Source organism: Maylandia zebra, linkage group LG20 (genome assembly GCF_041146795.1).
Source record: "Maylandia zebra isolate NMK-2024a linkage group LG20, Mzebra_GT3a, whole genome shotgun sequence".
Taxonomy (NCBI): Eukaryota; Metazoa; Chordata; class Actinopteri; order Cichliformes; family Cichlidae; genus Maylandia; species Maylandia zebra.
The window spans coordinates 4,460,904-4,722,263 of NC_135186.1; the positions used below are offsets into that span (position 1 = coordinate 4,460,904).

Genomic DNA, 261,360 nt, shown 5'->3' on the forward strand with positions numbered 1-261,360 from the left:
AAAAAAATTATCTGTATCGGTTATTAAAGAAATGAGCGTAGACAGTGAGGTTTAGAACATAATTCAGTCTGTGAATAGTGATGTCTGGCTAGCAAAAGTAGACCCCCCCCCCCAACTTTTTAACAACGATGGTCTCCCTTTTTTATGTTAAGCTATACAAGCTTCTAATCGCACTTGTATTTCCAACAGATTCATCTCCTAACATCGCAGGTAATTGGATATTCACTTTATTTAGAAGATGACATAAATTGTCAGAAATGCCTGCTGCTGTTTTTCCCATCACTGCAGCTATAATTCAGATGTCTTTTCTTGTCAAAATAAAGGTCCAAAACTAAAAGAATGTGACTTTAAAATTATGTAAAAGAAAAATATAAAGAAAGAAAAGCGGCACACTTTAAAGTTTGGGGAAAATGTTTTATTTTTATGTGCTTACGTTCCAGTTCCAGTTTATCATTTTCTGCCAAATGATGAAAAATTACACGATCAATTTGGGCAGCCTAGCATATATGAAGAAGAAAGAATAGAAAATACATAGGCTTCTGATCACTTACACGCTCTTTAAGCAGCGTCTTTGTGTGTACGTGAATCAGCAAGCATGAATTTAAGTATGTACTCTACATGTGTGACTTACAGCGTTACAATAAGGAAAGGGCATCGGCTGGGAAAGGTGAACCACTGCGGGACGCGAGGCTGTGGATGGGACAGGATGTGTGGTGCAGTATAAGCATCCCCTCTGCTCAGGTCGCTGCTCATTTGTCAAGTTGCCTGCAGACTTGAATGGTGCATTGCTGCTAAAACAGAGAGGCAATCAGCAGTGGAACGGCACACCTCCGGGGAGGGGTCCCAGGTGGATGATAGCCTTCCTGGGTGATCTGCAGATTAAATGGTGTTTTTCTCAACAAAATAAGCTCAGCCAGAGGGTTACTGCAGTAACTGCAGACAGATCTGCATTATTCTAAGGTAACCATTTCATCCTAGGGGATATTTGAATAACTGATTAGTGTATTCATCAGAAATTAATCTCAGAAATATTTGCTGTGCATGTTTGGTGCTAGACGCAAAACTCACCGTGCGCATCCCAACTGGAGATAAAGCCTGCAAGTGACCGGTGTCTGATGAGGTGTAGGCCGGCATTAGCTCACACTGCTCATTAGAAAGTATCCAGGACACGCACCAGCCCTTCTCATCAGTCACACAGCGGTTCGGCAGATGGCAGGAGCAGACTCTCGCGTGGTTAAGGCTCTCCTGGCTGCCTCCATAAGGCAAGCATGCATCCACGAGCTCAGCATGGTATCCATCCAATTTGGAAATCTGCAGCGGCAACTCTTTCCTGACAGGCAGACATCTACATGGCAAGAAATTATAAACACGAATCAGTGAAATGAAACCATATTTTCTAATCTGGCTCATCAGGTGCATAAAATAATGGATGGCATGAATAAAGCCTACAGTGGATGAAGGTGTTATAACATCCTTATGCTGTCAGGTTGTTAGCAGTGTGCAATAGTTGTAGATAAAAATATACAATTAAATATCAAAGCTGTGTTCACTGTAACGCAAGATATTGACTCATTAAGCGAAGACAATAATGACGAGTTTTCAGGCAAAGCTTAAAGACAATATTAATGTGATGCTCCGTATTTAAATCATTGTTGGGGATATTTTAAATTTCCTTTACTGTTGAGGGGGAAAAAAGCAACAATTTAATCCAACTACTGCATGTGTGTTAAGAGGGTCCAGCGTTCCTCTGAGCCATAGGCGTTCATTGTCATAAAACACGAGCCACACTTTTATTGTCTCTACAACGGTCACAAAAAAACCAAAGAAATGAATTCAGGCGCACATGCAGTGTTAGGCTGCCAGAAATACCAAATGTTAATTAATCTGTGGATGAAAATAGTTTCCAAATATCCGGTGCTTACTCCTGTTTGAGTAAAAAACTACAGTCCCATCTGTTTCAGAAAATTGCTGATCCAATTTTATTATTAAAAAAAAAAAAAAACTATATGTCCATGATTCATTTTGAAGATTTTCATCAGGGATTGCAGCTGAGCACTACAAGCAGGCTCAGAAATGGGAAGAACTGGGAAAGCAGACAAGCAAGCAATGAATTTTTGGTTGTTTTTCAATTCGTTTATTTAATTTGTGTACACTTTAAAGAACACTAACTGTTGCAGACTTGAAATGAGTGTGGAGTTTTTATCAATAGTACACATGAAGTGGGAGTAATGCGCTGTAATTAAAATTGTGTATAATGTCGATTTAATTCGGTGTAGCTATAAAATTTAACAAAAAAAAAAAAAAAAAGCAGACTAAAAGCAGTATAAATGAAAGCCATCAGTAAAAATAATGTTAACCTTTCTTCCTCCTAGACTACCTCTGATTTTGAGTCGGGCTTTTTCTGTTTAACACTCACTCGTTTAGCCGTGGATTTCTTTTGGTGAAGACAGTGAAAATGTGACGAATCACCCCGGAGCCTCTGCCCCTGCTTCTGCTGCTAAAATGGGTCGCAGGCAGATAAACACATCAACAGGCCACTCTGGAGGAACCTATATATTATATATCTTTGTCCCTTTGTGTTACCTGTTTGTGGCAGTAACAAATGGCAATAGTGAATGTAGGCCAAGAGACAGCACAGATCTCTATATGACACACTTGTTATGGAGGATATGGAGCGCTCCTCCAAAAACCGGGAAGGCAGAATATAGTCCAGCACAAAACAAGTGAAAAAAAGACCACACCAACAGGCTGCATGCAAGATGAACAGGACACGCACACATAATTATGGACACCCATTGGTTTTGTTCAAAAACATGAAGACAACAGTGTCTCAAAGAGGACAATCATAACGTCACCAACACAGGATGTTAGGATGATTTCATGGTGATGTTTTTGTGTCAGCTTCTTTAATTTCTTCCCATAAAGAAATATAGAAATTTAGTTGTGAAATGTTATATTTACAGGTATGAATTTTAGGCATTTACATGACATTGCTTTTTTTTGTTTTATTTTTTTTCTCAAAGACAGTCAAATGGTAACCCCCCCCCAAAAAAAAATCCATGTATTTTATTTTTGTTTGTCTTAAAAATATGGCAATCAAACAGAAACTTGAAAAGTTCAGACAATTGAAGTTAGTAAAAATAATAATAATAATAATAATGAGAGTCTGATTAACATCTGGGGACGGGGCATGTTTAATACTACTTAAGAGGCATTGGCTCTTCTTTAAACAGCACATTGTGTTACGCTGGTGTGCAGACTCAGGTCTGGTATTTTCATGCTGAAATAAGCAAGACCTGCTCTTATTTCATCACATGATTCAACACCTTGTGTGTCCCCAAACCTGTGCCCCCAGTAGAGCTTTCACTGCCATTCGTTCAGTGGATAGAGAGAGAAAAGCTTCTTTGGATTTTTTTTTAAATTATGTGTAACAAAGATGATGAAATCCCCAAGTTATTAGCAATTTCACACTGAGAAGCATGATTTGCCCACACACTCTTCGAAGGAGTGCTGGATGTTAACCCTTTAAAGCCTGAACCATGAAACGAATGCCATATCTTTTTTTTTAATGGAGTATTTATTGGACCTTCTAACAAAGGTTTAAAAAATAGATCTGAATTAGTATACATGAGTTTTAATTTGTACCACATTTGCTACAACTGGTATTTGCTTAAAATGTATTGTGCAATTTATTTAGGTTTGAGAGGTCTGATGGTGTAGAAGTCTCAAAAACTCACGTATCAAATAAGATTTGTTTGGAAGTTAAGGACGTGTTCTGTGTCATCCTGCTACCCCATCCACACTCTAGCAGTTAAACCCTATTTTTTTTTAATCACTAACCACAAATTTCACACTCCTTGTTTTTTACTGTACCAAGAGGATGGGCGTGTTTCCTTACAGCGAAGAGTAAACAGACACCTTATTGTCACATTATGAAGCCTTTGACGCTTCCAAACTACCTCGCATCTCTTGTCTTTTTCAAGCTAAATAAACTAAACTCAGCTCATAATCCAATAAATACTTAACTTGTTTACACTAACCTTGATACAGTTACTATATTTCACACAATCTCCAAACTGGCTTCGAAATAGGGACCAATTTTGAGATCTTAAAACTATATTACTAATGGTTTTCTTCATTCTTTGTTCTTCTGTTCTCTTGTTTGTGCCTGCTGATTGTATTCTTGTGAATTCACCTTCATTCTCAATGAGAATATTAAAGTGCCCGATTACATACAGGTTAAATAGATCAGCCTCACAAGATGCTCATTTCTTAATCTTATAAACGTAATTAGTTGTTAAATAGTGCAACATCATGTGTGTTTTATCTTAGTTTCAGTATCTGATGTGCTCTTTGAGGTATTTTCAGTTAAACAGATCACTGCAATCTGTTTTTATTTACATTCTGCGTGGCATGCCAGATCTTACGGAAACTGGGTTGTTCACGGGCATGCTTGAAATTATTATAGCTGTATGAGAGCTTAATCGAGACTTTCCAGCTGCAGTCTCTCCCTCTTAAGGCTGATGTGGGCATTATGCTTTGCTCCAGCGCCAGTGTAGAGAGCAGACTGGCTGGTGCTGACACTGACAGCTGACAGAGCTGCCGCTCATTCACAACAGAGCAGCCAGCTGTCACAAGTTCAGCCTCTCGCTATTATATCAATCCATCACAGCCCTGTACTACCATCTCTCTCATACTGAGGGAGAAACTGATGACACCCTGCACTTCATATGTTTCACATATCAAGCTCGGCCTTCAAATCGGGATCTTTAATATCAGGGGGTTAGTAATACTGTAAGAGATTCTTTCAAAATCCGTATCAGGAAATAAAAGATATCTTGGACCGCTCCACTCGCCGGGAATTCACACTTCACAGTGTGTTTGTCCCTCTGCGTGCTTACAGTCCTTCCAGTATAACCACATTTGATCTGTTGTGTCATTAACAGTGTCTTTTTCACTCGACTTGGCCTTGGGAGGAATCTCATCAGCTTTACAAAATGAGGTCAGCAAAGAAGCACTGGTGCAGTCAAACACACCACCTTATTCTACGAAGTCAGGAACGCTGCATTCAGTCCATCTCCGTAAGACTGACTGACTGAAGTGAGCAGAGATTTTTGCCAGCTCGCCTCAACCTCCTTCCTGAGTCCAGTTTTCATCAGCAATGTCACATTTCCTACGCCACCTTAAAACCCTCTAACATAGCATTCAACTCCAACTACGCTCCAGATTTCTGTATTTTTTATTTATTTTTTTGCTGCATCTTGTCAGATGCTCAGAATTTTGCTGTGCTGTAAAAACCAAACGAAACAAGGTGTTCACAGAAAAGATGGTAAATCTACACCTTCAAAAGAAGTCTGTCCTCAGTCAAGGCAATTCTGCTTTTTGACTAAGGACTACTGAGAATTACTCTGAACTGATGTGTAAACCAAGCAGGCTGCTGAGCTTGTGAATCAATGTGTCTATTATCTTTTCCGGACAGATCAATGAAGCTGAGGAATGAGCTATGAATGGCAAAAAGAAAGAAAAAAAAAAAAGCCGCACGTAAACTCACCAGGCAAGCGTTACAGCCTTCTCCATTATTTGCGGGAGTCAAGATACTTGACAGATAACCTTTATTCTCACGGTTTAGCGTTAACCTCAGTTTAGTCAAAGAATTACTAAAAGACGACCGGCTGCTGTGGCACAAAGAACCAAAAAGGCAATTAGTTGCTAAAATTGATTAAGTCTTCTGCAAGAGTGTATTCACACGTCCACTGAACTAAGCATACCGAATAGATGAAACAACTTTGAATTTATACGCTCACATAATCTGTGAGGCTTTACAAATATTTACCCACTGTGTCCTTGGCTGGGACAGTGTCAGAGAATATTAAGTCAAGTGGAGAAGCAAAGGCGATGAAGTGACAGTAGCCAGGTAAAGCATACAGAGGTAATCTAATAGGACATGTAAAAGGGCCCCTCCTCATGGCTTATTCATTATAAGGGATGCCATTACTGAAAATGGCGTGGGGTATGTGAGAGATATGCCAGCAGGGGCATTTTCCCCGGTGTCAGTGAGTACAGACGAGAGGATGGATGCTGCGAGGATCAGCAGACTGATGCAACTGCAGCACTGAATGCAGATGGTACATGCAGAGAGTGCTTGCCCATAGCTGATGGATAACAGTGCTCGTCTGATGCAGATATGGACACTGACTGATATCAGCAGCTGATTCCCAATATTGCATTACATGAATTTTGCTGATTCAGCAATCTGTGCAAATAACTGTGTCTTAATAAAAGCAGAGGATACAGGCAAATTAACGAGAATCCTTTCATATAATACACACACACACTCTCTAATATGCTTAAAACTGCTACACATAACCTTTGAGTGCACAGAGTCAAGGTTAACGTGAGATGTATGCAGTTCTCCTCATTCTCCTCCACAAAATGTGGGATCACGGGGTGCAACTTGGGGCCCAAGTCATATTGGAGGAGAGAGGAAAAAAAAACAAAAACTTGCTGCTGCAGTTGGAAGCAGACAGCGCTGCACTGCTGCAGAGAACAGCCAAGACGCTGATGCCTCGAAACGCTTTCAAACAGAAGCACCATTATCTGTACACTGCCCGTGCAGCGCGCTGCAAATGTCATCGCTGAAAGCCGGGAAGTGTAACACCAGGCGCATTTCCATAAGGAGTGCAAAAAGAGAAGTTCAACCTCAATGTCTGACTGAATGATGGATGATCTCACTCTCACAGAGTTGTGCAACGCACAAGAGACAAATTCGGTTGGTCAAGATATTTCTATATTTTAGCGCACTGCAGAATAGCACCAGTGGAGCAGTGCATCTTGGGTAATGAAAGGTAGGTATTAGGGATTGCAGATTAAGGACATTTTACCGAAGGAAATGTTGTACCTAGAAGAACTGTACAACTTTGAGAGAGAGAGGGGGAGCTCTGAAATGAATGCATTAATTTACTGCCTGTGTGATTATTACTCATTCATCATAATGCCTGGAGACACCGTTTCCCATACGCATTTGGTGTGCTTTGTGTTTATGTACTGGCTTGAAAAATTGCTCTTAGTTACTGGTTAGATTATAATAAATCACGCAACTTTTCCCCCAATAAAACCAGATGACAAATTTGATTTAAAAGCACTGATTTTCCTAATTCACTCAAACGGCTTCACATTTAGTGATCTCAGATTAATTAAACATTCTTTAAACGTCATCATTTTTCAAACCATACCTGAGGACATCCTCCCAGATTTTTATTTTTATTTTTGTGTGTGTGTGTGTTTATGAGGAAATTGGATTTCAGTGATTTTGGATACTGTGACAAGGGGGAGATGGCCTCTGCGTGGAGCAGGGACAGTTCCTCATTGAGGTTTTGAGCACCCTCATATCTCAAAGCAGCTTTTGCTGTGGTGTGAAAACGAATAAAAGAGGATGGCGAGTTATGTGTGCGGCGGAGGGGGTGGTGGGGAGGCGTGTAGGTGGGGGTGGGGGGGGTCTCTCCTGTGAGGAGTCCTTTACACTGATGATTCCCGGGGGTGTCGACGAGGAGGAAGGTTTGCTGAGGGGGTACATGGAGGAGAGGAGGGCAGACTGAGGATAAGCGCACACACACACACACACACAAACACACACACTGACCCTGGAGGTTGCGTTCCCCTTTAAAAGTCCCATCCCACTCAGATACGCAGAGCTCATGCAGGATCTGCTGCGGCAGTGGGGGAACACTGCTGAGCTGTGCAGTTTATGCTGCCAGCAAGCGTGCAAAGAAGAGGAGGGGGAGCAAGCGTGTACAGGAGGAGGAAGAGGAGGAGGAGAAAGGAAGAGAGAGAGAGAGGGAGAGCGAGAGAGCAAACAATGTCATTCTGTTCAGGAGGCAATGCTGCAGTCAAGTTTGCCGCGCCATGAAAGCACATCACCAGCAACCAGGAGGCTCAGAGTGAGTGCAGAGAAGTTTTCCTCCTCTCCTTCCTGTGTGAGAGATGCGGTCAGAGGCTGGTCCGTAGGTATACCTTCCTTTCCTCTCTAGTCTTATTTAACTTGTTTGCCTTCTTCTATGATGGGCTCTTCTTTCTCTAGGTTTGTATACTTTTTTTAATTATTATTATTATTAAACGAGCCTTGCAGGAGTTGATATGTGTATGTCGGTGTGCATGCCTGCAGTGTTAGAGCTCCTGGCAGCTTCTGTCTCATCAGTTTCAGCCTCCTCTGCACCAGCATTAAACCAGGCAGCAGTCTGCCAGAAAACCAGTCAGTTAGCAGTCAGGCTCCACTGCTCCCTCATCCATGTTTAACACATGGTACAGGCTGGAAATAGCAGCCAGCGTGTCAGATAGCGGCTGGTCCAGAGGACTCGCTATTTGACACAAGGACAAAAAAAACTCACCAGGATGCAGAGTTCTCCACACCAGTGGAGAGTTTCATCTTTGCTGACCTAGCTTTTAAGAAGACGACAGGCAGCCTGAGCTCTACTTTTCTCGGCTAGCTGTGCATTTATGTTAACCAACGTGTTTTCATTGCAAGTATGATGCTGGGAACTGGTGAGAAGGATTTTTCAGGGATCTTGGACTGTGTGAGTGTCTGAGTGCTAAATGGGGAAATGAGAATGAGGCTACAGTGGCCTGTTTGGGACAGGGGAGCTGTGGTGCAGTCATGAAGTTGTGCTGTAGTTACTGGGACTTTTCTGCCATCCTATAAGGGGATTTCACATCAGAGTGCTACTCTGTAGAGACTTTGGCACTAAACTGTGGAAGATGAATGCTTTCTGTTTCATTTAGATATTAAGTTTTAGTCTTTTAAAAGACGTCCTAGAGCAGGACCAGTCTTTTCTATCGTTGCAGCAGCAATATTTCAGCAACTTTGCTCTAAAAGAAGACGTTGCTACTTTTGTTTCATTGCAGCATCTCTGTTTCAGAAACAATGTATAAATTGTTTATGGGGGTTAAAGCTTCTTATAAAAGTCAAAGTATTACAAATGCTTGGAAACCAGTATGGAAGGTGTGAATGGTGAATTCACTTGGCTACACGGTCAGCTCGGAGTTCACCTCGGGTAACTGTGCTAAGACCTTGAAAAAGCCGGCCCTGCATTGTCAGTTTGGTGAGGCTGGAGTCCAAGGCGTTTCTCTGGACTTTCTGTTTCTCCCCACTGCAGACAGACGGGCACAATGATGATCACAAACTGTACTAAAGGGTCTGTGCTACATCCGGAGCTTGACATCATCTCGGAACATCTGCAGTTCTCCTGCTCACACTTTCTCTGAGGGTGGGTGCTACACTGCCAGCGAAGGGAACTGCCGCACTCACCTGATGTTCCTTGCACCTCGCTTCTGCCCTCCCCCCACCTCCCACCTTCTCTCCTTCTCCTCCTCCTCTTTCCTCATCTCCAATTTCTCTACTGTAGTCTCTCTCAGAGGTACAGTTGCCCAGCAGAGCGCCTCACCGGCATGCTTTGCACCTCTGTGATTCTGCCCCCTCCTCCTCCTCCTCTCTCTCTCAGCCACGCACCCCCCACCCCTCCGTCCCTGCTGAAAAAGTATGCAGCACATGCTCTCACCATCCTCCTTGAGCAATTTGCTTGAGTGAATATAGAAAGGAGAGAGAGAGAAGCAGGAGACAGAGAGCCAGCAGCAGAACAGCAATCCTGCAGTGTCCTGCAGCAGCTGAGTTCCTGCAGTGCTGGCCTGTAATGGCACACATGCAAGAGTGCGCACACACACACACGCACACACACGCGCACACACACACACAGAGGAGGAAATACACCAAAGAGCATCATTCCCTCTCAGAAAATCTCAGACAGTCCTGATGTCACATGACCCTGCATGGCAGAGCAGGCCGTCCTGCAATGTGCTGGACTGTGCTGAGCTTAGAGACAGAGGCAGAGAGAGCGAGAGGGAAAGACCCCCCCACCCCCAACCTCCCCTACCCCCACACACTGCCCATGGAGCACCACAGGGAGGCACTGGTGAGATTAGCCGATTGCCCCCCCTCCCTCCCCTCTGATGGTGCATTGTCCCGTTCCAGCACTCCAGTTCCGATGATGTAATCAATGCAGCAAGCTTTGAACTTGCCGGGCTAGGGGTTCCTTCTCCCACCCCCCCATCCCAAACTGACACAGATGCAAATCTCAGGCTTCAGCTGCAGTCTGTTGCAGGTAGGAGGATGAATAACTACAGTTCTGTACTGAAGTGCAGGGATACGTTCCAGTAAGCGGGGCTACGTCGGCGGATACCCATATTTCACTCATGAGTAAATTGCATAAATTATCAGCCAAGTCAGTTGGTGAAACTACTGCCGGCACTTTGTGAAAATACTTCTGTGCGGTGCCGCAACACCACTTCCAATAAATTAAGGCAGCTAACGGCAGGAAAATGAACCTCGTCTGCTCTTTTACAAAGCTGCCTCTCTAGTTGCTGTTAAGGGGTGGGCAAAGACGAGGCTCCGAGCCGAGCCAAAAGTGCTTTGAGCTCTTTCAGGGCGTAACATCACGGTGACTTTGCTCTTTCATTGATAAGGTCATCAGTCTGTTGACAGGCTGCAGTGAAGAGCAGCAGCACTGATGTACAGTGCAGCTTCAGAGATGCTCAGGCAGCCAAACTCAGACCATATAGTAGCAGGTGAGTTTTGCTGAGCTGGCTCCTACCGCTGTTCCCAGAATCTGCCTAGTGATCAACTTCCACTACAGCAGTGATGAACCGGCATCAGGCCTGCTCTAGTAACAGAAAAAAAAAAAACCCAGCTAACAGCAAAGCAGGTTTGAATAATTAGCACTCATGGATGCTGATGATTCTGCACATTTAATGCAGTTTAATGTGTCAGCAGATAAATGGACACGTAAAGCACACTTGTATACTGCACCTTTTCTTTTCTCGCTGCATTAATAAACAGTTTAGAAATTTTGATTTCACTAAAAAATGTCACTTTTCCAGGAAGCAATTAATTTTCACAGCGTTTCATATCTTTGCTGATGCGTTCTCTGTGATTTTTTGCAGTTTCATAATTCATGCCGACGGACTTCATCTGTAATTGATGTGACCCGCTGAGTTACTGGAAAAAACAAAACAAAAAACCCAACGAAGATTTAATGAATCAGCACCTTTTATTAGTATGCTATAAACTATTTGTTCTTCTGTGCTAAAGATTAAGTAGGACTAACTGCTAATAAGAGCATGGGTGAACAACAGCTCTGTAAAAGACATTTCATCTACTTGAATCTAAATTCAGCTTCAGCTGACAAAGACTGGGAGGTTGGGACAGAGACATTTTGAGCTGCTTCCACCGGCAGGACACAGAAAGTGAAAAGACAAAGCAGTCACCGCCTGCAGCCAGACGTGGGCCAGGAAGTCAGAGCAGTTTTTTAAAAAAGCGCTCCTCTGTCTAACACATTTTCAGCAGTCGTCACCCATTAGAGCATCTCCTCATCTCTGCTTCTGACTTAAATGACTTAAGCATGTCACACAGAATAAGTCATAATGCACCTTCGAAGACTAACTCATGTGTTAAAGTGCTCAGACTGAAAGCTATGCTAACTGACCGAAGCAGGCTGAGTCATGCTGGGTCTTTTCTGGGTTTCCCCCCTCTCTGATCCTCTGCTCCTCCCCCTGTGCAGGCTCATACATCCAGCCCGGCTGTTGGTGGCGTGTTGGAACATGCCTTGACTTGTTGTACTGCCTGACTGAACAGACAGAGAGAGAGAGAGGCAGCCACAGGAGGAGAGGCAAGAGGCTGGTGGTCAAAAGTTTTTCCAGAGTGAAGTGACCCACACATCGGGAGAGCCCGTGAACAGACTCCTGTTGATGCCAACACGTTGAGTGCACCCGCTGGAGATCACGCTGGATGGTGGACCTCTGCTGCTGCCTGGCTAACTGGTGAGTGTCCAAACTGTGTGTAAACAGATGCCTCTGACATACACAACAATGCTACAGCTGAACACTTCTGAGGACCTGTGCACTTCTGCTGAAACTGAGTGAAATTTTCAGAAACACCAACTAGTTCAGGGGAATTAAAATGATGCCAGGCTGAGGCCTTCAGATCAGCCTGTAAATCTAAACTAGAAAACGATAATTTAAGCCACTGCAAGTAGTAGAAGCGTCCAAGCTTGAGTTTTGATGCTGGCTTAATCCCATGGTGACTACACAAAAGGTTAGCGAAAGCTATGATACACCCAAACACAGTACCCAGTTGCACAGTGGCAGGATGAGTGACCCTTTCATCATCTCGTCTTGATCCTCACGGAGAAGGGCAGCTGTTTTTGTTATTGTTTTCTCTGGTATTCATAATGAAAGCCAGTTTTCCAACAGGAGACCCAGCAGGCCGCATCTTTCCCCTCCTGAAAAGCCCCAAGAGAGCCGAGAGCGAAAGGCTTTATAACAGGTCCTCGTTTCTCAGAAGTGATTTGTATCTAGCGGGATCTGATTCGAGTTTGCGACTAGACGGTGTGACAGACGATTCGAGCGGCCCTGGTTCTCAGAAGACAAGTGTCATCAGCATGTCAGTCAGGAAGCGAAATGAGATTAGGAACAGTGTACACAGAGAAGCAGATAAACGAAGGCCAGTCTGTCCACGCTGGCACACATTATCACACAGCACTGATAAACCCTACTGTAAAAACTCATGCAGGCCGGTAAAAACTCAAATACATTAATCACCCGAGAACTCAGGTGATAATCATTTAGTGTCCAACACGCTATGATCTGTGTATTTTAGTTGTGTGTGGTCAAGCAGGAAGATAGTTACTGGGGAAACTCTTTTTTTCCCCTCTCTCTGGCAACCAGGGGTAGTGCAAGCTGAGTGTGAGACTCCGTTCTATTTAATTATTAACACACTGCAGTTTGGCGTGTAGATTCATTTAGCTCAAACCCAAATATGCTTTAAAATTGTTCTAAAAATAAAAGTTTAAAAAAAAAAAGACTACGAGAGGCTAAGCTCGCATGTCATGTATGCCGATGTGAGCGTGTTGTGCATGTGTTAAACTGCTCAGCAGCACGGCCCTTCAGTACATACTGATGTCACTGTTTGCCATCAGATGATTAGGTTTGTGGAAGCGTTGATCAACCAAGAAATGTGCAGCAGTGACATGAGGAGAAACGGGGAAGTGAGGTAAAGTGGGTGAATGTGATTTTTTTTCTCTCTCGTTTGGATTACACATCGTGAGGCCTGACAGCAGAGGGATCCACCATGATGAGGAAGTATAGGCCAGCCTGGGGTTTGTACACGTGTGTGTGTGTGTGTGTGTGTTTTGGTGAAGTGTTGCTGGGGAAAATTGTTGCCTGGAGGCTGAATATGTCAGAAACTGTAGACCTACAGAGTCCCACGGTTATTTAAACAAAAGCTATTCTGAGGCAAACACTATGTGCACCATGTGCAATGTTACGTTTGACACTCCAGATTACACACGTCTAACACTAACACAAATCTTTTTGTGTTTTTGTGTGTGTGTGTTTTTACGAGTCAATTTTAATCTGATATTTAAAGCTTTTAGTTACACCACAAAGGACCAAATGATGCTCTCTTACAAGCCATCGATGACACGTTAACATCTTAAACCAGGCTTGTTCATTTACATTAGCTTTCACGGTTTTCCTTTTCAAATTAAAAATAAATAAATAAATAAAAATCATAATTTAGCAACAGGAAAATACATATTGGATCAAAAAGGACAATAAAAATGTTTAGTTTCACAAGGGTATTTTTAAGGGAATATAAAATAAAACTTTAAATATTTTTTAAAAGACTTTAATTTGTTTATAATAATTAAACATTAATGATTTTGTTTTGATCTTCCAAAAAATACCAAAACACTTTTTCCCCCAAATCTTTACTGTCAAGGTTTTATTTTGTTAGATGACAGTCGATTAATTTAGAAAACAACTCATACTGCGATATGAGTGGTGTGAAATAATAAGTATGAAAAAACCTGATATCACTAACAATGCACACGTGAAAATGAGATGCAATTTTGTTCGTGTTGTGCACTTCCTCCACCTCCCTGTGCACACCGAGTGCAATTAATTTGCCACAACAAAGATAAAACGCACAATAAGCAAAACGCTAAAAAAAGAAAACACTCGATGAAAAGCGTTATTGTTATCTTTTCATTTAGCTTGTGCAGATGTGGTGATAATAACAAAAATTTAGTGTTAGCTGCATCGTCTGGACACATCCCCCTCCAGCTAAATTAAGATGTACTTAACAGGTTAAACCACAAAACAGCATTTATTTATCCGGTTAAATCCCTTACTAAGTCCGCTCGAGCAGTATTCATCCACACCTCTGACTAATATTTGTAAAAAAGGGTTTTTTTCCCCAGGTTTGGACAATACTACGGAAATATTACAATAGGGAAATCTGTGAGGAGAGGTGAGCCGTGCCTGAGGCTTTAAATGCATTTGTGGAAAGGCTTGTTAGTCGAGGCTCACTGCTGTTTGCTGTGAGAGGCGGTGGGGCGGCCGGCCATTCATTTAGCAGGCAGGGTTTTGTTTTCCCTGCCATTCTTCGTTCCTGTATCAGGATTACCTCAAGGTCTGAACAGGAAGGAATTCCTGTCATCATGTGCTCAGCGAAGGCGGCATCTAACTCGCTGCGAACGCACAAAGGGACAAGGATGCAGCTGCTTGGTGAAAGCAGGTCAAGGTGCGACCTCTGCGTTTGTCTGTGGACATCAGTTGTGCATGTGTGTGTGTGTGTGTGAAGACAGACGCTGACAAATACAAATTTTGTGTTTGTTTCAGGCAAGAAGCTTCAGAGCGTCATAAAGTGCTTTCTTAGAATTTCAAAAAGGTCAAAATGCTTAAACCACAAATAAAAACGCTGGAATTTCCAGTTATACAACCAAAAAGTACGTCACAAGATAGACCAGAAGCCGACGCAGAGGGCCACAAATAGCCTTGCTGCAGAATTCAGAAGCAATAACAGCGGATAGTTGATGTAATTCAAACTGTTTGTTTTCCAGACGTTCCTCCCTCTACGGAACGTCTTCTCTTCCTTCGTTTAAGAGCATGTGCCTACCGGTCTCTAGTATCCATGCTGTCCTGCGAGCAAAGCAGTGTCCACAGGGAGACGACAGTATGGAGCGGTCAGCCAGCCCAAAATAGCACTGCAGCGAGCAAACGCAACTGATAGCGTTGTAGCTGTGGTCCCTGAGGTACACAAACACAGACTAGCACTGTATGGAGCTAGGGTAAAAAAAATTACATTAAACAAACAAACAAACAAAAAAAAAAAGACATAAACCCCCCCCCCAAAAAAAAACAGAAGCAAGGCTGGCAGCCACACAAATAGTTGAGAGCTAAATCAAACCGAGCTTTTTTGTTGCAAAATCATGAGTCATGGCAAGCCTATTCTTAGTTCGGGGGTGTTTGTGTTTGCCAAAGTTGTGTGCACTTAAAGTGATGCTGCACAAACCGGCTAGGAGGAGATCAAGAAATCAGTTTGGAAACAAGCTCGGGGGTTCACTTCATGAAGCGGAACGTGGGCTCGTCTGTGCGTTGTAGTTGTGTAAATCTCAGTCAGGGAGCAGAAAGGGCCTCTATACTTATACACTTAATGAACAACTACTAACATTTCCTCCTGCTTTCTTACAGAGCTGCCAGAGCACCACGCCACCCTCGAGGTGAGGGGGGGGGGGCTTTCAGTGTGAGGCCACTGCCTTCCAACAACCACCAACAACACCATCACCACGAAGCTGGGAATGGAAAGCGTCAGCAGTGCCAGGCTCGCAGGTGGACACATGCACCAAAGACCAGTCAGGACCCTGCTGGGGAGAGCAAGCCCGGAGTCGGGTGGTTGGACGCGGCTGCTGTGGGTGTTTCTCTGGCAGTGTCTTAGCTGGTTGTTGTGAGGAGTGAGAATGAAGCAATCAGCAAGTATACTGCCGCAGAAATTCTTCGCAATAAGAAGCCCCGGGATCACAGCTGAGAGGGAGGAAACTGGGAGCTGGCACTGTAAGTTTTCGACCCTCCTAAGAGAATTAACTGAGGAGAGATCGACCGAGCGCACGGCCTCCGCAATATTTAGAAAATGGATCAAAGCGTCAAACTTCCACACTGTCTGTTGCACTATCATGATCTTCTGCTGCCATCTTGTGACTGAAAGCAAACCTCCCGGCATGCTTTTGATCAAACGCTGCTGCGCCAATTTGTGAAACCTTTGCCTTTTTTTTCCTTTTCATTGAGACAAAACGAAAGCCCTTTCATTCAGAAAATACAACTTGGCTTACTATGACTTTTTTCAGTTGCAAATGCATGTTTTTGATCCCTTAATTTAATTTGCTCCATAGATATTTCTGGATGTAACGCACAAACAAAAAGAAAGTGGATATGATTAATTCTTGATTTATGTGCCTGATATTTTATTTGTGACATATTGCTGCTGTAGAAAAGGAGCATTATAAATAAAGTTAGATAAATACTGATTTATATATTTTCCTCTTTCCTTACTTAACACAAGAATTTTGTAATAATGCAAAAGTGTTGCAGAAAGGCCCTTTGGACTACATTTAAAAAAAGAACACTTTTTATTTAGTGCATGATGAGAATATTTCTGTGTGACCAAAGATGACCTAATGTGTGCAGATGAGTCAGGTGCACATTAATTTAGGCTTTCTCACACACACACACACACACACACACACACACACACACACACACACACACACACACACACACACACACACACACACACGATGTTCTTCTGATTTTTTCTCCACTCTATCTCAGAATCTCTCACCGTTATTGTTGATGCTCGATACAAAACAGTGTCTTAAACTGTCTGTCGATGGTGTGATTCAGGCGATAATGCAGATGCCGAGTTGGCTGCAGTCTGCAAGGGAAAAAAGACAAAGAAAAAAAACCCCCAATGTTCTGCTGCACTGCTGCAAACACTAAAACAAGGGGGTTGCAGGTTTTTCTGGGCTGCAGTAATGCAGAAGCAGTAAAAGTCCTGCTCTGACACAAGGTCACCGCTCCGAGGGCTCTAAACCGTTTTACATCACACTTCTTTGGTAAACTGCAAATCACAAGGCCACCAAAGAATCATCAGCACTCGGGACAGGAGGCAAGCCAGATGTTAGTTGTTAGCTTCTCCTTTATTTCTGTGCACAGTGAACTCGTCGCTAATAGAAATGTAATTTCAGGCAAAATTATGCTTTTATTTAAAAATGAACTTATTGCCCCAGAAAGCTGAGATTCCAACTCTTACTGCAGGATGAGTTACCGTGAATTCACTCTTTAAAAAATTAATTGGTCCTTTGTCTACATTTAAATTCACCCATGAAGGCTTTTATATTCATGATCGGGTGTTTTAAATAACTAGTCATTTAACCCATGCTTCAGATTTAATCACTTTCACACATTTGCAGCTTTTTCCCTTTTTTGTATACCTGAGGATTAATACAGGGAGGTTTTGGATACACAATTTTAAATGCTTTTTTTTTTTTTTTTTTTTACCTTGCAAAGAAGAATGAAGTGAAACCATGAAAATATTTGTTAGATGCAATCTATGTCCTGTAGTTTACAAGATCATCAAATAATTCAAATAAAAACATTTCAATGTTTCAATTTTCTGCTGCCCATCATGTTCACAGCTGATGTACTTTTAAATTATGTTTTGTTTCGCTTTTATTTATTCAGTTCCTCTGTGCTCTTTGATGACACTTCTGCTTTGGTGCCACCACCTATTCATGTGTTTTGATTGCCTACTTTGCAATACTGCACTTTCTGAAGCCAAAATTCAGTCACTTTTTTATCAACTTCTACATACATTTATATAAAAATGAATGCGTCTTGTTATTCAATGCACTTGCGCCAGATTATATTTATGTGAAGTGTATCTTTTTTTTTCCATGTACAAAATAGTTATTAAAATAAAATCAGACGTCATTTTCTAACCTGAGCAGCGAATCCTTTTATGCGAAACCATGACAGGAATGGGGAAGCGGTTTCATCATGCTGTCATGTGCCGTGTGCGGTACTTTATGTCAAAGCTGGACAGCACAAACTGAGACAATTACACTCAAAAATAGACCCTTTGAGTGCCTGCAGGTTACCAGCTGACTTAACTTCTGCTTTGGGTTCCGGTTGGTGAGGGGGCGGCGGGGAAGGAGGGCTTTAAGCTGGGTGAAAAGTTTTGCTTGACTCCCTTAAAAGCAGTAGAAGATTTTTTTTTTGTTGTTTTGTTTTTTTCAAGTCATGTGGCTCGACTGGACGGAGTGTTTTTAAACCGTCGCCTGGCCTTAAGGGAAAATAATGTGGAGAGCCCCTGGGAACATCCAGAATAAAACCAGTGCGCTCGGCCGGGAAAAGAAAGGTGTTTACAAACAAACAGAGACTGCGGTGTCCGCGAGACGACTGCAGCTCGTGCCTGATCGCGCTACACGATGGCAAACGCGACTCAGACTCAGACCGAGGTGTATCTGTTCGAGCAGGTGATCGTGCTGTTCTCGTGCGCGCTATCTTTCCTGGGCTCCTCTCTGATTATCCTCACCTACATTATTTGGTCGGATTTGAGGACAACTCCGAGGAAACTGCTGGTTTACCTCTCGGTGTCTGACTGGCTCTCCGCCGTCTCCTACGCCTTCGGAGTGTGGAGCGTCTTCCGCACAAACTCGGCGGAGTGCGTCGCTCAGGGAGCGATTTCCACTTTCGCCAACACCAGCTCCTTCTTCTGGACCGTGGCCATCGCCGTTTACCTGTACGTGTTCATCGTGAGGGCCAACCAAAGAGTCGCTGACAGCCTCGTGTTGGTGTTCCACCTCGTCAGGTAAGCAACCCGCGGAGTGTTATCTGTTTACTAAACCTGCTCCGGTGGTACCTGCGCCCTGCAGCATCTTGGGATTTCGGCAGTTGCCCCCCCCCCCAAAGTTGAGTTTACGTCATATTTTCTGAGATTTTGAACAGTGACTTGTTAAAAGCTGCACATTCAAAACGGCTCCTTTAAACTGAGAATTAGACCACAAACACAAACCGCTTTGGCTCACTTAACGTGCATCTACTTTATTTTGTAACACTCTGAAAGTTGGCGCAAAACTCCAGTCTACTGCCAAGCTACGTCCTGACGTTACACCGCATAACGGGGTGACGTGCTGACATCACGGTGGGACCTAGTGAGTTTTCAAATATTAACCATGGCGTTATTGGATCAGTTCACGTGACGAGTGTTCATAAATCAGCTGATGCATGACACGTGCTCACTTGTTTTCTCACCAGCTGGTGTTACCAGGACAACCTGGATCCTCCGTGTGTGTTTCTCTGGATAGGAACACTGAATAAGGGACTCCCTACAAATCCATTACACCAAAGGTGTCAAACATAAGGCCCCGGGGGTCAGAAATGGTCAGGCAAAGAATCCAATCTGGCACACATTTTGGATTCTAAATGAATAAAATAGGACTTTTTTGTGAATTAACAAAAACTTCCAGCTTTATAATTACAGGACAGTCTGAGCAATGAGCTACCAGAACTTTTTCTGTCATTTAAAGCATTTATTTTGTACACTTCAAGCCTACAGAGTTGTCCTAACTCAGGGGCGGATCTACAGGGGGGGCTGTAAAGCCTTGCCTCATTTGTATTTTTAAAAAGTTTATGTTTACTTAGAAGAGATAATGATACAATAAATACTTTCAAAGCGATATTTTGTTAACACCATTTAGGTATGGGGGATTTTCCACATACTTCACTGAAAAGGCATTTACACGTTTGTGCTGTGGTTAGCACTGCTGCCTCAAAGAGCGAGGGTCCTGTGTGGAGTACGCATGTTCTCTGCGTGCCAGCGTGCTCCAGCTTCCCATCCACAAACATACAAGTCAGGCTAACTGGTGATTCTGAATTAGTGAGTGTCTCTGTGTGTTTGTCCTGCAATAGATCGCCGTCTGAACTGTGCCTCGCCTTTTTTTTTTCACTACCAGCAAAAACAGAAAAAAGAAAACACCCCAACTTAAAATGTATCACTGACAACATTCAGTCATACTGTCAGAATTTCTGTTACTGAAACTTTGGTGATTTATTTGTGGATGAATGAGTTCAATAACAGCCAAAAAGACAATATTTTATTTTCAAAGCTTTTCATTCATCCCACTCTTCCTCTTCCTCACATTCATTGTTTTCTGGTTTCATGGTCAAAAACATCCCCAACATGTCCACCCTGCTCTTTTCTTCCGTAGAACAAAACATTTTTTGTTTTTTCTTATCAAAATTCCTTAAAATCAATCAAATTGAGTCTGTACTATGCAGATATAAGATAAGATAAAGACAGAACTTTATTAATCCCTCGGGTGGATTCCTCTGGGAAATTCGGTTTCCAAAGCACAGCACCAACAGAAGTTACAGAATGTGAGCAGAATACCATATATACACATATATAAATACAGAGACACATATAAATAAAGAATATACAAAAGGGATAAATAGAATAAATAGGAATAAGAATACAAGGGAATTGCACATTTCAAGTATTGAAGTCTATTGCACCGTTGGTTATTAACAAAAAGTATTGCACAGTGAAAAGGCACTACAGCTTAGTTGTCCCCCCCTCCTTTGTCCTCCTGTCTCCCCTCCCTCTCCCCTCCAGAGAGGAGTTAAACAGTCTGATGGCGTGTGGGACAAAGGAGTTTTTAAGTCTGTTGGTTCTTGTCTTTGGGAGAAGCAACCTGTCACTGAACAGACTCCTCTGGTTGTTTACGGTCGTGTGCAGAGGATGCCCAGCATTGTCTATAATGTCCAGCAATTTTTTTTAGTGTCCTTTCCTCTGCCACTGTCACCAGAGTGTCCAGCTTCATGCCAACCACAGAGCTAGCCCTCCTGATCAGTTTCTCCAGCCTGGATGAGTCCTTCTTTGCTGTGCTGCTCCCCCAGCACACCACAGCATAGAAAAGTACTCCAGCAACCACCGACTGGTAAAACTTCCTCAGGAGCTTCCTGCAGATGTTAAAAGAGCTCAGCCTCCTGAGGAAGTAAAGTCTGCTTTGGCCTTTTTTATACAGGTGCTCTGTGTTGCATGACCAGTCCAGTTTGTTGTCCACCCACAGCCCGAGGTACTTGTACTTGTTGACCACCTCCACCTCCTCTCCCTCTATCTGAACCGGCAGTGGACCTGCTCTGGACCTCCCAAAGTCCACAACCAGTTCCTTAGTCTTTGAGGTGTTGAGTTGCAGGTGGTTTGTGTGACTCCAAGTTCCTCACCAGACTTCTGTACTCCTCTTCCTGATCATCCCAGATACACCCCATGATGGCCGTGTCGTCTGCAAACTTCTGGATATGGCATAATTCAGAGTTGTAGCAGAAGTCAGAGGTGTACAGGGTGAAGAGAAGAGGGGACAGCACAGTTCCCTGTGGTGCTTTATGTCATTTTAAATCAGCAGCTAATCTCGCCTTCTTTTCACATCATGTGCTATAGTGACCATTTGCTAGAAAAGGAGGTCTCACCTTCAAATGATGCTTGGTGGGGACTCCCACTCCTTATACAATTCTAACAAGCTTGACAGTCAATATTAGGTATGGCTGCCTTTATTCTTCACCATAGTCTGAGCTGTCTTAGGCAGCTTTCTTGTAATTTCTTTAAGTAGTCTTCAGGAATAGTTCTCCAGGCTACTTGAAGGACATTCAAAGCTCTTCTCTGGATGTTGGCCACCTTTAGATGGTCACACACTGCTTTAATAATGTTGAGGTCCAGCTCTGGGGAAGCCATGATTGATAGTGAACCATTGTGTGTTATTCTATCCAGGTATGCTTTTACTGGACTGGTGTGGTGTTTGAGATTATTGTTGTGAAAAACGAAGCTGTGGCCAGTCACATTCTTCAGATGGCATTGCATAACAGATCAAAATCTGCCTGCACTTTTCTGTGTTCATAATTTAATCAGTTTAACGAGATCTCCAACGCCACTGGCTGAAATGCAGCTCCAACCATGATACAGCCTCCGATCTAGATGACTGTTGACCCTCAATGTTGTGTAGACACTCTTTCCTGACCTCCTCCACACATACTGAAGATGACACGAGCCAAACATTTCATATTTGTATTCATCACTCCATAAGACATGTTGCCACTGATTTTTCACTCCAGTTCTTGTGTATTTTGGCTTTTTCACTTTGTTCCCTTCCTTAAAAATGTCTTCTTAACAGTCACCTCTCCATTGAGACCATTTCTGGTGAGGCTTCAGTGAAGAGTAGAGGAATCAAATGAAGGACCAGATGCATTCTCAGGCCCGTTTTTAAGGATGTGACCTTCAGACACTGTCCTTCTGCTGTAGATAGGTTTTAGGCCTGCCACTTCTTCTTTTGTCCTCCACTCATCCAGTTTCCCCATTTTCTTTGAAGGACACACTGCACACCATGCTGAGAGGGCATGCATTTTTGGATTCTAAATTAAAAAAAATAGGACATTTTTGGTGAATTTTTATAGTTACAGGAAAGTCTGGGCAATGAGCTACCAGAAAGATTCATTTTTTACAATTCAAGCCCAAAGAGTCAGGGGGAAGGGGGCACCATGTCAAGTTTTCTACTAATAAATCTCTGGGAAATAAAAACATTTTTCATCCCTAAAGATATAAAATATATAAGATATAAAATGGGTTTGTTTGTTTTTTTGCAAACTTGTCTGTTATGTGTAGACACAACACTTTTTCATCCCTTGAGTCACGTGCTTTTTTTGTGCTTGAATGACTCATAGGTTATTTTTAAGTAGCTTAAGAAGTGAAAAAACAACAAAAAACGCATTCCTCTGAAAATGGTCAGGTACACGGACCGGACTGAAAATGGGTGAAAAAACAGCCAATGTCCAAAAAAAAAATAAAAAATTTTGGAGGATGCTCAGAAAGCCTGGAGACCTATTGCTCAAGAGTACTTTAAAAATTCCAAAAAAATCTGGCTCCTCTGAAGTAAAATACAAAAAAATGAGGGGTGACTCAAGATTTTTACACAGTACTGTGTGTCCACTTTATTGACAAGCAGTTATTTCATTACTCATGTTTGTGCTTCAGATATATTTCTTTATTAACATGTCAATTTTGTAAAAAAAATGTAACAGCTAAAACAAATGTGTTTATTTTAGTGGTTCACTGTTTCCACTGTAAAAACAGCAATCAAACATGCAGAGCCTCCCAGTGTGACGACCCCTTGTAGTGTTTTATTTTTTTATTTTACACATTTTAATCCTTGTTGTCCACTTTCCTTCTGCACGTTAATGATTTGTCCTCACTGATTGTTAGCGAGTTGACTCACTGTGATGTACCATCGTTTAATTGATCTATTTTTGGACACGGGAACATTTTCACCCATGGGTATGGCTCACTGCAGTGTTTGCCGTTGTCATCCTAACAATCTCTCTGTGAGTTCTCAGATACTGCAATGAACTGGAGATCACACAACAGAGGCATTTATGGAGGCTTATATACACTAAGACACACGCACTGTCTTTTTGGTATTTATAAAGGTCTGCTGCTGTGTATACTGCAATGAAAATCTAGTAACCTTTTAAAGTGGTGTTATAAGAGGAGAAGTGCTTCATGGGGGGGCGGGAAACTAACGAGCGCTGCAAACAATGCAGAATTCATTTCGTGGTTTTATCTTCTTCAACAACAGAACTGGCCGTGACTCTGCAGTTTGCACCATGTAACACACAAAAGCCTTAAGCACAAGATTACTATCACACACTGTCACATGTCTTTGCTGCAAGTGTTGGTGTCATGCCCGTCAAACATTTACATAAAAACCTCCAGTGGAAAAGTTTAAAAATGTGACTCTGACCTTCGGAGCTGTTGTGTTTACTCTCCGGACCCTTGTTTTGTGTTCCAGCTGGGGAATTCCTCTGGCCATCACTATTGCAGCTGTGAGTCTCAACAAGATTGGTTACGATGCGTCAGAGGTGTCGGTGGGCTGGTGCTGGGTCAGGATCAACGTTCAAGACCGGGTCCTGTGGATGCTGCTGACTGGAAAGATCTGGGAGTTCTTGGCGTACCTCACCCTCCCTTTCCTCTACATCCTGATCAAGAGGCACATCCACATAGCGGTGAGGAGGACACCAGGGACCTCATTCATCAGTCATGTGTACACAGAGCTTTGTGACTATTTGAATATGTCACTTTGCGTTCAAAAATCTGTTTACACATTAAGAACCACAACAAACCTGCAGATACACAACTCTTTTTCCTGCCAAGCATTAAAATCATCCTTCTTAATACTCCGGTACTCAGTACGAGCGATCCACAGTGGATCTGTTATTTACATTCATCTGTAATCAGCCAGAACCTTTGACCTTTATTGGAAATCTGCTGGTGATCAGCTGTTTTCAGGTCGACAGAGTGAATCATGAATGAGTTTCTTTATTCATTAAAAAGCTGATCTCAAACTTCCCCTCTTGCCTTCTGCATTATGATTAATATCATAGTCAGAGAGTGAAAGAGACACTGTTGTCTTCAGGGGGAAAAACCCAAAATGTATTGGCCTGTCATTATTTGCATTTAGTCTTGGAAAGCTAAAATCATCACCTGGGCATAAAGTGGAAATACAGTTTGTTTAAAACATTCTGGCTCATAAATCATTTCAACCAAACAACATACTGATCACAGCCTGAAATCTTCTATAGGAATGTATGCACAGAATATCAATACATCCCAGTTCCTGTATCTGTGACTCAGACTTTCAGCAGTTGAGCATTAAAGGAACTGATTTGTTTCCCCTAGAGGATGACAGGAAACTTTATCCCTAACACGCTAACTATTATGAAACACACTACAGAGGTAGTCAGACTGTGGATGAAATCATTCTTTGTTATATTGCACTTTTATCCTAACAGAAACTTTCAGTCATGGGAAAAAGAAAGTTCAGTTTTACATATCAGGACATGTTAAGACAATCATCTGGTCCTGAGCAGGTTAAAATGAAGTAAGCAAAACCCCAGATGAACAACAACGCATAACATACAGCTCCATGTCGTTATTTAACAAAAACTGGCCAAAAATGAAGAAACGGCGTGAGAATCTAATCACACGATTACCGCGTCCATAAAGAATTAGGAGGGTAAGTAGCAGCCAGGAATTCCTCATCAAATGTACTGGAATAATGGTTCTTCATCAAGTGTGTGCACCTCTGTGAAAGCAGAAGTTTTGTCAGTGTGCAGGTGTGGATCACCTCATGACAGCTGCCAGTATTCCTAAGAATGAATGTCCCAGAATATTCATCCCAAAGTCAGACCGTGCATGCTCAGAGAAACTGCAACAAAAAAACCCCCAAGAGACTCTACAGGCCTCAGTTAACATGTTAAACGTTAAAGTTCATGACAGCACAATTAAATAAAGACTGAACAAATATGGCTTGTCAGGAAGGGTTAACAGGAGGAAGCGTTTTCTCTAAAAAAGAACATGGCACCACGGCTTAGTAATGCAAAGTTGCACCAAACATGCACAATTGCAACCAAACACAGCATATCAGCACTAACGAGTTATACCAACCACAGTGGTGCATGGGTAATGATTTGGGCTTGTTTTTCAGCCACAGGATATTGGCAGCTTGACGTCACCGAGTGAACCATGAACTCCTCTGTATAAAAGTATTCTAGGATCAAATCTGAGGCCATCTGTCCGGATGCTAAAGCTTGATCCAAACAGGTTCATGCACAGAGGCAAATCTCCAACAGAACAGCTGCAAAGGTCCAGTCAAAGTCTAGATTCCAACCTTACTTAAGAGAGCTGTGCATGAACAAATGCCCACAAACCTCACTGAGCAGAAGCACCATTGTGTAGAAGATTGGGCCAAAACCCTCTACAATGATATTAGAGACTGATAAAGTCACACAGAAAATGATTACTTCAACTTCTATTAAAGGTGGTTCTATAAGCTACTGAATCGCGGGATGTACTTAGTTTCTGCAGTTTGGCTTGTTGTTTTTTAAAAAAAAACAAAAATGATATAGTGTAATGAAAGGGTTTCTGTATCTCCCTCAAATATCTGCCTAGTAGTGTGAAAGTTATCTGATGTTCTTGATGACACATTTTCTCTCTTTCTTTATTTCCTTTTAATGGTCTCACTCTTGATGCTCTGACGCAGCATGCAGCCCTCTCTGAGTACCGTCCCATCTTGGCCAACAGGCCTCCCGCCCACTCCTTCTCCTCCATGGCTGATGTGAAGCTCACGCTCATCCCCATCATCTTCATCGTCCTACGCATTTGGAGCACGGTGCGCTTTATCCTGCTGCTAGCCGACTCAAGTGTCAGACAGAACCCAGCGCTGGTCACGCTGCACGTGAGTTTACGCTTCTTTCTCTTTTTGCCTTTTTAAAAAGTAACAAAGCATTTTCAAAATACTGTAAATTTTCCTTTTAAATGGCTTGAAAATGAAATGAAGCCTTTATGATGTTTGGACTGTTTTATTACATGATAGTGCCACTGTAAGTGTGCATAAAACATTTTTACGCACTATGAACACGATGATATAAATGAAAATGTGTTGTTTTATTGACCGATAAAACAAGCATTTGCCATCAAAACTCATAAAGACTTTTTATTTCTCTGGAATAAGCCATCATGATGCCCTCATCTGAAACCCCTCTTTCGTCTGATCCCACAGGGGATTGGCAACACCTTGCAGGGAGCAGCCAACTGCGTCATGTTCGTCTTGTTCACTCAGCCGATCCGCACGCGCCTCTGCGCCGCGCTCACATCCTGCTCCCAATGTCGAGCAGAGGCGCAGCGCCCGCACAGGCTGCTACCCGAGCAGGACGCAACTGCCCGGAGAGAAGAAGACAGCACTGAACGAGGCCACGCCGACAGATGAGACTTTGTTTGGTGCAATGAGAAGATGAAGGCAAAGCAAAGAGGCTGACATGAAGGGAGGAGGAGTTCTCTACTTCACCTCGAGCCCTCATTACACAAAGTGCTCGTGCGATGGCTTCTTGAGGTTCTGCAGGAGCATGCACTTCTGTGTCATGTGTCTGCACTGTGGGTGATGGGGTGTTGCTGCCTGATTTTATGTTATTTACACATAAGGTGAAGCATTATTTGCATTTATTGTTCTGTAGGTCACATGGGTAAAGTGTTTTGTTTGGTTTTTCTTTGGGTTGGTGTGTGTTGATGATTTCACTTCCCCTTCCAAAGAAAGTGAAGGAGGTCTGAAGGAGCTCTGCTTACCATGTACTGTACTCAGGTTAACACTGTGAAGGATTTTTGTTGTTGTTTGTTTTTCTAGTATCCGAGTATTGTGAATTTGGGGAGAAACTTTTGTTGGCCCGGTTATGTTACAAACAACAGAGAAACAGGTAAAGCTTTGTCGCTTTAGGTCACAATTATACTGTAATTTTTTGTGTTTTTCTTTTTTGTATCATTAACAAATGTGGCCAGAAGCTCTAAATACACTACTCCTGAAGCAAAGACAGGAGCAATGCATTTACTCACATCTAAAGAGCTGTGCATTATTCTAACTGTTAGCTTGACTTCTCTTTCACTGGAGATACTATATTGTTACATTTTTGGGTAGATGATCATCATTTTCTATTTAAAGGAATAAATACATGATCAACTTTGCTCTAACTGCTGTTCTCCTTTTACTTTTAAAACTCTTACTTATTTCCCAAGGCATTAGTTTCAACATCTTTCAGACACCGGTTTCATAAGATTGGCAGCTTCTGTTGTGTCACCATAATTAGCATGATTACTATCACCGTGGTCAAATTTATGTTGTTTTTTTCTTCTTTTTTTGCATGATCTATAATCACATGTCATCCTTCCTCTTTCAAACTCAGGCTTCACTCATGAGCCTCACTTCTCCTTTGAGCTGGTGGCTCTTGTTCGCCTGACTAAAAATGCAGGCTGAATGCATTACTAATGATGAGTGGGTGAACCCGGTGCCCTGATTCTACTTCCCAAAGTTTCGAAATATTGGTTTAAAATTCACAGCGTACTTGCTCCAGCATTTTTATTTTCTTTGTGCTTTACTATGCACATGCAAAGGAGCGTGGGGATAGTTCCCACATATTATTTCTAGTTGCACTTTTTATACGCTTTAAACTGTACAAATAAACAGTTTTCTTTGAGCTAAAAAGTTTTCCATCCATCCATTTTCTTATCAAAACAGGCTTGCGCTGTGGCTTGAGCCTATCCCAGCTGACGGTGGGTGCACACAGAGTACACCTCGGAAGGGTCACCAGTACATCACAGGCCTAACTATATTTTCCTCCAATCAAATTTTTATCTGAGGTCTAAAGAAACGGGACACAGTGCAGAGTTCATTCTCTAAGACCATCAATAACCAGATACCATGTCTGGGAAAATGCAGGTAGTGAATGTTGTTTGTGCCAATGACATCTAAAATAAACAGCCAATAAATAGTTTTTGTCTTTTATCCTTGTGGATGGAAGAGGGCGTACAGAGGAGCAGCACTTACCGTATTTCCTGCGGGAAGTAATGTGTTGTGTCAGTTCAGGGATTTGGCTGGCATTGAAGTGACTTGAGTCAGGAGGGGGCCGCTTAAGAAAGACTTTTCTGCTTTCTGCCTGCTTAAATTCATTAAGAGAGCCTGTGCTACAATACCAGGGGTGACCATTCACCAGTAAACTTAACTTGGAGGGGGGGTAACACAGGCAGTGTCATTGGTCCCGGGAGCCCATTCTCAAGCACGTTGTCCACCACAGGCAATAAATTAGCAGTGGCAGTGTTTAGTGTGTGAGCAAAAAGGCGGCTACTGAGTTCCCAGCGAACGTGCACTTTGTTCTGGCATTACTCGTCGCATTAGCGCCACCAACTGTTTACTGCTGGGACTACTAGCAATGCAAATTTTCTGCGTGGAGCTCCCATTTCATAATATAAGGGGAACAAAAATCTACCAAGAAGATTACATTCAAAAGTCTCTCACGTGAGAGACTTTTGAATGTAACACTTCCATGTTTAATATGAAACAGTCTCTTCAGCACAGTCTGCAACCTGTTTCGTCTCAGCAACTTTTAGACTGGGTTTTATCATGTTTGTCTTTGGGATTAGAGAGGAACAGCACTGCAGTGTTAAAGGCCCGAAGCAAACAAGGTAGACCTGCTACACATGGAAGTGTTGCTTGCTTCAAATACCGCTGGGGTGTGGAGGTTGGATAATGTAGGCCACCTGCAAGAAAATGCGCAGAGGGGGATGGAGAAAAACAAAAAAAGACAAATAAAATACCGCAGGAGGGGAGCAGCAGCTGTTGTTTCCTGGGTCAGCAAGCCTACGAGGGGCTGTTGACTCCTGGTTTGCATCTGTGCTCTCTCCCCAATTGGTGGTGGTGGTGGTGGGGGGCGGAGAGGAGGTCTGGAGTGTCACCACCGTGCACACCCCCTCATACCTCTAGAAAATTTTGGTCCAATCAGTGCAGTGCAACCATCGATGGAAATTACATGGCGACACGATGGTCCTAACCTGCTCCTTCTCCTGTGAAAACCAGAAAACTCTGTCTCCTCATTATTTGTATGTATAACTATGCAGTAATACAGCTGAACGGTGAACTGATATTAATATGCACGAAAACCAAGGCTGCTATTGATTGATTTATTTGTTTAAAGAAGCCAAACAAGTCATTTTAATATCTGACAAGTTTCCCCACCCCACACCTTATACCCCAACCACCCCCAACCCATTTGCCTCACAATGGTTTGGTCCGTTGCCTACACGCTCACATCCACGCAGTCATTTGGAAGTTTGTCGTGTGGGGGTATTTCTACAAGTGTGTGACTGGTGGCTGAAGTCCAGTAAGTACTTTGCAATTATTTACTTACAAACGATGTTTGGTCAGACATTTATTGTATTTTATTTTATTTTATTGCACTTTACTCCTCAGAAGAATCAAACACAATTACTGTTTTGTTGCATATTTTTAATTAGCTTTTTTTTTTTTTTTTAGCTTAATTTTAAAAAGCGGTTGCCATTTTGCTACCGAGGCAGCCGCATGTTTAGGAAAGAAGGAGCTGTATCTACAAAACCAAAAGCAGCTTTTTGAACACAAACACGAGGAGGATGCAGAATGCTCTGATGATACTTTGACCCATAGTCCATGACAGTAATGCTATTCATTTATTTCTCTGTTTTTGTGATTGTGTTGCTGTTGTTGATCTCTTTGCACAGGGAAAACAAAGAAGCCATCAGAGGAAGAAAATAACCGTTTTAAAGTCCATCAGCTCTGTCACAATGTTTTTGGACTGATCTCACTCAGCAGGTAGGTTTCAGCCACACTGACGTGAAAAAGTGTTATTTATTAATAGGACATCCCAGGATTGGTTACTTATATTGGTAAATGTTTTAATTGTATAACATGCAAGGTTGAATGTATTTGTAACTGCTTGTAAAGTTGTTTTGGAAATGAATGAAGTCTGAACTGTATAACAATTGTGTAATTATCTATGAGTTTGTGCGGTTCTGCTTTATAGCACGCTAGGTAAGATTTGAGCTGAGCTTTTGTTACCTAGTGGCTACACAAGCCAGGAAGTACCAACGACTGGATTTGGTGTGTGGTAATAACAGGTAAATTAACTTTTTTTTTTTTATTATTTGAATATATATGAGTGCTTGTGTATAAATACACAAACGATACACACATGCTTTCAATTGTTTAATGTAAGTGATCTAAGTAGCTCTGTTTTGGAAGTTCAGTTAATGCTAGAAATTTGTTTTGGAGTTTGTATGTGTTTTGTCTCTAGGGGCCACCACATATATTTATATATAAACATATATAAATAAAACCAATTTTTGAGCATAATTTTATATTATTGTTAATAATAAATTCATTAAAGCAACAAAACAACCTGAAGAGCCGGTTCTCTAAAAAGAGCCGAAAATCCCATCACTAGTCTGAAGACCAGCAAGGATACCCAACGGATTTACTTTGCCAAATGGATCATCACGGCCTTGCCAACAACAGGCACCAGGCCCCGCCAAGTAGTCACCGGGAGTGAGCTGGTACATACCTGAGCGCCCAGCCCCGGACACCAAGAACCACCAACGCACCGACCCCTGAGGGCATCAGTTACCGGCAGGGAGTGTGGTGAGGAGAGACAGGCCTTTGGAGGGCCTGGGAGTTCCCAGAGAGGTGGAGTCTAAGACCCGACCTGACATATAGACACAGACACAAACATGCATTCCCACCCTCATGCACACATATACAAATACTCAGCACTCACCCAACATAGGGATAGACATACATGGACACTGTACACACAATCACACTCCCCAAACAAACTCTATACCCCGGGTCCAGGTACCCTCGCCCCTGGAGGGGGAAACGGCACCTAGACCCAGGAGATGTTACCCTTTCCCCCGGGATGGAGGCAAGCAGACCGCCCCAGGCTCCGCAGCAGCAGGGAGGCCCCGCATCCCAGATCCCAATCGGACGGCCAACACCTCCTTCCAGCCCCCACACCCCGAAGGCCAGCAGAGAACAGGGGTGTGTGAAGACTCCAAACCTCCCTCCTCTTGCTCATGTGTAGTGTTGCTGCATGTTGTTCTAAGGTGCATTTAAAACACGGGAGAGCATGGTGCTGCTGCCAGAGAGCAGCAGGTGTTAGCACGGTCCCTCCCGAGAACCCTCAATGTCTACATGGATTTAAAATTGAGAGGTGGGCACCGGCGCCAGAGGTGGGGTTGAATACACAGACCGTCCACTGGACGCCGTTTTTTCTTGTTTATTGACACTCAGTAGTTCCTTCAGTCACTCTGGTGACTCATTGTGAATAAGGGAGCAGCTGGAAGTAGCTTTAGCTTCATATGACTTCTTATGTAATGCGTCCTCTGTGTTAAAGCACAAGGTATTGCACAAAACCTGGAATGGAGCTCAGTGATTTCCAGGCCACTTCTAAGAAAACTGGTTTTTGGTCTCCCTTCATCACTCCGCTCTTAGAAAACCTCCTGGAATTGTCAGCAAACCAAAGCAAGAGATTTTTTTGTTGTTGTTGCAACCCTCACAGTAACACCTTCACATATCTCCACAACACTGTCATTATCATGATAGCATTTTATTACGGCAGTGTTGTGTGCATGTTTCTGTGCTGATATGTGCATGTTAACCCCTTGAACTGACTGTAAATCTTTTTTTAAACATGGGAGTAAGGTTTTAAACTGGAAGTGAACCTGCACTTTATCCACTTTACCACCTTGGTGGGATGCTACCAGCAGCAACAATAGCTCCACTAGCTTCTTTCACCGTGATATGAGCAAAAGAAGTGACATGTAACCAAGTGTAACCTAATAAAGGTTACACTTGGTTCTATATGTAAACCCCCATAATGTTAAAATTTATGCTATCAAAGCACCATAACCCTGCTCCAACCTTACTTCAAGGCCTTAACCTTTCACTTCCAGACCACAGCTTTTTGCTGTAGTTTTACACTGATAATGTGAACAATGTAGAAAATGTCAGCATCTTGATACGAATTGAGGGAGGTTGGTAACAGTCTCCATAATTTTTGCTCGTCTGAGTAGCTGGAATTCTTTTTATCACATCTTATGTCAGATTTGTTAAAGTTTCAAACTCTTTGACTGCCATCCAAGCCAAACCTCTTTGTATCCAAAGGAGTAAAAGGCATCATTTGCATGTTTTAAAATCTAAAATGAACCTGTTGATGAAACCTGTTACTTTATGTAAATAATTCTATTTAAAATAAAAAGAGTTTTCTCTAAAACAGCAAATTTAAAATAGCGCAACTGTGTAGTAAACATTTACTGCTTTTTATTACCTTCATGTATAAAAACAAACTCTGGTTTCATTCATTTTATTTCAGTAAAACTCAGTCTATTCTTCCAAGACTGCCTCAGTAATAGTTTACTCTGAGCAGAAGTAGTTCTGAAATGTAATTGTTTGCTTTTTTTCTTTGGTTTGTTTGTTTGTGCTTTGAAGCAAGTAACATCCAGCTCCAGGAGCAAATAGCCTCAGGGGCGTTGTATCGACAAGCAGGCTCGGCTTTAGAGATAAGAGATGATGGTGTGCATGACAGATTTCTGACAAAGCAAACATTTGGAAAAAGAAATGTTTACAGCTGTGGTGTTTGTGCAAGGGCGAACAAACAAACAGTTTTTTAGTGTCATCGATGAGAGGTGCAAGCAGATAAACCTTTCAAACTGTTTGACAGTAAATGCTGAAGTTGTTGCTGTTGTATTATTTTAATAAATCCATCTGATGCAGTGCAGCCTGCGCGTGGATCAGCAATAAAGATGCGTTATCCTTATCATTTTTTTCTTTAATGACACCTGCATCCACTGATCCTGTTTAGTCAAGGATACAGTGCAATATAAGAGTTAGATATCAACATTCAAGTAAGCTTTTAATCTTTCAGGTGTATTACATTAAAAAAAATTAACCAGAGAGCACAGTCAGCAACATGAGTGCGATAACCATAAACCAATGCCACGCTCTCTAATCTGGTGTCCAAAGGGCAGGCAGGATCCAGTGGGCAGTAATAATAAAGTGTGCTGTTATTACTGCTGAAAGTGACAGCGAGCCCAAACACGGCCATGGCGGACACCGAGGAATGGGGAAAGCCTGTGGAGAGGAAAGGGGTGAGTTACAGTCCACGTGTGATCACAACCATGGTCACAATTTTCTTTTCTGACTTTTCAAATAGCGCTCTGATGTTGTCCCCCTCTCCCCAACAAAAAACAGAGGCTAACTGTAGTCCTGGTGCTGGCAACACTCATAGCTGCCTTTGGTTCGTCCTTCCAGTACGGCTATAATGTCTCTGTGGTCAACTCTCCATCGCAGGTAAGCTGATTAAAGAAAGAAAAGCTTGAATGGAACTCGCTGGGAAGATAATTCGTTCCTATCAGTGCTCTCCTGCTCTTTTCAGTTCATGCAGCAGTTTTATAATACAACCTACATGGAGCGTTACCACAGCCCGATGGAGGAGAACGTCCTGACTCTGCTGTGGTCTCTCTCCGTGTCCATGTTCCCTCTCGGAGGCTTCTTCGGCTCTCTGATGGTGGCCCCTCTGGTCAACAAATTTGGGAGGTGAGAATCTGCTTCATTCCACGTGTAGTTTAGCATGCTCTGCATGTTTCTTGCAACTAATGCTTCATCCCTGCTACAGGAAGGGCACCCTCCTCTTCAACAACATCTTCTCCATCGTCCCTGCTATAATGATGGGAGTCAGTGAGATCGCCAAGTCCTACGAGATCATCATTGTAGCCAGGTTTATAGTAGGCATCTGTGCAGGTCAGCTCCCGAATTTAACAACAGCCCAGGTTAAGGATCAGGCGTGATCAGGCGGTTTAGCTTCACCCATGCATGCTTTCCCATCTGCAGGTCTCTCTTCCAATGTGGTGCCCATGTATCTGGGTGAGATCGCTCCCAAAAACCTGAGGGGAGCTCTCGGCATTGTTCCGCAACTCTTCATCACTGTTGGGATCCTCTGCGCCCAAGTGCTGGGCATTAGAAACATACTGGGAAACAGCACAGGTAGTTAAGTTTGTACATGTTTGATCATTTATTCATCAGATGCTGAGACATGGTCTTAAGAATAAGTTTAAAAGCGTGTCTGTGTTCCTTGTGTGTGTCCAGGCTGGACCCTCATGCTGGGCCTTACTGGTATTCCCGCCGCGATTCAGCTCCTGCTGCTCCCCTTCTTCCCTGAGAGCCCCAGGTACATGCTCATCCAGAATGGAGACGAGAAGAAAGCAACGAAAGGTAAGAAAGTGCGATGTCATCAACATAAAAAAAGCATGGTTCATAAAAAAATCACACCTAACAGGCTTAACGTATTCTGTTCATTTAGACCATATTCTGTAGAAGGTATCCCTCTGAAGTTTAAGAGAAAATGACAATTTTTCCATCGTATATGTCTCTTGTACAGAATGTATCCAATCTTCCATCGTTGGTGGTTCAGGCTTAAGCCATCTCCTCGTAAGGGGCTTTTTACTCGCAGCCAGTAGGATATACAAACGTCTTCTATCATTAGAATTCAATTTATCCACTGGTGTGTTACACAAAAATCTCAAAGGTTAAAGGGAAAACAAATGAAAAAACATTTTGTAGACGTTCGTGGATTAGAGACCAGTACTGGCGAATAACTTTGCAATCCCAAAAGATATGGAAATGGTTAGCTCCATCTCCCCCACATCTCCAACAAGTGTCACCAGTTCCCCGGTATCTTTGTTGAGCAGGGTTGATGAAAAATCTCTGTGGTGAGCCGTGGTCGGCGGTGCCGTGCGGACGCACCTTCACGACATCCGCAATCACACCTGCCTGTTAAAACACGGGGACTCGGGTTGGTGAATGATGGTGGTGTTCCTGCAGCCGTGGAATGAATAAAGATGGCTCTCAATAACAATCTGTGGTCCCACCTTATTCACACCACACTGGTGCCGAAACCCAGGGTTTCACCATCATCATCACCACCATCATTCACATTTCGCACATAACTACACTACACATCGAAGATAAACTGAGCATTTATGGCACTGTATGCATTTCCACTCTTAGCACTGCAGCGCCTGCGTGGGTGGGACGACGTGGACAGCGAGCTGTTGGAGATGCGTCAGGAGGACCAGTCCGAGAAGGTCGAAGGTCACCTGAGTGTGTTCTCCCTGCTGTCCCAGCGCTCTCTTCGCTGGCAGCTGATCTCCATAGTCGTCATGAACATGGGCCAGCAGCTGTCGGGTGTCAATGCGGTGAGACGTGCCCATCCAGTTGTCCTCGTCCCTCACACAATAACTCAGGATGCATGACAACATCTATGTTCTTGCTTATTCACAGGCTGTCGTGTTATAACCATAATGCATTTCTCTCTTTTCTCTCAGATCTACTACTATGCCGACAGCATATACGGCTCTGCAGGAGTCAGGGAGAGTGACATCCAGTATGTCACAGTGGGAACGGGAGCAGTGAATGTCTTTATGACCATAACTGCTGTAGGTACCCAGCAAAGCTGAGGGGAGGAGCTGTTTGTGTGTTGTTTGATCATGTGAGATGGAGATAACCACTGTGAACGGGGGTTTTGTCATCCCAGGTGTTCATCGTGGAAGCCTCAGGTCGCCGCCTGCTCCTCCTCTGTGGTTTTGGGATCTGCTGCGGAGCCTGTGTGCTGCTCACTGTCGCACTCAACTTGCAGGTATGGTACAGACCTGTCAGCGCTACTAATGCCTGCAACCTGTCACTCTGCTGCCCTCTAGTGGTTCAGTTATTAGTTCCCCAACCTGGAAAGAATCAGAGGAGATTTGCAAGATCCTGTTTATGATCTCAGGATCAGTGGATCAGAGAGTAACGCCTCGTGAGATTGATTTAATTGCAGCTATAGTCTAAAAATGTACTAATTATAGTTAGAGGTGAGTTTGTAAATGTGAGCTGCTTGTAATTTTAACAGCATTTCACATATTATGCTTCTATGTTACTGAATTTAAGTCATTTGACATTGTTCAGCATATTTTTGGATAACCAGGACACTCTTTTTTTTTCCAACAGCAGCCACCAAAATCCTCATTCCTACAAGGCTACAGCAACAGGCCTTTAAAATTTTCATCTTAATCTGTGTGATTTTAATTTTCTGCTCTCACCTACACTTTGTCCCCACTGGGTTACAGCTCTGTTGAATAATTAATTAATTAAAAGCACTGAATAAAATTTAACATTATGAAGGCGTTAGTCCACTCCATAGTTTTAACCTCACTGCATTAAAATAGAGGCACTCTACTGTTGTTGAGACCACCACTGATTATGGCTTTTTTCCCCCACTCATCTCTCATGCATTTAACTCAGAGTGGACAGACTTTTGGCTTACTTAGAGTCCAGAACGTGGGTCCCAGTTTGAACCTGCACTGTTGCAAAGGCTTCTATTGTGGACAGTTAGTCAATAATATGTCAAACAGGTTTTTGTAGTTTTGCCTCTTTACATGTTTGTAAATGACGTATGAATCAAATACAAATTTTCAGATTTTAATCAAGTAGTTTTACGAAAACTTGTCCAATCGCTGTTCAGAAGTTGCATACGTTTTATACATAGTTGTACATATACTAAAACTGCAAAGCTGCTGTGCTTGGGTTGAGATTGGCCATCAAACTACTGTGAAACATTGTCTGAGCACTTCAAATCTGAGCACAGAGTATAGCCCTGTACACTTTACAGTTTGTCCTGTTACTTCTATCAGCAGCCATGTCAGCAACAAACGCCAGTGGTTTGGTTCAAGTCATTCATGCCCATGCCATAGCATTGCCTCCACCATGTTTGACAGATGGTGCAGTATGCTTCAGATCCAGAACTGTTTCTCTGCTTCTCCATTTTTTTTTTTCTTCCATCATTCTGGTTCATCTTGCTTTCATTTATCCCAAGATTTTTTTTTTCCAGATCTGTGCAGGCCTTTTAGAGTTTAGTCTAATCTGGCCTTCCTGTTCTTGAGTGTAACCAGTAGTTCGCACCTTGTTATAAAACAGGGGACGGGAACTCCAGGCCTCAAGGGCCAGTGTCCTACAGGTTTTAGATGATCCAACACAGCTGATTTAAATGGCTAAATTACCTCCTCAACATGTCTTGAAGCCCTCCAGAGGACTGGAGGGCTTCAAACTAATCATTTGATTCAGGTGTGTTGACCCAGGGTGAGATCTAAAACCTGCCAGGGTTATTACCAGGGTGATATTATAAATCCTCTATTTCCATTCAGGAAGGTGTCTCCAGATTGTAGATGTTGAAACTGATATGCACAACGATGATATGGATTTTTTTTTGAAAGGATTAGTGGCTGTTGGCAGTAAATTAAACTTATATGTTATCAGTTTAATTTGTAAAAGGGTACAGGCCGCACTTAACTATGCAACTGTTTGTCTAATTACTTTTGTGTTTCCTAAAAATGAGACATTATATATAAAAACATCTCTGTCTCCATAGTGTAGTGGTTTATACATCTGACTAACAGGCCAAAGATCCCAGTTCAGTATAGGGAGGAGACCCAAATCCCTTTGGGATTGTGTCAAGAAGGGCTTCTGGTGTTTTGTTTTGTTTTTTGTTGTTGTTTTTTTTAAAAAGCTAAACCAAACATCTGGCACATGATAAATAACAGGAAATTGGATTCAGGTGGGTGTGGAGACCCACATCTCTTTATGTTTGATTTAATTTCACCTGCACTTTATCCCTATGTTTTGGCCATTTCTGAAAAGCCACAGTGAGAACTCCTGCAGGACAGCTAAGGAACAGCAGAATCTGACATGATGACAGATTGGCAAAATAATTAAACAAGACGCAACCAGTAAAAAGCCAAAATAACAAACGGTGTCACCGTGCTACAGATTACCAGCCTGTAATCATGTTGTACGTCTAGGATTCCCATCATGGTCTGAGACAGTAAAGTGATATTTTGGCCCCTTTGTTTGCAGGAGCCATGACACCTGACACTAAACACTGACTATTAGAGAGAACCGCCAACGCAGTGCTGCCCTCCTTCAAACCTGCAACCTCACCTGGAGCCAATGTTTTCAGACAGGCGTCATTTTCAGCAGCAGTAAAGGCACAATTTAGAGACACAATGGAGAGTAGGCACATTAATCATCTGCCTTTGATCCTCAAGGCCTCCATGTGGAGCCGTTAATGTTGCTCCTGCTTACAAACATCAGAAGGAATAGTTACTGAGAGCTGCTTGTCTGTGTTTGCAGGAGACTGTGACATGGATGCCCTATGTCAGCATCGCCTCTGTCATCGTCTACGTCATCGGACATGCCATAGGACCGAGTGAGTCTGTCTGAGTAGACCTGTTGGTATTTACACACATACTGATTACAGCAGGGCGCTCCATTAGCTGAAGTGTTGTTTAGATGTAACCAGGCATATAATCAAAGTTTGTACATCAGCACTCAGTTTGTTTGAGACATGAGCATCCTCTCTGACTGTGAAGACTGATGATGTCTGTCTCGAGTGTTTTGGTTGTGGTTAATTGCATTTTTGTTCTGCAGGTCCCATTCCTTATGTGGTGGCCACTGAGATGTTCCGGCAAACAGCCAGGCCTGCGGCGTTCATGGTGGCCGGCTCCGTCCACTGGCTCTCCAACTTCATTGTTGGCCTTGTCTTCCCCTTCCTCGAGGTTAGTTTCTCAATTTCTGCAGGCTCAGACTTCAGTGGAATTAGTTCCAGATGTTTTGTCGAGCATAACCAGCAAGGCAGTTCCCCCCACATCCTCACTGTAATGTGATCTTTTATGCCACTTAGAATTGGATTACTTTGATATTTTCTTTGCAATTTGCATAGATTTGCAAACAAGGGATTGCTTTTCTAAACAGGGATTAACCTGTTTAGAAAAGATTTAAGTGCACTCGTTTGCATTTCATCCTTGCAACACAAATATAAGAATTAAGTAAAGAATATGCTGCAACAAACAGTGCGTAAGAGAGGAGAGGATTGCAGTCAGGGTGGAGTGGCTAGAAATGAGTGTCAAGGATGATTTATAACAAGATAGCAGCAAGAGTGAAAGGGAAAGATTACAAGATGGTAGTGAGACCTGCTATGATGAATGGTTTGGAGACTGTGGTGCTAACAAAAAGTCAGGAGGCTGAGCTGGAGGTGGCAGAGCTGAAGAAACCAGCATGACCAGGATGGAGGGACAGGATTAGAGAAGAGTACATGAGAGTAACGGCTCAGGTTTTGCCGCCAAAGTTAAGGAACTGAACTGCTGTGGACATGTGCAGACCCTATATGGATATAGTTGACAAAGGATTTTGGAGATTCATAGATCTAGTAAAGAAGGAAATGAAGAGGGGTTGTGTGACACAGGAGGATGCTGGGGATAGGGTGACATGATACCAGTGAGTTGCTGTAGTGACCCCTAAAGTGAGTGGGCCAAAATGCTGACTTATACTGATTTGAATTGTACTCAAAATTACTGCCTCATGTTTATCTTTTAGCAAGATACTAACCTCAAGCCTCTGATGCATATATTGGAGTGTGAGTGTCAGATAGAAAGCACTTCAGCAGAGAGAAAAAAGTCTTCATTGGAATGGGCAAATTAAGCGTTTTGTATAAAGTGCTTCGAGTGCTCAGGTAAAGTAGAAAAAGTAGATTTCAGATATATTTTTTCCTTTTACAACATTTTCCTAATGGTTCAGCACCAAGTTTGATTCAGGTATCAAACTGAGAACAACATTTTAAAAAATCAGTTGGTTCCTCCTGTTTATTATTGATTGCTGTCATGCTAGAGAATGCAGTTTGGACCTATCACTCACCTACCTGATGCACACTCCACCTTTAGGTGACACTTAGAATATTTCTTGTGCATGTGAAGAAAAGAAGGAGTTTATTTTAGGTGGATGGTTTAGTGTTGCTGGCTGCTGAACTAGTCAGGAACAGTTTCTGTGTGCAAAACTAGCTTGTTGTTTGACTCACAGTAAACAGGGCAGACTGGAGCCAGGGGTGATCAAATCAGCTGATTAAAACAGGCAGGCAGGTGGGAAGCTGGTGGATCTAAGCACAAGAGAACAGTGTTGGTTTCAGTCATCGAGTGAAGTGGGAAAAACTGGAAAGGGAGTGGCTCACCTACTCCTCGTACACAAACACAGACAGAGAAAACAAAATAAGAGGAGGACAAGAAGAGGCACAACATAGGGAATGAGGAGGAGGAAGATACATGAGGAATGCAAACATGCAGAGAGTGCCAGAAACATTTTTTACTGCATTTACAACGCCTGAAACATAATGTCGGAGCTTGAATATTATAACACCAGAAAACATATTGTAAAATCTTAAATGAGGAGACATTATGTGTAGGAGTTTTCACTGAATGACGTGATCTTAGATATAAACATAAGCTTCATCTCATGTTTACTTCCGCTTACATGTTTAAACCTGAAAGTGTAATCAAGGGAAGAAGATGCTTGAGAAACATCTATAAAGAGCAGTGTTTCACTTTTGACCTCACCTTGTTTGCTCTGTTTGTCTTCCTGACATATTTACATTTCATGTCGAGGACCCAGAAATCACATTTCCTCTCCTTCTCTCCCCAGCGAGGCCTGGGCCCCTACAGCTTCATCATTTTTGCCGTCATCTGTCTGGTCACCCTGATCTACATCTGGCTGGTGGTGCCCGAAACAAAGAAGAAGACCTTCCTGGAGGTCTTCCAGATGTTTGCAAAGAGGAACAAAGTGGAGTTAAATCTGGGTGATGGCGATCTGCCGCTGAAAGAGCTCAAAGAGAGCCCACAGGATGCACAGAAGGCCACGCCCTTCTGAAGAAAGAAGGAGAACATTGATAGAAGAGGAAGTATTCGCTGTGGGTGTGGAGCGAGGGAGTGTGTGTGTGGTAGAAGACTTGACAGTGTTTTCATTTTAGATGCCTCTGTGTGCCTTTTCTTTGTATTTGCGCCTGCAGATGTTGGTAGATTTCCATGCAGGCTAAGGTTTGCTGTGAGTCGGTGAGTGCACTAGATGCAGCGTTAAGGACCTGTGAATTAGTCAGTGAGCAGACAGCAGGTCTCTTGTAAGCTTTTATTGATGACATATGAATGCAGTACATGGCTCAAGCTGTGACGTCTTTTTAATATTGGCCTGTAGGCGCCTTGAAAAGCATTTTGTCCTTTGTAAAACATACCATGAACCCTTCACCAACAATTCAATCAAATCCCCAACATCAACAGATGATATTCTGCCTTGTTGCAGCATGTTGAAGCTCATACAAACAGAAGCATCAGGAACATCTGTACTGACTGTCCAGCTGCACCCCTCCGTACATGCTCAGTTTTGGTCTGGCCAAAGCATAACTGCCAGAATCTTTCTCCTGGAAATTGAGCACCAAAGGAAACAAAGAGCCAGTTTCTGAGGACAACAGAAAAAAAGAATCAGGCTGGAGAATCACCAATCTAACTTTAATTGCATGTCAATATCAAATTTTAAAACCACCCACCATATCTGATAGACCTTGAATTGTGAAATCCACCTAAAGGAAAGAAAAAGGAAAGAAGCAAACACTGCAAAGTGAATACAGCCATCCCTTACATGTAGATATGTTTGGCAGCTTGTAAGATGAGCAAGCACCCGAATGACTGTCGTCAATGGATGTTATCAAACACAGTCCAGAGGATGCTCTCGTAGCAGGGCGGAGTGGTGAGGGAGCCCTGAAGAAGCGCTTCAGATTCTCAGGGAGCATTGAGCGGACATCAAGGTTGGATATGTTCTTGGACTGACCTGTGAGGGTTACACAAACACCACGTTAAACTAAACCAGTGAGTTATGGCTCAGCTAGAGGTCACATTTGGATTCTGACCCCAAGTAGAGCAATGTGGGGTTTTTCTTCTGTTTGTTTGTTTTTGTGGCATACTTGATTTTCTTCAAGTTTGCAATAAAATCACTATAGTAGGTGTTCTCAAAATGGCCATCCTGGAAAGAAAATAAAACAAAGCTGTGTAACATTGATGCTTAAAGTTTCAGTGAAAAGAGATCATTGTGACTTGATCCCATAAATGCAGGCTTTAGAGGATTATTACAGTTTTTTAGGATCTGTGTTGCTTTAAGCTTTATCATTAAATTGTATTTAACATACTTGAAAGGCACTGATACAACCAAAACTCCAGATTTATTGACCTGTTTTCTAAACAGCTAGAAACCAAAAAAAAGTTGATTTTTTTTTTAAACAGATATTCAATAACTCACTTGTAATGGTTGCACACATCTGACAGTTTTGGTCATGTTTTTACAGATATGTTATATTTTTCAGTCATTCTGACTGTTTAATGTTCCTTCTTTGATAGATGTCAGATATTAACTTATGAGTAAAGTGCTGTAGAAGTGAAAATAAAGTCCCAGTTTTATGTAAACTCTCACTTGGATGCATCTTAATTATTTGCTGCTATCACAGTGGATGCCAGCTGTGGCGTTGCTGCGGCGATGACCTCTCAAAGGAAAGGAAAGGAAGCGTCTCATAGCTGAAGGTTACAGGCTGTCTGAGATCCAGAGCAGCCCGGTGGAAACAAGCACTCATTCACTGTGCTGCCGTGTAGCTGAAGACTATCGGGATATAGAAATGCATTTACTAACTTTCGATTGTTTCAGCTGTTTGATGAAATGAAAGAAAGTCTTGAAACGGTTCAACAGGAAGCAAGAAATTTGTTTGTGTGCAGATTAGAAGTGGTTTCAAAAAAAGAGGGCTGATTAATAGATGCAGGTCATTCTGGTTTCCTTGTTAAAAGAATTCACTCTGATGAAACCCATCATCCCTTTAAACTTCTGCACCTATAATTGATCCCAGTTTGGTTGAGCATGAGACAGACGTTCTTTAAAACCTGGCTTTACTGCAGTGGACAGCCTTTGTGTTTTGTAAGCCTACCTCTGCCATGTAGCGGATCCCATCTATGGCATGATCTGCTCCACTGGCCTCCAGGTCCCAGCCGCCTCAGTGCAGGTGCATCTGGACAGCTGTGTACTTTCCTGGGAGTCCCTCAGTGATTTTCATACTGGGAGGTAGGTCGATTTGAACTGACACAAATATATCATCACAAATCATGAATACTTTACATAGCAGGAAAGCCTTGGCCCACATTTATTTCAGCAGCAGGCATTTCTTTTCAATGTTGACAGTGCTGTTGATGTGATGCAGTGGTGACTTTTCCAAAAAGCAATGGCAGTCATGGAAACTATACATAAATGAGGGGATTTCAAAAAATGGAAATTCTACCTCAACGTCCACGTAAATTTATGCTTTGATAGTTCAGGCAGAAAAAACTGGTGTGGTCCTTTCTGTGCATCTGTACAGACTGACACTGTTTGAACTTTTGATTTACATTAGCCTTCTTTGAAATGGATTAACCACCCAGCTCACATGTTGCTGGTTCCCTGGCACGCAGTGGACTTGTTCAGCAGAATAATGTTGCATCTTCAAATAACATTCATTGCCAGAATCGTAGCTGCGCTGTACACCAAATGGTCCATGGTTTTTACAAGAGCCAACCAGCTGTTAAACGAAAAGTATTGGTCCAATAACGCACAGCGCGTTAAACCAGGACACCAAGCAGTCAAAAGAATTTCATCTTTGTGAATAAACAGTAATAACCCAATTTTCATTTCAATCACTTTATTTTTATTTTTCAAAAATGCTATTTGTTGAGTATTTCTGTTGCAAAATAAACGTCTCTACGCTTTACGCACCACGCATCAACATCCATGAAATACAACTATGCATTAAATTCTTTAAAAACTAATTCAGACACACTGAATGAAAAATGCCCACCCCTGTATGTCCAGTGTATTCCATCATGAGGTGATGGCATCGCATACAGATTTTCTTCAGAGAAAAACACGCAGAAAATCTCCTTCGCCGCGTCTCCCGGTTTTGTCGCGCAGGACAGCGACTCTGCACAGACGTTAAGCTTACATCGCCCGGAGCGGTCCCAGTGATCCTATAGCGTCAAAAAAGCAGCTTTTGTGCATCTGACTGTAATCTGAACTCCGTTTTTAATTTAAGCTTGAGCACATGTTTGATTTCTAAAATCGACAGTCATCTCTGTCATGTCATTATTAGTTTGACAATGAATAAATAAATAAGTCGGGAGCACCTCTCTACCACGAACAACATGAATTAAGGAGCATTTTTCTCTGCGCATTCGTTTAATTTAGGAATATCTTCAAATATAAAGATTGTAAATATCTATGAGCAGTGTTGGTCAAGTTACTTGAAAATAGTAATTAGTTGCTAATACTGATTACTTCTCCAATAAAGTAATCCCGTTACTTTACACAATTTCCTTTAATAAAGTGTTCTGATTACTTATTTTCAAAAGTAATTAGTTACTTTATTACTTAGTTGCTTTTAAAAACATAATACACAACCTGAATATGTTATAAAACAATAGACATTTCAGTCCAATTCTCTTTTTTCTGCATATTTCATTATATAAAATTCCATGAAATGAAAATTTCTCTTTTTAAAACTCATTTTATTAGTTTTAATATTTTAACTTTATGCACATTGTATCAAGCAAAAACTAAATTATATCCAACATTCTCTGAATGGAAGAAATTTGTTTAACATTTAAATCTATTTTCTGCATATTCCAGCATATAATTTGTTTTGTTTAAACTCACTTTTTCAAATAGATGCAAGTAAAATAGATGCAAGTAAAACTTCAAGCCAATAGCACAAGTCACCATCAAATGTGGGATGTAAGAAGGTGATGACCTCTCCCTACTGCTGTTCTGCATAGTCCTGAACCCCCTCAGTGAGATCATTGACAAGTCTGGCTATGGAATGGAGCAGTTTTCAGCCACCTCCTGTACATGGATGACATCAAGCTGCATGCAAAGAGTGAACGAGATATCAATTCACTGATCCACACCACCAGGATACAACGATGACATCGGAATGTCGTTCAGACTGGAGAAGTGTAGTCGAGATCCATAGAGGCTGGGGTCTATTACACCAGGCAAGACCCCAGGTGCAGGCTGTGTAAAGATGCCCCTGAGAATATCCAGCACATGGCAGCAAAATGCTAGCAGGCAGGGCATACATGGAACGCCATAACCAAGTGGCTGGCATAGTATACAGAAACATCTGTGCCAAGTATGGCCTGGAAGTCAAAAGCTCAAAATGGGATACGCCCCCTAGGGTGGAGGAGAATGGCCGAGCTAAGATCCTGTGGGACGTCCAGACACAGATGAACAAAATAGTGGTGGCTAACCAACCAGACATAGTGATGGTAGACAAACAGAAGAAGATGGCTGTGGTGACAGATGTAACGATACCGAATGACAGCAACATCAGGAAGAAGGAACATGAGAAGCTGGAGAAGCTTGTGGTGACTTGTGCTATTGACTTGAAGTTGGCCTCTAGTATTTTATGCCACATCCCCATTGAGTTCCTGGTGAAGCTTTTAGGATCTCAGGTGTGGGGGATGCAGTCATATGGACCATCCAGTTCTTGTAATCAATCCAGGCAGTGCACAGGTTGGTCAGTCTGGCCTTGCAGGCGACTGCTCTGTCTACCAGTGGGTGGATTTATGCTCCTCTGTTATTCCTGCCAATCCCTTTCTGTACCCTGCTCACTTAATGAGCCTTGTGCCTGTTTATCTTGGCCGCTATGATGCCTGACAGGAGCTTCCATGTGGTACTAAGGGAGGTTATTGCTAGTAGTTGGATGGGACTGGTCCCTTCTGGAGGTCCTTGAGGATCAGGACTGTCCGGCCTTCGTTTAGCCATTCTGGGTGTCTCTCACTGACTAGCAGCTGGCTCACTTGTACTGCCAGACACTCATAGAGTGGAGTCAGCTTCTTGAGCCAGGTTGCTGTGGTCTGCTCTTAGATCCACTAGCCACTTTTATGTGTTGCATCCTTCTCCAACATGCTCTTCCAGTATTGCTCAATAGTTTAGTTTGTCTCAGTATAGATCAGTTTTGTTCCGTGTTGCCATTCCCACCTTTGTTCTACAATAAACCACCTTCACACCTTCAGCGAGTGCCTGCGTGTGGATCCTCATTTATCTTTCCCCACACGGTTCACTCTATTCGCCGTGACAGGATCAGGTGGTTAGTCTCAGTAATGGTGTTGATAGGTATCGTCCGTAAAAGGTCAGAGAGATATGAGGGTGCCAAACCGTTGAAAGCCTGCTCAAACTTGACAAAGTAACCAGTGAAGAGATTTCAGTATTGGAATAATGTGCTCATATTTCTCATTTTTGGTTAAAATGTGAGCAGCTGCCTTTTGTACCATCTGTAAACCTCTAAAGCTTTTCTTCGGTAGCTTAGTAAGGAGAGTGTTACATTAATCAATGCGCAAAGTTTTGGGACAAATAATGTAATTTATGTGCTCCAATGACCATCATATCTGTCTTATCTGCATTAAGAAGAAGGAAATTGTCAGATAACCAGTGCCTAATTAATATAGACCATCTTCTAGTTTGGACAAATCAGCACAGTTTCCAATGGTTAATATGAATATAAATATTTACCTTAATTCCCTCATATAAATAATTCTATTTATAATAAAAATATTTTCCTGTAAAACCACAAATTTAAATTAGCACAACTGTGTAATGAAAATTTGCTGAGCTTTACAATTATATATGTATAAAATCAAACTTTGTGGTTTCATTATCTGCTTAAAAGTGGCTGCGTGGAAACAAAGGTTTGTTTCAGTAATACTCAGACTAAAACTCTTCTAAAACTATTAATAAGAATTATTTATTAATTTATATTTATGTTATATAATTATTTATATTTTAATAAATCCACCTGCACATGGATCAATAAAGCAATAAAGATGCATTATCCTTATCATTCTTTCCTTTAATGACAGCTGCATCAATTGATCTTGTTTAGTGAAGGGTACAGTGCAATGTAAGATTTAGATATCAACATTCATATCCGCTTTTAATCTTCCAGGTGTATTACATAAGAAAAATTTAAAAACTAATTAAACGGAGCGCACAGTTAGCAACATGAGTGCGATAACCATAAACCAATGCCACGCTCTCTAATCTGGTGTCCAAAGGGCAGGCAGGATCCAGTGGGCAGTAATAATAAAGTGTGCTGTTATTACTGCTGAAAGTGACAGCGAGCCCAAACACGGCCATGGTGGACACCGAGGAATGGGGAAAGCCTGTGGAGAGGAAAGGGGTGAGTTACAGTCCACGTGTGATCACAACCATGGTCACAATTTTCTTTTCTGACTTTTCAAATAGCGCTCTGATGTTGTCCCCCTCTCCCCAACAAAAAACAGAGGCTAACTGTAGTCCTGGTGCTGGCAACACTCATAGCTGCCTTTGGTTCGTCCTTCCAGTACGGCTATAATGTCTCTGTGGTCAACTCTCCATCGCAGGTAAGCTGATTAAAGAAAGAAAAGCTTGAATGGAACTCGCTGGGAAGATAATTCGTTCCTATCAGTGCTCTCCTGCTCTTTTCAGTTCATGCAGCAGTTTTATAATACAACCTACATGGAGCGTTACCACAGCCCGATGGAGGAGAACGTCCTGACTCTGCTGTGGTCTCTCTCCGTGTCCATGTTCCCTCTCGGAGGCTTCTTCGGCTCTCTGATGGTGGCCCCTCTGGTCAACAAACTTGGGAGGTGAGAATCTGCTTTATTCCACGTGTAGTTTAGCATGCTCTGCATGTTTCTTGCAACTAATGCTTCATCCCTGCTACAGGAAGGGCACCCTCCTCTTCAACAACATCTTCTCCATCGTCCCTGCTATAATGATGGGAGTCAGTGAGATCGCCAAGTCCTACGAGATCATCATTGTAGCCAGGTTTATAGTAGGCATCTGTGCAGGTCAGCTCCCGAATTTAACAACAGCCCAGGTTAAGGATCAGGCGTGATCAGGCGGTTTAGCTTCACCCGTGCATGCTTTCCCATCTGCAGGTCTCTCTTCCACTGTGGTGCCCATGTATCTGGGTGAGATCGCTCCCAAAAACCTGAGGGGAGCTCTCTGCATTGTTCCAGAACTTTTCATCACTTTTGGCATCCTCTGCGCCCAAGTGCTGGGCATTAGAAACATACTGGGAAACAGCACAGGTAGTTAAGTTTGTACATGTTTGATCATTTATTCATCAGATGCTGAGACATGGTCTTAAGAATAGGTTTAAAAGCGTATCTGTGTTCCTTGTGTGTGTCCAGGCTGGACCCTCCTGCTTGGCCTTACTGGTATTCCCGCCGCGATTCAGCTCCTGCTGCTCCCCTTCTTCCCTGAGAGCCCCAGGTACATGCTCATCCAGAATGGAGACGAGAAGAAAGCAACGAAAGGTAAGAAAGTGCGATGTTGCACAACTACACATCGAAGATAAACTGAGCATTTATGGCACTGTATGCATTTCCACTCTTAGCACTGCAGCGCCTGCGTGGGTGGGACGACGTGGACAGCGAGCTGTTGGAGATGCGTCAGGAGGACCAGTCCGAGAAGGCCGAAGGTCACCTGAGTGTGTTCTCCCTGCTGTCCCAGCGCTCTCTTCGCTGGCAGCTGATCTCCATAGTCGTCATGATGATGGGCCAGCAGCTGTCGGGTGTCAATGCGGTGAGACGTGCCCATCCAGTTGTCCTCGTCCCTCTCAGTTTCAGGATGCATGACAACATCTATGTTCTTGCTTATTCACAGGCTGTTGTGTTATAACCATAATGCATTTCTCTCTTTTCTCTCAGATCTACTACTATGCCGACAGCATATACGGCTCTGCAGGAGTCAGGGAGAGTGACATCCAGTATGTCACAGTGGGAACGGGAGCAGTGAATGTCTTTATGAGTGTAACTGCTGTAGGTACCCAGCAAAGCTGAGGGGAGGAGCTGTTTGTCTGTCTGCTGTTTGATCATGTGAGATGGAGATAACCACTGTGAACGGGGGTTTTGTCATCCCAGGTGTTCATCGTGGAAGCCTCAGGTCGCCGCCTGCTCCTCCTCTGTGGTTTTGGGATCTGCTGCGGAGCCTGTGTGCTGCTCACTGTCGCACTCAACTTGCAGGTATGGTACAGACCTGTCAGCACTACTAATGCCTGCAACCTGTCACTCTGCTGCCCTCTAGTGGTTCAGTTATTAGTTCCCCAACCTGGAAAGAATCAGAGGAGATTTGTAAGACCTCTCAGGATCAGAGAGTAATGCCGCATGAGGTTGATTTAATTGCAGCTATAGACAGGCCTTTAAAGACTTCATCTTTATCTGTTTCATTTTAATTTTGTTCCCTCACCTGCACTTTGTCCCCATTGGGTTCCAGCTCTATTGAATAATTAATCAATGAAGAGCACATTATGAAGGTGTTACTCATGGTTTTAACTGCAATAAAAAAAATAGAGGCACTGCTGCTGTTGAGACCATGATTATGGCTTTTCCCCCCACTCATCTTTCATCCATTTAAGTCAAAATGGATGGACTTTTATCAGAATGTGGTGGCGCAAAGGAGGATAACCAGTAAAGATGACTAAAGGGTGTTGACAACGCCACCTGGGGAGGGAGTTACACCCCAGGAGAGATTTCTATAGCCAATGCAAATGCCATACTAGTTACAGAAGCTCGTTATTAGCAAGCAGAGGTGAGGCAGAACATTTTTACAATCAATATTTATTAGGAAAAACTAGTAAAAGCATAGACCTGTAAAATAAGAGAACTTCTTAAGGTAGCAGGGCTGACAATGCAAGACCGATAATTAAACACTTTATTAACAAACAATGATTAAAAAGACAAGGCTCACTGCTACGGTGCTACTCTAGTAAAATAGCATTTTGGTAAAATAACTGAACAAAATAGTGGAGACCGGCAACTTGAGGAGGCAACCTACAGAGAGGAGTGACCAAGGGTGCCATCAATTACTCACACGTGTAGTTTCACTGCAAACCTCACTGTCACTCTCACTGCAATCTAAAGGGTCCAATCTACCTATTTCCCAGTGTGTACACTCTCATGTATCAGGGGGATTCCACCTCACGTGCCTAGCCCCACAACAAGCGGCCGTACCGCCATTAAGGCAAAAAAACCCAAAAAAACATAAAAGATCAAACAAGTCAGTAAAAGAGATGTAAACAAAACAAGAACAAATACACCCTAAGATACAATTCTTTATAAAAGCATGATCAAAATACAAACAATTCAGAGTAAAAAAGACCATAAAACCAGGAGCCAGTCAAGGCCAGTCCATAAAACAACAACAAGCCTACAACAGTGTGGCACGATCCACTTTTTAAAGGGCAATACTAAAATGAGCAGCTTTCCTGAAGAAATAAAACCGCTCTGCAGTGCTTAGCCGCCTAACGCTCTTGGCCACCTTGGACAGGGAAAGAATGCCAAATGGCTCTCTGTTAGTGAAGCCCAGCTCTTTCTTATAACGTCCTCTAATTATTGGCTGGGAAGGGTGTGGATGTTAGCGCTGCATTCGTGGACATCACGTAAGAAACCAACCTACCCAAAATCTACTTCACTACAAAAGCATCACAAAAACATCACCTCAGTGTTGGTCTTGGGTCCCAGTTTGAACCTGCATTGTTGAAAAGGCCTCTACAAACAGGTTTTTGTATTTTTCCTCTTACACATTTGTAAATGACATATAAATGAAATAAAAACTTTCAGCTTTTACTTAAGTGGTTTAACAAAAACTTATCCAATATCTGTTCAAGGCTATGTTTTATACATCGTTCTTCATCTACTGTAACTGCAAAGTTGAGATCAGGCCATCAAAGAATTTCTTCTTCTTCTTTGTGAAACTATTGGGTCCCTTTTGTGGTATGCTTTGGGTTTTTATCCATTTTTACTGTGAAGTGTTGTCTGATCACTTCGGATCTGAGCACAGATCAAGTGTACAGTATAGCCCTGTACACTTTATAGTTTGTCCTGTTTAAATTAAAAAATTAAGCACATATGTTATCAGTTTAATTTGAACAAGAGTAAAGACTGCACCTGATCATGAAACTGCTATTCATTTGTCCAATTTTGCTGAATGTGTTTTCTGAAAATGAGAGATTAAAAACAGCTTTGTCTCCATAGTGTAGTGGTTTAGAGATCAAATCATCCCAGTTCAGTGCCGTGAGGAGACCCAAATCCCTTTGGGACTGTGACAGGAAGGGCTTCTGGTGATTTAAAAAAACAAAAAAGAAAGCTGAACCAAACATCTGGCACATGATAAATGGCAGGAAACTGGATGCAGGTGGATTGGAGGTCAGACAACAATGATTCGTTTTTTTTTTCTTTTTCTTTTGTCCCTACCTAGCAGTTGGCAAAGGAGGTCTATGAAGCCAATACAAGGCTGTGGGTGCCGTAGGGGTTCCAGCTTGGTCAACGATGTATTTCAAGGCCTTGCGATCTATGGCCTTGACCTTTGCTTGCTCGATGGATAGATATTGTTGTTTAAGATCATCTTCGATTTGCAGTCGATGAACACAATCCCTGTCCTCTGTCTACATTGAACTCTTTAGTTGATCAGTTGGCGAAGAATGAAAATCTGATTGCAGCAATCCCTCCCAGGTCGAAAACAGGCTTGCTCTTCTTTGCTTTACTGCTCACAATGTTTTTGCAGGCGCAACCGGATGATTTTCATTGTGATCTTACCAGTGGTGGAACAGAGGCTAATTTCACGGTAGTTCTTGCACTCACGGCTGTGGCCTTTACCTTCTCCTCTGTTCTCCAGATCAGTCGAATTAGTCCATGCAGTTGAGAAATGAGGATATCCCCTCCTGTTTTGATTGCCTCTGCAGCGATGTGGTCTAGCCTGGGTGTTTTCCCATTCATATGCTTGACTTCTTCGATTGTTGGTTCGGTGTCCGACAATGGGAAATGGTGGGGGTCGATTTCGGGAGGCACTGTAGTTGGGCCTGGGTCATGGTTGTAGAGGCCATGTTCTTTCCAACAATGAAGGTGTTTGGAGCGCACAAAGGTACCATCTGCTTTCTTGGTGTTGTCGTTGGTGGAATTCAACTTGTCACTTAGACCTCGCAACATGTAGTAGAGTGTGCAGTTTTCATGCCTTGACAATGCTTCTTCAGGTCTCCAACCACTTTCCCAGAATGCGTCCCTCTTCATCATCCTGCGCACTTGTAGATTGAGTAAGCAGCAACTAATAAATATAATAATAAATATAGTAACTAAAAATAATATAGTAAATAATTAAATAATTTGACTTTGATTACTGAATCAAAGTCAACCAGTTTTGTTCTTTTGTGTTCTGCTACCAGGTTGAGAGTTTCATTGGATATCCATAATTAGCTGTGGCGCTGAGTCGAGTAGTGATCAGAGCCAAAGACAACCATGATAGCCATTTAAAGATGTAATCTTTGTATGTTTGATTTAATTTCACCTGCACTTTATCCCCATGTTTTGGCCATTTCTGAAAAGCCACAGTGAGAACTCCTGCAGGACAGCTAAGGAACAGCAGAATAGGACATGATGACAGATTGGCAAAATAATTAAACAAGACGCAACCAGTAAAAAGCCAAAATAACAAACGGTGTCACTGTGCTACAGATTACCAGCCTGTAATCATGTTGTACGTCTAGGATTCCCATCATGGTCTGAGACAGTAAAGTGATATTTTGGCCCCTTTGTTTGCAGGAGCCATGACCTAACCCTAAACACTGACTATTAGAGAGAACCGCAAACGCAGTGCTGCCCTCCTTCAAACCTGCAACCTCACCTGGAGCCAATGTTTTCAGACAGGCGTCATTTTCAGCAGCAGTAAAGGCACAATTTAGAGACACAATGGAGAGTAGGCACATTAATCATCTGCCTTTGATCCTCAAGGCCTCCATGTGGAGCCGTTAATGTTGCTCCTGCTTACAAACATCAGAAGGAATAGTTACTGAGAGCTGCTTGTCTGTGTTTGCAGGAGACTGTGACATGGATGCCCTATGTCAGCATCGCCTCTGTCATCGTCTACATCATCGGACATGCCATAGGGCCGAGTGAGTCTGTCTGAGTAGACCTGTTGGTATTTACACACATACTGATTACAGCAGGGCGCTCCATTAGCTGAAGTGTTGTTTAGATGTAACCAGGCATATAATCAAAGTTTGTACATCAGCACTCAGTTTGTTTGAGACATGAGCATCCTCTCTGACTGTGAAGACTGATGATGTCTGTCTCGAGTGTTTTGGTTGTGGTTAATTGCATTTTTGTTCTGCAGGTCCCATTCCTTATGTGGTGGCCACTGAGATGTTCCGGCAAACAGCCAGGCCTGCGGCGTTCATGGTGGCCGGCTCCGTCCACTGGCTCTCCAACTTCGTCGTTGGTTTAATCTTTCCCTTCCTCGAGGTTAGTCACTCAATTTTTACAGGTTCAGACTTCAGTGGAATTAGTTCCAGATGTTTTATCAAGCATAACCAGCAAGGCAGTTTATGTCCTCGATATATTGTGATCCTTTGTGTCACTTATAATTGGATTACTTTGATATTTTCTTTTCAGTTTGCATAGATTTGCAAGCAAGCTGGCGAGCTGGCAGGTAGGAGGAAAAGAGAAAGAACACAGAGGAGATCTATGGATGTAGTGAAGGAGGACATGCAGAAAGTTGTGTGACACAGGAGGATGCTGGGGATAGGATGAGATGGAGGCCGAGGTTTGATTCAGGTATCAAACTGAGAACAAAACAAAAAAACCAGTTGGTTCCTCCTGTTTATTATTGATTGCTGTCATGCTAGAGAATGCAGTTTGGACCTATCACTCACCTACCTGATGCACACTTCACCTTAGGTGACATTTAGAACATTTATTGTGCATGCTCAAAAAAGGAGTGATTTTTCTTGGGTGGATGGCTTAGTGTTGCTGGCTGCTGAACTAGTCAGGAACAGTTTCTGTGTGCAAAGCTGGCTTGTTGTTTGACTCACAGTAAACAGGGCAGACTGGAGCCAGGGGTGATCAAATCAGCTGATTAAAACAGGCAGGCAGGTGGGAAGCTGGTGGATCTAAGCACAAGAGAACAGTGTTGGTTTCGGTCATCGAGTGAAGTGGGAAAAACTGGAAAGGGAGTGGCTCACCTACTCCTCGTACACAAACACAGACAGAGAAAACAAAATAAGAGGAGGACAAGAAGAGGCACAACATAGGGAATGAGGAGGAGGAAGATACATGAGGAATGCAAACATGCAGAGAGTGCCAGAAACATTTTTTACTGCATTTACAACGCCTGAAACATAATGTCGGAGCTTGAATATTATAACACCAGAAAACATATTGTAAAATCTTAAATGAGGAGACATTATGTGTAGGAGTTTTCACTGAATAACGTGATCTTAGATATAAACATAAGCTTCATCTCATGTTTACTTCCTCTTACATGTTTAAACCTGAAAGTGTAATCAAGGGAAGAAGATGCTTGTGAAACATCTATAAAGAGCAGTGTTTCACTTTTGACCTCACCTTGTTTGCTCTGTTTGTCTTCCTGACATATTTACATTTCATGTCGAGGACCCAGAAATCACATTTCCTCTCCTTCTCTCCCCAGCGAGGCCTGGGCCCCTACAGCTTCATCATTTTTGCCGTCATCTGTCTGGTCACCCTGATCTACATCTGGCTGGTGGTGCCCGAAACAAAGAAGAAGACCTTCCTGGAGGTCTTCCAGATGTTTGCAAAGAGGAACAAAGTGGAGTTAAATCTGGGTGACGGCGATCTGCCGCCAAAAGGCCTCAAAGAGAGCCCACAGGATGCACAGAAGGCCACGCCCTTCTGAAGAAAGAAGGAGAACATTGATAGAAGAGGAAGTATTCGCTGCGGGTGTGGAGCAAGGGAGTGTGTGTGTGGTAGAAGACTTGACAGTGTTTTCATTTTAGATGCCTCTGTGTGCCTTTTCTTTGTATTTGCGCCTGCAGATGTTGGTAGATTTCCATGCAGGCTAAGGTTTGCTGTGAGTCGGTGAGTGCACTAGATGCAGCGTTAAGGACGTGTGAAGGAGTCAGTGAGCAGACAGCAGGTCTCTTGTAAGCTTTTATTGATGACATATGAATGCAGTACATGGCTCAAGCTGTGACGTCTTTTTAATATTGGCCTGTAGGCGCCTTGAAAAGCATTTTGTCCTTTGTAAAACATACCATGAACCCTTCACCAACAATTCAATCAAATCCCCAACATCAACAGATGATATTCTGCCTTGTTGCAGCATGTTGAAGCTCATACAAACAGAAGCATCAGGAACATCTGTACTGACTGTCCAGCTGCACCCCTCCGTACATGCTCAGTTTGGTGTTTCCCCAGCTGAAGACATTTCCCACCACCATGCTGTTATTCATGCATTGCATTTGGTCTCGGATATCTGCTGTGGTCAGCACATAGTCCCACACGTTGACATCAGTCATCTTCCCCACAAAGCCATCAGCATTGAAGATTCCCAGTAAGCCATCCTGGTCTTTGCCCAGAAGGAACACACCGCCAGATCTGATTGTATAATCCCTTCTGAGGTACCGCTGCTCCCCCACCATGCCGTTAATCCAGAGCTCCGCACCGCCGGTGTGCGACGACCAGGTAATGCAGTAGTTCACCCAGTCCTTGGGCTTGAAGTTGTGCGGCAAGTTGACAAACTCGTTGCCAATCCAGAGGCCGACTTCTCTCGCATCCCTGCCCTCTTCGAGGGAGATCATCAGCTCGTTGTCATTGCCGTTGCTGGAGTAGGAGATGACGGTGTGGACTCCTTCGACCTGAGGCAGGACGTGCATGCAGACGGTGAAGGCGTCCAGGTCCATGGGGTGGCTGAGGCTGGCCAAAGCATAACTGCCAGAATCTTTCTCCCGAAAGTTGAGCACCAAAGGAAACAAAGAGACAGTTTCTGAGGACAGAAAACAAGAATCAGGCTGGAGAAGCGCCATCTTACTTTAACTGCAGATCAATATCAAATTTTAAAACCACCCACCATGTCTGGTAGGCCTTGAGCTGTGAAATCCACCTAAAGGGAAGAAATGAGAAAGTAGCAAACACTGCAGAGTAAATACAGCCATCTCTTACATATAGCTATGTTTGGCAGTTTTTAAGATGAGCAAGCACCTGAATGAATGTTCTTTCCAATGGATGTTATCAGACCCTCGATCTTGTGGAGCCTGGATTCCATTTCATCTTGCCGACAAAATGCTGAAAAAACAAACAGTCAAAGGAAGCACTGAGAAATAGACTCAAGCTTGCACATCTCCTTCCACCCAACACCAGTTCTAAGGATAAAAATAATAACATCATTGTGCAATCGTGTGGTAACGATAAGCTACACACTTCCTTTCCCGAGGCGCGGCAAGAAAGAAGACTCCACAATACGCCCATTGAGAGGCTGAGCAATGCGGTAATCATTCCAGAGGGTCTTGTTGTCCATGTCCATCAGTGTGCTCTCCAGTTTCCTGATCTGAACGCCGCAGAAGAGCAGATAAGTTTGTGGCACAGCAGCAAAATAGATTTAAAAGAAACCAATTCCCTTCAACAGTTTTCCACTTAGGACTTAGGCTTATGACTTTATTTTAAAAAAACATCAGTTCTTGAAAAAAATAGTTTTGGAGCAGAGGGCTCTCTGGGCGGCCTTACCTGGTTGTGTGAAAGAGTAATGGGCGTATCAAACACAGTCCAGAGGATGCTCTCGTAGCAGGGCGGAGTGGTGAGGGAGCCCTGGTATCTGAAGAAGTGGTTCAGGTTCTCGGGGAGCATTGAGCGGACATCAAGGTTGGATATGTTCATGGACTGACCTGTGAGGGTTACACAAACACCACGTTAAACTAAACCAGTGAGTTATGGCTCAGCTAGAGGTCACATTTGGATTCTGACCCCAAGTAGAGCAATGTGGGTTTTTTCTTTTGTTTGTTTGTTTTATTGAGTAACTCACCAGCATACTTGATTTTCTTCAAGTTTGCAATAAAATCACTATAGTAGGTGTTCTCAAAATGGCCATCCTGGAAAGAAAATAAAACAAAGCTGTGTTAAAGTTTATGATTAAATTTTCATTGAAAAGAAATAATTCTGACTTGACCCCACAAATGCAGGCTTTAGAGGATTATTACAGTTTTTTAGAACCTTTGTGTTGCTTTAACATTCATCATAAAATTGTATTTAACATGCTTAAAAGGCATTAATACAACCAAAAATACAGATTTATTAACTTGTTTTATAAAGAGCTAGAAACAAAAAAAAGTTGATTTCTTTAAAAAAAAAAAAAATACAACAACCGACATTTGATGAGTCACTTGTGACTGTTGCACACATCTGGCAGTTTTGGTCATGTTTTTATAGATAAGTTATAATTTTTAGTCATTCTGACTGTTTCATGTTCCTTCTTTGATAGATGTCAGATATTAACTTATGAGTAAAGTGCTGTAGAAGTGAAAATAAAGTCCCAGTTGCATTTAAACTCTCACTTGGATGCATCTAAATTATTTGACTCCAAACTGCTGCTACCACAGTAGATGCCAGCTGTGGTGTTGCTGTGGCGATGACCTCTCAAAGGAAAGGAAAGGAAGCGTCTCATAGCTGAAGGTTACAGGCTGTCTGAGATCCAGAGCAGCCCGGTGGAAACAAGCGCTCATTCACTGTGCTGCCGTGTAGCTGAAGACTCAATAAAGCCTATAACCCGGCAGGATGAGCAGAACAAAGTATCGCAGACTTCAAAGACTGTCAGACTGTTTGCCAAATTTATGTTTTTTCACTGCAAAGTATGTTATTTTTCACTTTCTAAACTTCTCACAGTGTCAGTTGTGGTCTTCTGTCTAACAGAACACTTGTACTCTGTGCAGTTGTGTACGAGCCTAGTGGTTAGAGAGAGAAGAGAGGAAGGGGTATTTGTGGCTCACGTACTTCATAGAAAAAGGCGAGGACAGCAAGCCCGTCTGGCTTATCTCTGGCCTCAGTAAAGCTCTTGTACTTGTCAGAGTTGTAATGGACCACATGCAGCTGGAAGAGAAGGTTAAGAGTCAGGAGAGGTTAAGTGCCAAATATGCTAAGTGACCTGCGATTTGGATGGAAACATCAGGAGATAGAAATGCATTTACTAACTTTAAATTCAGTTTTAATCTAAGAACAAATCGATTGTTCAGCTGTTTGATGAAATGAAAGAAAGTCTTAAAACTGTTCAACATGAAGCTGCTTGTGCGCAGCTCAGAAATGGTTTCACAAACGAGTGCTGATTACTAGATGCAGGTCATTCTGGTTTCCATTCTGATGAAACCCAACATCACTTTAAACTTCTGCACCTACATTTATAATATATCTCAATTGTTGGTTGAGCATGAGGAGGACATTAAAACCTGGCTTTACTGCAGTGGCCAGCCTTTGTGTTTTGTAAGCCTACCTCTGCCATGTAGCGGATCCCGTCTATGGTGTGCTCTGCTCCGCTGGCCTCCAGGTCCCAGCCACCCCAGTGCAGGTGCATCTGGACGGCTGTGTACTTTCCCGGGAGTCCCTCAGTGATCTTCATACTGGGAGGTAGGTCGATTTGAACTGATGGTGACACCAATATATCATCACAAATCATGAATACTTTACATAGCTGCCGCTGTATGTCTGATTTCCGGAAAGCCTTAGCCTACATTTATTTCAGCAGCAGGCTGGTCAGTGTTATCAGTGCTGTTGATGCGATGTGATGCAGTGATGACTTTTCCAAAAACTATTGCAGTCTCGGAAAATATAGATAAAAGAGAGGATTTCTAAAAATGCTAATTCTACCTCAACATCAACGTAAATATTGGCTTTATAGTTCCGGAACTATTGCAGAAAAAACTGTGGTTTGGTGGTCTCTGTGCAAGTTAATAGTGAACTTAGTAAACTTGGTAATTTTTGGTTTTTTGTAGGCTACTATTATTATTTTTGCCGACTTTTCTTACCGGAGTGCCCGTTGTTGGACATGAGAAAAGTCCCTTTCTGCGCGTCATATCCGCTGAATTCCAATTGTAACAAGTCAGGGTTGTGCCTAACGTTGCGCCGCTGGATGTCAATCGGGGACTGCTTCTTACCGCCGCACGCAGGGTACTGGGTTGCCCAGTGCATTTGATCCAAAGCGCCCTCTGTATGGAAAAACAGACAGCTGATTATCCGCTTAAATGCCAAAAGGTTCCTAGAGTGAGATACATGCACGAACAGACTGACACTGTTTGAACTGTCGATTTACATTAGCCTTCTTTGAAATGGATTAACCACCTAGCTCACATGTTACTGGTTCCCTGGCACGCCGGGGGCTTGTTCAAGAGAATAATGTTGCGTCTTCAAATAACATTCATCCCCAGAATCTTAGCAGCAGCTGCGCTGTACACCAAATGGTCCCTTCATGGTTTTTACAAGAGTGAACCAGCTGTTAACCGAAAAGTATTTGTCCAATAAGTCACCCGGGACACCAAGCAGTCAAAGGAATTTGATCTTTGTGAATAAACAGTAATAACCCAATTTTCATTTCAATCACTTTATTTTTTTACAATGCTATTTGTTAATTCATTGTGTTGCACAATAAACGGCTTTACGCACGCTTTACGCACCACTCCTCAACTCCAGTGAAAGCACAGTTCTAGGGGATTTAAAAAAAAAAAAATAGTGCCGTAAATTATATTAAAACTAATTACAGACACGCTGAAAGAAAAATGCCCACCTTTGTATGTCCAGTGGATTCCATGATGAGGGATGGCATCGCCGACCACATAGGCGAAAAGCGCGGAGAAAAACACGCAGAAAAGCTCCATCGTTGCGTCTCCTGGCTGTGTCGCGCAGACAGTGACTCCTCACAGAGGTTTACTCTCAAGATTGAAACAGCAAGTGAAAGGGGGGCGGGGGGTGAAACTACTGCTGAAAACGCCCAGAGCGCTTCCCAGCAGTCCCACAGTGTCAAGAGAGCAGCTTTTGGCTGTCAGCTGAACTCCCTTTTTAATTTAAGTTTGAGCTCATATTTGATTTCTAAAATCCACTGTCCTCTAGGTCATGTCATTATCAGTGGTTTATGGTTTTTGGCAATGATTAAATGATTAAATCAGTCAATCAATCAGGAGCACCTCTCTATCAAGAAACAAGATCCATTTAGGAGTATTTTCTCTGCGCATTCATTTAACTTGGAAAAATCTCCAAATACAGAGAACGGTCTAAGGCATGGCGACGTCTTTTTAGTCGCATCACACTTACTCGTTTTTGTCACAGCGAGTTCTGATTACTCATATTTCTTGTTATTGCCTCAAGAAAAAAAATGCTGACGTAGGGTTTTAACAGAACTGTATTAGTGGGAAACGAATGCCACAAACACAATCATACAAGTCCAACTGAAGAAGAAAAAATAGCAACACCATATGGTGGAACTGTGGGAGCCAGTGGCAGGTAGGTGTTAAAAACAAAAAAAAATACAACTTGTATCACCTGCTAGTGCATGCTGGTCGCAACTTGCCCAACGCCTCAGCTTTAAACGCCTGAGCAGTCAAAGTGTGTGAAAGGGGTGTGTGAGTGTGTCAGAGTTCGCCTCGGAGGAGCAAATGTCCTTACCAGGATAAAATACTAATAATAAAACGCTTAGTTTGTCTTTAGGGGGGTGCAGAAATGGCCAGTGAGAAATTTTAAAAGGTTAGTTCTGCGTTTCTTTCCTTATATTTTTTCTTCCTCGCCCCAATGCAGCACAAACACACCCTCGGTTTTCAGGTGTTTGCAAGTGGTCAGCCCTGGTCACGTTGCACAATGTAGATTTTTTTAAGTAAATATTTAAGTGTTTCTTTTTATTTCATTGAGTATTAAAATGTACAGCACGTTATTGCTAATAAAGTCTTTTGCATCTGTCATTATGACTTGCAACCTCATGACAGCGATGATAGCAGCAACTAATGATCTGAAAAAAGGCGCTGGCCTAAACTCAAAAAGTGTAAAGGACTGTCTCCTTTCATCCTGCTCAGTGTTGCCAAATGATGCTGAAAAACAGGAGTCCATAAACTCATCACTTTTAGGCTGAACTATTGCAGTTCCCCTTTTATCAGGTTGTCAGTAGCTTCCTGAAAAGCTTCTTTCTGATTGAAAATGCTGCAGTAAAAGTTCTAGCAAGAGAGGCAATATTTCTCCCATATTAGCTCCTCTAATATTCACAATCTATAATTATTCACCTTGCATAAAACAGTCCTGAGTGATCAGACCCTGTCATGTCGTAATGACACCACAGTACCATATTGTCCCAGTAAAGATTGTAGGTTTGTTGGTGGTGCCCTCAGTTTCTAAAAGCAGAACTGGAGGTAGAGGCTTCAGATATCAGGGTCTTCTTCTGTGAAACCACTCTCCTTATGATTAGCCTTCAATCTTTGTATTTTCTCAAAGCTTATAGTTAGGACTGGATCCAGTGACCTTGAACCAAGGTCAGGCTGATGACCCCTCACTGTGCACCGAGCTCCTTTCTACTCGCCCCACTTTCACTGCCATTGTATTTCCTAAACTTTGTGCATTGCCTTTTGACTTCCCTGCATTCCCTTGTACCTTTCTGCAGATATGTCTGAGTTCTTTCTTCACTTTTAACCCTCACTTTGGCCAGTTGAGATTGATGGGAAACCTTCTCCGAGTTCGGCTTTGAAGGAGACATCTTCCTGTTGGAAGGTACTTCCTCTTCTCCCCATTGTCTTTGTTTTTGTTAATAAGGATTTGCTGGTTTTCTTTCAGCATTACTGAAAGGGCTTATCTTACCTTTATATGTGATTCTGTGTAGCTCAGATTTAAAATATTACTTAATATTCGTATAGGATTTTTTTTTTAATCTGCGCAGAACTAAGGGTGTACAGACCTTTCTATTGGCCAGACAGAGTCTTCCCTTGAGTCGTAAAATGGTGCAGAGGTCACAGAAAGTCTCTATCCCTGTGCAGAGAAGATTCATGCACATGATAGGCCTGTAAAACTTCAGCTTCAGTTGTTTTTTTTTTTAATTTAAACTTTGCTTCCTGTATGGATAAAACACAAAAAACAAATGATGCATTGTGTTATCTTTAGACAGAGCCGGAGCAGCTGTTTATCCTTGTTTTCAGTCTTTGTTCTAAGCTAATGCTGCCATTGATCTTCTTAAACAGTCAGGATTTGACCTGTCGAACAAGGTTAAGATCAAAGTATAAGGTGACGTAAGTTAAGAACTGAGAAGTAAAACTGATGAAAAAGAGACCTCAGAATGACACAGATCTCTGCACTGGTAAATCTGTGTGTGTGTACGTGTGTGCCAAGACCTGATTAAATTACAAAGTGATCAAAGGACTCACCTTGATTTAAGACTTTCATTGTTCCAGGCATATCCTTCCTCTCTGGACTGCAGTCCGCAACCTCTTTACGGCCTGCACTTGATTAATACCAGTTGTTTCCAGTGTTTGACTACCAACACCCAAAGGCTGATAAAAGATAGTTGAGGAAACGGAATTGACCTTTACGGGTGAAGTAGCTGGGGAGGTTTCTACTCAGACAAACACTGAGATCATTAAAAAAAACCACAGATACGAAGCCCCTCAGGTCTTTACTTAAACACACCAAGGCTCAGAAATGAAGCAAAGCTGTCCTCTGCCACAGTAAATCACTAGGTTTATCATTGCCTTGAGGTAAATAATAGTTGTTACGGTACTGGAGTCTAATGATGTAATGATGTCCAGAGCAAGCTGGTCATTTAAAGCTTACATGTGGAGAGGGTGACATGAAGGATTCGGCTGTAAACAATCTGTACATGGAGGGAGTGAAGAAGTAAAAAGCTTCAAAGTCACATTTATTCTGGGTATAATTATTTAAATATGGGATAAAACTGCAGGCATCTTTGTGCACTTGACATTTCAGATACGCATATTCCTTCCTGTTTTCAAACTCTCCTGACAAGCCCGCCGTTAGGTTACAAACCTGAGGACCTGCTGGTTAGTTGTAACCACTAACTTTGACTTTACTGTGTATACAGTCACGTGAAAAAGGTTTTACTGTACATATCAATACTTTTTTTTTTAAATCATCTTGTCCTTACAGATGACTTAAGGTCCTAAAGCTGTTTATATGAACAACAACATATGATCTATTCCACCTTTACATTATTTATTTTAAAAAAAATGAAACCATAATGCAGAAGCAGTGTTAAAAACGATTCAGTAGCTTGCAGAAACACTTTAGCAGCAATACATTTTCTGTGTGACTTTATCAGCCTCTCACATTGTTGTGGAGGAAATTTGTTCTCTCATCTTCACAGCGTTCATTCAGTTCATCAAAGTTAGCAGACATTCGTTTATGCACAGTTCTCTTAAGGTCCCACCACAGCATCTCAATCGGGTTGAGGTCTGGACTTTGACTATGTCATTGCAGCAATCTGATTCTTTCAGTCATTCTGTTGTCACTTTGCTGCTGTGCTTGGGATCATTGTCCTGTTGTATGACCCAATTTCAGCCGAGCTGTAGCTCTCAGATAGACAGTTTCACATTTCTTGAAAAATTATAGTTATAGATATACACGGGAGTGTAATGTCACCTCCGTGACAGCTGCTGTAAGGGGGGTTGTGATAATCTGTGTTTGCTTTTCTCCAAATCTGGTGCTGTGCACTGTGGCCAAACATCTTTCACCTCAGCCTCGTCTCTCCACAGGACATTGTTCCACAAGCCCTGTGGTTTGTTGAGATTTGCCAATTTTGCCAACCTAAGCCATGCTGTCATGCTCTTTTAGAGAGAAGAGGCTTCCTCCTGAGAACTCTTCCAAACAAGCCATACTTGTCTTTTTCCAAAAGTCATGAACTTTAACATTTAAAATGCTAACAGAAGCCTGTAAAGTCTGAAATGTAGCTCTTTATGTGTTTTTGCTGGTTCGTCTGACCACGGTCTAACCTTGGGGTGAATTCATGAGGACTTCCTCTGTTTTGAATGTTTTCCACTTATGAATAAACATTCTGGCTGTTGAATGATGCCCTTATAACCCTTCCCAGACTAATGGGAAGCAAAAAAGTCACTATTGTTGTCTTTGTTGGTATTGTGTTAACCAACACCTGAATGCTTCAGACCTGCAAACTTCCAACACTTCTGATTTCACAGAGATGCTCACAATGGCTGCACCTGGCTGCTACTTACCCTCTAAATTCCTATGGAACCAGGAAAGGTGTCTCATATAAGCTGAGGCAGTGTGTCTACTAATCAAAAGATCAGTGCATCAGTCCTTGGTTCCTCCCTGGTTCCTCCTGTCCATGTGTTGAAGCATCTTCAGACATGCTACTGAACTTAAGTTTGCACCCAGTGCATCCATCTGCATGTGAATGTTAGATAAAAATGCTTAGGTATATACAAAAGCACTGTATGAATGCGTGTGTGATTAGGTGAATTAGATTTGTAGTAGAAGCTGCTTTGAATGCTCAAACTGAGTAGAAGGGTATTATGTAAATACTGGTCCATTTACCGTTTAGTTATTCCCATGGCTATTTTTCATTTTACACTAGGTTTTGTTAAATCAATAATGACACAGTGTAACACATCATGAAGATTTTATTTAACTCATTTTAGAACCTGGTAAGGACCAGACTGTATTTTCATTATGTCCTGATATGTCAAACCTTAGAATTAAAAGAGGGTGTACTTTCTTTTTTACATGCATCAGGACTACCTAATGCTCTCTAATGCTGTTGAAACAGCTGTTTGACGGTTCAGCAGTGAGCAAGGCCACATGCTACCCTTTGTGTATGATATAGGAGTATGTTAATGTTAATTTTTATCTTTTATTTCTTGTGACTTCTTCTTTTTTGCATCTTTACTTTGTCTCTCTATTTGTGGCTTCAGCTCACACATACATTGCTGTAAAATATGTGTGCAGAGAATGGTCTGTGTCTTGTTCTGCCGTTAAAATTTTAACCGCGTTTTCAGATTGCATAATCATCTTAAAGAAGTCAGGTGTTTGACAAGAAAATGCCCCGCATGCCATACTGCTTCACGTGTAACAAGGTAGCGCAGGTGAAGACGTGCAAAATATTTGATTTGAGTTGTGCAAATTAATAAATGACCACCGTTTTCATTCTCTTGAAGAATGGTAATAAAATGAGGATTCCTTTTAGACACTGGCCTATCAGATAAAAAACAACAAAACAGAAATGCAAACTCAGATAAGAGGGGAAGTTAAGTTACTTGAAACCACACAGTTGAATGAGTATGAGATAGTTATGTGAAAATATATTTGCTAATGGGGCAGCTGTGCAAATGGAAATAACATGGTAGAAAGAATCAACAGGCCTTTGCACAAGGAAATAGCACGGTATAGGAAGAACGAAGGCGTCAAGTCTTTATTTAACATTTTCAGCCAGGCTCCACTGAGCATGAAGGCTCTTCCCCAGTAAAACCCTGCTCACACAGATCCACTCGCTCATACCTGGAAGCTGCCCAGTACAAACACAGTCTGAGTCAGCTCCACTTGAGCAAATTCATTTAGGTCAGCTCAGCAGTGGCAAAACTGAAGATGCCTTCCTCTAACCCTGAGATGTCAAACTCGGACCAGACCGGTGACCGGTGACTGGTGAAAGTCCCCTTTCTGTCAGCGTGAAGAAGTTTAGCTACACATTTAATCCCTGACGTATTTGAATATAAGAAAAAGAAGGGCACTTCTTCGTTTTTCTACATGATAAATAAATGATGCTGTGGTAAATGAAAGAAATGTGTCAGCATTCAATTTAATTCAATTCAATGAAACTTTATTGATCCCGAAGGTTGGCCCCGAAGGAAATTGATTGATTCAAATTGTAAAAACTAAATATTTAAATATACAGAAAAAGAGAAAGTATCAGTTAATTCGTAGAATATATCTGATTGTTTTAGTGTAGACCCAGGGTAAGAAAACAATAAACAAAACAGGAAATTTTCTGTCATTTAGTTATTTATCTGTTAATTAATTACTTTGGTGTAGTATGAATGACCATAATCGAAGGTCTTTATGAGTAGGAGAAGCTTCAAAATCTATTCAAATGCAATTACAAGTTTAAAAAAAAAGTTTATGCCCTCCTTCTTATTTTCCAAAGCTCTGCAGTGGGCTGGATTGGCGTCTTTGCCAGGCAGATTCTGGCCCTCGGGTCTTATGTTTGACACCACTGTTCTAGCCAAGTCTGTGGTTTGACAAACACTGTTTTAATTGTGTGTCTGGAAGACATTAAACTGCTGACGTGCCCACAGATCTCACTCTTCTCATAGCAGTGGATATTCTACGTCACTGCAGAGGTCACCTCTTTACTAGGGATTTCTTGGAGTCAGAGGATGAAAACAGCTCACAGGAAACAAAATAGAGCCAAATGTACAAGAGAGCTGGTTTAGTACAATAGCAAAAGACCTATCATGCTTCATGAGCTTCTTATTCATTCTTCAGCGAACTATCCTCGCAGTGTAGAGAGCCTGGGCTTAGGTTGTGGGAAAACATTTAAAACTGGCATGCAGAAACGATCAAAAGCATCAGTTCTCTTATCACGCTTCCTCACTGCCAGGTGCAGCTCTAGAGAGTGGCAGTGCAGCTTCCTCCCACCGTTTCACAGGTAGATGGCAGGAGAGAGGACAGGAAGCCTCTGTGACATATATATGCAAGATGCCACCAACAGGTAGAGATGCTGCGCCCGATCAAGAAATAGTCTGCCACATTACCATAAAAAGGCAAAGTCATCTAACTCTTGGCAGGAAGTAAATAAACAGACCTTACTCTCATTTCACATTTCACACACTAAAATGCCACATCTTCCCCTTTTAAGACTGAAACTGTGGCCTAATGACCAAATATAAACTTTTAAAAAGCTGCAATTGTTGCAAAACTATTACAAATCAACCTTTCTGAGGAACTTAATTGTAACTAAATGCTAATAATACACCTGTTACCGATGCATAGGTTATACACCATTTATTATTAAAGAAGAAAATTTGAGTTTCTGGGTTTTACTGTTGATTTTAAACAAAGTTGATGGACTGAGTAGCCGCTGAGTAGTTCTGAGGAATCGAAGAGCTAAACGGAAACAGGAAGTGAAACAGTCAACGAGGGAGAATATCACAACCTGGCTGTCCAAACACTAATGAGTCACCTCTGGACTTAAAAAAAAGTCATGGCTGAATCATTTTTTAACTCTTTCAAGAATTATCGTGCCCATAATTATCCTCTCAGGGATCAGTGTATACAGAAGTCTTGTTTCACAGTTTGAGCATTTTCTGATAAATGAGGAAAACTAATGACCTTTGAACTGTTACAGGTGCTTTCACTGAAACACCTATAGTGCTGTGCAAAAGTCTTGACCCACCATCATTTCTTCATATTGGAAAATGGAAATATGTGCAGCAGTTAATTAAGACATGCACAAGCATACATACAAATACAATATGTAAGGCAAAAACACAATTCTAAAGAGCTTGAAAGTCAATATTTGGTGTGACCACCTTTATTATGCAACATAGAAGCTCTCATAGGCAAGGTTTCTTGTCATTTCTTCCAGCGACTGCACTTCCTGAGATGACTGAAGAAGGTGCGCCTCCCCAAACCCATCCTTAACACCTTCTACAGAGGCACCATAGAGAGCATCCTAACCAGCTGCTTCACAGTCTGGTATGGAAACTGCCATGCATCGACCACAGAGCCCTCCACAGGTTTGTGGGGACCGCTGAGCACATTATTGGCAGCTCTCTAGTCTACAGGATATTTACACCTCACACTGCATTCGTAAAGCCACTAGCATCATGGTTGACATCACCCCTCCCTCCAACTGTTTATTCCTCTTCCATCCGGGAGATGACACTCCAGCATCAGGAGCTGGTCGGTGAGATTGTGCAATAGTTTTTTCCCCCCAAGCAGTCCGGCTCCTGAACACCATGCTGCCTCCTCCACACTGGACTCTCTTCTCCAGACACTTCTTGGACTACATAACACTCTCCTCTCACTTCCAATACTTGCACTACTCTGTATTGCACTGTTCCACTCTGTCTCTGTACTATTGCATTTATTGTATTTATTCTGTGTACTATTGTATATATTTATTCTCATTCTTTTCTATTTCTTATTCTATTTCTATTCAGGCACAATACTGTTGTACTTATTCTTAATTTATCTTATTTCTTTATAGTTGTATATATGTAATTTTTATTTTTATTTTTTCAGTTTGCACCTTTGATCCAGGAGGACGATATTTCGTCCCATTGTATACTTGAGTGTATATTGTTGGGTTGACAATAAAACTCTACTCTACTTGACTTTAAGCAGTCTTCATGAATATTTCTCCAGACTTCTTGAAGCACATCCAAAGCTCTTCTTTGGTTTTTGGCTGCCTTTAGATGATCCCACACTGCTTCAATAATGTCAAGGTCCAGCTCTGGGGGGAGGCCTATCCATAAATTATAGACTTCCATTGTGTGTATTTCTATAATGGTATGCTTTTACTGCATGCTTGGGATCATTCTCATGCTGAAAAAATTAATCTGTTGCAAATCTAATGCTTTCCAGATGGTATTGCACGGTGGCTCATAAATGCACAATAACTTTCTGTGTTCATAATTCTACCAATTTTGACAAAATCCCCAACACTACATGACAAGGCATTCCACTGAGACCGTTTCTGATGAGGCTTCAGTGAACAGTAGATGGATCAATTGAAGGGTCATGAATCCCTGAGGTCCTGTGTCAGTTCTTGATGACATGACTCCCAGATGTTTTTCATACTCAGTTGTCTGCAAGCCATGCTGAGATAAGCTATGTTTTTTTGGCTAACACTTTTTTGGTTTTTTTTCTTTTAACACTTTTTTGTTAGAAGAAGTGTTAGCCGCTTCTAGCTACTTCTCCCAAGATAACGCAGTCTGCGTTATCTTGGGCATTTTTTATAGATTCGGCAGAAGAAATGGAAACACATTATGTTTTGGGCTCCAGCTCCCATGCATGGAGTGATGGTGTGTTCTTGTGACAGGCTGCTAGTAACAGGGTGCCTAAAGATACAATCTAATATTGTTTTCTAGCTAAATTGTGTGTGTCGCGAAATCAATCAATGCAGAGCAGTGAAACAAACCACAGAGGCCCCAGAAAAGTGCAATCAAACGATGAGTTTATTAACACACAGGAGAGAAAACATCAGCATATGTCTTCTGACAAAAATACATGTTGAGAACACTTTTAAAGCAGTGAGGTATCCGCCCCTCCATGGCGTAAAAATAGGTTAAAGACGTTAGTTAAAGTAAATGGTACATCTTAGATGGCTATAAACAGACCTAGAACTTCTCATTTCTATAACACCTTCCAAACAAGGCAATAACTTCAAGCCTTCAGGGTCTCTGAGGGCTGGTTGTTGACTCCGGTCATCTGTTACCAAGTAGACTAAAATGCAGTTAGAAGCTAAATGAGTTAAGGCCTCAGGCCTGGCACATTTCTAGATTATATGTGTATTGTAAGCATGTATTGCAGTTATCCTTCTATGCTCTAGTCTTTAACACAATAGACTGTGAAGACATCGCGCTTCACAAAGCTTAAGACCCTCTGTAGACTAAGCAACAACTCTGAATGAGCACAAATACTATGCAATGTGTATGAAATACTTCTGGCCGTACCTGTAATAAAAGTTAACATAATGGAAGGATCCTTAAATGAACATCTTCAATAAACAACTTTAATGCAATATCAATACTGTGAGAAATATTATTAAATGGAATAATGCTGTAAAGAATGTTATTAATGCAATTATATTGATGCAGGTTATATGGCAGCAATAAAAGAATTTCTGTATCTCCACGTGTGTTATATAAACACAGTACTGGATAAGTTAGGTGAACAGCATGGTTTAGGTACCTTTTTATGCTTGAATGATGGGTTAGTGTTAATTGACTTAGCAAACAAACAAAAAATACTAATCTGAAATGATAAGGTGCAAGAGTGGGTCTGAAAATGAATTTAAAAAAGCAGCCAATGTCCAAAGGAAAAAATGTAAATGCCTTCTGAAAGACTGGAAAACTACTGCTCAAGATTTCTTTTAAAAAAATTACTGGCTGCTTGGAAGTAAAATGTTTTCTTGTTTTGTTTTTTTAAATAAAGGCTGGCTTAAGACTTTTTTTATTTTAGAATTTGAAGTCTTCTTGGATACAATTTCCTTCCATCTAACGTAAATAAATGTCATTCACAACTGAAAATATCTGCTGTTCAGTATCTGAGCAGCAGATGGCGCACTTGCACATGAGTGCCACACTGACCGTCTCAAGGTCACTGCAGCAGGCTCTCACCATCACGCTCTGATCTGTCATGGGTGCTGCATTCCCTCCACTGCGCAGCTGCATGAACCCACGTCGTGAAATGACGAGGAGTCACAGCACAGACGTGTGGGGGAAACCCGGTACTCACTCATTCATGCCGTGATTCATTACTGCAGTCTTGATATTGATAACTAGTGCAGCCAATCTTTTAAATGTATACTGTGGATATCCAAGTTTACACCTTCTAACTCAGTGCCAGGACTAATAAAATCTTCAAAAAATTCTATATAGTTAAATAAGAAGACTTTCAGCCCTGATGGTGAATTACCATTTCTATTCTGAGGTGCCTGCTGCAGTCTCTGTAACCCGCACGATGGCTCACTGTGGACTGGGTCTTGTGTAAAATGCATGCGCCCCAAATTTGCCATTCATTTATGAAATCCTTGTGGGGGAAAAGTCGTTGCCAGGAAATGTGACCGTAAGTGACGTGTCCAGCAGCGAAACACCCCACCGGAGATCCCTGCCTGCTTTTCTGCACGTACTCATCTCTGCGTCATCTTTCCGCATTGCAACCGACTCTTTCATTCTCGCAAAAAATAAAAAATAAAAAATAAAAAATAAATTTCCCAATAGACATCTCTATTAGAAACGCACACTTTATCGTTGACTGTCTACATGCTGATTTTATTAAGGTGATGCTGAGGTTTTAAAACAAATCCGCATCCTCTTCATTTTCAAGGTCTGCCTCCTGACGGTGGTGAACGTGCGTCGCCTCTCGCAACCGTCTGCACTCGTGAGTGAGCTCCAGCCAATGGCGTTGCGCCGTTTCTCAGTTTCTTCCTGATTCCATTCGCTTATCATCCAACCCGAAGCGTCACGAGCGCCTTCTCTGCCTGCCCGCACCAGAGAGAGACAGCTTCGTCCTTGCACACAGTTAGGCCGGAAAGGTAACTCATTTCAATCTCTTTTGGCTTTTTATTCATACTTTTAAGTCATTATGATGATGTTCGTGATTTAAAGGGCCTATTCTAATGACAGCGTTTATTAATATAAAGTTTTTTAGTTTTCATATCATAGTCTAAAGAGTGCTCTTCATCCTTGATATCCTCGAAGTCTTGTCCTTGTGTTAGCTTACACTTCGGGCGCTTATTTCTCATTTATACGCCCACTCAATAAACCCCATTGATGGGTCGGTGGCTCACAGGCTGGAGCAGTTTGTAGCCCACTGTCTATTTTTAAACCACTGCCGTCAGCTGGCGAGATGTCTGTCCATTTAGAGCTGCAGTGTGTGGAGGAACAGGGCGTCATGTTGCAAGCCCAGCTTCCTGCAGCCTGTGTTTGCTGTTTGTTATTAAAGAATCACTTTTAGGGCTGTTTTTGCCTGATAACCTCAAACGTGCGCCACTTCAAGCATTCTACGCTGGCTGAGGCTGTGGGTAAGCTACCAGTTGCTTGCAGCAGACTGGAGGTGTGTCCACCGAGTAAAGGAAAATTACCGTGTGTAGCAGGATTACACGACCTTTAATGTCTCATTTTTCCCCTTCAAGTCAATTTGAGTCATTTCTGTAGCCTCGTAGTATTTTTATGAATCACTCACTCGGTAGGTTATAAGATTACTGATGCAGCTTTAAAAGTTTTTTTCAGGTTTCAGACTAGTGTATATGTAGGAGGCTTGCAACACACATCAAGTTTCAATCCTTAATTATTCATTTTTCTCCAGGTGCCATTATACTCTCAGCTTACATGTTCGCTCCCGGAGTTTGCAATGACCGTGCACCAAAAACAGCAAGATTACCAAATATTAGCTATTCACGTGGCATCCACTGCTTATTATATTGCAGAATTTTTGGTAGCTACAAATATGATGATTAGTTATTTGCTCCAAGAAGGCTAAAATGTATGAAGTCATATCAAATATACTTTCTATATGACTAGCTGTCAAGAACCCAAAGGGTATTTAACCTGCATGAGGATGGATGATAATTGATGGATTATCCAGTTGATAGCATTTTGTGTAACTCGAGAAATATTAACCTTTGAAGAAAAAAAAAACTAACATGCTGGTAAAACACAGGAAATCTTACCAGCGACATGCCTATTTAAAATGGCATAAATCTTTAATTTGGTTAGTCAAAAGGTCCCCAGAAGTTATATAAATGATTTTATGTACCTAAAGATTTTTTGTAGGCGCATGCAATTGTGCTTCATCACTGTCACCTCTGGTAAATTTCCACACAGATCTCTGGGGACAGAGGATTTTCCATTGTTTCTGCACTCTGACACAGCTTTCCAGGCTGAACTCGGGAGTTCATTCAGGCACTCAGTATGTGCAGATGTGCAAGGCAATAATTGGAATTGGGCCACGTTGGATAAAACCAATGTAAATCAATAGTGCTGCAGGCATCATGGGCAAACAGTCTCTCTTAAAACCTTCTCTGACCTCTGCTCCTGAAATTTCACGAGATAATGAAAGGCTCCATGAGATTAGACCACATCTCGTGCCTGTAATATCATTGCAGTGAAAGCAAAAGAAACAAAAAGAAGTCAAATAGGTTTTCTGCTAGGTCACGCTCTTATTGTCACGTACAGGGATTTTTTTTTTTTTTTTTGCAAACATTTTGCAATGCTGTTTTATAGTCTGATGTAATAAGTAAACTAAAGGAACCCATACAGATTTTCCTCACTGCAGTAGCCACGCCTGTCTGCTATTACCTCTGCCCTCGCAGCCAGTACACATCAGTTTAGGTGGTCTGCACAGCCATATACTTAATTAGAGAACCATCGAGAAGATTTATTGCTGTTTTCTCTGAAATCCATCTTCAGATTATTTACTTGTTATTGTGAGTGTGTCGCCGTGTATCCCAAGTTTATTGCCACCTCTCTACTCAACGCTTTAATTCGTAAGTAGAAGCTCTAAAGGGGCCCGTCTGCTTGACCTGTGAAGGAGTCCTACACTAATCCCTCTTACATTTGTTTCTTCTGCAGATCCAGAATCATGTCTATCCTGAAGATCCACGCTCGTGAGATTTTTGACTCCCGTGGCAACCCCACTGTGGAAGTTGATCTTTACACTAAGAAAGGTACTGTATGGATAAACTACATGCTTTCTTGGACTCGTTTTATATGAATTAAAGGCTTAAGAAGAGAAGGGTTCTTTTATACCTTGCAGCTTGTAAAACCTGATCTTCTAGTCAGTGGTGGCACGGCTCACAACCTAACGTGCATCTACAGTTAAATGCAAGACATTGTGAAGCCTTTGGCTGTGAACCACATGCAAACAGCTGCACTTGTCATGTCTATATTATAGTATGAGTACTGACTCATAGGCTATGCTGGAAAAAGTAAGCAAAACGTTTTCCTAACAACTGTTCCAAGTAAGGAAAGGAGACTGAGTGGGGCTTGTAGTGGTGCCCCCACCTTATGAATAAAGATGTACAAAATCTCTACAACCTGCTAAAAACCACATCTGACGATTGCAAAAGCATACCTACATGTTTCACAACCCTTCTGGCACAATGTTCTGTTGGCACATAAGACAGCAGTTGAACTTTTGGGCAAAAATATCACGTTAGGAGTTAAAGAACGATGAACACCCAATACAAAATCCTTATTCCAGCTTTAAAGCATGGTGGAGGGGGCCTCACAGTCTAGGCCGGCTTTGTAGCCTCTTGATGGACCACATTTTATGAGTAATCCTTTCAGGAAGTCTGGTGACGTAAAAGGGGGACTCATAAACCCACTTTCAAATGCATGTGTTTAACAGGTAAATTGAAATCGTGTATAACCTGCACATGAAATTATTGTCTGCTAACGTGTGTATTTAGGCAGTCAGACCAGCAACTTGGTAACCTACACTGTTGCCGTCTTCAGAGTGGCCCTCGCTGGATCAGATCAGATGATGGATGTGTGAAAATAGCTCCTGTAAAGTCACACTGCCTCTGCAGCGCTCTGTTACTGTAATGGTTCCTGTTTGGAAGCAGTTGTAGCTCATACAGTAGGTGCTTCTGGCAAACCAGCGAGTTGAGTTGAATCTTCATTTTATGTAAAGTACAGGTGTCAGGGAAATTAAATCTACAGTTCACGTCCCTCTCCTTATTGTGTACCAGTTAAGATAGTTAAGCTGTTGACCATAAAGCATCCAAACGCTGCACTGTTCCACACGTATGCTGGAGGTTGAGATCAATTTTATTTTAACTAACTAAAGGGCCTGGCAAGGGTTTGAAGTTTTTTTTGGCAAGCTATTCTGTTATAAGAGCTCAAATAAAGGAACAGCTCAACCCAGTGAAATGTCCTGAGAATTTTAACGAAGCAACCTGAATGGTCATTGACACGGAAATGTGTGAAGCCGGCTACGCTGCCTTGAATGCACTGGTTTGAATAGATTGTCTGCCCTCTTCTGCTGCCCTTCTGTCTCTTCATTAGTTTTGGATGGTTGCTACGTGCTCCAGTTTACTGTAAATAGCACCCTTATTCTTCTTGGGCCCTTTTAAGTCCACCAGACTTGTTTTGACATCATTAACTGCACAGACCAAAGCGAGCGTGCTGCACCCAGAGTATGTCGGTCATAGTAACCGAGATGTGTTTTTGCACTGTTATGTAACCAGCTTCACAGTCATATTAGATAACCCACTATGCTTGTTGCCCATCATGCCATCTGTGTGATGGGCTGTTGGCACAAAAAAAAAGGAATTCACTTTTACTGTAGGTACTTGAAGATTTGCTGATTCATTGCTTTTCTCTACGGCTCTCCTTTTTATTGTGTTCAGCCAGAAAGCTGTTAATAATGTGACCTGGATATTTGGCAGCATTCCCCAAAAGCATCCAGGTGATGTCTTGATGCAGATGATTCGTTAAGCTTGAACTCACTGCCTTGACAGTGGCTGTGTCCTCTTGTGCTAAGCCCTAAATCCCCTCAGACTCACACCATCATTGCCGCTTCACTGAGCAAGCTGAATAGATTTTTTTTGCTCTGCTCCAATTTCCAATCACTTGGGTGAATCTGAAATGGCTATCCTCTTATATATGGGTGTGGCTTGCTATCATCCCACAGATGCACTGCACATGCTCAGTTGGCCATCTGGCTTTGCCTGTTACATCACAGATTTTGCAGCACAGCCGTTACAACTTCCTCCCAACATGGTTTATTTCATTTTGGAGCAGGAGACGCCTTTAGCTGATACTCACTGCTGTCCCTTGTGTACCAAGTAGCCCCTCCTCTGCACTTGTTGTCCTAACAAACATGTTCCTCTTTGTGAAGACAGCATGTAGAAAGCACAAACCCAAAGTCAGGAAGTATGGTATAATGGTGAAATCAGATTTCAACATATGTCAAAGTCCAGGCAATCTTTTGTTGAATATCTGTGACGTGAAATAGCACTTAAAAGTAACAAATGTGAAATGTCCTCTGTGTCTCCAAGGTCTCTTCAGGGCTGCAGTTCCCAGCGGTGCCTCCACAGGCATCTATGAGGCTCTGGAGCTCCGTGACAATGATAAAACACGCTACATGGGCAAAGGTAAGACATCTCTATTTATTTTACAATCTTTTGTGCCATTTCCACTTTACATTCTGCTCTCTCGCTCCTCATCTTTTACTACTTCATTTCTGATTCCTACATCTCTCTCCCTCCTGTTAGGAGTCAAAAGAGCAGTTAAATATATAAATGATTTTTTGGCCCCTGCATTATGTAACCAGGTAAATAAAGTGTGGAGTAACGGAGTGACTCTTTACATATTGCCGTGCACAGCAGCATGAAAAATGAGTTTGGCTTTTGGAAACTAACCTTGTCGGGCACAAGCAGATGATCACAGATCTAAGAATAAAGGGAAAAAAATAAAAGAGCAAAATAATCACTGGGTAAATTACATTTTACCACTAATTGCTCACTCACACACTGTCTCATACAATTGGATGCTCTGTGGTCATCTGTCTCGCCTACTCTGCATGGTCTTCTTCTGTCTGAGTCAGTCATGGTCTGCTTGTTCCTTGCAGGTGTCTCAAAAGCAGTTGACCATATCAATAAAACTATTGCACCTGCACTGGTTAGCAAGGTAGGACCATTTATTGTTTGACTAATATAACTGTGTTCTAGTGTCAAATGAATTGTGTTAAGAAGTTAGAAATGCAGCAGTAAATGAAAACACAAAAGTGTGTTATTGGTAGCAGTAACTGGGAAATGCATAACTGTATGCACTGAACAGTTTGTTGTGACTGAATTCTACATTAACCTCATGATATACCCAAAGCATCTATAAACCCGTCTATACTAGCAGAACTTCAGTAAAATAACTGACATGGTTTGATTACTCTAACATCTTTGTAGTGTGATCTAATGAACTATTGATTTAGAAATAAACCAGTTTAAGTTCAGCCTCTTTCCCCACCCAGTCCAATTAAACCTGTCATGTTGTGTTTAATCCAGGATGTGAACGTTCTGGAGCAGGAGAAGATCGACAAGCTGATGCTGGACATGGATGGCACTGAAAACAAGTGTAAGATACCAGTGTACTTTACAATATTTTGTGAGGACACATGTATAAATAAAAATATTTAAAGATATTTTTGGTAAATATTGGGCAGTGCATAGGACCATTTAAACAGTATTTCTGCTCCAGTGATGGTTATTTGTTTGTAACCTCCTGAAAGTTTTCAGTATGGAATTGCATATATTGTGTTTGGAGATTTTAATTAAACAGTGTCTAAACCTCAAAAATCCAAAAATGCTCTCCACAAACAATGGAGAACATCACAAGCTATGTCTTGACAGTATATATTATATTGTGAATTATTTGTGTTTACTATCCTGCAGCTAAGTTTGGTGCTAATGCCATCCTGGGCGTCTCCCTGGCTGTGTGCAAGGCTGGTGCTGCAGAGAAGGGCGTTCCCCTCTACCGCCACATTGCTGACCTGGCTGGCAATCCTGAAGTCATTCTCCCAGTTCCTGTGAGCGTCCTAGCACAATTATCCAAGGCCTTTTACACTTTATTGATCAATAGGCCTCATAGACCATTAATATCTAATTCAAAGGGTCATTGTATTCATCCATGATTGCATTAGGCTAAAAGCTGGTCCTCTCTGCTTCCTTTCAGGCTTTCAATGTCATCAATGGTGGCTCCCATGCAGGCAACAAGCTGGCTATGCAGGAGTTCATGATCCTGCCCGTTGGTGCTAGCAGCTTCAAGGAGGCCATGCGTATTGGTGCTGAGGTCTACCACAACCTGAAGAATGTCATCAAGGAGAAGTACGGAAAGGATGCCACCAATGTAGGAGATGAGGGTGGCTTCGCCCCCAACATCCTTGAGAACAAAGAAGGTTAGAGAAGTAATCAGCTATAACAGTTATTTCACACAGAGTAAATGGTTATCTTTGCAAACATTTAGAGTCAAAAGTTGTTACTGTACACCTTGAATATTCCTAAAGGGTGTGTCTTGAAAGCATTGAATTCTTAGAGCTTCCAGGAAAGTATCTCCACTTATGTCACTGCTGAAGTTGACATACGGTTTCTAAATTAAGGTCTCAACTCAGTACTGCTAGCATGAGCCTCCAGTGTCAGGTCAATGTGCTGATATGGCAGCTGTCCTAGTTGTGCAGAGCTTTCAGTGGTGACTCATTTTTCAGAATGAAAACTTTGATTTAATTGTCGACAAATGCAGTCACCCTTTTATTGTATGTTGTTTTATCAGCTCTGGAGCTGCTGAAACATGCCATCGCTAAGGCCGGCTACTCCGATAAGATCGTCATTGGCATGGATGTAGCTGCTTCTGAGTTCTACAAGGGCGGCAAGTATGATCTGGACTTCAAGTCTCCCGATGACCCTAACCGCTACATCTCCTCCGACAAGCTGGCTGACCTATACAGGAGCTTCGTCAAAGATTACCCCGGTGAGTTTTAAGTAGATACTTTTTTGTCATTGTTTGTTTTGTTTTGTTTTATTCAGTGAGTACTGCTCCATGACATTTGAATCCTCATCAGATCATAATGCCCTGTTGCAACTCTATCCATAGTTGTTGCACATGAATGATGTATAGATATGCTCTGCATGTCTATGCAGAGAATCATACATGCCATGCATCTGCAAAATGCATTGTACACTGTCGTCAAAAGCGGAGCAGTTACAAACTTGTTTCTGCTGCCACCAAGTGGCCAACAAAGAGAATAACCAATTTAAGGTTTTAGGTTTCTGTATTTAAAAAAACCCTGTCAGATTAGCCTTTTATTGACTGAATCATTAATTCCTATCCTAACAGTGGTGTCCATTGAGGACCCTTTTGACCAGGATGACTGGGAGGCATGGACCAAATTCACAGCCAGTACCAGCATCCAGGTTGTGGGTGACGATCTCACTGTTACCAACCCCAAACGCATCTCCAAGGCTGTGTCTGACAAAGCCTGCAACTGCCTGCTGCTTAAAGTCAACCAGATTGGCTCCGTCACAGAGTCTCTGCAGGCGTGAGTGTCCACAGCACTGCAACACAATCCCACTCATTTACATAAAAGTATTAGTTGGCTTATTGGGTCTTCTCTTTTAGCTGCAAGATGGCCCAGAGCAATGGCTGGGGTGTGATGGTCAGCCACCGCTCTGGAGAGACAGAGGACACCTTCATCGCTGACCTTGTGGTTGGTCTCTGCACTGGACAGGTAAAACTATATCTTGTTGTTTCAAAGCTGACTTTACACTTAGTCAGGTAGTTGCTTGCATGTTACAGACTTGCTCTTATGTGTCTTTATTCCTTCCCAGATCAAGACGGGTGCACCTTGCCGATCTGAGCGTTTGGCCAAGTACAACCAGCTCCTCAGGTGAGTCCCTTCTAAAAACATGCACATTACCGTTGTTGTTTTACAGTTACATGGAAGTCCACTTTAACCAACCATGATCACTGTCTTTTAGGATTGAAGAGGAGCTTGGCGACAAGGCCCGTTTTGCTGGCCAGAACTTCAGACACCCCATCTGAGCTGGTCTTCCTCCTTGGGCCTCTGTGTGTTCATTGCTCATATGTAATCCTCACACATACAGTATACGCCACACTAGGTTGCCTACCCTGTTAAAGAGAAGATGGAGAGAAACACCACTGACATCTAAGGTCTAAGTCTGTGGCGTAGGGAGAGGACAGCACGTCCCAGTGAAGTCACAGTTCAGCTCATCTTCAATCTCTGCTTTAGTTCCTGAATAGTGTTGGTCCTTGTGTTTTTGTCTGTGTAACTGTGTGAGAGATTTTTGTTCAGCTTTTCGTGAGTTGTAGTGAATTAGGTCCTCTACTGAGTAAATGAGCTACTGTAACATTAGTGAGGCTCTGCTCTAAGCATTGGTAAGACTGTTGTATGTGCAATGTATCGCATCTGACGAGGTCTTGTGTTGATGTACAAGTCTGCAGAAACGTGTAATAAATAATATAGTTTGAAAAGTTATTCTGAAGTTTTAATTTTGTTTCACTTAAATGCTTTATTATGAAATTATTAACACACACTAAATGCACAATGGCAAGAAAACTCCCTGAAACAGTTGTGAAATTGTTGCCACTTATGCTTACTGCATCTCATAATGATGGTCACTGTAACAGTTCATTAATAATTCATAACTTTCCTTCAAAGAAAGTCAGAGCATCTACAGTAAACGGCTTGTGCTCCATAACTGCTCCTACCTATGTGGCGTAATCTGAAAGCCACCAAGAAGGCGAAATATGAGCCCAGAGCTGTAGGGCGCCATTTGTTGGCCCCTGGGTAAAAGAATCCAGAAGCTCGAAGCAGCCTCTTTCTCTACTGAGCCTTGCCAAGATAAATGAGACTCTTTTCACCAGGGGTATGGTACCGCAGGGGATTGCCAGCTGGGTTTGTGCCACACCAATTTACTTTGTGTGAGCCCTTTCTGAACCTGCTTCCATTGTTTAGGTGTCACCAAGGAGATGTATTACAAATCACTGATACAAAGACGCTACCTGTCACACATTGCAGACTCTGTCAGCTGAACCACTTGGCAAGAATTGCGTAAGTTTAATCATTCTCACACTTAACCTTAAATAAATGTTTTTCACACAAAGTTAATCCTCTAAGAAAGTAAATGTGGGAGACTGTAAAGTGATATTACAGCGTGAATTATACCCAATGTTTTCCTTTTAGACCTGCTCCCTCTAGTGTTCAGATGAAACGGTGCACCTTTCTGAAAAAGGTAGAGTCTTGGCACTCAATTAAATTCAAACGTGAGCACATGAAAAGTTGAAAAATTAAACAGTGTTAAGCCAATTAAACAAAATGGCTCCGTGTTAATTCCAATTTCAAAATAAATCAACTTAGTAATTTTCATTCAAACGACAATAACCCCTAATAAATTAAAGTTTTGTAGCATCACATTTATTTAGGAAAGAAAAAACTGTTTTATATTCTAAAAGCAAAACTCATATTTGTTCTGAGAAAAAATAAACAAACTTGTGGCTTCAGATGTAGCTGAATTTAACAGTAAAACTAATGAGCATTAAATGCACAGGACGCATAACTGTTAACTCTACCCGACATGAATTAAACTAAACTAAATAAATAATTCCAGTTCTCCAAATACATAATGTGCAGGTGTGGAGTGGACAGCAGCCCAGTGGAGGCAATTATATGGGATTAAACTGTGTTAATTTTGTGATCATCTCACTTGAAGAGTTATATGTCTCTTTTTTTTTTTTTTTTACCTTTAATGTACTCTAGAATTAGTGTTGCATATGATCACATTTTCTATTCTATTCTAGTCTAGTCTAGTCCAGTCCAATCTAAAACATAATGACAAAAAATATATATATCCTAGTGCAGCTTTTCTATAAATGCATATAGTTAATCTGCTATTATTCTAAAGTCCTTACTGTATGTTATAGGGTCTAACGAGATATTCTATTCTGTTGTATTCCATAGTTCTTACCCTAAATTCAATTATTACAAGATGTGTTCTACTCTACTCTGTATCATAGCCTCTACTGCTTATTAAAGTGTCAGCAGCAGTATAATATTCTATTCTATTCTATGCTAAAAAATTATTATAATAAAAACTTCTTATAGTGCAGCTATTCAATAACTACAAATATTTACTCTGTTATTATTCCACAGCTCTTTCTGTATATTTAAGTGTTGAAAGAGGTATTCTATTCTATTTTGTCCTCTTGTATTGTAATCCACAGTTTCACTGTTAATATTCTACTGTACTCTACTCTAATAATAATAAAACAATTCTAGTAAAAATTTCTCCTATTCTATAAATGTATATAGTTACTCTGTTATGATTAAAGTGTCTAAAGAGCTATTCTATTCTATTCTATAATTGTAATAAGAACGTCTTCTACTGATGCTATTCTATGAATATCTCCAGTTACTTTTTTATTTCTTTCACAATTTCCTTTGTAACAACAAAATAGTAATCTTTTTATTCTATTCTATTCTATTCTTAAGCAGTTTTATAGTTTTTTCCATATTGCTGCTATTGAATTTTGTTATTATTCTACATTTTTCCTTCATGAATAAAAACAGAATCTAATGTAACCATTCTATAAAAGTATATAGCTACTTTGTATACTTTCTTATTGTTTCACAATTTCACTGGCAATAACGAAACATAAAAGTAGAGTATTTTCCAGTATCCAGACCATTCTGTACTATTCTATTCTATTGCGAAACCTTACTATTGTTGCTTAAGTGAGATGTTTAAAAACACTATAACAGTGACAGACAAACATTGTATTCTATTTTCTATTCTATTCTATTTTATTTTGTGTATTTACACTAGGTTTATATCTATACAATACACAAAAAAGTCATTATTATATATATTATATTTTATTCTTATGCAGCATAGTATCAAGCTGTTTATCAGTTCAAGCAAAAAGTATGTGCAAATAAATGGTCTGTCAGCATTTTGTACTGATATAGTAACTGCCAAATTGTAGTCTTCCATTTCTGTCTTTATTTACAATATGCTTTATAATGTAACACTTAAATTATTTAACCGTAAATTAATTTGTCCCCATTTGAATTCTATCCTAATTTTCTGAGCTAAAGGATGAAGATGGACCAAGTGTTGCTACAGAATAGACATCCAGAGGACTCCCAGTGTCGCTGGATGTTTCCAGTTTTGGCCAGTGGGTGACGATATTTTACCGGTTGAACTTTGAGAACCCCCCAACTGTTCTCACCCCAAGATGAAGAAGGATGCTGTCATGCTGAGTGCCTCTCACATACACTAGTCTGAGCATCCCGGCAACGATTACTCTCTTTATTCTGAAGTCCATCATTTATGACAGCGTTATACCAAACGTGGTTCTCTCGGTTATAGCTATATAACAAACGATATACAGGTGGCACTGCAGCTGTTGTACTACTCTCTGTAGTGGCGACACTTGGCTAACTAACGTTGGCTAATTGCCCCTGCTGCTGTTGCTGCTGCTGCTGCTGCTATTGTTTGTTGTTGCAGTCTCTCATCAAACAAATCACAGATGTTGTAGATCAAGCTCTTTAAGGTAAGTGCTGTGAGCTGCAATCAGCAGTCTTTTTGCATTTGATGTTCATCAGCAAACGAGGGAGAAATGACACAAATTAACGGAAGAGTATGTAAACGTTGGACTGTTAACGTACATCATCGCTTGGTAGCTATTTGGCTAATTTGCTTATTAGCATTAGCTAGCTAGTTAGCTGATAGACTTGGTTGCCCCTTGCTGTTGGTGTTGCTGGTTACTATGAACTAACATTAGCGGCTAGCGCCAGTGACTAGCACTGATTGGGAATGCCAGCTAGGAGCAGAGTAATGTCTGGATACAAACAGCTCGTTGGCACCGGTTATTACAGAGCCCGTCCAGTACACACAACACGACTTTAATTTATTAAACACTTTGTGGTATGACAGCACAGATAACATCGCAGTACCCCATAGCTTGCTTTTCCCTGTTTTGAAATACCCAGTGTGCTATGTCTTTTCCAGGGAATAGTCTTAGCCATTCAGCTATTGTCACTAGCCCTTGGAAACGTTAGCCAGCGAAGCTAACTAGCTGTCTTTTGTGTGTTTTGACTTGTGCTCAATTGTTGTTATCTAGATCGCAGTTCGTGGTTATTTAGGAGTGTGGTCTGGCCTGGTTTTAAACACCGGATGAGAGCACATTCGTGCTGTGAGAAAATGAAAGATCTAATCTACACTGAAGATATTTGTCAACAAATACAACAGCCAGAAGTGGGTTTAAGACTTCACTTTCTCCTGAGAAAGTTGAAAGCATTTAAGAGACTACATCAGGTGAAGGTTTCTTGGTGTTTGGAGAGATCATACTTTTTGTTTTTTATCAGGGGGCATTTTGTTTTTTGCAGCGTTAAGCCAAAGTTTGCAATTGCAAGTTTGAAAATAGTAAACAAACGAGTAGTGTTTGGCCACAAATATGTTGCACAATTCCTCCTTGAAAGGCAAGAGTTTCCAAATATTATGCAGTCCATGCACATTTTACTACCTCTAACTTTAAAAGAGAAGAACCAGCAGGAAAGTGTGTTTTTATTTTTATTGAGTGCTTGTGACTCATACTTGACTCTTTTACCTCACTGACTACACAGCCCTGAACAATTGAGGGCTTCACAATGCACGAAGAGAGCGCACTATAGTAAATGATCAAAGGAGTGTGAAAATTTCGTTTGCTCTGTAAATGCTACGCTATTTTCAGTCCACTGAAAGAGTCTAAATGAATTTAAGGACAAAACCTACGTTTCCTCACTTGTCAGAGTGGCACAGTGTTAGGCTGGGCATAGGGAAATCATCAATAAATGATCTGATATCCTGATAGCGATGCACTGTAAAACACACCCAGCACCACGTTAAGTTTAATGGTTTTACAAAGCTTGGTCTGGATAGGTTTTGTTACTTTGCTGCCACCACATCTATCCAGTCATTGCAGCTTGTTCAAGTCTCCTGATAGTGACGTGACACTGAACATAGAGGTCAGACAAACTTTGTGTGTTTGTTATAAACAGAGAATTTAGCAATAAAGCAATCTCAGATACAGCTATGTTGCCAGAAATGATTTGTGTCTATAGAGCATTACTTAAAGACTGAAGATTATTGTTGGTCATGTCTTTAGGAAAAAGGGGGAAAAAACTGGGATTTTGCTAATCCTTACATCTTGCATATTCCCATCTGATGTTTTGTTGGCTTTTCCTGCTGCCAGTAGCTTAGTGGTTTGTGATTTTCTTTAACTACCACTTAGCCTGTAAACTTGCTAGGCTAGGGTACAGAGGTCTGCCATTAGAGGCTATATGTTGATTACTACTTCAGCGCCGCTTTGGCTGAAAAGCACCTTAATGTTTGGTTTATGGTTTTTGTAAAACAATATGTTTTAGGTCCGGCCAAGAGAACAATTCAGAGTAGCAGAAGGCAGAAGATTTGTGCTGTTCCTTTTTTGATTCTTTCTGTCATGTTACTCGCAGAGCTGCTAAGTGGTCAGGGTGTTTTATAGTGTTTCAATTTGAGTGGGATCTCAGGAGCAGCAGTGGGTAAAATTACTTGGAGTCACCTATCCAATGACACACCCCGTCCATCGAATGTTAATCTAGCTGTGTGGCTGTAGTAGCAGCAGCAGCAGTGCCAGCAGAGTAATGATAAGAGAAGTGTAATAACCCTGCTATTTTCCTTTAATGACTAATACGCGTTTGAGTAATGGCAGCTTCCTGCAAATAATGTGTGGCAAAGGCCAGGCAATGCTGAGGAAAAGCCCGTTTCACTGTGCTCTGACGCCTCTTTTGTTGGATGATCTTTCAATACACATGCGCTGCAATTCAGTGTTTACATGCCGTGCTCAAACGGCATCTCGCTGTTGTCCTCTACTTTGTCGTATCTTCGTGAATCCCCATAAAGAAGGATTCTCCAAGTCTTGTCTCACAGCCACTTTATTGTCAGTGCTGGAGGTTTGTTTCTGCCGTGCTTGACGCCATTTGAAGCTGTCCATATGTGGCTATCGTGTATTTCACATTCAGAAAGGTTGGGGTTGTGTTTCAAAGAGGGGTGATTAGGCTGATTTATTGTTTTGTTCGAGGCCGTTCTGCTCAAGGGTTTCATATACAGTATTTGATTATGCTGGCGAGAGAGGTTGGTAAGCAGCGAAATGTCTTCTTTTAAAGAGCCGGCACAGGAAATGATGTGTAATCAAGCATCTACGTGACATTTGTAATCAAGCAAGTGCATTGCCTTGTATTTATATTCTAATGACTGTGCACACTTGAAGCAGCATTAAGAGGATGCAGTGGACAAAGAAGGCAAGTGGATAAACTGATTTAGCTTTTTACTTTTACAGTGCTTGATATCAGTTTCTTTGCAAGATATCTGGTTGTTACATAGAAAATTAATGCTCTGAACAAAGGAGCAATGTTCGCTCAAAGACCGCTTGATGGGCCATTCAAGTGCTGTATATTCATTAAAAATAACAATCTGTCAGCACTTACTGACAGCACGCGCAACAAGCCAAGATCTCTTTATTGTTCTCCGAAGATGTTTTTCAGTTCCCGTGCCAAGAGCTGGGTAATTGGCTGTAGCAAAGCCTTGCATGTGTTGTTTTAAGATATTGGACTGACACGCACAGGGCACACTGGCAGAAATGAGGCAAGCACACTCCCCTTTCCTCCTCCTCCTCTTGTTCTTCTTCCTCCTCCTGGCTTCTGCCAGCAAGTCAGAGGAGGCAAGATGCAGGATGTTGTTTTGTGTTCCCTGACAGCTTCCCTTCACCTCTCATAAGAGGAGATCCAAGCACGCCGCATCATATCTCATCTTTGTTTGATTCAGGCCTCTGCAGCTCCACAATTGTGCCAAGGAGATGGTATCAGCAAGCGCTGCTCGTGTTAACAATCGTGAGCTGTCTTGCTACATACTGCTGGTGGTATTTGATGTGATCAAATCTGCTTTCTGCACAAGCTCAGCCGTGGCGAAGTTGGTCTCACTTCATCTTTACAAACGCTGTGTGTTTCTTATTGGGCTGGGTTTGCGTTGACTCACATCTTAATTAATCAGATATATTTTGTCTGGTGTTATTGCTAAGCATCTCAAGATATGAAAGAAACTTTTCTACATATTTCATTGAGCAACTGTCAGTGCACTTTGTGCTTAATGTGCACAAGTGGTTGGACAGTGGAATTTGTAGAAATCGACTGGAAAAGGAGGCTTTAGTAGTATATGGGAGTTTTACGCATTTGCTGGTTTCCTGTGCGCGCGCCTTACTAATTACCATTTAAAACGCAACATGTAGGGACAGGCCTAGTTTGTCACTTTATTGGCATGACCTATTAATAGCACTTCATGCAAAAAAAAGAAGTGTGAATTAAAAAGGAAAGTTAAAAAAAGAAATAGTCAGCCATTTGCCATCACAGTAAAGGAGGAAAATGAAATGGTGTAGGATCAGCTGGCTGGCCCCTGAGGAGAAGGAGGGGGGGGGGGGGGGGGGTGATGATGATGATGAGGAGGAGGAGTACTTTGCTGCTGTGTGTGTCAGTGCTGATTAGGTAAGAGATTGCCTCATGTAATGACACGGCATGGCGCTAGTGGTGCAGAAACACAAACAATGCATACCAGTGTTTTTTACTGCGCACACCCCCTGCAGCCGCCTGCCTGAAGATGTTTATATAGACATATACACTCTAACCAGAATATTTCAACATCTTAGACAGAACCCCCCCCCCCCCCACTCCCCGCTCCCTTTCCAGCGACACGCACATTTATTGCATCCGGGAGCCGATAGCCCTCTTTTCTTTTGTAGCACAGATGAAAGATGGGGGTGATTAAAGCAAAGGGGGCACAATGGAGCCTGTGCGGTTTCTCGATCAGTATATGCTGTTAGTATTGACAGCATTTATTTAGGCCTACATAACCCGCCAGTTTTATCTGTTTCTATCAGTTTAAACCTAAAGCAAAACGGAGCATGTCATAATTTCCTCCTGCTTGTGACGGTTAAGGTTTCTGTAGATGTGTTGGACCTATTATTATATACACAAGTGTGTACAGGGTTTTGATTCATTAGCTTGGTTATTAATAAATCTGCTTCAGGCTTAGATTCAGCATGATGTATCTTTTGATAAAATGATATGAAAGCATAAAGCAAAAAAATAAAACCAGACAAAAAACTGATTATGGTAAATGGCCACTACGTGATACTTTCAGGGAGCCACTTTGATTAGCTAGTCTAAGTGATGCAGTTGGTTTAATTGATTGTTTTATAGAGAGATGTGTCAATAACAGCTGTCTGCTGTCCAGACAAACATGCTTTTGTCATTAATTAAAAGTGGCCGTAATGGCTCGTTATGCTGTGTTTTTCTGCACAACACTGGGTATGCAGGACATTGATTTTCAACAGTGTGGATGAGACAAATTGCACATAGATCTTTTTATAATGTGCTGGCTGTGCCGCTCTGCCTCTGTGACTAACACAGATATCGCACTGATGTTGCGGCTACGGCTGCACACGAGGCACAGTTTGCAGGGCTGGAAAGCCTGTGAGTGATGTTTTAATGGAGACGGTCACGCAAGTCAGCGGTGATCTCAGGGTTCACACTGCCATAAGGAAACGACCCGGGTGACATTGTGGCTCTCCGCTCTCCTGTACACAAGATGCCTCGGGTAAACTGTGTCCTTGCTTGCCCTTGCAGGTTAGGAACACCTATTGAGCCTGCCGAGCCTTCAGTTTAGACACTGGGACTTTGAGCTGGATCGACTGGGTTTAAAGATGGACATCTTGTCTCTGTACCCCAGTTCCAGCAGCCGGCACAGAGAAAATGAGTTCTGAGGATTGGGTTTAGATTTGCCACTGTAGCACTTCCACTCTGATACACTCTAGCTACCATCAGGGGAAGGTTGTCAGAGAGAGCGGGAGCGAGAGGGAGAGAGAAAACAGCGAAGCACAGCAGTGCTATCTAATAGATCAATTTGTAATAAATCTGTTGCCTCAAGCTGTTGTTGTTCGCTTCAACTCAGTAAAAGGTGTCTGCGTTTCTCAGGTAAGAAAATGCTTGTCAGGCTGGGCATACAGAGCTATCAGTGAATAAGACGCGCCTAAAGCACAGTAAATCATTTTCTCTGTGCTCAGTTTACGTAGGTCGAACACACGGCTCTTATCAGCGCATTCCATTGGCCAAAAAAGGAGGGTTATGACCAATCAATAGGGCTGAGCGCTGAAATCAGGAAGTAACGCTCCCCTCACATTAAATTTCCCCCCATTATCCAATATGAACCATTAATCATGATGAAGGAGCTATCGATTAGGCTATGAGCCAAGGTTGGTCAATTTATTTGCCAAAAGTCATTGAGTCGGGGCAAGGATGTGTCGACGAAGTGCCGATTTACAAAAACCAAGCGACAGAATTAAAACGACCCCATTATTATGACAACAGTTTGATCTTTAGGGTAACAAAAGAGCAGGCCTCTATAAAAACCACATGGGACCTCTCCGGCTCCTCCTCCACTAGCAGCCATATGGACCGTACTAATTGTGTTTTACGCCAACCATTTTCACCGATCCATCGGGGACTTGTGGAAGTGCTGTAGCTATAATGTCACCAGCAGTGGGCTGGCTCATGAAAGAAACATTAGCAAGCAAGATGAGAAGACAGGAAGGCAATGCACTGCAAGTGTACACAATTATTGATTTTATTCAAATGGAATCTGTGCTTTTCTGTTCAGAATCCGATGTCTTTTTAATAATGATTTCTATTATAGCTTTCCCTAGATGGAGCTTTTGTTTGAGAGAGGCATTCAGTTTAGTCTCACACTTGCACCTTGTCAGAAGGTGAAATCTAATATCTAGGCATGTTGCCAGTGTGTAAAGATATAGCTTTAAAAAGGAGACTTGTAATCCCTTGTATTATCCAGTTTACACCATAAATATGTTTTATCCAGTGATGTGATAGATTTGTTTGTTTTTTTGCACAGGGGTGGGGGGTGGGGGGTTGTGCTGAGCACTAACAGATCATCTTTCACTCATTTTTGTTTTATGGCTACACAAATGCTTAGGTTGAAGTATTTCCTTTGCCCTTCAGGCCAGGGAGTGGTTATAAAGCGTTTAGAGTGCCAAGTGTGACTGAGGCAAATCTGTGTGTGTTTTAACGTGTCTGTGGCATGCAATCATGAAAAGGGCACATCTATGGAAATTAGATCCCGTGAAAGAGGGGAGGAGCTTTGGAGCGGTGAAGGTGGGGAGGAGGGAGGGGGGAAAAAAACCACACTCTCGTTTCATTGTGTCCCCTCTAACAGTTTTCTTGTAATTATTGAAATTGATGTTTGCTGTGGAGCTGTAAATCTGCAAGATCTCCTGTTAATAAAGCGGCAGAGGCAGCCGAGCCGTTAGGCTGGGAAATAAAAGGTAATCAAGCCTCCAACATCCTGTCCCTCGCCCCAAAATGAAGCAGCAGAAATCCTAATTAACTGAGAGGATGAGGAGCTCTTACTACACTGCTTGGCTAGTCGATGCCAGAGCTCTGTGCTATACTGTAATGAAGATGCACTACTAGTTTCCCCCAACCTCTCTTCTTTTTTTCCCCTCACTCTCTCCCTGCCTTCCAGCTCTCTCTATCTTGCCTGTGGTATTTTTCCCTCTCCTCAGCTCCTTTCCTTCTCTACCTCCTCCTCCCTGCCTTGTCTGTGAAGTTGTGGATGTGACCATTGCTCGGAGTGAGAGGCGCTTTTTGTAGCCTGGAGGTTTCTGGAAGTCCTGCACAGGAAATCGGTGAGCTAGATGACGGCCTCTGTGATGGTTATTGCTGCTTATGTAAAGTGCCGTGAGAGCAAGGGAGAGGCGGCATTGATCTCGTCCCACTGATTTCATAGATCCTCTTTAAGATGACAATACAGTTGTCTTTCTGTGTCATCTTCAAGTGCTCCTGTTTTTCAAATCAGCGATGTAGCAAATGACTCCTGTCATCAGCCGCACATGCTCAAACGGCGTCGTGTCAGCTTTGGGGAGCTGAAAGTCAGGTCAAAGCTTTCTTTTCACATGTGATTTACTGTATTCAGTAATGTTGTTTTTTTGTAGTTTTTTTTTTAAAAATTTGGTTTTTTTTGCTCTGTAACTCTGGTATAAAGCAGCAGCAAGACATGCTCCTCGAGGTGAATGTCATGTTATTAACATCTTTGTTTTTGTGGAAGAGTGAGTGATCATCGATTGTCTGAAACCCGAGCTTTCCTCAGCCCTCCTGCCAGCTACTCTTCACTATTTACCTGTAAACTTGTCCTTTTGTCTCTTGCTTTGTCTGTTGATGGCCTCAGAGCTCTTTCTTTGTCCCTACCCCCTACCCCCACCCTCCCTTGTTGTACCAAAGCAGCCCAAAAGCCTCCAGGGATGAACAGACAAATAGAAGACAGCTACAGGTGAGGCTCCGTCCCTACATTCTCCCCATCTGTCTTTCTCCCCTGTGAGCACTCTGCCAGACAAGTTTTCAGGCACTCAAAAGCAGCAAATCGACTCACTGTAGGATTCACTGTCACTTAGTCGAGCTGGGGCACAGCAGCTCACTGGGAGGCCGGTTTCTCTTCCTTTCTCCATTTCGCCACTTCCTCAAATGAGGAAAACGATATTTGGCATGGTTCTTTGCATAGCCGAGCTCGATTCCAGCTCCTCGCAATCCTGCTTTGTTTCTTCGTTTATGCATTAGTGTGGCGCTGCAGATGACAGCTTGATTAAGTGCTTGTCACATCTCAAATAATTCCAACTGGATGGGTCCAGTCAGCTGCGCTCCATCTCGATTTGCTCCGGTTAATTTTAAACAGCGCGACTGACGGGCGAGATGGTCGCACGCCGTCGCACGGATCCCTAGTCAAAGTGGTGGACGGTTTTGTTTCCCGTGCACATGTTTCATGATTGCGATTGAGCACGGGGAGAGCGCCGTCAAAGAGTTTCAGTCTCTGCCTTTTTATTCTTGGCACAAAGCAAACGATCTGCTCGGCACAAAGCCAGCAAAAACTCCGGTAGAGAAAGCTGGCATCTGGCTTCACATCGTGCGTGTGCACTCTGATGCATCCACGAGAGCATCGACATGCGCCCTTGGTGTAATGAAAGCCAAAAATTCTCATAACAGTAGGAGTTTAAATTTCTCTCCTAAGTGCAGCGGCTTGCTCACAGGGAAGAGATTCACCGGCACCTCTGACAGCCCTCAGAGACCCTTTCCTGGAGAACCAGCAGTCCTCCCTTTCTTCTCCCTGTTTCCCTCTGTATTTAGCACTCAGCCTTTTCCTCTAATCAACAACAGGCTTGTGAAAATCTCTACATAAAACACACAGTGCTACTTTTTTTCCCTTTCTCTCTTTTCTTCTGCCTGATTCTTCCCCAGAGTTCTTTTTTTGTCTTGCCTGTGTAGCTGCTGCTATAAAGAGGATGACAACAGGCAGAGGAAACTAAAAGGACGAATTGTCTTTACCTCCCCCCCTTTTTTTGCTTTTCACTTTATCACTCTGCCTCGCTAATGCAGCTGCTTACATTACACGGGGCTCGTTCACTTTATATTTGCTGTCGCAGGGAGATAAAGACGATGAAAGTGAGAAATATACGTGGCAATCTTTGGGAATTTAGCTTAGGAATGTGGATACATGTAAGAAAAGAGATCATACTGGCTGGTTTTTTTCTCCTTTTTTCAAACGTGTATTTTCGTTTTTTCTTTTTTTTGTTTCATGGGTAAATGGAGCTCATGGGGCACGGGAATCGACAGGCGCGTTTTAATTGTTTGTGACATGTGAAATGAGAAACAATAACGTGCGACTACTACAGGGCCCATGAGATTACAGTCTGGTCGGCTGCTTAAAGGAGTGTCAGAGAGATGCATTACCACATCTCTGTTTCCCTTTCTGCCCTCTGAGCCATAAACCACTCACAAGCATTTAGCCAGCAGTGATTTCTCCTCCGCTCACCTCCTCACCCTGTTTTGTGATCCTGTGGAGAGCATACCGTTAGAAAACCTCCCAGGCTTCCTAAACGAATCCTCTGTGTGTCTGTGTGTCTCTGCTTGCAGCCTTGGTACTCGGCAAATATCTGCAGCACCACCTGATTTGACTTGGTAATGGGGCATTGATGAGTCTGGGGGGAAATCGGGGGGGAGAAAGAAGAAGGGAAAAAAAAAAGGCACAAAATCGTACAGCCCCAAACCCACTACAGTGAGGCGGCACCAAACACGGCGTCAGTTTCTCAATAGCAATTGACAGAAATGGAAAAAAGAGAGGGTGAGGTAAAAATGGAGGACTATAGAGATATAGCTGTCATCTGTTGATGCCTGCAGCTGCCTGCTATTGCTACAGGGGGAGAAAAAAGCCAAGAGGTGGAGATGAGCTTCAACACCCAGGCTTCAACTCGATTTGTTTTTTTGTTTCTGCTGTTGTTGTTTTGTTTTTTTTGCCTCCACTGTCCTGAAAAAGCAGGTTTTCTAAGCAGAACAGCAGATTATTTACATCCTTTAGCAGAGCTCATTTCTCACAGAATACTGAGTTGTGTGTGGAGGACATAAAATGCAGCCAAGCCAGGCAGAGCACAGGAGATAAAAGCAAGATCGCTTAAGCACTCTCTGTTACCTCTAAAGCACATTTCTATTGCTGTTGATGTAGCCACTAGTCTAATAATTCATCTTCCCTAGTCTTTTTTTTTTTAAATCACGGCTAGCCTTGTGCACACACACACACATACACGCACACGTGCCCACACACAGTAACCGCTCTCAAACACAAATTCCCCTCTCTGCTGAGGGTAGACCCCTTCTAATATAAAACAAGCAATTCAAAGACGAAATGCTCGTCATCCTGCCGTCTCACCACGGCCAACAGATGAGTAGTGCTGCTAACAAAAAGCAGGGACTGACTGCGCCCAGCTCCCTCGCAGGGGCATCTTGTCTATGTTATCACTCCAGCTAGTGCTGCAATTAATATTAATGTGCTTTAAAGCACGCTCCAGCAGCCCCGCTTCCCTCGCTCCTCTCTCGTTTGCTCTGTGTCTGTGTGTGTGCGCATGTGTGTTTGTTACTCAGGAGGAAAAGAGCAATAAAGCCAGCATGGGATAAGAATCTAGGCAGGATATGACAGTCCTCATGTCAGCTGTCGTAGAGCTGGAGGGATATGTGGATAAAGACGAGATGAAGCTGAATCCCAACCAGCCAAACAGGCAGGTAGTACGGCTTGTAGGTAGAGGCTTCGAGTGTTCACAGCGGCTGGGCTGGGGGCTGTGCACAGCCTGTTTATTTAGTCATGTTGTAATAATGCTTGACCTTTTCTTTCAAGTCCGCAGGCTGACCTTTAGCACCTTACTCCTCTGCAAATCACACACACACACACACACACACACACACACACACACACACACACACACACACACACACACACACACACACGCAGAGGGAGAGTGAGACAAGCACCTCCTTTGCAGGGAGCTTCATGGTCTGCCAGCTCTAGGAGTGGATTGTTCCAAATTAGTATGCATTAGGTGGTTAGTGCAAAGCATTTAATTATGCGAGATGGCACTAAACTGTCTATGTTATGATTAGCCCAACACGTTACAACTTTAATCTCTTCATCCCCCCCCTCTTTCTGCGGGTGAAGAGGAGATACATTGGGGGATATGTGAGGTGGTGGCTTATTAGGGATAAGTTTATGATTTTTCAAGTCTGTCTTAAAGCAATGCTGATTTGCCTGTATTCTCATGAGTGTAGGTGTTGATCTCGGTAACAATTCCCGCTCTCCACTTTGGACCTTATGCTTTTCCCTGTAATGCAGTTACACTGTAAGAAATTGGGGGTAAATTGCATAGCCCTCTTTCAGTGCACATTAAATTCCTCTGTGGCACATAATAAGCCTCAACAGTCCCGCTATGCTAAATCTAGCTGGTATCTTTTTAGAGTTAATATCTATTTAGCACAAATTTCCTCCATTTTTGTTTCTTAAGTTGGCTCCCTGTGGAGCTCCTGTGGGAGGACACTTTAAAGTAGTTCTGTTCTCATCACTAACTTGGAAGTCAATGTATCCAGCAGATGTGATAGCATGAGTAGTTTTTTCCATATTTGTAGTTTGGGACAGAAACAATTAAGTAATAATGTGTCTAATTGTGTTTGGAGTATGGCTGTGTGACGACATTACTAGCTGCCCGTTACGCGGCTAATACGGTGGGTGTACTGGCGCTTTAAGACCTTTCCATTTGTTTGCCTTAATTTCTTCTTTTATGACGTAGTATTTTTATGTGCTTTTATAGGGGCTCTATAGTGTAGTGGTAATAAGCAGACGGTAGCTGGTTTGATCCTCGAAGGAGACACAAGCCCTGCTGTAGTGACCCTGCTTTGAATAAGGGAGCAGCCAAAAGTAGCTTTTATTTTTTTTGTGCTTTTATCTGAGGTGTTGTGAAAGTAAAAGGCGATCTCGTAAGACGTTCCTTAGAGAGATCAAGAGTAGGGCTGCCACGATTAGTCGACTAGTCACGATTATGTCGACTATTAAAATCGTCGACGACTAATTTAATAGTCGACACATCGTTTGAAGCTTTGTAAGATCACAAAGGACGCAGGAATGAGTAGTAGGATTTAAGAGTGTAATAACGGACTGAAACAGAAGATGGCAGCACTGCATGTACAAGGATGCCAGCTGCCGTTAAACCCCGAAGAAGAAGAAGCTGTGTCCCAGAATTCATAGCGCAGCCCAGCGCAGTTGTCAACAATGGCGGCAGCTAGTTAGTTTTAACTTTACTCTTATTATTCTTTCTGGGTCACAAAAAAAACGTTTAACATATTTTCAGGCGAGAATGTAGCTGTGTAAACCTCAAATATCTGCTCAGTTTATCAAGACACCACATATTTTCAAAAGCGCTCCGACGTTTTCGGAGACGTCTGTTACCCACTAGCTCGTTAGCTAGGCGGGGGCAAGGCTAACTAGAGCCGTGAGAACACCGGACTCCCGGCAAATCGTTTTCAAACCCACCGCCGTCTTTCGCTAGTCAGGTTAAACATATATATAAGTCACTTAGATAACTTAAAAATGTTATTGTTTGGCTTTCTTTAGTATTTTATTTGTTCCTGAGTAAATCGGTTTGGCTGAGATTAAAGTTATAGTTTTTGCACAGCTAAAACTGTCAAGCAGACAGCTGATTATCAGAAGTGTGAGACGCTGGAGTAGGGTTGCCAACCGTCCCTTAAAATACGGAATCGTCCCGTATTTCGAAACAAAAGTACACGTCCCGTATTGAGCTAATAAGGGACGCACTTTGTCCCGTAATACAGTGAGAATCAAAAGTAGTCTATAACTTTTAATGGAATTAACGCTTTGCTTGAAAACATAATTCCCAGCCCCTCTCCTGCTTTGTGACCAATGAGCTGACAGCACACTTATGACAATTCGAGTATGACAATTCAGATTACCGCTCATCTCATTGGTCGAGGAAAGGTCGCTTACGGAGAAAATACCGGAAGACAACAGATGACCACAACAAGAAGCATGGCCAACAGGGAAACAAACGCCGACACGGCGGTGCAAGTCTCGGACGACAGTATACCTAAAGCTGGGCAAACACTGTGCGATTTTTTTCAGTCACGTTATTCAGCTCCTGCTCAAACTGCACGATTGACTCGCAGGGGTTAGAAGTTGGTAGGTCACGATGCAGGGTCTCACACTATACCGCCCGATGCTCTGATGCGACCTGAGTGCTCACACTGTGCCTCCATAACACGAAGGTTATAACAGAAAATCTGTCGCGCTCTCTCTCTCTCCGTCTTACACTCACACAGACACACTCACCACCACCATCAACTTTGCTAAATTGCTAATGAAAAACATGATCAGGCAGCTGTGATTGAGCAGCAGTGTAAATCCAACTGTTTTCACGGTTGTTGTGGTCGTGATAATTTTGTGATGCCACATCGAAAAGGCTCGGATGAGCTTTCCAAAGTTCTACAAGTTGTGCCTCCATCGCTTGTGTCCAGATCACACGCTGCACAGCCGTGCTGCTCCATCTTTTACACCAACGTTTACGTGTTTGCGCGCGAGCAGTGTGAGCGGCTGTGATGAGACCCTCACGAGCGATTGATGATCGGGAGCTGGTCGTGAGGTGTTAATCACTTCTCGTTACCCCACGTATACTACACGATGCACGATGAAGGCCAAAATCGGTCAAAAATCGGCTCAAAATGGGCCTAAAACCGCACAGTGTGAGCCCAGCATTAGAGCAGCAATGTTTGTTCCCCTCAGAGAAAGGGAAGAATGGGAAAAGGAAAACACCTGGCTGGAAAAAGTTAATATGGGCATGTGCAATGAATATCAGCGCTATGTGGCCAGAAGTGTGATAATATAATTTATTTTGTGTAATAAACAACTGCAAGGATAGATGATTACAACAAATAGATGACTAATACATAAAAGTAATACATAGATGAATAATGATGATGAGTTAAGATGCGTAATCATGGGAACAAGCGGGTTTACAAACAGGAGCAGCTGATTAGCTTTAGAAAAGCTGAAATAATATTTCAACTGAAGCCGATTGTACTAAATGCACTAAATGTGCACTGTTACAAGAATGTTTTTCTTTCTATTGTTTTCTATTATTTTAAGTTAAGCAGGACAGAGTTCTTTTAAAGAAAGATTTACTTATATTCTCAAAAGTTAAGCATGACAGGCTTCTGTTTAAGAAGGAGACCTGTTTTATTGTGTTAATGTTGTCATTTTGAGCTAAAAATAAATGGCTAAATGATCATTTGTTTCACATGTGTTCATATCACAAAGAATACACATCTACTTAAATCAAATTCAAGTCAAAGGGTTAAAAAAATAATTTCACACACAAAAAAAGAGCTAGAAAATTCACCACACTGGGAAGGGTGAAGACAACTGGGTCGCCCGGCCCTGGCCACGAGGTGTCCCTTATTTATTTTTCAGGGAGTTGGCAACCCTACGCTGGAGAATATACTCCGGTGTCCTGTTATATTTTAGAAAGCAAGGAGTTTATTAAACTTCACCGAAACAATCTGCAAATTTCATTAAAAATTAATAAACTACCATCTTGTCTTTATTTTTAGTTAGCACAAACACTTAAAGCTGTAAGCTAATGATAGTTCTATAAGAGCAGATGCTGCTGGTGCAATAAGCTGTACGCTGTACGTCCAATGGATGATGATCTGATTAGTCGACTAATCGCAAAAATAATCGGTGACTAGTCGACTATCAAAATAATCGTTTGTGGCAGCCCTACTCAAGAGCGGACCGTGTTGCTACTGTTGGAGAAAACTGACATAAATACACTGCTGGCACAGCTGAGCTGAGCTTGGAGAAGGATTGCCACAGCAGGAGAGGTGCTATGAGAAGAAGGCTGAAAAGCACAGCTATGTCATCATAAGCTGACCTACCAACAAAGAAGAGAGTGTTAAGTGCAAAAAACCCCCAAAAAACTAGATGTGTTGGTAATTATCAGTCAGCCAGCGTAATATGGAGAAGTAAGGGCGAGATGTTGCTAAAAAGGCCGCAGAGATTACTTTCCAGTTAGCAGCTCATTTGTTACATTATTTGCCTCACCTATATAGAATCGCATCTACAGTGTCAGTGAGTGTATCTCCCAAGAGCATGTATTGATATGGTAATCGAGAGGTTGTGATCTTGATCTATTTTTGTATAAATCTCTTCTTAAATTCCAAATCCGCACTTGACATCAGTTCTCTTTGTAACATGAGTGATAAGTCGGCCAACAAAACCTACACGTGGCTACTTTAAGGTGTCCATCCTCCAAGCTTGGCAAGGAAGAAATAGAGGGGAGTTTTTACTAAATAGGCTGTGTTTCTGAAATATTGGCATTTTACCTCGGACAAACTTGGCAGTGCATTCTGTCACCTATTTCTTAGAGCGTTGTTGTGTTCTGGGGGAAAACCTTTGGTGCCCAGATGGAGAGCAGCGGAGAGAGTCACAGCTTCTCACATACACGTGGGTACATCAGTTTTATTTTAAGTCACAGAGTCTTGAAAAATCCCATCCTTTAAGAAACGCTGGCATATTCCCATTAGATGTCACAAGTATCCTCACTATCTCTGCAGCTAATGCTTTCTCCCTAGAAGGAGTTTGGTATTTCGCTTGTCTCCCCTCCTTCACTCCCCCTCAGATACTTTGTCAGACGATATTGAATCAAGCCTTTTATGTGTGTACGTGCATATCCCCGCTCTCTGTTTTCACTGAGCCGCTTTTCATGGAAGGCAGGCCTTTTTAATCTTGGGCAGCAGTGGCAGAAGCAGCCTGGGCAGAGTCGGAGCGAACCAGGCAGCCATCCAGCCAGGCAGTCAGTCGCTGCAGCGGAGCCCCAGCAGCTCCCCGGAGGAACCCATTATACAGGAGAGATATCAAACCATGAATCATTTACGCCAATCCTCCCATCCCCTCCCTTCACCTACCTTTGCACGCAGCCCTGACGCCCGGCCCCGGCCGCCTGCTTGCCGCTGTCTGCATCATTAATGAATGATTATTGCATTTCATAAACATGGAGCTACAGTAATTAAAGTGTTATCGATCCCTTCCACGTTGACTCCAAGGTGAAGAGAAATGTTTGCGTGTCCTCCACTTACACATTTTTTTGTCACAATGCTGGGTAGAAAAAGTCCTTCTAGGAACAATAGGCAGTGATTTATTTAGCCTGAGGGCATGATACATATTTTTTTTCTCTGTTTAGACACTTGAGATGTAGTCTTGAATCAGAGAGGATGATGAAGATAGAGCTGGGTGGGGTTTGCGGGTTGCCTCTCATTGTGCAGCGTGTCGGTGGTGTTGGAGTGTTTTCCTATGTTAGTGTTTGGTGTTTTGCGTAAAAGGTGGAAGGACACGGAGGTTAATGTGCTGGAAAAGAGTGATTTAGGTCAGTGGTCGTGTCTGCATCTGTCACTCTGACAAGCTGGCGCTTTAGGAGGCTGTGTGGTGTTGAATAAAGGAGAGAGTGAAAGACAAGTGAGGAGAGAGCCGGCTCTTTCAAATGGAAAAGAGGAAAACCTGACTTGACTGTGATTTGCGCTCTCAGCGACAGGCACAGTGTTACAAGCAGCCGTTTGATATAAACCTAATCAGTTTCGCCTCTTTATTGAGGATCAAGACAGTTAAAAGTCTCTGCAAATAAGTGCACGTGTCCCTGCCTCCCTTCCATCTGTTTTCCTTCCTTACTCCCTCTGCCCTGCTGTCATTTCTCCCGGTCATTTTTCCTCCTCTCATCTCATTTTCACCATGCTTGTCTCTTTTGCATTCTTAACATCTTTCCACTGTTTCCTCATTCCTCAGCCGACACCTCCCTCCCCCGACCGTTTCAATCAGGAGGGCACTTCAGCGTAAATATCACAATCGCTTTAGGAGGCAACAATTGTGTAATTCTAGACTGATAGCGATGTTTAAAATAACAATTTGGCCAATAGCAGTGGGAGACGTTTGTTTTTTTGTTTTGTTTTTTCATTTTGGGTTCCTCCTTTTGTTTGCGGGAAAAAATGAAATCTCGATTATGAATAAATAACTGTTTGAAAGTATTTCGATCTATCTCTACATGTTACAAATGTGCAAAACTGGATCTCCAAGGACACACAGTATGTAAACACAGGCCACAGTCAATAGGCTGATGTCACTTATTTGACGTCGTTCCAATCAGTGAAGAGAAAAGAATGGAGAATCCATTCATTAATGAATGGGATGTTTGTTTGTTTTGGGGTTTTTTTTGATGCTGTGTCCCCTTTAGCTGTGTGGATTACATGCAACTTACCCTCCATAGTTATCAGTAAAATTTCCCTTTCCATTTCAGCACCTAAATGGATAGTTTCCCTGGAATTATTTATTTTCATAGACGCAGATTTTAATAGGCTCTTTGTTAAAACTAACTAAATGTTTATTCACAGCTGTTGTTTGTTTTCACCCCCAAAAAAGCGCTAAATAAAGTCATCACAAATACGGAGTTGTTAAGGACGACGTACAAATGCGAAAAGCAGATTGATCGAGCCATTAAGTGCGAGATAGCCCGGTTCAGCAAGCTCGTGCTGATTAGTAGCCTTTTCTCCCTGCCCTGTGCCTTGTCCCTTTTGTTAGTGAGCCACATGGCTCTCTACAGGGCTTAGTCTAATCAGTGCTAAATATTCAGCGGTAGCCCGTAGCCTAATCAGGCAGAGCATAATCATTGTCAACCAATTGCATTCCTCTTGACCTCCCAGATGGAGGTAAACTGCACAGCCTCTCCATAGCACCGCCTCAATTACTGCAGTAGTAATGGTGATAAAGAAGAGCACAAGCTCAAATGAAAATGGCTGATTGATGTGGACACACATGGCTCATATTTGGATTATAAGGAAGAACATTACGGGTGTTAGGGTCACAGTCATGGTGCGGGATTCGAAACATTGACCAGGTATTTCGTGAATTTTTGCCCTGTTGTGAAATACGACAGCATCCCCAGGGGTCTTGCCACCTAAAGCACAACCCTCTTGTTCCTCCTCTGCTGCAGTGTCAAGGGGGTGGGACTGTATATCTAAAATGCTCATGTGTGCTGCCTGTGACTGGCCCTCTTATGCTAGTGACAGCTGTGGGGTCAGAACAAAAAGCTGTCTATTTCCGAAGCCGCCATCCCTCTTCTTTCTCAGACACACACACACACAAAGAGAGAAAGAACCAGTTGGAGATTTGCGGAAATTGCTTGTTTTCACTGTTGAGGCATTCATCAATTATGGCTTCCAATCAAAGAATTAATAATGTTTCAGTGTGATTTGTTTATATTTTAGTTTGTCTGATTAACTAAAAAACTGAAACATAATTTTTGTTAATAAAAAATACTCACATTTTGAGAAGGTGTAATGTTAGTTGATGAATTATAGTTTTTTTTTATTATGCTTTAATACATTGATTGATTTGTTTAAGGACTTTGAATTTATTATTTTGCTGATGGGCAGTTCAGAGCTCTTCTTGTTGTCAGGCTGCTCTTCAGTTGTTTCTGTTGATCCAGGCTGAGAGCATGAATAGAGGGATGTAACTAATTGACCCTGGCACCTTAAGGGGGCTGAGGTAGAGTTGGGGAGCAGGTGCTGAGTGGGTTGCCCACCGTCTCTCACGCCGGTCCTCGTCTCAGCGTGCGTATCCCCGCTGAGCACCAAACACTCCCCGCTGACCGATTGGCTCACACGGCTCTCCGTAAGTGCAATGATGCTGGATGCCTTAGCCTGCGTGAGCAGCATAATACCGACTAATGCCTGAAGGAGCGCTCTCCCCATTTTTATATCACCGCTTCCCTCAGCTGCTGCTTAGCCAAGCCTGGCCAGTGCAGTGCAGAGTGGAGCTGAGTGCCTTCCTTTTCTGCTCTCACTCTGCTCCGCCTGGCAGTTTATTAAAAGGAATACTAGCTTTTTCCTCGCGCCCGGGTGTTTGATTTCGACAGCAGCAGAAGCTGTCACGGCAGATAAAAGGTAGCGGGCGCCAGAATTACGGTGCACACAGCATCTGTATTTACTGCGTCATTCTCCCTGCCTCTGACAAGGGAGGAGGAGGAGAGGAGGAGAAAATGGAGGACAGGCTGCTGCGTTCATGTGTCTTTACATTGACATGTCTCATCAGGGAGAGAGGTGGACAGACAGTCTGCAGTGAAGCCATCAATCAGCCCTTTTCAATACATCTGTCCAGTACACTGTAATGCTCACACATAAAGACTGACAAAGGAAGGCATTATTGGTTCTGTTGACATCTTTTTTTTTTTTTTATAAACCACCTTTCAGATGGCTTTTCAGATGGAGTAAAATAGCAGGGTGATTGCAGTGTGCTGGCTAAAAATGTCAAGGAGGCAGTTCTGGATTGATATGATTGCTGGCTTGTTGCTTTGAGTTTTGTTTTTTCAAAATTAGCAAGCACACAACACAACGGTAAATATAACAGCGATTCAGCTATCTTATGCATTTGTATAATGAGAGGTTCTTTGTTCTCACCGCGGGTGTCGTTGATTCCTCCGACGCCGCCACTTAAACCTAATCAGTTAATTGTGTAAAATGATTTATTTTCGACTTCAGCTTTTGTTTCTGAAAGTATTCTCTCTGTGTACCTCTCCTTGAAAACAACTCAACGGAGAGATCCATTTTCCTGGCTGTATCCCTAACTGAGGCTGTGGGTCATGCTAATTTTTCATCGGCATCATTTCATTGAGCTTTAATTAACACAACAAGGATTCGGTGTCCTCCAGTGTCATCTGCTCAGACAGCTAATACAAACTCATTATCTCAGCTCCCTCTAAAACAGTACTGTATTACCCTGCATACTACTTGGGCATACATAAAAAAAAAAGAAGAAAACCCCCCAATACTGATGTATTCATCTGTGTAAGATAAGGGTTTTAGATCATGTCCTGTTTTAACCTAACCCTGCTTTAATACATTAGTATCCATGTGCTCGTTTGCTTCACCTGCTTCAGCAGCTGTCTGTCTTCTTCATGCATCTCGATGCTGTAGCCTGTGGTGACAGCAAGACTAATGTATTCACGGCACCGCCACGGTGAGAGGCATTACTTTACCTCTGCTTAATTGAGGGGAAACTCCCCTGACACCTGCTTAGTACAGCACTAAGCTGGGAGAGCGGCCAGACTCAACCCTAGGAGCATGAGGCCACTGAACCCTGACTGAGAAATAACGCAACCCCAGACCACCCAGGGGCTGCCGAGGGAAGAAATGATTTAATAATACTGATGAGATATTACACCGACTCTTCCTCCACTGTCTCCCTCTCGTTCGCTCTCATTACTTTTTACCTGGTGAGGGAGACAGCTCTGACTCTGTGCCTGAAGGTGTATTTAGATGGGGCTGCTAAATATTTCAGACCCTGAAGACAGAGACTCTGAGTAAAAAGAAGAAGCAAAGAAGGGAGCAAGAGGGGCAAAAAAAAAAAAAAATCCGTGCACAGGGGTTTGACATGGATTGTGGAGGGAGGTTAGGGAGTGTAGTCAAGGGCAGTCAGGGCAGGCCTGTAATTGGCTGACACTGGAATATAGCAGTGGATTTGTGTGTGTGTGTGTGTGTGCCTGTGTGAGTGTGCAGTCAGGCAGTGTCTGAATACTGTAAGGCCAAATATATCGCTCCAGCCAGACTGCATTGCTTTCAGAGTGTTGATATGCTGCCATCACCTTGCACTAGAGTGAATGTTGATCTCAAGTACAACAGACACTAATATTATTTTCTTTGGGCTCACATACCAAACTCCCCCTACGTCTGGAGCCTTATAGGCAGGGTGCCATCTGAGACTCGGCATGACAGCTCGACTGAGCTCCTGCCTCGTTTTTAATTGTCCCAGGCCCCAGGGGCTGCTGGGAGCTAGCTGGGCGGGGCTGAACATTTTCTCCAGGGGGATGTGGAGAGGTGGGTGACAGAACACTCGCAGTGTCAGATGCAGGTGCAGAGAAAAGAGATGGAGAGGGGGCTGACAAGCTAACCGTGGGGAGCCAAGTAGTGGGAAGCCATTCACTAAAATGAGAGAGGAGAGGGCTTTATATAAGAGGAAAGCTCACAGGAGGCATCCATTTTCCTGCTCCAGCACCGCTGCACACACAATATGTATTATCCGTGCAGTTATCAGCTGGTCTGTTAAATGACGTTGTTGCTAGAATTTATGTAAAGAGCACAATATGGCCGCGGCGTTATATCAACAGTACATTTTTACAATGTGACGTTTAGTAGCATTACTTATTCAGAGGATGAAAAATGTGCTCCCTCTTGTGTAGTTGTCCTGTCATCATGACCCAACACTGGCTGGTGGATCATAATCTTCTATTCCCTGCTATGGTTCAGCTTGGTGGTTGTGATTAGGCCTGGAGTGAACAATGTGGCTTCAAGAATTGCAGTCATTTTGAGTAGAATCACAATTCATGACCTCAATCACAGTTCTCACTACAGATGTAGTTGAAGCCATGTGATCTTACATGTGGTCTTTGCAGAAATGTTGCTGTGTTTAGTCCTTTTAAATTGGACTGAATCTGTTCTCCCCTTCAGTGCAGTTTGCTTGTGCAGTTGTGAACATGCTGTCTGTAACCAAAACCACTATCAGACCATTTGGAGGGCATGATCTTGGTCTGGTTTTAAACTAACTCCACAGCGGTTGGTTTATGGTGTGAATGTAATCTGACACAACTGCAAAATGAGTGCTGTCAAAGTGCCAAATGCCTTCCTATAGTCAAGTATGCTTTACATTCTGGGATCTGGCAGGGTACCATAGATGAGCAGGGTACACAAATAGTCAGTATTGGTTAGAAACTAGCTATAAATTCTCCTTTTTCTCCGTTAGGCCAGCTAGCTCGTGATTGTCTATCATGCAGTCATGGAATTGGTGGCGACATACCGTCTTTGAAACCGTAACTGCTGTTGTACATTAATAAAATAGGAATAATACATTTAACTGAATAGTATTTCTGTAATTGACTAGCTAGGGCAGCAATGTTTAGACATCTAGTCGACCAGTCATGCACTTTCCTAATTATATGCAAGTATTTTATTTTGAAAGTTCAGCTCCAATCAGCTGGCCTGAGCTTGTTTATCCTTACCTGCTTAGGAGTCAGAGGGAAGTCCAACACAGCTAGGCTTTTTTTTACATTATCTGGCTGGATGAAACCTAAAACCCCAGTTGGAGACAAAGAGTTTCTCAATTTTCTCTGTTAAGCCACACTTTCTAATTCAAACTGCCTGTGTGGTCACAAAAAGTGAGGTTTTCATACATCACGTGAGACAAAATGATCCCTATGAGTGTCACCTACTCTGATGAGAGATGATATCAGATGATGATGATAAAATGTTGATAAAAATCTATAGAACATAAAAACATAACCGTAAAATGCAACACGGTTATGTTTTTATGTTTTATGCTGTAAATAAGATAAGAGATTAAAGCTCCAGAAAATTGTTAATCTTCAGATTTAGTGCACAGAGCGGTAAAATAAACATCTTAATCCAATTCAATAATTCAAGCGAATTATTTTAACGTGGAGTGAGCTTTCACAGCTGCCGTTTATTTCTACGTTACCATCCAACATCATAATGAAGGAGATGTGGAAGTCATTTTAGTTTAGGGCTGTGCGATATAACGATATATATCGGATGATGATATAAAAACGTCTATCGTTTCATTTTACGCTATCGTTTCTTTCGTGGTGTCGCAAAATAAACTGTTTACGGCAATATTTTTTCATGGTTTTGATGGTCACTGTAGTGGCTATATTAATTTCTTAAAGTTCTCTCTTTCTCTTATATTTTATATAACCACACTACGGACGGACAAGCGCCTGTTTTTATGCGTTGTGGTTAGCAACAATGACGGTAACAGCATCGCGTGTCCGCTTGTTTATGTTCCACATAAACCTTTCACAATAAAGCTCAAGATTCTGTTGAGACTTTTCAAAAATATACTGAATCACGTGAAAGAGCAGATTATTTCCGGATGAGAAGTAGAAAAGAGCCGTCAGGTGCTAAAAAATAAACCTTAGACTCAAACGTTAGAACAGACTTTTCCCCGCAGCACGCCGTGTAATAAATACTCACAAAGAAAACGGCGGCCTTTACAACTTATGTCTAAAAATGTATCGTTTCATGCATCGGTTAAAACACTCGACTCCAGCTACACGACGCGCAGCTGGAAACACTTCCCGCAAGTCGAGCTGCCCGAGATTCACAGAGTTTACAGAAAATGTTACATTTTTGTGATTTATATCGTTATCGGACGATAGAATTCTTATATCGGGATATGAGATTTTGGTCATATCGCACAGCCCTACTTTAGTTTGTTGGCAGATCAAAATGAAAGTAACTGTATTGATCGCACAGGTCTTCTTGGTGTGTGTTCTTTCTTCTAGTAGATCACATACCAAAATAGGGTTGTTGCTGGCCAGGCTGCGTCAATTTACAGAAAAACATTCAGAAGTTGTTGCAAACCATTTGCTGGGCACAGGTTCAAATATGTGAACAATTTTCTCCATTTACATTTTTTTGATTATAATAATTAATATGAGATTATTAATTTGAAAATGCTCCTTTGGGTTCCGGGAAATGGTCACAGTAGGCTCTTTTTTTTCACAACAAATCAATTTATTGATGAAAATAATCTTCATCTTAATTGATAATGAAAACAATTATTTGTAACCCATGTGTGATTGTGTAATTGGCTACACTCATATAGCACCACAATTGAGCCTATTCTCCAGAAGTATTTTATTAATTTATTTCTTCCCGTTTTTATGCTGCGCACCAAAGCCCAGTAAATATCTTTGGACTCCTCCTCCATGTTATGTTGCAGCGTCAGTTTCTTCCCAGTGCTCAGCCTCATACCATATTTTTCTGTGATGTTGCTACTGCCTTGCCACACATTCTGCAAATACACCGCAATTTGTACTATTAATCTGGCAGCTACATGAAAGCTGAGTCAGATGCTAGAGCCTCTTTTTGTCAGGCAGTTTTGATTGCTGCAATACACTGTCAGCTCCAGTTATGATTCATCGCTCTATTAAGGTGAACATATATCCAAAATGCTTCTGAATAAGGCAGTACATGCCTTAATGTGATTACACTTCCTCTGACTTTGACCGTATTCAGGTTAGGTTAATTGGAAAAGAATGTCTACATAGCAGTTTATTGTTCAGAGTATTGTCCCTATTGGGTAAATTATTGTACAGCTACAGTCCTTGTAAATATACTCGTTGAGCCATTGAGGTTTTTTTTTCGTTAGTAAATCATTTGAACAATTGCAGAGCTGTTAAGGGCTGCTGGAATAAAATGTTGTGCAGCTGATAGGAAGCAGTGGCATGAATTCGGGTCTTGCTTTTCCTTTGCTGCAGGCACGGAGACGTCATCAGCCCAGCCTCGCTGGGGTCAGAGTCTCTGTAAATAGCCCTGAGGGGATTCAGGCTGCACTGATAGCATACCTACTGTTACCCTGAGACGTTATCCAACTGCATGCCATCCCAAGCCCAGGCTCCCTCCCAGCTGCTGTGCTCTGCTTTGCATTGTTCTGCAATACCTCACACAAAGATGGAGTGGGGCCATTATACCTCTGGCTCTGTAACGCTCCCTGCAGACACATATAAACATACACACTCATGCTTGCTTACACCTACACCAACAAGCACGCACATAACTGCAGCTATTCACATTTGTCGCTGGGTTTAGGTCTTCATATGTTTGTCATTGCACATTGCAGGTACAAATCTTTGCACAGCCATATGAGACACCCCCCCCCCCAACACACACACACACACACACACACACACACACACACACACACACACACACACAAATCAAACTGGATTGGGCTGTCACCACAAAAAGCTCTGCAGCGGCAGCGCTGGCTGGCTTTTTCGCAAAGGGGTCAGAGTGGACTGCAAATTACAGCTGGTGGCCAACCACGGCCTGTGATGGGTCTCAATGCGCTGTGTGTTTACCCACACACCTGCACCTCCTCGGATGGTAGAGGCGGCGAGCACAGCCGAGAGCACACAGCCATTTTGTAACACCTCAAAGAACTCTCCTTCTTGTCTCCCTCCTCTCTCTGTATGAGGAATAGATGAGGTGGTGCCATTAAGTGAATTTGCTGTTATTTCCCCAGGCTCTTAGCTGAAGATGTCAAACCTCAGCCAGTGAGGCAGCCAAGTATGACGACTCAGGCAGAGGCTTACACACACAAACACACACACATACACACATTGCACTCTGCTACGCACATGATCAGCTTTCATGCTTCTGTGTAATTTATCAAATTGCTTGGGCATGTGATGAATGGGTCTAGATCTCAAAAGGAAAAAAAGGCATTAGGTTTGCATTAGGTTGCTGTTTTCCCCGTGTAACTGCTTAGAATTTAATTACAGTCAAAGGTAAACATCGTATTCACATTTTCTGAAACAATAATTCTGTAGGCCTAATTGCTTTGTAGTTTCACAGACTACACTTGAGCGCTTACACGAGGGGAATCAGCTTGTTAAACAGAAACCGCTCAATCCCATTACATATACTGCAGACTGCTACATTCTTAGTGTGTGGAATGAGCAAGTAGGCTTAATATTCTCTACATTTTCTCACAATTGTCCGCACTCACACATCCTTACTGTAGAAGAGGCTGGTTCTCTCCTGGTGATTTGTCACAGTTCCCTATTGTATCACACACCGCCTCTCCTTCACACTCCAAATCCCCCCCCCTTCTTTCTTTCTTTCTTTCTTTCTCTCTCTCCCTCCCCTCCCTCGCTCCCTAAATCATTTCTTTACATGTGTGTGGGTGCCCCCTCTTGCTGTGATTCTGATACTTCATAACGGCAGGAGGAAATTGAGCTGACCTTGAGGCTGCCGAGCTCCTTTATAATGCTGATGTATGGGGCCGTGAGCGCAGGCAGCCAGTAAGTGAGAGGCATGTTTTTATTTGCTGGGGAGCAGGGCCCAGTGTCAGGACACATAACAAGGTTCATTTCTCGCCCACTCGAGCTAGCTAGTACGCTGGGAAGCTTAGTGTCAAGCATTCAAGTCCACTAGGTGTGATTTAACTGCATTAGCCTTTGTATACTGGAATAAGTTGCATCATGCTGCCTAAAGGATGATGATAAGCAGACCCATGAAAAGAATTAACCCTCTCCCCTGGATATACAGAGTTCTCTAAAATGTGACTTGCATGGGAAAAGTGTTACTGTTGACAAGACCCTTAGCTCAAGGTTGAAGTAGAGATGATTTCATATTGGATTGTGTCTTTCTTTAGGTGAGTACACAGTGGGCAGTGTTGTAAGGGTGATGCTATCTGTTTGTGTTACCTTTGGGTTGTTGTTCATGTCATATTATTATCATTAGTTGTTCAGTGTAGATGGCCCACTTTCCTTTCTTCAGCACCTCTCTGCTCATCAGCGCAATCAGGTACCTCCGATCACACAATCCGACTGCTCTCAAATTGTTGTCATGATTGAGACCAATTCAGGAGCAGGAAACAGCAAGAGGGCTTATGATTTAAGCATGAACACTGTTCAGGAGGTGGACCTGATGAATTAATAACTGCAAAAAAGAGATGAAGAAATAGTAAATGCAATCCAAAGCCCTGAAAAAAAAGGGAAAAAAAGATGCATTTATATTTTCTAGAGTTTGCTGGCTTTAAAGTAAGTGAGGAGGGAGGTTGTTACATATAATTTGTTGCACGTTGTAACATAAATGAGGGTTCCAAACAGTGTTAAGAGATGTAAGCAAGTAGTTAAAACACATTAAAGAGATTTCTATTGCTGTTGTCTTCCACTCTGACATGGGTGTTTAATTCTGTTGTTTGTTTTAAACTTCCATTGTTGTCATTCAAATTCTTTGGTTTTTGATCAGATTCTTTTGTTTTCAGTCAAATTCTATTCATTTCATTCTAATTCAGTTGTTTTCATTGAAATTCCGTTGTTTTCATTCTAATTTTACTCTTTTAATTCAAATTCTATTGTTTGTTTTAGAATTCTGTTGCTTTCATTCAAACTCTGTTCTGTACATTCTAATTCGGTTGTTTTTATTCTAATTCCGTTGTTTTCATTCTAATTCCGTTGTTTGTTTTAAACTTCCATTGTTTTCATTCATATTCTGTTGTTTTCATTCAAATGATATTGTTTTCATTCTAATTCTACTCTTTTATTCAAATTCTATTATTTGTTTTAGAATTCTGTTGCTTTCATACTGTACATTCTAATTCTGTTAATTTCATTGAAATTCCGTTGTTTTCATTCAAATGCTTTTGTTTTCATTCTAATTCTACTCTTTTTTTTAATTCAAATTCTATTGTTTGTTTTAGAATTCTGTTGCTTTCATTCAAACTCTGTTCTATACATTCTAATTCCGTTGTTTTCATTCAAATTCCGTTGTTTTCGTTCAAATGATTTTGTTTTCATTCTAATTCTACTCTTTTTATTCAAATTCTATTGTTTGTTTTAGAATTCTGTTGCTTTCATTCAAACTCTGTTCTATACATTCTAATTCCGTTGTTTTCGTTCAAATTGTGTTGTTTTCATTCAAATTCCATTGTTTTCGTTCAAATTCCATTGTTTGTTCTCAAATTCTGTTGTTTTCATTCAAATTCTATTGTTTGTTTTAGAATTCTGTTGCTTTCATTCAAACTCTGTTCTGTACATTCGAATTTGGTTGTTTTCATTCAAATTCCGTTGTTTGTTTTCAAATTCCGTTGTTTTCATTCTAATTCTGTTGTTTTCATTCAAATTCCGTTGTTTTCATTCTAATTCTACTCTTTTTATTCAAATTCTATTGTTTGTTTTAGAATTCTGTTGCTTTCATTCAAACTCTGTTCTATACATTCTAATTCCGTTGTTTTCGTTCAAATTGTGTTGTTTTCATTCAAATTCTATTGTTTGTTTTAGAATTCTGTTGCTTTCATTCAAACTCTGTTCTGTACATTCTAATTACATTGTTTTCATTCAAATTCCGTTGTTTGTTTTCAAATTCCGTTGTTTTCATTCTAATTCTGTTGTTTTCATTCAAATTCCGTTGTTTTCATTCTAATTCTGTTGTTTGTTTTAAACTTCCATTGTTTTCATTCTAATTCTGTTGTTTTCATTCAAATTCTACTCTTTTTATTCAAATTCTATTGTTTGTTTTAGAATTCTGTTGCTTTCATTCAAACTCTGTTCTATACATTCGAATTCCGTTGTTTTCATTCAAATTCCGTTGTTTTCGTTCAAATTGTGTTGTTTTCATTCAAATGCTGTTGTTTTCATTCTAATTCTACTCTTTTTATTCAAATTCTATTGTTTGTTTTAGAAATCTGTTGCTTTCATTCAAACTCTGTTCTATACATTCTAATTCCGTTGTTTTCATTCTAATTCCGTTGTTTTCGTTCAAATTGTGTTGTTTTCATTCAAATTCTATTGTTTGTTTTAGAATTCTGTTGCTTTCATTCAAACTCTGTTCTGTACATTCTAATGACATTGTTTTCATTCAAATTCCGTTGTTTGTTTTCAAATTCCGTTGTTTTCATTCTAATTCTGTTGTTTTCATTCAAATTCCGTTGTTTTCATTCTAATTCTGTTGTTTGTTTTAAACTTCCATTGTTTTCATTCTAATTCTGTTGTTTTCATTCAAATTCTACTCTTTTTATTCAAATTCTATTGTTTGTTTTAGAATTCTGTTGCTTTCATTCAAACTCTGTTCTATACATTCGAATTCCGTTGTTTTCATTCAAATTCCGTTGTTTTCGTTCAAATTGTGTTGTTTTCATTCAAATGCTGTTGTTTTCATTCTAATTCTACTCTTTTTATTCAAATTCTATTGTTTGTTTGAGAAATCTGTTGCTTTCATTCAAACTCTGTTCTGTACATTCGAATTCGGTTGTTTTCATTCAAATTCCATTGTTTTCGTTCAAATTCCATTGTTTGTTCTCAAATTCTGTTGTTTTCATTCAAATTCTATTGTTTGTTTTAGAATTCTGTTGCTTTCATTCAAACTCTGTTCTGTACATTCTAATTACATTGTTTTCATTCAAATTCCGTTGTTTGTTTTCAAATTCCGTTGTTTTCATTCTAATTCTGTTGTTTTCATTCAAATGATTTTGTTTTCATTCTAATTCTACTCTTTTTATTCAAATTCTATTGTTTGTTTTAGAATTCTATTGCTTTCATTCAAACTCTGTTCTATACATTCTAATTCCGTTGTTTTTGTTCAAATTGTGTTGTTTTCATTCAAATTCCATTGTTTTCGTTCAAATTCCATTGTATGTTCTCAAATTCTGTTGTTTTCATTCAAATTCTATTGTTTGTTTTAGAATTCTGTTGCTTTCATTCAAACTCTGTTCTGTACATTTTAATTACGTTGTTTTCATTCAAATTCCGTTGTTTTTATTCTAATTCCGTTGTTTTCATTCTAATTCTGTTGTTTGTTTTAAACTTCCGTTGTTTTCATTCAAATTCTGTTGTTTTCATTCAAATTCCGTTGTTTGTTTTCAAATTCTGTTGTTTTCATGCAAATTCTTTGGTTTTTGATCAAATTCTGTTCTTTTAAACATGATGGTGACAAAGAGACAGTAGAAAAACATATACAATCATTACATTGTTTTGACTTTGTTAGAAATGTTAAACTGTTGTTTGGGGCTTTGTGTCCAGCAGTAGTGGCTGTGGTTGACATTATGAAGAGCAGAGGGAAGCTCACCAGCCCTGCCAGTTTAGTTCACTTCTTATATGGCACAGATCCACTTGCCTAACCCCATGTCTGGATGCCGCACTCTGAAAACAGGCAGGGACCCAATTCATTCACAGCCCATCCAACAGCACATCGACTGTGTGCGAAATATGTTTCGGCAGCTTAACAGCAGCAGACTCATCAATTGATCCAAATTTTGCCGTCCATTGATCTTGGCACACGGTGGGTCGAGATAATTACAGTGCATGTATGATAATGATATCATTAGCGGCCCGTGGTCAGTCTATTAGGACAAGGGAAATGCGAGTAAAAACAACCCAAACCATGCATAGAAACATTTGCGCTGCCAAATGCTGGGGAGAATGGTCCAAATCTGCTTTGCAAATGCCTCCCTGTCACTCTCCCGACTGCACCACAGTAACAGTAGCGTGGTAAAGAGGCGGGCGAGCCTTCTGGTGCTGCTGACTGGCATTCTGTGTGTTGATGAATGTGGTGGCCTGACGGCTCAATGTGCTTACCTAATTGGAGCAGCTCTGCTGTCACACCGAGTTTCTCCATGTCTCTCTTTCTCTCAGTCTCTCTCGTGTAGTAAGAGCAGCGTTCTACTTGGTTACACACCTGTGTTACCCAAAGGTTAATAGAGCTATCTCCCAATACAAACCAATCACCAGGTAATCAGTTTCATGCGCCTCCATAGGGTGGCTAAGGGCACGCATGATGACCAGAGCAGCCATTTTGAATGAGGTTGTCAGGTTGCTGCAGGTTGCCAAGCAAGAAAAATGTATTGTACATATATTGTAAATATAGGCTTTATCCATGTTTTGTGTAGCTGTAAAGGGGAAAGGAGTATAGTGTGTTTGCTTTGGAAGCCCCTTCATATCACAGCACAATTGACGCCCACCTCGTTGTGTGTGGAAATAGGGAAGTTGCAGCTCAGGCTATCTTTGGTTTCTTCATGTTGTATGTGCTGCGTATGTTTCTAAATAGTGTTTTTTTTATTTTGTGTGTGTGACAAGCATGTGGCAGAGGGCCAGAGACGCTGACATACTGAGGGGTGGACTAAAGTCATGAAAGCAAAGCGCTTCTTTTTGATGTCATCCTGCTTCCGAAGGGCCATAGTGGTCAGAGGGGATTTGAGTTTCAGCACAGGATTTTGGGATTTTCGTGTCAAAAAGGTCGCGTCAGGGTTGAATGAATTCAAGTGTGTGTGTGTGTGTGTGTGTGTGTGAGAGAGAGAGAGAGAGAGAGAGAGCAACAGAGAAAGAGAGAGCATGCATATTTAGCTTTTAAGACTGAGAAGAGGCACCGAAAGAAGAGAAATCCTGGCGCTATGGCCGTCCACATCAACCCATGGTGCTCACAAATAATAACCCTCAACTCAAAGAGCATGGAAGCGATCTTGTTCTCACATGAGCACACATAACAATATATAGGATTGGACGTTTCTAGGCCTCTTGAGCTTGTTTAGTTCTCTCTGCTTTGTTGTGGCTACTCAGAGAGGCTGGATGAACGGGCAGTTTTTTAAAGGAATGATGTTGCATGCCTTGTGCTATTCGAATACATCCTGTAGGCGGAGACATGAGCAGATTAAAATGGGGATGGGTTAGTCACAGACTGATTTTAGAGGCTTTTAAAAACCAGGCAGATAGATGAGCCCATGTGTGTATGTGCGCGCACACGCTTGATGCCCACATTGTCTGCACCGTGAAAATCCCAGAGTTACTGAAGAGATTGCAAAATCAATATGGGCTATTCATACATGAATCTAATCCTCAGATTTACTGCCATTTAATCTGTGTATGGCAGGGGCTCTGATGCTCTCTAATGCTGTCAAACAGATGCCCCTGCTCAGCCTTCCAGGTTAGGCTACACCTGATGACACCATTGAGCCATGGAAGCAGGCACATTTCAGCTTTCCTCAGGTGGCAACTATTACATGAAGACTGGCATTGTAGCAGCATGTTACATAAAAGAAAATCATACCAAATGTTTAAAACAAACATGTTTGACCCCAAAATCTTCTTTGGCAAGTTTGATCTGGGAGCAAATATAAATATTACATGCTGGTCCGGGTGGTTATTGAGTGTGTTTTGCCTCCCCCTCCCCTCCAAATGTCAGACAACAGCATACCCAGCTTGCCGTTCGACAGTGCTTATACTGCCTTGAATAGAAATACTTTGTTTTTTGAATTTAAAAGAAATAACACCAGGTGTGCAGTGAATAATATCAAACAGACCATTTCATTTCATGCAAGCTGAATTTAGGAGGAGTATTACATCAGAGGCGAGGAAAGAAAGAGAACAAACAGAATAATTGTGCACGTGGGGTAAATATCTGGGGGTGTCGTCTTGTTTTGTTCTTAATTTGCCGTCGATACACGATTGGTTCGAAAGCCCAGCCACTCCCTTCCAGTAAAGCACAGAAGACAATGAACATGTGAAACAGTTACTGTTGTCTCTTATTATTCTAAACAATATTGACAAGTGTTCCTAAATGATCCTGAGGAGATTTGCATGTGTTTTGTGCTGAAAAAAATAATATGAGGGAAGCTACTGAGTCATATCACGTAAACACACCGAACACAGTTTCTGTAACGCACAAAGAAATAATTGCTATCTTTTAATTAGTCAATTGTAAAAAAAAAAAAATTCATAAAATTAAGACGTGCACCTCAGCTAGTCAAATGAATTTTTTACCCCTCGTCTTGCAGGCACGTACGCGGGACGGACGTGCATCTGCACACACGCAGCCGCCTTTGCGGCATTAAAAAGCATACGTTGGCACGAATTTGGCTTGCGTGCGTGTGTGTGTGTGTGTGTGTGTGTTTTGTGCTTCTACGTGTTAAAGAGAGTAAATGCAGGGAATCTCTCAGTGTGCGGATGCTGAATGTGAAATGTCAATGTTATTGAACAGGTGCTGCGAGGCAGAGCTGTGATGTTTTTATTTCCAAGCTCTTGTAGAGCGAGGCAGAGTAGAGAGGGCTCATGGGATAATGGGGGAGGTTCAGGGGTGGGGGAGTGTGTGTGTGTGTGTGTGTGTGTGTGTGTGTGTGTGTGTGTGTGTGTGTGTGTGTGTGTTGCAGGCATAAGTGCTTAGATCTGTGTGCATCCAGAGTGGTTTGTTGGGGAAGAGGGAAATGAATACTGGCTTAGAACAAATGCTTACAATCTCCACATAGAAAATGTGAATGGTACTGCAAAGCACTTTGTAAATGCTGGTTTTAAAATGTGCGGTACAAAATAATTAGTGTCATTATTACCATGTTGTACAGCTTCATGGCTTTCGCTGGCAACATTCGCCGCATGTTCAACATGACGGCAAAGATGGCAGCCATCTTCACCTACACATACACCTCTACTGTCAATCTGCTATCACCTCGTTTGTTCCATTTTCACCTCATTCATACTTTTCCCCTGTTCTCTCTGTGTGTGTGTGTGTCTATCCTCCCCCACCCCCTTCCAGTTTTTCTCTTGCAGACTGTCGTTGTGTCAATACTTGTTGAAAGGAAGTGTGGCAGTGAGCTAGGAGGTGAATGCAGTCAAGGTTAGTCAACAATGCTTTGTGACACTCTAGCGTTGGCGAGTGCAGTGTTTTTTGCTCTGCTCTAACCCCCCCCCCCCCCAAAAAAAATGTTCTGTTCCTACCCCACCCACTGGACCTTGATCATGTTCTCTCCCTGGCCTTTGTGCTCTCAGCCTGATACCTCTCCATCATCATCTTCATGCACTGACCTCCTCCTCCTCCTCCCTGTTTGCAGCCATTTTGACTCTTGCGTTCAGTGCTCCCGGAGAGAACGGCTCAAGCCTGTCAGCGCTGATTCATCCCTCAGTTGCTAGCTCACGCCAATCAATTCTCGTGTTTGTGTTTTGATCCATTATTTGCTTTTTTTCCTCCCCTCTCCCTCTACCTGCTGTATAAGCAGGTCTCCTTTGTTTGCAGCTGCTTTTTTGCCAAACTTACACCTTCAAGCTGCCAGTCTGTCTGTCTTTCTTTTTTTAAAATTGCAGTTTCATCTGTGATTTCTTTCATTTGAATTCCAGAGAACGCATGTGAAAATGCAATTATTGTGTCAGTTTTTTGGATTCACTCTCGAGCTATTTAACAACCAAAAAAAAAGAAAGAAGAAGAAGAAGAGGTGCGAGATGTCCACAACAACGGTGGAGAATCCAGTCGTGATATGATGGAGGGAGCTGCAGTTCAAAGCCAGCTAGCAGGTTACTTAATGAGTTTGGTAATTGGCTTGCTGTGGCCTCCGCGCATCCCTGCCCTCCTGCTGCTGATGTGTGCAGGAACAGAGAGAGCTACAGCTTGCACTCCCTCGCTCAAGCCATCTATATTTCCCCTCCATCCACCGCTCTGGTACAAGCTGACTCGTTGAACTAAAGCTGCACAAGCCCACCACTGTTTATTCCTCGCCGTTTGTTCCCCACTATAAAGAAACTTACAATTTTAGGCTTCCAGTTTGCTCAACATTGAATATCAACTGTCTTTCCAACTGGGTTAGCATCTCATATCCCTGTCATGTATTCACAAATGATTTGCAACATGTTATCTTCTGATTTTAGCACAAAAAGGACACTTTTTGTTCCCATCTCATCGCAATTGTACATCTCATTTAGCACTAGTCTGAAATCACAGGGATAATAGCTGGAAGAGGAAAATGCAGGATGACCTTCATGGTTGAGCAGTGATTGAGAGAGAGGTATAGGTTTTAGTCTTGGTTGCTTATTGCTTTGTTTGTACCGAAGATTTAATGCCTATAGGGGAACCGCATTAGTGAGGCTAAGCTAATATATATCCTTTCTAATGAGAAAGCTTCCCACCTTTCTAGCGATTCCCATTAATTTCCATTTTGTAGCTTTTAAAAAGAAATAAATAAATCCGCCGCACATTAGTAAATGTAGCCATCTCTTGTTGCAAGTCTGCTGCCAAGCGTTTTATCTACTCCCTCTGTGGAACAGTGGATTCTGAATGCTGTAGGGGTTGGAAGGCCAAAGCACAGCTAAGTGGCTCCTCTTGACCTCAGCACTGATCTCCAAACTGTCTGCTCTGACTGCACACAGACTGATTTTAACCGTTCGCTCCCACAAAAAACAGTCTAATCTCATAACACAGCCTCAACACCCTGACTGTGTGCTGTCTCTTTGAATAACACATCTTTTTCTCACCGCACCCAGTGCTGACATGCTGACCGTACATTTGCCTTTGAGATTACTTCTCTCTGCTATTATTCATGCCAAATGGAAAAAAGGAAAGCTGTGAAAAATTAACTTGAATGACTTTTAGATGCTTGTTACTCTGACTTATAATGGATGTGGTTATTCTAGTTACCGTTATGTATCCGTAAACTAGATGGCTGAATCATTAGCTTACACACTGAGAGAAGCAGAGTGTGACCAGAGGAGAATAATTGATTTCTGAATAAGCGTCGGCACTGGAGGGAAAAATACAGCATTAAAGGGCCATTGTGCCATATTGAGCATACACATGTCATGAATTAGCGTGTGGAGTAAATGTTTGGTTTTACTCATAATGAACGCTGGCTCACCTCCTCTCTCTCACACACTCACTCCAGGATCCTCCATAGAAGCAGCATGAAGCTGTACCTCTTGTCACTGTCCACAGGGTGGCAGTGTATGGAGGTGAGACTGCCATGTGCTCTGTGTGAAATGGAGCAGTCGCTGGCTACCTCAGACCACACAGTAATCACCCCCACCCCCCCATTTCTTGCTTTCACGACCACAGCGGACTTCATTTGCTCGTGCCGATCACGTTTAATCACAGCTCCACTCAGGAACAGGTTCTTCCGAGTCGAGCAGCAGACACATGTGCTGTTTGTTTATCTTGCCGTGTTTTTGTACACAAAAGGATTTGCCTGAAATGTAAACTTCCTCTTTTTTGCACCACAGCCTTGCCTTGCCTTGCCTGCCTGCACCCTTGTCCCTCTGTGGCCCTCTTGGAAATATAGTCTCATTCCTCAGAGTCTGTTCTCAGTGCAGCCACGGCAGGCTGAACTGCTCTTTTATTCAGATGAATGAGGCCCTGTTTTGCCTGGAGAATCAGACACAGACAGTCCATGTGAGAGCTCGAAGAATGTCTGTGGAAAATCAGGGACTGTAGCATCTGAGGTATTACACACGTGCGTTTGTTTGCGACTGCGTTGAATCTGCTCTGTATTAGAATCAGATTTTACAGCCATGTAAAGACTTGAATGATCTGATTTTGTAATAGTTTCACACCCCGATTTACTCTTACCTTGGCCCTTTAAAAAAATGTCTTCATTTCAGCAAGCTGTGATCTAATGGAAGCTGCGGAGCGCTCTTTGTGTGAATTCAGACAGGGCGCACTTCTATTAAAAGCTGTTTTTTTTTTCTACTCACACATTTATCAAAGTCTGCAAATGAGCAATCAGTTAGTGCTGTATTTTTACAAAGAAAAATGCTGTGCTGTCTCCCACCACCATTTCATCAATTTATCTGCCAGGTGGCAGCTACCCCCATCTGGAGTAAGGTTTACTTACATTCATTTTTTAAATATGCAATACTTTAACCAAATGGCTGCTGCAAGCAAGTTTCACTCTCTTGAGTAGCTTGTGTAGCTTGGCAAAGAGATTAGACATATGTAGCCTACAAGTGTCTTGGTTTTCAGAGTGTTGCAAGGCTGCCAAATGTGACTGTGAATAGCTATGTAAACAAGATAGCTATGCAAGGCTAGACCTTGCTCTGATTGCCTAAAGTGAAATACCTTTCCTTGGCTTCTCTCACATTTTACAGCTGTGTTAATGACAGCAAATAAAGCCTACTAGGTAGCAGCTTAATTACTAGCTGCCTGTTTGGACTAAAACCAACAGACAACTTGATTTTTCAGTAAGTTGTGTCACCTTGATAAGGCAGTTTACTCAGAGCAATGCGTAACCTCCGTTTCCTTTGCAGTTTTTTTCCTCTAATGAAAACATCCTCTGTTGAGTGCTATTCTCCTCAGCTAAAGCAACAACCTCTAAAAATCTTGAGTCTTGCTATCCACAAGCGTATAGTTAACCATATTTAGTTGAGTAATTTCCTTGAGTTACTTTGTTGGGAGATTGAAAAGGATTGTTTTATTGCTTCCTCCCCTCTCTCAAACCGCTCCAGGCAAAGTCTGTGCTTTAATTAGTCGAGCAAGACCCTGTTTTCCCTTTGGATTCCCCCAACTTGTAAAGTGTTCTCTTCAGAATCTATGAAAGCTAAAAGGGGCAATGAATGATTTGAAGTCAGCCTTCTTTTGGGTTCGCCTGCCAGCTCAGAAAGGGGAGGGGCTTTCAGCACTCGCCTCAGTATGAGGAACAGTAACTTGAAGCAGCAGTCACACAGAGCCTTTGTTCTTTATGGATATAGTACGTGTGGTGGAGACAGTCACTGCTTTAAAGCCCCCATCTGGAAGAGCACTGTTCGAATATCTAATACAAGAATAAAGGCTCCTTTAGATAATACCTGCCTAAGAATGGTAAAATAGTTACAAAGATCAAGCTAGCACATCCATTTTGCCTCCTTTTATTATGTGCTGGGAGCGGGGGAAGTTAGCTTGTTACACAGTAGAGATTTAGTCATGTGTTAAAGTCGAGCCTCTGAAGCACACCCCCACCAGCACCAGCACCACCACAGCCTTACCCTCTTCCTGGTGTACAAGTATTGTTTTCTTCTCTAAATCCCTTCCCCCCCCCCCCTCCTTCAACTCGTCTGCTCATCCCTGGTGAATGTATTAAATGAAGTTACTAGATATGAGTGCTTAAGAGGCCAAGGCCTCTGAGGCTTGCCAACTATCTCACAGGCTTGGCTCAGTCATCCATGTCACTTTTTTCTGTTGTTTCAGCTACTGGCTGACTTATTTGTGTTGCTGAGCACTTTCTCCCCCTCTTCTGTCTGTCTCTCTGTCTCCCCTGCTCTCCGTTTGCTGCCTAAGTGGCTTGTTTTTGTTTTGTTTTTTTCTTCTCCTCCAGCACAGAGAAATCAGGCTAAAGCAAACAGTTTGTGTCAGCCACAGCTTTTGTCAAGTATTCATTTTTAATGAGGGTAAGTGGCTACAGAGTCCTATAAACCATAAATGGAGTAGACAGACCGGGGAGGGGCATGTGGGTCTTTGATTCAGTGGCAGTCTTTTTGTTCAGTAACACTTGTACTAATTGTGTTTGATGTGGTTGAGGGAAAACGTATTTCAAAATGATAGCTTGTGTTTGGTTTAATGTGCTGTTTTGTGTGTGTGTGTGTGTGTGTGTGTGTGTGTGTGTGTGTGTGTGTGTGTGTGTGTGTGTGTGTGTGTGTGTGTGTGTGTGTGCGTGCGTGCGTGCGTGCGTGCGTGCGTGCGTGTGTCATCATCCACCTTTTCTGGTTTTCTTAACTTCTACTGAAATTCTTCTCCTCTGATATTCTTTATGAAGGGAGTGTTATAGGAAAGTGCCATTTTCCCCCCTTTTTAAAGCGGCTCTGTTAAATTTCATTGCCTCCAAATTCAAAAACAGAGACCAACCTGATTTTGCTCTGTCGGGATCGAAGGCGCTATAGCTGTAGAGAGGGGCGCTCGGGGAAAAGGTATTGTGATGGGCCGTTTGAATGCTGAACAGAATTGAATAGACACAGTCAGCTTCCCAGATACATGCTTAGGCCTGTAGAATGTGGAGTGCTTTGCTTGTAACTGCACCGGTTGTCTCCTTTCATTATCGGTATGGTGCCCAACTTGACAGAGCCATGTGATAAACAGAGGAGCTGTGAAATCCTGGAGGTGGAGTTCTCGTCCACCTGATAATGGGATCTCATCTGCCGGGGAGGGGAGCCTGCCCGGGCCAGCCAATCCAGCTTTGCTTCGCACTGCCTTCAGAGTGGATTCGCTGCACTCGCCCTTCACTGCCGTCTTGGGCCCAACTTAAGCCTTGCGCTGTGCTGGGAATGGTGGCATTTTGAGTCACTAGACTGAAAAATCTTTTACGCTTTGATTTTGTGATAGAAACCGAGGGAGACGTGCGTTTCCATCTCCCCATCCATCCTTCTGGACCCTCTGAGTGTTTGTGCGTCTCGGGGAAAGGAGGGGAGACTGTGTGTAAATATCATAAACACTGATCCTGTGAAATGTATACATACTGTGATGAGGGAGGAGCTGTGGCTGCTCATGGTATTGGGTTTCTAAGTGGTGTGGGGGCGGGGGGTCAGGACAGTTGCCTCAGGAGCTGGAAAAGGTTTTTACCAGCACTCTGTTACACAGCAGAGCCCACCACCACACCGCTGCCATTGAAATGAAGACGACCAACGTGGTTTGTAGCACAATGAAGAGCCCCCTGCACACCACCCCTCAACTCAATTTCTATCAATCCTCACTGCCTGTCTCTCCTGCTGCCCATGTTTGTGCCAAAGAAACTAGCCCAATGCACTATTTGCTTTAGTTAATTGGATTTTTTTTTTTTTTTACAGTGATCCAATATCATGTTTAAGACAATGAAAATGTGTCAAGCTACTCACTGGGTGAAATGAAAATTATCCTATTAATTTACAAGGTAACACAGTCCATCTTTGTGTCACTGCTCTTCCCAGGTGTGTTAGTGTGCCGTCAGGTTTTAATGGCAGCATTTAGATTTAAATAAAAAAAAAAGGGGGGGGGGACTAAATAGTGTTGTGCGTTTTTTTTTTGTTTTTTGTTTTTTTACCGTGAAATTCAACAAAATGAGCGCAGGGACCTTGGAAAAATGTACAGGTTTACCGTTAGAAAAATAAAAAATAAAAATAAAAAAGACCCCCCCCCCCTGCAAAAAAACGAACTATGGCTAATGGACTAGTCACATTATCATCCCTGCTTGTTTCTGCCTTTTTAACGGGTGGGGTGACTAATTAATTCATTATCCAAAAATGCAAATGAGCTCCTACAAACCCGAGCGGCATCCACTCACGTCTCTCTGGTGTATATTCTGGAGGGGTGGGGAGGGGGTGCACGTACTAATGTTTTCAGATAGAAATCAGCGACCTGCACCGTAAGGATGGCGTTACATGTAGTTATTTATATATTTGTGTCACCGTTTAGAAAAGGAACGTGTCAGTGCCGCGTGGCGCGGGAAATGTGGGCTATTAAGCAATTATTTACAAAGGCAGCGCTACTGCACGCTCTCATTGTGTCGCTTTAGTGTTTCAGTCACATTCCCCATAAGCGTTGTCATTGATCGCTTGGTGATGATGATGATGATGATGATGAAGGTCGTGTCGGGCTACTTTGGCCGCCTTGCACCTCGCTTCCTGATGCGCGCGCACGCACACGCATCGGTGTCCCCACGGCGCTGGCATCAATCAACAGCCCCCAATGGCGTCCCCCAACCACCCACCAACCCACCCCATCTTTGTCCATGACGATTATTTGAATCCAGTCCATGTTTTTGTTTCGCTCGGATTTTTTTTTCCGCCTTTTTTTTGAGTGTGGTCGGCGTAATTCTCCTTCACTAGTGTCTGGATAAAGAAAGACTAGGTCAGCCATGTGGATGCGTCTGTTGAACAGCTGAAGAGGGGGAGGAGGAGGGGAGGAAGAGAAGAGGAGGAAGGGGGGAGGTTTACAGACTCGGAGGGAGCGTGGAGTGTGTGCATAGGAGGAGAGAGAGAGAGAAAGGGGGAGAGAGCGTGCGCGTGGTGTGTGTGTGTGCGAAACGGAGAGAGAGAGAGAGAGCAAGATCGTGGTGTGTGTGCGTGTGTGTGTGTGGAAAAAGGAAGCGGAGCCTGTTAACGGCGAACTCGCTGGTTTCCTACCCCTCGAAACAAGCGCTATGTTACTTTGCTTGTGGACACTGTCATCGACAGCAACAACAACACGGCCAAAGGGAATAGGAGCAGTTTCGAGGGGGGACTCGCTAGCGCTGTAGTGCCTTTGATCGGGCTCATTCCGGACGTGAGCAGCCTATCAGTAAAGTGAAACCGTCTTTTGTTGAAGCAAGTGCTCGCCTGAGTCCCTCCGTGCGGGTGGCGTTTTCTTCTTTCAGTGGGGGGATACAAAAAAAGAAGAAGAAAAAGTGTCCGTGTTCGCCTCGTTTTTGTCCCGGGTCTTGGATTAAGTCCAGCTGGCTTGCCTTTTTAAGTTCGGTGGGTCATCCTGGGCAAGGATCGCGTTTTGAACTTGTTTGCAGCAGTCTGTGGGACTCCCAAAGAATCAGCAGACTGGCGGGTGAGTAGTTGAATACAAAAAAAAAAAAGATTGTAGGAGAGTTGTGGTTGGAGGGGGGGGGGGGGCAGACTGGGAGCTGTGTGTGTGTATGTGTGTGATAAAGACACTGGATTTGGGCACTAGCAAGGCGAAAAGCCGGGTGGCACACGCACAGTTTGAGTCTGAAATGCCCTTATTTTTGTTTATACCCAGAGGAGGAAGTGTGACCCCCACTCAACTGTTTTTGAGCTGCAAAGTTGTATCTCCTGTGGACTGTAGCAGACCCCCACAACACAACCTCCGTGACCCTGCGGGCACTCTAACAGTAGTTTCAGCAGCTAATGGGTTTTTTTTTTTAAGTGTGAAAAATGAAGTAAACAGAAACTGGGCTTGCAATGCAGTTTTTGCTGCCAGGGAAGGAAACATCAGACATGTGGAAGTTCCTCGTGCTCAAGCATTTTAGCAATCAATTAACTTTGAGGAACAACTAAAAAAAAAAAGAAAGACCAAAAACAAAAGTTGCATTTTTACAGGAGAAATGTCAAAATGAGTCTCAGTGAGTTGGTCGTACATACATTCTGACTAGTGGGATTTCCCCTAGTGTACATTATAGGCTCGACTGTTGGATTTTCACTCTTTGTCATGTCATAAATTGGTAATCCAGCTGTAATAATGGAGGCTAAGTGGAGCGTTTTGTTTTTTTTAAAAGATGGGGGAGTTTACTGTCTGTGAGAACGGCCTTGCCAGTTGCAAACTATGGAAGGACCCACCAAATTAACTTGATTCCCCCCCCCCTTCAGCACCCCAGAGGCTGTGAACTCTGGCTGGAGCACATGCAGCTCTCACTGTGGGGGTGGAGGTGGGGGAGGCTCTGGGGTTGAAAAGAGCAAGAGGGGGGGGGGTGGCTGGTGGGATGTGTGTGTGTGTGTTTGTGTGTATGTTCAGGAGGTGGCAGCTTAGGATTTTAAAGCAGACTACAGTTATTTGTCTGAAAGGCAGCTTATCCACTGTTTTCGAGTTATGGCAGAGGGAGGGGGGGGGGTGGTTACTTAAACCGCTGTAAATTGGTCGTAGTAAGTCTGGGTGTCAGAGGCTGAATCCACTGGGTACTTGGGCACATAAGCACAAACACAGATTCAAATCAAGGAGGGGTGGGGGGGAGTGAAGCGGTGATTGCCTTCATTCTGCGCTGTGTAAAAACAGTCCCTTCCTGGAATCCTTCTGCTGGATTTTTGCGCTGAACTACCACATAAACTCAGAGTTGCATTGCTAATTGCGAGGAGTTAATCTCTACCACACCAAGCTTCCTGTGCCTGTTTTTTCTTTTTGGTCACCTTGGTAGCTAGGAAGTGACCTCTACCTTAATGATTCAGATGCGATTAATTTGCTTGAGTGGGACGACAGCGTATTTGTGATTAATGTATGGCACAACTGCTTTAAAAAATCATGTGAGTGAGAATATGGGGCACTGAATCAGGCACAAGGTGCAGGTGTGGTTAAAAATTTAACAGCGTGTCTTGTTCCTAGTGTTCCTTTAACTTGTAAATCTCAGCTTGCCAGTCTGTTAGTTTCCCGTGTTTGACTCGATTTGTGATTTTGATCATTTGATTTTGTTTATGACCGGTCCTACTGCCACTCTGTTGATGATTTTGAGTTGATTTCACTACTTTTAAGCTTAACTGCACCACTAAAACAGGCCAGAAATATTATCCTGAGCTTTTTTAAAAACGTAAACCAATGCCATTCATTAAGATGGCCCACCATATGTATTATTTTATTATTTCAGCAGGGTTGGGTTTAGTCCTTTATGCCACTAATGGGCCCATTTCTAACTTATATACGTCTGCGTACCATGCAATCACAGTCTCAGCCTGCACTCTCATGTGGGAAAACTTGCATAGTTGGCCTTTGTGAACACATTTTAAAGCGGCGTCCTCTTCACTTCCCCAGAGGTTAGGATATCCATTTAGTTTCACTACTTGTGGACGGAGCGAAAGAGGAAGTGGTCAGACCTCTTAATGGAGTTGTACACAGGAGCCTGAGTTGTTCTGCAGTGTGGGATTTGTATGGAAAGAGAGCGCCGAGCATTTCACAGCACTCAGGCTGTTATCAGATGAGAGTATAGCAACCTAAATCTTAATTATGTACACACCGCCTTACTGCTGTCGGTATCATTTCAATCTTGTCTATTTGCAGTGCTTTATACTAGTGTTTGTGGGAAATGAAATCTGATGTGGAATTTGATCCGAGTCCGCAGACTGTGTTGTTTGATTCATGTAAACCAGGGGAAGCAGGTAGCGGCGTGAGTCACCGCCGCCGCCACCCCCACTACCCCACCGCACTTTACAAACACAAGTCCTCACTGCTGACAAGGTACAGAGAGCTAGTAAACATTCAGCTCACATACGGGCGCGTGTATGAGTGTCACCTCTGAGGAATCTGAGGGGCGATATCCAGATCAAAGAGGCTGTTTCTGACCATGCAGAGAGAGAGATGCTTCATAGAGTGAGGCTGTAACGGCTGTCTGGTTGCTCAGAGGCGGCTGAATGTTTGACAGGGCATTGGAAAAATGTTATTTAATCTGCTCGCATGATGGCCCTCAGTGGGATTGCACCACGCTGTGTCCCTGCCCCCCTTTTTTTTCTCCCTCTTCGGTGTCAGGATGATGGCAGTTGCTGGCTGCTAGAATTTAAAAAAAGAAAGGGAAAAAAAACCACACACTTTTGAGGTTGCTGTATGTTGTTTTTTAGCATTATGATGTAACGCATGAAGAATTAGAGAAAGGCGAGTTGTAATTGATGCAGTGTTGGCGGGCCTATCATTTTCTCTCTAATGAGAAAGTCTGCTGGGGTCTTGATATGTTTTCCATTCGGGTAATAGCCTGAATGACTCAACTGTATTCCTTTGTAATTACAAAGAAAACGATTCAGTTGTTATTATAATAGGTTGCATGAATGAAAACACATGTGGCCTTTGACTCCCTGAAAAACAAACTGTTGTGAGATGCTTATCGCTTAAACATAGGTAAATTACATCTCCGTTTTTTTCTGAATGTGGGCTCAACTGTGTATATCTTAGGCCACATTAAAGGCATTTCTTGCAGTTACTCTCCCACTTTTGACCTCGACAATACAGAACAGCAAGCACAGGCTTGTTAAAGAAAAGCCAGGTGGAAAATCAATGAAAGTCCTAGCTTTTCCTACCATTTCCACCACCCCCACTGCACAGAAGCAGACTGGAGGTTTTGAGGAGCGATGATAAATCTCTCCAGGACTTGTGGAGTTTTTTAGACAGGTTTCATTTCTAAATGGATCGAGCTTGCTTCACCACTTCGCAACCTATTGTCCTTGCAGATAGCGGTGTACTGGTGACTCATTAGAATACATTAGCCGCGGATTGACACAGTGCACATGAAACAGTGGTACTGGAACTGCTAAGGAGGCAGTACCCTCTGGTGGGTGACTACTGAAATGGAGAGCAAATAAGGACTGGAGAGGTGCTTTGATTGTTCATAGAAAATTCCTTTTAATTTGTTGTGTGCACAGAGGAAAAGCCGATATCTTTAATTAACAAAAACCTCAGGAGCCAGCGATGAGTGAGAAATTGGGATAATTGAAAATAGGCCCTATCTCCTTTCCTTCCACCCTCCCTCCTCCAGCTCTATGTCTGTACATCCTTAAAGCAGCTGAGCCCATCAGAGGGCACTTTTCGCACATGTTAAGTGGGGGGACATCTGGCCTTGTTAATTCAGTGCATGGCCATAAAGTGGAATGGCGGTCCCCACAGGGCTGCCTGCTCTGAACACAGTCAGATGGAGCCTGTGCGTCCTCTCTATTTCCCTCGTCCTCCCTGTTGACTGTCCCTTTGACACCAGCTCGGACACTACCACAAGAACATCTCCGCAATCTTGATATGAGCTTTAATCACCGCTGATGTCTGAAGGAGATAAAGCGACAGCCGCACAAATCTTTGCATGACAGAATACTAAATTACAGCACGCCTGGGCTTTATTGACCAATCCCTGTTCTTATTTACTTCAGAACGTAATACCGTGTAACATTGTTTTAGGCACCTACCCCCAGATAGCTACTCTATATTTATTTTTTAGATGAGATGTTTTGCATCAGTAGCACGTATTCATAAAATCCATGTGCTATTGCCACCTGATGTCCCCGCATCCTCTGGATTAGTAGCAGCTAATCAAATGACACCAGTGGGGATGCGTTAATGCTGTGCATTCATATCCTATTTTAGTGAGTAAACATTAAATGTGTTTAAATGTATCACGGCTTTATTTATGCATAAATCTGCTATTAAGTCTGAATTATACATTAGCCAATGAATAATGCATCAGTGCCATTCCTTAATGATTACTTGCCAGGCAGCGAATGGTAATATTTGCTGATAAATTTGCCCATTGATCTTGCTCGTGTTTAACCAAGCTTGTAGAGATGATGTTTACTCCATTTTATGTTGAGGATGCAATCAAAAGGAGGCTAATTTATGTGTGTGTGTTGCTGTCTTTTTCTAAGGAGATGTCTTTTAAAAATGACAAGAGAGCCCTAAGAAGTTTACGTAAAATGTACACAGTCTTAATTCTCTGAGCACTAAATGTTCGTTTATTCTTGTTTCCTCTCACATCTGAGTACGGTGTGTTTGCATACTGTTCAGGGTTACTCTGAGGATGTCTTGTTTATTCTTAAACCTCCACAGATCAATGTCCAATTCCGTCTTTTGTCTTTGTTGGCTTGTAGCCATTACATGATGCTCCGTTCTTGTTTTAAGTACGAGTCTAGACTATGTTTGTTGCACTGGTAATTCAGTCCGTACTTGGTAGTGGTTCTCTATTGATACCGTGTCTTTTTATTGGCGCTGGTCTTAACAGCCGCACCGAGCCAGATTATTGGCACATTATCCTCATAATGCTCCGAGTCTAGCATTGCCTAAGCCTTCAAGCTATGCAGCACAGGCTGTTACTGTGCAGATATATTGCTTGTCCACACAATGAGAAAATATTGACTTGTTGTCACTCACTCATTTGATTAGTTGTGTGGGTGATTCTGCTTTTCATTTGTCACCGTGGCAACGTAAATGGGGGGGGCGCACAGCAACAGACTCTTTTCTTTTTTCCTGTCCTGTAAATGAAGCGCTGGAGCATTGCAGACTATCACATCTGGAAAAACTCTGAGCAGGAATGAATGTCTTTATCACTCACAGTGTATCATTGGCACTTGTCAGCTCAGCTAATATCCACAAAAAGCCCAACATTTGACAGCTTTTCTCAGAGCCGAGTGTGCAGCTGTGTGGGAGTGATGTACTCCAGAAATCTCACTTTGATTTTGCAGCTCAGCCGAAGGAGAATTATCTGTATATTCGCGGCGTTGGCGAGTAACTTAATTTTCTTTTGTCTGTAAAAGGAGCCAGCTTTATGCAGGCGGCTGTTGTGTGCGTGTGTATAAGCCAGGTCATAACAGGAACACCTTACATTTAATCCAACAGGATTCATCAGTGGCCTTGTTCTTACAAAAATAATGAGCTAGACAGTGAGGGCTGCCCCAGGCTGCGTGTAAGGAGATGATCTCCCTGAACCAGCAAATCATTCTCTCTTTTTTTAAAAGACAGGCTAATGACTATTCTTGATGTCTGTCAGTGATTTAAGTTAACTAGCGTTAATTCACAGAAAGATCTAATGGGCACGATTGTCGGGCTGAGTCGAGGCAGCCAGTGAGAGGCTTTTGCTTGGGCGGGGGTAGTGTAATTGTTTTTGCTGGCCACGATTCTCTCTGGAAGGGATGACTGCACAACTCAGATATGTAAACAAGAAGAAACTGAAAGGCAATATGCTGATACCTTGTCTGTTTTCTCTTGATCAACCTAGCTTTTGAAATGAAATTTCTAAGCTCTACCCAAACGCTCATAGGATTCCGCTTGGCAGTAATGGTTGTTTCACAAACCTGCATCTGCTCAACTGAGCATTTCAAACATGTAAATCGCATGTGGAAAATGGAGATCTGGAGGAAATCATTAACTGTGACAGTGCACAATAAAACAAAGAGAGGCCGAGTTAAAGACAGCAGATGCTCAAAGGGTTTGATTCTGCTTATTGGAGCATGACACTTTTAGTGCGGCAGAGAATCTCATTGCGTTTGTCAGAGACAATGATACTTGTCTTGCCAGTGCCCTGCCAGTCATCTGTTCTCCAGAGGCTTTCACTGTATTCATTAAATGCTTATGCTTTTATCCAAACTCGCATTTCTTCATATGCTCACACCTGCTGTCATTTTTGCTCACAAAATCAGGCTGCTTGTTTTCCAGCAGAAGACAGCTTGTAATGTTTATCAGACTGTAGATGCGTAGACTTCGACTAAATCTGTCCTGAACATCCATGTTTTTAGGCTTCCAAACTTTGTTAGGGAAGAGGGAGTGGGGATTGGGCGTTAAGTGTTGCTCTGCCTGATATTGTAATCACAGCCAAATTATGCACAGTAAGAATAATGACTGTGCTGTGATTTTTAATATATGTGTAAAGTGATCACATAAAGAAAAGTCTCAGCTTGTATACTCAAGCTCTTATACATGTCTGCATCTTAAAAACAAAAGCAGAGAATATCCAAATCCAAAAATTGGAAACAATGCAAGCCCAATAAATACATTGTTGAATACACCGCTACAGCCATAACATTTTGAAAAGGCAAACTGAGCATTTTTTGAGCATGTGGGATTTTAATTGTTCTACTTTATTTTTAAAATTTCTATGTAAAGCTACTTGAATTCTTTCCCCTATAAATATGACTTTTGCCAACATCCCCTGTACTCTTAATAAGGCTGATTTTTACATTTCAGTATATGTCAGTAAAGACATGGTTTGATCATTGTTAGACTAGTTTCCGGGTTTTTCCAAGTGTACCTGCATAGGCAGAGACCACGCTCACCAGCTTTTAATGCACACCCAGTCATTTGTTCTGTAAGCAAACCAGAAATCGACAGAAACCAGAAAAGACAGAAACTGCTTCAAGCGCTTCGAGGGTTACTGTTAGCTGACTTTTAAGCGTAAAGCCAACTAACAGTAACCCTAAAGAGTTAAATGGCATCTATTGTTTGAAGTAATGCGACAGTGCAGTCAGTTACATTTTAAAATGAAAATTTCTGACATTTAAATGGGAACTAATTTTCAGTCTTCAGTCTAGTCTTAAATGAAAATTACCCAGCAGCCCACTGCACTCGTGGTGTCACAGCTTCACTATCTAGTATAAAGAGGGAATAGACAAACAACTCATTATAACAGAGCATGTATACCGCTTTAGCTAACGTCATTAAGGACTTCTTCTTGAAACAAGGAATTCACGCAACACAGCCACTGGGATGGTGCAGTATTATTGGGAAACTACAGGCTACTGCAGACTAACAGGTTTTATGTATTTATCCAGGTGATTTAAGTGGGTATGTGCTTATTGTGGTTGCTGTTAAAAGTTAACACCCAAGGGTCATCCCACTTTGCAGTTACTTGAAAATAAAGTAAATTTAACAAGCTCATCGGTTTTTGTATGTGGGTGTACTGGAGATGATTAGCTACCTTTATCTTATAAAGGGGGAAAAAATAGATTCATGTAATAACACAAACCAGATTTTTTTCATTGTTAATATCACTGATTTGGCTCTCCTACGTTTATCTCTTGAGTGCATGTTTTATAAATAGCAAAGCAGTGGAATGCTGCCTTGATAAAGTCTGATAAAGTTGAACTTAAGACCCATCAGGAAACAGTCCAGTTTGCAAACACACAGCTTTTTGGGGTTAGTGTTTGTGTCAGCACAGGGGCAAGACTGGACATCTGTCTCCCAGTGATCTATAACGCCCACAATCCCTCCCACAGACTGTCGGCTTTGGCACTCGGGCCCTACACCGGTTGCTGTAGTATGCCCAGCCACCCACAACAGTGGCTGATCTCGCAAGTATAACAAACAGCAGGCTAACAAAGAGGATAGAAAGCAATAGGACACACAGCAACAGAAGACCTTAAGAGCCCCATGCCATCATAACTCCACTTCAAAATGGAGGCCTTTGTTCTGAGATTGTTAGAGAGGACATCATAGCAAGGTAGCAGCACATCTTTTCATCCTCAAACACACACTCACTCCCACTCACTCACAGCCTGCTGTCGGTGAAGGAGATCCTCTTCCTGATAGGGCTTCAGAGAAAGGTATTCCTCTGGGACTGTTGTTGAGGGATTTCTACAATTCTGCCGTGCACTGATTAAAGGAACACTTGTAGATAATCCTTTTAAAAATAGGTCTTTGTTGTGGCAGTGGAGGAGTGAGTGAGAGTGCGAGGGGCAGAAAAAAAGGCCTAGATTTGGATTTTTAAATGGTTATATCACCTTGGTATCTGCCACTCTGCTAAGATAAATATTTAATGACAGGGTGGCTGAAATAGAGCTGTTACAGACTGCTGGTGAGAAATTGAGCTTCTATTTAGAGCCCATACTGTTCCATAAAGTCATGCCATTGGTAGACAGCCCAAGGTTATTAGTGTGGTATGAGAGTAGTGTGTGTTTGTGGTGCGCCTGTGGGCTGATGAAGAGTTCTCACTCTTTTCTTGCTGCAGTGATATGAAGGAGAGAAATGCACTCGGTCTGCTATTGAACATTCACTCATGAATCCTTGATGGATTACATGTGTGTGTGCACGTGTGTGAGAAACGTCATTGTTGTGGCAGCAGCGCCGCAATCTTTAATGCACAACAGGAACGCTGTCCAGGTGCACCACACTTGAACTACTTCCAAAACAGAAACAGCTGCATGTTTTGCCCTTTACTGCCTCACATTTGCTCTGTTTCATTTCACATGATCTCTGCCCTGTGGGTTCTTGTTCGATGTCATTCACGTCATGCAAAATTGATTGCAAAGGTTTGCATCGGTGCCGAATGCAATGAAGTTATTGCAGTGTAAAGACAGATTTCCCAGCATCGATTCTCCTGACTTTACACTTTAAATCTCTTGTGAAAAAGAACCTTTCAATTGACATCAGTCTTGGCTTTAGAGGTTTGGCCAGGATTATGAAGTGAAGCCTCTATTAGGACTTGAATGTTACTGCACAGCTCATTTAAACACTGATCTACGCTCTGCTTGATTCATCCTGTTTACTCATTACGTGATAGCTGTGGTGAAAGCAATTACTTTGAGCTTTCAAGTACCTTGCTTTTGGTCACACTGCGGCTCTTATTCATTTCACTGGCGTTCCCAAGGCCCCGAGGCTTCCAATCAGCCCAGTGAGTGGCGTGCACTAACATCTTGCCTCTCTACGTAGGAAATAGGTGGGTAAACACAGCAGAGTCCTTGAAGCACTTCCCATTGCTGCTATTGGATTACCAGCTGCCTTTCCGGGCCTCATATGCACAGATGAGCGCCAAGATCAATGGAGCTCTTAGTGCGGCGCTAATTCGATCAGGACTGGCTTTGCCACTGCTGATCAGAGATTTTTTTTTAACTTAAAACAAAAACGTAATCAAGTCGAGCCCATGTCCGATAGCCCCATATTTTCAGCTCCTCCAACTCCCGTAGACATCAATCAGGAGGCGTTTCATATTCATTATTGAATTGTTGGGTTGGCTTGCTGAGAGAGAGGTGTAGAGATGGAAGCAGTGAACTGCTGTGTAAAGCGATCCGGCCGGTTTTCGCTGAGTGTAGCAGGAATACTGCCTTTTCTCCAACAGAGCAACTGGGATCATAAATAAGCTAAGAGCATGTTTTTAGAGGGATGAGGCATCTCCCGCGTTGACAGTGAGCAGAGAGAAAGGGTTGAAGGGCATATTGACCCTCTTGTTGTGGAAAGCAAAAAGCAGACTCTTACTTGCCTCCCCTCCCTCCTCCCCACCCTGTTCCCCATTAATTATTGTTTGATGCTAACAAAGGAGGGAGGGGGGCACGTTATGAAACATAATTATTCATTGCAGCATTTCCCCTCGACGAGCCTTATTCCCCCCTCCCCTCGTGCTCAGTGAAGAAGCTGCCAGGGCTGTCAATTGAGTACAGCAGGCAAAGATGTCCCCTCAGCCTTTTAAGGAGGGGACAGCAGGGAGCAGGGTGAAGGACGCTATTTGCCCCAGTGATATATGAGGAGAGACAGCAATATATGTAAGGAGCTGCTGAAAGAAAGATAGAAGGTCAAGGCACATTACACTCCAACCATTAAACTGGCTGAGCACATAGTCTGACCCGAACTGCAAATACAGTTGCTCGGGAGCAGCAGCAGCAATTTTTTGTTTATATATCTACGTGGTGCGTGTCAATGGCCTACACATTTCAGATTGACACGTGTGTATACACACAGATGAATGCAGCACTGTAGTGAAAATGCTCTCAGTGGCTTTTTATAAGCTCGCAGATGCAGTGGGAAGCTATTTTAACAAGCGTGTAGCTGCACAAACCTGCCCTCCCTAGATTTTCACCAAAGCGACGGCAATGGCAGACGTGTTTAAGACCGTTTTCCTATGCATGAACAGAGCATATGCTGTATTTAAACAGAATGCAAGCATGGGATTAGGTAACAATTGTGTCTCATAGCACTGGGGTAATTTAGTGCAGTGCACATTATTATTTCTTCCCCTGGTATTATTTTATTGAATATTAAGAAGGCAAGCTGTTCTTAAATTTTATGCTCTTGGCACAGGCAGGTAGTGTTTTTAATGTCATCAATGGCCCGGCGACAAGAGGAGAAGTGCAAGGCTGCCATGGTCAAAGCCTAACATTAACATTCCTGGAATATTTGAGGATTATTCGCATCAACTCACACACACACAGCCAGCTCTGTTCACCTTTGGTTTAGAGGAAAGAAAGGGGAAAAAAATAGCGGGACCATAGCCTGCCTGAGATTTCTGGTGTTGGCTGGTATTTTTAATGCGTCATCGTTGTTGCACTGTGGAGGATGCCATGCGTAATCCAATGTATTGCAATTGTTATGTATTGGGATGTGGGGCTGAAAAATATCCAGCTTGTGTTGGCTGGAGGCATAGCACACTATCAGTTGGGGATCAAGTCTTCATTTCACACATGAACAGGCAGAGTTAATCTCTGGATCACTACTGTACACCGACTAATGCCTAGCTTCTATTCTTAAATTTTCCCAGAGGCCCATTGTTCCAGGCCCCTGCTGTTAATAATCTTGGAAAATAGTTGCCTTCTGTAGCTGATGCCTTAATTTAGGGGAAGACCTGAGCATTTGCTTGTGTTCCAAGTAGTAAACCATGCAGGTCTGACTCCTCCATGCTCTTTAAAATTAATTGTGTGTATTTGTAGGCTACCTGTGTGTGGCAGGGTGCACTAAAATGCCACTACTGCAAGAGGCCCAGTCGCAGCCACTGCATGTTTTATGAGCTGTCCTCAGAGGATATGAGAGCTCTGAGCTCAGATCCTACTTGTTCCAGCACTGTTTTCATCACTCCTAGCCACTTCCCCCCCTCCCCCCCACTCATGCCTTTTTTTTCTCCTTTTTTTTTGGATGAGGGAGACTCATCCAAAAGAAGGCAATGTTAACAACACTGCCCCATCTGTGGGTTTAGTTTAAAAAAGTGTGGTTAGCTCTGTGGAGGCTTCACAGATTCATCATTCATATTATTCTCATGCACAGTACAGAGGGTGCTTTCCCCTTCGCCTAAGATCACTGGCTTGCATGACTGAGATGGTGGATGACAAGGTTGAATGCCACACTGAATATTGTACCCCCCGTCGACTGCTTTCTAAATCTTTTTCTTAAACAAACACATTTCTAACCTAGGAAGCCTTCCTGACGGTGCGTATTTGCGGCGCTTATACGTCGACTGGCTGCATGAGTTATGGCTTTGGCTCCGAGGAAGCTCAAATTAGCATGTAGGATGCAAACAAAAGCGAGTTCTATTTTTAAAGAGATGAATGCTGCGTTTTATTTGGTTTGTAATGGCAATCAGTCAAGTGTTGGTGTTGCAGCGGCAGTTGGTGGTTGGAGGAGAGGTGTTTGCATATAAAATAATAGCCCTGCCTAATTAGAGGTAATACCATCCTGTGGTATCTCGAGGTGGAGGTGTTTTTTTGGCTCCGATCATTATAAGACACTGAAAGGAAGGATTGTCCTCCACTACCCCACCCCCCATCCTCAGCCATCTGCTCCAGGATGGAGCAGTTTGCCACCACACAGCTAAATAATTTAGGCGGAAAAATGGTTTTGTGTACTGACCTAATGGCTTTGTTTTGGGGAGCTATTCTTTAAGACATCCTTCAGTGCCCCCCCCTTTGGCCTGTGCTGTCAGTTTGAAACCTCAGAGCTGTCTTATCTGTCACTCTTATCTATTTATGTTAGTTTTTCCTCAGTGTTGGCACGTCACTCTGTGTGGCATAATGATTAGAGTAGCTGGAGGATGTAGGGCAGCCGTATGAATACATTTCCTCCCCTCTCACGCTCATTTAGACTACCAGTTGGAGTTGAACTGATGGATAGGATCGTTAAGCTGATGGGCAGATTTCGGGAGGAAGAGTGGGGATATTTGATTCCTGAATATCAGAGGAAGTGCTACATGATTGAGTGCACAAATATTAAAATTTTGAGAGTCCTTTCAGCAGTTCACAGAATCTCTGTTTATTTATTTATTTCGTTTTTTGCTTTCCCAGTAATTCTTTTTACTGTATACATCTGTTTGATAAACTCATGTAACTCATTTTCCCCTCTGCTAGAGCTCTGTTCTGTTTTACAGAGATAAATGTTTGAAGAAACACACATTTTCCACTACAAACATTCTGAAATGTGTCCCTAGTGTGTATTTATACCTTGCTGACCCCATCTTTACCTTTGGGCATAATTTCTATTAGGGCACCCCCCCCCCCCAAATTTGTGGGTCCTTCACCTGAGGTAAGAGGCAGTAGAAATGTTTTTGAATGTGGCATTTTTATTCACAGTAAGAAAGCTGCTCGCACGACAGTAGAGAAACTCAATTAGGAGCCACGTTCACCCGAGCGCTTTCTGCTGCCACATACCTCACATTCCCCTCCTCGTGTTATCACTGACACATTGGGAGAGTCTTTTACAGTCCCGCTCACGATTACATTTCTCAAGAGCGCTTCATTTAAAAGAAATTGGAAGGGTTACACCGGACAACCTTGGCATTTCCCTCAGGAGCCGTGTCAGAGCATGATGCTTCATGAAGCAGTCAGCTCCAGCCAGACAAACGTGTCTGACTGAGAGGTACTATGTCTTCAAGTAGCCGGTATAAGGCTGCAAAATGAAGCCCCCGCTCACAGACCCTGCAGATAATGGACATCTCGGATTGTGGAGCGGCCCCCTCTGAGCTATTTGGAGCCCTCACGGAGAGCTCACAAACAGGGACTAGAGGGGGATTTAGCCTTCTTTTAGAGATGGAGTAGAGGCTTAGACCCTGTGGAGCACACAGTACGATTCTTATGTCTGTGGTTGAAAGTGCCTTTGAGTTGTTGGACAGAAAATGTACTTTATTGTTATTTTGCCTTTGAAAGCTATTGTTAGCCCAGAGAGATCTTGAAAATTGTCTTGTTTAATCTTTTTAGGCATTCCGAGTTTATTGAACACATCGTCATTGTGCATGAGAATCATTTCTTGTGCAGCAGTGCTTTGCTTCTCAAGAGTGTCTCCAGGCAGGTTTTAAATGTTGATGTTGGAAAGCCCCAAGCTGTCTATCTCTCTCTGTTTTATTTTTTTAGCATGGCTTTTACCTACTAAACTAACCCCGGATGCCGTCTAAAAATAGAGGCTTTGTGAGCGCAGCTTTAGCGGGGGGGGGGGGGGAAGATGTGGTTACTCATCAGTGAATTGAAAAACAAGTAGAGCAGACAAGTGTCTTTGCCCTGCCAATGTGAACTAAAACAGAGAGGGCCTCAGAGAATACAGCAAGCCATGATTGCACCAGGTAAGACAAAGCAGGCAGGGTGCAGAGTCCACAGTGAATCCCTTATGAAGCGGCCTGCCCCTCGCCTCCAGCTGAGCCTTTCATTGTGTGATGTTGTTTCTAGGGGGGCTTGGATGGCAGTTTAGATTAGATCGCACTCAGTAATGGATTGGAGCTGATGAAAACCTGCTGCAGCCCAACATCGCCATGGCTAGGATCCCTGCACTATTCAGGATCTGGCTGCTTTATTTGGATCAATTTGAGTTACCCTCATTGTTAATAACCCTGTGTATATTCATGCTAACATTGTTCTCCTCTAATCTGTATTCATCCGAGTATTTCATTCAATCCCTTCGCAAAGCCGGCCCTTAATCCTTGCCAATCACATTTTGCTACTTCATAATTCTCCAATTGAATATGCCATGAATGACTTTTCAGTCCCTCTCCCAAAACTGACTCTATTACTATGTTGGTATTATTGTTCATAGATTCTTTTTCTCTCTCCGTTTTTTACATTTAAATGTAGAAATTCATGTTTTCTCCATTTACTTTATATGGAAGACAATCAATTACTTAAATTTAGTAGGATTTAAAAAAAAGAAATCCTACAGCTGTATATGCCGTATAGGAGCTCAAGAAGAACATGCTAATTTACTTGTTTTGTTGGGGGTTTTTTCCCTTTAAACAGGTTCTGATTAAAACTACAGTGATGAGCATGGATTTGGGTAATGTGGGTTTGTTGGGAATGAATAAAACATGGCTTTTTAACAAAAAAAAAGGCTGTTCAAGGAGACCAAGAACTTGGGGGGAAAGCTATGTTTAGTAACAGAAACCTGCTGTGTGGCCATTGTGGGGATGATGTGTTAATCGAGCCACAAACTGTGTGGTTTTTCAGGCCAGAGGTCTCATTTAAACAGGCACGGAAAAGAGTAATGTATTTGAGCGGGGCGCCTCTGGCTCCTAGCCCTTGACTCCATTGCAGTAATGTAAATGGTGGATTAGGTGCCGTTAGCTGGGACCCCCCACCCGCCCCTCCCAAACCCTACCACTGCCCCCCCTCCTTCTCTTTTCCATTAAGACAGCTGGTATCTTTCAAAGGGTCCTGGCCCAGTGATTGATGTGTAATAGCTCCAAACCTCACCTGCCCCCTCACAGCCTTATTCATCGGCCAGGCAGTCAGCACTGCTTTCTGCTAAGCAGTCTGTTTCTCTGCTAGCGGGTGTAGAGCCAGCTCGCTCCTCACTTTCTCATTCTTTTCCCTCTCAGCCATCAATACATTATGACTTCTCATTGTCACAGCATTACTGCTTTAAGCTGACTAACTGCTTTTTACTCACTCAATTTACTCAACTTCAATTATCTGCATCAAACTAAGCAATCGGTGAGCTACAAAATGACCACAGAGAATTGAATATGTTGTTAATCGGTGCGTTTCAACACATTTAAACATGTCATAGTGAGTCTGTGTGAAGACAAAAGTACACATGTGCACACACACAGACACACACACACACATATATATATATATATATATATATATATATATATATATATATATACATATATATATATGTGTGTGTGTGTGTGTGTATATGGGAGTTTTTTTCCCCTTTAAGAGTTAATTAGTATAATTATGTTAACATAAGCAAGGTAATTGGAGATAAAGAATTTGAGGCAGTTCTGTGGAGTGTATCCAGATGTAAACTAATAGCACCTAGATGTTAAAGGTACTAACTAGGCTTAGAACTGCCTCCGACTTCAAAGGAGAACGGGTCAGTCCTCCATTTGCAACAGTTTAGTCTCCTTGCTGGTTTCAGTGGAAGAGGCTTATGTTACTGATTAGAGGAGAGACGAGGTTCTTAGCTCATACGCCAATTCTGGCAGCCCTCAGGATTAGAGCTGTGCTATCAAATACTACCTTCATTAATGTTTTCGTGTACCTCACACCTCCAAAACACGCTGCCGGATATAGACACAGGAGAAAAAGGTGTGTGTGTGATCTGTATTTTGACACACCATCTCGGGTATGTTACATTGGCTGTGTGTCCTTGCATGCACATGCCCGTTGGAACTCTTCAGAGCCCTCGTGTCTTCTGCGTCTGCTAATGTGTGCGCCAGCAGCCCAGTGGTCGCTGTGGTAACTCATCATTAGGTGATTAATGGGGCTGTGACGAGGCTGCAGTTTAATCAGGCCCGGTGTTTGTGTTGAAGCCGACGACAAGAGCAGCTGCCCTGTCAGTTGGTGTCTGCTCGCGAGATGACAGCACCCGCTGCTGAGGACTGCCGTTGTCAAATGTTCTTCATTGTAAGTGTGTGTGTGTGTGTGTGTGTGTGTGTGTGTGTGTGTGTGTGTGTGTGTGTGTGTGTGTGTGTGTGTGTGTGTGTGTGTGTGTGTGTGCGCGTGCGTGCGTGCGCCAAAAGCCTTTCTTTCACCTTTTGCTTTGCTTCTATTCTTCACCTCACGTTCTTTCTGGCTCTGTCAATAAGCACTCGTCCACTTCCAGATATGCTTTATAAATTCTAACTCAAAGCCTTCGTTGCTTCACCTGCCTGAATCTGTATCCCTCCCTCATTTTTCACTCTTCGGCTTCCATCCGGTCATCATGACCATGGTATAGCGAGTGCTGATTGCCTGGTCTGATCCCTCTGGGGGCTGTAATAACTATTTCTAGTTAATTTGTTGCGGTGGGGGGTAGTAGAGGGGGGCAAACACTGGCTTTAAATGAGTAGCCTCCTTCCTTTGTAGGCGCTGTGTGCAGAGGCTGTGTGGTGCAGACAGCGTGCTGCTTCAGCTTTGCACACTTTGCTGTTTATGGAGGATTTTTTTATTATGACGTGGGGAAAGTGGTGGCTGGACAAAGATAGCTGCAAGTGGCTGAGGACCAGGCATGGCGAATGAGTGACTCTGCCTCGATCCTCTGCCTTTCCTTACCCAGTGGATTGCTGTATCCTTCCCTCCAGAGCTGTCGCTTCACATTAACGCAGCGGTGACTGTCAGCCAGGGCAGAGGGCTGGGGTGAGGGAGGAGTCCAGTAAGCCAGCAGAATTGAGCCTGGTGTCAACAGAAACGGTCTGCAGAGAAGCCAGCCTGTTAACTCTGTCATTGAGCTTTATGCTGCAGCTTTCCCGTGGCCTTATAAACTACAAACAGCGACTTCTGCCAAAAGAAAAAAAAAAGAACCCTCATAGCATATTATCTCAGAGGAATTCTGTTGGCTGGCAGCAGCTTCTTTACTACCTTATTCAGTTATGACTTCCCTTTAGCTCATTGTGTTACAAATACTCTAGCCGCGGCGCTTGTCTTCCTGTTGTTCTCTTTTACCCTTTAATAAATCTGTTTTAGCACCTTTCTGAAAGCGTGGAAATATGTTAGAGCAGGAAGCTCGAAGGTTTTGTTCTTTCATAAAGCTGCTCTGTGCTCTCCGGAGCATACTTGGCTGTGGAGGAGAATGCCAGCAATTACTGTGATGCTGAGAAGAGTCGGCAGAGCAGCCTAATCTCCAAGAACTAATGTTGCGTTTCTTACCCCCAAAAAAGGTGTCATCCAGTATTGAACAACACTTTTAATGTTGTTTGTATTTTGTAAAAATGGTGGTTATTGATCCGAGTTAATTGCGCTTCTTCTTTTCTCCACAGCTTTTCTGAAACACTGGGGTTGTTGGAGTGGCCAAATTTTCCCTGGATTTGACTGGTAAATTCAGAAGACTGAAGCCCAGGCTCACAGTCTACCTTTCACGGAGGCCCAGCCGTGAGAGGACTGAGGAAGGCACGTGGCGGATCATGACGGCCGATAAAGAAAAGGAACGGGAGAAAGAGCGGGACAGGGACAGAGACAGGGACCGGGACAAAAGAGAGGCCGGCAAGTCCCGCCGGCAGGATGGGGACCGGGGCGACCGTGAAAGCGAAAGCTCTCGGCCCCGACGCAGCTGTACGCTGGAGGGCGGGGCCAAGAACTATGCAGAGAGCGAGCACAGCGATGACGAGGACAACGACAACGGGAGCACCGGCGGAGGCAGCGGCACGGCCGAGGAGGCTGGCAAGAAGGGCAAAAAGAAGATGCCTAAGAAGAAATCACGCTACGAGCGCACAGAGAACGGCGAAATCACATCCTTCATTACAGAAGATGATGTTGTTTACAGACCCGGAGGTAAGTCCCAGGAACCCTTAATCTAGTTGTGTGAGCCGGTGGGCTGCATTCATCAGCTTGGCTACTAAATGATTAAACTTTCCCAGGTCATAAGCCCACATTTTCGAAAGCATACTTCACTGGATTTGTCAGATGCTGTTTGCAAACACACCATTAAAATTTGGCTCTTCTTCCCTGAATCAAGAAGTGAGAAAAGCGAGAAAGCAGTGGTGGTTAAGCAAGCTCAAGTGTGAATGAACAAAAGGACCCCTCTGTGATGCCCATAAATGTCCTGAACAATTCAGTTTAATATTCGTTATGCAGCATCACTTTACATTTTACAACAGTAACCTCATGGCGTTGTCAGTGTTACAGTTCCCTTTGAGCATGCACAGTTGGAGATCATGCTCTAATACAAAAGCATCCTCTGTTAGAGCCAGTGCCCCATCATGACGGGTTTTAGGAAAGCCTGTGCATGTTTTTGCATAGCTTAGCTTCAGCGTCACTTGCACTTTTTAACATAAGCCACTTTCTTTAGACTAAGTTTATTTTAGGCATAGGGGAAAAACTGACATTGATTTATCAGTGATTGATTCTTGTCACCTCTGCTGCCATAAGCTGCTGAGGAATTGCAGATTCTCCAAAGTTGCAGTTCTCCAGCAGCAGAAGTACTCCTTCAGGCTAGAGGCCAATGCATCATACAATCAATTCCAAGTTGACCCACTCTGAGCTTTGTCTTGAGCTTAGTCAATAAAGCAAAGTGGTGCTTCAATAGATGATACGATAGAGACAGCCATGATAATGATTTCATTCCAGCGCTGTCTGACTCACTGAAAATATGCTATCTCCTCTGGGGCCAAAAGGTACTCTACTTTCTGGGAGAGGATTTTTTTTCCCGAGCTACGGCGGTATGTCTTGAATATGTCGAATAAACGAGGATAAAAAGAGAAGCGACCTTTTTCGTGGCTGTAAACACAGCCCATCTTTTACTTGCTGTTTAAATTAGTTGTATTAGAGGCGGAAATGTCAGCACTGAGTGACGGAAAGAAGCCAGGCTAACTAGCTGTGTCTTTTACACCGCTCACTGTTATCTTGCCTTGCACCTAAATCATTGCCTTCATGCTTTTATATTTCTCTGGGAGCTTGCAAAAGGTCAAGTACTGAGGGAGGGGAGTGGCCCACTCTGCTCGGGTATTTAATGGGAAGATGTAAGAAGTTACAGCGACTGTGTTAGGCTGTCTTCTTCAACAGTCTACCCAAACCACACGTCCAGAATCATCCTCAGGCCTCCTTTTATTCTATTTCATCTACTAAACAGATGAATTCCAGTAGGTGCAGTGAAACAGCCAGACCTGCGCTTTCAGCCTAGCTGCGTAATCCGGTCAGCTAAATTATCTCTGCGCTGGTATCAGTGGAAGTCGTCAAGCAAGCAGTCACACTGAATCAAGCCTTGTTGTTGCTCACACTATTTCTGTCTCTATCACTCTGCGGAGGTCTCCACTGAAGCCTTTTTTACTTGGGATTTCATGTTTAATAGAGAGAGCACCGACGCTGGGTCTCATAGTCGACCATGCGAGGTAGGGGGCGGGCTGGGGGAAAGGGGTGAGAAAACAAAAACAGAAGCAGTCAGTTATATCAATGAAACATTCAAAAGGCATATAAACAGAGTCGACCGTCTCAGTGGATTAGCTCCTCCGAATATTTATATTTCCACAACCGAGCGAACAGCACGGACAGGGTCTGGTTGATGTGGAATATTTACGTTTCCTGTCCTCTCCTTCTATTAGTTTGACATTTGTGGAGTGGCCTGAATGTCACAGCCTCCTCGCGTCATGTAGACTGAAGCTGTTAAGATTGGTTTAGATTAGGAATGAGCCACGATAGGGTAGTGATGGCCCCAGCGTCGGTACACTCGTTTGTAATTTACCTCCTGTTGTCAACATGGAAGATCCTCCACCTCAGCAGCCGACTTCCTGCTGTCTCCTCTGCTTATTGTTCAAGTGACAAGTCGTGTTTGTGCACGCGCGTGTGTGCTCGCTTGTGCGTGTGTGTGTGAGAGTGCTTGTTTCCTACAGCTTGGTCATTGGTAGCAGCCTTCTTGCAATCAGATTTGATGTGTGCAGCTTAGGCAGGCACAAAGCCTGCAATGGATTATGCTTTACTAAATGTTAAATCCCTTTATAGCCGGCTAGTGACACACAATATGTAAAACTGACCACCCTCCAAGAGGGATTTACGCCACCCCAGATGTGGGGAGGGGAAGAATGTGATGGAGAACAGCGCAGAAAGCGAAAGAAATCGTGAACCAAAATGCCGTTTTGATTGCTTTTGTCACAGGGGAGATTTAGAAACATACAGGCCTGTGTTATCACATAAAAAAGAACAGTTAAGCTAGTATTGAAACCATCTCCCTACTCCTGGTCCTCAGCCACCCTCCAATCTCTCTGCTTAGCCTTTCTATCCCTTGAAGATGGGTTCAGGCAGCTTAGCGCACATCGATTGGATGGGGAAGTGCAATCGGCCAGTAGGTGGGCCTGCAGCTAACTCTAGCTTTGCTGCTGTTGTAAAAGGAATGGAGGAGTTTGCCTGGTGGTGTCCAGGGGACTGTGTCCCGGGCCATTTGTATGATCGGCTGCTGGGGTGAACAGCTAGCTCGAGCAGACATGCCAAATCGATCTGTACCCTGTGGCTGAGCTCGCACCACTTCCCCGGGCCCAGCCAGACACCTCCAAAGCCTGTTCTCTACATTCATCCACATCCCCACCCTAGATTATAGATCCTCTCTCTAGAGATTATACACACTGCTGTGGTGGATCAATAGAAGACACCCTAGAAGCATAGAAACAGTGCGCACACATACATAGAATGCTGATAACCAGCATTTGTGTACTGAAAAACATACATACACACCCTGTCACATAAAAAGGCATACTTTTAACAGTTGGAAACATGGTTCCTATCTCTGGCAGACACACACCATACAGTGGAGCTAATGGAAACCATCCCCCCTCCTCCTTGTCCTTCTCCCTCACTGTATGTCACACAACATGGCTACTGCAGCAGAAACACTTGATTCATTTTAGTCATTTTTTTTCTTGGCAAGTGTAGATTTGTGTAGAAGGTGAATCATATATGCAGAAAGATTGAGGCTAGACTGAGAAACACACTGTGTGTGTTGAAGGATTTGTTGATGTGGGCAACTGGCACTCCTTGCTGCAGTCACCACAGAACCCTGGGGTCATATGCTTACATGTGTGTTTGTGAGTCTTGCTGTATCTCTGTAATGCACAAATTCAACCAACTACAACCAACAGTTGTTCAAACTTTAGAACAACTGTTGGTTGTCCCACAAACTTGCCATGTTCTTTATGTTTATAAGGGCTTCAGCTATCCTTTTCAAATATACACTCATTACCATCAACCTGTTTTAGCTTTGATTGTGCAAAGTTACTATCCAAAATAGAACTACCCACACTGATCATTACATGTCTAAATTGTTGTCAGTATGAATCTTATTGGGAAACCAGGAAGTTGTGAATCTGTGAATGTTGGACTAGTTTTTTAGAGCCAAGACAGCCAGTGTAGTACAGAAAAGGCAGCACAACCCATCCGCTACCACAGCTAGCTGTCGATCAGTTTGCAGTTTCCATTCAAGCTAACATAGGGGACAAGCCCTTGGAGTCATTTCATATTGAAACATAGCAGTGTGAATCTGTAGCCTGTCGTTAACTGAACAGATCTATTTTTAAAAGGGCCCTCTCCGCTCTCCCATCTCTCCCCACGCTAGAGACTCTGGGAAAAGGGCTTTTTAGTGAAATCCAACCACCTGCCGACTGCTAAATGAGAAAGCGTGGGCTAGCCGAGAGGGAAAGGAGAGGGGTGGGGGGGGTGGTGGTGTTGTCAAAGAGCTTCTGTTCTCCCCTAGGAGCTCAGTCAGCTGTAGGCCTGCCCTATTGTAGAGAGCTGATGGTATCGCTTGCCAGGTATTTCCCACTGCTTTTCCAGTGAGAAGAAGGGAAACTTGTTGGGCTGGTTGTTGAGACGAGAGGAAGGAAAGTTGGGGAAGAATCAAGTGTCTGTTTACCTTCAGGGCTCGACTGCCTGTTGCGCACCCCGCTGAGACTAGCCCAGCAGGAAGTGGCCTTGGTCATCAGCTGGTCTTGCTCAAGAGAGCTGCGGTGAATCACTAGTTGCACCACTCTTATCTTTCTTCTATCTATATTTCGTCTCACAGCTCTGTACTTTCAGTATTTCATGTTGTGTGTTTAATTTTAAGATCAGTAGGTTCAAAGAATATTGTTGGGGGTGGGGTTGTTGCTGTCGTTGTTGCTGTCGTTGTTGCTAGCTTTGCTAAAGCCGCACACATCTTCATTGCCCGTTTGAGCCGAGCACCACTTCTGACAACGCAGGTGCGTCCTGCCTCTTGGTTATCACTCACCACCTGCAAGCACGGCTTAAACAAACAGTCCCTTTTTGATTTAATAAGCCCGTCTTGCTTCCTAAAATATGCACCCCCCCCTTCCTCCCCTTACCACTGTTTACAAAACACTGGCATACATGGCTGTGTTCACAATGTGACCTTTCCATTGTTGCTGGCTCATAAAAGAAATCCAAGCAGATATTATCTAAGAACTCCACCTCCTACCCACCCCCACCTCCCCTCCTCTGCTGGAATGCTGCAGCAAATTAAACAGCATTTTATTTGCTTGATACGGAGAAGAGAATAGGACATGCCTCCTTTGCTGAGGCTAGGTGTGTTTTAGATTAGACATGCTTGGCAGCCATGAGAGAATGGCTGACTGAACAATGAAGTACAGCTGAGAAAAAAAAAGACTGAGTGTGTGTTTGTGTGTGTTGTGAGGTTGTAACAGTGAAAATTCAGCCGCTTGAACTCAGCAGGTACAGTTTAAACGGAGAAACAGCCACCACCAGGATCAGGTTTCGGTGAACTGCACTCTGTTACTTCTTGATTATCTCCCTTTGTCGAAGTATCAAGCTCGCGCTCCGTCTCTCTCGGCGTTGCAGTCAGCAGTGGATTCCAAGCAGAAAGGCGTAAACGTATGGTTTTTGAATGATTGAGCGCTCATGTGCAAAAAAAAAAAAAAAAAAGCACCGCCGTGGCTCTCCTGCCTCCTGTGAAGCCTGCATCCATTCGCCAGAACACACTATAACCCTAAAAAAAAAAGCCCATCCCCCACATGGACCCCCGCCTCTGTTAAATACCTCGCCCCCTCCCCTTTCTACTTCTCCACTTGAACGAGGAGACCCATTTCCAAATGCACAAAATGGCAGGAACGTTTAACCAAACCAGGCAGACCCCCGGAGGAACCGCTTGGCCCGGTTCAGCCTTCCTCCCCGCCTAACCCCCCACTCACCCACCCAAACCTCCCCGAGCTCCGTCGCCTCCTCCTTTTTGTTCAGATGACAGAGTCTGAAGCGTTAACTTGGATTTAACTTTCACATTCATTGAGATTCGTGTTCGAGTCAATTTCAGAGAAATGCCCTTGAGGTGGTAGACTTTTAGTGCCCAGGATGAATTCAGAATGTGCTTTTGACGCTCGAAGAATAGACTCGCTTGCTGTCTGTGAATGATTAAACTAGATCCCCGTCTCTCTCTCTCTCTCTCGCTCTCTCTCTCTCTCTCTCTCTCTCTCTCTCTCTCACTCTTTTTTTTTTTTGCCCTCCACCTATCTTTTTCACTCTTGCTGTCTGTTCTTTGTGCCTGTTGATGCACTCTGGGGTGCAGACTCGGAGATCTGGCCTCTCTAAATGAATGTGCTGCCGAGGTGAAGGGACACTAAACCCTAATTCCCCCGATTTGACTCCTCCGAAACATGTCATCTCATTCAGATTAGTCTCTTTTGTTCTCTGCCCTCCCCCCACTCCCTCCATCCTGATCCTCCCTCCTCCACCTCCTCCTCTACCCGTTTCTCTCTGTCTCTTCCTCTACACACACACAGACACACACACACACACACAGTGTGTTGTTCACAGATCACACAATAGCACTGATGGATATTTTCATTCATGTTATCTTGTAAATGACTTCCAGGGATGGTGTAGAGGAGGGGGGCGGGTGGTGGTGGAGAAGCATGAAGAGGGCAGTAGTGAGAGAGATATAATGCGTCACTCAGAGCCAGCAAGGGCGATAATACCCCCCCCCCCCCCACACACACACACACCCACTTCCCCCTTTTAGAACAGCTCATTCAGCCTCCAGCAGATAACAAGCCCACCCCGAGGTTACATACACAAACACACACGCGCGCACACATAGCTTTTCAAAAAACAAAGCCCATGATGTCACAGGCGCACATGTACACAGCAGCCCCCCTCTACAAATGGTGTCTTGGGTGTCAGAGTCATTTAATGTCTTTTGCCACCTCTCTGTTCCTCTGCAAGCGGTAAGATAAACCACAGCCCGATCGATAACTCTGTTGACACAAATAAATAACAGATGATGGCAGCGTCGGTCGCTGAGAGAAGGCGGCTACGCGATCTTTTGTTAGGGAAAAGTGTGGCGTAATACTTCTGTGAGGAGCAGCTCAGCAGGTGTTTCAGCGAGACGAGCGCCAGCCATTTGTGTTGTCAGTGTAAATGTTGTCGATGGTGGCGTTCTCTCTTTCTTTCTTTTCTTTTTTTCCCCCCCATGAGTCAAAGCTCACAGAGCTGCGAGATATCGCCCTCCTTCATGGCTGTGTGTGTGCATGCGAGTTAATGGCAGCAGAAGCGTTACACTTTTCCTCTCCTCGCTGCTCCAATTGGTAGGAGCACCGACCCTGGGAGCATTCAAGTAGCTTTTGTCACACTGCTTCCGCGTGTGTGCGATCTGTTTCTCAATCAATTAAGTGAATGGCTTTTGATTGCTCTGCCTGGTATAAACTCCTGTTTTACACCAAAATAAATCATTTTACACTCAGTTTGATCACACTCCTGGTTTTGTGTTGCAGTTAAGAGCCAAAGGTGACTGTTATGCTAATTTGACTTTTGTGAATTCACATCTCTCGCTCTCTCTCAATAATCATTTAAAAACCTGGCTGTTTCTGGAAAGTACTGTGGCGGGGTGAGCAGTAACCATTAGCTGTGTCCCCCAACACCACCACCTCCTCCTTTTTTTTCTCCTTCCTAACAGAAGTGGCTGTGTGTTTTTTGTCCTCTGCAGCGTGAATGTTTTTGTTAAGGAGATGAGAGTTCATGACCTGGCCATACCACCAGTCACATTCAATTTAGCCACGCAGCCAGCCGGCCCAGCTCCTCTCTCTCACACACACACTTTTTTTTAATTGGTTTGTTTCTCTCAGAGTAACCCAGAGCTAACTGTTGGCTGTAGTTGTCATTTTAGTAAAAAACAAGTCACAGTGAAGACTTGAGGGGTGGGATGGGGTTAAAGCTAGTATTGCTCACTGGTGTATAAATGGAGTGGAACAATAACATAATTCCCCTGGGGCGTAATGTTTGCTTTGGAAAGGCAACCTTGTAGCGCTCCAAAAGTCCTTAATCCTATTACTCGCATTCCAATTGAATTTGACTCAAGGAGGAAAAAAATGTCTTTTCAGCAGAGGTAACAGCACACAAAATAATATATTACTGAGTCTGGCTGCTTAAAAGCATGAAAGCTTTGAGAAGTGTGAACATCTCCTGTTTTTTTTTTTCTCACTTGCAGATTGTGTGTACATTGAGAGTCAGCGGCCCAACACTCCCTACTTCATTTGTAGCATTCAGGATTTCAAGCTGGTGAGTAGATTTCTTTTTATTGTTCCACTTCCTATCAGCCTATTTCATGTCCTCATTTCCTCACACCAACCCATCCATACATGGCATACAAGGGAAAGCATACTATTGTTGAGAAGAAATTCCAAAGGAAATCGGGGCAAAGCTGATTAAATTTACATAACAGATCATACTGAAGTGCTGATGGATTATATCATCAGTTTGGGGTTTTTTTTTTTGTACTGGCAAATAAAAATCCTTCAGCGAATCTTAAACACCACTAACCTTTGCAGTCCACTGGCAGTGTAATAATGCCTGTAATGGAAATATAGATGTTAGTCGATGTGGTTAATTGATTTAACGAAGGAGACCTTCACCGCTTTTCAATTGATTTTTTTTTTTCCCTTTTTTACGACCTAATGTGGCCAAATTGCCTCTTTTGCTGAATAAAGAAAGAAATTAGTTTTTAATTTGCTGATGAGAATAGCTGATTCATCAGGCTCGGTCACTTTAGTGAGACGGTGCTTGTTTTCTGCGCAACAGGACACTTAAAATTCATCACAGCCACACACACATACTCACACTGCCTTCTCCAGAAGAGGAAGTTGAGTTCATCCGTAATAGATTTGTTTTTGTCTATGCAAATAATAAAATAAAGGGCACAGTCTTATGGTTTGAGAGCTTCAGTTAGTTTGCTATATGGTAATTGCCTTTAATGACACACTGCACAGTTTTAGAAGGAGTTTCACGACTGGGTGCAGATTATCTTTTTTTAAGTAATTTGTAATTTGATGTAAAATCCTGGATTGTCTTATTGCCACACTGTGTCTTTTTACACTAATGGCACCAGTGGCTCACCCCATGCTGGATCTTTCCTAAAGGCCGATGCACCCAGAAGATTGTTTTCTATTTTCGGGCCAACCTTCAAATGGAAATATTTCACTGAAGCTTGAAATTCATTATGAAACTGAATTTGAATGTTTTTAATTGGTCTTTTGCGTGGCATTCGACTGCCGCGAACAAAAAAGCGGAACTCATTTCGGTCCAGGTTTGCAGTAATGTGACCACTGTTTATTGGGAAAAGACTCTTGGAATTTGTAATGAATGGGTTTGTGTTGCCTTTTGAAGCCACGGCAAAGCCTCCCAAGTATTACCTGTTTTTCAGGAGATTGGTTGTCTAAGCAGAGCACAGAAGACTTTGGGAGGGGAGGGTTGGGCCAAAGGAATGGCTGTTAGAGTCAGAGGCCATACTTGGTGCTTTATGAGACAGGGGAGTGGTGAGGGTGTGTGTGTGGCCTAACATCCACCGAAGGAAACCAGAATTGAGATTCTAAAGTAATATAGATAAACATTTTGTGCTTAATTTCGCACTTTTTCAGTTTTAGGTGGGGTGGATTCTAGACAGGTCACCTGTCTTTCACAGTCACAGCTAATTCACTGAAGCTTAAATACATGTTTATTTGTAAAACTGGCCAAAAATAACAAGAAAATGCACAGATGTCTATTAAGTTAGGTAAACATACTGTACTCATATACCACCTTTCTGTTCAATTTGAGCAGCCAAAGTGCTAAAGTGCTTTCCATTCACACACATTCATACAAACGCTTATTTCTATGCCTAAGCCTTGCCTAAAATTCACACACACAGACACACAAACACACACTGGTGGATGCTGTGAGGGACAAGGCATGAAGACTACAGTAGCCCCTCTTAACCGCTACATGTGGACCAATTACTTGTTTATCTACACGTTTATGGATTGTTTATTGAGAATATATGAATTCTAGTAAAGTGATCATTGTCTTTTAGGATAATTACACACACTTGCAAATGCTTTTGTGCTCAATGGGAAGCTGAGTGTAGAAGGTTTTTCAAGGTGAGCTGCAGGCCTTGCAGCTAGGCCCCACAGCAGCGAGGCTTTAATCGGATTGCTTTCAGAGACTGCTGAGGATGGCAGGAACCTTTTCTTATGAACGCATGCACACACACTCGCACGAACACCCACGCACTTGCACCTTGATTAAGAGCGCCAGAAGAGGTCTGGGGCAGGCAGAGGTAATTGTCCAGGGAGAGAGGCAGAATGCTAGCTACATTAGCTGACCTCTCTCTCTGTCTCTCTGTCTCCCTCTGTGTCTGTCTCTGTCTCTCTGTTACTCCCTCCCCCAGTCCGTCTGTAATTAATGAACAGCCATCTGCATGCCTGTATGTGTTTGAGCAGACTGTACCCTTGTCCTCCTATGTTAAGACAACAAGCCCCCGCTGGCTCTCTAAACACGTACAGCATTTTTCAGTGAGCTCACTTTGTCACTGAACTACAAATCACACACACACACACACACACACACACACACACACACACACACACACACACACACACACACACACACACACACACATACACACACACACACACAAAAGAAAAAAAAAAAGCCAGGCTACATTGAAAACTCGTAATCTCTGTTTGGTAGTCTAGCACACAATCCTCTTTTAGGATGATGGCTGATTTAGGTTGTAATTGCACGTTTGTATAAACTACCATCTAGCTGAGCCAACCTCGATTCTACCCCCGTCACCCTGCGCTCAAAACTGGGGCACAGAGGCCTTGTGCTTTTGGGAGAATAAAATGCTCCTTCACTCATTCGGCTCTTTTGCAGAACATAATGGTCAGGCTAATCTCATTTCCTCTCCCTGCCACGATATATTGAAAGGAAGAGACAACAGGCAACATGAGTCGTATAACATCAACTGCTTCTCTTTATTTCCCATCTCCTCTCTAACCTCCCTCCCTCCTTCTGCCTCCAACCCCCTCCACCACCACCACCTTTTCTTGCTGCACAAATTATCGATCACTCCACCCCACCTCTGCGTGGTGGAACAGGGCTTTGGAGACACAGCAGAAAGGGGAAGAAATTTTATTGGTCCTGAACCAAACAACCTCATCAATATTGCCCTTCTCGTACCTTTCTCCTTTTTCCCCAACTCTCACTTGCCTTCCTCAGTCTTTAGGCCATAACAGTCTCAGTTGTGTACTTTATCTAATGACCTGTGAATCCAATTAGTGGGGTGTAGAAATCCTGAATGCAGCCATCAATCTCTCCTGCACGCAAAGAACAAGGATTGAAGCCGGCCTCTCTGTTTATGTATTTCTTATCTTTTTCTCACTTGGCGTTTTCTCCACGTCGAGGTGATCCTGAGCCTGTTCTCATTACATATATGTCATCTACCCCTTTTCCACACGCATACACAAACACCAAGATGTCCATTCAACAATAACACATGCAAAAAAAAAAATCAATTCTGCGTCACTTTTAGGGTCATTGTGGACTTGGAGGGCAATCATTTTTGCCTGACTCGTTTAGTCAACAGTGGCAGCTTTGGTGCCCACTGCAACCCCTGTGACACATTGATCCATCCATATAGAGTTCCACCTCCTCCCTCCCTCCTAACATGTCTGCCAAGATACAGAGATGAGCAGCAGCGGACTGTTTCTAAACCGTTAGAAGCGGTAGTGGCGTGGCGAAGTGTTAAAACACTCTTACAAAGATGAAAATCTCTGCCGCCCACATTTCAATTATTAAAAGTGTGAAAGTTTGCAGCAACATTAGTAAAACTCATCAGTTTTCGAAAATGACAAAAATTATTTGCAAAACTTGCAGGAGATTAAAAAAAAACCAGAAATAAATGGTGGCACGAAATTGTGACTTTAAATGAATCAAAGAATGATTGAAATGTTTCGTTTAAGGCGGGTAACATGGCGGGTATTGTAAACGTGCATCACAGTGCATTCTCTCGGATGTGATTAGTTAGGTCAATTAAAGGCCTGCAGTCCTTTAGGCTGTTCTCCCACAAGGGCTAGTTTCTGTTTACACCCAGTGCCGTGACCTTGTAATGTGTTACAATCTATACTGGATGAAAGCAATGCAGGGAGCTTGCCAGATACAGACTTGTGTGTTTTTTATCTTGTGCGTGTCTGTGTGTGCTTGCGCCGCATTTCTATTCTGGTCACGCAGCTTGTATTATGATCATGTACTTTGATACGTATTAATCTTGTTCTCACGCGAGTCGTATGTCGCCGTGAGAGAAGAATCGAAGACAAAAAGCCGCCTGACAGAAACTGAGCGCTGAGCAGTCTGCAGCCATATCTGCCCATTGACCCTGACTTCACCAATCCATCCTGCTCTTCTTACCTCAATTCTCTCCTCTGTCTCCATTTCTCTCCCTCTCACTCTCTCATCTGTCTGTTTCTACACTTCATTCCCCTCCTCCCCCCATCGTCCCCTCTCCTCTTTATCTGCTGTCACTCACCTCCCTCCCTCCTCCCATCCCATGTTCAAGCCATTGTGCTCGTGTCCTCGACGCTCATTGACCCTCCCACCTCTCCTCTCTGCTTGTAGCTAGCCTTATTTGCTGTTATTGGCCAAGTCAGCTGTGCCCCATCCTCCCTCCCGTCCTTCCTTTCCCTACATCCTTCTCTTTCCCTGCCAGCAACCCTGTCTCCCTCCCTCTTTCGTTAATGGAGTGATTGCAGCGTTTCTCCCTCGGGGAACAAGGGATTGAGGAGCCCAGTACACCAACACACAAACATACAAACACACACACACCCTCACAGTCTTTCTCTCCCACTGTTAGCCTCACAAACAAATGCTCATCTCCACCCCTGGATCTTCCTGCTTATGGACATTTAATTAGATGCCACGTACAATGCAATTATCTTGCCAGGATTCGTGCTCATATGTTGCAGTCCTGATCAGCTACAGTACAGAGCACACTGTATTCACTGGTTTTCATTATGTCCCGTCATTTAGCAGCAGTGTAAGGTTATAACCACCCGAGATTGAGTGCGCTCTGTTTCGTCTGCGAGATGTGCACAGGTTAATCTGCGACACGCTTTATGTTCTTTGTGTTTGTCCAGGGAAAACATGTTGTGATGTCGTGTTTGTACAGGTCTGAGCACTGTCAAGTAACACGTCAATACATGCACTTGGCATGTGTGGATGCGCATTACTGGAGATAATGATGTTAAGTCTAAATGATGAGATGTGTCGAAACCATAGGTGTTTCTGCAGAGGGGTGATTTACATCTCCTCTCAGTGTCTAATCTCTGTCTTTACGGTTAATAAATCCGGTTTGATGCAAAGAAATGGCCCCAATTTGTTTCGACATATCACTCGCGTCATCCTCTTTTATCATAGAACTCTTACAAATAATGGCAGCAGTATTTTGAATTATCTGAATGTATGTGTTTAAAATGAAAAGGATTCTTTTATTTAACTTCATTCAAAAGCATTTTGATGCATTTTCTCTTTTGTGATGCTGAGATGATATTGTCTATTTCCTGAACCGGTTGGAATAATTAATTGGCGGGCCAAAACATTTAATTAGCAAAGAGCTTGCAAATTAATGAGGAAAACTCTGCATTTTCACAGTGTGACACGGTTGTTTGTGGGACTATTATAGAAAATCAGATGCGTGGATGTGCTGTAATATTTTAATGATGGCACAAAATCCCATCTCAGTTTTAGTGCTAGATTAAAAAAATATGAAAAAACCCATCTACCAATGCTAAAGGTGCACTGCAGACAGGGGTGCAGATTTAGAAGCCTCTAAAGCTCAGTTAGTGGCACGTGTGTGTGATTTAATGAGTAAATCATTTATTGTTAAGCTTTACTATCTGTGTAATCGGGACACATGCACCGTCTGTGTGTGGGTATTCACATACATGTTTTCTTTAGATTGACATAACAGTTAATGTGTCATGTTAACAATGTGTGTATACCTTCTCCATAAACACGCACACATGTGCACACCAAATGCTAATTATATCTCTCACAACTGATCCCTGACTGTTTTAGCTGCTGTATAACGTTCAGCCTTGGAAAGTGCTTCCTATTCAAAGTCCATAATTAAAAATGTTTGATAAAGATGCAAATTTATGTGCATAAATACGCATGCTTAACATGAGCACTTATTAGGTTTTCTGTGGACCCTGACTACAGTCCTAATGGAATCCAAAGTGCTGAGAATTAGTTTAACAATGAGATCCACGGGCTAATTAGCTTGTGGCTAGCTCACATGCACGTATTCAGATCCGTGGGATATCTGTAAGTGTATATGTGCTAATGGAGCTTGCGACCGTCCCCGCGGTCCATCCCCACATGTGCGGTGATTCAGTGAAAGCAAGCATGTCAGACTGTTGGTGCTGAGCCACCGAAATGACAGTGGGAGGTTTACTAGACAGCCATCACTACTTGTCTCTTGTCACTGCCTGGAAGGCTGAGCTTCCTCTTTTTTTTTTATCTCCTTTCTCCCTTTGCGGCCACCCTCCACCCCACCCCCATCGAACATTTTGAAATGCAATTATGGATCAGTGAGCACCACCATCAGTCGTACTTCTTGTTAATATTTATTGAGTAGAGCAGCAGCCGCTGCCATCTCTTGAGAGAGGGGCGCTACAGTCATTAGGGGCAATTTTGTGTGTTTGTGTGTGTGTGTATATATTCGTGTGTGTGCTTCTCAGCTCTTCCTTTCATTCCACAGTCCACTCAGCTGCTGTAAGCGAGCTGCTACATTTCTCAGGCATGAACATGTGGAGGTGCACTCTTTCACAGTTGCATGGGGCTGTCTTAAGTGTGTGCTTGTCTCTGTGCTCTCTGTGAGGAAGCAGCTTTGACAAGGGCATCTAGGCGTCTACAGACATGGCCGGCCAGGCGAGCCTGCTGCAGACTGTGTGATTGAAGCATCCTGCCTGTAATGTTCCCCCATTGAGTGGCAGCCTTAAAGCAATACAAGCACAACACAGCAGCTATTAAACACTGAATGGCCATTCACTTCCACTTGGCTGCAAAAGGGAAACAAAGCAGGATTGTTTGGGGGTTTTTTCTATTTGGACAAATTCTGCTCAGATTAGCTATCTTCATTTGACAAATGGCCCACTCCCTTTCCTCTCCTTGCATTTGATTATGACTAGACCCAATGAGCAAAGCATTTTCTGCCACTGTTTTGGTACTATCGTGCCACTTTGTCCATTGTGACCATTTCGATTCATTCTTCTGTTCTGTGTGAGGTATGAGGCACCCTATCCCGTTCCCTCCATACTTCACTCGCGTTTCTCACGCTTGAATTTTCATTGAGGTGAAGCCATTAATGTCATTCTCTGGAAAAACATTAGGTCATTAAGCTGCCACGTTGGTGACCAGCTTAAAGCAGCTGCTCTTTCTGTTCATGTATGCGCTTACAATTTTTGCAAGACTGACAAGCCGTAGTTCTACTCTGGTGTCGGTTTGCAAGCGTGGTGCATTTCTCAAATCAGATGGAGACAGGCATGCGTCTCTCTGACAGCTACAGAGCCCCGTCTCTGTTGGGAGACGGGTTAGATTGATTGTCCACACCAGCGCAGTGATGAATAAATAAAGCAATACAAATGGCAAGGTTGAGATAACAACACATTTCAGGCCCAGCAAGTGGAGCAACTGGGATTGAGCTCTCCTTGTGGGTATGAAATGAAACCTGCCCAACCCTCTGCATGGCTCTTCGACTCTTCTCTCCCTCTTTTCATCTTTTTGGACAGATAACACTTTTTTCTCTCACCCTCACTGCCCTCGCTGTGCATTAGCTAAACGCTGCTATGGAAACTAGTTGTTCAACCAATAGGATTATCTCTTTCTCTAGGATAGAAGACGGGAGGGGAGTGAAGTAGACTGAAATCAAAATGGGGTTTGTGTGTGTGTGTGTTTTTTTTATGAGTGGTGATTACTTTCCCAGATGGGGTGTGGGCGCAGCCTGCGGACAATGGGGGGTTGGTCGGACTGAAGGGCCAGGCCAGCGGCCGTAACATTTTCAGAAAGGCCCAATCAATAGCCACCTCTGTGACCCTTCACTGCTAAATAATTCAGCAGAGAAGCCTTTTGACTACTTTACCCCCCCACTTTAGAGTCTAATTAGTTTACTCTGACCGGCTTGGCCTCATGCAAAGATTTCATTTTATTAGTATTATTTTTTTCCAGGGATAAATGACATTTGGGACCAACATTGAAAATCAAAGTGCTTTTTTCACCTTTTGTTGCCACCTTGTTAAAATACTTGGTTGCTCTGCTTCAGACACTTTTCCTCTTTAAAAATTTTTTTTAGTTGAATACAATTGAAAACAACTCTGATTTCTTTGCATTTTCATCACATGAACTGAAGTCACCATGCACTGGAGTTTAGCACCACACTTTATCTTAATAGCAAACAGACACTGCTGCCTTCTCTGCTGCTGACTTTGATGAGAAAGCAGGAAAAACAAATGCCCTTTTTGGCACAGATGCCTACAAAGGCAGGCAGATTTGATGCTCACATAATACACAGGACTCCCAACCTGGTGGTATGGGAAAATAATGGCAGCGCCTGTTTAATCACTCAACCAAGGTCTTCCTATTGAAAAGAAAGCATCCTCCCCCTCGTCCTCCATATGGGGCTGCACACTAAATTAGAGGGTGAAGGTTTCTTTGAAGTAGGCTAATGTTCACAGCGTCTCGTAACCACTGGGACCTTAAATTGTAGATAAAACTCTTCATTCTGTCTTTGCTCACTCATCATTTCCATGGATTTTATTTTTTCCGTGTCACCTTCCTGGTCGCTGCAGTGAGTTTTGTACTTGGAGAATCTCTTGTGTCTTCCTGGCCACCCAGTGCTGAGTGTAGTAACCAGACACTAAACACATTTGCGTGGACTGGTCAAGCTTTAATTGGATTGGCCTCTGCTCTGAAAACGGATGGCTAATTTTACCCCCACCTCCTCGCCTTCTCCTACATTACATTACAGCTACACACACCCCCACCCCCCGCCACTCTTTTCCCTTTTTCCAACATACACTTTTCCCCTCCCTTTCTCAGCTTAAGGAGGTATCTGGCATGCTTCACCACTGGTGCTCAACTTAGCTCAGTTTAATTTCCAGCTTGTCCAATGTGTGACATGCCAATAAAAAAAAGAATGACAGAGAAAAGGAGAGAAAGAGGAGGAGGAGGGGCGAGAGAGTATAACGCTGTGGAAGTGGAGATTTACAGTGGTATCGGGTTCACACGCTTCCACCAGGGCCCTATCCCCCCCCCCCCCCCCCCCCCCCCCCCCAATCTCTATTAAAGAACACATGGTGCAAATTAACTCTTGCCAGCAGAGAGAGCAGAGGGAGGAAGGAAAAGAGGGCAAAGGCATCGGTCAGGGACAGGGGAAGACACGAAAAGAGGAAATTTCAGGGATTGCCGTGAGGTCTGAGGAATGTAGCTTTTCGTAGCTTGGATCTCGCTCGCCTCGCAAAGCTGTTAAAAACAAAACAAAAAAAACAGTGACATCACCACAGGCTGTCATCTCCAGCAGCTCCCCTGCAGCACCACAGCGATCTCATACAGACCTTCTGACACTTTGTACATGTGCTACAGCTTGAATGACTGCTAACTCTGTCCTCCATCTAAAAATGCTTGTTGATCTAATCCAACACAACTGGCTGACATGTGCTCGAGCTTTGATCATTAAAAGGGTGATGTTGGTCTGTTTGACAAGTCTGATTCAGTTTCTTGAGAACAACTCAGTCGTTATATGCGAACAAACCTAGAGACCAGAGAGTTTTACCAGACATATTATCAAGATTTACACACTGGAGGTACTCCATAACCAACAAATAAAACACTGGAAGGGCTCATGGTTGCAGCTTTTGCTCTCATCGAAGGATTTTAGTAGATTTTGTAGAAGCTTTCAAACCATAAAATGCACCAATATGCCCGATGATTGACAGAAAGGTGACTGCCTTTGCTCGCATGTACAATAGGGCATAGAAACAGGGTTGAAAAGCATAGATAAAATGTGTTTTTCCTCGTGTTTCAGGTAATGACAAATCTGTGCTGGTCTTTTCTTAGACACAGAGGGGAGGATTGTGTATTTTCCATTCTGTGCGTCATATTTCCGCCTGCAGTGGCTGCGGCTGGTGCTGCATGTGCTTTGATGGGCAAGCCTAAATTGTGTTTGCCTGTCTGTCACCACCAATGGATCACATGGACTGAGGGAACCGCAGCTGCGAAGGCTCGGAGACGCTTCACCACACTTGCACACACACTTCATTTATCCTGCGGATAGGTGTTTGTGCCTTCTTGCGACTTGTATCCACACACAAAACGTTGCACACTTCATTATTCCTGCATTGTGTAACGCCCCCCTCCCAAGTACTCTGCTGTGCTTCCCTAAAAAACAGTCCAAACCTCTAAATTCTCCACCATCTCCTCCACTTGTCTGCTGTCTGGCAGTACATACCTCAGACTCCCTTTCTCTCCTTCTCAGCAGTAATCTCTCCCAAACATCATCCCTACTGAGATTTCACAGTACTACCAGTTTATTTTATTGTTGCCTCGATCTTAAAAGAAAGAAAGAAGAAGAGTATGCTACGAAGCTGTATAAACAGTGTCTGTGATGGTAAAGACATTTCCTGGCATCAAAGGGCCGAGCCGTGCTATCCCCTCAGTAGCTGTATTCATTTCCCCTCCTGCCACGCTCAAATGCTCTTTGTTCCTCTCTTTATAGGAATGTACTTAACAGTTTGGCAGTGTTGTGTTTGTGAACAGAGCCGCCTTTGTTCCAGCAGGCAGTTAACACTTGTGTACAGAGTAAAGGGAGGAAAGTCTGCGTTATTAAGCCCACTGTTAAATTAGCCTAAGCACTATCTTAATGAAATGATAAAAAAAAAAGAAGTACAGACCTCCCTTAAGTCTGTCTTTTTTTTTGTACAGTTGTCAAATCCATTACGTTTTATCTAGTGGCTTCTCCCCTATCCCCCTTTTTAAAGCCAAGCTTCTGCCCTGCATAGGAATCTGTGTTGGGAGCTTTATCTGACATGCTATTTAATTCCTTCTCTTGCTTTTCTTTTTTTCTTTCCAGAGCTAATTGAATCACGTTTAAATTACATTATTTTTTTTAATCCAGATTGAACAGGCAGCGTGCTTTTATAGGGATAATGCAGTCAGCTGTGTAGACTCTTAACTGCACCAACTAGCTATCGAGCTTAATAGCCCACTTATAGTTTGCTATCGTGGCCAACCCATTTGCGACTGAATACGTCTTCTTATATTTTACCTTTCTCACCTTATTCCGCATTCTTTTGTCTCCTCTTTCCTTTCTCTCCTCTGTCTGGCCCTTGTGATTCATCTTGTGGCGTCTGTGCATGTTGGGATGGGGATGATCTGATGGCGGCCCAGCACGAGGGCATGTAAGAATTAGCTCACAGACCAGCAAGAATAAAAAAAAAAACAAACACTCACTGTCTTCCTCCCACTTCTCTTTCCTCCTACCTTCACCTTCCTCTCCAGGTGAAACGGAATGATTTAATGCGCGGCCCTGTCACAGCAGGTAATGGAGTTGGCGGATGAGTGCGGAGGCTCTTTCCATCAGCAGGCGGAGGGTGTGAAGGGTTGATGGGGGTGATCGAGACCCCCCGTATGTCTGGGGTGTGCTCCTTGGATAGACGGCGACCTCTCGTCCTCTCCTCCCCGCAGAGCCAAGAAACGCACATTTACACCAAACACACACCTCATTTCTCCAACGTCAACCTCGCAGTGGAGCTTGTGCTTACGCCGTTTGAGCTGTAGACTTTTGACAGGGCCGGTGGGGGACTGATGAAGCTCGCTGTTAACAGATGGCTGACTGTCTCCTGGAGTACTTTTTTGGCCCAAAACGTCATCTCTAAAGATGCCTCCCTGGATCATTAGTGGGGTTTTTAGATGAGCCTACTCACAGCGATAATGAGACGTAATGTTATTTATTTGTCAGCTTTAACTGTTTTTCTTATTTGAAAGCAGCTAATTGATTGTGTCATTCAGTTGTAAGCGAGACATTTTCTCTAAATCACTTTGACCCTGTCTACGAGGTTATAGTTGTAGTGCAATACGAGTACTAATCCAAACAGTGGAAGGTACAGGGGAAGAATATTGATTAGCTCTATTGATCACATTCACACTGTCCTTGTTCCCCCCTCCCCTTTTGTCTTTATCTTAGTTTTGATTGTGCTTACCTGTTAATTAGTCACAAATGTTAGTGTTGATATTTAAATGTTTATTGATCTAGTACTTTTTAACTTATTAGGAGGGGAAAAGGCAAAATTAAAAGCTGAATTGCTTTATTCGCTCATATGCATTGTGTAATAATTGCAAAATCATTGTTTTTGCATCAAAAAGCTAACCCCTTCATGCTCTCCTGCTCTGTTCAGTTTCCGAACAACAGTTTAAAAGATCTTTTGACCATTTCAGATTGAATTTGTGAATTCAGCCATAACCCGGCATATATTAGCATATATAGCATAGCTGGGGAAAGGCGAGATAGGCTGTGAGCTCGGCAGTCATACGCTGTACATCTCTGCACTTGGCTTTGACTGGTTTTTTCGAACAGTCTGCTTCTGTTTGTGCCCTCAAATGCAAAAGACTTGTTGCCCTTGTGCCAAGAAGCATTGTCAGCGCAGACTCTGATGGAGTGTAACTATGCTTTTGAGGCGTTTGGTTCTCTCCTGCATTGTCATTAAGAGCAGTGCCTTTTTGTGTGATGCATGAAACAGCTGTGTGTGTGTGTGTGTGTGTGTGTGCGTGCGTGCGTGCGTGCGTGCGTGCGTGCGTGTGTGTGTGAGAGAGAGGGAGAGCGCCCCGCCCCTCAGACTCAGGGAGAGAGAGAGATCTTTTCTGGATTGGGAATAGCATAATTGCATCACAGACAAATCTCTTAATCTTATTGCAAATTAGGGAAAAAAGTAGAGTCGGGGAGACCAGTTGTGCAAGGTAATGCTTCCGTAGCATTGTGTAGCAATCTATTATGTAGCAATCTATTTTCTGAATTTCTTTAATGCAGAGAGCAGAACTGATTAGGTCTTAGCTTATCAATGATTTAATAATTAATAATTTAGCTTCAGGCTGGTTCAGTATCAGGTTTGACTGCCAATCCTTTCTAACATCCAGTCCACCTTGGGATTAAGCAAAGATATTGCTTACCCTTAAGAGTAGCCGTGGCTTTTTTAGAGACACTAGCTCAACTCATTACACAGCAACAGCTAGCCATAATTAGGTGCAAACTGTTTGCTGCTATGCTAAAATGCCATTTAAATGCCAAATGGCAGCGAGGGTGCGTATAATATGTGGGATCTCTGGCCTGTTGGTGTAGACACTCCTCTGGATTGTTGCTGCTGCCGGAGAGAGGTTACACAGAGATAAGTGGTTGTTCTTGCTGCATCAGCCCACACTGCCTACGTTAGCTCATCGGCTAGGACTCCCCACCTCAAACCTTTCGCACTTCACGCGCTATTGTTAGCAGAGATACTGTCTGGTCAATTTGAGAGGGTTGGTTAACAGATTAACGTCCAAGCGTGTACAGACGAGCCAAGAGCTCCTGCTGCTCGTGGGTTTTTAGGCGGGGGCGCGACTTCATGGCTGTCCATTCACACGTGGGGAGATATTTTTATGCTCAAGTGGACACAGATGAGCCGAGTTTGTGATTAGGTATTTTTCTTGTGCTGTTCTAACACCCACTCCTAGCTGTTTTATTTCACTGTTTTGACTTTAGTAGGAGAGCTTTTGGTGTGTAGCTGGTGAGTGCAGCACCGCAGGCCCATATAAGGAGTGTGTATGTGCTCCGTGTGGCTCTGCACAGAATCACAAGGTGTCTGGAGTCCACCTGTCAAGCCCTACCACAGCCATCTTTAGCACCAACCTGACAGAAAACACTAGAGCACAGTCAGCTTTATGCCAGATGGCTGGTGTGCTATGCTAACATGCTATAACAAAGATGTTTATTATGGTAATATGTCATGGTAAGCTGGCAGTCACTGGGTTTGATTGAGTGAAAAGAAGCAGTGTTTTCACTGGGCTGGTGCAGCAGCCGCTGAGCTTTATAGCCTTTAAAGTAAAGCAAGGCTACATGTCCCACATCCCTACCGAAGACTAATGTGTATGCTTGTGTGTGTGTTTGCATCTCTGTATGTGAGCAGCGTGTGTAATCACTCCTAGCTGGCGGGCTCGGAGGGAGAGGTGGAATCAATGCAGTGGGCTATGAAGAAAAGGAGGAGAGGGAAGGAGGAGGCTGATCAATATCATAGCAGCAGGGTGGGGTAATATCCACTTCATGCAGAGCCGCCACAAACGGGGAGGATTGTGGGAGTGAAGCAAGGGGACACAAAGGAGAAGGCGAGAAATGAGAGAGAAGAGGAGAAGGAGTGGCAGTGGTAAAAAGATGCAAATCTCCATGGCGCCTGTAAACAAGAGGCTCTGTGTCAATCACCAGATGAAGTGGCACATTTAGCATTCTCCTCTCGCCCGCAACCATTCCAGCACTGCTGGGGATTGTTTGCTTGGCAGCTGGCTGCCCATTGGTCTGAACCGGGGGGACTGGGCGTGGCTGCGTGGTGATAACGCATGGGCTGCCATGGCAATGATACCCACTTTTTTAAGAGAGTCATCAATAACACCCGCCCCGTTGTACTTCACATACTGTTAGTCAATGTCTGCTGGATCATTCCATCATAAGCCTATCATATCGCTCTCCGCACGCAATCTGTTACACGCATCCACTCTGTTACAAAAAGCTGGCTTTAAGAACACCTAATCACACTCTACCCAAGGACAGGTGGGTGTCAGACACACCACCAGCAACGCTGGCTGAAAAGTGAACCATCTTCACACATACGAGCTGCAGAAAGTGAATCTCCCTTTATGTTGCTTTGTTGTTTGAGGTTGCGTGCGGCCCACCAGATCTCATGCCAATGCTGATTGCACGGTATGGGGAACTGTGTCTCCTTTCTGCTTGATTTAACTTCAAAGCTGTGACTGGGCTGAGCAGAGCTGGCTTCGTATTGCCGTTTAAAGCTGGGAGACAGGATGTGATGGCAGACAACTGAACTGTGCACTGTAAACGGACACTTCCTCTGCGGTGGGTAGGAAGTCCCCGCCAAACCATATGGTCACACTGGGATGCACAGATCATCTGTGTGAGTGTGTGTGTGGGTGCATTCCTTAGGTTCTCTCTCCATGGGGTTCTGAATGTGTTTGTCCATTTATTCGTCTTGTTTTCCTGTGCATAGTGTCTGCCCCTGTACATGCTGTTACAACTAATTGCATTGACCTGGCTCCTCATCTGTCAGAGCATAGAGCCGTTTTTAAGGTGGGGTAGATGTGTGTCTCATTTCAATGATGGCGGCGGGGCTAAGTGAAGGGTGAAAGTGAAGTGAAGAGGTGACTCGCAGACAGGAAAGCACTGCCTGAGACACAGCAATGACCCTCCCACCACCCCCCTCTCTCTTTTTGGTAAACAGTCATTCTCCTCTCCTCCCTTGACAGAGTGAGCTGAGGCGCGTAATTCCCTCGTCTACAGCAAAATCTTTTACCTTCCCTACCCCAGTCTTGGACTCTGCTGCACAAAGCAAATGCTGCTTGAGCCTGTGTGTGTGTGCGTGTGCGTGCGTGCAGGTTCAAAGTATGCCTTTTGATTTACAGGCACATGCAGATAAATGGGCGGAGAAGGCTTTGATGTGCCTGGGTTGCAGAAAGTAGAGATGTTGGTGTGTTGTTCAGCCTCTTTGTCTCACCCTCTCTCTCCTCTCTCTCGCTGTGGGTGCTGTGTTTGGGTACGTGCGAACGATAACCAGCGTGTTTGACACGCCGCTCGTCATGACTCTGTTGTTTTTCCCATGTTCTGCATTAGCGAGCAATTGTTTACTTAACCGTGTATGTTTTATTTTTGCTGGAGTTTGGGAAGTCAACCGCAACACGAGACCTCGCAAAGGATCTGCAGCTCTTAATTCGCAGGGCTTAAAATATGCCTGTTTGTTCCTATTCAATCAAGACACTTTGTTGGTTGTCCTTGCAGAACGGCCACCCGTTATATCAATGTCACGTCAGCTGAATGTTTTTTTCTTTTTTCTTTTTTATCTTGCATTTAAATAACCTAACACAGTGGAAGAGGAGTTTAAACTAAACGATCGATTATGAATAAAAAGGTGATGCATCGTATTGAAAGTCTTCACCGAATATGTAACGTGCAGACAAAAAATCTGAAGGTGTTCAGGTGCTCAGTTAATGCAGATTAGGATGTAACTTACAACTCAGATCAATCATTTATAGATTCCTGCATCTTTTATCCTGTCAACCGCGTCAGATTTCTCGCCATTATTCACTTACATTAAAGTCGCAGTGAATTTATTTGTATTATTTTACACTAGATTTAAATGGAAAGTAATTCTAGCCAGCTAATTTACATTTTTCCCTTTCTTATTAACTCAGCCTACCTTCAGTACCTTCGGGATGATATGATAGCAAAGCATCTTTTGATTTTTCTTGTACTTGAAAGTTAAAAAAACAAACCCGAGTTAATCATGTAGGAGGAACCTACAAAATATTTAGCTTTTAATACTATTACAAAGGTCCGGTATTTTCCATCAGACTCCTTAAAAGGTGTCGGATCCATTTGAGGAAATGCATTTTTATGTTTGATGCATTGTAATGTGCATTTTAGGCATTTTTTAAAAAACAAAACAGCTGCATCCCTATCACTTTAAATTCATTGCACTTAAAAATACACGCAGAGACTCCAGCCCATAATCATGTTACAATATGGCGGCTGTTCTTGTCGGTCTAGACGAAAAGTCGTGCAGCACAGCTCCTTCTAGCACTGGGCCAGCCTTGTTATTGCAGCTGTGTTGTCTACAATACATCTCTTGTTGCAGCACAGCAGGAGGCTGCTCAAAGCTCCTGGCCTCTATGTGGGTGTGTGTGTGTGCGTGTGTGCACACATGTGTTATAATCACATTCCTCCCCAGCTTTCAGACATTTTCTCTGAGTAGCCTTTTGATTTTTGTGAGCTGTAACTGTGTTTGGTGAAATGCCCGTAATGTCTTTAAGTCTTTTAGCGCACATCTGATAGCGTTCTTCATTTGCATCCACCCGGATATATTGTCACACACACACACACACACACACACACACACACACACACACACACACACACACACACACACACACACACACACACACAGAGTCAGGTAATTTGCATGTGATTATTTGCATATTGTACAAAGCAGGCATGCCTGACAGACCACCCACTGCTCAGCTAGTGCGGCATCTGGCTGATACACTGCTTACATGATGTATTACTGATAGGGCCAGTGTCATCACTAGAGACTGACAGACAGGCAAGGTCACCTTCAGACCGAGATAAAGCAGGGGAAGGGAGCCGGAGAGATGGATATCTTTGGGAGCAGCGGGCAGATAAAAACAAAACAATCACAAGTGCTTGAGCTTGCGGTGGTTTAAGCTGTCTGTCCGGTTTTCACACTCTGCGTTAAGATCTGTTTTTGCATGCTCGTGTTAATACACTCTGCTTGTTTCTCTCTATCCATGGCTGACTGTCGCCGCTCCGTCCACGTTTGTTCTTTTAAAATCGATGCAGTTTTGTTTGTGTGTGCATGCGGAAATGAGATTTGTATTGCAAGAAGGATCATAATTGTGCATTAACGTGCGTTTTCTGACCATACAGACGTGCAGGAGGTGCCTCAGCTTCTTGTATCTGTGTCACTGTCACACGCTCTCCCTCTAGACACTCCTGATGGCCTGACAGCTGCTCTCACATAAAGACCTCCAAAGCATTCACATGAGCACACACTGCGTCAGTCTTTGAAGTGCTACAAATTTGTACATACGCACAGCACCTTTCTGACTCCCCAGTGCATTGTTGAGAAGATATACGACCCACACGCGCACACACTACGTGATAAATTTGTGTGTGAATTATACCAAGGCGACGGGGGTGGTGGGGGGGACATCGATTAGCACTGGCTTAAGCATGCCTTCTCATTTCCTGTCTTCCATTACAGCACTCAGCTCCATCTCTGCCATACCCTGCTCAAGAGGCTGCCACTGGTCCTCACACATACAGACACACGCACACGCACAGACACACACATATGCAGGGTTTGGATTAGCTTGCTGGGCAAACGTCCAATATGACAAATCCACACACACACACAGTCTGATAGTCATATCCTTTCTGCGCCCCTCTCTGTGAGCATTCCTCCTCTCTTTCTCTATAGCAGCAGTCTAGTAAGTATTAGTGAGATGTCTCATTACTTCACCAGGCTATGCTAACAAGGCACAGCTAACACAATGGATTACAGGGAAATGAAACACCCGGCGGTTTAAAGGGTCTGCGCAAGAAAAAGCCAGTGTCCTCTCAAAACGTCAGCATTCCTCCCTTTTTTCTTCCCTCATTGTGTGTTTGTGTCTCTCTGTGAATCCTGACTCACGGGCATTACCTTGAGACCAGACAAGTCTCCGCTCTCTTGAGAACATCCCAGGCTATGCACAAGCACACACACACATACAGGCACGCTGGCGAATACACTAACACGCACAGGGAAGCCAGGTATCAAAGCGAGATGGCTTTGAAGCGGCTAAATGAAAGGCTGAAGGCAGAAATGACAATGTTTTCTGGCAGGCTTTAACTCTATGTCTGGCTGAGAGGGAGAGCTTGGGAAATAAAGTCAGTATTATGATCTGAACACTGAGATATGAGCTCTCCTAACCGCCTCCATCTGTCCTCCTGCAGCCTGCGTTTGAAGTCTTACTCGGATCTGCATTCTAGTCTCTACCCCTGCAAAGCGCTGCAAAGATTTCTGACTGTGCTAATGTATGTCTCTCTCTATGTGTGTGTATTAGCATTTAGCCTAAATCACTGAGCATAAGTTGCCAGGTGCTCTTTGACTGTTTTGTGCTGTTAGTGATCATCATTTTATAACCCCTCTCTCCCTTTGACTTTTAACAGTGCTGCTATCTGCACCATCACTTAACTTGTGTTAAATTTCCTGGCTTAAACTGACGTGAAACAGAAGTGTGTTGGAGGCAAAGACAAATATTTAAGTTGGACGCAGCTCGGCTGTTTTATGCCGCAAACAGCCAGCGCTAGTGTTCTCAAGTCTCACTGCCTCTCTCTTTCTAGAAGGAATCCAGCGCGATCCTTTAAAGCAGATATCTTATTATTCCTGCTATTAGTTTGCTGTATTCCTCGAGGACACATTTGAAATAAAGGAGAAGTGAAACAGACTGTGGAGCGAAGCAGAGGGTTGGAAAAAGTTGTGAACCTCAGTGTCGCAGTCATGTGGGGTGCTTGTGACTCTCTAGTGTGTAAAAGGGTGCCTGTGGTTGGCAGTATGATCCACCAGTAGTGGTCCTCAGCCCCGAAGTCTTAATTAGTATCATCTGTGAGCTCCGCGTGACTCATTCTTCTTCTTCTCCCCCCCCCCTCCCCTTCCTCGATTCTCTGCTGTGTTTTTTGCCTCGATGACAAGAGGACCTGTTAACATCCTCACATGTGTTGCTGTATGTCATCAATTTGTACGGCGACCCGGCCAGCGAGTCCATCGTAAAGTGATCTAAACCCTGTGGGCTTGATTCTGTGAAAGTGGGTTTTAAATTTAAGACAGGCATTCAAAGGCACACACACACACACACACACACACACACACACACACACACACACACACACACACACACACACACAGCGAAACGAGAGCAAATCTGCCCACTCTGAATCGGCTAATGCTCATCCAATCCAATATGGAGCCGGGCTGACAGATGGGCCCAGTGTGTTCAAAGCAGAGGGTGCCGATTTAATATCCAAACAGGTCAAGCCAAAGAGAGGCAGAGAGAGAGACACCCATGTGTAGGCATGGTGTAAAAGGTCCTGCCAGCATCGCCACCACAGCTGGGACTCACCTTGCCCCTCCCCCACCACCCCCCATGCCTCCCACACAATCTCACACATTATATATTTAATTATTTATTCATTTTTTTCTTGTTGCCAGGCATACAAGAAGGCTGTGCACAGTTCCGCCCAACAAATGTTGTAATCAGCATTTGCTTAGTGTTATTATGTGTGGCTCAGAGAATGAGGCTTGAGGGGCAGAGGCTTCCTCCAAGTAGCCAAGTGCACACGGTGAAGCCCATAAGGAGAGGAGGATTGAAGAGAGGGATCCTGCTGCTGCTGGTTCTGACAGTCTGATTTAGAGTTGCTTTCTCTTACCTCTGACACAGAGTCCCAGCCTGCTGCTGCTGCCGGCTTGGGAGAAGAATAGAGGTGCTTATCCTGAAAGCCTGTTATTTGTGTGTGTGTGTATTTGTGTGTGTGTGTGTTTGTTCACACAGCACGCTAGCATTACTTTTTAACAACCTCCTTTGTCAGTCACTGAGATGTCTGAGATTGCGTGAGCACAGCAGATCTCTTGTACCTCACAACTGCATGTTCACACACATGCAATATATTTTTTTATTTTTTTAAGTTTGTCTGTGTGTGCCGTCCAGATGGAAGTGCTTATTGAGTGCTGGTGTGCTGGCAGATCTCTCCGTCTCAAAGAGAGCGGGGAAAAAAGAGGGAGAGGAAGAACGAAAATGGGGAAGGGAGAAAAGGCGAGTGGAAAACCCTCCCAATCATATCCATCATCTTTGTGTGCTTGCGCGAGTGTACGTGTGATCTTCCCAGCCAGCTCTTCCTGCCTCCCCCTTCTCTAATCTTATCATGTTGGAGCAGCAGATTAGTCCTCCCAGATCCCATCTCTGCCTCCAAATGCCACAATCGCCCTTTTGTTCTTTTGGTTGTGCTTTATTTCCCCTTCCGACAGGCTAGGTGAACACTCCAACTTTATGCCCTCCCTACCATTTTATGTGTATGTGTGTGTGTGTCAACACCAGTACCAGCCCTGATCTCACATACTCGAGCCTCCCTTGTCCTCGGGGCATTCGTTAACTAAGCTGTTAGCTCAGCAAGCCTGCTAGCTTAGCTGAACTGCTTGACATTCCTTGCTAACACCAAGCTGCTGCTGCTGCCGTTGCTTGCATGACCTCCCCCGTTCCCTCCCTCCCTCCCCTGCCGTCTCCTTTGTCTGCGGGTTTGGGATATGTCTTTCCTTCTTTACTTCTGGTTGCCACCTCCTGCAGGAAGTCATAGATCCTGGCTGGTGTTGTCGCCAGTGCACGAGGGGGTGGTCACTAACAGGGTTTGCAGAGGAAGAAGTGTGTTTAAAAGGCAGAGAAAATAAACAGAGGTTTCCTGTTAACGAGGTGCGCTGGGGGCCTGTCGTGTGGGAGAAGGGAGGATCTGGTATTGTTTAAAGCAAAGCTCTAGTGTTACAGTGGAAGGAGGAAGAGGAGGAGGCGGCGGAATTGGGCATTAGGTTTGAGGGTTACAGGTTGTAACAACGCTCTCTGGCTGCCATATTGCAAAGGCCGCTGTGAACAGTCGCGAGAGAAGCCGGTTGCTGCTCAAACACTTACAGGGATTGGGGGTTTTTGGGTTGAAAAGCACTGCATTGATTTTACACTCTCGCACTTGAAAACGCAGACTTAATCCCGCGCTCTCCGATCTTTGACTGATTTTTCTCCTTCGAATAACGGAGCTGTTTTGTTTTGTTTTTTTCACATTTAAAGCCTTTCCTTGTAAAGAGAAAAGTCTGCCCTCTGTGTATCCCTCTTCTCCCAGTCTTTGTAGCATTGTGGTCGTACACAGGGGCCCTCGCTCCAGAGTTGACTGCACAAAGAAAACTGCACAGCCATTATGGACCCAAGGGGCCAGCCATCTTTAGCTAGTCAAGGGGAGAATTAACTGGCTTGTCTTGTCTTGACTGCTTTCAGGACAGTGATGAATGCACTGATTCGTTTTTATTAACAGTAACTCTTGCCTCTTTTATTTTTTTTTTAGCTTGTTCCACAAGAAACATACTTTATGTTTTCCTAATAAATATCCTTTTTGAGAAATAGTTGAACCCCTGTCTGTCTGAGGAGTGCTAAAAGAATGCCACAGGCCAAGCTAAGCCATGGGAGGGAGGGGAGGTGCTATTGTGTTCAGCCCCAAAGCATGACTCTCAGATTTATATCACCTCAGTGAATAAAGGGGCAGTCTTGTACCCTGCGGGTTGCAGTGAGGAGGATAGTTGTGATTTTAAGTGAAAAGAAATGAGATGGGTTTTTTTTACTGCTCTCACCTTAATCTGCCTCCTTTCTCTCTCCTAATTTCTCCCCTTCTGTCTCCTCTGCTCTGCTTCTTCACCTCTTTCCCTCCGCCTTGTTTCGTTTCTTTCTCTCAGTAAGTCTTTTGGCCTCTCTGCAGTGAGCGGTACTCCCAGGGTTTAGGGCCTCAGGAGGAGGGGGAGGGCAGGGCCATGTTTAGCCTCTGGCAGGACAGACAAAGATGGCCGACACTGTGCGGGGCTCGGCTCTCTACAGGCAGCGTGGAATGCCTCTAATCAATTCAGCGTTGTGGTTCTTATGTTCTCCCTCTGTCATTTTCTGTGACAGGCTTAGCAAAGCCCAGACAATGCGAGTAGTAGTTCGCGCGGCGAGTCTGAGCTGTCTATCATCTCCCTTCATTTTCTCCCAGTGTTATCTACTCATTTTTCCACCCCGCATGTTTATGGAATTGTGATAATTGAAAGCTGCGCTCCACTCCCACTACGTGCTCCATATGTTGCACTCTCAGAGTCTCTCTCCGTCTCCCTCCCTCTTTTTGCCTGAGAGGGCTTAACGCCGCTGTGAGCTTCATAACAGCAATCTGCTCTGGAGAGTGGCGGCTACTCTCTAGCAACGAGGATACTGATGATAGTGGAAGCAACATTTGGTCTCTGCTTTGGTTGGTTTGAAACAATGCAGGCTAATGAATGAGACATACAACCTGCGCTTTTGTTTGTCTTCTTTTTCTTCTTTGCATCTTCTCCGTCTTCCTGTGCCTTTTTGTTTGCATCAGGCTCTGCATTTTGTGGGTTCTACAGACAGAAAATGAGATGTTCGGGTAGCACACCGGCAGCATTTACAGTCTGCCTTTAAAGTATTAATTATGTATAAGCACCGGATAACTACTCGTTCCGCTGTGGCAGGCAGCCCTGTTAGTCTAGAAGGCAACTGTGTCTGTACATTGGATAGACAAGAGGTATGGAAGGGTGGGCTGACTGCTTGGAGGGAGGGGGAGTGGCATGACGTCATTGCACACATTTCTACACACACAGTACGCCTTACTGCTGGGGGGGGGGCTGTGTCTTACTCCATCAGTGTTGGATCACAAGCAGTGTGTGTGTGTTGCTTGTGCGATGTTGCGTGCATATAATCATCCAGAGCAGTAAATGCAGCTGATTTGACTGCATGCCAGCTGCTGTTTAACACGTCCAGGCTCACTTACTCACTCATTCCTCCTCCCTGCTAGAGGTTTGAGAAAGGAAAAGAAATGAAAAAACAAAAAGTGGTGGAGTGAAAAGGTTTACAGTGGAAGAATGGCGGGGGGGGGGGGGGGTGTATGGAATATGGAAGGAGTGGAGAGAATGAGAAAACCAGAGGTGGTCTCGAGGTTTAAGGGGAGGTGATGATTTGCTTGGCTGCGTGTGCTCTCAGTCTCCTCCCCTGTGACATAACAGAACAATGTACTCCAAAGGCTTTAAGTATCTTTACCCTGACCTCATGTTTCTTGCTACGCACACACATATATACACAAGAGCCTGGAAAGGGTGGATGTTAAACTGTCTGCCTTGGATTACTGAAGTATCTTCCCCACCTTTTTATTTTCTCCCCTTGTGGTTTTTCTCCTGTACTCCATTGGTGGTGTCGGTGCAGGTGTCTCGGTCTGTTAGTTCAGTGCAGTGCAGCAGAGCCCCTAATAAAGATGGCTGGGGCCAACAGGATTGTGTCGCAGTCCAGCACCCACCCTGGCAGTCTCTCTAATGTTCTTTCAAACCACTGTGACGGTCAGTTGGGTTTATGTGCAGTCACAATAAATATTTTATAACATGAAATGAAAACAGTATTTTGCCCTTTTCATCCCTCACCTCAGCACTAGTGTCAGTCTCTACCATTTTCTCCCCACACCTTCCCCCCCTGCTGTTTTTTTCCCTTCCCTCTGTGTGTTTTCATTGACTCACCCTGTGGAAAGGCTCTGTTCTCACCTCAGTGCTGCCACTTGCTGGCCAGCTGAAGGATTAAAAGAGATTTGCTGACTTGCATTTTATCAAAGAGCCAGTGGGTGGCAGCACATAAAGGCATAGAAAACTTGATACTGTACATGTGCATCAAAAAGCTTTATAAAGCCCTAGTAGTGTGTTAAATACATAATGGCTCATTAGAGTATTATCATTAAGTGAAGTGAAATCAAGGCAAAGGATTGATTTGCACAAGGCATAGGTTGAACACTCATCCATTCCCCGCATGGTTCCTCTCACTCCATACTTCCTCCAGCGACGGCCATCCCACTGTTTACTTTATTAAGGCTCTAAATGCCCCACAATCCGTTTTTAATTGACTTGGTCTCTCTGCGTGCGTCTTGGCATCAGCCTGTGTGAGCCATAAACGGTGCATCTGCACGGCTTCGTTCTTTGCCAAAAGGCCAATTTGTGACGTCGTAATCAAACAGAACGATGTCTGTTTATCTTAGCGTGGGATCTTTTTAGTCTCCTGCTCACTCACTTTGTGTCTCTCTGTGTTGCAGAGTAAACGGGACCATCTGCTGATGAATGTGAAATGGTACTACCGCCAGTCAGAGGTGCCTGACTCCGTCTACCAGCACCTGGTGCAGGATCGCAACAATGAGAACGGTGAGGCCGCCGATTGATCGTTTAAACACACCTGCACATGTGCACATGTACAGAACGTGCACGCAAGAGAGTAAATCCATTTAATTTTCTGTGCTGTTCCTCCTCTACAAACACACACACCTGGCTGTGCTCTCCGCGCTGTGTCCCTGGCAGCCGAGCCAATACCGTGGCTCTGTGCTGGTTCCCTGGGTAACACTGCTTCAGGCCAGACAGCAGCACAGTGGAGTGTTAATAACCCGCAGTGTCATGTGGCCCTTCAGTGTACACGCTCTCAACCCAGTCAGTGCCAGTGGACTCATCACACTCTCAGCACATTCACATCTACAGGAACACGAGCCTGCCAGTGATCTGCAGCCACTGAATATCAAATCCTGAGAGAAATTTAACATTGTTGGAGTAATGGGTGTCCTCGCAGCACTCTAGTGCTTATTTTTTAGATTTTTATTAGTATTTTTTAAAAACATATTTTAATTAATGAAGCCATCAGTCATACATGCAAATCTTTGAACGGCCTGCAACAGGTAAATGAGTAATTGTTTAGTTATATCACTAAACCAATATCGTATCATCCTTTTGGATTCAGAGTCAAAACCAAAGCCAGTTCAAAACAAGTCGCCTCAAGGAGCTTTATACTATAAGGTAAAGACCCTGCAGTATTAGAACACCCAAACATCAGATGACCTCGCCCTGTGAGTACGCACTAGGTGATGATTGGAAGAAAAAAGCTCCCTTTGAATAGGAAGAAACTTCCAGCAGAACCAGGCTCAGAGAGTCTCCTCTGCTGCAACCGGTTACGGGGTGATGGGAAAAGGAAAAAGGAGGGCATAGAGAGAAAGGATAAAAAAACAAGCCAAAGGAGAGAGAAGGTGAAATTCAGACGGCTTGAAAGTGCTTATCAATACATTTATCAACACAAACTCTTACTGTATGCTCAACTGTTTATCCAAACTTTAAGCAAATTCAACTGGTAAACAAAATGATGAGCTCACGAGTTCAGTTGTCAGCCTTACTGTTTTGAAATGTAATAATTTATAACAGCTTAGTCCTTAGTTGTTCATCTAGAGCAGGGGTGTCGAACTCCAGGCCTCGAGGGCCGGTGTCCTGCAGGTTTTAGATCTCACCCTGGGTCAACACACCTGAATCAAGTGATCAGTTCATTACCAGGCCTCAGGAGAACTTCAAGACATGTTGAGGAGGTAGTTTAGACATTTAAATCAGCTGTGTTGGTTCAAGGACACATCTAAAACCTGCAGGACACCAGCCCTCGAGGCCTGGAGTTCGACACCTGTGATCTAGAGTGTTTAGCTAGCAATTTAATACATTTGTCTGTTACTATTAGCTAAACATAAGCTACTTATCCATAATGTAAAGTAAATCAGCTATTAGCCATAGTTTTAGCTCCGTATTTCGTCCACGGTTCCACACTATTACTATTCTAATCATTCCCACATTTCTTTGGGGCTTTTTATTTTTTATTGGTTTATTATTTTTACTTAACTTTTTTTTCAGTTGAAACATGTTCAAACCCACTCAGTAGTTTAAGTGTAATTAAAGAAACTAGCTGACCTATTCTCCATGTACCCCATGGCTACATATATCTGTGTTCTCTGTGTTCTTTGACTGTCAGAATTGAAAATGTCAACTACTCTACTTGGTTTTATTGCAGCAAGAACTCTGTGTCCTATAAACATGGTTGAAGTTAAATTAGTTTTGTAGTTAAGTGTTACTCGGTGTTCTGAACACTTTGTCGTTGCACACAAGTTTAATTTTAGCCTTTTAAATGTGCGTGTTCCCGGAAATGTTTCTCAGCCTGATTATAAACTGCAATTTTCTCTTCAAACTGAGATAAAATAACACACCTCACCTGTTGACACATCCTGTTCACAGTTGGCAGTTCTTGTTAGCCGGAGTGCCCCCAGTGGCTCGGTTTTCTTTGCTTCACAGTACAATCATCTCTACCTTTACACGCTGTAAAAACAGCCTCCTAACCAAACAAAAAATCCAGATAGGATCAGGGTTGCAGCTAAGTACGGTGTTGTGCCATTTTCTTTTTCTACGATAATACAAGGATTGTGCCACACAGTGCTATACTATCAGCAGTCTGTCCTGGCAGCAGGGACTTGGACTATTAGAATTGATGTCACAAGGCTGGAGCTCACTGGCCACAGCTCAGGTCATTTGTCAAAGACAAGTCCCAACTTCCTCTTGTTGCCAGTGATGCATCGTAACTACCATAGGGGTCATTTCACTCGAGAACTGAACATTATGCTCTCTTCTGAAGGGATAGCATATTACTGGCTTTATTGAATTGAACTATTTATTGAATTATGGCGCAATATTCCACAGAGGTGCTTGTTACTGTGGGTAAACACAGAATTGTGCTGATACTTTTGTGGTTTACAGAGCTACTTTATCTCAAATCATTATTTTTGTCACAGATTATGTATATGATGTAGACTGACCACAGGCACTATTCCCTCCTGCAGACTCTGGCCGGGAGCTGGTCATCACAGATCCAGTGGTCAGGAGTCGAGAACTCTTTATCTCGGACTACGTGGACACTTATCATGCTGCTGCTCTCAGGTAAACAAACCCACACACGAGCAAACAAAACTGCACATAAAGACTGGAAGCTTTCTAAACAGTGCTACAGAAAAATGGAATACTTTCAGCACAGGCTTCACAGGTTTTTTCTACACCGAGATTTCTGCTTCTAGAGCTCTGGTAACATCTAGGCTATTACAGTATTTGAATTTATAACAGTGTAACTGGAACAGCTTTTATTTGTGGATTTTGGTGCCTTTGTATACAAATTACAGAACTGTCATTCAACTTTCGTGGCACTTTCTGCTATGATTTTGTGTTTCTGTCAGCAAGATAAAGATAATCTTATGCCTTTTAATCAGAAATTGGAAAAAAGAAGAAGCAAATATTATACTTTTGCTGACTAATTCAATGGTAAAGCAAATCAGTTCCCTTTTCTTTTAATTGAAACACTGCTATCATAAAACATATGGCGGGTCTGAACCAGACTCAGGATATAATATAGTGTATTTTATTTATCCCTTTGCCTTCTGAGCCGTAAACCTCCATTATCCCCATATTTCTGCCACCTCTCCATGAATAATTATGTTGCTCTGATACCAAATTGCTTTATAGCACTACACACTGAGCTATTTCATTTTTACAATCCTAAAGTGATCATATAGCATGCTTTACTGGTTTTAGCAGGTGCTGCTAAAATAGAGCAGATGTGTAAAGATGCAAAGCCATAACTGAGGCACATACCTTTATGCTGTTGAACATTAAAACACTGATTAAAACAGCTCTGCATCAATACACACCTGCACAAGCTGCTAGAGAGCAGCCTATAGCGCCTCCTCTGTATATATTTAATGTCTTTGGAAATGCTCGCCGACTTAATAATTTTCTTTGTCTAGAAACAAATACGCTTTGTTCGGTCTTTGTCCCTGCCTCTTCCTCCCTCCTGGCTGACCACCCCTCCCCTCCTTTTCCCTCCTCTTCCCCTTTCCTTTAATCAAAACCATCTGCAAGCGATAAAGCCATGTCTTCCAGAAACCACAGATTTTAGGGAAAATTAGCTGCAACTTCTCCTACACAGAGCTCCCTTTGATTTGTCTTTTTCTCTGGGCTTTAGATAAACGGGAGGGAATTCCAGTGGGATGCTGTAATGCCGCAGCTCTGAGCTCTCCAAAGACCGCTCTCCTTAGCACCCTTTAATCTTTTCAGGGGGAGGAAGATACTATTTCTCTGCAACGCAGCCCAGCTACATATGGCTGTGATGTCTGTTATTTTGATAGAGCCAGACACCAGGGTGCTGGAAACAGGAAATGGCATCAAGATGTGGTCAGAGCCGTGGCCTCCACGGCTCACTGGGGGGTAAACGTGTTAGGAGGGGAGACAGGCAGGTTGAATTCCTTTTCCAGATCTCTGCGTCTGCAGCAGATGAGGCAACGCTGACATGTTCAGCTGGTGTTTACGGCTTAAATAGCCAGAGCCTGATATTTCACCGCAAAAGTCAGCAGGTGCTGACAAGCAGCAGATACCTGCTGTCGCACTTGTCCCCTCCTATAGGCGAACATACCAGAAGCCTCTAATTAGGGCTACTTGTGCTCATGCTGGGGTGTCACTTTGTCATGTTGGTTGTTTTTGTCTAATAAAGCCTGTCTGCTCTCTTGCAGGGGGAAATGCAACATTTCCCATTTCTCTGACATTTTCGCTGCCCGGGAGTTCAAAGCCCGCATGGACTCCTTTTTCTATATCCTTGGATATAACCCAGAGACCAGGTGAGCTTACCGGCACTGATGGTGCACCCGTCTTAATTCTCCCCCAAGCTCTGAAATTCAGTCAGCCCTGCACAACACTGACACCACGTTTATTAAATCAGGACAACATCGAGCCATCAGAAGTTCAGGTTGACATCCTCAGCATTTTTTTTAACAAACAAAAACTAAAATCTAAAAATATTCATTTTCACATCAGAAAAAGAAAAGCAGCAGGTCTCCGGCCTGTTAGGTCTGCAGTGATTAAGATGACTACACAATTATCAATGTAGGTGACAGCTAATTTTATGCTAACCGATGCCTGTATGAGGCAGCTCATTGTTATGTTGAGACAAAAATAGCCATTCATTATAAAGACACTTTGATGCAGCTAATATCGGATGAGGCATGTTGCTGGGGTTTGCATTAGTGTTAAATAACTTGCTAAATAATACATTCTTAGCAAGCTTACGCATGCAGGAGCTATACAGAGAAGCTATTTTTACCCCACATGAGACCTGAGGTCTCTACTTTCTTTCTTTTTTCTTTTTTTTTAAAAAAACGTGTAATGTCTAATGATGACGAAAAAGAATGATCCCGATGTGATCCAATTATGGGGAATGAGCCAGGGAAACCCCCCCATGGTTTGTAATTTTATTGGGAATGTATCGATATTTTTCATGTTGCATGTCAGGTTTTAAACATTGATCTTTTGCGTTAAAATTATGATTAGAATCAAGATCCTGCACGTTAAGCGTCTGATTAAGGTTTCACTGAAAACATTTTGATATGCCATTACAGGAAAGGTACGGGTGTTAAATAAGAAAAATAATGTTGATTGAGTTTCCAGATCTTGATCCTTGTGCATCCTGGAAAACTAGAAAACACTCTTTAAAAAAAAGAAGAAGACAAAATTCACAATATTTATGTAGCTAATTAAAATAAAACATATTTTCATTACACGCAGTTTTGTATGCTCAGATAATAATGCCCTAATTTTATGTTAAGCACATCAACATATGACAAAGCGGAGCCTCTTCTGCTGTTTTTCTTCTGTGCATTAGATTATGTTTTGGAGTTTTCCAATGACGGTTGTCTTGTTCAACCACATAAACACTCCTCACTTCTTCATTCTTTCAATCACCTTCTGGCAGCGCTTATCCACAGGCCTGCTGATATCCAGGTGTGTTTCTCCTTCTGTGCAGAAATGTGGGTTTGCAGAGCCCCTAAGACAAGAGGCAAAACAAATCAACAGATTACACATTATGATTGTGCTATATACTAGGGGTGCAACAATACTCGTATCGATATTGAACCGTTCGATACAGTGCTTTCGGTTCGGTACGCATATGTATGAACAATACAAAATTTTTTATTTATTTTATCAACTTTCCTTCTGACGATGCTGTCTGTGTTGAGCGCTCAGTGGATCTGCGTTCCACTACTCCGCCTAGGCTGCACTGCTAGCAAGACAGAAGCTAAGCTAGTTGCAACATGGCAACTGCCTCAACGCTACCCGAAATTGAACCTCCCCCACCCTCATTCAGATGTGGCCTTTGGAACTATCTTGGTTTTCATGTGACGTATGACCCTGAAGGTAAGCGCGTCATGGACAAAAGTAAAACAGTATGTCGGATGTGCCACGCAGTGCTCAATTGGTGGGAACTAGTGCGTTAGCGCAGTTAGCTTGTTAACGTGTTGACGCCGTCCAGTCCCACGCACGGGGCGATCCGCGGTAACTCGTTAACGGAGATTTGCCGCGTTATGGCGTTAATGTCATTTTAACGAGATTAATGCTACAAACTTTACCTGAGTCATTTAGACAGACGTTAGCACATGATTCTCCTTATGGGGACCTGATATGTTTAATATGCTGCTGAGAATATAGCCCAGAAGAAGCGTATAGTATAGCTTTTATTTTGGAAAGAGCCATTTCTCTGTAATAAACTCTTTTCCAAAGATGAGTGATTTCTCGATCAGATAGATTTATTTTATTTTTTAATTATTTTGTTGTTTCAGCAACATTACATTTAAAAACTGTACTTTTGAGTTAAAATATATATTTATAATTTTAATAAATGACAAATTGAAAGACATAAAAAAAAAATTTGTATCGAAAAAAATATAGAACCGTGACACCAAAGTATCGAACCGAACCGTGAATTTTGTGTATCGTTGCACCCCTACTATATACATGTCCACAGAATGGTACCAGGATATCCCCACATGTATTTATGGAGGCCTTGTCTGAATCATAAATATCAAGTCAAAATGTTCTGCTTGCATGACCCCAGTCATATTCAAAATGTTATAATAAGAATATTATCAAAATATTTGTCAAACCGTCTTTCCATACGTTTTCTTAACCGCACATCAGGTTTGCAAGGAGGCTGTCGTAGAACATGAGGGAGGGGGGACACTGCATGCAGTTTTACTAAGTGTCATAACTGAACACAGCAATGCTTGGAAAGTCGATGCTACATCCTAACGCTAGAGGTGTATAAAATGAAACACCTGGCCACCCAGTCTGCCTTTACAAACACTGTTGAAAGAATGGGTCGTTCTGTAGAGCTGAATGAATTTGAGCATGATGCTCTGACATGATGTCACCACCGAAAGGAGTCAGTATGTGAAATTTCTTCTCTTGGAGATCTTCCACACGTAGCTATAAGCGCTATTATTGCAACGTGTTTCGGAACCAAGAGGAGCTCGGCCGCAAAGTTAGAGTGGAGACCTGAAGCTCATGGTGCGTAAACGTCTCCAACACTCTGCTGACTCAGTAACTACAGAGCTTTAAATCTGAACTGGCATTAACATCAGCACAAAAACTGTGCACCAGGAGCTTCATGGGATCGATTTCTAGCACAGCGCTGTGTTTCAGTAGTGCTATGCAATACGGCAAAGTTTTAGTAAATATAGAGCTAGTATTGCTATTACCAATTCCAATATTGATGGGTATTGTTTAGGTTTTATCCAATATCGCTGCCAAACTGGTACTTTTGAAACGATGCCGGTGCTTAAACGGTGCTCGAACGGTGCTCGGACCGGTGCTTAAAGAATGGAGATCACAAACTTTGTCCAAAAACCTCTTATGTTTTTATTTTTAGCAGTCTCTTTTTTTCCTGCAAAATGATAACCAAGTTAGCCTTTTCTGTTGATACAACATACCTCCTTTGGCTGGAACCAGTGCTTAAACAATGGAAAACACAAACTTTGTCCTAAAACCTCTCATGTTTAGCTGTTTTTTTTTTTGTAAAAAGATAACAATGTTAGCCATTTCTGCAGCTATAGGGCATATATGGTATCACTCTATCAAATAAGAAAACAGCTGCATGTAACTACGACGGTGTTTGCTAGTTCACCTTACATGCATTAATTTAATAACGTGGTTAGCCTACTCAACGTAAATTACACACGAACAACATTAAGCTACTCACCCAGAGAAGAACGGCTGCTGCTGCTACACTGGCAGGGCTAGGGGCCAGGACTCTCCTCTTCGGGTTCTTGGGGGGATGTTGCTAACTCCGGGTCCGATAACAGGCACCACACCCGCAGTAGATGTGCCCGGTGTGAGGTCTTGCAGCAAGCTATCAAATACGGTGCATTTTTCGGCTTTTAAAAAAACGCAATGCGTCGCCAGGTGTTTCATCAGATTCAAGGTGTTACCTCCTTTGCACAGTATCACCTTAAAGCACTTGTTGCAGGCTGCTGAGTTTGCATCTTTTGCTGTGAAGTACAGCCAGACTTTGACCGCTTCGCCTTGGGCATTTTTAATCTGTAGCTCTGCTCTAAAAGAACGTATGTACCTGGACCCGCCCACTATCCTTGCAAAGGTAAAGTTATTGGCTAAAATCGAAAGTGTATGACATCTCAAGAAAAAAAACAGCACCGAAATGTGCTTTCGGTCTGGTTACTACCGTTTATGTTAGAACCAGTGCCATCATGGCACCGGATACCGGTACCCATCCCTGTATAGGGGTAGGAGTATGTCATGATTTGAGATGAATCATCATTAATCTGCACATTTTAATGACCACTAAATCACTGCGATTTCACTGTGTACGAAACACACCTTTTGCTCTTCCTGCATTTTGACATTATTTATTTATTTATTGGAGACCTGTAATGTAAACGTGTCCATCTCTAAAACACTTTGGATCCAGTTCTGTTGTTTAAATGTTCTATAAGCTGTAAATAAAACAGACATGACAGTCAAATCAAAAGCGTTCCAACGTTTTTCATAGTTTTTCCAAAAAACAAAACAAAAAAACCCCCCAAACAATTATTATGAAGCACAATTCAGTGTTCTACATACTGAACTTGGAGGATAGAAACAAAGTATCGATCCTATCGGGCTAATATCAATCAGATACTAATACCAGCGTTGGTATCGACCCGCCCGCCACTATTTTTCTGTTACACTTGAATATTTCAACTTTTTTAATATGTTGGATCTCTTGATCTTCACTTTAACTGATGCATTTTTACGCTGATGCCCTTCAGTATAAATATAACATTTCTTTGGACACGATGAGCTTTTTCATTCATTCAAGTGCACGAGTACAAAACGAGAGAACCCCCCTTGTGTTATTATCACTGGTTGTGCGGGGAATGCCTCACGTGTTGCAGTGACAGCTGTCCTTGTTGTTGGCACTGATGGTTGCCAGCTGGGAACCCCCCTCCATCGGGGCCCCCTGTTCCACTCTCGGTCTTCCGCTCCCTTCCTCCCTCCTCGTTTGGTATTCCGAGCTCGGCGTCTGCAGCATTGCAATTTCACTCTTGTTTATTATGGTGCAGACATACGAGGAGAGATGAATTCCGTATCCCGCATGCGGCTGTGTCTGCCTGCCTCTTAGTGCGTGCGTGCGTGTGTGAGGTCGCAGCACATGCTCAGTAGTGTGTGTAGAGGAGCGAGCCGAGCTTGCGACGCTGTACGTGCTGGCTGAGGTCACAGCACAAGCTCAGTGAATACCTCTCCGGGAGCGAATGCGTGGTTCTCCATTTTGAGCACCTAGGAATAGGTGTGAGAGGGGAATTAATTTCAACCAGCGTTACACACACAGTGTCAGCACCCCCACCTTAGGGCTCGATGTCAGAAATGGACGATTTGTTCAGTCCCCGGAGGTAGGTTTGCGATCACATTGTCGCGCTTTCCCCGTGCCATTTATCGGTTGCGAGTGCGCGAGTGTTAGGCTCGTCTTATTTTCATGGAGTCGCATTCCAGCTGTCTGACAGGACTGTGTGATGTGTGTGAGAGCCGTCCGCGCCGCTGTCATTGTGTTAACCGGCTGTGTTTGTGTGTCGGTGGCGGGGGAGAAAAAAACCGAGTGTCGGTAGCCCGAACGCTTCTGGACGCGCAGGCTGTCACCGCAGCCTCGCATGCCGTTACGCGTCTGGAGTCGCTCCGCACCTTTTTGTGCATGCGCTTCATTCAAGCTTCCGATAAACGCACATTGTCGGGGTGTTCATCCGCAAGTGTGGGGCTGGTGAACGTGCTGCCGGTGTGGTTATATGGTGTGCGTTAAGACCAGCAGAGGCTTCCCTGGCTCCATTTTGCATCTCCTGTTTACAACCGGGATGATGACATGGCGTATGAAGCAATGCCGGGGAGGGGGTGCAGGCAAAGCTCAGACGGCTGTGCTGCCAGCTGCGATTTACACAAGCCTACCGATCACGATACCAACAACACCAACTTGAGTCTGCTGCTTCTTCTTCTGTTTTTTTTCCTGCTGCGCTACAATTATGTCAGTGTGCCACAGTCTAGCTCAGCGATTGGCTGGAATTGATGGCGGAGGGGGCGGGGCTATCCTTGATTGCACACAAAGTTGCCCAGACTGTCACGTTGTTGTTTTGGGTTTTGATAAGTAAGCCTGTAATTACTTGACAAGATTGTGTGCTAATGCTGAGTTAGAGCAGAACTTGTTGTAACAAGTGGCCATGTTTTCATAGTGTTTACTGTGCTAGGCAACAGGCTTTGAGCTGCTTAATGGGGGTGGGGGGTCATTATTAGTGGGGGCAGTGTTTTATGAATACTCAGCACAGCTGCCCAGATAGTGCTTCATCCATCCATGCCTTCCTTTGTTTGCTATGAATAATTGTATTAAGCTGATGACCAGGATTTCTCAATAAGTATAAAAATCAGCTGCTGGATGCATGATTAAGGAATGCTTGATATATATGCATATATTTTTTTATCACAGGCTTGTGTTGCAGGCTTGCTTTTGTTTAAGAGTACCTGCAGTCTTTATGGAAACTCCTCCGAGCCTCCTGCTGCGATCTGTATTCTGCCTCCTCTCTCAGGACCTGCGCAGCATTAAAGCACGGCTGTCTTCAGACACACTGTTCTCATTCTGGAGCACAGGTCCTCATTTGTCATCCTTACTGCCTCCTGCCAAATGTGCCGTGGACCTGGCCCGACTGCACATTGTCAGAAACGCGTTTTGTGAGAACTTTTTTCACTGTGTGCAGGAACACACTCTGTAAATCAAATAATTTTTCTTCCTCTTCTTTTTTTTTTTTTCTCCCTTTGTCATGCAGGCGTTTAGATGTGCAGATGTGGATGGTATATCTGTTCTGCTCTAATAAATCAAAAGGAATGGTTATTGTTTGTTCATTGTTCGCCACTCACAACTGTTTGGGAAGTTTCAGGCATATGATGGTGTCTGAAACCCGGCTTTAAGTGGGATTATGAAATTGTTATGAAACCTTTATAGTCTTATCTGGAGTGCTGATGACGCAGAGAACCACCGTATTTCATCTTTATCAGCACTATTCATCACTGTAGCTGCCAGTTTCTGAGTGCTTTATATTTAGTTTGTCTTATTCGCTGAGAGCGTTGGTAATAAAACCAAGTGAAGTATTTCGACATGTTTCGGAGCGGCGGGTGGTGTTTTGGCAGCTGAGGTTCGGGTTTTTGGAGTGTGCTGGTGTGGAGGTTTTTGGCAGATCATAACATCTATGGATGGATGTGGATTAAACCTTTAATCGGACTCTCCTGTCTGAAGGGATCTTTTTAAGAAGGGGAAACAGGCTAAACCTGAGCCCGTCGCAGGGTTTGCGTGGTTTGAGGACTGTAAAGAGGACGGGAGGATTGCGGCCTCTCGAGTTTCCTCCAGTGATGGAGTGCGAGCTTCTCTCAGTGCAAATCACGCTGACAGATTCTGGGCTGCTCTGCGCTCGCTTGTATGAAAATCGGCGCTGTTGCCTAGGCGACCGAGGGGAAAAGGCTTTTCAAAAGGAACATCTTGTCATTTTCTTTAATCCACTGCAGCTGGAGATTCGGTACACTATTATTAAATTGCAGTTGCTATGGCTACCAACATTTGCACCAGCAGCCGTTTTCACCCTGCATATCCAGAGCCAGTTTCCCCTCCACCTCCACTCCCCCCTTCTCCTTTTTGGGGATTCTGTTTTATTGCTGCATCCACGTTATCATGCCTGCAAATGTGCACTGCTCGGCTCGCTGTGCAGGAGCAGGCGAGCAGGAACCAAATCTGTAAACACTTTGTACTTTTTCCCCGTAAAGACTTCCACATTTGAAAATAAATGAATAAATACAGACCATCCCCACTCTGTTGGATCTAGTCTTGGTCATGAGTGGTTAGATTTTTATTATCGTCAGTTTGTGATTTTTGCCGTTTGAGCAGTTGTTTAGTTAATTAAACAGGATTTGCAGAGCTGACAGATTTCTCACAGCCGGCTTTTGAAATGGTGACGTGTAAATATTTTGTTTCAATCTGCTCTCTTTGTTTCTTCTCAGGCGACTAAACAGCACACAGGGGGAAATCCGAGTGGGACCCAGTCACCAAGTAAGTCATTGCTCAGCACACACATTAATGTTCGAACCGCAGGGCTTCACCTGAATAAGAGACTAATAATTGCATTATTCGATCTCTGGGTGGGAATTATGTGTTTAGTTTTGAGATACTAGGGTTTTTTTTGTTCATCTGTTTATTTTATGTGAACATACACACACTCTCAGATTGAGCGCCTGATATCCGGCTCAGTCGTTGCAGCGATTATCATATTTCTGTTCACCGACTTTGTGGCTAGATTCAGAAAAGTCTCGTGTTCAGTACTGCGTCACAGACGTAAGTAGTGGTTTCCAGCAAAAACTCAGAGTTACAGTTTTTGCAATAAATACAGCACAGGCAGCAAATGTAACCAAGCTTTGAGAATTTACTGTTTAATTACTTCAGGAGATCCGGATTTTAGAGAGCACTAGTGTAACAGTCTGTGCCCTTGTTTTGCAGAATCATTGTGATTTATGCATGTGTATTATTTGACAGATTAAAGCTGTATTTTACTGTGTAGTCATTAATGACCGGCCTGCACTTAGTAGGACTCACAGCACCAGTTATTGTTAATTTTACAAATTTTCTTGAAGCAAACATCACGCGGTTATAAATCTTTACATGTTGCCTGGGAACATTGGAATGAAATTACTGATTGGATTAAGTTTGCATGATTGTTCACAGTAATGTTTTCGCCTGCTGGTTTTAGTTGTGCTGAAACTCTACAAAGTTGTGTGTGTGTGTTACCCTCCCCTTAATGTCAGGTATCTTTACATAATCCCGTCTTAAACTAACACCTTCAGAGTATTTATAATTCGGTGTCATATATACTGTGTATTAAACTATTGTGACAGTAGCTTCCTGCCGTCCCACCACTCAGGAACACACAGTGAAAAGTTGATGACAGGCGGCTGAAAGAGGATATTTTCTTCAAGCCTGTGTGCTATTTGTAGTGTGACACCATCTGTCTCTCTCCTCCTCCGTGGACCTAATTAGGCCAAGCTCCCGGAGCTGCAGCCTTTCCCCTCCCCTGGTGGCCAGGCCGTAACCGAGAATGAGGAGCTGGTCTGGATGCCAGGGGTCAATGACTGTGACCTTCTCATGTACCTCAGAGCTGCAAGGTGAGCCCAGAGACACACAGGGCCTCAGACTTGGCAGTTATGCAAGGTCTAAAGCTGTTGGAGGTTTTTCACACACACACAAAAAAGGGGGAAAAAGTGATTTTTAAATTGACCTCTGACCTACAAATATGAATAAAATACTCTTTGTCAGTGAAAGTAAATGTCATGATCATGTCTCTCTGTCCAGGATCAATTCCAGGATGGGAATTGCTGAAGTCTCAACATTGGTATTTTATTGCTTTTTATTAGTGTTGCCCTCTGATCACATTCGGTATCTTGGGATGCAATCGGTCATCAGAGCTCGATGGGATGTTGTTCCAGTTCCAGTGATGTGTGTTGACAGGTTTCTGTGTCAGAGGCCACAGTGTAATTAATCACCATGCCACCATGCCAGACAGCATTGCACAACTTCCACTGAAGTTTATGTTACCTCAATTACACTCGGGTCCATAATATTTTGGCCAGTGAGGTAATGATCATAATTGCTGCCGTGAACACAGGTGTTGTCATAAAAATCAGTACATAACAGAACAAACTTTGATAACAACACCAGTGTTTACCTTTTTGCGTGATTCAAGAATTTCAACAACAATATTTTGTTAATGATTTATAAACTATGACGTGCGAGTAAAATTTTCCAAAGCTGTTCATGTTTTCTACAAATGAGGTGCAGCGCGCCCACGAGCACGCCGCAGGTGCCAGCAGTAACTTTTGTGAGTTACGATCTATTTACGGTTTCTGTTTTAACATTTTTTAAATGTCAGTGATACTTTTTACTTGGATAAATGAAGGGAACTATATAGAAAAGTCATTTTGCCACAAACTGCAGCTTCGCCTTACTGTTCTTTCTGGCTCAATGTGACTTTTTTAATTATTCATGAGAGATGTGTTTGACAAATTACACTCCAACAAGTCATTTATTTAGTTTAAATTCCCACAATCATTTGTTGGCAAATACCAGAAATCAGTTTTTCGCAGGCGATTGCTTTTTGGCACGATACCGGCAGCGTGCCACCCACAGCAGGTTACACAAATGAAGAGGTGCACGACAAGCTGAAACTACAGCAAAATGCATCTCACTTCAGCAGCACTGATTTATTCAGTAGATCTACTGTTTAACACTCCTTTTTTCTTTTTTTTGAATATCTTTATTATTTCCTAACAAATGAGGCAGACATAATATCTGAATTCGATTCAAAGTGTTGAAATTATGTTTTGTAGCCTTTCACTATCATTTTAAATGTGAAGCCCAGTGAGATAGAAGTCCTGAAAGACCACAGAAAACAACTAAACTGCATGATGATTAAATTATTTCCATGGTTACAAAAAACAACTTTGTAAGATGTAACCGAGTCAAGAGCTCAAGTAGGTTGGCTTATCGTCAGTCTACAGTCTAGAGACGTCTTCGTTAATGCACATAGAGTTTAGAATAAGGTGCAAACCACCGGTTACACTCAAGAACAGGGAGATCACATCAGACAAGCTGTTTTATTTAATACTGGGTTAGTTTGTCCAGTTAAATTTTATACATGGCCCCCTATTATGAATATGCGACTTTATGAAAATGGTCATAATTCTTGAAGGGTTAATGAAATACTTTTGTTAAACTGCTTGAATTAAAGCTGAAAGTCTGCACTTGAATCACATGTTTGTTTGACTCTAAAACTTAATCATATAATTGCAGATATGCACATAAATGGACTGCGCGATCATGTTTGTTCAGTCAGGTGACCTCTGTGTTTCAATATTGAGGTAGTGTGCAGGCTGTTTATTCAACATTATGTGGGTAGCCACGTTTGAATGGCAGGAACTGTTTCCAGGTGTCCTCTGCTTATGTTTGTGTGGGAATGATTAGCTAGATTTGTGGCCTTTCCTTTAAAAACGTTACATCATCTGTGTCATGTCCACAGGAGCATGGCTGCCTTCGCAGGGATGTGTGATGGAGGCTCAACAGAAGATGGGTGTCTAGCAGCGTCTCGAGATGACACTACATTAAACGCACTTAACACTGTAAGTAGCCTTGCAGCAAGTCTTAATACAGCAGCAAGTCGAGCCGAGCGTGCATCACAGAAAATGAACAGAGTTAACGATGAATCGCAGAGATTTGTACGGTGCGTTCAGCTGTGATTTCACTGTGCAGTGATTTGATGTGATCAGCAAACCCATCCTCAGGAGCCGGCAGTGCATTAGGCATAACGCGAGGTTTGTCCGTCGGATTGATAATGAATACTGGAGGAATTGAGAGCAAGAAAGAGATTATAATCACTATAAACAGGGCATCTATATTCCAAATCTATAAACTGGAAAATTAACATAGCGGGCAGGTCACTGTCTCTTGACCTTACTCTCCATTTGCAATTCCAATGAGTGATGCTTGTTTATTCTCAGAGGAAGAGCTCCAGCGCTGTCTGCTTCGCCCAGCCGAATGTGACACAAAGCTTAAAAGAAGCACGGCAATTGATTTTGTCACTGTTATTGTTGTTATATCTAGGCTGGGGTCTTGGGTCTTTAGTGTGTGACATCCCTCTCATTTATAGTAACAGCTTCAGTCACACCTGGATGTAAAATCTTTTTGCGTTGCTTTCTGAGCTCATTAAAAGGTGCGGATACTACTCAGGTGCCCTTAGTGAGACTGGTTGTTTTTTTTTTAAAAGCTATGTTTGTTTGCTTTCTCATTTATTTGTTGTTGTTGTTTTTTCTTCCCCTCTAGCTTCACGAGAGCAGCTACGACGCCGGCAAGGCTCTGCAGCGTCTGGTGAAAAAGCCGGTACCCAAACTGATAGAGAAGTGCTGGTCTGAGGATGAAGTGGTAAGAGAGCCATTCTTTTATGTTGTCACGCATTAGCAAACGCGTGCTGATCTAAAAATAACACGGGCTGCATAAATATTAGTTGGTTTCCACAGCGAGCTGCTGTTTTTGTCATTTCATTTCACTCTGTGCGCCTCTTGTTCGTCTGCCGTTTGACTTTAGAGGGAGCTGTTGAGACTCTTGGCCTGGCCTCACAAAACATCAGTAAAAACACTTGTCAGTTTCCAGCTCCTCCAAGGCTCAAGAGCAGCTGCATCCTGTTTATCACCCACAGAATAAATCTTTAGCATAGAAGCCTGGAAAAGGGGGAGAAGAGGGGAAAAAAGGGGGGCTGGTAACGTTTGCCTCCATTTCAATTTCGATGTGAATTTCAGCACAGCTGTTGAAGGGCTGGGATCAGAAAATGGCAGCCCTTCTCCCTGATCAAACACTGCATCATGAGTGGGAAGGAGGGGAATGAAAGCGCCAAATTAGACCGTGTCAGAACGACTGAGCGCTCCGGCTTTGGCCTTGATGCGTTATGACACACTGCGCTGCATGTTTGTATACTCGGGCTCTTTTAAAGATAACACTGCTGAAGGATCTGACTGTAGATCTTAGAAACAAACACCCGCCTCTCTCGCTGAATGGCTGCTGTTAGTCGTTCCTCCTCCTCAATGAATCAGCCTTTCCTCTCGGTGATATTGTTTTCGTAATCCTGACGCTTGGCAGACTTTGATTCCAGCTCGTATCCAGTGGAAATGAATGGGCGTCGTTTGTCTTGTAATCAAACACGACGGACGCGTTTAAATTAAACCCTCGGCCCACGGCAGGGCCGCGGTGGATCACAACAAATTAAGTGAGCCCTCCTTTTTTGTGGACTACTTATGAGTTTGCCTTTTATTTGTGCGTTCGTATTTACACTTGCCGATGGCAGGCACAGCTGTGCAAAGGTAATCAGAGCGAGGGACGGGGCGCGGTGATGGGAGGCTTTATTGCCACACTCGACCACAGCGGGGTCGACCACAGACCACTTGTCAAAGAAACGCTGTCTCGGCAGCAGGAGACTCAGACACTAAAACAAGCTCACAGCAAATCATTTGGGCAATTTGAATAGACCGAATATTCCATTACAGTCACATCCATTATTATGTACATATATGTGTGTCTGATTGTGTTATTTTGCTGTTCCACTGGGAGATGATGTGCTGAAACCGTCACCCCGCTGCTCTCTGTGTTCTGCTCCATTCACTCATTCATTTATACGGATTCATCTCACCGTGCTGACGGCGTTATGTAACAAGAGCCGAGGAGCTGTTGGGGAGTCCGGTACGCAGCGTCTGCCATGTTCTGTCCCGAAAGCGTTTTGTGTCTGCGGGTGGAGGCAGTCAGCAGGATTTCACCTGCAACACAGCGTCTGCCGCCCGGGGGGGAAGCAGCATCTTGACTCTTGGCCAAGGACACGGCTTCCACTGATCTGATCACCACTTGTGCCTTTTCAGCCCTGCAGCCTTGAGGGACAGGTGTAAATGCAGCTCCAACTTTGACGTACTCGCAGAAACCAGCCTTGCTGCTCTTCATTTATTCATCATCACCCCCGTCGCTCTTCTGCCTCCTCCACCTCCTCCCTCTTGTATCTCGTCGCCTCCAGGACTGGCTTCATTATCCCTGCCTGTTCTTTTCTCACCCCAGCCATTCTCTTAGAGATGTGAATAAAAGTGACAGCAGGGACCGCTGAAATGACAGAATCAGCCTGTCTGCGGGGTCACTTGCCACCTTCCCTTCCTCCCTCTTTGACTCACATCTCCTGTCCTCCGTGTGATTACGGCTGCAGCAGCATATACTCCTGGACCTCGTCTCAACCTTCTAAACTTTGAGTGAAATGCGAATAATCTCCCCCCCCCACACGCGCACACACACATTCAAACGACAGGACCGCTGCCACAGTCATATGTTTGGCGTTTCATTACAGCTCTGGACGAAGTGACAACATCTCAAAGCAGAGTGTCGTTTGATTTTTATTGTCCTCTCGCAGGAACAGAACATTATTTCACTCCAGAAAGATTTGTGACAGTCAATCCCCGAACAATCCTTCACCGTGACATTATTAGTGCAACTGTCAGACACCGGAAATCCATCACCTTGACGCCAGCGCCAACCAAAACCCTTTGACGTGTGACTAAGGCGATGACTGCAGATTACGCCCAAGAAAAATCTCGCGTGTTTATAAAATAAAATATGAAACTGTAAATAATTTATGAGAAACATCTACTATGCGGTCTGAGCTCGTTGTAGCTGTTTCTCAGTGGGTGGTTGGGGGGCGCGTGTGGTTGATTTAACCACAATTGCAAGATTTGCAATCTTCTTTATACACAAATAAATTTTGGACTGAGCTTTGAAGTTGACTCGTACCTCAGTGTTTTCAGGCTTTACTGGAGACTTCCTGCAGCTTCAATTAGTTGTTACTAATTTAGTAATAATAATTAATCGTAAAAATAAAATATGTTCTGATTATTATCATTTTATTTGATCGAAAGAGGTAACATTGAGCTGATTTTAGTTAAAGTTATTCATTTAGATCCACTGTGTGTCTGTAGAATTCAAAGGAAATCCAGTTGTTTTATCAGTAAATTGATTCCTCTGCACCTTCTGGCCCTTCAGACTTTGCTGAAGGTCATCATAATGAAATGTGGCTTCACCCGAGGCTGCTGTCATTCCTTCTAGTAAATAAGCGGTGCTAATAATGCGCCGGCCAACAGGAGGTGCCCTATAAACAATCAGAAGCAGCAGCCGTGCCGTGTGTGTCGCCACGTCACAGATAGCGAGGCTGATCTACGACTGCTGCAGGGCGGGAGGTCTATTCCTCAGCCAGCTGCACTCTGTTGCGGCTTATCTCCGGCTGTTTCTTGGGCTGATGGATGACTGGAGCAGGGCCTCCGACAGCAACGAGGTGGGGAGGGGGGGAACGAGGGAGAAGAGCAGAGTAGCGGCCCCCCAGTGGTAGAATACAAACCTGCAGAGCCGAGCTGACACCCAGCAGACGGATAAAATGCAACACACCTCCCTGTTTCCCGTGCCGCAGGCTATGTTTAATGTCAACAGCAAAATTTATTCCCTTTATTGTGCCAGCAGTGCGTTTCTTTTATTTAGGAGACGGTTGTTGTTTGATAACTAAGTAGCAGGCAGGATGGGTGTGTGCTGGAATTTCCTGCCACCTTTTGTGTCACTGCAAGCAAAAGAAAGCAGTGGATGTTGCTTTGCTTTGCAGAGGATCAGGATACTCTCACATTTGTTGTTTTAAAAAAATAAATAAATTGAGGGCGGGGTGACTTTTAGGTCTTTTACAGAAAAGTTAAGGCTTATAAAATATACTTTATGGTTGTAATTGCGGGACAACAGTGCAAATTTTAGCATATCTACATAGATTGTGCTTTCTGTGAGGTGTCTGTACAAAGAGGATGTGGGTAGTCTCTTGTCTGTCAGTGCGGTTCCCCCTATTCAAGACTGTTGTGATTTCCTTTCTGCTCACCAGGCCCGAAGTAACGGGCTGATGTTTCATAACAGACACGTGTGTGTGTGTGTGTGTGTGTGTGTGTGTGTGTGTGTGTGTGTGTGTGTGTGTGTGTGTGTGTGTGTGTGTGTGTGTGTGTGTGTGTGTGTGTGTGTTTTCTTTGCTTTTTGTTTTTGGCTAGCTGACTGATTGCCCTCAGCCCTCTGGGTTTATTCGCATCAGGCTCGGAAAGGTCAGCTTTTAACAACAAGTCAAGTATAATGACTCCATATTGAGTGGAAGTAGCTTTGTTTGCTGCTGTGCTGGTCTTGCGTCAGTGTTTTTATGGAATGACATTTAGCGGGAATTATGTCCTGTGTGTGTGTGTGTGTGTGTGTGTGTGTGTGTGTGTGTGTGTGTGTGTGTGTGTGTGTGTGTGTCTGAGTCTGAGCCTGTCTTTGTGATATTATCTTTGCGCCCATGTTTGCATTTATCTTAACCAGTTTTACTGCTTCGAACAATCACCTCTCAAGCAGGAAGTGCCTGCACGCAACAAAGGGCTATTTAATGCCTTTTTTCCTTTCTTTTCTCCTCCTTATTTTTCTTATTTTACGTCTCCTCTCTGGGCTTACAATAGTGCACTGTTGGACTCGGGGCGGAAACTCGGGGCGGGTAAAAAGCGCCAGCGCTCTGGAACACGCTCAGAGAGAGACGCCTGTTGTTTCTGCACAGCGGATGGCTATTTGGTAGCGCTTCCACCACCCAGCTGCCCCCCTCTCCCCTTCTTGCTCACTCACTCACTCCCTCTCTCTCTCTCCCCCCCCTTGCTCAGCTTGCTCTGCCTCTCCGAGCCCCTCCTCTGCCGCTGTGTTGCCTAGCAACCAAGGGCTGGAGCAATCGGAGCAGGGGCAGAGCGATTCGGGGAGCAGATTGGCAGATGATTTATTAGCTGGGCTGGAGAGCAGTGAGCCCAGGCAGCTGAAATGGAGCCTTAAACTGGAGCCGACATGTAGAGAAGGGAGGAGGGAGCCAGCGAGAGAAAGAAAACGAGAGGGAGGGAGAGCACGCATGCAGCTCCTCTGTGGAGATGAACGGGCGCACTGAGTAAATAGTACAGTTGGGGGGGAAACATAATTAAGGTGACATAATTAGGACAGATGCAGGCTGCACGGGCAGGTCTAATTGATTTTTGACGTAGAAGCTCTGCAGGCTCAGGTAAAGCTGAGACATGGAAATTTATCCTCAGCACCACCTCACCCCTCATCCACCTTATCATCTGGTCTACCTCAGGTTCAGGTTTATTAAATATTTGTGAATCCTCGGGTAGTTTTCCTCTTGTTTTTCCCCCGCAAACATTTGTGAAGCTAATACTTCAGCTGGTTATTTACTCGGTTTTGTCAGCGCCTGTCAAACAAACCCTGAAATAGGCCTTCCACCGGTGCTCTGTTGCTCTCTAGACTGCTTTTGAGTGACAGTGTAAATAGTAATCTCCCCCTTAACCCCCTTGAGTGGTCGGAAATTTTTTTTTTTTTTCCCGTTGCATGTGGTGCTGGTGTTAGAGACGGCTCCATCTACTGGCTAATCAGCCGCTACACCTTCAAGCTGATGAATGCAAATTAGCTGCTGTCTCATGACACTTACAGGACAGGCCGTTTTGTTAAGCTGTCAGCTGAGCGCGACTAGCTTTTTGATCAGGCCCTTTTGTGTTTGCTTGTTTAGTCTGGTTTAATTTCGACCTGTGCCTTCTTTCTTTATGTTTTTGTCTGCACAATAACAAAGCAGAGCTGGAAAATTTGAGAATATCAAGTTTGCTTGTGTTAAGGACGTAAGTATAGTAATTCACAAAGCTCTCTCTCGCCTGTAATTTTCCCTGAAAGACAGTTGTGCTTCGCAGCAGGCTGCGTTACTTCTGTAAATTCGGCTTTTGTTCCCCCACCAAAATGAGGTATGTAAACAATCTGTGGTTGCATAACATACTGTACATGGCATGGAAAATGAACTCCGGACAACACAGGAGAGGCTCCATATCTGGTTTTCCCTCCCACTTGTGTCCTTTCCACCGTGTCCAAGACCTTTCTCCACACAAATTGTGTCAGCCTGGCTCCCCTCTCAGGCGGGCAGCTAGTTTTGCCTCTGTGCAGGCTCACTCCATGCTGTAGTTTCCTCACAAGGAAATAGAAACCTGTGTAGTTTCAGTCGCAAGCATTGGCTTAGGTTTCTGTGTGTGTGTGTGTGTGTGTGTGTGTGTGTGTGTGTGTAGTGTGTGTGTGTGTGTGTGTGTGTGTGTGTGTGTGTGTGTGTGTGTGAGTGAGAGGGGTGGGTAGAGAAGTAAAGCTTGCCCATTCAGTGCTAGAGGCTGAAATGAAAGCTGTGCCTAACACTAACATGAAGCACAGGACTCCACTTCGGGTTTTCCATCCTGCTGCAAACCAGAGGCTCTCTTGCAGAAAGATCACATGTAAAGCCTTCCCCTTTGTAGTGGAAGAGCAGAGAGTGACAAGCTATTTCTTTCTTGTTAAAAAAAAAAACATAAGAAGAACGACGTCCTGTCGGAGACATTGTGGATTTACCCCCCTTTAATTTTCCCTTTACCTGTGGGTGGACGTAGAGATTTGTGCTGTGCTCCCCGAGGACTTTTCTCTGCTTTTCTTTTTTTTTTTGCTGGAGTTACTTGGTGGAAACGGTTGGCTGAGATCACTGTGGAACGGGGCTCGCCTCTGGAGCAAGAAAGTAAACCCTTTGGTTGTCTGCTTCGCTGGTTATGAATGTTTTTCAGCCGTCGCTTTTTATGGCTCGCAGTCTGTGGCTCTTAAAGGAGAAGAAATATATGTAGGTTGCTCTGATTTTTGGGGGCTTTCCGACATTGTTTTTTCTTTTTGTTTTTTTGTGCTCACATTTAGGTAAGGGCTCTCGTTGACGTTCAGTTTATTTTTAATGTCAGATTAAATCCAGTGTCACAAAGTAGCCTTCTCTGTCATCGTGTAGTTCACCTCACTTAGAAAGAATTCTTTTTTTTGGACATTTAAATTTTTCTGGGGTTTGTTAGATTGCCAAAATATAACGACAGAATTAGAAACGGAGTGCCACGCACAGAGAGGCATCTTCAAGTTTAGCTTTTGACTTTGAACTTTCACTTGGGAGATTAACAACACGTTTGGCACGTCTGCTGTTGTGTTTGTTTTCACATTAGATCGTGTTTGTCTAACTGTATGTTCTGCGCTCGTGAAACGACGAGCTTAATCTCAGCGTCTCTCCCTGCCTTGCCTGTCATTTCCTCTCTGGTTTTGCCCTGACATGGCTGTGTTTGCTCCGGAGTTTAAACGGCTGTAGAGGTTTATAAAAAACACAGCAAACCTCAGACGACCGCAGACTAGCGAAATGAAAACAATGTTCTTTGTCGTGGTGTTAAGCAGAAAACTTTATTCTGTGGTACTTTAGCTGACTTAACATATACTCACTGCTCTCTTTTTTTTCTTTCCCTCTCCCCCCCCCTCTTTCTCTCGTTCTCTCTCTCTTCCTCTGTGCAAAAAAATTGCAGAAGCGCTTCATTAAAGGGTTGAGACAGTTCGGCAAAAACTTCTTCAGGATCCGGAAAGAGCTGCTGCCCAACAAAGAGACGGTAAGCTCGTTTATTTCTCTCTGTGCCACTGATACAAAAACAGAGAAACTGAAGCATTTGCAGTTTCCTTGTAAGTTACAGAAAGCAAGTTTTAGTTTAATGCTGTGAGGCCTTATTGTTAAGAAGCGCTGCTTGCCAACAACTCTAGCATAGTATTATCACATCAGGCTCAGGGGAAAATAATAATATTAATATTAAAAATACTTGTTTGCACCTGAGTGTAAACCTGAGCTTAAATGTACTTCCCAGGCAAGTTACACACTCAACATTAATTAGCACCCTCTGTTAGCAAGTAGTAAACAAGTAGTGCAGATGTGATTTGAACCACTGTGTTTACAGCATATGTCAGCTCTGTGGAGAAGCCTGCTTTATCTCATGTTTGTGCTACAGTGCTTTATTATTAGCACTTGGGATTTTTCCTTTCCTTCTCTTGGTCTTTCAGCCATTTTCAGAGCAAACTAAAGGGCAATGCGATGTCTTCCACTAGGATTACAAAGCAATAAACGTGACTGTTTGAACATCAACAAAGTTACATTTGTGTCTGGCCTGGTAGAGAGACCATAACTTTGATTACTGTCATTTAATCAAACCTAAGCTAGTATTTTTTTTTAATCTTATAAATTCAGAGAATTGTTTCCTTCTTAGCTGATTGGAGAGGAAAATGTTTGTACACTCCAAACTTTTGCAACTGGAGATTATTGTGCCTGCGGTTAGAGGTAGCTTCCTGTTGGTTGTATCGTATGCCTCCTTTAAACAAAAGCTTTGTCACTGACTGCCAAAGTTGTTTTGTACCTCTCGCACTTTGTAAATGTGTTATTTATGTACATAAGCAGAGGGAATTTCCTCCTGTCAGCAGCTCCCTGCTCTTCGTGCGGGTGTGTGTCGTAATCGTTATTGAACGTCCGTGTGACCCGTGCCACAGTACAAACAGGTCAGATTCAGGCCTGGCAATGATTAACAGCAGCTCACCTCGTTCAGTGTGAACTTTGTGTTGGAAACAAAACACAGAAGCCACACTGTTTTTGTGCTTTTACTTCTTTAGATATAAAACCTCGTAAAGGGCTCGACCTGCATTTTTATTTTGCCTGTAATTGGCTGCAGAGCGAACAGGTTCATGTTGCTTCAAAGCCTTTAGACTCGGCTGTTAAATAATTCTTAGATATACATTTTGATTCATGAAACAGTGCAGACTTTGCTGTTTCTGCGAGGCTGCTCCTGCTGGAAGTGTGCCGATATAGTGCTGACACAGACATCAAAGGAAAATCAAAGGTGTTTGTCATACTTTTCATCTGCTTCATTTCCTCGCCTGCTCTGAGGTGAGGGTACGTCAGCCCTCCTTTTCTAAAACCCGCAACATATCCTGTAATATTTTTACACCCCAACTCTTTAGTGTCGTCTCCTTTTGTGCTACTTTTTTTTTCATACTTTATTCCTCAAAACCAATTTGAGTCTCTTGAATAAGAGATTAAAGTGCATGAATACTGTTTCCTCGCAGAGGGTTTCTTCAATTATTTTTACTGGTTTTGAAATATATGACTAGTCCAGTTGATTGGCTATAAAGGAGGTATTAATGCACTTCAACCTGGAGGGGGGAGTCTATTTGGCAGGAGAGGTAATAGACCTCCTCCAGGATATGGGCCTGCCACCACCACAGAGCAGAGAAAGATTCATTTTTCCCCCTGCAAATGGAAAATAAACTGGCCTTTAAATATGAAAAGATGACTGGGAGAGCACGGAGAGGGTAGTAGCGTCCTATGAAAAAAGGGAGTAAAATGGGCATTGGCTCAAAAGAGCCAGTAAAGTCTGTGTTTTCACACAGACTTTACATCTTTGCTTATGACTGAGCTTGTTTTTGTGCTGCTTGGCTGATCGGAGCAAGTGCCAGCTAATACCCGGAGGAAAGTGCCCATTTATTTTCTCCCTCCTCATTCCCAAATCCCAGATCTCCAGAACATGAGAACAACAATATCTCTAGATATTTTAGGTGTGGGAAATAACAGAGATTTTTCCCATTATCTCCAGTCTCTCTCTGTCTCTCTCTCTCACACACACACACTATTCCAGTTGCATGAAAGAAGATGTATGAGTCCTGAGCGGAGCGCACAGCACAAAGCCCAGAGGTCCGGTACCGCGCGCCCGGCCCTCACTGCTCCTCCCGCTAGCTCCTATTAGCCGCGCTGCCCCTGAAGCGTCAGCACGGCTCGAACAGCCAGTGCCAAGGGTAAGCACCCAGCGCTGTGTAAACACACCAGGCCCGACTAGCACTCAGGAATGCCTTATATAAAGTCACATAAAGGCCCACAGGGGGAAGTGGGTGGGTGTGTCGCCTGACCGTCTGCAACTGGCCACCATTTCCTTCACTCACGAGAGGACGTCATGGAACACGATCTGCTGCCTTCAGTGTTTAAACAACCGAATATGCTGAAATGGTAGATCACAGATAACTACGCGCCTGATATTTTCACTGGGAGCGTTTTCATAAAGAACATCAACAGACGGTGTTTGCCAAACTGATTTAAATCGGCGACTGCTTAGTTTGCCGTGCAGCTCGACAGAGAAATTGACAGCTGAAAATTAGATCAAATTAGAGAGTTTTGGCCCATTTCCTTGCAGGACCGAGCCCAGACGACGTCACTGGTGGAAAAGGGTACAGCACGAGCAGCAGCAGATTGCAAATGAGAACGTATTGCAATACCTGGGCTTTTACTACTTTAAAGACAGACTGTTTTCAGTGTGCAGACAACAGTGTTACTCAGCAAAGTAAAATATGCATGACAGCGTAAAAAACACTGATGTAAAAGCAACTCATGCCTGAAATTATATTCAGTACAGGTTGTCTCTTTGCGTCCTGTGAGATTTTAAATTGCATGAAAACACTGGTAATTTACTTACTTCATGCACACATAAGTGTATTATACTCTATATTTATAGATCAAGAAAGTGTTTCACAATACAACTCAGAGCAGCCTTAATCTAATAAAGTCAGTGAAGCAGTGTAAAACAATTTACAGGCATAGGACAAAAGCATCTGAGTGTGTGTGAGAGCTTTCTTTCCCTACCAGCTTCCCTACTGGTTTCTCTTTGCTCCATGTTTAAATATTTAACTTCATAAAGGCCTAGCATTATCACCAAGACGACTCCGTAATTGTAGTTCGGTCATATATATTAGATGGTGGTGTCGTTTTAGTAATGTTACAGCCCAGAATGTCAGCTGTAATCTGTGTAGACGTAGAGGGCAGGAAAGGTGGGGGGGGGAGATAAAACGCTAAAACTGATTTGGTGAGACGTTTTTATGCTGCTGGTTCCTGCTTTGTTTTTGGCACAGAGCGGGAAAAAGACAGAAAGGTGCTTTGGCAGCGCATTAGAAAAGCTAACACAGGTGAAGCCACAGTGTGCGTTTTCTTCTTGTTAACGTCACGCATTGAACAAGCGCTCTCAGTCAGCAAACAGTTAGCATCCAACACCAACTGGTGAGTTTATTGGAGCTTTAATTTATCAGCTTCCTGCAGTTTGTTATCATTCTAGCGCGTGCGCTAATTTTCAGGTCCACACAGAGATGCTAGATCTGAGCTGTATGTCTGATTTTTAAAGGAGGCGATGTGCCGAGCGCTCCTTACAGCATCTTCTTCTCTCGGAGAAAAAAGGGACCACTCGGTCCCCGAAGGCCCTGTCATTTATGGGACGCCCAACAGGAGAACGGTGTTCCCAACACAACCTCACGCAGCAGATGTTTGCCCCGGTACAATCTGTACAAACGTCGCATTGAATTCATTGCCATGTCCTCAGCTCAGCAGCCAGAACTTCGGGGATGAGTGTGATTATAAATACTTAGGTTGAAACACTAATTAAACCAGCGGCAAACTACAGGAGCCTGGTCCAGTTGGCAGCAGCTGTCGGCGGTGTGACAGAACAGCTTCCGCGTTTGGTAAATGATATAACTTGTTTAGGCAGTGAAATCGCTGCCGGCTGATGGAAGCTCAACCAGCACGTATTGATGTTCTTTTAACAGACCACAGGCAATTTAGCGCAGCTGAGTGTAGGCAAAATCTTTTTTCAGCCTAATAGACGGAGCCCAGAGAGCCAGAGCTCCTGTGTAATTGAGTTCTTTGGTAGGCTTCATGTTGTGAGTTTTGTTTTTGTTTTTTTAGGGGAGGGGAGACTAGCTTATCAGCAGAACACGCAGGATCGACCCTTCAGCAAAAAAGGCACTGTTGCCATCCAATCTGCTTTCACTGGCCAAATCGCTTACAGCAGGAAAAACACGAGTGCTGATTCTTCAGCATGTGCATCCCTGACCTGTGAAAGCAGAGCTTATTCAGTCATTCTCCGGCAGAAAGGCGCTGCGCAGCAGGGAACGGCTGTCTATTTAGCCGCCTTTCACATGCACCCCGCTCCACCAGCCAAGATCTTTTCACTATTCAGTCTTTCTTCGTTTTTGAGGCATCGCTATGGTGTAGGTGTGTTTTTGAATTCATCACATACTGTACATGTGCCTAGTAGCTTAAATATTTGGCCTTGTCATTTAGTTTCACACAACACAAACACAAATAAATGACGCAAGGAGGGAAAGTGTAGTTTGGTAACGCTAAGCACTAATAGTTTTTATTCCACCTGACATAACGATGTTTTATTTATTATTGGAAATTTGTAAATCCAGAACTAGACTCTGGTGTCACTGGCTGCATATAATATAAAAAGTTTGGAAGCGCACATTTCTGTCATCTTTACCATTTCGGCAACTTTAATAAAAATCCTGATAATTTCTAAAATAAACTTTCACTGAAACATATTAAATGGGACGCACAAACCCACTGAAGCACATACACGTTCATAAAGTTACGCCCTCCAGTTACATTCATGGTGAGGATGATGGCGAAGTCGCACACGCTCCAGACAGTCTGTCATGGGCGACGGAAGAGTTGGGAGTCCACAGGTCCAGCTCATGTATAATTAAGCCCTGGCTTGATTTAGCTCAGAAATACTTCCCCTTTCACCTTACTGAAATGAAGCAGGAAGCAGTCCTCCCTGCTCTGACTGCAGGCTGTGGAGGAAGCAGGAGTAGCGCAGGTTCATGCTGCACTAATGGTTGTTTACACAACTCGCTGTCAGCCACCAGAACCTAGAAATCACACGCTCCCAGCCCTCTCTGCTCCCCGACCGCCTTAAATTTTTAGCAGAGATTTTTATTTGCTGTGAGATTTTCAGGACTGGTTTGTGGTTGGGATTCAGTGTTGATTGTCCATTGTTCTCCGCTGCTGGCTTTCTTTTTTTCTTTTTTTTTTATATTCCTCCCTCTCGACTCTCCTCGGCACTCAGCCCTCCCCCTCCTCGGCTCTCCCCTGTTCTCTCCTCCTTCCCCTGCTCTTGCCAATAACGGCCTTAACCGTTTGGCTTCATGTCAAAGCAGAGGCCTTTTGTGGCTCTGTCACAAATCTGCCAGGAAAAACAGAAACCATCTGTTCAGGCCTGGGCCTGAGAGGAGATGAGGGTGTAAATACACGAGTTTAGCCCTCGCCCTCAGCTCTACCCGTGTACATACGACCACCGAGCTCACCCTCAACCAGCGCTCCCACCCACAATTACACTGCAGCCTAAAGTGGTTAACCCTTTCAGTCAAAATCTGGCCTCAGGAGGAATTTTCCTAATTTCGTCACCTGCTAACCTCTGTTAGCAGCTGTTTGTGAGAATAATATTACAGTAAGGTTAAAATACAAAAGTCATGCATCTCTATATGCATGCTTTATGAACTCGAACTGCAAGTATTTAATTTAAAGCGATAGCACAACAATCACTATGAACATATTTTTTTAAATAACTGCACATCTTTATGTAGATGACCATTTTAAGTGGCAGTAACTGGAACGGAAGGCCTGAGCGCCCTGATATGAGGGTAAGCCCTTCCCTTGCTGGATAATCCACCGGCCAGAAAGCTCCTGCAGATGGAAGCAGCCTAAAAGGCCTAATAATACTGAGCTTATGTTGTCACTATCTCATGTTCTGCAAAGCAGCAGCAGCACACTCTGTGCCGCTCTGCAGCGATTTAGTGGACTAGGGAGAAAATTATGCTGCAGAAGCCTTGGGACTATGTAAATTTGTCTTTCAGCTGTTTTAGATGCAGGTTTGTTTAGTTGTTTCTTTTATGGACGTGTTAATTTTATGAAGGGAGGGGAAAAAGACATGGCATCAGTAGGTAAAACACAAACCTGCTTCCACAACGGCCAAACGGGGAGAATAAACTGCGAGGTAACTGGAGTTAAATTGTTGCTGCGGGCATGTGGCAGCATGATAAAGTGGCTCTGATGCAGAAAAGTCTTCAGTCGGTGTGAGAGACGGGACTTGCACAACTTCAGAGGACCCAAATCTGTCAGTCTCACTGTGACACAAATGTATTGCACAAAGCTTCTCTCACGTGCAGCATGTTCACATCGGGCTGTTTCTCTGCACAACACGTTCACTGTGCTCACAGTCCTTCCTTTATCAGTGCGACTGCACTACACAGTTATTACAGTTCTATGATTTTGAACGAGCTTTTATTATTATTTTTATTTTGTTGTGATTTTTTGCTTTGGATTCAGTCTTGTTTCAGTTAGTTTTCAGTGCAGGTTTGCTCATTTCAGTTTGAAGCGAGATTTCGGAAAGTCACCACAGATATAATTTTTTTTTAAAAACAGGAGATTTTGAAAGCAGTTGAGTCTTAATGGACATGTATATCAAAGCCTCATAAGGCAAGTTTTGGCAAAAAACAAAAAAAACACCGAACACTAAAATTGAGGATATTTTCTCTTTATTTTCATTTTAGTTTGAATTAGGTTCACAAACATCTATTTTTTTTAATTCATTTTAGTTACCTGCAACCTAGTTTTAGTTAACCATGCTATACTTGCTGCATTCAAATTTAAAATCTGTGTATATTACAGATATTATTGTACTTGCAGACATTTCCACTGCATCATGTTTGTACTGAATTTGCTGAACTGTGCTTCTTGTTTTCCTCTTTTTTATTTACATCTAGCTGCACCAGCTCATCACCACACCTGTTAATTCCCATTCAAAAGCCCAAGTTAATGTTTTCATTAGCCCCTGCCTAATGTAATGGTACTTGACACAGCGTAAGTGATGGAGAGGCAGGGTGACCTTTCCTTGTGTCTGCCAAGCTGTTGCTGAGGCCGTGTACTTGTCAACCCGCAGCGAGGAGGCAGAGAGGCACTGCTGAGAACAGTCATTAAGCACAGAGCAAAGCCAGCGCTCGGCACCACTCGACACTTTTGATCTGCACATTTCAATTAGATTTCACATCAGGATGCCCGCCTTCTTTCAGTTAGCACCTGCGCCCTTCCCCTTCCCAACTGGCTGGCAGGTTGAAGTGGGAGGCGCACAAGAAAGGCCACAAAGTTCTGTCGCCGACTGAAACGGCAGCAGCATAATGTAGCTTTTAGGTGATAATATAATCAGTATCCATGTGCTTTTTTATCTTAAAGCCCACTGCATGTGGAATCCATCCACCAATCCAGATAAAGCCTCCACCAGCTCGTGGGGTTTGAGACTGTTTTCGGCTGGAGCAGTGGTTTTCCTGGTGTAGTGCCTTAATTTACCCTGAAATGTGAGGAGGTTTCATTGAGCTCAGACACCCTCAGTAAATGTTTCCAGCACTGCTTTGCCTGATAAGGTGGATCCTGCAGGCTCTGGTAGATATGAATTTCCCCTAAGAGTTACATTGTATGTGTACGTGTGCTACGGTTCACTGGCTTTATTTTCTGTTTTTGTTAAAGTGGGGGGGGGGGCTTTTCTTAGCCATTTCATCAAATCACTTCCTCCTTTTTCATGTTTCGCTACATTTTGATAGACGATATCAGGCTGTTGCTGAAAAGCTGTTAATGCATTTCAGAGAGTAATGGTGTGACTAATTAATGTCAAGTTTCTCGGCTGAAGCAGAGAAGGAAAACAATCAATAGCCATTAAACCCTGGGAGCTTTGTTGAACAGCGGTTTAACAGACCTCAGACAGTGGCTGGGTGCCCTCGGGGCTTTTGAGATTACAGGTGACTTACTGCTCACCCTGCGAACACACACTGCACCTTTTGTAAATTTGTTATAGAGTCAGTGGAAGATGACTAACAAGTGAGAGTTCACAGCGAGGCAGAAAAGGCGAAGCTTTACAGGAAACTACATAATTGCCACCGACTCCTGTTGCCAATTTTTAGGGCTTGTGTTTCACGAGTGTGGCAGGAAAGCTGCAGTTAATATGCACAGGCTGCCTCAGCAAAGTGCTTTCTGATCCATGATTGCATGTGTTAATGTTTCAGTTGGGTATTGATTTCCTGACGGCCTTTTGTACACTGGATTTATCCGCCCCGCTTGCTGGCAAGCGCACCCCTCCGAATGTTTGATTAAAGTTCAATTGACTCTTCCAGTGAAGGGGCGAGGAGCCATTTCACTCCCTATTTGTAGCGCCAAAGCTCTGCCTGACATGTTCTTTTGTTCCCATTCAACCTCCTGCCACCCAGGCAGCCACCATTGCACTGATCCTAATATCCCTGCATTCAGTGAGTCTCCTGGCCTAATCCTGGGACAGACAGGGCCGCAGCACAAACATGCCCAGCCAGCTACAAATCCTGGCATGGACTGACCCGCTCCATGGCCTTTCACTGTGAAACGCAGCACCCACTGCTAATGTGTATCCTCCACAGATTTCATTCCACCTAACTGCAGATATTTCACCTCTTTGCAATCAAAAGTGAATCCTCCCCCTTATCACAGATGCTCGTTTGCGTTCCTAAGATGTTACTGCCTGTTTTAACGGTGCCTGTTTATCGTCTTCTTTCAGGGAGAGCTGATTACTTTCTACTACTACTGGAAGAAGACTCCCGAGGCGGCCAGTTGTCGAGCCCATCGCCGACACCGTCGTCAGCCCGTCTTCCGCCGCATCAAGACACGGACCGCCTCAACTCCCGTCAACACTCCTTCACGCCCGCCGTCGAGCGAGTTCTGTACGTAGCTTTGACGTCATGGTGGCAGCTGGGAGGAGAGGGGACGGCCTGGCCTGACATATACTCGTTGGTCGGTAAAGAGATGTATGTGACGTATCTTTCTCCTTCCTTCTTCTCTCTAGTGGACCTCAGCTCAGCCAGTGAAGATGACTTTGACAGTGAAGACAGCGAACAGGAGCTAAAAGGCTACGCCTGCCGCCACTGCTTCACGACCAGTAAGATGCCACATCTCTTTTTCGTGCGCACACCCGTCATACGGACTTGCTTGGCTATTCCCGTCCTGTCTTGGGATCGGTGTGAGCCCACCCAACACAGCACTGTGTGACAGATGGGCATCAGAGTATGTCAGGACTAATTTGATCAAATCAGACATGAACCCACAGCTCGTTCACTCTCTCCACCTCATTATCCTTCCCCCTCTTTGCACACAGCTGGCTCCCATCTGAACACGCTGACGTTTCTGCCATCCAAGCAAGGGTGGCTAATAACTTGGCTTTATAGTGTTAACCCATCAAGCTCTTATTAGTAGATTACTGGGAGTTTAAATGGGGTATAAAACAGGGGACAGATTAGACATTGATTTAGCGCCTGTAGTACAAACATTTTTATTCTGTTAAATATTGAAAGGAGAAATTATTTTAAGGTGGTGCCTGTATTCCTCAGTATTACTGCAGGTTGTCAGATGATTTCTGTGTGATGTTTGTGCCTCTCTGCTTGTGTGACTGTGTTATTTCACAACTGTAAATGGCTTTCCTCAGCCTCCAAGGACTGGCACCACGGGGGCCGCGAGAACATCTTGCTGTGCACCGACTGCCGCATTCACTTCAAGAAGTACGGTGAGCTGCCCCCCATCGAGAAGCCCGTGGACCCTCCGCCATTTATGTTCAAACCTGTCAAAGAGGAAGAGGATGGACTCAGCGGGAAGCATAGCATGAGGACCCGACGGAACCGAGGCTCGGTGCGCCAGCTATCCTTCTATTTTCACTTTTAGGAACCATACCCTGAGATTTATCCCTGGAGCAATCCAGACCCAGATTACAAAGAAATAAGCTCATAATCTCAAACCAAATGTTTATTTTATTCAAAGTTTGAAAGTTTTATAAATTGGGCTAAATTTTCCTTCGTTCAAACTACAGATGTCGACGCTACGTAGTGGTCGTAAGAAGCAGACAGCCAGTCCTGATGGCCGAGCCTCACCCACCAACGAGGATTTGCGCTCTAGCGGACGTACTTCACCCAGCGCAGCCAGCACTGACAGCACCGACAGCAAGACGGACTCCATGAAGAAGCCAAGCAAAGTAAGTACAGCAGAGAGTCGCTGACCCCTCGTTTTTCCTTGCATGCACCTCTGTAATGTATACTTTCTGTGTCTCTGCTGCTTTTGCTCCACAGAAGATTAAAGAGGAAGCTCCTTCACCTATGAAGAGTGCCAAACGGCAACGGGAGAAAGGAGCTTCAGACACAGAGGAGCCCGAGAGGGCCAACGCCAAAAAGTCCAAGACACAAGTGAGTCTGCTTGCTTGTGTTATCTCTATGTGTTAAGGGGAGGTTGTGTAGTTGGTGTGCTGATGCGCTTCCTTTCTTCTCCTCTGTCCCCACAGGAGCTGAGTCGGCCAGACTCGCCTTCAGAATGCGAGGGAGAAGGAGAGGGAGAGGGCGAGAGCTCTGATGGGCGGAGCATCAACGAGGAGCTCAGTAGTGATCCTAAAGACATTGATCAGGACAACCGGAGCTCTTCGCCGAGCATCCCGAGCCCCCGTGACAATGAGAGCGACTCGGACTCCTCTGCCCAACAGCAGCAGCTCCTGCAGAGCCAGCACCCTCCAGTCATCCAGTGTCAACCGGGCACCTCAGCCGCCTCTTCGGCGCCCCCTCCACCCACAACCTCAGCCCCCTCACTGCCTCCGCAGGTTTCCCCTGCTGCAGCCTCCAGCTCTCTACCTCCCCAGCCTCTGCCCCAGGCAAGCCCAATGTCTCTAATCCAGTCAGGAGCATCCCTGCACCCTCAAAGGCTTCCCTCTCCACACTCACCTATGACTCAGGCTCCGCCTCCTGGCCCCCCAGTTCCACCTCAGTCATTACCCAGCCCGCATCACGGACCCATGCCTCCCATGCCTCACCCGTTGCAGCCGGGCCCCTCACACATGGCTCACCCTCACTCCATCACCCCTCAGGGATTCCCTGTGGGTCCGTCTCAGGTCCCACCCCTGCCGGTCTCTGGCCAATCACAACAGAGGGCTCACACGCCTCCTTCTCAGTCCCAGTCATCTTCTCAGAGCGGCGCCCAGCCTCCCAGAGAGCAGCCCTTGCCCCCCGCACCAATATCTATGCCTCACATCAAGCCCCCGCCAACTACACCCATCCCTCAGATACCCAACCCACAGTCTCACAAACACCCGCCCCACGTATCGGCACCTCCATTCCCTCAGATGCCTTCAAACCTGCCTCCGCCTCCTGCCCTCAAGCCTCTCAGCTCTTTATCCAACCATCATCCTCCATCAGCACATCCGCCTCCCCTCCAGCTCATGCCTCAAGGCCAGCAGCTTCAGCCTCCCCCAGCCCAGCCTCCAGTTCTCACCCAGTCACAGAGCCTCCCACCTTCAGCCAGCCACCAACCTCCTCCAGCTCCTCCTCTGCCACCCTCCGCAGCAGCCTCACATCCCAGCGGGCCACCTCAGCAACCTTTCTCATCTCATCCTTTCAGTACAGTTCTACCTCCAACCGCCCCTCCCCCATCATCATCAAACTCTATGCCTGGCTTGCAGCCTCCTTCTTCTTCGGCTCCATCCTCTTCCATCTCCATGCCACTTCCTGCCTCTGTCACCTGTGCTGGCCCGGCCACAGCAGTCCCACCCATGCACATCAAAGAGGAGCCTTTGGACGAGTCGGAAGAGCCAGAGAGCCCACCACCCCCGCAGAGAAGCCCCTCCCCGGAGCCTACAGTCGTCAATACGCCCAGCCATGCCAGCCAATCAGCACGGTACGTCTGTCAACAGCCTGAGCAAACAACAGAACATCAAACATCTGTAAAAGAGAAAAACATACACCTGCACAGGTGGCTGTTTATCAGTAGTCTGCCTGTTCTCTTATCAGGGGATACTGATTAGCTCTCCAACAAAGAGTCGCCCTCAGGTTTTAAGTCTTTAATGTAGGCAACTAATCAAATGTCCTCTGCAAAACAGGCATCCAAGGCCACAATTAGCCTCGAGCTCTGAGTAGCTGATGGTTCGGAATTATCAGAGATGGAAAACAGGGAGATTAATTACAGTGAGATGGAAGTGTATGAAGCATCCGAATATGAGTACGTGTTGCTGCCTCCCGCTTAAGTGACTCTCAGACTGCCAATGAATAGCAATGAGGAGTTTATTATAGGCTCAGCGTGGCAGGAAAAGTGAATGCTGAGGGAGTTTGTTTGCTTTTAAAACATGGACTAATGCAAGCTAATACCAGCGGTGTTTTCATCATTTATCCTGCCATTCAGTACACAAAATTTCACATGGATATGATGCTCAAACCTTCTTTTATCAGTTTTTTTTTTTTTCCCTCCAAACAAATGTCAGTTTATGAACGTAAGACATTATTTTAACGTTTTTATTTTTGTGTCTGTGTTTCTACAGTTTCTACAAGCACTTGGACCGGGGGTACAACTCGTGTGCTCGGACCGATTTCTACTTCACGCCCCTGGCTTCATCTAAACTGGCCAAGAAGAGAGAGGAAGCTCTGGAGAAAGCCAAACGGGAAGCAGAACAGAAAGCCAGGGAGGAAAAAGAGAGAGAGAGGGAAAGGGAAAAGGAGCGAGAAAGAGAGCGGGAACGAGAAAAGGAAGCTGAGAGAGCCGCGGTGAGTGGTGTAATCGTTCTTTTACTTTTATGTTTCGCACTGGTTTCGTTAAAAAAAATAAAAGTAAGAAAAACTAAGCATGATGTTCCTCTCCTCACAGAAAGCCTCCAGTTCATCTCACGAAGGCAGAATGAGCGAACCTCAGATGGCCGGCCCCGCCCACATGCGTCCACCCTTTGACGGTCCCCCGACTACTATTGCAGCTGTGCCTCCCTACATTGGCCCCGACACACCCGCCCTACGCACCCTCAGCGAGTATGCCCGGCCCCACGTCATGTCCCCCACCAATCGAAACCACCCGTTCTTTGTGTCACTCAACCCCGCAGACTCGCTGATAGCTTATCACATGCCCAGCTTATACAACGCTGACCCAGCCATGCGGGAGCGTGAGCTTCGAGAGCGGGAGATGCGCGAGAGGGAAATCCGCGAGAGGGAGCTGAGGGAAAGGATGAAACCTGGTTTTGAGGTCAAGCCTCCAGAGATGGACACACTCCACCCTTCCACAAACCCCATGGAACACTTTGCTCGCCACGGGGCCATCACGTTGCCCCCCATGGCCGGCCCTCACCCTTTCGCCTCCTTTCATCCCAGCCTGAACCCATTAGAGCGTGAGCGGCTAGCCCTTGCGGGGCCCCAGCTGCGCCCAGAAATGAGCTACCCAGAGAGGCTGGCAGCAGAGAGACTCCATGCAGAGAGGATGGCAACAGTGGCCAATGATCCCATCGCTCGTCTGCAGATGTTCAATGTCACGCCGCACCACCACCAGCACTCACATATTCACTCCCATCTCCACCTCCACCAGCAAGATCCCTTACACCAAGGTAAACGAAAGCCCTGCTTAATTCATAAATGCATGACAGTGAAATTAAAAACTGAATTTAGAAGCTTTAATTACAGATGACAACTTAAGAATGAACAGATACTTTATTTAATTAAATGTTTGAAGACCAAAAGTAGAGCTCTGAGTCACTCACAGGTCAATTTAACCTGTTATCACTCTGAAATAAATATATATATTGTATTTTTGGTTATGTAGTATTAATTACTACATTTTGATTAAACATAACAGATGCCAGACTGCTTTTTGAGTTCAGGAAGCATGTTGCTGTTTGAAATTTTGCCATTTATCTGCACTTATTCTGATGTTGTTTAAAAGGAAAGAGATGTTTTGACAAAGTTGTTGCAGTGAAATGAACAAATGATATATTGTATTAAGTATCGAAGTGAGCATATCTGTCATGGTATTGTATCATTTATATATATATATATATATATATATATATATATATATATATATATATATATATATATATATATATATATATATATATATAATATGTACTGCACTAATTTGTTACTCCTCTCATTAAAGACTGAACAAAGGGACTTGTGATCAGTGTCACTGTAATGTAGTGTACATCACTGACAGGCTGGATGACAGGAAGTCATATCTTCCTTAAGTTACTGACAGAGCCAACAGATTTTTTACAATGGATAAATATAGTAACGTAGTCCCTGCAGTCTTTAAATCAACCTTGAGGAGTAACGTTACATTAAGCTGAGTATCATTAATGTCTGTAGCATGCTGTGTGATACACTATCTTGTAATGAGTGTACCCTGAACCTAAGACTCTGACTCCCAGAAGGTGGTGGTGAATGTCTTGTGTGTCCTCCAGGTTCCGGCGGCCATCCGCTGGCAGTAGATCCCCTGGCCGGACCTCACCTGGCACGCTTCCCTTACCCACCCGGCGCCATCCCCAACCCTCTCCTGGGCCAGCCGCCGCACGAACACGAGATGCTGCGACACCCAGTTTTTGGTAGGTTCTCAGCCAGTGTTGACTCTCCTTACTCACATCTATCAGTCTGAGCTTCTATCATCTATCAGTCTGAGCCTGATCACATTTTCTGTGTTGGGTCTTCCTCCAGGTACTCCATACCCACGGGACCTACCAGCAGGTATTCCACCAACTATGTCGGCGGCCCATCAGCTGCAGGCCATGCACGCCCAGTCGGCCGAGCTCCAGAGGCTAGCCATGGAGCAGCAGTGGCTGCACGGGCACCATCACATGCACGGAGGACCACTGCCTGGCCAGGAGGACTACTACAGGTAGTTTATCCTAATTATTGTTGTAGTCGGGTTTTCTGAGCATGCTTGATTATGTTTTGTTTTTTTGTTTTTTTTAATTTTAAAACATTGCTCTTTTGTCCTTTCAGTCGACTGAAGAAGGAGAGCGACAAGCAGCTGTAACGAGCCGAGGGAGGCGGCGACTGACAGGTGCAGGACACAGGAAGTTGTTACAGAGCAGTTTCAAAGAGGCTCTTCAGGATCCTCTGAACACTTTCAGTTTTGACGAACAGAAAAAGCCAAGTGAATCGTCTGAGATTTCTCCTGAGATTTTTGTTTTTGTTCATGTCGAGGACCTTTTTTCTTTTCTTTTCTTTTAATTATTATTTTCCAAGACATTGACTTTCTTTGGTATATAGCCAGTAGTGACAACATCCTCAAGACTCCTGCATGACAAGCTTCCCTGATGTTTTTTTTGTAGGTGCTAGAACAAGACACTGTGCTTATTACAAAACAAACAAACAAACAAAAAAAAGAAAAAGCCGAGACCGGTCAGACCATTTATGGAAAAATAACAAGTGCTATCTTAAATTCAACATTTATTTTAATACATTGTTGGAGGTTTTTCATAATTTTAAGAAAAGCTACAGCATGGTGTTTTTGAGTCTGTAAATAGTATATATAAACATATAATTATTATTATAATTATTATTATTACTAGGTGTGGACTCCAAACCAAGTCGTTTCAACCTCCAGTTATAATTGTTTCAAAGCATTATCCCTTGTTTCAGAGGGGAGCACCATGGCATTATACGAGCAGTTTCTGAGAGTTACGGTTGCGTTGTGACGTTCCTCTGACATCACTGTTTAGATTTAGCCACACATGCACTATGTAAACCATCAGCCTGTCACGCCAACCACATCCATTCATCGCCTTCCACGCTCGGCCGGTTGAACTCGGCGTGTGGACTTTTAACGATGGGGGAAGCACTTGAAGAAGTGACACCGTGGTCGCTGGCGCTTCTGTGGAGTGCACGCTGAGGATGGAGGGAAGATATTAAAAAAAAAAAGAGTTTGCACTGAAGGAGCGTCCTCGAGCTCAGCTGATTTTATCCATTTTGATTGAAATTACTATTTAAGAGCCAAATGAATCCTCTACTTTTAGGATTTCTTTTTAAAGGATATGTGGTCACCTGAAACATCGGCTGAATGAAAGAAATTTGGGGGGGGAAATTGCTTTGATTTTTTTTTTAAACAGTGTTCACTGTAACAGGAGCCTGACAGGACTGTTTTTGTTGTGTGAATGAGTGGCTGTGAGTCTGTTCTAGTTTGTCTTCTAAATGTCCCCCCCCCCCCCCCTTTTTTTTTCTTTCCCCCGTCCCGTCATCGGTGTTTGTTGCAGGGCTCAAATCCGACTGAGCCATCCTCCACCTAGGCTGTAATAATGTTCACTGTGACACTAGAGGGGGGCCTGCCGACACTTGACCTCCAGGAGGTGTAAGGTCGATGATGTTTGTGCGTGTGTGTGTGTGTGTGTGTGTGTGTGTGTGTGTGTGTGTGTATTTTTTTGTACGCCTTGGTTCCTTAGGGATACACATGGCCTTCTGAGGCCTCAGAGGTGGTGTTTGTTTCTGCCACTGACTGTTACATGTAGTGTTGACCCGTCATTACCAGTGCACACGAGCCCACGTTTTTCTTTCTGTAGCCCATGACACAGATTCTGCAATTATTCCATGCACTAAGACTGTTTGACCGTCATGGACGATTTTATTTGATTTTATAATTGTATAATTTTATTTTAACTAATCAAAGAAACTGTACTTGCATTTAAAAGCGACCATATCGTCCTATGGAGCACTATCATTTACCACACTCGCGTCTCTGAAGCTCTGACAACAGCCTGTCCACTCTTGTCTTTCCATCGCCCACCAATTTATCCCTCGCCCCACCATGTCTCCTCACAACCTACTCTTCTTCAGCATCATCATCTCCTCCTGACGATCCCTCACCTCCTACTCCCTCTTTTTTGTGTCTCCGAAGCCTTTGATGTTAAGTGTTGTCAATGGTTTAGCTTCTTGTTTCAAAGCGGCAATAGCAGAATGTAAATTCTGACTGCTAAGATTTATATATATACTGGTATCTTGAAGCTTATTGTATATATGAGTAGTCACCATGGGATGACACAATGTAAACAAAAAAGTAGAAATAATAAGAAAAATTGTGAGTCCTGTGTTCTCTCCATTTGAGTATTTTGTAATTTTTTTGAAAAATTTGTGGAATTAAAATAAACAACTACGTTACACCACAAGACCGCCTCATCTTTTTTCTTCTTCACGCTTTCTTTTTCCGTCTGCACGTGGTAGGTTTATTTTATTTATTTATTTTTCTGGAAGCGACGCGCGAAATCCAAGCGGGAAAGAGACAGTAATCCTGTTTTAGGGGTAAACTATTTGGATTATTGCTCAGAAAGAAAGCAGGAAGTGCTCTTAATTCCTCTTGTTTTTGTGTGTGTGTGTTATTGAAATGTAATTCTGCAGCTGAGCAGACGGGATTGTTGCCGGGTCTGTTTCTACATTTGCTCCTGAATAAAGGATTTTTTTTTCTTCTTCTTGACAAGCTTTAAAAAAAAAAAAAGGATACCTGCTTCTTACATTTCTTCACCCTTCCGTTTTCTCAGCTTCACAAATACTGAGCTTTAATAGATCACCTCAGCAGCAGGTAGTGAATCTCAGAGCTGAATATTGCACTGCTTTGGTATAATAACATCAAAGCCGGGCTAAGCCAGAAGGAACACCTACTCAGGCTCAGATGCCTTGCTATCAGCGGGGCAGGGCTGTCATTTCATCCTGTGTGTGGGGAGTGATAGACCGGCAATCTGTGATGGTGTGCCGCAGCGACGGGTGTCATTTTGAGAGGGAGCTATTATTCTACTGCTGCTCTCTGAAATGATGCCCTGTCCTCGGGAAAATCGAGGTTCCTTGGATGCTGTATCCCCGGGCTGTCATGTGAGGAGGTGCTGCTTGTTGTTGTTGCCGGCTCGCCTCACCTCCCCATAAAACACAAGACGTCAGAGCCGAGCAGCACTGGCTGGTTGAATTATTCATCCCCCCCTCCTCCTCCCTCTCCTCTCCCTCCTCCACACCGGCGATGGAGCGACTGTGACTTGTGTCAGCTCAAATCCTTCTCATAATGCTGTGTGTACCCCTCAGGCAGGCAGAGAAGGGGGATAGGCGGTCTTGAAACATTTTTGCTCTTTCACTCTGAGCAGCAATATGTCTTGTGCTGTTCTCGCGCTGTTCTGTCTGTTGCAGCAGGTCGTGGACACAGAGCCTCCTCATCTCCACCGTCCTGTCTTTTTCTTTCGCTCCACTGGGCCTGCCTGCTGCAGAGTGTGATGCTCGGCGGCGGAGACGAATCTCCGCGCCATTAGAGCATTCAGTCGGAAGGTAGCTGGGTTCATTCTTCCGGGTAGCTTTGCAGCAGCCCTGAAGCTGAGCAGGACCCTGTTTATCTCAAAATGAGCTGTGGTGACATAACAAAAAAACCCTTACAGCTCTGCTCCTGCTTTTATCCCTCATCCACTATCTGGAATACATAGACAGGAGACATGATACTGTACATTTTCTCTGTCTGCTATCCAGCCAAGTGCCATCACTCTCTTTAGTTTTATGTGCATGTTCCAGAAGTTCCTCATTCACATTTGGGCCACCATTCAGTCATTTCAAAAACAGGAAACCTGTAGTTAGGATAAAAAATAAATAAAGCCTCGATAAATTGAGCACAGCTGTAGGAATTTGATGCATGCAAATAATAATTAAACCCATCTAAAATGCAAATGAGGTAATCTCCAACAGACATATGTGTAATTTATTTTCAGTCCTGCATTTCGGAACTAGCTGAATATTTATGTGGATGGCAAGGCCAAAAGGTTAAAGCGAGGTTTTATGATAAAACTCCAGAATGAAAACTCTGCAGCAGAAACTTCTGTCTCTGCTGCAAAGCTGATGTGAGGGGAGGAAAAATGAGACTGATTTTATAAAGTCCCTTTTTTAACGTACCTTTGATTTATCATTTAATCCCCCCCCCCCCCCCCCCCCCCCCCAAAAAAAAACAAAAACAAAAAAAAAAACAGCTGACTATTGTTGATTATGGGAGTCTGGTTTTATTTGAAACAAATGGTTGGATGTGCAGCACGGTGGTCTGGTGGGTAACTCTGGTTAACCTCATCATCAAGGAGGTCCACCATCCGGCTGGGGCCTTCCTGTGTGGAGTTCCCTGTGGGTGCTCTGGCTTCCTCCTATGGTGCATACATGCTTGTTAGGTTAATTAGTGATTCTAAATGAGGTGTGAATGTGAGCCTGAGTGGTCGTCTGTTGGCCCTGTGATGGACTGGCGTTCTGTCCATGGTGTACCCCGCTCCTCACCCTATGACAGCTGGGACAAGCGCCAGCCCCAATGTGACCCTGAAAGGGGTGGATAGTTTGATAATGGGTTTACATAAAAGTGCAAATATAGTTTATTTATTTATGTTAACCAATGATGCTCTTGATCCCAAAGTTTAGAGGGAGATCAGAACTCTGACTGGATGAGAATATCTCACCGACTGAAGCCGAAAACCTCCTTGGCTGCTTCAATGGCTGGTTTTTGGGGTTTTTTGGACGGTTGTGATGCTAAATAATGAAATGCTATCCAACTAATTTTGATGTATCTTTTCTAAATGGAAGCCCAATGTTGCTCCTGCAAGCTGTGAAGTCATCAGTGAACTCTTTCACTATCAGGACTACAACCTTGAGCTCATACATGAGGTCGATCACGTTGCAGCTCCTTTTTTTCCTGCTATAATTTTGATAAAAGGTGAACTCCGTGAAGATTTAAAAAGGAAAATTGTAGATTTAGAGCAGATTCCATGATCATCAGTTCAAACAATAATATATACAAGTCCAAATTATTCAGATTTGTCACCACATTGGTTCTTTTTCCATACTTCCGTAAACTGTCACCCTCAGACGGGAGGAAATTTGTTATAATGTTAAAGATCAGCCCAGGAATCACCAAGGATGAATCCTGCCATGAACTGGAAAAGACCAGCGTCACTGTCCACAGTGAAGCCAACTGTATATCTGCTGACCAAGAAACAAGTTCCTGCACCAAAATCAACACCTTCAAGTTGGACTGAAATTTGCAGCTGTCTACATAGAAAAGCCAAATGCCTTCTGGAGGAAAATTTGAGCTATTCTGCAACAACGACAAGAGGTATGTTTGGAGGTGTGAAGGTGAGGCGTGCCAGCTGTCAAGCATGGTGGTGGTAGCACCATGATTTGGGGCTGTTTTAATCAAAAGTAACATTTTAAATCCAAAACGTCTTCACATTTCCGACACACTGGGAAATAATCAGGGTGTTTCCTCCACCGCTGCTTCAGACTTCTATAGCTCACCTTTTTTTTGTGCAACTTTACTGCAGTTACTTTCCACATTAAAAATTCATACGACCCTCTCATAACAAGCCTGTGTTGCTTGTTAGGTCCACTCAGAGCAGCATATAATTTATGATAAGAACAAAGGAGCTGTTCTGCACCATCCCAGGAGGATCCTGCAGGCCTGCATACCACAGCATCATAACCCCTGTCTTTTGTTAAGAGCTTGCTGCCGTTTTGACCAACTTTAACGTTCATTCGCCGTGCGTGTGTGTGTTTATCTTTGAGTATCTGTTTGCGTTGCTGCCTGCTGTGTGTTTGAGGCTCAGGCTGGAGCTCCCATGCTTCTAATGATATCCTGCCCTCACATTTGTGTCATAGCCGATCTGGATTCCCCCTTGTCTGCACCAGCGGATCAACCCACTGGCCCGGTTTGTGCATTCCTCACTCGCCCCCAACACACACACACACACACATAAACGCCCTCAGCAGGCCTCTGCGCTGACGCCTACCACAAACCTCACACAGACTGCCTCTCCTTCTCCCACACTCGTTCTCCCTTCTGTCTCTATTGTCTTGAGTTTTATTTCAAGGGAGCAGCCTGTAGCCAAAGTCGTAGGAACTCTTTGCTCAATAAAGCGTGCCAGGTTCGGGTCCTTGTTGGCAGGAGAGAGACAATGTTAAGCTCACACGCTAGACTTCCAGGCTCCTCTTTATTGTGTTGTCATAAAGCATGCAGCTGGCACATACTTAACGTTCAGTGGGACTCGGGGCTGCCGCAGCACACCGAGCCTCGGGTATTGCCCTTCCAGCCGTCCCCGTGCATGTTTCTTACTGTGGCGTCTGTACACTGTCAGAGTCGCAGAGACATGACATTTCAGCTCCTTCAGAGCAAAGCATTTCACTTCGCCATTCACCCAGTGGAAAACCTGGGAAAATAAGAGCCCTGCCGAGACTGCAGTCTACCAAAAATGTCCTCTACTGTCATCTCGGACTAGTGGGACAGTGCAGGGGATATTGGTTCTTCTGGCAGTGCACTCTGTCAAATTTATTTTTCAGATGAAAATAAAGACTTCAGGCTGTGATCTGATTTACTTCTCCTCTGCTTAAAGGGCACAGAAACCCAGAGTGAATTTAAGACACAGCCTGCATACTGCCATGTGGCTAACCCGAACCCTTTTAATGGGTTTCAAATCCCAGAGAACTCAAAAACAGATTCGTTTTAGTGCAGCATTTGTAAATAAATTCTTTTAGTCCTTAAAGCAGAAAGTGCATAATAAACCCCGAACTGCTTTGATTCTGTGCAGGAGCAGCAGGTTAGTACATCAGTGCTTCTTGATGAACTGATTCTGCTGTTGTTGCCGGTCACAGGGTTTGTAACGCGTCCCTGCAGCCTCATCTTTGACATAAACACAGCAGTGTACTGTTACTATTCATAACAGATTATTCACACAGTTTTTAATCTGAATGCACAACTACAGAAGTGTGAATGCCACACGGCAGACACACCTTTATGCTACTAAGCAACAAACACAGATTACAGCTGGGGGAGGACGACAAAGCTTATATTCACTGTGCAAAACTCTTGAGCCACCCATTATTTTTTATATTTCACTAGAAAAATTGGACATGCACTCATTTTTTGTACTGTTACTATGGAAGAACAGCAAATAAGGCAAAAACAAAGTCTTGACAATCCTAACTTTCTTTTTTGCTCAATCCAGGTATGCTTTTACTGCATTATGCATTGTGCTTGGGATCATTTTCATGCTAAAAAAACGCATCCCAAACCACAACAGAGCCTCCACTGTGTTTTATCGATGGCTGTAGAAGAGATTTACACTCCATCAGACCTGTTGCTGCTGATTTTCAGTCCAGTTCTTGTGTAATTTTGCTCACCTCAGCCTTTTCTCTCTGTTTTCCTCCTTTAAGGCTTCTTGACTGCCACCCTTCCACTGAAATCATCTCTGATGAGGCTTCAGTGAACAGTAGATGCTCAACTGAAGGGTCAGATACATCTCTCAGGTCCTGTGTCAGGACTTTGATGGATTTTTTCCTCTCTCTTTCAGATACAGCTCATCTGCGGTTAAGCCCACCACTTCTGCTTTTGTCCTCAATGTTTTTAACAACACATTATCTTTGATAACATACTGTGTTATCTTTGGCTTTTTTTGTAGATTTAACTAAAGAAACAGGAACAAAGTAACAAAGATACAGTTTACAAGTTCACTGGTTCATCCCTTGAGTTAGGTGCCTTGTTATGCTTGAATGACTCATAGGTCAGTGTTGAGTAGTCCACAGGACTGGACTGAACATGAGTGAAAAAGCAGCCAGTGTCCAGAGAAAAACTTTGAAAGCCTGAAGAACTGTTGCTCAAGGCCACTTTAAAAATGACAACAAAGCGTGGTTCTGTAGAAGCAAAACACAAAAAAATGAGGATCGGTTTGAGATGTTTGCACAATACTGCACTGTATATCATCCATATCAGAGTCAAATCAAAGTTAATAATTTAAATCAGAATTAACACCAGAATAAATCTCATAATCAGAGACAGGAAGCTAACAGCATGGTCAGATTGGGGTCACATTCAATCCTCTTTTTCAGGTTTATTGACTTGATTCAACTTCCTGCCATCGGAGCGGATGTTTGTTAAACCTGATAACAAACTATTTTTAACCCAGTTTTGATGAGCACAGTCTTTATAGACATATCACACTGTCCCACGAACTTCCTGTTTTTTTACATGGTGAACAACAGCCTGTCTGATATCTCAGGCAGCCAGCTACTGGTGACCTGTTTACATAACATCAAAATGTCCACCTATAGCTAACATACCTTGAATGTGTGGTACATGTAATGCTTGGAAATACACAGATGTGAAACAAATTAAAGGAGAATGCAAGTCAGGCAACAAACTGGCAACCAGTCCGGGGTGTATGCTACCTATCCTATGGCAACTGGGATAAGCTTCAGCCCTCAGCAACTCTGGACTGGATATGGACCGATGGATGAATGGATTGATGGATGGAACGCCCAAACCAAAATGCTGATGACTGTAGTTAAAATCTGGGAGCTGTGAAGGCCATTATACTCATTAGACCAATCAGTGCCTTACAGGTGCGCTACTCATCGTGAAAAGCACTACTCCTATAAGGATGGAAATATTCCATCATAGGATACAGGTGACCACCCAGAATTTTCCTTTTTCCTCACCTCTAAGGTGATGGTTGGACCCAAACCATGGTGCCTAAATGTCCCCCACATATCCCTGACAATCTGCCTCCATCTTTACACTCGAGCTCTTTGAATAATGTGTGAAGTAAAACTTAAAGCGTTCTCTGCCTTTGTCTCATTTCCGTGTTTTGAAGTCCATTAAAATTTAACATGGTGGTACATTAACCTCAAACCTTTACAGTCATGCCCACTCTTTTACTCTAAATTTGTTGCCTTGACCTTCAAATGATAGCTTAACTCTACTAATAGGCAATCTTACCTCCTTCCTGCCCAGGGTTCAGCAGAGCTTTCCTTTGCACAGACTTAAAATGATGAAGGTCACAGCATCGCTTTACCAAGATGAGCTAAATGTCTTCTTTTTATATATAGATGCTGTAGTCTCACCATCATTGAACATATAAACTGGAGAAGCTGCTTACAGGCAAACTGTGGATGGTGCTCCAGGAATGTGGCTCATTTACCGCGGTGAGACTACCGCGGTAAATGAGCAGTTTTGCTATAATCTGGCTTGTTTACATGCTATATTTTTCATATATTGATGTCTAAAGAAAGACATAATCTGAAAAAGGAACAAAAACAGTAAAATTCATAGAAATAATTTGGTTTGCTGTGCATCTTTTCTAGACAATAATAGTCATACAAAAGCAGATTAGCCGCTCAAACCCACAAGATCATGATTGTGAGTTTAAGATTAATTAATAGTGTTTCCTAAAGTTGGATTTCTGCATTTGGACTTGAGCATTTCTGTTAAGCAGCTACTGAAATATCTTCTCTGCAATATAAAGGTGCTTTACTAGCCAACACAGCCACAAAGCTTGTGCCTGTCCCACACATAAAAGGTGCTTATTGACAGCATTTTCTCCCTGTAGTCTGAGCAGGGGAACAGCACCACTCTCCCCTAAAGGAATGCTTATTATTGTCCTTACTGTCTGCTGTGCTGAGCTTGCTATATGATCATCTCGGTATAGACACATACTCCCTACTCCCATTAGGGCTGTAACCAACGATTATTATTAGCTTTTTTTCTCTTCCAGGAGTAAAAACTGTAAAAATTCAGTTTAGAGTGAAATAAAGAGCAAAGCTGCAAATCCTCACACAGACACTTTTCCTGATAAATCAAACCATAAATGTGTTTTATTTTGCACAACAGATGTGACTCTGGGGGAATCAGGTTGTCATTAACCGACTGGCCTAACATGCTATAGAGCAGCTTCACAGTCTCCCATTATGCAGACAGCGCGTGTTCGACCCTGGCCTGTCATGCTTGCTGTGGTGGCTTTATAAAAGCCTGCCTGTCTATGGGTAGCAACAGCACCAAAGCTAAATAAATCACAGGCAGTAAATGGCTTCTACTCCTTAGCAATTTCCTCAGCTATCATCAGTCTGTGGGCCAGGACTGATAGTATGCTGTCAGTCGCCTGCTACCACGGAGAAGCCCGCTACTGGTTTTTCCTGTGGTGTGGCAACTGGTTAGCCTCACCTACTGCTGTGCTAAGGACTATAGCTAGACTAAGAAGGGGGCCTTGGGGCCAAATAAGGGCTCTGGGGTGCAAGTGGGGCTACCACGCTGCGGCTTGGGGACAAGGAGCACCCTGACCTTGTGTTTGTGCTGTAGCCGACCCCGTGATAGATGGCGTTGCGAGTGCTTTCACCCACTGCGCCGTGGGGCTGTCCACTTGCCCTGACACAGATGGATTGGCCTTTGTTTTTTTCCCCTCACCTCTGCTGTGTAATTAATCTTCAGTTGGAGTCCATGGAAGAGAGTGCTCGGCCACTGTGCTGGCAGATAAACTCACCGGCGGGCGGGCAGCAGCAGCCTTCAAGGCCCCGAGGACAAGCACCACCTCGGAGATGGAGAAAGAAGAAAAAAAAAAGATGTTTAAATGCATGCTGCCCCAGGCCTCCTCGCTCACCTTGGTTATCAAAAGAAGAGGAGGCGAGCACAATATTTGTCCCTGCTCCAGAATACAATTTATTCTGGATGAAAATAGCATCTCTGGGAAGATTCGGCAGTAATAGACCATCTCCAGCACCACTGTCATCATATATTTTACACCGAGGCCTGGTTTCTCTCTGCCTATTGCCTTACCCGCACCACACGTTTTCTGCTTCATTTCACAAGATAATAAGACTGTGGGCTGAAATGTCTTAAAGCAAATGGACATATCTGTGCTACTATTTTTTTACGCTCTGTTTGAATGTGTAAGTCAAGCGGCTGCAAAGAATCCACATTACACTGGTACGGGTTTGTTTAATGAAGGCTGCGAGCATAAAGCGGCATTTTATGCCCAATTATAAAGGAAAGAAAATGTAAATCATCCATTTTTCTCTCTTACTGTTACATGAAACATCTCCTAAAAGTGCAGTATTATAGATTTACTTATATATTTACAATATAGCTTAGTCCCTTGTTTGCTTTTACCACAGATTACTAGAGTTTAATATTTGATCTGATAACACTATAATAAGTATAACTGAGTGTAAATATTTATGCCATCAGTGTAATGGCAGAAACGTTGATATCTCTATAATGACTCGAATGAAAACGGTTTCTTTTAAGCGTTGTGATCCAGGCGGTGTTTGTGATTTGAGTGTAAAATCCTCCTTTGGGTGAAGTAGTGGGCTGCTAATCACAGGATGTGGTTAATCCCTTGGCTGTGGAGCTTTTCACCAGCTGAGAGCAGCGAGGTTATGGACAAGCTGAAGCCCCCTCGAGATGGAGGTGTGAAGCAAATCCAGGCAAATCACTGAGCCTCGAAATGAGCCATACAGAGACAAAATAGAAGAGCTATACTGCCCCCCCCCCCCCCCCCCCCCTTTTTTTTTATTTTTTTATTTGCGCGTGTGTGAAAGGAAAGTCTTCATAAAGCTGTTTTTAATACTGTGCAGAGGGACAGGTCAATTTAATGAGGTGATGTGAAGCCTGGAAATGAATAGTGTTGTGATATCCTGCAGCACAGCAAATAGAGGCACTGGGAGCCATTGAGCTCCGGAGCCTGAGGCACAGGACTGCAGAGCAAACAGGCAGTGTTAGTTCACTAAATGATGCGGAATGGATGCCGGATAATCACCACACTGCTCATAAATTCTCCTTTAAAGGCACCTCGTAGAGCAGCCTGAGTGCATCTTCTTTATATAGCTTTACTTTAGGTCACATGATCCAAGCATATGACAGCGACGATGCCGTAATAATCGGGATTAAAGTGAATCTAATGAACAGATATAGCACGTCAACGCGCAGCGCTCATCCCGATTATGTGTTCTCGTGTTGAACATTTCTGCGGAGCAGCCCCCGGGGTTACGGAGGAACAGTGCACGGCTTAGTCGAGCCCTCCTCCCTCCTTTCCTCCCTGCACGCCCTCCACTCCTGTGGCTGGCTGCAGATTTAATGGGTTTAGCAGCTGTTGAGGAAAAGCAGTGAGGGCTTGTGGCATATGCTCTGGTTAGAACAAAGAGCAGCGAGCTCGCCACATGAGCTGCAACTGCCTGAGCTGAACGCGGCGCTGGCACAGGGGCTGCACTCGACCATTAAACCGTTTTACAGCTTGTGCTCGTTCAGTTTATTTGATTGACGTTTTTGTTTTTGTTTAGTTAAAGCACTACTGTGAATATTTTGATCATTTCCCTCCCATATGACAAAAAGAGCTGATTTTGTTTTTAGATTTTTTCCTTTTTTTTTTTAGGTGTTTGTACGCGAGGCAGCGGTTAACCTTCTCTTTGCAGTGGGTGTGTAAGCCTGTTAATTCATGAAACAAGAGCAGAGCATGGTGTATTTCAAAGGTTCTTTAAAAGGCACTTGACAAGGCCGCCCTCTTCAGGGAGCGCTGTAACCCGTCCAGCACATCTGCTTTCAATGTGCATCATGATGTCATTCGGAGGGAAGGCGGTGCAGAGAGTCCTCTACTGGAAATGCACATGTATGCCTCTGTGTGGAAAAGTTTTTCTCTTATTTAAAGTGTGGCTTTCTCCAGATGGCATGTGCACCAATTAATGAAAAATTATTAAAGTTTCACTCTGATTTTCTTCTTTTTAAAGCAGGAAAAGTCATTATTTTTCCTTTTTCAGGCAGATGAACACTGAGCTGATTTTCTGCTCGGAGTCTTTTTTTTCCATTTGATCTGGCAACATGCTCTACTGCTGGCCGCAAATATGGTCAGATTATTAGCTGTAAACTAATTAATTCTGGCAAACATGTGATCCTCAACACTCACACACTGATTCTGTTGAGTGTTGAGCTGCAAAAAAAGGGGGAGAAACCAACTGCCTTGTATCTGTATTCAGATTCAAATACAGCATGCTCTGCACATGCAGATGGCATGAAGTGGCTTCTCTTCACACACACACACACACACACACACACACACACACACACACACACACACACACACACACACACACACACACACACACACACCCTGCCCATGCAGTGTGATTACTCACACAGCTAGCAGATGTAGTGGAAACAGGCCAATGTAAGTTTTATTGCAGCATGCACGCTGTGCATACACGAGCTTTAGCAGGCAATATGTGTAAACACTGATAAGGTTGTGTTTGTGTAGTGTGTGTGTGTGCGTTTTGCTGGGTTTCCTTACTGTTAGCAAACACGCTGTGGAGCCACGTTCTCCCACTCGCTGCTGACAGAAACAGCTCAGCGACTTTTGCGTGGGAGGGAAATGTGGCAGGTTCGCTAACTGTCTGTGCTCATAACAGTACAGTGTAAGGTGTCTAAATCAAGAAGTTGCTTGCTTGCTTGTGTGTGTGTGTGTGTCTCTAGGTGTGTACGAATAAAAGCAGGCAGTGAAAGATGTCTCTTGCATTGCCTGCTTGCCCTCATTAAAGGAAATATGTCCCTGCGCAAGCAGCGCTCCAGGGAGGCAGAAATGTTTGAACATACCAAATGGCTTTCAGTGAAGCAAACTAAAACGGTAAACACTTGACATTGTGGCAGAGAGATATGAGAAGGCCGGCTGTGAAGGGGGAGGAAGGGGAAAATGAGAGCGAGCGAAGAGGCCACTGGGTGAGCGGTGGCTTATCATGCGTAATCTCCACCAGTGCTGCTCGTCAGTCTCGTCGTGGCTGACCTTGTCTCGAGCGCTGCTGTAGGCGTGACCCTCTATCCCAGCGTGGCTGAGCGGACCTGTCACACTCTGTTTGTCCGCGAGCCTCTCCGCCCGCCGCGCACACATACCCACTGGCCACGCTGCTCCTGCGTACGCTTCGCTTCCCTCACAGCGTAACACCATGAAAATGAGCTGAAGATAAAAAGGTTGCACAGAAAAAAAAAACCCTACAAGATCACTTTCACGATTCTATTTATTGTACTAAAATATTGTTTAAATCCAAAAAAGGCAGCTTAGATTTTAAGCGCACACAGAGTTGAGTGCACTGTGCATGGCGGGTTGGTGAGACAAGGTGGAACAACAGGAATTAAAAGCTAAATAAAATATAATGCATTGCCCTCACTAATTTCCCTTTTTATGACTCTAAATGGCTTGTGGTCATTTTTGTACACCATCTAAACCAAGTTCTTATTTGCCACTAGCTTAAAGGTAAAACTTTTAAACCCTTTTAATGTCAATAAATTCTGCAAAGTCTGCCTTTCATTTCTGATACCCTGTTTAAGCTACTCAACCCCAAGCAGGTTAATCCCCACCGAAGATGTAAATCTTAAAAAATGTTTAAGTGTTTGACTCTAAGCTGCACATGCACATGCTGGGATATATTCATAATCTCTAGGATTTATGGACAATAAGAAAATATACTCCGCTGACTCATACTTTGAAAGATTAAAAGTAGCAGGTGGTAAAAGGTTAATTAGGCATAAAGATATATATTTTATTTAATAAAAATAATATTTTGCAGTTCCTGTCCCAAGTGGAGGAGTTCAAGTATCTCGGGGTCTTGTTGGCGAGTGATGGGAGAAGGAAGCCGGGGATCGACAGACGGATTGGTGCTGCGGCCGCAGTGATGCGGACCTTGCACCGGTCCGTCGTGGTGAAGAGTGAGCTGAGTGTAAAAGCGAAGCTCTCAATTTACCGGTCGATCTACGTCCCTACCCTCACCTATGGCCACGAGCTGTGGGTAGTGACCGAAAGAACAAGATCGCGGATACAAGCGGCGGAAATGAGCTTCCTCCGAAGGGTGGCTGGCCTCTCCCTTAGAGATAGGGTGAGAAGTTCAGCCATCTGGGAGGGGCTCAGAGTAGAGCCGCTGCTCCTCCACATCGAAAGGAGCCAGCTGAGGTGGTTCGGGCATCTGACAAGGATGCGCCTCCTGGGTGAGGTGTTCCGGGCATGTCCCACCGGGAGGAGGCCCTGGGGCAGACCCAGGACACGCTGGAGAGATTATATCTCTCGACTGGCCTGGGAACACCTTGGAGGAGGTGGCTGGGGAGAGGGAGGTCTGGGCTTCTCTGCTTAGACTGCTGCCCCCGCGACCCGGCCCCGGATAAAGCGGAAGAAGATGGATGGATGGAATATTTTGCACACCCTAGGTCTTGTTGGTTATTATTAAGCGTAATATTGTGGATGTGCTGTGATCCCCTAACATTAATCTGTTGGAAGTTTATCCATATCACAGTATGAGTTAATATTCACATTTTATAGTCTTAATTTGGTTTTAACCAAAAAATAGTTATACCTTTAGTCATGAAGTTGTATTTGGTTCATTTGAATCAGTCTTTTCTGACATAATTATGATCAAAAACTTCGATACTTCGCAGCCTTACAGACTTATTTGTGTCACACAGTTCTGATAAGCAAAAAAATTCAAACAATTTGCTTCACAAATTAGTTGCAGTCACCTTTTCTGCTGAGCCCCACTTTGTTTGTACCCCACACCCCACAATTCCTTTTAATCATTAACAATAACCAGTTCAAATGTAATTTTACCAAATCATATTCATTCAAAGTAGTTTCATGTTTTTGCCTGATTTGTATGTGCCCCACCTGCAGTTGTTCTGTCATCACGGGAAGAGCAATTATGCAAATAGTGGTCCTGCGGTGTAGTGGTTCACATATTTGCCTAACAAGTGAAAGATCTCCTGGGAGGAGACACCAGTCCCTGTGGAACAGCATTAGGAAGGACATCCAATGTAAAATCTGCCGACTCAAACATGCAGAAACCTGCTGGCGAACCCTTGTGAATAAGCAAAAATCCAAAAATAGATTATGTATGTAAAAACATAGTGGTTGTGCTGTTACATGGAGATATGGCTGTATAGGTTCTCAATCTTCCAGGTCATAACAGTCTTGAGCGCTTGAAAAGAAGGTGATTGGACTTCGCCTCTCATCCAAGAGACCTCTTCACTTCTAAAACGACTGGCGGAGAGTTCCAGGTATTTAACCCTTAGAGGGGGCTGTCACCTTGGAGGTGAACCAGAGGGTCACTGACTTACTATTATGTCATCACTTGAGGCAAGATGTAAAAAGTTACAAACAATATATTTATTTGTTCTTTTAAATAAAAAGTCTTCATGCCAAATGAATCTTTTTTTTTTCCAAAACACAAATTTTGGAAGTGGCTTTAAAGCTTTCAACTTCTGGTAATTTAGGATCATTTCAGTGTTCAGCAAAGGTTCTTCCAAACTCCAAAACAATATTTAATTTTATAACGATGGTTAACAACCAGTCTTAATGTTATTGTTGTCATTTTTATGGGTGGCTGACCAGAAGATGGCGACAGAGCGCCAAGGTTGATTATATAAAACTCAAATATTTCAGCAGGACAGAAAGTCTAAATAGGATCCACTAAATGCACTTCATCTAGCATTTTTACTACAAAATTTGTAAAAATCAACTTACCTAATAGTAGTATGTGGAGTTACCACTAACATTGTTCATGCAGTTTTGTGCTTTTGTGATCAGAGAGTGTCCATTGTAGCTGGTGGGAACGAAAGATTGTAGCTGAGGAAGTGAACTGGCTACCTATTAATAAGAAATAGGACATGCAGAGGATGATTCCCTCACTTGTGTTGTTGAAGCTGTTTCTGATCCGGATTTTGATTTGTGCATACACAGTCAACCTGATTCAAGAAAGATCTAAAATATAAGAAGGTAATAGGGTAGATTAATTTTGTCAGACTTCAACAAAAGAGGTGGGCCAATTATTTGATTTCGGCCCAATTTACAGTTTTTTGGATTCTGACTAGACCTAGTTTTAAAATTGTTTTTGGATTGTGTTAGTGGACTTTTAACTTAATGAGCTAATGCTGTAAAATACTCTTTTTTCACAATAAAAGCCTGTAGTTTGGATATTTGATTTGTAGAAGAGGTAACATTCTTGCTTATCATATATTTTCTAGTGCAAAAAGCATTAGTTGAGTTTTTAATTCAATAATTTCACCCCTAATTAAGCATACATCCCAAAAGGGTATTTTACACTGAAAGCAACCGGATGTTGTTAAATTTGGTAGTAGGAAGTCAGCTGTTTTCCTGGCAGCATCCCATGACAAACAGAAACCAAAGACTGCTCCCGCTTTCTTTTATATACAGTCTCTATTTTAAACGGTTAAATAAAACAGTGACCGGTAAGTAATGATGACAGTCACGGGCATTTCACTTAAAGTTAATAATTATAATGTCCTCGTTAAAGAGACAACTAATCTAGAAAGTATAAAATAACGTTAGTTAGTTACCAAATGCAAAAATGGCTTCTAGCAATTAAATATTCGATAGCTCTTAGCTAACGCTGCTAACAGTTAGCTGTCTAAAACGCAGCTGTTTTCATGTCTTTAGTATGACACTTTTTAGTTGGGTAATCTAATGCAGCTATGGTGTTTTACCCTGTTAGTTAAACCATAAAATTATTGACATTACAACACATAAAATTAACTTTTTAATTACTAATTGATACCTTTCCTAGCAGTGCTAACAAGCACTAGGTACACTTCAGTCAAAAGACTTTGTAAGAAGTCCTCTGAAACTCCTCTAAATGTAAAGATTGCTTAACATTTTTTCAAGATTACAAAAAACATGTCATTTAAAATAATTCTTACCACTAATGAAGAGCTTTTATCCAGTTTTGTGCTTTTAATAAATAGATAAAGTCCATACAAACACTGAAGGCTGCACACATACTCAAAGAGCTACATCCAGCTATATTGTAGATATGCTTGCAAAGGTGTGTGAGTACAAGAAAACAATTATTAGAATACAAAATGTTAAATTTGCTTGGATGAGAGGGTCCAGCAGTAGATCAGAGGAATAGGGAAGGATTTGTCTGTGTGTTTTAGTTTGGCTTAGCTGTAGGCTTGAGAGTGTGTGTGTAATTGTGTACAGGGAAAGGAATTTATTGACACTGGGGGTCTGCTGTCATAAAAGGAGACAGGAAGCTACAGTTGGGGGTTGCTGATGCTTGTACCTTTAATAAAAGTTCATAATTGCCATAACTTGGAAGTAGGTTTGCAGGAGACTCTCCACATGCTTATCTGTAAATGTAAGACAACAAGAGGCCAATGGCCCAGTGGATGCAGAGTGGGGGTCTCAGTGTTTGTAATATGTTAACTGTGTTTTGTATGTTGTCTAAAGGAATTTGGTGTAGATTGGGTGAGGAGATTACTTTTATGACCAGCAAGAAGCCACAGGTACAGACACACACACCCACAGTGCTTTAACTGTTACGCACCCTCACCTACATGCACACTCATTCACGTGCTCGCACATACATGCACAAACACAGTTTTCAACACACCATGGGGGTTTTATGATGAGGTCACTTCTATAAAGCTGACTGTAACAAACAAAGGAGTGGGAGATCTGCAAAGGGACACCAGCCTTGCACGTCTTCCCTTCTAGAAGATGCATGCTTAACTGAAGATGAATAAAAGTTTTGTAAAATGGCTACTGAGTCCGGTGCCGTCTCTGGATGCCCGAGGAATAAAAAATAACCAGGGTGAAACTGATTTCGTAACAGGTGTCACACAAGCCAAGGAATATCAGATTTCTTCAGATAATACTATTTTTCAGGCATTAACAGGTGGGACAGACTAAACACTTGAAATGTGCAAATCTGATCTCTTTGCAATTAATATTCAGTGTAAAGCTGCCCTCAGTCATGAGAGCTGCACACATACCAGGATTAATCAGGGTAGATCTCACAGGTCAGTAATACTAGGGTGTAAGAGTCTTGCAGCTCAAAACCCACCTGCACAACAATGCAACAAAAGCTTTGACCTCTACAAATTATGCTGTGCTGGCATGATTTGGATAACTATTCAGATTTTTGTATAATCGCTATTTTAAGTTTTAATCTAGTTATATTTCTGACAGTCAGCAGCACTTGATTACTTCCACTCCATTTTGTGCTTGACCTAATCCAGGTCTGTATTCAGTGATGGATTAGCCATCTAGTAGCTAGAAAACATGAAAATCAACAACAACAACAAAAACCCCCATGAAATTAAAGCTATTAATCTTGTTTGGTTGTCTTCTTCTAGTATCGAGCATCAATCCAGGATTTCATGGATTTCGTATAAGAATAATACTAGTTCACATAAGGTATGCTAATATTTATTAACATCTCCCATTATGTGTTTTGTCTAATATATTTATCATTCCAAAACTACTGTAGATTCCTGTGTTTCAGTCCTCTGTAAATGTGGCCATACAAATATTGCAGTCAAAGAAAAGCTGCATATTCTTTATCTGCCTGCTGGGGGTTGAGCTGTCTGCTTGTCTCCATAAGATGGCGCAGTAGGCACATATTTTAGAGTTGGGGTCTAGTTTGTGTCTTCGTTTTAGGGTAGGGAGTAGACAGTAGATGGTGCTGGTGATTTATTATATTGGGGGAAAATGTCTAAATGAAGGATTAATTATTAAATGTCTGAAATGTTTGTGTTAATTGATCACAAATTTTGAGTTTAAATAGTTTTCATTATCAACTTTATCACTACTACTGAACAAAACCACTTCAGAGGTGTAAATATAAGTTTAGACTTACTCTGATTTGACTTAACAGGCTTAACCTCAAACTTGGGCGCAGCCAGCACCCTAATCACCTTCAGCATTATAACTCAGACAAGAGAATTCTGAAATCTTCATACACTGAAAAAAATAAAATGTGTTAAATGTAAATAATCAAATGTACCTCAGTCACTTACCAACTGTAACAGACCTGCAATAGCTTGCTGAGGACAGCTTCAGCGTGGCCACAGAGAGAAGAACCACTATGCCCAAGGGAGGATTATAGTAATTTCAGCAAAGATTGGACTGTAGGAGAAGAGCTGGGTGGAATATGTGCATGTGTGAATTTGCATGTATATGTGCATGTGTGCATGTGTGAATATGGGAGATTGGGGTCATCGCTGACATTCATTATAATGAAGTCTTCACCCTGTCACCTCTCCCACAGTTGCTAAAAGCATCACACCCAATCTGCACTGGTTTCGTGGGAGGAAAAACCACGCAGAAGTGCATCACACATGGCCTGAGAGATAAAGGGCTGTTATAAGGTACTGTTTGACACAGACAGTAGGTGTGTTACTACAAACAGTTTTTTTTAAACCACTTTGACATTTGCTAGATGGCCCTGATTATCCCAGTGCCTGTGCGTTTTACAAGAAAACTAAATGGATAATCCAGGTTTATTCTTAGTAAGCCTGATTATGTTAAGCTAGCTTGCAGTGATCCCAGGTAAGAGGGCTCAAACAGGTATTTCAGGGCTTAAAGAAAGAAACATTGTTTTAATTTTGTCTCCTTAAATGTGAATTGTAACTCTTTACTCCTTGAAAGCTTACTAGGAGAAACCACTGAAGCACTTTTTGTGAACTTGGTGCTTACTTCAGGCCTTCTTATAGAACAAAATGAGTGACGGTAGTGAGTTTGGCCTCTGCCTATGCAGCTACTGAGGTGGCAACACTCAGGAGAGGAGAGGGGATGTCGTCACATTTCATCTTTATGGGGGAAAAGGTGAAGAAGAACAAGGGGAAAGCTCAAGCTAATAGAAATGAGGTAATCGGTGTCAGATCAGCTCCCTTTTATATTTATATTACATATAGACCTGTTTTTCCATTACCACTAATTTTATCTCCCCAATTAATTAAATTAAAACAAAAAAACACAAGTGTTGATGCTAATCTTCATTTAGATCTGTCTCCTCAAGGCCTCTGAACTCTGAATGGTAATCTTGTATAAGAAATTAAGAAAGTTTGAGCCGTCGTTTTGTTGTCTTTGGCTCAGAAAATATCTGGAAATGCTTTCCATTGCTCTAGTTGTGCGCTTGAGTAGAACTAAGTTTGCTTCTTTGTTGGGGACTACTGCCAAGCTCTTCCCTCACCTCTCCTGAGTGTAATTTTATTGGATGCCCACTGCTTCTCTGCCCTTTCCCAGACAACTTTGTCCATGAATTGCTTTAGACTTGAATGAGCTCAGTGTCTCCCTATACAAGACCTCACTAGCAACTAAAAAGTTTGAGTAAAAAAGTACCACAAACTTGTACTAAGTCATATAATATATATATATGATGTCAACCTTCATCATATATATGAATATACTCAAAAATTAGATCTAACTCCTGGTCCTTTTTTTCCCCCTAGTAAATTGTATACAGTGCTCGTGATTGGGTATACTTTAAACCATTGCTAAAAAGAGAAATGTTGCCTTCAGCCACCCAATATTCAAATTAACACCAGCAGAATAATAAACCTGGCAATAATATTGATCTCTTGTATTCTATCTTATTGTTACAGAGGGCTATTTTCTTTTACCTCAGATTATCTGATGACTATTATTGTGTTGTAGCATTTCCCCAATTAGCCGTGTGGGGCTGAGGATAGAATGAGTAATTCCAACAAACGTATTTATTTTTGTTTATATTTTCATCTGTGGAAATATTGGGTGTTTTTGTGTGTGTGGGTGTCTGTGTATGGCTGCAGCCATACATTGCAGAGAGCACTCTTCTATGTGAGCAAGTGTGTACTTGTGTGTTGTGGGTGATGTTGACTTCCTGAGGCTGATCACCACCTTCTTTTCCAGCGTCTTGTTTTTGCCCATCTCTCCGCCTTTGTGGAAGTTGTGTGGGCACCCTCTGGATTGCCTCACCGCCGAAGCATGCCGGACCCTGTTATCCAGCTATCCATCTGTGTTATTGATTTTTTTTTTTCTTTTCTTTTTTCCCCCCCTCTTTGTAGAGTTTCATCTTTCCTCCACTTTTCTGTAGCGCGATGGAGAGGGAGGGAGTGTGAGAAAGGAGGGGCGAGCGAGGGGGCAGAGCACAGATCTGAGAGGTGGGGGTGGGGAGGTGGAGGGATGGAGCGTTGGAGGAGTGGAGCAGCGGTGGGGCTTCTGAGCGTAGGGGTGTAAGAGGTTGGGGTGGGGGGCACTCAGCCTGGACTATGGATGAGCAGAGATGGGGAGAGAGAGAGAGAGAGAGCCTCTTGAAGTGTTGAAGCTTCTCCCTCTCTTTCTCTTTCTCTCCTCTTCGTTTCTCTCCATTCTCATGGGAGCATCCCCCCCCTCATCCTTCTCCTTCCTCCCTCCTTCTCCAAGGCGCCTCTGGTACACACGCTCCACTTGCCACCCCCCTCCTCCTCCTTCTCTTCTTCCTCCTGCCTCTCGCTCCGTCCGCCTGCCTGCCGTCTCTCCATCCCGGGGGGCTCGGGCAGTGCTGGCGGCACAGCCGTGATTTGCAGGAGATTTGTCTAAGTGAGAAGCAATTAGTGCGCCTAAGCACCGCTAATGTATGCACGCTGGGGCCGCCCCTCCTGCTTGGCACTGCCAGGGCCAGGCCGAGCTAGGGCATGGTTTACCTTCTACATAGTCTGCACTTCTTCCTTTCATCCGGAGCTGTCATCTTGCTCCAGCCATAACCCGGTGCTTGGTGATCTATAACCATAATGTGACTTAGCAGGCCACTTAGCTGTGCTACTGTTTACCACATCACTTTATAGCAAGTATTCAGAACTATGTATTCTCCAAAAGGTGGCAGTTTAGAGTGGGGTTGTGAACCTTCTCTCTTCTAATCTTCAGCGAGGTGCATGGAAGTCACTTCTGTCCTTCATCTTCTCCCACACAAGTTTCCACTGCAGGCTCGGCGGAGGCTTCAGTAAACCTGGAAAGTTAGGTCTGTGAATGATGGTGAGTGGTAGCATAATTTGAGTGTGGTTATCCATCCACACATTAGTGTACACACTCAAATGAACACACACACACATTATAAACACTTGCACAACAAAGTGGAACAGTGGTGGGTGGTAGGATTCCCTTTGAAACCTGCGGTGTAGAAAGGCTTGTTTGCGATCGAGCATGCATGAGGGACGTTTCTGCATGGTGTGACTCTCCAGCTACTTGAAAATGAACTTTGCCCTTTTCTACATGTTCACTCTCTCTTAGTCAGACAAAAACAAGATTAAGTCTGCTCATCCTTGCGCCGGTGCTGACTGCCTTCCAAGTGGGAGCCTACATGGACTGTGGGTGGTTTTGAAGCAAAGTGCTTGTTAATTAAAGATAGGCTAATTACTGGCGCTTCTTAGCCTGGCTTTTGCGGCGCTGATAAGAGGATAATCCCGGAGAGAAAGGCGTAGATCGAAGTGGTCCCGGGTAGACCAGGCCTCCTGCTCGACTGGGCCGGAAGAAAATAAACCCCCCATCCTTCCAACCCCCTCCTGTCCTCTCTCTTTTTCTTTAAAGAGCAGGCCTTGCAACCAGAGTATAGAATATTCAAGCAAGCTGCACTTCAGCTGGAGGAAGCCTACATAAAAGGCTCAGGGACATTAACCATTGCTTGTTAGGCTGAGGGTTTCTGAGTCTCATTTTTTACATCCACAAGTTTAGCGTTGGGAAGTGTTTTAAAATGATCGACTGACTTTTATTAATTCCTGTGTGGAAATTCGTTTGTTGCCTTTTCCCCATGTGAGAAGGTCGCATTAGCTTCAGAGTTACATGGGCTACACATGGTGTGATTTACTGGCTTTCTCACAGTCACATGAGCAAGTTGGATGTCTGTAATTTGGTTGCTTGTTTGTGGTCAAATAACTATATCCATCCTCATTCCACATACATGAACACACACGCACACACACAGAGTCATGTAAATAATCACATTTATAATCCGCCTCACATTCAGATGACTGAAAGGTTGCATGACCCAACTATCATTCACGTGCCTCTAACCCATATTTTGTTATGGTGAGCTAGCCATTAGCACTTGCTGGGCTGTTCCCATATGCTGGGCCTCCACAGATCTATAATTCAGAGGTGGCAGATGTCCCCATGCAATATTCATGAGTGCCGTTCCAAGCCAGGCTAGCAAGCGAGCTTGCGGTAGAACCGTCACAAGGTCCCTGAATATAGATGGTGTGTTCGATGTTGACCCGCGAGTGCACCTTTCCCGCGACTCCTTCATGCAAATGTGCCACAATGAGATTCTCATAGACGGGGTTTTAGCAAGTCACTCTCTCAGAGAACCGATAGCATCATGGGGTTTGGAAGGGACATAGGTGTTGTGGTGATGGTCTTTGGTTATGTATGAATAATTGTAGGAGTCACGAAACAGTCTTTCTTAAAGGGGCACGCCATTGCTTTTAAGTGTCATTTCAGTTGTGAAAAAGTTGTGCTGGGTTTTGACACCAGTCCCATTAAGGTGTAGAGTCAGTCAACATATCAGTATTTTCTCTTAGCTCTTGTAGTATCCACCCTATAGCTGCAGATAGTTTTGGTTTTATTCATCATGGTTTTGGAGCAACCTTTACTGAGACTTCTGATCTCACTCATTATCCAGAAAGTAATCAGATTTTCTTCAGTGTCACTTTGTTGTTGACTTGGTTCGTGTATAGAAGCAAGAGTTAGAGACCATCTAAAGATGGAAATTGAAACCCCGTTGCTTTAAAATGAATGAGTAAAAATTGAAGTTGCTTCTACAAAGGTAAAAGCAAAATCAGATGTGAACATCTTCAAATAAGACTCAGAGACACCTGCTTCTAAGTGAGAAAACGTAGCATTTTATACTTTTGTTCCTCATTTATTCTTATTGCATGTGGGAATATAAAATACAGGTGCTGAGAAGGAGGCCGCATTTTGTGTGTACGTGCATGAGCACGAAGGGTCTATGTAAATCACACCTACATACCTGAAGAGACAGCAGCGCTGTGTGCTGATATCCTCAAAGAGTGGGAGATAAAACACACAGGCACCCAAGATCACAAGCCGCCGCCAGCTCCAAGCCTGGCCGGCGCTGAACCGGCAACTCGATACCTCCTCCGGAGCCCTGCGGAGGGGGAGTGGGTGTGGGAGAGAGGCTTCCATAAAGTCTGGTCGGCCGTAACCTGAGCTCCCAGCAGACAGCCACGGTGCCTCGCAGTCAGGCACGGAGGAGTGTGTGTTCGTGTGTGTGTGGGAGAGAGTGCGTGTGTTTTGAGATGGGATGGGTGACATGCTGCCACACGCTTGTTACCACGGTTGGGATCAGGCCTGTGTGCGTTTGTAGATTACAAATACTCTTAAACCACTCTGAAATTCCTGTTTCTGTGTCAATACATCGATTTCTTTTTAAAAATGTATTCATTTTCTTACAGCGACCCCTCTTCTCTCTGAAACTGATATAGACCATGAGATGATGGGACCTTTGTCACAGAGTCACTGAGCTTTTCTTCCCTTCAGGCTTCAGGCTTTTCTCCAATATCCTCCCTCTTTACCCTCAGTGAGCTTCCAACGTGACTGTCATCCAAAAGCATCTGAGATGTCAGTGAGCAGAAAACTACCGTCGGCTGCCATCTTGCTTGCTTTTGCTGCCAGAGTGCTGCCCTTTACAGATGTGAGCTCAGTGTTTGTGGTGCAGGAGCGTATTTGAGGTGAAGGAGAAGTAGTGCTTGGGGTGGGGGGAATAGAATGTGCTTGTCTCTGGGCTGGCAGAGGGACAGGAGCCTCTTGTGCTGTAGCGGTGGGTGAGGAGGTTAACTGAGCCACAGCAGAGCCAAGATGCTGCCTGGGATATTGACAGGTTGGAACCTGAGGGCTCCTGCAGGATAGGAACACACTGCCAGAGGCTTGGTTACCACCACTGCCTGCCTGCCTCGGAGGGAAGGAGGGGTGTTAGGAGAGTGGGCTAAAAGGAGGAGCAGGAGGAGGATAATTTGGAAAGTGTAGATATAAGACAAGAGTCTGACATTTCTTCCTTCTACATGGATACAAAAAATTGGATTATAAGAAGGGCATGACTGGAGTGATATTTTTGCAGTCATTATTGTATTGATGAGAATTTTGCGTTTGTAGAGTAAAAAATCCCAAAAGCAAACGCTAAACTGCATGTAAAACCATTAAATTGATGTTCCTTTAAGGGCTTAATGATTCATACAGGCAAAAGCCCTCATTTGTTACTTTTCAATTACATTTCAATTGGAATAATATGAATTTTAATACATCGTTTTGTGAATCAATAGCACAACCAGATCACATCTCTGCTGAAGTAGCACTATTTTTTTGAATACTCGCCAAGTCCCAGAGATTGGAAAACAGAGTAAAATCTGTATTAAAGATTTGTTGTGGTTCCACCATCTTTGCGTAGCTCCGCTTTGCTGCTTTCACTCGGTAAGGAGCTGAGTTTATGGTCTGTGTGGTTCAGGGTCATTTGCCATGGTAACAGTGGACCAGGTCAGAAGGTGATTGGCTTAGCTGAGAAGGGTGCTGGCGGCTGTTTGTTGATTCTCTGATAGGGGTGACCTACCCCTGACCTCCACACAAATCAATACTGCCTCCTTAAACTTTCATTTGTCCTCATTTGGTCATGCTCACCCGCACTTGGGAGCAATTAAAGTGTGTCTTTTTAAATCTAGAAAAAGCACGGCTTTACCGCAAACCGAATTTAGATGGAGACATCTTTATGCACTATTATTCATATATTGAAAGTTGCAATGTTACTGTACTCTTAAGAAGCTCTAAGAAAATATTGGTTTGCTTAGATTTGCTGTATGTCCGGGTTTTTACGTCTGTAGCGTAATCTAAAATAGAAATGGAAACTGGCCTGGCTCTTTTTTTTTTTTTTTTAAGAGTAGGCGAACAGGAGGTTAGTAAATTTCCAGTCACATGGTGATTTCACAGAATGATTTTGTGTTCTGTTTATAGAGAATTTGCGTGGTACAGGGAGTCCCTCCAACGCAGGAAAGCCTTTGAGAAGCTCCTTCCTGTTTCTTTACCTCCTCTTCATTGCACTTTTGTTTCTTTCTCTCCTCTCACCCCCTCATTCTCACTTTCACCACCCGTAATCCCCGGTGTAGCCCACGAGGTTACAATGTTCCTCTGCATGGCAGCAGGGCTGTGTGGGCTCCTTGTTGTTTTTGTTTTTTTTCTTTTGTTTTTTCTTTTTTTCTTTTTTGCACATCTCACATGTATTTCTCCATTCTGGGTTCACCCTTTTCCACTCCCCCACAAAGGGAATCACCTCACTGGAAGGCGTTTTTGTTAATTATGTGGGCAGTTACACTGAAACATTATAGTCATACACAGAGTGAGTGACATAACATGGTGTCATGACAGGTCAAAAATACAATCTGTGCCTCTGAGCTTGTTTGTGACCGTGTGTCAGACTCAAAGCTTCGATACTTTATTGCTGCATCAGTGTAACTGGCAGGAAATTGCCTCGGTTCAGCTTAAGGTACGAAACATAAACAGCATTAGATGTTTGCTTTACAGTGACGCACGCACCACTACTGCTGAGCAAATTCTCACTGCGGATTGGTTTCAAGAAAGTATTACTATGAGTTTCATATTGGGAACAAAAGGCTAAATAATTTCTTTTGTAAAGTCACTGTCCTGTTCTTCTAGCTCTTACTTCCATCATATTCGTGGTTTTAATATAGAACTGGCTGCTATTATTCATAGAAAAAGATACAGTGTTAAGTTTCATGAGATGAGTAATGTTTGCTTGTTATATAAATGTGTGATGGCATCAAAACATTTATTTGGAAATGCCACAGATTATTAATGTAACTCTGGCTATGATGTCATTACCCCTTCGTTTCTGTAACAGACGGTCTGAAGCCAGAGTACAGCCTCAAGCACTCTTGGCTCGTTTGAACATAGAGTAGACGTATGCGTCTGTGTGTGACCTACAGTGTATCATCTCAAGAGAGTTTTGCTGTCATGCTTGTTGGGAGGGGTGTGTGCGTCGTGGCCGTGGCTGCGTGGAGCAGCAGCAGCACAGGAAACGCGTCAAAGCACTGAGAGCTAACTGGAACCAGATGTTTGAGGCTACCGACCGGGGGATTCTTGCTGTGGAACAAGAGCGTCAGCGGGGGAAGTTCACTTCCCCTTCACTGCCTCGCTATCTTCTCTGTCTTGTATCTGAAGCTTTTCTTTTGTAGTCGTTTCCTTATTTATCAAAATTGCTCTGTGTTTCTGCAGTTTGTGGTTGAAACGGCTAAAAGAGCGTAAGAGATGAGCAAGATGACCAAGAAATTGACTTTCTGAGTACCCCACATATCGAGGGCAGTCACGTCTTCCAAAATTATGTGTAAACCTAAAATGAGAAGGTTCAAAGAGGATAGAAACTAGGGTTTGCATCAACAGATACTTAATTTATTCACATATTTGCATTTGAGCTACAGTATGTTGCAGTTATTGGGTTTGAACTGTAGATATCGCACAACTCTACTGATGCAGCCCAGTGCACTTTACTCGTTTTCTTTATACTGCCCTGCCTTATAGTAGTGGAAGATAGAGCTGCCCTGCTCTCTATGCCTGGGAGCATTGCCTGCTCTCCTCTGTTTCAGACTTGCAAACATACGGTCCACCTGTGCATTTAACCACACATCCATAAAAACTGAGAAATATAAACTTTTTATTTACTCGAGTATAACAATCATACATGGTACTCAATGATGACCAGTGCACTGCTGGTGCTTTAAGAGCACGACTCCAGCTTCTTTCCTGGTGTTGGTGGATTCCCTGATCCAGGCCACTGGATAAAAATGACAAACCAAATACACCCAAACACTGTCCTGTGGTGACAAGTGTTTGGTAATATTAACTGCCTATTGATAGAAGCCATAGCAATAACAGGCAAGATGCTGAAGCAGTCATAGAAGATAAGGTAAGATGACTCTATCAGTTTTTGGTCAGAGTGATTTTCTTTGTTGGTCGCAGGTGATTGGGCCCAGCCTGAAGGTCCCATAGCTGTGGTGCAGCTTTCGGGTGGCTGTTAGTCTTATCATCACACACGTGCGCCTGCACACAAACACACGCACGCACGCACACACACACACACATATATACTCTCAGCGTCCCCTCTGACCTCGGCCGTTTCCTGCCCTTGGCTGATCTATTGGCTGATGCCTGCCCTGTGACTGTAGAGGAAAAAGAGGAGGAGAGAAAGTGGCGCTTGTGGCCTGTCCCGGCGAATCGATATCCGTCTCGTATCCGTGAGCTGTGCCTGACCCCTGGCCGACCTTGCTCAGCATTGGCAGTTGGAGTTCGTGGTTTTTTCTTTTTCTTTTTTTTCGGTGGGGTCTGAAAATGCGGGAGGCACATTGACTTTTACCCCGTCGCTAATAAAGGTCTGGGGCTGCAGAAGAGTGTGAAAAGTCCTGAATTAAATGTGCTGGCCCGACGAGGCAGCAACGACGTGTCTGAAAAACACTGAAATAACAGGAAATATTTGGTGTGGCTGCTGTTAATTTCACATTTGGTCAGCTTTTTATATTTTTATATGACCTTTCTTTAACTAGGAAATCCCTGCATTGTTAAAAGTAACATCCTAGGGATTAGTGAGATGTGATTATTACATGGAGACAATGAATAATATCTCATTTTCATGCATGACGTGGATGTTAAGGCTAGCCAATGAATCGTCCTTACCTCCATGCCATGGTCTCAAGAATAAAAGAAAAAATGTAGTAAAAAGTTTTCAGTTTTTATTTAAAATTTTATGTGGATGACTCTGTGGTGCTCCTGGCTGAGATACTAAAAGCCTCTCGGATTGTGCGATTGTGTGTGTGCGTACGTGTGCATGCCTATATGTGCAAGACCCACACAAAACTTGTCTTGACGTTAGTTTGCTCATTGGACTCAGCCTTGCGTGCTGTTGGTGTGTGCTGATAGAGGCTCCAGCTCCCGGGCTAAGCGGGGCTGTGGGTGCTAGCCGCCGTCGGCACTAATTGAACCCTGCCGCTAAGGTAAGGGGGGGAGGAGGCTGTCAGTGAGAGAGAGAGAAAGAGAGAGCGTGAAAAGAAAAAAGAAGGAAGAAAAAAAATAGCGAGGGCGAAGTGCCCCTGGGGGGTTGGGTCCCTGCCTGCCTGCCTGCCTGCCTGGCTGCCTTTCGTTCTCCAGCTCCTTCCCCCCTCCCCGTCTAAATAGCCGTGCCGGCGCTCCAGGGCTTCCTGTGCCTTATCTGCTGATAATTGGGCACTGGAGCTCCACAGCTCGCTTATGAAATATAGATTCCTGACGGAGGGGAAGGATTGGGGGGTAGAGGAGGAGGTAAGGTGGTGGAGAGAGTGTGCAGGCAGAGAAAAGCCCCTGGACGTATCAGAGAGTGTGGAGCCTTGTGGGCTCCGCTGTGTTGCTCTGGCTCATTTAGCAAACACAGCCCCAATAGTTAGGGCGAAGGCCTCTGTGCTGAGCAGCCCACACTGTCACAGACAATTGAAAGACAATGCTTTGTTCCTATTGTTCGTTGCACCCGCAGGGTTCAAAGAGCTATAAATTGCGGGGGTGAATTACTTTTTCTTTTTTTCTTTTTTTGGTGTGTGTAGTTTGTCGCGGAGCATGTGAAATCTTCTAAGCAATTTCAAACGTGTTGCAGAGAATTGGCCGATACGTAGCACAGTGCTTGGTGTTTCACTGAATGTCTGCTGGAAATGGTTTGAATGAGTAGCCTGCCCAACTGCAGTTGCCATTTAACCATGTCCTGATGAGGGTATGTTATGAAACGCTATGTGTGCGAATGGGAAAGGATGTTATTTTCCTGCAGTGTAATCGGGATGCCATCTGCAGTCTCATGGGGGAATGTTATTAGATCACAACATGGAGATCAAATCCCAGAGAGAGAGAAAGGAGGGAATACTCTGCTGGGTGCTCGGCACAACATCCCATTTATCCAAGGCTGGTTTTGCTTTAGGCTTTGAGCAAGGTTGTTCATTTGGGGTTTCATTTTCTATGTGTTATCTAATCTTTTTTTTTTTTTTTTGGTGAAATATTTTGCTACCTCAATAGAAAAACAAAATTTCTTCTAGTAAAAAGGCATTTTAATGTGGCAGATGAGGTGAGTAGTAGTGTTTTTTGCATTTCATTAGTGTAGTGGTTAACACATTAGCCTAACATGTGAAAAATCCCTAGTTTCAGATTGATAGGAAGCACAAATGCCTGGGAGGGTTGCGTCAGAAAGAACATCCAGCATAAAAGTCTGCCAAATCAAATGTGGGGATCCAGCTACTGTGACAACTCTTTGTGAATATGCTGAAAGCCGCTTGGTTGTGAACTTCCAGAAATGTCCAGAAAAGGCTCATGAATACACGATCCCTGTGGAGATCTTTAAGCAACAGCACAACACTGGTGTCTTCGTTCTATGTTGTTATTTATCTTCAGGTTCATTTAAAAGACACTCACACGCTGGCAGGTGTATGTTTGTCCCACTTACATGATGTGCAGTTGGATTAATAAATAAAGGACTACATGCCCTTTTCGGGGAGTGGACTGGAGTTTGGGATTTAAACATTTTCTGCATGAGTTTTGCGGCTTTGTAGCCAAATACAAGCTTTATAACAACAAATACATGAAGTTTTCTTGTACTCAGAGGGCAGTGACACGGACATTTTTTTAAAACAAGTTCTATACCACTGTGAATGTGAATGTATTATTATTTTAAAAACATCCTCACTTCTGAACTGTGGCCCAGAGGCGGAGAACCCAGTACGCTGAGTTAAGGCCTCCATCATCACATTGACCAAAGTTACCATGGGAACCAACACAGTGACTCACCTGTTACATGTTTTAGTCCCAAATCACCTTTATTTACGGGACACAAATATCCGCGCTGGGTTATGCATCGATCTTGGCACGGACATGCCCCGCTCCTTGTTCATTTCCCTTAGACCACTGGGGCCCTATTGGTCAATAGTAAATGCAACTCCCTACACTATGGGCCAGACAAATTCATTTCAATTACAATTAGCATGGAGGCCCAGCGGCTGATTTATAGCCTTGTTTTCCTTCCCGTGCATTCCCTCGCGCATTAATCACCCCCCCACGCTGGCCCATGTGATCCTCACTTCATCTACCTGCCAAGGCAGCCGCCTTGCCGTGCATTCCTGGATCTCTTTCCCTCCTCTTTCCATCTTGATCTCTTGTCCTCCTTTGCTCTGACTGCAGGGAGCAGTAGTTGTCCTTAACTTTCACCTGACAAACCAAAGAGCGAACCAACGCTTAACTTAGACCCAGGATTTCTGATTGGCGATCATTTATCATGCGCTATGGTTGTAAGGCAAAAGCAATTTAAAGTTGTGGTCTCCCCCATATTTAAAAAATATAAAATTACAACAGAACACCAAAAAGAGTGTGGTGTACAGTACTATGCAAAAGACTTGAACCTCATTTCTTTATATTTTGCTAGCAAAATGGGAAATGCGTGGAACGATTAAATTGAAATATGCAAACATACATATAAAAAGGTTTTTTTGGTTTTTTTTTTACAATTCTAACAAGCTTGAAAGTAAATATTTTAATATTTGGCATGACCACGTTTAACCTTGAACATAACTCTCTTAGATGAGCTTTCTTGTAATTTCTTTAATAGTTAAAGCATAATTCTCTAGGCTTGTTAAAGGAAATCCAAAGCTCTTCTTGAATTTTGGCTGTCTGCAGAGGATCCCCAAGTGCTTTAATAAGTAATGTAGGGGGCCAATCTGTGACTGATAGGAAAATAAACAATAACATACTGTCCAGGTAAGTTTTTACTACATTGGCGGTGTGTTTAAGATCATTGTAATGCTGAAGTTGTTTCTAATCAGATGCTTTCTGCATGGTATCGCATGGTGGATCAAAAACTAATAGTACTTTTCTGTGTTTATAATTCCATCACTTTTGATAAGATTCCTACACCACTGTCTGAAATGCAGCCACAAACCATGACAGGGTCTGCGCCGTGTTTTATAGATGGCTGTAGACACTCACCGTTGTACGTCTCTCCGGACTTCCTTGCATAACAATGACTAATTTGAAACCAAAATTTTAAATTTGGAGTCATCACTCCATAAGAGCTTTTGTCACCAACTTCAAGCCCAGTTCTTGTGTAATTTTTCATACTTCAATCTTTTCTCCCAGTTTCCCTTTCTTAAGAATTGCTTCTTGGCATGAACCATGCCAACACTGGTTCGTCCCTTGAGTTAGGGGCCTTTTTATGCTTGAATAATACAAGGGTCAGTTTTAGGTGGCTTAACAAACAGCAACCACAAAAACATTCCCCTGAGAATGGCTAGGTAGAAGAACTGGACTGAAAATGAGTAAAAATGCCGCTAATGCCCAAATAAGTACTTTGGAGGATGTTCAGAAAGCCTAGAGAACAGTCACTTAAGATAATTTTACATAATTATAAAATATTATTAATAACAATTTGAAAGTCTGGCTTCTTGGTACCGTATTATAGAAAAATAAAGGGGTGTCTCAAGACTTTATATAATTAGAAAAACTTGCATTTGAACTCCTAAGAACGCACAATATTTAAAAATCTCCAAACATGCAAGCAGAATACACACCCAGCTAGATCAAATCCTAGGTATTTACCCAACCTGTGCTTAGGATGAACATGCCTATTACATATTTATGGCATTCCAGTACTTCCTGCAGGCCAGAATCCAGGTTTGGAAGTTATCTGTCTTGACTGTGAAATGACGTGATAACCACAAAGCTCTCTCATCCTTCACTTGGCCATTTGGTTACCATCAGGCTGGGATTAAAAGGCCTGTTTTGAATAGTCTGGAAACTGTTTGGGACAGAGCAGCATTTCTCCAGCCTTTTTGTGCTGTGTGGAGGCTGAGTCATCCTTGCACAGACGTTTCCACTGGGATAATGTACCAATTCTTGGTGGCCATGCTCAGTCTTGTTTATACTGCACTGTCCGTGGCCCTGCGGATCTGGGCTCAGCTCGCTTGCTCCTAACCTGCGTCGCCTTCTCGCCTCCTAACTCTATGACATTGTACCTCATATGTTTGTGTGGGTCAGATTGGGGGTAGTGCTAGTGACCAAAGCTGTGGTTCCTCTGTGGAAAGCCAGTGGACTCAAAGTGCCAATAAAAACAGAAGATGGTATGCTGTTCTGGGCAGACTAAACATCTGCTGGGACAACATCCTGTGTTGAGCTTCTGTGAAAGGTGGGTGGTGTTGTTTGAATTTACGTGTACCTAGATAAAAATGGCTTCCACCTTCTCCAACAAAGTGGAAGTAAATGGAAAAAACCCCCACAAAAACCCCTCTGGATATTTGTTATGTTCGATTCTGTTCTTTGGTCTAGACTGGACAGCAAACGCTGGGCATTGTTGAGGACAATATGGAACTTTTATTTACATTTTTATTTGTTATGTTTTTGCACCTTAATAGGATTAATTTAAAAAAAAGGACTGCCTTTGTTTAAACTTGCAAGTTTGACCATATCAGTCTAAAATTTTAGCCTGTTTTAAAAAAAAGTTTCCATCACCTCAGATAAATGGAAATTGAGCCAAACTAGCATTTGGCTATTGGTATATTTAATCCTGTATTAAGAATTAATAAGAATTACATTTTTGGTTTTTATAGTTTAAAAACTTTCCAAAGCTTTATTGAATACTTGGAAGCCGATGACTATCCCTGTTTAAAATATATGAGCAAAATAAAACCGAGTGGCCTGAGTGAGAAACTTAAATGCATGTACTCAATGGCCCAAGCAATGCAGAAGCACACCATGAAGATAGAAGACTTTTTTGTTTTATTTATTTATTTTTGATAATTCATGTGACAGGATGACATCTGGAAATCTGTTGTGAAGTTCAAACTAACACTTCCATCAATGTTCTTGATGTCGTAATCCTAATTATTGCCCATAACAATGTCATTTTAAAATAATTATGAATACTTGATGGCTTTATAGCAACTGATCACACGCTCTAAAACAGTTACACTGTATAAACCTCAATCTTGATTTTGGGGGGAGGGGTGACAGCTTTGAGTCCCTAAGCTCTAACCCCTCTAAAAGATGGCTGCAGAGGAACCAGACTAAGAACCTAAATGAGAGACTTGCGTGCATTGTTTTGCTTGATGATTGTATTTGAGATTTTTTTTACTCTACAGGAAACCATTGAATAGTTAATATTTGTGTGATTTGCTCACTTTACAACAATCTACTGTGAACGTTAATCAGCATTAAAAAATTATTGTTGAACCAAATCCTCTGTGGAGTTCAGCAGATGGTAGTGGGAGGGTTTTTCCTGTTTTTAAAATGTCACGCTAAAACTTTTTTGTGCCTTTTTGTTGTTTCTAAATTTTAATAACAAGGCCATTTAAAGTGGGTAGCAATATACTGTGAGGTGAGGAATTTAAAAGCTAAGTGTCACTGGCACAGACTCGCATAAGCTCATGGGACACTTCATTAGTTACACCTTGCTAGTACTGAGTTCAACTCCCTTTTGCCTTCAGAACACACAATTCTTCGTGGCATTTATTCAACATTCTCACAGATTTTGGTCCATATTGACACAGTGGCATCACACAGTTGCTGGAGATCTGTCTGCAGTGCATCTTGCTATCAACCCAAAGCAGTCTGGCCATTCTCTTTTACACTGGATCATCCTCTGTAAACCCTAGAGATAGCTGTGTGAAGGAACTCTCAGTAGATCTGCAGCTTCTGAAATACTCAGACCAACCTCTCTGGCGCCAACAACCATGCTGCGTTCATTCTTCTTCATGTCTTTATGCCTAAATGCATGGATTTTCTGCATTGTGATTGGCTTATTTGCATTATTAAGCAGTTGAATGTGGTTGATCAAGAACTCTTGTTTCACGTTTTCAACCAGAAACGCTTCGTTCTGTGTGAATATCTTTACGTTTGTTAGTAACACAAGTGCGTGGGTTTGTTAGGAACAAATGCATTCAAATGCAAAACGGTACAGATCTGAATGTGAATCCTTGGACTGAGTTCTTGCAGTATTATATGCATTCATGCCACACATAATGAAAATGCCTACAGACAGTTATTTTTATTGATGTGAGCTATTCCCATGAAAGTTAGTTTTTAACGTTATTTTGTGACATATTGTGCAGTTTGTGTCCGCACAGTAATATAATGTTAGTGTTTAGGGTGGGGAGCTTATTTTATCAAATAAATAGAAATGCATTTTATGATTATGACTGGTTACAAGACAAGTAGATTTTTCCTTTTGTTTAATTTGTATGAGTATTGTGACAATAACAGAGTGGAATAAAGATGGAGTTGAACTCAATGTTCAGCTAAACATCATTTTTGGTTTTCTCACATTCAGTTAAAAATGTGAAAGAAAAATCAGGTTCTTCAAGTTGCAGCTTATTACTCAAATATGTGTCTTGACTTTTTAATCTCCATTCAGGTTGGATACAGGTTTGGAACCTTGAAAAAAATAAACCCTTTACAGTTTGCTAGCCAATCAAATGTGGTGTGTTTTTGTCCCCGGAGGTGGTGTTTTCCCCTGACCTCTGTGTGACCTCAGCAGCTTCCCTTGTTTAACACATTGAAGTTGAGTGAAGAGGTTCAGTCTTTCGCTGATTCACGCGGGAAGTTAGGCTTCACTGTCTATAAACAGGACCAGAATTTGTAGGATAAGCAGTGAAGTGAGCGGGGATGGCTGAGCTTTAAACAACACAGGTAGCTGCTGGATAAGTGGAGGAGAAGTTGGGGGAGGAGTGAGCGCGCTTCTCGTGCTTTTGAAGTATTTATGAGTATCTTCCACTAAGATTGAACTTTTCTCTCAGAAATCTGAGTGTCAGCTCAGGTAGAAATAATTTCACCCAGGGAAGTTTTAAGGTATTCATACTTTAATAACATTAAGGTTAGCAAGAAACTGACCTATAAAAAGAGCATTGAGGGTTTTCTCTGAGTCAGGACACGCCATTCAAAAAGGGAAGAGCAAGTTTCATGTTGCACTGATCAGATGTTTTATTTGATCCGACTATTTGTTCCACTGGTGTGCAACATCTACTACAAACCTGTTTATGTTTTAGTCACTGGTCTTTCATACACTCAAACACCCTGTTATTATGGTCATCTTTTAGCTGATTTATCACATCGCTGGCCCACTGTGCACAAAACCTTTTCTTCTCTGCTCCTACACCCACACATTCTCATTCACAAACACATGAACATTTAGACAACCAAACACGAGCGCGCGCGCGCGCACACACACACACACACACACACACACACACACACACACACACACACACACACACTTTTACACACAGAGAGAATAAGCTACCCTGAGAAGGGAATGCTGTATTGGGTTTTCTTCAGGAAGCACAGCTCCTCCAAAGCTCTGGTCAGATGAAAGGCGAAGAGCTGTATCGATCGGCCCCGAGCGGGGGGTGGTGAAGCGAGTGGTGTGTGTGTGTGTGTTCTGGCAGGGGTTGGTGGGGGGGCAGAGCCTGTGTCTGTGTGTGTCTGCCTGATGCAGGGCTGCCAGCCAGGCGAGGAGCAAAAGGCCAGAGGGGTACGGGGGACTGTGAGGGAGGGGGGCAGTGAGATGTCGCGGTGGCCCTGTGGCTCCAGCGTAACCCCCTGGCCCCTCGGTGGAGAATGTACAGCACGTACACACGCGCAAACACGTATGCACACAAATACACACACACACACACAATGCCAGCGCCAGTCTGCTGCTGTTGATGAGAGCTGTCAGAGAATGAACAACATGGCTATGAGCAAGAGAGAGCAGGCTGGCAAACATGCACAAAACATTTTTTTTCTTCCAGTTATCTAGTCTTACTTTTAGGAGTATTATGAAAAACATTTTTTAGTATCATAACAGATACTGACTTTGAGAGGAAAAATGCATTTTTTTTCTTTCTTGTAAAAACAAAAATTAACAAGTGTTAAATATCATAAATGTAATTTGTTTTTAGTTAAATCTGGAGCTATCTGATAGCAGAGATATGGCAAAAAATTAACTCGCTTAACAACTGTGAAAGTGGACCCCATGTCAGTTTTCAGCATTCTTTATAGTCAGGAATATAAAGCACTGAGTCAGTCTGATGATAATAACTTTAGAACAGCTGAGGTATTTACTTTAATACAATGATCTGGCATCCCTCCCCTTACTTCAAACTTGGGGCAACAGATGGCCGCCCCTCCCTGAGCCTGGTTCTGCTGGAGGTTTCTTCCTGTTAAAAGGCAGCTTTTCATTACCACTGTCTTCAAGTGCTTACTCATAAGGGGTGGTCTAATTGTTGGTGTTTTCTCTATATTATTTTAGGGTATTTACCTTAAAGTATAAAGTGCCTTAAAGTCATTGTTGTTGTTGTGTGGAACCAAATAAATAAACCTAAATTGAATTGGCATTCATGCATTACTTTTCTATTCTTGATTTGTTGTTGAGGATTTTCTCAGTGCTAAAAAAACAAACAATGAAATTGTCTCTTTTTCTGTCACTATCTATAAAGAGTGAAGCTTGTTGGCTATTCTAGTAAAGATAAATAGCTTTTTGACAGAATTCTTGTCTTTCTCTTTGCCTATTTAGCAAAAACAATTAAAGGTGCTACTTTTATTGTGAAATTTAATCTAAACCCAGCCTAAATCCTCATTTCCCAAGTCCAGGTTGGCCTTCTGACTTATGTGGCGGTCCCCTGTTATTCAGTGGACAGACTCCTACTTTGCTTTGGACCGCCATTGCTAATGGTGATCCCTGTCTCACTAAATGATACAAAGGAGCAGTGTCCTCAGCTCCAAATCTTAAATGCCATGTTGGGTTCTTGGTCTTGACAAATAGAAAACGATACAAAATATCGACACAGTCCAAGAGTTCGAGTCAGGACAAGACAGGAGACTTGCAGGAGAGGCAGCTCTGGATGACGTTGAGGACTACCACTGCTGATAGGGAATCTTGAGACAGGACAGGCTGAGACTTTCAAAATAAAACACCCACATATACAGTAGCCCCTTTAAACTTGCCCAACACTTTTAATTTAAAGGAAACAACTGAACTGTGTTCACATGGAGCAAAATACTATTGTTTTTAACTTGTTAGCGAAGTTAAATTCAGTACTGCAAATGTGAAATCTACTTATACTCTTGTTTTTCCTAACACTATTCAACGAGAAACAAAACTACAGCCTGAGATAAGTAGCTTACACCAAAATCCGTACGGAAGATTAAGTTGTAAATCATCCTCTGGGTGTTAGATAGCGCTGCCACGGGCTCATTATGAATGAAAGCAGGTTTTCTAAATAGGTAAATTAAAAGTTAAACACTGATGGGCTATAATTTCACTTCTTAAAATTATGTAGCAGCTCACATGACATTGGCTGAATTCTTATCCCTCCATGCGTCTTTTGACCGGAAGCCACCCGTGTCAAACAACCCAGACTCTTTAAAGGCCTTCAGAGACTGTAGTTGCTTTTAATTCCAGATGCATGCAGTTGTTTTTTGTTTTTGTTTTTTAGCTTACAATTTGTACCTAGTATTAGACAAATAGCTGTGGCATACATAAATTCCCGCTCAGTGGCTTATCAGATTCGTTTAAGCCAATGCAGGACCATATGTTGACTTGGGCCCTCTGTGCTTTGTGCCCCAGGGGAGAGATCGGCCAGGGCGGCTCACTAATTGAAATGTGTTGGCGACTCATTGACGTCTCGGCTCCAGTTTCAGGGCTATTTTGAACCGCAGTGCTGATTGCTGGTTTCACATCACACACAGGAAAAAAATCAATAGTAGCTGGGAGAGCTAGGGTTTATTCTTTGCAAGCAGACATTAATGCTTTGCAGAGGAGGGTTTGATATTTATCATTTGTCATTTTCTCTCAGCAGATCAGGCTGAACTGTAAAACACGTCTAAACTGCTGAGACTGATAACCAGCACTGCTTGTGAAGAGTTTCCAGAAAATGTTCCGATTCAGAGCTGCATTCACACAGCTGACCAGGTCAAGTCACTGCTCGACTTTTTCCACTTTCCCTTAAAACTTTTCTTGTGTTTCTTTTTGCATGATTTCATCCGAGAGAGAAACTCTTGACCCCAGAAGGGGCCTTGTTATGGAAAACAGGCGCCTTAAAAGTATTTCTCTTTTCAGAAGGTTGAATCTTTTGGTGTCTTCCAAAGGCATCAGCGTGATTATATACTGTCTTTTCAGTTTTATTTGGCAGCTCACCGGATAGAAGACGACTATTTCAACATATCTAATTGAGAGAATTTATTTACCCAACATTGTCCAATTTCCACACGCAAAAAAACCTATAATTTAGAAATTCTTTAAATCACTAGTTTGGACAAAGAGTCCATTTTTGGTCCACTGTTAAATCTTGTAGAAAATCTAGAAATATTTAACATTCAAGGGCTTACCTCTTAGATCCACAGCTGCATTGCCATTCATTTAACTTAATGATCTCACAGTGCCTGCCTTTGCTGTGGTGGAAATGGTGACCATTGTTTTGATCTTTTGTTGGATTCCAGAGGCCTAATTTGGTATTAAATTGTGGTCATATATGGTACTGCCCATATCAATTAGTTCTGTTTTTATTGCATTGTTTGAAATCACGAAGTCGGATCTCTTGAAGGCTAATGTAGCCGACTATCTGGGCTTTGGCTGCCGGCGCTGCTACCCTTCAAACACAGAGTGAGCCCTTTGAAAAATGGATTGCGGAAGAGATAAGAAATAATTTATGTTCCTATCACTGCCTCGCACAAATATGGTGGGGAATACTGTGCCAATAACTCCCACAAACTCAGAGAGGCATGCTATCTTTTACTGCACGAATTATTAACGGCGCTTGGGAGGAAGGGGAGACGCTGTGCATTTTTTTTTTTTTTTTTTTTTTGCTAGATAGACCTGGCTCATTGCTCGTCGAGGCTTTCAGTTGAGTTCACCACACAGCATTACAATCAAAGATAAGGACTCCTGCTAAACTGCAAAAAAATGGCTTTGAATGCAAAACTGAATAAACAGTCATGCTGAATTTTTTTAAATGTTATAATTTCCAGCCACATCATAACTTAAGTGGAGGTTTTATTTAAAGAAAACGAGAGGCTGTGAAATCATTATTTTGTGTGTGTGTGTATGTGTGCATGCTCGGTGTCTGTGTGCTTTTTCTGTGTGTGAACAGGGAATACAAGGAGGAGGAGGGGAGACAGTCCAAAGGGGAGTGTTGAGGGAGGATACTCGGGGTCGGGTGTCCGCTCGCCTCTGTCGGCTGGCGTTGACAGCTACAGACGCTGGTCTAAAATGAGAATCCTCTTGGGCCGCCTGCCTGCCCATCCAGCAAGAAAATAAATCCCATGTGGAAGAGCCGCTGTGTGGGATCACAGACAGCCGCCTGACCCCCCAGATCCACTGGGGGAGGCCAAGGGCGCCGGCACGACAGCATAACCCCCCCTCCCCTCCACTCCCCAGCCCTCCCCCTCCCCCTGGGTTTAATGTTTCTCCGCCTGCTTGCCAACTCTGAAATTCTGGAGTTACAAGACTGTGTTGATCTCACACTTGTGCAGTTTTCAAACTTATTTTAGGCTAGTTTTTTGGACGACTGTTTGGTTAAAGATTTAGCTTTAGGCCCAGGTTACACCACAAAAATAGCAGAGTGGTCTCTTTGTGTTCACAGGCCAATGCAGTGTTAAAAAAGTTTTAAAAAGCAAAATGAAGGGAAAACATGACTTAAACCGCTTTGAAGAAGCTGCTGGTTTTTGTTGCAGGTGTTTAGAGACTGCAAACAGGAGCCAGAAAAGCTGCCGTTGTAGCACTCTGCACATATTGAAAATGCTGTAGATGAATTTTCAATTGGATGTGTTGTTTAGTAGACTGTAATCACAAGAATGCTTTGAATTGACAAATTTTGTGCTTTCCTTTCCAAAGACTTGTTAGAATCTGGCACTTTTGATCTATCATTTTTTTTCTTCCCCCATCTTGTGAGTTTTGATCATTTTCTGTGTCTGCTAACAGAGGTAGAGTCAAGGCCTCGGAGACTGTATCCTCTCTGAACGTTTGTGATATTAAATTCCACAAATTCCAATTTAGAAGAGCCAAACTCCCTGCGGTCCCTTGAGAAGTTTCAGGTCTAGATCAAATGAAAATGAATCAGCAAAGGTAGCATCCTTTTACTGGAGCAAATAACACCGAACAGGAACAACTACTACAACAGAAGTTTGACCTGAACCAAGAGGTGCCATACTCTGTGAATGCCAAAAGAACCAAAGCGAGTCTGAAACGTGGAGAAAGATGAAATCGGTATCAAGGGCAGGTTAGGATTTTTAATTTTTATAATGGCCCAGATTTTTTTATAATTTGTTTTAGTCACCCTCTTTTGTTTAAAAAAACAAACAAACAAACTGATATACTTGCTCGATCGTAATCTCCATCTTGCTGATACTAGGGATTGTGTGTCCTTATGCAAGGGCTGTTTACCATTGTTACTCATTTTATTATATCACAGCTGTACAGTGTTAAAAATGTGTTGAAATATAGAGTAGAAATTTTAACACCAATGTGTTGTTGCTGTTTTGTGTTAATTTGGATAACCCAAAAGCCTTGTGTGCATTATTAATGAAATACCAAAGTGAGCTCCTGCTAACCTGTGCGCGGTGTACTCTGAGGATTATGATGGAAGAATCATCAACTCTGTTTCATTAGTTCTGTTCCAGAAATCTGATTCATCCACAATGAGACAGGTTTATTATAAGTGCACCTTTTCCCTCTCCTTTAGCCTTTAGCTTGCTCTTTAGCTGAGCAGCAGCAGCTCAAACCCTCCATTTGCATCTGCCCTGGAAGTGTCCCGGCACAGTGTTGGGCTGTAGGTCATCTGTGAAAGTGTCCTATGTCCGGTGTGTGATTCCAACACACATTTAATAGAGTTGGGTAGGTTAGGTTTGTACGCACTGTGTTGTTTCAGTAGGTGTATATCTGCCATGATCAGGACCCAAGAAGCGTGATGGATTGTTGGTGAACCGGAGACAAGGAATTGTAAGCAGGATCAACGCGGAATGGATTGCCGGAGCTCTAAATTGACAGGGAGACAGAGCGTGGGTGGGTTTCTGGGTCGGCAGGTGAGTTTCCAGAGAAGCGAATGGGTGTAGAGGGGAAATGCAGGCTGAGTGCAGGTAAGCAGCTCCTCTGGTTGCTGAGGTGGTGCCAAAAGGAAGCAGAATTGTTGGAGCTATCACCAGACTGCAGGTCAGTGGGCTCCCAAATAGACAGGGTTCGGACGAGGTTTCCAGGTAGGTTACTATGGAGAGCACTGAGATATAAGGTAAGTACACTAGTCTTTATTTGAAAACAGGTTTAACACAAAGGCGGTCTAAGTGTCACCATGTTGATGGGGACAGTGCTGAGGAACTGCCGACTGATGACTTCATTACAAACAGGTGCGGGAGGAATGGCTCACAGCAAGAGGTTCAACCCCAGGACAGAAACCACCAACAGCCACAGTAGAACAATGAATATAGGAAGGAGGAAAAAAGGCAGAAAAACAAAACCTTATAACAATATTGTAACATCTACAGACGGGTAGATTAATTAAAACAGTAGCCGTTGTGTCACACGACTCAAATGAAACTGCTTCTATGAAGACTCTGATTAAAATACAGTTTTTTTTCTCCTTTTAAAATGGAGCTTGTTGAGAAGAATGTGTAGGTCTACGGCGCAGAGGTGATGAGCTGTGTGACAGTAGAGTGAAGTACCAAAGAAATCTTAGTCTTCATATTCTCTATCCTAGCCCATGCCAAAACAGTCACAGCCTGTTATCTAATACAGGTCTGACATCCCTGGATACTGAAAGTCTTAATATTTCTCCATGTTTTGCTTAAAAGAGCCAAGACCAGCTGTGTGATCACAGTTATGCTAATACAGATTGTTTGGTTCTTCAAAGCCGCAGAAGAACCAAACTAAATTCACTAATCTGGAAATTTGTACTCCGACTAGCGTCACCAGCTAGTCGGATACTAGTAATGATGACCATCAAGTATGTGATGAGAGGAAGGATGAATTGTAAGATGCAAAGTATTCACTGTAACAAGAGCTTCTGCTTGAATGTTAGTGGGAATTTACCGAGATGACAAACGCATAAAAAAAATAACTGTACAGAAAGCAACTGAGAAATGTACTCATTTTAGTTTAGTTATTAACTTGTGTTTCCATCCACTGCCTTGATTATATCAGTTATGTTATTATCATTTAATTATTCACATTTTGACTATCAAAGAAGCTGAGGACAAAAAAAGAATAAATACAAAAAGTATTTTTCAAATACGGATGAAGACTTTTTCTTTCTACTAAGGTGAAACTTCGCAGGTCGCAGAACATTTTAATGTTAGCTGTCATGTTAAAGCAATTATACAAAAGGCACAATTTTGGGGGGGGGGAACAAAACTTGAACCCAGCAAATGAGCCAAAATACTAATTCCCTTGTTTTTCTTCAGAACAACTCATAAGATGTGGCAACAGCTTCTATTCAGGTAGCGTAAGCTCACTGAACCTGCTGTTTGCATCATATCACGGGCCTTGCTTTATAACATCTTTATTTAGCTCGCAACTGTTTAGGGGTGATGACGGGAATTCCCTTGTTTGACTCATATGTAAATGATCTCCTCCTGATTGAAGTGATGCATCTCTAAGACTAATGAGTCAGTGTACGCTAAAGGATCCTGATTATAATACCATATTCTCTATACTTAAAATGCTGGTGTTATTATCAGTGCACTACTCACAGCTGGTTCCTCTTGCAGGAAGGGGCAGAGCATCGTGGTTGGGTGATGGCCTATGAGTCAGACGTTTAGTCTTGTTTACGTTGAATAAACCTCCTTGTGGCTGTGACAACTGGTCCAACAGTTGCTTCTAATAATTGAAAAATCCGTGGTCCCCAATTTTTCACTACTTTGATCCATCTAAAACAAAAATGTATACAAAAATGGGGTGTAGCGCTACATCACATGTTTAGGTTAGGCCTATCCAATTGGTTGATGGCACCAACTGGAAATCTGAACTAAGTGACTCCAATCCATGTGGTCTTTGTGCTCTTGCATGATGTTACAGGCTACAGTTAAATGACTATTAATACTAATTTAGTTGGGCAGCATAATAGTGTGGTGGTTAACACAGCAAGAAGGTGAGGTCCTCTTGATTTTTCTGTTGGTCCTGCAGTCAGCTGTGTATAAAACCAAAGTTGTATAACATAAGAGCCGAAGTGAAACCAAATGAAAGGTGTCCACTGGGGCACTTTTTGAGCTGCTTGTGTTATTTTTAAAATCTTTGGTCTGTACTTGGTAAATTGCACTATTTCTCTTTCCTGCTCAGGCACAATTTTTAACAAATCAGCATTTAACCTAGAAAACCATATCAGTCTGATTGGGCTTTGCTGTTGGCATAGACGCTATAAAAGATGGGCGTAGCTGCTGTTTTTGAAGTCCCGTTTTGAAACCTTGAGATGAGCTTTTCTGGTTGCCCAAAAAAAAAAAATGGATGTGGTAGAGATGGGTGGGTCTCTGTGTAAAGTTACACGCTTATTAGCAACAGTTTGTCAATCGCAAGGCGTTAGCTAATGATTATATGGTTTCATGATCACAGATTATCCTTAATTTAGAGTTGTTTTTTTATTCGCTATGACTCAAAATGACTGACTGAGCTCAAACTCAACATGAAAGTGTTGAGAGGTCAACGCAGGAAGCTGTTTTCCAGTAAACTTCTAATGGACAGGAAGTGTGTTTGAAACCACAGCTGTTGCTCTCTGGTGGTTTTCAGATGAAATGCAAGTTGAGCACACTTCAACATGGGCTTAATTTTTCCAGCTGGGAAGCTACCTGAGTGTTTTATATAGTCTGTGGCTGGTTTTCTTTTTTAGAGGACTGCACAAATGCGTGTCTGTAGGTTGCATGTCCATAATCCTTAACAGTACAGTTGCAATGCAATCGCACGCAAAGGCGTTATCATAAAACTAATGGGATAACATTGGAAGTTTGGGGTATAGGCACTAAAATATGCTCATTTTTAATCAAGGACATTTTTGAAATTGTGAACCTAAGTTCACCAGTTACAGTTAGCAAACAAGGCAGAACATTAGTGAACTTGTGGGTTAAATTCAGGCTAACTGGGTCATTTCCATGTCAAGCAAAACTTAAAATAGTTTAATCTTCCTGTAACTTCCTCTGACTTGTTTATCGTCTCCTATTTTGCCATAGTGGATTTGGACAGGGCGTACTTTGATGCTTTCAGAAGGAACTTTAAATAGTTAATTACTCTCGCCGTGTCTCCGGCGGTGTCTGGATGTGAATGCGGGGGGAGAGACGGAGACGCTTCTGTCTTCTTCCTCTCCTTGTTTTTTCCAGTAGGGGCAGGCCTATATATTTTGCAGCTCATGTCTGAAAGGCTGGCTCCAAGCGCTAGGGGTGGGCTCTCGCTCTCTGATGGTTTTCCAGTGAGTATTTGTCAGGTCAGACTGTGCACCGCCCGGCGGTCTCCGCTCCTCTCCCCGGGTTATTTATTACCACTCTCCCCCGCCGGCAGCGCTGCGGCTCCGGGCCGCTGCCAACAACGGCGCAGAGGCGGAGGCCGCTCTAGGGGGGTTCCCGCCGGACGACAGGGAGAGAGAATGGCTGTAAAACACACTTTGAAGACTGACAAAAGTTGTGCTTCATTAGCCCACACGGCCAAATAAGCCGACCCCAACAGTTTGTGTAAACATCCTTTATGGTTTACAGGGGAGGACTGATCTCTGCGTTTTTGAAGTTTTGTAGACAGCTGTAGACGCTTATCCTCTGCGTAATGTAGCGCTCATAGACAGAATTTCCAGAAAGCAACAGTGTAATTTAGCAATATGAATGTTTAATTTATCATTTAAAAATATTACAGTGATGAAATGTCAAAAGAAAATACACAAACAGTGCAGTGAAGCGGTGTCTGTATTAAGTTTAGTGACCAACCTGAAGAGAAAAATTCAGTAGTGTTAAAGTCTCTCTTGTTCCTTAGTGGGCTATTGGTTTGCTTTCTATGTATATTTTGGGGTTGTTAAATCAGTCGGTATCTCATTTCTAATCTAAGGGTTTGTACTGCAGGCTCACCAGTTTATTCACATGTGAACAGGTGTTTAGCATGAGACTGAGAAACTCTAAGCTGAGGTGATGCTAATATCTCCACCAGTGTTTTGCTGTGCGAGTGCAAGGCTTGACTCATGGTCGCTTGACTAGAGTACGTCATAGCTGAAAGATGCACAAGTGTGCGTCTGTGTAGGCTGCTCAGAGACATCTCAGGAAACACAGAAAGTCACAGAGTGAAGAAGTAGTTGGCAACAAAAAGTTAATTATATCAAAAGAACTAATGTTTATATCATCTTTGTGGGAGGTACTTTTTTGTAGAATCTACAACACATTTTATTAAAGCTCCTACACAAGCAAAGCTGCCTGACTTTATGCCCTGTGGGTTATTTCTACTCTAAATTGGTTTCAAATGTAACAGAATTAACTTCTTTTTTTTTTTTTTTTTTTAGCTCAAAAGCAACACAAGCAGAGGTAACGCTCTGTTAACTAAAATAAGATACCATTTTACTGTAATATAGCCATTATACATTGATGCTGGGATTTTCTGTTTCACTGTAAATTTATGAGGTGTATGAGCAGGTGTGGGTTTTTCTTTGGTATTTTCTTTTCTATTGTACACGAGACTCTTCCACACTGCAAACTGCAAAAAGGAAGTAAAAAGGTTAAAGGAGGTAGAAAGGTTGAGCAAGGTTTCCCCATCAAATCAAGAGGTTGTTTTTTTTTTTTTTTTTTTGCATTTTTTTTTATGTAAGACGCACAGGTTGCTGATGGAAAGTTTTACTCATTTAACACCAAACCAATTTTTTGAAGATGTGAAAGTTGAGGTGTTGTCACTAAAGTTTGGGGAACCCCTTGAATGAGTCACATTCAAGGATGGGCAGTGGGTGTAAGTAATGGGTGTCCCCTTTATGACTAGTTTCATCAGGGCTCTCCCGACGGTGCAGCCTCTAGCACCAACGCACTTATCAACAAGGTTTCCATCGAGACATTTTGCTGCGGTGAGGCCCGCTTTGATAAAGTATCAGAGCTTCTAATCTGAAATGCAGTGTTCCACTTCCTAGAAACGACTTTTTAAACATATGCCATAAATGTCAGCAGTTCATAATTAATGTCAGTGCTGCTTTTCGGCGAGCTCACCATCACGTGGAAAGATATGTCGAAAAATGTTTGATTGGATTTTTTTTTTCTTTCTGTTTCAGGCGAGGCTTTTCAGAGAAGTGATCTCAGGTCACTTTTTTCTTCCTTAGCTGTGAATGTAACATCTGTTTTGGTCTCTTCCTAATCCACAAACCCACTAATTCCATTACTTTTCCCTTCAGACATCACAGCTTCTCATATCCAAAGGGAAAAATGTCAATCTACAGCCTGTCATCATCTTCAGTGAGGTAGCTGGCATCTGTTTTTATACATGTCTGCTGTGTGTTTGCCTGCTTGGTCGTGGCTGGAGGCTTTTATACCAGTTTTGGCCCGGGCTGTGGACTCCGGCCTTCCCGTGCAGCGCTTCCGCCTGCGGTGTGGCGTGCCTCTTTCCTGTGTGTGTCAGAGGCAGTTTGGCCTGATTTATAAGCTCTTGACACACAGCGCTTTAGACCCCACCTCTGCTGCTGGAATGGCTATTCCATGTGTTGGTGGTGGTGGATCCACCTGGGTGGTTCTTCACTGATGGGGGTCAGATGTGGTCTTGCTCATAAGCTCCAGGAGCTCAGGGGAGCCTACCCTGCAGACAGCGTGGAGAGAAAGTGCTTTCAGAACGTATGGTTCCAGGTTTTGGGTTATACTCCAGTTAAAGAAACAAAAGTCTGCAGCAGTGGTTACATATAAGACCAACCTTTTAAATTTGCTATATGATGATTGAGTTTAGTTCAATTTTAACACTTTTACTCAAACAAACCGCCGTTACTTATGACTGTATTGAGGACAAAATAGTCTTAGACCACAAAAATATATTTTTGGTCCATAATTTGACCTTTATTGCATGTCACACCAGTGTCTGTCTTTGTATTTCCTGTCTACATCAAAACAGAAGCTATATAAAGGACAAAACACAAAAAAAATAAGTTTTCCATTAACTTAGTTATTAAGCACACGTCTAACAGCTCACTATTTTGCTGTTTTTGTAATACCTGAAAATGATATCAATCTTGTTTTGCTTTGTTTTTTTATTATAATAAATAGAAGCACAAGGTTAACACCTTCTGTACTTGGTTAACACCAAAAATAGAACATGTAGAGAGCTTAACAGGTGAAAATGTGTTCAGCGCTGAAAGTGGCGGCTCGCATAAAGACACTGCAGCAGGTGTGGCGGGAGAGGGCAGAACGGGGTCATAGTAGGTGAAGTATAACAAATAAGATGGTTGAATTTAGACACCAAAACTGAACACAGCAGTGGCCATGTGTGGATCTGGTGGTCTCTGACGTCCATCCAGCAGTCCATTTCTTTTGTATAGGCTAGGTTAATAGTAAAGGACTACTTTAGAGCTGTGAAATTATATGATGATGAAGTGATTACAAGTTGAAAATGTGAGTAAAACTGGCCTTTTTTGTTGTTGTTGGCTAAAAACAATGGCCAAAGCAAAATTTGGAGCAGTTCCTCTAATAGTGAAGTTTAAAATGACACGAAAGGCATATTTTTGGGTTGAATTTTGCTTCAGTTATTAAA

The 261,360-nt window shown here is 43.1% G+C and overlaps 7 protein-coding genes and 2 long non-coding RNA genes across 18 annotated transcripts; 6 read left to right on the forward strand and 3 right to left on the reverse strand.

The window, feature by feature from the left end:
• Positions 1-400: 400 nt before the first annotated feature.
• On the reverse strand, positions 401-15,114 carry LOC143414279 (uncharacterized). 2 transcript variants are annotated; one of them, XR_013094804.1, is made up of 4 exons: positions 15,005-15,114; positions 1,069-1,345; positions 632-872; positions 401-457 (listed from the first exon to the last, which is right to left on the reverse strand). XR_013094804.1 is itself a non-coding variant. In XM_076878389.1 (3 exons), exons 1-3 carry the CDS (start codon positions 15,019-15,021, stop codon positions 792-794), a joined length of 375 nt encoding a protein of 124 aa, XP_076734504.1. In that variant the 5' UTR covers positions 15,022-15,114; the 3' UTR covers positions 401-791. The 2 variants fall into 2 exon arrangements, 1 of the variants encoding a protein (XP_076734504.1); XM_076878389.1 differs by having other exon boundaries at positions 401-872.
• Positions 7,878-17,858, forward strand: LOC143414281 (uncharacterized). 2 transcript variants are annotated; one of them, XR_013094805.1, is made up of 3 exons: positions 7,878-8,004; positions 11,607-11,865; positions 15,580-17,858. It is a non-coding gene; the product is annotated as an uncharacterized LOC143414281 (long non-coding RNA). The 2 variants fall into 2 exon arrangements; XR_013094806.1 differs by lacking the exon at positions 7,878-8,004 and adding an exon at positions 9,163-9,260.
• Positions 17,859-17,971: 113 nt separating this feature from the next.
• gpr157 (G protein-coupled receptor 157) lies at positions 17,972-27,511 on the forward strand. The gene is made up of 4 exons (XM_004554226.5): positions 17,972-18,754; positions 23,784-23,997; positions 26,034-26,228; positions 26,553-27,511. Exons 1-4 carry the CDS (start codon positions 18,372-18,374, stop codon positions 26,757-26,759), a joined length of 999 nt encoding a protein of 332 aa, XP_004554283.2. The 5' UTR covers positions 17,972-18,371; the 3' UTR covers positions 26,760-27,511.
• A 1,816-nt stretch (positions 27,512-29,327) lies between these two features.
• Positions 29,328-42,706, forward strand: LOC101474695 (solute carrier family 2, facilitated glucose transporter member 5). 3 transcript variants are annotated; one of them, XM_076878541.1, is made up of 16 exons: positions 29,328-29,413; positions 29,633-29,694; positions 30,068-30,158; positions 30,370-30,463; positions 33,366-33,490; positions 33,594-33,692; positions 33,778-33,938; positions 34,018-34,142; positions 34,233-34,385; positions 34,488-34,613; positions 35,409-35,596; positions 35,726-35,836; positions 35,935-36,036; positions 38,565-38,640; positions 38,862-38,989; positions 40,902-42,706. In XM_076878541.1, exons 5-16 carry the CDS (start codon positions 33,446-33,448, stop codon positions 41,124-41,126), a joined length of 1,539 nt encoding a protein of 512 aa, XP_076734656.1. In that variant the 5' UTR covers positions 29,328-29,413; positions 29,633-29,694; positions 30,068-30,158; positions 30,370-30,463; positions 33,366-33,445; the 3' UTR covers positions 41,127-42,706. The 3 variants fall into 3 exon arrangements, with proteins under 3 accessions (XP_076734656.1, XP_004554279.2, XP_076734657.1); XM_004554222.5 differs by lacking the exon at positions 29,328-29,413 and having other exon boundaries at positions 29,581-29,694; XM_076878542.1 differs by lacking the exons at positions 29,328-29,413; positions 30,370-30,463 and having other exon boundaries at positions 29,581-29,694.
• A 4,721-nt stretch (positions 42,707-47,427) lies between these two features.
• LOC101475268 (solute carrier family 2, facilitated glucose transporter member 5-like) lies at positions 47,428-55,181 on the forward strand. The gene is made up of 12 exons (XM_012919944.4): positions 47,428-47,493; positions 47,597-47,695; positions 47,781-47,941; positions 48,021-48,145; positions 48,236-48,388; positions 48,491-48,616; positions 48,697-48,884; positions 49,010-49,120; positions 49,223-49,324; positions 53,169-53,244; positions 53,466-53,593; positions 54,780-55,181. The coding sequence occupies exons 1-12, from the start codon at positions 47,449-47,451 to the stop codon at positions 55,002-55,004; spliced, it is 1,539 nt and encodes a 512-aa protein (XP_012775398.3). The 5' UTR covers positions 47,428-47,448; the 3' UTR covers positions 55,005-55,181.
• A 64-nt stretch (positions 55,182-55,245) lies between these two features.
• ca6 (carbonic anhydrase VI) lies at positions 55,246-60,041 on the reverse strand. The gene is made up of 10 exons (XM_004554225.2): positions 59,871-60,041; positions 59,116-59,295; positions 58,584-58,732; positions 58,091-58,186; positions 57,126-57,192; positions 56,831-56,988; positions 56,528-56,654; positions 56,309-56,392; positions 56,178-56,210; positions 55,246-56,093 (listed from the first exon to the last, which is right to left on the reverse strand). The coding sequence occupies exons 1-10, from the start codon at positions 59,959-59,961 to the stop codon at positions 55,459-55,461; spliced, it is 1,620 nt and encodes a 539-aa protein (XP_004554282.1). The 5' UTR covers positions 59,962-60,041; the 3' UTR covers positions 55,246-55,458.
• An 11,163-nt stretch (positions 60,042-71,204) lies between these two features.
• eno1a (enolase 1a, (alpha)) lies at positions 71,205-79,798 on the forward strand. Of its 2 annotated transcripts, none has more exons than XM_004554221.4 (12): positions 71,205-71,342; positions 73,381-73,475; positions 75,813-75,908; positions 76,029-76,087; positions 76,815-76,884; positions 77,202-77,335; positions 77,482-77,704; positions 78,076-78,273; positions 78,640-78,841; positions 78,922-79,030; positions 79,131-79,189; positions 79,281-79,798. In XM_004554221.4, the coding sequence occupies exons 2-12, from the start codon at positions 73,391-73,393 to the stop codon at positions 79,342-79,344; spliced, it is 1,299 nt and encodes a 432-aa protein (XP_004554278.1). In that variant the 5' UTR covers positions 71,205-71,342; positions 73,381-73,390; the 3' UTR covers positions 79,345-79,798. The 2 variants fall into 2 exon arrangements, with proteins under 2 accessions (XP_004554278.1, XP_004554277.1); XM_004554220.4 differs by lacking the exon at positions 76,029-76,087 and adding an exon at positions 76,385-76,443.
• Positions 79,799-82,567: 2,769 nt separating this feature from the next.
• rerea (arginine-glutamic acid dipeptide (RE) repeats a) lies at positions 82,568-214,223 on the forward strand. Of its 5 annotated transcripts, XM_004554215.4 has the most exons (23): positions 82,568-82,875; positions 115,922-116,002; positions 141,120-141,630; positions 149,273-149,343; positions 173,825-173,930; positions 176,417-176,513; positions 178,133-178,237; positions 185,973-186,021; positions 187,003-187,127; positions 189,038-189,137; positions 189,838-189,936; positions 196,944-197,024; positions 205,848-206,010; positions 206,133-206,225; positions 206,769-206,968; positions 207,147-207,308; positions 207,403-207,516; positions 207,612-208,990; positions 209,628-209,850; positions 209,951-210,671; positions 211,497-211,667; positions 211,777-211,957; positions 212,065-214,223. In XM_004554215.4, the coding sequence occupies exons 3-23, from the start codon at positions 141,264-141,266 to the stop codon at positions 212,096-212,098; spliced, it is 4,641 nt and encodes a 1,546-aa protein (XP_004554272.2). In that variant the 5' UTR covers positions 82,568-82,875; positions 115,922-116,002; positions 141,120-141,263; the 3' UTR covers positions 212,099-214,223. The 5 variants fall into 5 exon arrangements, with proteins under 5 accessions (XP_004554272.2, XP_004554273.2, XP_004554274.2 ...); XM_004554216.4 differs by lacking the exon at positions 115,922-116,002; XM_004554217.5 differs by lacking the exons at positions 82,568-82,875; positions 115,922-116,002 and adding an exon at positions 123,007-123,622 and having other exon boundaries at positions 211,527-211,667.
• LOC143414190 (uncharacterized) lies at positions 178,310-182,840 on the reverse strand. The gene is made up of 2 exons (XR_013094704.1): positions 181,651-182,840; positions 178,310-179,439 (listed from the first exon to the last, which is right to left on the reverse strand). It is a non-coding gene; the product is annotated as an uncharacterized LOC143414190 (long non-coding RNA).
• Positions 214,224-261,360: the final 47,137 nt, after the last annotated feature.

Bases quoted from the DNA above. Each gene is read 5' to 3' on its own strand.
- LOC143414279 (XM_076878389.1), bottom strand. The intron at 873-1,068 runs GTGAGTTTTGCG...TTTAATCTGCAG, and splicing joins CTCCAGTTGGGATGCGCACG to ATCACCCAGGAAGGCTATCA.
- gpr157 (XM_004554226.5), top strand. From the start codon at position 18,372: ATGGCAAACGCGACTCAGACTCAGACCGAGGTGTATCTGTTCGAGCAG. The intron at 18,755-23,783 runs GTAAGCAACCCG...TTTGTGTTCCAG, and splicing joins TTGGTGTTCCACCTCGTCAG to CTGGGGAATTCCTCTGGCCA. The intron at 26,229-26,552 runs GTGAGTTTACGC...CTGATCCCACAG, and splicing joins CAGCGCTGGTCACGCTGCAC to GGGATTGGCAACACCTTGCA.
- LOC101474695 (XM_076878541.1), top strand. From the start codon at position 33,446: ATGGCGGACACCGAGGAATGGGGAAAGCCTGTGGAGAGGAAAGGG. The intron at 33,939-34,017 runs GTGAGAATCTGC...TCCCTGCTACAG, and splicing joins CTGGTCAACAAATTTGGGAG to GAAGGGCACCCTCCTCTTCA. The intron at 34,614-35,408 runs GTAAGAAAGTGC...TTCCACTCTTAG, and splicing joins CGAGAAGAAAGCAACGAAAG to CACTGCAGCGCCTGCGTGGG.
- LOC101475268 (XM_012919944.4), top strand. From the start codon at position 47,449: ATGGTGGACACCGAGGAATGGGGAAAGCCTGTGGAGAGGAAAGGG. The intron at 47,696-47,780 runs GTAAGCTGATTA...TGCTCTTTTCAG, and splicing joins TGGTCAACTCTCCATCGCAG to TTCATGCAGCAGTTTTATAA. The intron at 48,389-48,490 runs GTAGTTAAGTTT...GTGTGTGTCCAG, and splicing joins CATACTGGGAAACAGCACAG to GCTGGACCCTCCTGCTTGGC.
- ca6 (XM_004554225.2), bottom strand. From the start codon at position 59,961: ATGGAGCTTTTCTGCGTGTTTTTCTCCGCGCTTTTCGCCTATGTGGTC. The intron at 58,733-59,115 runs GTAAGAAAAGTC...TGTCACCATCAG, and splicing joins GTCCAACAACGGGCACTCCG to TTCAAATCGACCTACCTCCC. The intron at 56,655-56,830 runs GTAAGGCCGCCC...TGCGGCGTTCAG, and splicing joins TTACTCTTTCACACAACCAG to ATCAGGAAACTGGAGAGCAC.
- eno1a (XM_004554221.4), top strand. From the start codon at position 73,391: ATGTCTATCCTGAAGATCCACGCTCGTGAGATTTTTGACTCCCGTGGC. The intron at 75,909-76,028 runs GTAAGACATCTC...CCCTCCTGTTAG, and splicing joins AACACGCTACATGGGCAAAG to GAGTCAAAAGAGCAGTTAAA. The intron at 77,336-77,481 runs GTGAGCGTCCTA...GCTTCCTTTCAG, and splicing joins AAGTCATTCTCCCAGTTCCT to GCTTTCAATGTCATCAATGG.
- rerea (XM_004554215.4), top strand. From the start codon at position 141,264: ATGACGGCCGATAAAGAAAAGGAACGGGAGAAAGAGCGGGACAGGGAC. The intron at 189,138-189,837 runs GTAAGTAGCCTT...CTTCCCCTCTAG, and splicing joins CATTAAACGCACTTAACACT to CTTCACGAGAGCAGCTACGA. The intron at 210,672-211,496 runs GTAAACGAAAGC...GACTCCCAGAAG, and splicing joins GCAAGATCCCTTACACCAAG to GTGGTGGTGAATGTCTTGTG.